The 278,118-nt window shown below is 43.4% G+C and overlaps 8 protein-coding genes and 1 long non-coding RNA gene across 19 annotated transcripts; 5 read left to right on the top strand and 4 right to left on the bottom strand.

Annotated features, from left to right (window-relative positions):
• Nucleotides 1-40,308: 40,308 nt before the first annotated feature.
• LOC115252424 (uncharacterized) lies at nucleotides 40,309-48,350 on the bottom strand. The gene is made up of 4 exons (XR_003890876.1): nucleotides 48,120-48,350; nucleotides 45,229-45,284; nucleotides 44,890-45,042; nucleotides 40,309-42,146 (listed from the first exon to the last, which is right to left on the bottom strand). It is a non-coding gene; the product is annotated as an uncharacterized lncRNA (long non-coding RNA).
• A 643-nt stretch (nucleotides 48,351-48,993) lies between these two features.
• Nucleotides 48,994-51,441, top strand: LOC101070138 (POU domain, class 3, transcription factor 4-B). Its single transcript, XM_003970600.2, has one exon. The coding sequence runs from the start codon at nucleotides 49,191-49,193 to the stop codon at nucleotides 50,274-50,276; it is 1,086 nt and encodes a 361-aa protein (XP_003970649.1). The 5' UTR covers nucleotides 48,994-49,190; the 3' UTR covers nucleotides 50,277-51,441.
• A 4,035-nt stretch (nucleotides 51,442-55,476) lies between these two features.
• On the bottom strand, nucleotides 55,477-66,019 carry rps6kal (ribosomal protein S6 kinase a, like). 4 transcript variants are annotated; one of them, XM_003970599.3, is made up of 22 exons: nucleotides 65,631-66,019; nucleotides 63,350-63,409; nucleotides 63,154-63,270; nucleotides 62,997-63,078; nucleotides 62,669-62,749; nucleotides 61,918-61,997; nucleotides 61,227-61,333; nucleotides 60,527-60,564; nucleotides 60,293-60,435; nucleotides 60,148-60,218; nucleotides 59,964-60,052; nucleotides 59,679-59,743; nucleotides 59,202-59,304; nucleotides 58,908-59,032; nucleotides 58,330-58,452; nucleotides 57,991-58,080; nucleotides 57,746-57,904; nucleotides 57,510-57,671; nucleotides 57,335-57,411; nucleotides 57,116-57,233; nucleotides 56,775-56,915; nucleotides 55,477-56,219 (listed from the first exon to the last, which is right to left on the bottom strand). In XM_003970599.3, exons 1-22 carry the CDS (start codon nucleotides 65,655-65,657, stop codon nucleotides 56,094-56,096), a joined length of 2,184 nt encoding a protein of 727 aa, XP_003970648.1. In that variant the 5' UTR covers nucleotides 65,658-66,019; the 3' UTR covers nucleotides 55,477-56,093. The 4 variants fall into 4 exon arrangements, with proteins under 4 accessions (XP_003970648.1, XP_011609159.1, XP_011609160.1 ...); XM_011610857.2 differs by having other exon boundaries at nucleotides 65,652-66,019; XM_011610858.2 differs by lacking the exon at nucleotides 65,631-66,019 and adding an exon at nucleotides 65,464-65,498.
• Nucleotides 66,020-66,447: 428 nt separating this feature from the next.
• On the bottom strand, nucleotides 66,448-73,187 carry hdx (highly divergent homeobox). 3 transcript variants are annotated; one of them, XM_003970598.3, is made up of 11 exons: nucleotides 73,039-73,187; nucleotides 71,686-71,829; nucleotides 71,381-71,527; nucleotides 70,037-71,182; nucleotides 69,904-69,960; nucleotides 69,674-69,820; nucleotides 69,116-69,314; nucleotides 68,959-69,038; nucleotides 68,062-68,166; nucleotides 67,856-67,978; nucleotides 66,448-67,772 (listed from the first exon to the last, which is right to left on the bottom strand). In XM_003970598.3, exons 2-11 carry the CDS (start codon nucleotides 71,749-71,751, stop codon nucleotides 67,518-67,520), a joined length of 2,325 nt encoding a protein of 774 aa, XP_003970647.3. In that variant the 5' UTR covers nucleotides 71,752-71,829; nucleotides 73,039-73,187; the 3' UTR covers nucleotides 66,448-67,517. The 3 variants fall into 3 exon arrangements, with proteins under 3 accessions (XP_003970647.3, XP_011609158.2, XP_029702984.1); XM_011610856.2 differs by lacking the exon at nucleotides 73,039-73,187 and adding an exon at nucleotides 72,745-72,914; XM_029847124.1 differs by lacking the exon at nucleotides 73,039-73,187 and adding an exon at nucleotides 72,345-72,615.
• Nucleotides 73,188-74,438: 1,251 nt separating this feature from the next.
• On the top strand, nucleotides 74,439-112,143 carry LOC101069450 (connector enhancer of kinase suppressor of ras 2). Of its 4 annotated transcripts, XR_003890883.1 has the most exons (25): nucleotides 74,439-74,765; nucleotides 82,468-82,631; nucleotides 85,755-85,957; nucleotides 86,070-86,157; nucleotides 87,203-87,244; nucleotides 90,950-91,069; nucleotides 91,811-91,870; nucleotides 91,968-92,036; nucleotides 95,336-95,482; nucleotides 98,929-99,056; nucleotides 99,139-99,350; nucleotides 100,615-100,701; nucleotides 101,321-101,529; nucleotides 103,204-103,241; nucleotides 103,319-103,361; nucleotides 104,078-104,126; nucleotides 104,258-104,430; nucleotides 105,362-105,435; nucleotides 105,536-105,607; nucleotides 107,016-107,086; nucleotides 107,175-107,275; nucleotides 107,817-108,570; nucleotides 108,806-109,110; nucleotides 109,198-110,572; nucleotides 110,741-112,143. XR_003890883.1 is itself a non-coding variant. In XM_029847621.1 (24 exons), exons 1-24 carry the CDS (start codon nucleotides 74,702-74,704, stop codon nucleotides 109,405-109,407), a joined length of 3,327 nt encoding a protein of 1,108 aa, XP_029703481.1. In that variant the 5' UTR covers nucleotides 74,439-74,701; the 3' UTR covers nucleotides 109,408-112,143. The 4 variants fall into 4 exon arrangements, 3 of the variants coding, with proteins under 3 accessions (XP_029703481.1, XP_029703479.1, XP_029703480.1); XM_029847621.1 differs by having other exon boundaries at nucleotides 107,973-108,570; nucleotides 109,198-112,143; XM_029847619.1 differs by having other exon boundaries at nucleotides 109,198-112,143.
• A 737-nt stretch (nucleotides 112,144-112,880) lies between these two features.
• apool (apolipoprotein O-like) lies at nucleotides 112,881-119,248 on the top strand. 2 transcript variants are annotated; one of them, XM_003970596.3, is made up of 11 exons: nucleotides 112,881-112,972; nucleotides 113,715-113,813; nucleotides 113,906-114,031; nucleotides 114,502-114,556; nucleotides 114,833-114,931; nucleotides 115,314-115,405; nucleotides 115,484-115,600; nucleotides 116,270-116,474; nucleotides 116,543-116,704; nucleotides 116,920-117,006; nucleotides 117,878-119,248. In XM_003970596.3, exons 1-11 carry the CDS (start codon nucleotides 112,961-112,963, stop codon nucleotides 117,964-117,966), a joined length of 1,143 nt encoding a protein of 380 aa, XP_003970645.2. In that variant the 5' UTR covers nucleotides 112,881-112,960; the 3' UTR covers nucleotides 117,967-119,248. The 2 variants fall into 2 exon arrangements, with proteins under 2 accessions (XP_003970645.2, XP_011609157.2); XM_011610855.2 differs by having other exon boundaries at nucleotides 117,875-119,248.
• A 3,348-nt stretch (nucleotides 119,249-122,596) lies between these two features.
• Nucleotides 122,597-125,250, top strand: agtr2 (angiotensin II receptor, type 2). The gene is made up of 2 exons (XM_011610854.2): nucleotides 122,597-122,844; nucleotides 123,063-125,250. The coding sequence occupies exon 2, from the start codon at nucleotides 123,121-123,123 to the stop codon at nucleotides 124,363-124,365; it is 1,245 nt and encodes a 414-aa protein (XP_011609156.2). The 5' UTR covers nucleotides 122,597-122,844; nucleotides 123,063-123,120; the 3' UTR covers nucleotides 124,366-125,250.
• A 1,671-nt stretch (nucleotides 125,251-126,921) lies between these two features.
• LOC101068763 (SH2 domain-containing protein 1A) lies at nucleotides 126,922-130,165 on the top strand. Its single transcript, XM_003970594.3, has 3 exons — nucleotides 126,922-127,294; nucleotides 127,572-127,635; nucleotides 129,048-130,165. The coding sequence occupies exons 1-3, from the start codon at nucleotides 127,158-127,160 to the stop codon at nucleotides 129,216-129,218; spliced, it is 372 nt and encodes a 123-aa protein (XP_003970643.1). The 5' UTR covers nucleotides 126,922-127,157; the 3' UTR covers nucleotides 129,219-130,165.
• A 1,189-nt stretch (nucleotides 130,166-131,354) lies between these two features.
• Nucleotides 131,355-272,712, bottom strand: tenm1 (teneurin transmembrane protein 1). Of its 2 annotated transcripts, none has more exons than XM_029847107.1 (38): nucleotides 272,266-272,712; nucleotides 257,381-257,652; nucleotides 253,798-254,124; nucleotides 223,647-223,890; nucleotides 215,707-215,945; nucleotides 203,527-203,694; nucleotides 195,014-195,216; nucleotides 193,247-193,454; nucleotides 189,507-189,608; nucleotides 187,297-187,491; nucleotides 185,371-185,571; nucleotides 183,566-183,751; nucleotides 183,390-183,419; nucleotides 183,151-183,297; nucleotides 177,313-177,547; nucleotides 176,139-176,258; nucleotides 175,791-176,052; nucleotides 174,774-175,059; nucleotides 169,773-169,916; nucleotides 167,956-168,208; nucleotides 167,219-167,239; nucleotides 164,195-164,427; nucleotides 149,319-149,473; nucleotides 146,971-147,054; nucleotides 146,509-146,703; nucleotides 144,110-144,197; nucleotides 142,462-142,658; nucleotides 141,963-142,276; nucleotides 141,181-141,353; nucleotides 139,743-139,987; nucleotides 138,790-139,083; nucleotides 137,504-137,748; nucleotides 136,711-136,853; nucleotides 134,813-135,024; nucleotides 134,432-134,733; nucleotides 133,571-134,277; nucleotides 132,692-132,828; nucleotides 131,355-132,189 (listed from the first exon to the last, which is right to left on the bottom strand). In XM_029847107.1, exons 2-38 carry the CDS (start codon nucleotides 257,595-257,597, stop codon nucleotides 131,434-131,436), a joined length of 8,268 nt encoding a protein of 2,755 aa, XP_029702967.1. In that variant the 5' UTR covers nucleotides 257,598-257,652; nucleotides 272,266-272,712; the 3' UTR covers nucleotides 131,355-131,433. The 2 variants fall into 2 exon arrangements, with proteins under 2 accessions (XP_029702967.1, XP_029702968.1); XM_029847108.1 differs by having other exon boundaries at nucleotides 131,434-132,189; nucleotides 203,527-203,679.
• Between the last annotated feature and the right edge of the window lie 5,406 nt (nucleotides 272,713-278,118).

The raw sequence follows: 278,118 nt of genomic DNA, 5'->3' as shown, positions 1-278,118 counted from the left end.
GATGATCCCACTGAAATTAACCGGGTACGTTTGTCTTTCTTTTGTCTGATGTGATTTTTATTGAGTTTATTTGCTGTCAGTAGAATACAGAAGAACCAGAAATTTAGGGTTGTTTAGAAAATAATCAGGAAACAGGTTTTTGAAATGTGTTTTTCATGATTGTCTCCGCTATATCGAGTCTTCTCTAACAATGTTTTGAAGCACATCCAACTATTGTTTCAGTAATGAGACAACCAGTCCATTCAGAGACCTGGATAGCTGACAAATCAGACCCAAAATAAACCAAAGTCAGCCAATTATTACTATAGCATGAACTTGTGTTTTGTTCCCACGTCACAGTGAGGATCAGAATTCTAAAGTTGAAATGACATGGATCAAATGCAGGATCAAACTGTCTTGATAAATCATATTTATTGCAATTTTGTTATTGAAAAGAGTTGTTGCCAAGAGTAATGCATTTGATGCAGTCTTTTTTTGTGAAGTACTCTGAATGTCTGTCAGTGCTGATAGATTGGGGGAAAACTGGGAAACAGACCATGTTGTCAATGAAAAGGACCTTGACCCACTTAAAACAACAAAGCAGCACAGTGGGAAAATGATGACGGCCATTTTAAAACCAGAGCTGAGATGAAACAAAGAAAAGAACCAAAGTTCCTTTTTTTTAAAATATAAAACTACTTCTAGCCAAACTATTTTAAGGCGTCACCAACAAGTAGCCTACTGATCAGCACAGTGGAAAAAAATAATGATGACTACACTTAAGTGTGAAGAGCTTATTGAGTTTTCCCTCCCCGGTGTGTCATTTGGCGCTGTGCTGTAGGCAACTGCTGCAGAGACTCCAATTACTGAGTGAGTCCCAGCTGACTGCCTGAAAGAAAGAAAGAAAGAAAAAAGAAAGAGAGAGAGAAAGAAAGAAAGTTCCAGTCGTTTCTATCTGTAAATGTCAAAAATTGCAAAATAGATTCCACATCTGTTTTAAAAACAATGACACCTTCGGGGTGTCAATTCAGGCTAGAATTCCAAATAACCCTAAGATGTTCAGGAGTTGAAAGAAACGAGAAAGTTTTTGATTTTATGCAACCTAACCTAGATCATAAGAATTCAAAGACTGAAAAACACTGCACATGGGAATAACAGTTAATAAGCAACGTGCACTGTGATTCTAACGTCATCAGGATTCTATCTGGAGTGAACACGTCCTCCGGATAGATGAAAAACAGGGTTTACTGTGTAAATGTTTGGCACATAGGGGCTGTCTGACATTCATATTAGGAGTGGGACTACATAAATCCATCAACAGCCATATAAATTCTGTACGTTTACATATCTGTCATATTAGTGTGGTCAGCAACACATTTTTGACATTGCCTGGCATTGCTTTACTCTTCCAACAGCAGATATGAACGGATCCATGGGCACCAAAATAGGCAACAGCGTATGCTGATGCACCTGGCGACATCTAAACAACAGCTTTTATTGTTCCGTGATTAGATTTCTTTGAGGTGACTTTAAGTGTTTTTGATCTATCTCCATGTTGGTTGGCTTGTGATAAGGCAATTCCTTACACTTCGTTATTTCAACAGAATTTAGTGGAGGGAAACATATAGTAAAGTCTCTGTTCGCGAGCTGGACAGGCTCCAAATGTCTGCTTGACGGGACGTTCTTCGATAATCCAGCAGCGAGCAGCTGATTTATGGCCCGCATTAAAGTTTCGACTGCACTTCCTGAACAGAATCTCCAACAATGAACAAATCACAGCAAGGGAGGGTAAAGTAATGACTAACAAAATTAGATGGGATTTGTGTCAGAAAGCCCAGTAGGACATGTGGCAGAATGGAATCAGCATATGTATATATACAAAGTGGTTTGGTCTGGCTTTTGCACTTGTACTAATCAAACTTGTAATTAGCAAAAAGCAGAATTCTAAGAGGATTAAAATGCTTCATTCTCTTGGAATGACAGCAGGAGGTCAGTGTAAGATTTCAGACACAGAAGTGCAGCTAAGTGCAGTCTGTTGCATTGACTAAGAGTAAGGAGTTAGTGAGATAATACTTCCTGTCATGGACACACTTCATATGTCTGCAGCATGGAGGAGTCACCGTTCTGTCGTGAGACGTTAAAGTGTTCTGGTGAAAAATAGGATGGGAAGAAAAAGTTCAGTGCAAATAAAACCAATTATCTCAGGGGTCAGAGGCCAGAAGCAGCTGCCCGTTGTAAAAGAAAACAGAATACCAGCATGAGTGCTTTCGTGGGATCGTGCGAACTTTGGATCCCAAAAAACGTATTTTTCTTCTTCCACTGTTTTGACGTGCTCTCTTGTTTCCCAAGACAGGAGCTTGTGTGGAGGGATAAAATGGATGTGCCGCTGTTTGACATTGGAGTAAGACTACTGTGTTCCCTCACACCAACACACAATAAACAAGAAGGCAATGGAGCCAGAGGTGGCTGGTGTGTATGTGTGCACTTCTAGCCCAGGACAGCTGCTACATTCATCAGGACTTTGCTGTGTCTTGTGCTTCTGAAGTCTCCAGGAAGAACAGGGACAAATGATTTTCCCTGTACAGTGAATGAGCAAAAACTGAAAACTGGATCAGAATTGCCATATTATTTGCCAAAGAAAACACCATAACATTGTTATATTGACAATTATACAGTAGCTACTGAGGTCAAAGACTACCCTCTGTTATGGTGAACATGATTTACTCATGACTTTTAGATTTTTATTCAGATAATCCAAAAATTTTCTGGCGCCTGCTACAGTCTGAATCATCAGTGTGCAACCTGCACCGTCATGGCAACAGCCACACTCCTTGGGCCCGTACCTCTGTCGTAGGCAGATCCTGCTGATTCATCGTCAGGTCACGTAAGCAGCGTTATCTCAAGCAAAGTGAGTCTGAGCCGATTGTGTGAAATACGACCTTCTCCTTTTTAGATTTTACTCTTGCTCACTTATCTTTTTTGCTCGGTCCAGTTGTGCACAGTTCAAGCAGCAGTTTCACTCCCACATCATTTGGTTGGTTTTCTGCTTTTGTAAGGTTTGTAAAGTTTAGATTTGTAGAGCCTGAATCAGTTATTACCTGCAGAATGGTGTGGCCATGTGTGTGTGCGTGTGTGTTTGCTGGTGATTGTGAAAAGGTGTCAGACACATGACCCCTGAAGCAGCCAAGGATTAATGGCCACAACAGGTCCCAGTGACCATACCAACTTTATATTCCACTACCACAACAACAAGGAACAGCTTTTGAGCCAAGGGCACCTTTGGTGGTCTGGGCTGGGATGGTTTTCAGTCAAGTGTGGCTCCACCAGTGCTGTGACAGTCCACACCTGGGAGGTGAGAGATATAAGACTCTGCAGGGACTTCCGTCAAGGTCCAGAGGAAAATGAAACATGGAAAATGTCACAGGGATATTGTGACATTTTGCACCCTGAGCGTTTCTGAAAAGGGTCAAACGCCAGCTGAGAAGTGGAAACGACAGCCGTGAACATGAATCGGCTGCAGGACGTGACACGTTACACCGCTTTAATCCTTCAACATCAGAGGTGTCCACATTTGTGTCCATATTTTACAAGTCAGAGCAAATGCAGCCAAAAATCAGTGTATTTACTTTAATTAGAGCATATTATTTAGGCTGCCAGTGGGGATAGGGGTGGAATTTGATGAAATGATGATAACCGTGTGTTTTGACTAATTATGTAAATGAGTAACCTTGGAAAATCCATTATTTCAAAATAATGACTCATTGTACCAGCATGTGCACAGTAATGAATCAGAGAAAGAGAAAAGTCCATGGGATGTTCCTACTCCTTCACTGGCCAAAGCCTTCTTGCTCTGTTAAAACAGCAAATTCGGAGACAAAACTTGCAGTGATTTAACGACTGTGATGAATGAGCAAATTCCATCCACTGATGAAGACCATGTGATGCTTCTGCCAATTCTGTAGAATCCTGGAAAAGGACACTGCTATGTGTTGACAGTATTTGCTCCATAATCATTATATTTTCAGGGAATTTGTCAATGCAGCACAATGAAAATATAGTTGCTACAGCTGGATGTCTGGGTCAACATTTGTTTGATTTATGATGTTCCATTCCTAAAAGTTCGCACATTGCCCACCCAGTAATTTTGACTTGAGCAGCTTTAATTTAAACTAATGCTCCGTGAAATAAATGACTTAGGGATCAGCCTGATCTTTCTCCTTAAAATGGTGTTGTGTTCGGATGTTGAGGATGAAAGCAACAGTACGTCAGGAGGACCAGGAGGCCCGATGCTGACTGTCACCATCTCCCACTCTCAAAACCACCAGTGGTGATCTAACAACGATCTGTCAGATATTTAGACACTTGGCTTTTCAGCACCGTCAAATCACTTCCTTCCAGCTAGGTTCTAAATGTTGGCGGGGAGATGAGGAAAGGGCTGCTGGGTTCAAACTAAAAACCACCCATGAAATCCTTGTAAATTATGTGAAATTCTGATCCCTTATAGTCTCCCAGCCCGTAGTTACCAAATGCTACTAGCAGATCTTTTCATCACTTGAGAAGCCTTATTTTGCTTTAAATCGCTGTTACAACATCAGATTGTCTTTGTAATCATTTTCTAATCTGATGGATTCTGGCTTTAGTGCTTAATCCTCGGACAAATTGTTCCTTCCTAATTAGTTAATTGTTCAAATGTTCGCTGTGAGTTGGGGCACCAAATGCGGGCGTCATCTTACCATTTCAGCTCAAGAAGAGCTCTGGGCGGTCTGGGTCACTGGTCATCCATCCTGTTGGTGCAAAACCCCAAACATCTACCCATCAAAGCTGCCGAGACCACTTAAACAATCTTGTACAGACTCATTGTAAAATAAGAGCGTATGTTTGGCTAATGGGGATCAGCTGTCCAGTCAGTTTCACTCATGTATGTCTCCTAATCTGGTGGTGGCTCTGCGAGGATAATGGGGGGATTTCAGAGGCGATGCAAAGACACAGACAGTTGAGTGCGTGGTGGAGGCCTGGCCCGGGATGTTAGTGATCAGTGTGGGTGACAGTGTTATTCCCTGCCATCTGTTTCACAGGCGGTGGTCCAGCAGATCTGTGTTGAATGCACGAGCACAAGGAAGTATGAGACAGCCTACGCTGCCACGCTACTGGCATGGCAGAATTCAGACCTAACAGTGGGCGACCTCCCGTGATGCTTGCCGTGTCCATGTTCGTTTGGCTCACAGGCAGTAAGACAGCTCTCTTACTCTGCAAGCGTGCATCTGTCTGTCATCTGGCCACCTTTTGGGTCTGTAACTCAGACAACAAAGCAGTGACACAGTTTTCTCTACATTTTTGGGCCCTAACGTAACAAAAGGCAGAGAGCGAATGCACCGAGCCAGGATCTCTGAATTAGGGCAAGTTCAAGTGCTTGTTTTGTCCCTGTATTTCATAATAAAGCTGTCAATCAGTGAGAATTTCCCTCTAAAATCCACCATACTCCTTAGGAAGATAAGCAGCATCGGTGTTTGGTGACGTGACAAATGGCCTAAATGGCGTATCATTTTCTGTTTGGGTATGTTACCCAAACAACGGAGGAATGTTATGAGAGCAGCAGGCTCTCATCACTCAGCCTTTTATGAGGAGAGCTCACAAAGGCCTGAATCATTCTTTCTCTCTTTCTCTGCTGTCACACGCAGGAAATGTGAGCAGCCCGTAAATCACTTTGGCAGCTCTGTGTTTTGAAGCTGCCGAATGTCCGGAGCCTGTGTCATTTTATAGGTTGTTATTTCACCCCATTTTGTATTCACTGATTGTTGAATGCATGCCGCATCACATTACAATAGCAGCCATACCATAATCTTGTAGATGATGTATAAGGTCCTGTATCAAATTTGAAGATCACATGTGTTACCTATAAGGTAGATTTTTATTCAAGGGAACATCCTTTCATTTTATGTGTATAAATTATTATAAAGTTAGATGTTGTGTATGTCTCAATGTCAGGTAACGTAGCTTAGTTAGGCTAATGCGGTAAGGTTGACAACCTAATGCTGGATGAAATATATTTAACAGGATATTCTGTGAGTATTGGCTGAATTTCACAATAAAATGTAATCCACCACATGCAGGGCTGCAGATTTAACAGTATTTTGATGCTTTTTCATACATTTCTGATGTGTTCAACCTCACTGTGACCCTAACTCTGATTCCACAATCAAGCCTTTGTATGTGATACCTTCATGATGTATATGCACAGAGGGTATAACTAATTATTCATGGAGTATATATAATTAAATATAGTGTGTGGATTTAAAGGGTGGGGAGTCATTTACAAATGCTAACCTGAGCCTGTGTAGAAAGTTCATTTGCACTCAATATTTCTGTTTTGCTGAACTATTAGCCTGGATTTGAAGCCTTTCAAATGGATTTCCACTGATCAAAAATAGCTCGGGTCAATCAGAGACCATGTCATTGTTTGGAAGAAGACAATTAGGGACTGTAATGCTGATAACATGCTCATGAAAGCGGATCTTATGTCAAGCTTTTTGCCAGATTTTGTCCTGTTTTCTTTAAATAAAATAACATTATATAACATTCTTTAGCATTAATATTAGGTGCTTCAGAAGCCCCTCATACTACTTTGCAAAGTGTTAATAAGCTTATTTTAGTGGCCAGGCCACTTTGAAAGCTGGACAGAGCAATTGGAAGGCCAAGGGATAAGTTCATATTTAATTATATATTTATTTTAAAAATGGCAAAGCAAGGGGACATCTTTGTGAGAAAATGAGCAGAAAATTTAAAAAAAATAAAACCATCTCATAAAAAAAAAGAATGTAAACATTGGCGTGGAACCTCAGTCCAACCTTTCTCCAGAATCTGAACCTCAAGGAATTCAGATAATTCTTTTAGTATGGAAAGAGGAGGCTTTGTTGCATTCTTTGAGGACGTGAACCTGAACATACAAGTGTTAACCTGCATTAACATATGCACTATATAGACAATGAATCACTTTGTGTCGGAGGCTCATATAAGCCTAGAGAGGGTTTTCTTTTGGCTCATTCATGCAGTGGCTGTGACTAAGTTGTGGGTACAACAGCAAAAAATACAAACATGTAACTTTTGCAAATTTCCACATCAATTTTGATTCCCCCCACCCCCCACTGAGATTCTCTTTTTAATTTGTTGCCCGTCCTTTAGACATTAAAGTGATACATCATAATGGTATTCATGCTTGCATACATAAGTCCTTGCAAATCCCAAAACAGGCTGCTCATGAGCTCCAGAGAGGGAGAGGTGGATTACTTCTCTCTGATGCCCTTTGTTTGAAGAAAAAGGTGTTGACTGACAGCTGAGCTCCTGGACCCTACTCAGCCAGGGTTCAATGCGGATGCCTGGCTAATGAGGTCGACTACAGGGATTATAATCAGACGGGGAATATTAGGCTTCTCATGTGTCAGTCAAGCAGGGAAAACCTCCTAGTGTTGCAATGGCAATGTGGGCTTTTCAGCTTCCGTTTAGTTAATTTTTATCACGGAGAAACATAGAGCCATGTCACATTGTCCCCTGAGCAGCTTTAGGAGCTCTCTGGCTCGTGACAGTTAATGGGAGAAAGAATTATTGTGGGAAATCTGGCCTTTGGGTCAATTCTTAGACCCCTGGTGGGCCCACGGCACACCCCATAACATACAAATTATCTCCCGTTGGCTTTTTGGCAGTAAAATATATTCATTTTAAAGTTGTAGCATTCTACGTTTCAATAACCATCCAGCAAAATGTAGACCTCAAGCTGGGACTGGACACCCTCTCCGTGCTGAAACCTATTAATTGGTATCACATTTGACCCTTTATAACACCACCTCTTAGTCCCAATGGGACATTTTCAAGAGAAAAACAAAGACAGAGATGAGAGACAGAAAGAAAAACAGTAAAGAAATCACAGGCCTGCAAGTGCACAGTGACATATGGAAGCCATCATGGGCCTGGACACCCATCTGTGTCTGCAGTCGTGGCCTGCTGGCACCCACCGGCCGCTGCGCAGGACGGGAATAATCCAAGACAGAGGAACTATGATAAGGAGTATGAATGCTTCCAGGACAAGACTTGGGGAGTGGAGGAACGGCATGGTTTTTGCTTGTGCTTGCAGAAAACAGGTGCCCGGCAGCTTAGCTGGGGATCAGCTGGGGTTACTGGGTTGAGTTCCTCACATAGCTGCCCTCAACCAACACCTATATGACAGGAAGCCCCCCAACCCTTTGCTTCACATCGACCGGCCACAAATGTAAATATAAGTGACACATTTCATTCCCGTCTGAACTTAAACAGTTTGAAGTCTGCACTTCCTCTTCTGCGCTCATTTATTTCTCTTTGATTTGTGTTTGGACTGCGGTAACGGTTTTTTGACACGTGTACCAAACCATCATAAAACTAAATGAAGGGCATAATTGGAAAAGGAAATTAGGGCCCACTCTCAATTTACATGTTTGCATTGTGAAGGTGGCCTAAAGGAATGAATTTAAAGTGTGTTATTGTAGGCCTCAGAGAGGTAATTCAGGAGTTTTCTGACCACATTTGCTCTGTAGCAACATATCCTGCTTTGCAGCAGATCTAATCAGTATGCTGAATGATATTTGTTTCCTCCCGTCGTGTCCTATTCTGTTCTCACTCTAACATATTTATAAAGGCTCTTTGATCAATCAAGACTCCCTTTAGGTAGCCAGTGATATTGATGATGTTTGCTCGCATGAACTGACGCACTCCAACATTTTTGTCCGAGAAATATTTGCTGTAAACCAGGTAAATGTTCCATCATCCCTTTTCACAGGACTCCTGCTGTGATGCTGCATCAGAATCATCTTAATGCACATTTACTCACAAATCTATATGTTGGGATAAATATCTGTCATCAAAAAGGCATCGGTCTTTAGGAAAAAGTACTGATGCTGTTAGGGTTTCCTTTCCTGCCTGGCTCTAGGGTATAGCTCAGAGGCCAGCGAGAGTGGCGCTCTTGAGGTTTAACACCTCATTGATATCGACACCTGGAATTTATTAGTCCTCAAGTCTAATAAGTCTTCCTTTCTGCATGCAGAAAGTTTTGGACTCAGTTTGGTGCAGAGATTTTGCAACTTTTGTCTGTTTTTTCCTTTGATTTACCTGCATTTCATCTGCCGCCCTGCTGCTCGTCCATCTTCAGTGGTCTTGTGGCGAGCAGGGGGAGTCTTTTCAAGCTTGACTAATGTGCTTCACATAGCACGCAGGATGTCGATGGGCGAGCACCTCAATCTGGGCCATACTTTGCTGTTGCGTTTTTACCGCATGTGATTCTACCCTCTCTTCTTTCACTTTCTTTAGTGCTGTTCTGCCTGACTGATTCGGTCAAATTAAAAAAAGAGCTGCTGACCTGTTTTCAGCCAGGCTTCTGTGTCTGGATGCTCAGGATAGAGCACAGCAGTCGGCAATTGCCTCAGTTTTTATTTCTTTAAAACTCTTCTCATATCAAAAGGAAGGGTTCTTACAAGAGAGGTGTACTTGTTTCGTCATCTTTTGAATCATTTCAATTTCTACATGTGAAAACGCACAGGAACATCCTTGGATTGGGGGGGTAGAGCTGGAGGTGACACAGCATGCTGTGGTACAGTAATGGAGTCATCCATCAACAAGACAACACCATGACAAGCCAGCTGAGGCCACTTTGGTGGCCATGGTGACCATCGGAAGAGGTTGATTTGTTTCCTAAAAGTGTCTTCAAATGTCCCCTCCATCACTGAGATGCATTTATTAATTTGTTCATATATGTTTTCATATTTTAATTGTATTACTCAAATAAACAGTTAACTTATCACCAAGTTAAAGAAAAAACAATGCAGATTACTAAATACTGAAAAATACAGAAACAGATATGTAAAAGCCCTAAATTATCACAACCTTTGATGATTTCTGACTGTATTCTGACATTTTTATTGTTGCCTGCATGTTTTTTGCAGTGCGTTTGCCTTCCATCAGAGAAATGGTTGTATTTTCAGAGCTCCTGGGTTTTGAGCTGATTTCTTTTCAGTTGTTTCTTGGCTCATTTAAGAGTTTCCTTTGTTTGTTCGCTGCATTTAACGTCGTCTGAAAATTCCCTCTTGCCGAGCTTGAGCAATTATGTGCAATTTCAGCTTTTGAGCCCATCTCCAGCCATCACCATGGAGATATTTAAAATGTGGTTAGAGCGAGACGGCAGACACAGAAAGCGGTAACCTTTTCTGAGAGCAGCTTTTTGTTCTCTTGATGTTAAATTCATTTCTAAACAAATGCATCCTCCCTTTCAGCCTCCCCATAAGGGAAAAATACTGACCGGATGATTTAAAATGATTGCATTGTCTGTGCGGGACAAACACTGAATCCCTAAAGCCCTGCACAGAGGTGTGATTGCTTATGTTTTCAGCTTTTATTTGTATTAGGGCCCACCTGAAAAAGTCATAGCGAGCCCCCAGAGTGTAAACTATCTTTGACCAGTGATCAGGATCCTATTCAGAACACCGTATCTCCTTCATCTGTAGTATGTCAGCAGGCATCCTCCCGCATTCCAGTCCTTTTGTTTGCAGAGGGAGGGGGAAGGACATTAATGAGACTTCCATTGACTTTACATCCTTGGAAAGTCCGTCTTGGCTTCACACCTGCTGCCACTGCTACAGAAATCTCTCCTCCATCACTGATGAGGATGTGCTGCCTGGAAAATATGCGGGTGGCTCAAGGCCCTCAAGGTAGCGCAGCATGTGTCAAGGAAACAGTGAGGAATGTCAACCTGGACATCGCCTCCATATCCACCGGCCAAGAATGCAGCCATTGTTTTAACGAAAAACGGCCTCTTCATCGCTGATATTAAGCACCTGTAGGTCTAATATACCTTTAAGATCCATTGTGCTGCTGTCATCTTTGTTTAGACTCATCAGGAAGTGATGGTAAACGTGGTTTTCACTGTTGTGTTTCTGACAAACATTATGAAGAACTGCGCTGGCAAAGGGTCCCAACATCAAGATTCAGTCAACAGCTGTAAAGCTCTGAAAACAGCTGGAACAAAGCAAAAAGTGGCAAATTTTTTCTGTGAATGATTAAAAAAAAATGAAATTATTATATAAGTTCAATTCAATTCTATTGGAGACGACAAAACCGAGCTAAGCGGCAAACCACATTAGGATTTTATGATAGTAATTGTTCTTTTGTGTCTTTATTTTTCATGCTTCCTTTGTAGATTGAAAAGGGAAATCAGAATTATTTACACCAGTGTTTCCTTAAATCTGTGTTTAATTCCAAATTTCATCTTTCATAAAGTAGAGTGATTGAACTTTTGAATAATATCTAATGGCTGATGGCTGGTCAAATGTTTAACTCCTACCCACTGAATTTATGTCCTGACCATCTGATCGGTGGTTTTAATGCTGTCCAGAGGAAAATTAGCTCAAAATCTTCGAAAATACCTGTTCTGATGGAGATCCCTTCGCTAGGTCCTGAAGGAGACGTCAAATAGGACCATGTAAGGATGATATGTCATGGTATTTATAGAATACGCCGGCCTCCCATTTTCTCCATGATTATAGTCTGGTCAGTCTGCATTGTTTGCACCGTGACAAACAAGCTCTCCACAGTTGTTTAGCACTGCGGGCTGTTGCCAAAAATTGCTAAAAGGTTAGACATACACTGAAATCAGTGAATTTTCCATGCTGGGTTTCTGCAGCTCAGCAGGGGTTCAGGCTTCTCGCTGTTACAGCGTCTCTTCCTTTCCTCTATGACCCCCCCCCCCCCCCCCCCCCCCTCCGAACCCCGTATTGTATGTACCACTGTGCTGCAGCAATGGCCTGGATCTCGAAGGGGAAATTTATGAGCAACACGCATGTGTTTAGACAAAACACTTATTTTTGCCTCACCGTTGGAGGGTAATGAATCAACAGACTGGCTGAAGGTCACACGAGTCACCAGAGAAACACTTCTTCCTGGGTTTGGCCATATTGTCCAGTTCCAGTTGTTTAATGTAACAGTATGAATCGGGTCCTTATCATTATGAAAAAAGACAGACAAGGTGGAATCAGCAGCAACTTCATTTATGGTCAATCTAAGGATGTTTGCATTCAGAAACCTGTCATAAAGCAATAGAGAGACTTTTGTTGTGTGCCTTTTAAATATTAAACTCGTTTTATCCAGTTAGATTAGGAGAGTCTCGGCCAGTCGGGGTGAGATCATTTACACGGACACAAATATGTCAGTCCAAGCACATTAATTGTAGCCCTTTTTTTACAATTATGTTTTGCCAGACAGACAGTAAAAATCTCTTTTTCCTCCCATACTTCAATGATGGAGACAATGCGGGCGCTTAGAGTTTTGTTCATAACTGACTTTATATGTTCTTCTGCACTTTAAATCACATCCTGTAAGTATACCTACACATATAAAGAGCCAGTTGTGTTTAATCAAAAGCTCATTGTTCCATCCAAGACAGGTTTAATGACATGTATCATGATATTTTTGTCTGTACGCATTTAAAGATACGCTTGGCTAGTCAGTCAGTCATGGGTTGGTGGGTTTATACAGGCTAGAATAACAGGCTCACAGTAATAGAGGCTGGAAATGGGGGGGCACTTTAATCAGTTTTGGGTGTAGATAAGGGTACAGTGAAAGGTATATCTCGGTTATTACGCCGCACAAATGTGCTATAAATAGCATTTGTCACCGGAGCTAACAGGCGGCCTGGATGATATGTTGACTGAGGTCAGCGTGTGCATGCCGACCGCAGCGGCTCCATTTTTCCGTTGGTCACTGCTGACACCAATAAAAGTCGTGCACGTGACAGAGTCGCAGCAGCCGGGCCCGTAGCCTAAAGGTTTTATTTTTGTTCTCCTTCCAAGAGACACTTTAAAGCCAGCGCCCCAAGCTGAATTTCTTATAAACGGTATCATTTTCATATCGTTTTCTCAAGCCGTCAAGCTTAGAAAAAACCTTCTTTTTTTGGAGAATTTAATAATACGCAGCAGATACCGTATCAGAGTTTTGGATGGTGGAATGATTTATAGCATTCACTCAACACGTTGCACACAATATTCCCCTCTTTCCTGTTTCCACTCATAAATAAATCACACATGTGCTTTTTCCCCTATACAAATGTAAAATATCCATTATTATTGCTTTCACACAAAATCTGCTTCTAATTTTTACCTCTGCAATCAATTTTGAGCTGAACTATAAACAAGCAGGAATAAATCTGCATTAAAAGACTCATTAGCCGTGAGAGCAGCGGCAGCTCTTTTCCAGTCTGCAGGCCAGTAAAGCTGAAACCAAACCAGCGACAGTAGGACAACTTGACTGAAGTTTGACCTGCAGTCCTACCTTTGTAAAGAGGGTCAGATTATGTTGGGGGAGCCGGGGGGAAAACCTGGAGAGGATTTTCTAGAATAAGAGAAAAGCTCCAAGAGAGGTGACGACCATCTTTCTTCATCTGCTCTCCATCCACGGTAATACGGAGGCCTTACTCTGAAAGGTCGGCGGGTCAAGTTAGGCACAGTGTTAATCCTCTCAAGCTTATTATGAGCTCCTAAATGTGTAGACACAAAGAGCGTGTGAGAGAGTTGGAATGACATGCTCGCAAAGTTATGTGCAACCAAGTTAAGTTCTGTGATTTGCCATCGGTCCATTATCATCAGGTTAAAATTTCCATTTTGTTTAGCACCATAAAAGGGAAGTATTCCCTAAGTGCTGTCTAATAAATGCCAGCACGAGCAGACTGAATATCTGTTTGTGACATTGCTTGTTGAGTGTTGAGTACTGTCAGTCCTGCACGAGCATGAATCATTCCACAGAGGCGATAAGGGACAAACAAATTATTGTTTGTTTTAAATTTTTTATTGAATTTTTTTTTAAATCCGAATTTGATTTCAGAGTTTCCTTTATGCCATCAAACATCAACATTCAGATATCGATGGTTGTCAGGCAGGTCATAATCTATAGAGAGAAAAATATTGATTATCACCACTTTTATCTGAATTAAAGGATGATTATTGACCATCAGCATATGCTTGTAGCGACTGTTAGACTTTTAATCACCTGCCTCTAACCTCCCCTAATAATTTATCCCTGATTAGGAATAGAAGCATATCCACGTGAAAAGTGCATGTGTGTCCCAGGAGCGCACGTCTGCATGACCCACAATCAATTGCTCATCCACAGGGATTAGCCAACACAATAGCATTCCTCTGCACACAGAAACATCCTCCAAACAGTCATTAAAATAGAGAAAATTCCAAAGTGTAAATTATAATACCAAACATAGATGTTTTAAACAAACAACCTGCCATAATGACTAATGCAGCGACTGGCACATGCACACTCATGGATGCAGGATATCCGAAAGTAAGGAAATGCAGTGTGTCAATAGGAAGCAGAGCAGCAGAGTCGGAGTGTGTCCCGCATCCCTGGGGAGGGGGGTGGGGGGGTGGGTTAGCGCACTTGAACCAGGTGCCTTCCTTTGTGTATGTTCCTGTTTATTGCATTGCCTGCCTGTTTGTTTAGGTGTTTTCTTTTGGTCCCCCAAGTCAACACTTTCCTGTGGTCTGCGTTCGCTCCAGCATGACTTCACCGCTCCGCTCAGGCCACCGTACGTCATTAAAAGGGATGTCCGATGCACATTGTTTGGAGCCCAGGCCGGTTTGGGATTCAGCTATTTCTGGAGCTGCCTCCTGCACATCATCAGCCATATTTAACTGGAAGATGTTATTTTACACCTTATTTTCAAAATGAGTGGGGTTGCTTATGATTCTAATGTAATTTCATCCTCCTGAAGTGTCTCAGTAAAAAAACAAGTTAAAAAAAAGCTTTTGTACGGTGTTTTCTAAGCTGGAATATTTTCTGGCTGCCTGTTTATTCTTGTTTTGATATCTTCAGATTGACAGATGTCCCCCTGTGATTCCTGATAGCTTCCTTGACCTTGACCTGTGATATCACTCAGGTTTGGCTCTTCAACACTTGGCAGGTCACCGAGAGATTTTTCGAAGGTGGCTTCTTTTTTTTTTGTTATCACACACTGCAGATTTAGAGAAACCCCGAATCACAGGACAACATCCAAACACCCCAAAAGTATGCTGCTTTCATCCTGACTGATAACTGTAGTGCTCCGAAACTTAACATAACACACACTCACTCCGGCCCTTTAGCAGGAATTTAGCAATTAAAGGCTGCTGCTCTTACACTCATCTACTGTACCCCCCGATGACACGGTCCACCTCTCTCAGCAACAAGTTCCTCCATCAGCCGTTTGGAATTTGACGCGCTGAGAGTGAAATGGAAGCATAACAAATTTCCCTGGTGAGGGTCCAGAGGCCCCGAGTGCAGGAACAGGCCTCTGTCACCTCCTCGCATGAACACACTGTTATCATCCTGCCAAACACGCCACCGCCACACCAGCTGCAGGAGCAGCAGCCAGAGTTTTTCTGGTTCCAATGACAGCAGCCCAGAAACGCTGGAGGAGCCACAGGCTGCTGGGGACTTCAAATCCACTTTTTTCTTATTTGAATGGAAAAGCTTTCAAACTTAAAGCCAGTCACAGAACTGCTGTCTGCGATGATGAAATACCACATTTTCTCATCAAACATTGACATTTACCACTGAACAAGCCTCGGACTGCAGCTGCGGTTTCTCTGATTCTGTACTTCGTCCTGGAGGCTGATCTGTAGATTTTGATTGACTTAATGTTCGTTTAGAGGAAATGTTGTGGAATTCATTTTTTTAAAAATGACAAAGGAATGTGATTTCTTCCACCAAATACCTTCTGACATATTGTAGCCCCCATACATCCCCCCCAACAGTGCTGCATTTGCACAGTAGGTATTTAGGAGGCTTTATTGTGTGAGGAACTCAGCAGATTGCATGTGATGATCTTGTTAGGGAACGTAACTCGACCATGCCACAAAGTTCGGTAAATTGCCTCCGCCATTCTTCCTCATAAACTTAAAGTCAAATCCATTATTGAAGGCAGACCTGAGAAATTACAGGCTGCAGCCGGTTGTTCCCCAGAGCCCCCCCATGCTGCTTTACTGTAAAATGCAACGGCCTTTCATTAATCCTCCTGATTGGAGCGCAGCCCGAGAGGATGTGTACAATCCTGTCTGCGTGTGTGCGTGGGCACATATGGTTTATTGCGCGTGCTTTGCCATCTACACACATGTGTGTTTGTGCGTGTGCATGTGTGTGAACAGTGTGTGAAGCATTGGCGCCTCAGAAACTCCAACCCCTCCACCTCTGTTTGAGTATATGTGTGATTGGAGTGCCTCGGGAGAAGTCTTGCATCCATCTCCTCTGACAGGCTCGACCTTCCAGTAATCCCCGTATTTCCCCACTATCTCGCTTTGCATTAACTCTCGCGTACGTAGACGTGCATGCTGGTGGCAGGCATGTGACCTGCCGCAGCATCAAAGCCCGCCAGCTCGTTCAGCTGGAGCCGGATCGACAGGCAATCACAGGCAGGACTCCATCATCGGCTACTGGACAATATCTGCCCTCGTTCTATCTGCATTCCTGTCGCAGAGTTCAGAGCCCACGAGTCCACGTTTTATCATCTCAGGAGTAAAATCAAATTCGTCTTCCCTGAAATGAGAAAACTCGGCACGACATGCGGAATAGCGCTCAGGTTTGCTGTTGTTTATTTGTGGCTCGGTCTTTACATACATCATCCAAATTTCAACTCTGGAACTGACATTAAATTTTTTTCTGACGTTCCCATGATGCAATCAAAAACCATTATTTCGGCAGTTACACGACCTTTGTGGCCTTTCCTGAATTGTCCTAACAGCTATTGTATGGAATTCCACATAATTGCTGTCAGACATACAGGATGAAGATGTAATTTTTTACCTTTACTCTAGTTTTTTTTTTTCTGACAAGAATGTGTGTATGTATGTGTGTTTGCGTGTATGTGTGTGTGTGTGTGTGTGTGCGTGTATGTGTGTGTGTGTGTGTGTGTGTGTGTGTGTGTGTGTGTGTGTGTGTGTGTGTATTCCTATTACAATGCTAGATCAACTAGCCATTCTGATCGCCAACAGTCCTGTTGCTGTGCATTTTTTCAGTTCCTCTTTTTCATTCGTTTGGTTGCATCTGTCCTCTGAAACCAAACTTTACTGTTGAGGAGGACAATGCCAGGAAATTTGTTTGAGCTGTTTTATTGGCTGTTGCTAACTATTTTATTCCCTTTTTTTTGGCCCGTCCTACAGGGGCTGATGATGTGAGTAGCACACATGGACTGCATGCAGTCACAGCATATATTGTAATGATTGTTCTCATATGGGCAGCACAGTGTTGGGGGTGTTTAGCTGAACAAGAAGCCTATTTACTCCAGTAACCTCCCACTGTTCAAAAACATGCACTTTAAGTTAACTGGTGTGAGGGTGTGTGTCCTGTGATGGACCGGTGGCTTGTGCGGGCTGTGTTCCTAGGTCAGAAGAAGCCTGTTTTTCACCGCTTACTGGAGGGACGGGTTCCAGCACACTGACTGAGAATAGTACTGGTTTGAGTGGCATGACCAGGTGCTCAACAAACATTGAGCAAAGGAATGCTAAAAACATTAGTGGAAAACATATTTGATCAGCCATAAATGGGATTTATGAAACCAGACAACCCTGAAATCAGGTCTGTGTCAAGTTTTCAGGCACCTTTAGAGCAGCTGTGGACTGTTCTGCTAGTGGTGCATGGGGGTACAATATATGTCTGCACAACATTACAAAAGCGGATTTTCAAGGAGCGATAACTCCTGTTGTTGCTACTGCAGCATAAAGGTGTGACATCGGAACCATATGTGCATGGCGGGCAGCAAACCTGTGTTTTAGTGTCGTCTGAGTTATTACCAGTTATCTTCCACCTCTCTCAACAATCTGGATTCACTTCAGCCTCCAGCCTTCAGCACCATGTCAACACAAAGAAAGGAGAAGACGCTCCTCGCTGCAACACCCCGAATTATGTATTGTGTCGCGAGCAAAGAAAAAAGGAGACGGTCTGGTTCACATTTGTTCAAGATGGGATATTTACATTGTATGTATATGTATATAATCTCATTTCACATATCCAATACAATACCAAAAAAGGTCTAGTTTCAAATATCACCAAGCAACGCTCAACCTGATCCCGTATTGGTGTTATTTGAGATCAAGGTAATGATCATGTTTCTGCTTGTAAATGTTGGGATAAACACAACAAGCTTTGCCCCTTTGTGGCATCCCTTCCTGAGAAACTTATACCATATTTTCGGATATTAAAGGCTTTTAAAACCTGTTGGAAAGTTAAAGTAGGGAATTCAAATTAAAGGTTTTTGGACAGTTGGTAGAGCTGGAAAGAAAGAGAAGAAATACGGCCATTGAGGAATCCATGGAATATTTACAAATGAACGGGCAGGAATAAATGGTATTTACAGTATTTGTGCATCACACAGTGATGAATAGGACCAACACACGCTAACACACAGAGATAATGTAATTGGACATCAAATTACTCCCACATGCACATTTCAGACCTCAGACATACACAGGCTTAAATATTACACATTTCATCGTCTGTCAACCCAGAAGTGGATTAGCATCACATTAAACAATGTGATCAGTGCTGGAATGAGACCGAACCTTTTTATTTTTTTTAATCAGTATAGGAAGATAAAAAGAGGCTTTCACCAGCTTGTTTGGCAATTTCTGGTCTCATAAACGCTCCAGCAATAACAAGGCGAAAGAAACTCCATCATGCATCAGAGCTGGACAACGTTGGGATAATAAGGGATTCAGCTCAGAGAATGGGAACTAGTGACCCCAATCATGTTCAGTTGTTTGCTTTATTGACTGACATCAGCATGCGGGACTGTTCCACAGGTCACAATCTGCTCAAAATTACGGGCCTGCGCTGCTACAGTGCAACATTTTGTTTTTTCTGTATCTCCAGTCTTTCTTTCTTGGTCTTTTTGTCATTGTGTCTCACTGTAGACCACATTAGAAAGACAAGTTGGGCTCTGGAGGCTTGCGCCCATTCTCCAGTTTAACAGATTTATATCCATTTAACAAGGCTGCAGATGTACAGCAACCATTATGGTCACTTTAAAAATATCATGGGCTCCTCAGAGATGCAGAAGAATGTACATTACACACACCACAGAGGAGCAGTGGGAACTCCCATGCACTGTTGGACAAACTGGTCACTTGGCTAAAATCAATCATGATTTTAAAATCACCGCCATACAAATCATTCAGTGTAACTGCTCTGATGTTTGGATGTAGACAGGAGAATTTAAATAAATCTCTGAGTGCAATAATGTGCACTATGAAGCCCTCTAATGTGATTATTTTTATGATAATTTGATTCCACTTCAGCCCTTCCTCTAACTCCGCAGGGACCACATCCGTGTTCGGCCACAGTGCTCTGCCTTCCTCCCCTGCCTGAGCTCTTCTGACTCACACATCGAACACTGTTGCCAGGGCTACCATTTATAATACTGGCCCATAACTTTGAGCTGCATCCCCAGGTTTCAGCAGAGATGACAGCTGACAGTCAGGTTAATACACCCAGGTAAACGCACTCAGGTAAATACACTCCAGTAAACAAAGAGGTGTTTTGATACCCATTTCCCATATGTTTTGAATCAGAGCACCTGTAAAGGGGTGAGGTTTATAAGGAAGAGTACGTATGAAATTTGATAAATAGGTATAGGGCATGCAACAGCGACCCCTGGTGGTCAATTGACAGATTATTCTAGATAATGGCGTAAAGTTGATCACGCAATTAAGTCTTTTAATAAGGAAGAACGATTTGCTAACAATACAAATGCGATAATATTATATCAATTTAAGGTGGAATTACGACATTACTCTCATTCTGCAAACTGATGTGAACAAAATTTTATAAACCCAACGCATATTTTATGTATAGATCATATTCAGTTGTGGCGATTAACAGATTGATTTCGCTTCTTCTTATTTATTTATTTTTAATTCAATGAGAGACAAATTTAACTCAGATGGGAAAAACTGTTATTTCTTTGTGATTTTTAAAAACCTTTTCATCAATAACTGATTAATAGTTGTTACCGCTAATTCTTAAGGGGTGGAGAATTGTTTAAATCTAAGATGCAAATTTTATTCAATTATATTCATCCAAAAAACAAAAAATGGATCTCAATGTAGTAGAATGTACGCGATCTAAAAGATATTTGCTAAAGATGTTTAAAGATCCTTTCCTTTCAAACACGATCTGTGTAAACTCCATCAGAGTTTTTATCCTTCTGCCCAACAAGAATCTAAAGTTCTGAAATCTGAAGAATTACATTTCTAAATAAGTTCATTTAAACAGTCTCTTTTTCATTATAATAGTACAAAAAGAAATGGTTGAATAATTAAGACATACATTATTGAAATCAGATGATCTGTTGTTACATTAAAATATTTCCAACGAAGAAATGCCTCTAACTATTTTACAAAATTAAATTAAAATTTGCGTTATAATTATAAGGATTTGGGTGTCTGGTACTATGCCTGAGTAAATTGGGTGTGGGGGGGGAAAAATAGGGAATATAGATGTTGACAGAAAATGACACGATACTAACAATGACTCAGATGATATTGGGCAGATGCTATTAAATATCATCAGAAATTTCTTTACTACAAATGTATGGAATGTAAATGAATTTGAGCAAAGGACAAAGCTTCTCCAAGTGCCCGATCGGTACCCCGATCTCAGTACTGAGTGGTCCCGCGCTTATAAATGACGTCATTTGGCAACACATTGCGTAAATAAACAGTAAACGATAGTTTTGTGCCTTATATTTGCATTTGTGTTCAGTTTTCTTTTTAAAAAACGTTATGTGTGTGCATTTAAATACACATCATTTTTGCAAAATAAATTCCAAAACCCTTTCTCTGTAACCATATTTACGTGCATGCCTATTTACGTGCATGCCCCCACCCCAAACATTAAATTCCTTGACGACGTTTATCCATGAACTGAGTTTATTCGGACCGATTTAAATTAAATGTAAATAATTGTCACCAGAAAATATGAAGTCAAAACATTTTTAATATAACACAGGCACAAAAACTGTGGAAATCGGTACAGGAATGATAAAAATGATTAATTAGGGCTGGTTTTCGTTGAGCAGCGTTCCTTGAATTGGAGACAACGCATCGTAAAATGGGTAAGATCCAAGAAGACCGAGTCGAATGGATTGACGTCACAGCAAAATGGCACCGGACACCTTGAGAGATTAACAGGTCACTGTTTATTCGTTTTCTTTATTTTACAAGTTTTTTCCGTCGTGCAGTACTAATATTACATGATATTTCTCCTTATTAATGGCCCTTAAGTGGTCCCTATAGTAATTTTTGATGTTCCAAACAAACATCAGCGTGGGCGGGGTTGGTTACGAGCCGGTGTAATGAAATGCATTTACAGTGGAAATAAGAATTCCTTTCCGAGTTCCGAGCACAATCAGACGCAGCATGTATCGCTGCTTCCCATTTACCATTTAGAAAGGAAACTGCGTGGAGAATCATGTGCGAACACTTGCACCATGGCAGGCTGCTTGATTATGTAGTCCTGATGATATTTGGTCTTATTCGATTCAGTAGCGTCCTCTCCTTCTTAGAACTACAAATATGGCCTCCGTCGTGGCTGAATGAACGATGCATTAATAAATTTGTTTCTTCTGGTTTTATTTAAATGTCACAGGTTATTTAAAAAAAATTGACATTAACGATTGTACGAATGTTTAAAATCGAACTTGTCAGGTGGACGTGACTGTCCTAATTATTCATACCTATGACCATCCTTTTTTCATTCCGCAGGAAAATTACATTAGCTGGGTTTTGTAGTTTATAGAATATTTGATGATATTCGATTCAGTAGCATCTCCCCTTAATTGGACTACAAACATGGCTGAATCCAAGTTTGACGGACTCACGTTGCATTCTGCACAGACAGGGAGATGAAAAGGGCTCTTGCTGAGGATAAATACATTAACATTGCCCTTTGAGAACTAATGTCAAATATTAGTATACGTCTACATGGTTTCTGTATATCTAACTTTATCAGTATGTCAATCACGATGAATTTCTTATATCATAGACTTTGTTCAAGAATAAGAAGTTTCCAGGTTCGATTCAAGTGTGCTGATGGTGTTACCATGCAGTTCTACAGTTCTACAAACTGGAGGTTTTTTGTTTGGTTTATTTTATTTTTTTTAAACTTGCCAATCTTGAGTCGGGAGGAGAGCAGCTAAACTGTAGGGAATCTGGGCAATGTCTTCCTGTTCAAAACCATCAGTCATACCAAAGTCAATGCATCTGTTAAAGGTTCTTATCGTTGTTGACCAACCTACACTCAGCCCAAACTTTAGATGAAAAGGTTGACATGTTCACTCCATCAAAACCACCCACATTCCTTCAACAGGACAGGCAGCCAAAACTTCCATCAGTGAACCCTTCATACCAGCCAACACTGTGAAGCTTGCACTTCCCTGCATGAGGTTGAATTTATACAGGCACACACACACACGGAGAGAGAGAGGGCGAGAGCGATCAAACAGAACATGTTGAATTATTGAAATGCTTCATATAGACTCTTGGTCCTATATGCTATAGTAGTTCACAGAGGATGACGTGCACTATGCATGAAATATGGATAATCAAATAGGTTCTTTCACACAATGTCCAATAAATTATTAAATAGGGTTGTATTTGAAAAACAGCATACCAGATTTAGAGCCTTTAAAACTGTCTGCAGCAATGTGATTTTCATGCTTTCATATTTCAGCAATTACAGTAATGTCAATATTAATGTCGATGATGATGATAATTCAAACCTAATTGTGAAGTTTTAAAGGCTTGAAAGCAGGGCTGGGGTTAAGCTCTTAGTGGAGGAACCACTTGTGTTGAAAGAGCAGGCTGCAATGCGAGAAATGAGCTATAGGGGGAGCTGTTTATTTCAACACGGCGTTAAACTGCCTCTCAACCTATGTATGAGCACCATTTACTCACAGAAGAGCATCTGCTGTTCTTTTCTCTGTTCACGATAAGATCAGAACACAACATCCATCAATTTTCCATTAACTACTGTTTATTCGTAATCAGAGCCATGAGAGGTGCTGGGGTGATCATCAGGACGTACCTTCCTCTCATGCACTCACACTTAGAAGTTAGTTTGAGTCTCTCTCCAAACTTACTGTACATGTTTGTAGACTTTTGAAAAAAGGAGGGCCTGAAGAAAACCCACATGGGCACAGAGAGAGCATGCATTCTAACCCTTGACCTAGAATCAAACCTGGGACCCTCTTATGGCTCCCAGATAATATTGACTGGAAGTAGACAGAATTAGTCTTTAGTACTGCAAGGCAGACAGACCCAAGTCTATTCCACTGTTGGTTTCTTCTAGGAGTGCATTCGTGCTGTAGATTGGCTCTAAGGGATACCAAAGATGTTAGAATAGAAGTGTAAGGCATCTGTTAGGCATGCAGACCCACAGTTGCAGTTTTGATTATGGCAACAATGAACCTTTAATATCTATTATTTACTTACTCTTACATGCTGGTTCATATTGTTTTTATTAATCAAACTCTTACTCTTTTTTTTTCTTACAATTTTTAATTAAACCCTAGCATAAATGGGGTGTATTTCACTCCTTTGATGTTTGCCCCTGTAATTCCGTAGTCAGACAGCAGAGGGCTCTCCAGCCCTCTTCTTTAATAAAAGAAAGTTCCTATGGATTGACAGCGCGGAAGATGGTAGCAATGAATGGAGAGGAAAAGGAAGCAATTACAGAGCAGTGTATTCAGCTAGAAACCCGGCCTGTTCATTGACTTTGTTGCTAATCATAGTTAATTAACTCTTGTGTCTCCTTCCTTGTCATCCGCGACAATGGAAAACACACCATCACTTCATTTAAAGGAAAAAAATCTTGCAGTTGAAGTGTCAGCAATTATGGTGTTATAATATTCTGCATGTGGCACGTTGAGCATCAAGTGAATAAAGACATGACGTGATAATAAAGTAATGAATGCTTTGCAAATTAACCCCAACAGACCTCCACAGCACAGAGAGCATATGTACGCCTTGTTGATTAGTTATGAGGGTCTATATATTTAATGTGTGCATGCAATGCAACATTTAATGCTATTCTTCCAATATTTGTTAAAAAAGTCCCCTTTATGGGTCAAGACAGAAAACAGCGGGCTGTTTGTTCACACTAGTGAGGGAAAGTTAACCTTGTGAGGACCTCTTACCCCTGAGCACCCTGTGGGTGCTAATCCAGTTTTTAAAAAAAATGGGAGAACGAATCTAGCTGGAATTCTTAACTTCCTTCCTTTAACCTCATAATGTTAGTGAGCTGATTACCTGCTTTGTGTGGCATCTGCAGGATGTTTGTGTGTGTGTGTGTGTGTGTGTGTGTGTGTGTGTGTGTGTGTGTGTGTAGGATTGTGTGTGTGTGTGTAGGATTGTGTGTGACTGTGCGTGGAGGGTTTATGCGTGTAAAAATGAATGATATGTGAATGATGCACATTAATTTGAGAGAACAGCAAGCCTCCTGGTATCGCTTCAAAAAAAGAGAAAAACTCCCTTGAAACGCCCCAAATTTCAAAGAACTCCATCTCCACTCCATTCCTAAAAGAGCAGCACATGGAGGTGGAGAGATGAATTGCTGTGCATGTGTGTGATACACACGCACGCACAGTATTCATGCAGGCAGCTTATGTCTCAGACAGTCAGAGCTCCTGCCTTCAATTAACCTCACAAAGACCGGATCATTTACACACACATCTAATGATGATAAAAGGAGAGTGTGTGTGTGTGTGTGTGTGTGTGTGTGTGTGCGCGTGTGTGTGTGTGTGTGTGTGTGTGTGTGTGTGTGTGTGTGTGTGTGTGTGTGTGTGTGTGTGTGTGTGTGTGTGTGTGTGAGAGATACATGACAAGGCATAGGTTGAAATACCTGAAAATCATATCTATTGAAAGGTAACAAGAAACTTCAGGTATTTCTGATCTGAATTGGAATAATGTTGGGGTCTGCAGCTAAAGTGACATTGGGGCAGCAGCACTACCACAGGCAGACTCCAAACCACACAGAGATAATGTGTAGCCATTTGATTTGTTTGGGGGACAGATAAACAAGGAAATAATAGCGTTTTGCTACTTTCTTTTCATCTGGTAACTTAAGAAAGGCTTGAAACAGCGGACAGTTTGATACTGATCTGTCAGTAACTGAAAAAGGCATTACTCCAGTAATCTGGATAAAACTTCATTTTGTTGGACACAGGGCCAGCAGCTCCAGTCCATGTCCATGTCCATGATGTTGAGGAAATGTCCAAATGTGTTGGCTATTATTCAGGTTTTTAATGCAGGTTTAACAAAACCAATTCTTTCTTTTCTGTGCCTCATCTTAAATACAGTTTTTACCTTTTTAGGACACACAAAGAAGCATTGTTTGTGCAGATTTAAGATTCTGTTGGTGACATAAATTCTGCTGCGCTCCAACAAAGGTGCTGAATTCAATTTCATGTTCTTACAGATGAATTATTTGCAACCCAATCAAGTTAGCGCGGTAAATAAATGTTAGCGGCTTGGTTGGCAAACGTGACGCGTCTGCAGTCACGGCCCTTAACTGCAGAAGCGACTGAACCAGGTGGTCTATTTTATGTGGGGATTTTTAAACCGCAGCCGCATTTTCTCTTATGTACATACGTGAGACAGAACTGGCAGATTAAGACAGATTAACAGATGAACTCTGTGGTAAACACAGCAGTGCCAGGGACACAACAAAACCTGGATCCTTTTAGCAAAGCTGATTTCACCCAGTTTGGGCGGTTATGTTTACACACACACACGCACACACACACACACACACACACGTGCATATGCACACATACATTCTTGTACTTCTATCCTTGTGGGGACTTTCATAGACCTAAATCCTTACCCAGCCCCTGACCTTACATCACAACTAACTCTTTAAACCCAACCCTAACTCGAACCAAAACCCAGATCTAGCCTCAACCATAAAACCATGTCTTAACTCTCAGATAGCTCTTTGAAGTTGTGAGGACCAGCCAGTCCTCTATTCACAAAAAAAGTCCTCACTTTGCAAGTAAAGTGCTTTTTTTGGCACTCAATATGTAGTACAAGAACATACACAGAACAATCAATTTAGACTATAGGTAGCTACGGTAAAGATGGTATAACATAAACAAGATTTACAGGCAGAATGAACTCTGCCTGGACAGAAAGAACGTGCTCCTCTGGGCTTTTGTCTCAACCCCTTCTTCTCCTCTACTGTATGTCTTTATTTTCCTTAAACACCTCCACCCCCACTGCTGCTTTCATTTCTGCTGAAGGAAAGGAAGAGCAGAGCAGAGGGGGTTGCGATTAGTTTCAGGGTTCCAGGCTACTTGATTGGCAGCTGGCAGCATATGGAGCTGTGAGGAAGGTTTGCCCACGCTTACTTCTGAGGAAACAAATATTTGCCTGAAGGGGGAGAAAAGGAGAGAGAGAGAAAGCATGTGTGAGAGAGTGAAAAAAAATATTAATTAGTTTGCAGACGCGCTGAGAGATAAAAGTCGGCAAGACGTATCCTTCAAAAGGCTGTAGAGTTAGCTGCAAAATGGAAATTTTCCCCAAGTTGACAGATCCAGTAGGCTGCTGGCAGAGCTGAAGGGAAGAACACACGCAGGCGGGGAGGTGCACCACACCAGAACCCGATGTGGAGTCTGCATTAACATCTGTGCATACGTTAACATACTCCAAAGGGAATTAACATTTAGGCATGCATCCTCCACGCTCCACAGACATTTCTGTGGCCCCTCCAATTATTTCTTAATTATCGTCTACAACTAAAAACTAACACGTACGCACCTCCACTGAAGGTAAACACACGGTTTTGTTAGAGGTGACATTTGCATTTGGGTCTACGTTCTTTTGCAGTAAATGAAGTATTGGAAACATAAAAGTATATATTTGGTAACATTTGTAACGAGCATCCGAGTGGGAAGAATCACATTCTGTTATTATTATTATTGTTGTTATACAGTATCCGATCATCTGTGCTGTGGTTTAAGTAGATGTGAATCGAGTAAATAGCCTCAACAGGGAAGCTAATGATTTTATATTTCTATACGAGGCCAACGGATTCATTAATTAAGCCCCAAAAACATGAAACATCCCCTCTCCGCTTTGATACGTGCCATTCAGACATTGACCGTGGGATTAGCCACAGCGATAAGGTAATTACCAAACTATGATAGTGTAATTAAGCAGCATCTGAGAAGAAAGGCTGCTGGAGTGGTGCGTTGGTGTGTGTGCACATCAAAGCTCGTGGCACCGCCTGAAAAGGCAGATTGGCTGCACAGAACATTCGGTTTAGCACGGTTCCCTCCACCAAGGTATCGAGACGGGCTGAAAGGAAGCTTGGCACGCCAGTGAGAAATAGCTGACAACACCAAATTAAATTATTGTGATGGAAATAAAATGGCAGTTTTTTTAGAGCCATTCATTTGCGTAGAATGGATGGAGATGATATCAGGGGCTACACACAGGCAGTAACTGATAGCTCTATTGTTACGGAGCCAAATGGCGTCTCTTCCTATCAGGGCACACTCTCAACACAGTTCCTGAATAAATGGAACTTACACGAATCCGCATAGGTATTTACCTTGCATTGCTTTATTGAGGATGCAACCGTGTGAGGTTGGGCCTGGCGTTCCCTCTCTTTCTCCCTCTCTCCCTCTGTGTTCACTGAACCAGCACAAATTCGGTTTTATTGTATTTGTTTATTTACTCTTATCTCTTTTCCATTTCATAGCTTCCCTATCAGAGACCTGCAAACCTCAGAAGCCGAGTGGCAGGGGAACGACGGGTTTACATCCGCGTGTGAGTGCGGGGAGCCTGTGGGGTGTGTGCGTGTGTGTGTGCGTGTGTGTGTGTGTGTGTGTGTGTGTGTTTCAGGGGATTGGTCTAAAATTAAAATACAAATAGAAAGGAAATATTGGAATCATCACTTTTGTTATCGCCAGCTTTACAGTTTTTAGCTCCCACTGTTAACAAACTCCTCCAGGGTGACGGAACAGAAAGCGCCGCACTCGAGCCATGAGTCAGAATATTTTTAGAGTAATAATATAAACACTTGGCAAAACTGCAATGGTGTGAAACTCATTTTGGACATTCGATTAGAGCGAAACGTTATTGCATCTGACAATAAAGTGCTCGGCCCCCGGATGAAAACATTCGCACAATTATTGGAAATGTTTCAATTGAGTCGGTGGGAATTTCGAGGGATGACACCTGATCAGGCCAAGATCAGCATCTTCACCTCACGCAAGGCTGCGCTGGAAGAACTAGTTCAGGGGCTGCGACGCTGCTTATCAGACAGGTGGCTTTTTCAAATCAAATCAATCTGTTCCAAGATTGTCTCGAGGTGCTTTACAGAAACCCAGAGCCTGACCTCCGAGCAGGCAGGAAAAGACTCCCTTTTAACAGGAGAAAACCTTGAGCGGGACCAGGCTCAGATGGGGGGACCCCCATGCTGATGGCTGGTTTGCTAATGGAGGAGGAGATGGGGAGATGGGAGCAGAAACAGGAGAAGTACAGACACATAACATCCTTTTGGAGATGTCAATGAGGGTGGGGGGGGGGGAGACTACATCCAACGCTGCCTAACAAAGGAAAGGAAAGGGTGTGGGTAGACTTGCTACCATGAGCTAAAAAGACTCAGAGTTTATAACATGGTCATAGAGAAGATCAGTTACGAGTGAATGCTCTTCTTTGTGTGTTTCACTAATTATGTGGTTAAAATTGTGCAAACCCCCCACACATGCAGCCTTAAAGAAAGTCACAGTGCTGCGTTCTGCTAACAGAACTCAAATCAGTCTTGCTTCAACAGTCATTTTGTTCCGTACACTCAATTTTATTTAACCATAAAGCCCCATCAATCACTGCCTCATTACCAGCACCACCACTGACATCCTCACCGGTTATGCCGAGCGCTGCAGTGCTTGTGTGTGTGTGTGTGCGCGCGTGTGTGTGTGTGTGTGTGTGTCAGGTCAACTCAGGAGGAGAGAGCGCGCGATCTCGCCAGGATCTGAACTGCCTCTTTGATCTGCCAAAGCCAAACAGAGCAAGAGAGACGCTCGCCCCTCACAGAGAGGATTAAATATCCCTGAGTCGGGACATCACAACTCCACTCCCCCCCCCGAATTCGCCCCCTCCATCCCTTATTCCCCTGTTCTCTTCCTCCTCCCGTCTTCCCTGGTTATCAGTGAGTCTCCTGAGGAGCCGGAGGGGAAGGAGAGCGAGCGAGCAAGAAATTGAAAAGAAAGTGAAGGAGAGAGTGTGAACTTTTAACAGCCGAGGACATCTGGGTCCAGGACTTTGACTGTTTCACCCACACAGGTCAAAGTCTGGAGAGGTCACAGCTCTGCCTCCAGGCTCTCTGACTTTTCTGCAAGTGTGTGTGTGTGTGTGTGTGTGTGTGTGTGTGTGTGTGTGTGTGTGTGTGTGTGTGTGTGTGTGTGTGTGTGTGTGTGCGTGCGCGTGCGTGCGTGTACATTAGGTCGTCAGAAAGAAGTTTAAGAGCAGTAGAAACAGTAGAGGGGCGGGGTGATGTTGAAAGGGTTCAGATGAAAGAGTACAAGAGGTCTGAGCTGTTGGACTAACCCTTACACACTCCGTGTGACGTCCGCCTCACACACACCATGCACATCTGAGAAATTCTTTTATTAAAGTAGTTGATTTTCAAGAGATAAGTTTGTGCATTTGGAATGTCGTGTTTTTGTTGCCGTATAATCAGCTGGAATTTGCAATTTTAACTGTATTAAATAGAGTGAGGGGATAACGCCGGCTTATAAATCATTAAACTTATTTTAAAAGATTATGTACCAGAATAAAATATCAAAGATAAAGGGTATCGATGAAAGTAACGGATAAAGAATGTTCAGACCCTGCCACTGATGCCATTGAACTGTAGACGTGTCCAATCGGAATCAACACGTAGTTTCTGTTGCAGCCGATCCAATAAATGTCGGTGTGACTGGTCTGGTGTCACAGGGCTGAGCGTTCACAATCAAATCAAAGTTTCCTGGCATTGCGGCTAAATCTGGGATTTTATTCCCATCCACACTCTCATCCCAATGTATATACCAAAATAAATCCCAGCCGAGCTGTTTGCTGCTCTATTTCCGCCTGGCTTCTCTTTTTTCTTTAATTTCTTCTTCATAGTTAATTTCATCAATTTAAAAATATGATGGAAAGATATTTCTTAACATTTTTCCCCCCAGATTAAACTAAATTAAAAACAATAAGGTCACAAACACTGATTAATGACAAATGCTTAGCTGGTAGGTTTGGCTGTAACTTTAATCCAAAACTCAAACTCAAAACAAAAGCACATATTTTCCTTCTTCTAATGACCTGATGCATGTGAAACCCGCAAACCCATGTGATTATTTTCAGTCATGATTTAAAGGATTACATCATCCTACACTGGGGATTATATTTTAACGGCATGGCTACGTTCAGCCTGACAGCCCCAGTGTTAGACTGGTGACCTCTGACCCCTGACAGAAGCGTTAGATATGAAACACTGATCAGCTGTGCAGTGTAATTACCCACGATATTCATTCACTGAAACTAATTAAATGTTCCGTATTCCCTGTGTAGTACTGCATACTGAGCACTTTATCCTGTTATACAAAAAATGTTGCATGATTAATTCATTCTTAAAGTTAAAATCCAACTCTGTGACCTCATTTCTGTTTAATTGTGTAATTATTTAGTCTTTTCTTTTTCCATTGTCCCTCATCTGCATCTCTTCTGTACTGGGAGCCTTCCTTGAGTTTAAAGTGTTTTACGTGGACTACGTGGCCAAACGTGCACGAGTTGCCGTGTCTGAACACAGAAGCGGTGTGTTCAAATGTCAGGTGGAACGCATCAAGGTCATGAGTGACCGAGAAAGGCTGACGATCAGAAGCGGTAAAAGCTTTGATACATCATGAGATATTTCTCCTTGTCTTACGTAACTCCAGCCTCACACAAGACCAGGAAGACCTTCACACACACGACTTGATGAGCTTCTTCCTGGCTAAAGTTCTTAAACGCTTCCAAACTTCACCGAAATGGTGCAGCGCGAGTGTTCTTCACACAGCCCTCCATCTGCGTGTTTCCATAGCTGCACGATTACCTCCGGCTGAACGGGAGCAGGGGTCAGTGCTCTCTACGAGGGGTTAATACAATCGCCATTAGTGCTTCCTGCTGCTGTGAGAAGCTGGAGGATGAGAGAGGCAGAGAGGGCAGACACAGAGAGGCAGCTCTTGACGTGACAGTGACAAATTGCCTTGTAGTTATTCAAATTGCGTAATGTGATATTTTAGCTGTGTTGTAACGTGTGCTTTCATTGATTAACCTCGCTGATTAGTTAACATTAACAACCTGATGAAGCGGACAAGGGCAAAGTCAGGCACGGACAGCAAATTGGACGCTTGATCGAGAAGTACGACTTTCAAATGATGCAAGCCTGAAAACAGTGTTTATTAAGTCTGTAAATCTTAACTTCAGTCTTTATTAGGTTGCCAAGACATACAAGAGACTTTCTAGTTTAATTCCACCATATGGATTGTCTTTTTCACAGTTATAAATGCTAATTATCATTAAAATATCTTTTTAACCATAGTGGATATATTATATTCAATTAAATTGATACAACTTTAGATTATAAACCAATGCACAGAATTAGCTATTGAGCCGGACAGCTCAAGCCATCAATCATACCCATTTGATCATTAAAGCATTTTATTCATTTATTGATTTTATGACAAGAAAATCAATAAATGGTGTCATTTGCCTCATTTAGTATCAAGGGATCCATTATCCACCCACCTTCTCTGCTCCTACAGTAGCTTCTTCATTTACCGGTACCTTGTATGTCAGGGTTGGTGATGTACGTAAGATAACTCCCAACACATGTCTATACCAGCCAGATAGTCCTATGAAAAAAGGAAGAAAGATTTTCTGTAATAAAGTTTTACTGTTTCTTCTGTCATTCACAGTTTTAGTCCTCATGCCTGCTTGCCAGAATCGGTTCCATGGACACTGATACGGCATCGGAAAAGTTCTCCAGGAACACCACGTAGAATTTCTGGAAATGCAAATGAAGGTAGATAAATAAAGAAGGAACCAACAAAAATAAACACGACCTGCCTGAGCTGACCTGCAGTTTCAGGCTGCAACCCCAACTACTGTCACACTGAAAGTTAATTTTATTTAAAGAGCGTGTTATTGAAGGTGGATGCCAAATGGAGTTAATTACAGTAAAGGTCTCTACAAAGAAGTTCACCTGAAATTATCTGCATATTAAATGATTTTTTTTTATGATTGTCATGGTGGAAGGGTGGTTTTAGGGCAGCTGGAAATGACCGTTGACAAAAAGTGGGCAGAGCGTTGCGCAAGAATATAAAACCAATTAGGTTAATTATGTATACTTTATCATCAATAAGTGACAAGTGTTGGCAGGGTTTCCTGGCAGAGGAAGACAGTGGGCAGATTAAACAGATTCAGCTGAAAATAACTGATGTTACCTCTACTGGTTCATTTCTTTCTGCCGTCTGGATTATTGGCAGACACCTATGGGGAGCTGGGAAATGGACACACATTGAGGAACACACGCATGCACACAGAGCCAGCAGACTGTCAGATGTGTCACGGCTGGGGTCAGAGAAGAGCTCTGCAGACATTAGCCAGAGTAGAGGGGAAGCAGCTGCTCAGACCAGGTTCTCAGAGAAAAGGTTCTCAGTCCAGCCGTGATGAGGAAAACATGGATGTGCATTATCGCCTCACCTGCTGAAGCTGCACTCAGGGAGGAGGAAAGAAACTTTTTCTCACGAAAGCGTGTAGTGCAGACAGAATTTCACCATACACGCATTTTAAGGTTCACTGTTATAATAACTGCTTTTTAGTTTCAGTTTAATTTCTTGTCACACAGCTCACTGACTAGGTCCTTTCGGTAGTTGATTTAAGTTCACGGACTTTATACTGAAATTTCAGGGATTTTCTAGTGTTTAAAGGAATCCACAGAAGAAAAAATATTAGAATCGGTTATTTTTGACTTTGCAGCTCAGTGTATTTCATAAAGAATTTCAGATGTCTTTATTAACGCTGAGATTGAGTTTTCCGTTGCAATACCACAGGCTGCCACAGGGGGCAGTGCATGGATGTAGGGCTTAATGATGCATTCATGACTTCAGCTGAGGCAAAATGTAATTTCATTGTCTTTTCAGAAAAAAAAACCTACCTGTGTTATTTGAAATATAGATTTAATAACATTTGCCTTATCTTTGTTACACTATCTACATTTTTGCAAGAGCGATCAGGGGGTTGTTAATCTGCCTGGCCTCTGTGGTACTGAACCCACAGTGGTTAGGCTTATAGATGGTTATCTCTGCTGATGAGCTGGGTCATGTACATTTCTGTATTTAATAGGATGAAAACAGACCTGATGTGGACCTGAGAGTTTTGAATATAGCTCATATTGTGTCATATAAATGTCACAAACACACGCCCACCCACACACACCCAACCACCCACCCACACACACACTCTCACACACACAACAGCATACACATACATAAGATATATCAGATACAAGCTTCTTTTTCAGCTCCGTCTTCCTTCTTCCTGCTCCATATCTGTTTCGCTCACTCATTTACTACTTTTTCTCTTGTTCCTGCTTCCCGGGTAATTAGACAGAGGGAGAAGCCCCAGTTGGTTTGTGGTGTAATCAAGCATCTTTTTCTTGTCCATTTAACACTGGGATTAATTTCCTACAAGGTTAATTAAAGAGGCCCATCAGACAGAACTGATTATTGCAAAGGTTACTGTATCGCTATTGCTCGATGTTTCCCTGCCGGCATCTGTATATGCACAGACTGCATGTGTGTGTGTGCAAATGTTGAGGCATCCAGATACACAAAATCCTTCTATACACACCTGTAGTCAGGAATCCCAAAGGACAGTACCATGTATGCATCTTTTTGGCACATTATTTAAGATGTTGAAACACTGAATCAGCACTGGTGAGGTAGGATCGAGACACATTTTATTAGAAATATCCACTTTCAATGTGAAAATAAAGGTTGTGTGTTTTTATTATATTATTATTTATTTAACAGCATTACAAACATCGGTAGATCAAACATGTCACCCTACAACATTTGTCCATGCTTCCTGTCGTTAGCTGTTAATAAAAATTAAGTTTAAAACGTCTGCTCAAAACAACTAACCATGCTGCAGATGGCAAGCTTGACTCTTTGACTCAGTAACTCGGATCGGTTATTAACAAAAAGTGTTAAGGTCACAAAAGTATCCTTGGCTCTACTCACCTTGGACACTGTCTGTAAAAGTTTATTGGTAGATTTCAAGCGTGGCCCCAGCTAAATCTTCCATAATTGAACAGATCTACAACGATTCTGCTCTTCTCTGGAGGTCATCTCAGCATTTGAGGTTAAAAATGAATTTTATCTTTACTTTTACCGTCCATTCTAGCGCAGCATTCATGGTGTGAACATTTCCAATGAGAAAATGTGAGAAAACCTAAAATCAACTGTAAATGAAAAGTGATGCTTATACTAATAGTAATACTAGTATTTATCATGTAGTTGCATCAAGCCAATGATGGCACCTGACCAAGCTTCAAGTCTGGCGTGTAGGGCTCCACCTCTGTATTTGATGAGTGAGAATAACTCGTGTCAGCGTGGACATGGAGACCGAGCCATGATTGGTCAAATCTGTCCATGCTCAGCCATTAAAGAACAAATGTCACATCACACTTCAGGGTAAAACTGCAGATACTATTGCATCCACACACACACACCGAGTCTCAATTAACACAGCAGCAGCCATTTCTAAATGACAGCCTATTTCTGTTTATACTGCTGCACAGTAAGCCCTTAGGTCTCTCTCTCTCTCACACACACACACACACAGGTTCATTAGCATGCTAATTGGAGGTGAGGACAGTGTGGTGTGGAGGTGTTGCAGAGTGGCCCCTGTGTATTAATCACACCGGGCTGAGGGACCAGCTGACTTCTCAGCCTCCCACCTCTCCCCTCCATACATCCAGGTCACCTGCTCCTCTCCCTCTGAATCTGGACTCTCTGTCTTTCTGCCCAGCGGGCAAAAGCAGTTTGTAGGTGCCTGTGCCTTTTTATTTTTGTTCAGTGCACAGTCGCCCTCTTTTTGTTATTCTCTCAGATGCGTCCTGCTTAAACATTGTGATTTGGTTCCCACTTAGGCAGTCCTGTCAGCTGCTTCAATTCGATCTGACTAAATATGACTAGAATTTCTCGAATCCCCATCTACAGGAACCACTTCTAAAGGTGGCCAGAGACAAATTGCTACCACCCTCCCCACTAGGCTGTTGTAAATGTGAATGGTTCTCCAATCCGCAGCAACTCTGTGCAGAAATATATAAATGGCGGGGTGTTAAAAGCTCGATACGGGAGACGTAGATTGTAATAGAAGATAGAAAAAACAAGCGGGATTTAGTACAAAAGAGTCATTTCATGGGTCGCTAAGTAGTGACTGACAGATAAAACCTTATAAAGCTTTCTTTCTTCTAGGCCAACATTGTCAGAAGGAACTTTGACATCTGGTAGCATGCTGACATTAAAGCAGCCATTCTTGAGTAACACTGAAGCTCTGAAGCAAAAAATATCACAGTTCTTTATTTTAAAAAAAAACTCCAAATATATGTAGTGCTATATGTTGCAATTCAAAATATACATATATGAATGATGATTTAAAGGACACAGTGCAAAGTTATCATTGTTGTCAGTGACTGTGCTGACTGCTAAGTGCTGATGGTGTGATGATGGTAGAGCAGAGATGGAGGGAGAGGGAGAGAAAGAGGCGATGAAGCAGCCAAAAGTAACCTGCTGTTACTGTAACAAGGGACCCTGATAACGTAGTAATAACAGGCTAATCGTATTTGGGTTCAGAAACCACAACATGCTAATTCAATTAGCTTAATAAGCCCCTGTAGATAAAAGGCTTGTTTCGGCTGTTGTGATTGGCCCAAGGTCCCAGAGAGGTGGGCCTTGGTGGCAGCACATTTCATCATCAGCAGTGGGGGGGACTTCTAGTATGTCTTGCTGAAACATGTGATCTTTCAATAGTGTTTGATTGATGGAGTTGCTGGAGTTGATGTCAATTGTGCCGCTTAGGTCTTGTTCCTCTGGATGTGACCTGAAATACATGTTCATCTCCAAAGAAGATCTCCTCTTAAAGTTTCAAGAAAATGGGGAGGAAAAAAAAGTTTCCCATCCTTTGGAACTTTCCTTTATTGTCCTTTACTTTGACAAAAACAAAACGCAAACACAATGCCAAACAAAACCCATTCTTAGTCTATTGTCATGCCGCTGTGTCTCAGTTCACTCGGAGCGTCTGTCTCATCACTGGACTCTTTGTGTGGAGATGCACAGGGAGGCACGGCTGTATTGTTTCAGGGGCTAAGGAGGAGAATGGAACTGTTACAGTAGAGAGAATTGGCAGCTGAGCCCAGCGAGGAGATTCTCCACACAGTATTAGAGAGAGGGATCGTGACGCTCCACCGCCGCGCTCGCCTTGCTCAACCCTTGCACATGTACACACAAACACACCCCAAAAGTAGACACACCCTCAGCTCCCTACCTTCTTCCCTGTGAAATCTGCATTCTCTGTTAACCCTTTGTTTCTCAGCAGACGAGCTAATCTGTTTATGGGTGTTTGCGAGGGCGCCTTTGTTTGCACTATAGGCACATATGGGTGTGCACACATACGCACGCATTAATCTGCAGGCCACGAGCCAGCTGACACCAGCAGAATATAACTCCGATCCCCACAGACCAGCTCTCCTGAAAACACACGCCAAGTGTTTCTCCCCATGTTCCTGGATTTATATGCATGCTTACTCCTGCGCATGCAACATGCGAAGACGTGCACGACCCCCGCCATTAAAAAAAAAAAAAAAGCTGGGGGATGGTGCATCCCGAAATGGATGCAGAAGGCAGATAAGAGAGGAGGCGCCGTCAAATGCACAGAGGTAGTGCGGAAAAGAGAGAGGACGGTGTCTGGAGGCAGAGAAGTGCTGTAAACAACACAGCTCATATTTAAAGAAGGATTTGTTCAGAGGAGGGAGGGCACAGCTGGATCAGCGCTGTACGCATCATCAAAAACAACGGCGACGGGAAAGCAAAGACAGAGGGAGAAGCAAACAGAAATATAAACACTTTGCCTGGGCCTCGTTTCTCCCCTCACACCAGCTCCATCCCCTTCAAACGTCACAGCAATTTGAGAGATTAGACAGCGAGGATTAGACGGCACAAGGCTGCCTCTTTTTGAAGCGTCGGATGCCTTTGTGCTCCATTCTTCCCAGCTCTTTCATTTCATAAGATGATATTGTACCGAGTGGTGGTAAGACTCTCACATTCACAATAACAGCTTCTCGGTGGATTCGCCGACGATGGGATGCGCGCGAGTAATTACATAAGAAGTAAACACTTCTGGCGGGCTGCATATTCCACCACCTTGCGCTGGCGTGCTTGTTTACTGGTCGGCCTTGCTAGATTTCCTCTTGCTACTTCTGATCTGATTAATGAGATATGCACGCACATGCACGCAAATACACACACACACACACACACACACACACACACACACACACTCTCACCAACTTAGCAGTGCTATTAGTAATGATTGAACCCTATCCAGTGGATGTAATATATTAGCAGGGAGATTATTCCGACGTTAAAACATGTTCCCTATGCTGACAGCATCATCAATCACCCTCACACTGCCTGTAGACGAGTCACACTGGACATAATTGCTTCAGCATGGGGTTGGGGAGGAAGGGGGGGGGGGGGGGGCAGTTGAAGAGAGGGAGAGAGTTGGAGAATTAACGTCAATGTTTACATTTGCATGTTGGTCCACATGGGCCCACATGGCGTGCTGTGGCGACACTGCTGTGCGTGGCCCAAGATGGCATTTAGTGATCCAGATTAGCCTAAAATGAGCTTTAATCTGAGTTATTGCTCATTACAAATGGCCCCAACAATAATTCTGCTTAATGGGATTACAGCCCCAATTAAAGCTGCTTTATTTTTGCTGTTTTGAAAATGTTGTTGTTGTAAGTAACAGATTAAGTTGTCCTTGTTTTCTTTCTTTTGTAAGGTTTTGATTTTTGACCACTTGAGGGAATAGCTGCAAGCTTTCCCGGTAAGACCGGCACCTGAAAAGCTCCTTCAGTTGATGTTCTACCGGCTGTAGTTAACAATTACCTGTCTGTGGTTTATTGCTGAGTAACTGTTATGATTAATTAACTAGGATTCACACAGCAATGAATAACAAAGCTAATGAGAACCGACAAACTATCTATAGATATACATCTATAGCTATATATAGCTATAGATATGAACTTATTTGTATAAAACCTTTGATGGATATCTGCATGACTGTCCCTCTGATATTACTGTTGCATCACTAACTGCAGTTTTTGCATGCTGCTCACAGAAAGGTGAAGGTGAAAGGAATAAAATCCTTCCAAGTCCAGTTGTGTATTTCTGTTATCAGATATAATCCATTCTATCCATGCTGTTTCTTCTCTTCCTTGTAGATCTGAATCCATTTCTCTCTCTCTCTTTCTCTCTCTCCCTGTGTAATGTGATCCAGCGATTAGTATTCTGCTCAGGCATTAGGATGGAAAGCGGAGTGGCTGCCGAGAGGTGTCCTGAATCACATCACTCAATTTCCACTAAGTCTGCATGTGTGTGCGTGTGTGTTTGTGTGTGTTCCCAAAGAGGGAAAGTGAACCAAATCAATCTTATAGGACCAACTGGCCACTAAGTGTTGCGTGTGTAAGCGTCACTCTGCATTGTTTAAACACACATTTAGCATCTAACTGAGCCGCTGAACTGCCATTTGTCAGTCGCCCCTCTGTGGGATGTGTTTCCGTTCATGTGTGTGCGGGTGTGTGTGTGTGTGTGTGTGTGAATGTGTGTGTCCACACACACGCCAAGGTCAACGGCACCTCATCTCTCCAGGCTGGTAAAATGACAGTTGCTTCACATGGTGAACGTTATGAAATCCTTCCTGTTTTATTTGATCGACCCATTTAATAATTTCATTTCATAAATATTTGGTAAATACATTTGTGTGTATGTGTGTGTGTGTGTGTGTGTGTGTGTGTGTGTGTGTGTGTGTGTGTGTGTGTGTGTGTGTGTGTTGCTCATTCATTTATCATCAGTGCAGGCTCAACCTGCAAGTGCACAACGACAATATTGTGTTGTATTAGCAATCTGTCGCCTCATTGTATTAGCCTATAAAATGCAGAAATGACCAGAAGTTCACAAATAAACTGTTTAACAGCCTCTAAACAGGAGTGTTAAATACAGCACAGATGGGCTGAGAGTTGGAAAAGCTCTTAACAGGCCGACAAAGGCATAAATGTATCCTTTCCCCTGACTTTTCTGCTGCTAATTTGGGTTGAGAACACACTTCTCACCACATGAACTCTTCCAGGGCCACACCCAGTTTATTCCTGCACTCAGCTGCACGGCTGCCCTGCGCAATACTAGAAAACTGCAGACTTGTAATAAGCAGTGGTTATTATACATCAACAAACTGAACTGAATAATTTTTTATTTTTTTTTAAAAAACCCTAGAACTACCTGTAATCAATCAGTATCAGTCAGTGTGCTGATAAAAGTCATGGGTCTTAATTCAGTTCAGATCCCTTCAACTACTGAACTGTTTCTTACACCACACTGGGGGGTGCGTGGGAACTATTTTATACTTTGGCTTGGAAATGACAGCATGCTCAACGCTCAAGAATGTGTAAATAAGTCAGATTGTGATTGACAGAAATACTCGAGCAGCATAATACAAATCTCAAAATACAACTCTCTAACCCTAAACAAGTTCCCAACACTGTGGGGGATAGAGAGATCGATAGATAGAGAGATAGATAGATGGATCGAGAGATAGATGGATAGATAGATGGATATTTAGATGGATGGATGGATGGATGGATGGATGGATGGATGGATGGATGGATGGATGGATGGATGGATAGATAGATATTTAGATGGATGGATGGATGGATAGATAGATAGATAGATATTTAGATGGATAGATAGATATTTAGATGGATAGATAGATATTTAGATGGATAGATAGATAGATGGATAGATGGATGGATGGATGGATGGATAGACAGAGATAGAGAGATAGATGGATAGATAGATGGATATTTGGATGGATGGATGGATGGATGGATGGATGGATGGATGGATGGATGGATGGATGGATGATGGATGGATGGATATTTAGATGGATGGATGGATGGATGGATGGATGGATGGACAGGGTTATGTTGCCTCCACAGTCTGATGCTAGTTCTAAAATCCCAAACAGTTTCTCCAGTTTTTCCCTTTGCAATAATTAGAGAGTGTTACTGCTGATTTGTTGCAGTAACACATCTCTCCCGCAGCCAGTGTGCGTTATCTGATTACTGTTTTCTTACAGTAAATGGACTGTGGCCAATTCCAGGGTGCTTCTGTGTGGGGCCACCACAGAGTTGATAGTAGTTAAATGGAAATGTTTATTCCTGGAACCAGGTATATGAAATGTTAACGCATGTAGATGTTCTATGCAAAAAAAAAAAGGCGTTTAAAAGTGTGTGTATGCGCCCGTGCATGTGTGTGTGTGCTTGCATTAAAATAGGGGATTTTCTTGTCAGAGTAGCAGGGTTGGGGATTAGTTTAGGATCTGACTGAGACAGAGGAGAGAGGGGTTGGCCACATAAAGAGATGACTGGGCAAATACGGGCACATACATCAATATCAGCACCGTGCACATTATAGCGGTGCGCAGCAGGGCGAAACACATACTGCAGACAAGCGAGGAGATTTTTGTTTATGCATGACTGGAGAGGAGGAAATTAATATCAGTGGATTGAATCCGCTCCTATGGAAGATCTTTATGCTTCCTCAAACCTCACAGTCACACACCAAAATAGATGCAAAGTGACACACACACAACGGGTGCACGTTCAAACACACAGACACACACACACTCTGCTGAAAGACAGGCACTAAAATAACCTCTGTTCCAGCTGGTGGACTGCTGAGGCTCCTGCTGGGCTGTTTTAATGGGGAAAATTAGCCAAGCAGAAAGGTGGATCCTGTTTGTTATGCTCTGCCGTCCTCCTTCTACAATCGGCCAAGGAGGCATCCTCTGTTGTACGCTCTCCCTCTCTGAGCTCTCTTGACATTGTGTATCTGCACCAGCTGCTCCTGCCTCCATATTTCAGGCGCAGGCTCATAGGACATACATTGCATGCACGTGCGTGTACTCACACTCTTACACACACACACACACGCACTTGCTGCAGCAACAGAATCTCAAACAATTATCAGAGAATGTTTGTTCTTTAGTATTCCACCAGTGTTTCCACTTTTTCCCCATTCTGTGTCTGTAAATGTGCTCAGCAGCTACTATCCATATCCCTCACACACAAGGATGCCAAAACAAAACTGAAGGGGGGAAAAAAAGGACAGAGAATTGGGGTGGAGTGGGGGGGGGGGGTTGCAAACAAGTGAGGATTGCATGATACAGGAGTCGCGGAAAAAGAAGTGTGAGGTGAGAGAGTGAAGGATGCGAGGAGGATATGCAGAGGGGTGAAAAGCTTCTTTGTTCTGGATGCCCTTGAGACAGCTGAAATCGCCACAATAAGACCTTCTTTCAGAGGGAAAGAGAGGCTGTCAGTGTGTGTATGAGTGAGGGAGAGAGAGAGTAGGAGGGAGAGAGAGAGAAGGAGAGGGAGGCACCAGGCTTTAGTACGTTTGGCCTACTGAACTGGTAGCAGTGGGAGAGATATTGTAGAGACACTGTATGTGTTTACTTTGCACAGGCATTTGTTCTCCAGCCCGGTTCAGCTCCACCAGTGGACAGTCACAAACTGTGAGTTGCTCCATCAGTCTGATGCACATGGTGGTAGGTTGTCACGAACTGTCATGTATGTTCCCGTTGCAAGATCATTGTCCTACATGTCCCACTTTAGCATCATTGTTGTGGTCACTGGGACATCGATCTTGGCAGCTCACTGCTTCATGAGGGCCAGGTGTTTGTTCATGTGTCCCACTATATGCAACAAGAAGACAGAACACAACAATAAATGAATGGACCAGAGTTATACGTTTATGAGGAGAGAAAGACCGAGTCAGCAGTGACACTCTTAGTCCCTGTTACAATCTACTTTAGGCAGCATCTGCACAACCATTTGGTCGGGGTGGTTTAACTGGACATGTTTATCGTTTTGCCCAGTTCACCAGCTAAAATGCAACATTAGTCCTGAACCTCTCCATTCCAACTATCTGTCACCGCTTGCAGGCAAATGTCCTGAGGACAAATACACCAAATGGGCCCCAATAATCTAAGAAGACAGATTTGTGTTGTACTAAACCATCTATTTCCTTTTTTTATCATCATCTGATAAGCTGGCATCTAATAGTTCTTAATTCATCTTTAATCAGTTTCGCAGTAGATAGTAAAGTTGGTATTATTGGAGCGGTACAGTGTGCCACACTTTAAGCGTTGCTTGTCACATCAGTGGAATTAAAACCAACTTTGAGTGAAGTTTTTTTTCTTAAACTGAAGAATTGTAGAGGAGACTTTGGTAGATTAAAATGTGTGTTTTCCTTCCCAGCAAGAACCATCACTATGGCTGAGATTTTTTTTTTTTTTTTTTTTTTTTCCAAGTATTTATGTCCGTATTTCTTTCGGCCTAGTTTTTTTGTCACATCCTGGATCGTGCACACAAGCTCGCACACAAACACACATTAGAAACCTGAGAGCGTGTTAGACCTCTCTTCCTCCTCACCCACAGTTCCTGGCCCCAGGCTGTGGAGGTTCTCTTGCCTCGTCTCACACGTCCAATGCAAACACACGACAACCTGCGCCCGCACATAAACACACATGCACAAATACACACACACTGGCAGTAGACCACATCAGAAGAGGTCCTTTCCACCCCCCGAAGTCCACGGGTCTCTGAATAAACATATTATTCTGGATTAAATGTTTCCCATATTTGTTGTTCTTCCCTTTGAGACTCCAGGTGGAATTGGTATGAAACCAAAAATCATATGAACATTCCATCATATGAAAGAGCCAGGGGCTGGGAAGAATGCTCCAAACGGGAACAGAGAATTCCCTTTCAGAGTGAGAACTTGTAACAACATTTGTGCAGATTCCCTGATTGCCCGGTATTCTCGGTTCCATCTGAGCCGTGCTGGGTTGTTCAGAAGCGGTCTCCTGTGTTCGCTAATCTCGCTGCGCCGATTCTCCACAACACCAGGAAGCTCGGCTGCCTCTTAATCACATCCAGTCAGTTCAAAAGCCGCTGACCCTCGGAGGGATGCTGCGGCGTGGGAGTCTGTTTTTACTCCCATGCGTTATCACTGAATAGAGATAGAAGGTGACAGCTGAGCAGCAACTTCGGCCACTGTGAGGCCTAAATTGAAGACTTCTGAGGCAGAAGGCGATGTTGGCGGAGTTTTGCTAACTGAAGCAATTATGTACAAATTACTGCCAGAGCCCTCTGCCCTATCAGAGCCTGGGTTACAGCCTAGGGCGAGCCAGTCTGCAGGGTGCTGATGTGTGGGAAAAGATCCCAGACTGTCCACCTATGCCCTCCTGGTATTATCTGTGCAAAAATGGCACAAGCGGGGATGATGGAGCCACATGTTGCAGACTAATATCCTCATAATATCCACACTACAGTGTAAACCATGTCGTATAAAAAGACACACTCCCTCGGTGTTTAGCTGTCTTTGTGTTTGATTTGGGAAACATTTGCAGTCAGCCCGCCAGCCCATCACAAGTCACTCACAAACCGATCCTTCCCCCATCACATGCTGCCTTGCTGCATGCTAATGCAACTGTGGGCAACAACAGAGGCGGGAAAACCTGCAGAATACCAGCTGGTTTCTTCCTATTGTGTTTATGTCTGTAAACTGCACCAGTATTGTGCAGTGGTGGGATGCGTGTTGTGGACAGCAGGTCCTCACTGCACGTGTGTTTGATGCCCCCCGACACACACTCACACACAAATACACACAGGCTCTCTTGGACCCTGGAGACATTCCTCATGCATAATCGCTGTGTGTCTTTCTGATCTGCCTGTATCTGTTGGTGGTGGAGGTTAATGCAGTAAACATACAAAAACACAACATAAGACACACACACACACACACACACACACACGGACACACACAAAACCACAACAATCTATCTCCACAAATACCAATGGATCAAGGAGAGACAATGGCAGAAAGGAGGTTTGTAATCTTTATTGTGACATATGGATGATTGCATCTCCACCAGCGTCAGTTCGGTCTCATTTGGGATTTTCAACTGTTACACGGCCCTGATAATAAAACCATCTAGTCTGGTAATTCATCACCCTTTACCAAACCTTAAGCCAGGAAATCAGGAAAAAGTGATGTCATCAGAGAGAGGGATGTTCCTGCATTTCAGCATTCTGGTGGGCACTCAGCGGGGGCAAAGAGGTCATGAGCAGTGTGTTTGTGTGTGTATGCGTGCATGTACGTGCATATGCGTGTGTGTATGTGTAAGAGAGACACAGCAACATCAGCAGTCCTTGAGGGCTCAGCAGGCTAATTAATAATGAATCCCAGAGAGTCTGTGTTTGAAATGCAGATGTGCAACTGCCGGTTCTGCCTGCTCCTTCACAGGGACCTGCATACGTGTGTGCACATTTGAGTGCATGTGTGCATGTATGTGCCCGTGTGCGTGCCACAGGGGGAAGTGTGTTAGCTGTTTGTGTAGCAGAGAGCTCACTTATATTCAACATGAAACTCACCGAGGTTGCTCATTAAACAGCCACGTTGGATTTGGCGAGAGGACAGGTTCAGCACTGGCGTTTACACAAGTCGGTCCTTCCTCTCCCATCTGAAAGTCCCTTCTCTTCCTCGTTGGTGCAAGCGGAGGCCTCAACTCTGAGCTCCTGTCTGCTCTTAGTGCAGAAGAGAAGAAAAACAATGTGGACGAGAAGCTGAAGAGGACCAGAGCCTGCACGTTTCTGTGCACTCTGGTCTTCACTGATTACTCTTTGTAGGATTGTGTATATTTTAATGTGTGTGAGTGTGTGTGTGTGTTATAGTTTGAAGTTAAAAACATGGTAATGTATGCAGATTTGTACCAATCGCTCCTTCACTGACCCAGGGACAATGTACAAGTCTCTTTCACAAACAGCACCTGTAACACACACACACACACACACACACACACACACACATACATACATACATACATACACACACACACACACACACACACACACACAGACACAGAGAGAGAGAGAGAGACAGTAGTGAATAATCTTTCTGACAAACATTTGCTTTGTTGTAGTAAAGCCAAAAGGGACATTTTGTCTTTTGCTCAGGTGTTTCGAATTCTTGCAGATAAAAAACAAAAATAAATAAATAATAATAATTTTTTTTTTTTATAGTCTGCTCCTGTGCAAGCCAGTGTTTATTCTGCAAAACATGCTAAAGAGCTGAAAGACTCCCTTCACCTCAGGCGCTTGAGTCTTTCTGGTTGAATCCATTTGAAAAGTAACTACAGTAACCTTCAATATGCCTCCCATCTTATTTGAAACATTCAGAAGACGTTGTCCTTATCCTTCACATTACTTTCAGCCAAATAAAGAAATCAATTAATTCTCGTCCAGGCAGAAAATGATTACAAAAATATGAAAGTACAGGCTCCTGTTCATGGAAGCATAGCCGAAATTCTAATTGCTTATTTTTCAAAAAAAAAAAAAAAAAACAAGTCTGGAAAAACGTCGTGAATTCTCAACATCGTGGCTCTGACTCACAGCTCTGGTGATGGAATATTTCTTTTAACTCGGGGTTGACTGTCTATTGATTTTTCCCACGGAGATCTTTTTGAAGGACGCCCTTTATTCGATTTAAAAGAAGAAGAATGCCTGAAAGAATCCCTCACTGCAGACCAGACAGACTTTGCGCGATATGGATGCTGCATACATGCATTTGGTCGGGATATCGTTGCTCTTATTTATTTACATTTTCTAAAGGTAAAGGTTTCCTCTCACAAACACACGGACCTTTTTCCCCATGTTTGATTTGAACAGCTGATGAAGACGATCTCTGCTGCTGGGAGAGCTGCTCCAACGCGCTGTCACTGTCCTTTAAACGCGGCGTGGCGGCCTAATGTGAATATCGATTTTACTGTCTGGAGGTCTGGGAAGTGTGTGTGAGACGGATATGTCCATTCAGGAGGTCCACGTCAAAATTTCCAACCAGGGAAATTCCCAGCAGGACCAAGAACCAATGTGTTCGCTCCTTTTTCACGCTTCTAAAACGCGAATGAATAAAACGAATGCACGCGTTTCCCACAGAGGAGACAGAAACTGACATGCATCAGATGTTTGATTGAGAATAATGCGTCCAGAGGCAGCAGAAGCTTTTGGCTCCATGCAGAGTTTTTAGAGGTCATGACATCGGGTGACGGGTCCCTCCCCCGGGGTCGCCTCAGTGGCAGACGATTCATCTCTGCAGCCTTAAACTGAAGAAGATTTAAAGACCCAAAACAAAGAACGGGATCCAAACACACATTCTGCGTGCCGTGTTGCACTTTTCGACTGGAAACTTTTAAAATTATTAGTATTAGTTGTATTTTCTACTCACGGGGCCTCAAATGCGACGGGGAAAACACGACTTAATAATAAAAGAAAGGAGAAAAGCCCATGAAATTGGATGTGAGGCATCAAACCTCCGTAGAAAAAGATATTTCTCCTCTCAGTCGCTTCTTTAACCCCTGGAAATGTTGTTATCAAATTAACCTCTGTAGACCCAACACTATACAGAAATATTCGTTTTTATAAATGCCAACAAGCAGCCTGCAAGTAACTAAAATTAACCAATATAGTTTTTATTAATGTAATCGAAAAAACAATTAATCCCGAGTCATAATTAGACCTGTGACTAAATCCTCACAGGCCCATACTAACAGGAAAAGGTTAGTCTCGAATTAACTTTAAAATATATTTAGCTTTTTCCTCTTTTTCTGCGCTGTCTGCATCAAATAATCAGTCATAAAATAATCACAAAAAAGAAAGCAGCCAAATAAGCGAAGGGAAGCAGATAAACACGCGTCTCTAAACTGCTATTTTACAAAGATAAACTGACAGAAATTATGTCTCATTAGTTGTTTTTTTTCGCAGCTCGGTGGAGAAAGAGCCCGCAGTGCTGCATGGTGTAAGTGTAGCAGGGCTTGGCTCGGGTTATCTGTGAATGGTCTCTTTATTGGAGGCGCGGAGCGGGGATTTGCCTTTTATTCGCCTCGCTATGGAAACGCGCTCGGCGGCAGAAAAATGTTGACGCGAATAAAAGGAATCAGCACAAGGAGCGTTTCAAGAGAAGCATCTGTTACACTTTAGAAACTTAGACCATCGAGAGCGATACAACCCCCTCTCAGAGTCCCTCCTCATGCGTGCTTTATGCTTCCCAAAATACAGATCTATTTTTTTTCGTAATGAAAGAAATTCCTGCTATATTTTTAAACCATCGTAGCTCATGAACCACCCCCCCCCCCCAAAAAAAAATAATATTTATATCTATTTATAATGGGAATCTTATAAGTCCAGAGTTAACTGAACCAGCTACTCTAAATACATATGCAGAATTGAATTTTAAAGATTAAATCGCTTTGGTGCGACATACATTTAATGCATCGTGAGCTTCTATTTAAGACACTTTCTTTGCTATTGACACGTATTTCTGCATCCTTTTTAACGACTCAAACGAAGCAAGCATGTTCTGTAAACTAGGCCATGAGCCATCCTGTCCTTCGCTTAAAATATATTAAAGTATTTAAATAAAATAATAAACCTCAGCGCCGTGTTGGCATCGTCACAAAAACACATGACATAGACTGCATCTGCTCCATTATTTCCTATAGGTGCTATACTGCAATCCCAAGCCACCACTCTCCCGTTGTATCGCCACTGGCGATCCTATCTCCGGTCACCGATGCCCTGTCCTATAACTCAGCCAGCGGTCAGCTCACCTGCTCCGGCCTTTCCTCTGTCGCTGTCCCCGCAAGCAGCTCCTCGGCTCGGCGCTCTTTAATGACTTTCTGCTAGCTGCAGCCTTCTTTTATTTCTCCTAAATGTATGAAAATGTATGCAAATTTAAATCAAGCTTAACCTGGAAGCTCCAGCAATATATTTAATGGAATTTCAAACTAATAAGGGGACTGCGACGCACTCCTCTAATGGCAAATGTAATTACGCAGCTAAGTTGGGTTCTCAATATATTCATAGATCTTTTTTTTTTCTTTTCTGAAGATCTGATGAGATTCTTAAAGACTGGAAGTGTGAGTGTGCAGCGTGTCAGGGCGCGTAATACTTTCATGTAATGCAAAAAGATGAGGTTTTAAGTACCAAGCATGTCTGTTAAAAGAACCTGAGCAAAAAATGCTCATAGGGAAGCCATGGACACTTTAAAAAAATACAAAACGATGAGGGGAACAAATAGCAAACACCAGTTCACGTTTTGGCTTAATTATCCATGCAGGATGAAGGCTCTGTGGCCGCACACGGGCTGTGCTTAAACCACGTTTGCGTGAAATGCTGTCTTGAGGAACTCGATTCACAAACAAGTGCGGAAATACTGTTTAAAAGTTAATCATTAGCAGTGAAAATTGCTCCTGGTTTGATTGCATCCTCCCAAATTAAGTGCCCCTGCACTTTAATCTCCTCCTTCGCGCGCGTTCAAGGGTGGCAGGAGCGGCAATAAAGCCGTGCGTAAATCAGTTGGAAACTTTAATTAATAAACAGGAACTGCGCTCCACGCGCACATTTAGCTGCCAGGACCACTGGACCAGCACTCAGACTCACTTCCGGTTCGAATGCGCGTAACCCTTTCCTATCCGACGCGTTGTTTCCAAATCCTGAGGTTCGGATAACTGCGCCGTCATTGGTGGGCGCGTGACGTCACCGCGTCTCCGGCGTCCTCTGAGTGGTGGCGGAGGCTGTCAGTCAAAGCCAGGCTGCTGTCGAAGCTCCAGAGAGAGGGAGATGTCAGAGGCTGGACTGCTCCCTCGCTTCAGTAGCACTAGTGGGGTTCAGCAGCCAGCATGGCCACAGCTGCCTCCAGCCCCTATACCCTGCTCAGTTCTAGCCCCATGATCCACCCGGACAGCCAGGCTATGCAGCCTGCTAGCCCCTACAGAGGACACCAGAAACTCCTCCAGAGTGACTATCTGCAGAGCGTCCAAAACAACGGGCATCCCCTCGGGCACCAATGGGCAAGCAGTCTGTCGGAGGGCAGCCCCTGGTCGTCCTCCATGGAGCAGCAGGACATCAAACCTGGCCGAGAAGACCTGCAGCTTGGCATCATCCATCACCGCTCTCCGCACGTTGCGCATCACTCCCCTCATCACAACAACCATGGCAGCCACCCCGGAGGAGCCTGGGGAACTCCGGTGTCCCATAACTCCTCCAGCGTGCAGCAGATTAATATCTACTCCCAGGCGGGCTTCACCGTTAACGGCATGTTGGACCACGGTGGCCTCACGCCTCCACCCAATCCGCAGGGCCAAGGCATGCACCCGGGCCTCAGGGATACACTCAGCCCCGACCACAGCGACCTCGGCGGGCACCACTGCCACGACCACTCAGACGAGGAGACTCCGACTTCTGACGAGCTGGAGCACTTTGCCAAGCAGTTCAAGCAACGCAGGATCAAGCTGGGTTTTACGCAGGCGGACGTGGGCTTGGCTTTGGGCACGTTGTACGGTAACGTCTTTTCCCAAACGACCATCTGCAGGTTCGAGGCTCTGCAGCTGAGCTTTAAAAATATGTGCAAACTGAAGCCGCTGCTGAACAAGTGGCTGGAGGAGGCTGATTCGTCCACGGGAAGCTCGAGCAGTATAGACAAGATCGCAGCTCAGGGGAGAAAGAGGAAGAAGAGGACGTCCATCGAGGTCAGCGTGAAGGGGGTTCTAGAGACGCACTTTCTCAAGTGTCCCAAGCCGTCGGCGCAGGAGATCACGTCTCTGGCGGACACGCTGCAGCTGGAGAAGGAGGTGGTGCGCGTGTGGTTCTGCAACCGGAGGCAGAAGGAGAAGCGCATGACGCCGCCGGGAGAACCGCCGCCACACGATGGACCGTATTCTCACAGCGGGAGCGCAGGAGACGCCTCATCGTGTCATGATCTCTGACCGAAGCGCCGGGAGGAATCCCCCTTTCCCCCCCACCCCCACCCCCACCCCCCCGGCCACAGACTGTCGAGCGCAGGGACGCGCCGTGGCCCCCGCAGCCCGTCCCAGCACAGACTCCTTCACATGCCTCCAGCACTGAAACACGACAATAACAATTACAGACACCTGCTCAGCCTTCGCCATTTTCTAACTGTCACGAGGGCATTATTCTATAGCGGCATATCAAACGAAAAAAAGAACCCATACGTCATATTTCTGATTCTCTTTGGAGCCCGCCAAATTCTTTTCTACATCCCGGGATATAAATACAAAAATGTGCCTATATGACCTGCCAGCGCCTTTGGTTTGTGTCACCACTCGTCATCAGCTCGGTGTTCGTGATTAAGATGTGACCGCTGCTTTGTTTTGATTTGCTCTGGCCGCGTTGCTTCTATTGTGTGCTCCCAAAATGATAACAACACTTTTCTCAATTGGTTTGTTGCAACACCAGAGGCCATTTTACAGTCCAGCTTGCGCTCCCCTCGGCTTTGGACGGTGCTTTAGTTCTCATCATATTTGCATCATTATATTCTGTAACATATGTGTTGGGCTTTTTTCTGGTTTGGTTTGAGTTACAGGTCATCATTTCCACCGTAGAGGTACTGCTACCAACCTAATAGCACTTAAAGTCCTCCATTTTGGCCTGTAGCACACACACATACACACGCACGCACGCACACGGTTCCAACTATTTATAAATTCATTTATTTGATTTAAATCATCTTCGACCACATAAACTGTGCGGACTCTGAACCAGAGCCGATAGAGAGAGGGGTTAACAACGCTCTGCACCTGCCTATAATTTTATTGTACGTCCAATATCAAAATTTTATAATCGTAAATACTCCTGTTATCGGTTTATTTCTTAAGTATTTTTTCCAATATTGTACAGTTTTATATATTACCATTTGGAAGTCATTAATTTAAAGAAATCTCTTAGTTATTCATGCACTTAATTAGCAATGTGGGGGAAAAAAAACAATATTTTCAGTAAGACTGAACTGTTTTGGCGGTTTGATTCCAAATTTCAACGACAGCTCAAGTAATTATTTATTTTCAGTATAAAAGCTTGTATTATGTTTTGAAATAAACTATGTATGTTGTAATAAACAATTTCTTGTTACAACTGGTCTGTCCAAAAGAAAAAAACAACCACAGTTGGATTAATTTTAAATTATTATTATTATTATTGTTATTATTATTATTATTATTATTATTATTGTACTATTTATTTTTAAAATGCAAAAAAAAATCAACATTTATTTTTGTAAAGATGAAACTGGAACTGGGTTCAGTTAAAAAACTGGTGTTTCATATTTTACCAAGCGACTGCACTCACAACATTAGAGCAATTTTGTGTCAAAGGTTCATCTTGTCATGTTGCTGCCTGTCTGTCTGTCTGTCTGTCTGCCTGTCTGTCTGTTTGTCCGTCACCACAGCTGTACCATGGAGGTCCAGTGGTTCTGTGGGACCAAACTCTCCAGGATCAGAGCAAACCGGGCTTTGTCCGGCACTTTCACTGAAATGTTATTGTCCGGGCCCTCTGCCCTCCCTCAATCAGACATGCGTGATTTATCGCCTGGCCCGCTTGGCTTGACAGCAAAACACACACGCGCACAGCCACACAGACACACACACAATCAGAAGCAGATGAATCTCATTTCAAAGACTACAGCTGCGTATAATTGGCAATGCGAGGGCAAACTGGGGCTATACTGGTAAAAAATCAAGATGCCTAAAAATAATTTAGGAATGGTTTGAAAATAAGTAGGCCTACAAATGCAGCTCCGCTTAAATGATTCAAAATAGTGCTGGAGAGCGAAGGAGGGGAGAAACAAGAGGAGGAGAGGCGGAAGGGTGCTAGGCCTTGCCTTGAAATGGTGAGCCTGACTGGAATACTAATGCATCTGAATTTATGCATCTCCTCAGTCTGCAGCCCTGAGAGGGGGGTTGGGGGAGACCGAGAGAGGGAAAACGGGAGAGAGAAAGAGAGAGGAGAGGGGCGTGAGGGTGGAGGTGAAAGAAGGTAGTTATGCTGAAGAAGAGAAAAGTAAAACCATGTATGATTGATTCTATCCATCTGTGTTAGTTTGAAATAATCCCTGATTTCCGGGGGGCAAATAAACGCCCCTGGAGAGAAGCCGAGCCAAACAAGCAAAGCAAGCCAAGGTCCAGAGCAGCACTGCAGTATCCTTGAGCCTCTTTCACCTCATTCAGTGTGGAGTCAGGCAGCTTCACAAATCCTCTGCTGCCACCCCTCCAATATGCCTTTAAAGAAGAACTGATACCCAAGCAAAAGAAAAAAAAAAGAAGGAAAAGTGTAAAAGACATTCAAAAAATAACTGGTGTGAGATGGAAGCAAATTACAGTTGTGTCAGGAATTTGTGGTCATTATTTCTGCCCATAAGCTGGAGGTGAGATGAATCGGCTTTGCGCCGGCAGATAATTGAGCGTCTGAATCAGATCCCGAGTCAGAGCAAATTGATGATCAGCAACAATAGCGAGCGGAGCGGCGGCAGCATGGCGCACTCCGAGGACGAACGCCGTTCACCTGCAGCGGATGATGGCAGCGACGCACGCACAACTTTTGCAGAGTCACACCGCTTCTTAAAATTTGAACATGAAACACTGAATTCATCCCAAATGTCAAAGGCCCAAGATGGATCAAACGAAAGCAAACAAACCCAATTTAAATTGAAAGTAAACAAATTGTTCTAGGGGAGAAATTCTCAGAGTAAACTGGACACTGCAGAGTGTTTCCAGTGTTCAGAGACTGGAATATATCTGAAACAAGCCTCGAGAATAAACAACTGATGTGGATTCTTATTTAGTGCCTTCGCCTCGCCGACCCAGGGCTGTTCGCACTCAAGAAAGCTTCATTGTGTTTAATCATTGACGCCGAAATGTGGAAAAAGCCATTAAAAGGTTCTGTGAACTCATCGGCTCCTGTTCAGGCTGCCTCACGCGTGTCTTTGCCTTTTGGTTGACAATTCAAACCATATTAAGGTCGTGCTAAATGACCTTGACAAACCATTACAGAAGAGAGCGCCAGTTATTGTGAGGCCGATACCAGGAGTAAACCTGGATGGGACCATAAGTGGCTGCAGGTGGATTAAAGAGTTTCTCCCCAGCACTGCAGTAGGGGGGCCTCAGCAGCATCACAAATAACTTTCAATCCTCAAACTACATGTCTGGTTCCTGGAAGCAGGTTACGTCCTCATGTGTCACCGTGTTCCCAGTGTTCCTAAACACACACACACACACACACACGAATGACTCACAGCCTATATGTGAACGGCCTGTTTCTGACTACGAGGGAGTAAATCACTGTGTCTGATATCTTCATTTAAGACAGGAGGGCTGATCACTGCTCGTCCTGCTTGTTCCACATTAACTCATTATCACACACACTCACTCCATTAATTCTCCTGCTTTTATTAGCAGCAAGAGTGGGTACGAGCATGCACGCACACACACACACACACAAAAACAGTGGACTCCTGACAAGCATTGCTTCTACCTCATCTGACAGCTAATGGCTTCATTAGGAGCAGCGTGTTAATTGGCTGACTTTAGGGAGATGCTTGTTAATGAGGATAAATAGATTCACACCTGAGCAGGGTGCTACCTAGCCGCCAAGGCGCTGTGGGAACTGGCAAACAAACGTGGACTGCAACTGTAACTGCAGCACCTGTATACCTTTTTTTTTTTGTTGAGTTTCCTCCCAAACGTGAGCGTCGCTCCCCCTGCCAGGCAGCCAAGTGGTTGATTAGCACCAGGAGGCCAAAACAAAGAGCAGTATGTCAAAACAATTAGCTCCAGTGTTTACCTCCCAGCTCCCAGGCTGGCTGTGAAATACATCTAATACAGGCGGGTGGGGGGTGGGGGGCAGACAGCTCGGACAGTTTCAGGAAAAAGGACAACAGCTGGTCTATAGGCCAAGCGTGCATGCGTGTGTCATAGAGCTGTCATGACCAGATAACAGAGGATGAGATCTAGGTAGGAAAACAGATGGATTGAAGCATGAGGACACTTCTCCCCCCCCCCCCTCCACACTTCTCTTTATGCACCACTGGCTGGGGGACCGTACTCTCAGGGGAGTGGGGGGTTGGACAGACAAAGCAATGAGACTGATCATTTACATAAGGACAGGAGACAGACTCATGTTGGACACTGGGCTCCACAGCCCATCCACATCCCGTTTCTCCTGGCTTCGACACTGTTTCCACCCAGTGGCCATTAGTGGTAACTGCATCCAGGATAAAACGCAAAGAGGTATCAAGCTTTAAATCAAATTTGCACAGAATACATTAAAATACAGTTTCGATATAATTTACCCGCGGGTTATGGCCCTTAAACCAGTTTAGAAAGTGAAAATAAGACACCACATATAAGAGAAAGCAGAATTCACTTAGACCAGATACGCCCTCAATGTTTTTCACATTTCCATCAATGAGACAAAATTTGGGAAAGTTTTAAAACTCCAACTCAGATTATCAGATATCTGATGGGCCAAGAAGTGCAGTCCAAAGATTGACGTCGATCTGCATTCTAAAAACAACCAGATTAATCAGATATAAAAGAAAAGGAGAACAAATCTGTGCGTTGTGTTCACTGTTGCTGTGTGGATGCCAGCAACTCTTTTCTACTTCCTTGGGTCACAGACAAAATCACTCCAGCCCGACTGCATGTCAATAATGATCTTTAATGTCAATATATACAGAAATTGAAAGAAAAATAGAATCTTAAAAATCAGATGAAATAAATACAATATCATACAATTTCCACAATGTCTTTCTGAAGAGATATCCATGGAATTTTTTGTCGTCTTTCTGGTTTGACAGGGTTAATCCTGTCCCCCCCCAGAAATCCCAACAGCTCCCCCACATGCTCTTTATCTCATCACTACATATATAAAGTATATATATATATATATTATGCACACTAGAATTACCGTTTTAATTATCACATTATTTCACCTTCAAACTTTTAATATCTTTCCCCCAAATGCAGCTTATTTTATATTTATTGATACATTATTAGCATCACAATGTAAAATGAGTCAGACAGTCAATTTTAGGGACAGGAAGCTTGTTTTTCTTGTCCACACATGCTTTTATGTCCCCAAATGTGTTGGCAGATGATTTTGATCCTGAGGTACTTTTTTTTTTTTTTTTTAATCCCCCTCGAATGAAATTCATCAAGAGAGGGAACAGTCGTAAGAGATCCCCTCACAAGATCATCCTGCCGACACACTCGCGCGTGACGTTGCGTGTTTTGAAGGAAAGAAGTAAAGAGAGCCAAAGTAAACGAGAAAGGGGAGAACTGGAGGAGGATGACAGAGTGTAGACGAAGAGCAGTGGGGAGATTGGGAGAGGGGGGGCACAGTTTACCGAAGCAGCTTTGAATCAGCCAATCACAGTGAAGGAGAACATTAGCTGGTGCGTTTCTTCCCTAAGGAAGAAAGAATGAAAGGCGAGGAGGGCGAGTGCATATGAAAGCTATAGAAATAAATACAAGGCTGTCTCCAGAGCAGTAACAGATATGTGACTTGTCCCCTCTTCCTCTTCAGCTGACGGCTTCCAGTGTGAGTGGATTTGTTTGCGTGCATATGTTGAGGCGTGTCAAATAAATAGATTAAAAGGGGAGACAGTAGGTGGGACTGGCCAGGATTTCGGTCTGCGTGCACAACTTTTTTTTTTTTCTTCTTCTTTTTTTTTTTTTGCATCTGACAGTCTGAGAGTGAGGTCAGAAATGGAGGGCGAGCAGTGTGTTTGCCTACATGTCTGTCGAGGTGAGTTTCTTCATACTGCGTCTCTGGGCTAGACTGGAAGCTGCTACGGGCTCCAACACAGGCTGACTTGTTTTCTGGCTCAGTGCTGAATAAGTGGCAGCCATGGCTCCCTGGAAAACAAAAGCAACAGGTCTGAAGCTTTCCACAAATTCCATTATCAACTCTTTATGCACTGTAGCTGATCGGTTGCCAATCCCAGCACAGACTCATAGTTTTGAAACAACTTGAGAAGAAGTTCTGGACAAATAGTACAGTCACTAATTTGGAGAGATTTATGTAAATTTTTGTACTACCAGTACTCACACTCCAGTCATAATTGCAGCCTATTCACATTTTGAGTTATGCAAACATCTTATTCGACAGTGAAGTGCGCTGCATTTATTCAACTGGCAACACCCACTTATCCAGAGATGAATCAGGATCATGTGATACATTTACTGAATATTTGAAGATGCTCCACAAAAAAACCTTTTCAGCAAGTGCAGATATATTAAATGCTTAATGTAAAACTAAGACTGAAATAGAGAACTGAGGCTGCTCATTCAGCATCTACCCAAGCGTAAAGTTTCCCCTTTGGGTAAACTCTTTAAACGTCATCTTCTTCCTTCCCATCAGCTCTGGATTCTTAAAACAAACAGAGGTGTGTTTATGAAGACCGCCTTTACCTTGACAAGGTGAGGTGCATCATGACGTGTGAGCTGGAAGTGTGGTAATGTGTCTCTGCAGGTGATCCAGGAATGTTTTAGAACCTGCTCTGCTGTGTATCGCTGGTGAGGGTCCACATGGAGCATGTGTGACAGCAGGTCCTGCATTACAGACAAATAACTTTGAAGGTTTCATGGAGAGGAATTAGCTCGGAGCGTACGTAGCATTGGTTATGTGCGTTGGAGACATAAAAATATAGTTCTTGTAACTGTAGAAAATGTGCTAAACATTTGCTATGAGCTTTAGGCTAGTATCCCTCTATGTAAAACATAAATTTGAAAAAAAAGGATAATACTTGTACCTTTGAGGTGTCTGACACAGTATCCCAGTTGCCTCCTGTCAGAGAAAACTTTCCAGATCCAATTCGGAGAAGAATCTCCTCTGGTGTGTCATTTGGCCCGTTAGCAAACGGTGTGTACCTGAAACAGAAAAGGTGAAAAGTGCACAGACGTCTATAAAAAAAAAGAACTTGTAAGTATGTATATGAGACCTGTTGAGCAGTTATGAGTGAACGTCGTACCCTGCTAGCATGGTATACAGTAGAACTCCTAAACTCCAGATGTCACAGGCTGCATCGTAACCTTGCCGCATTAGTACCTGGAGACACACAGAGAAAATAGGTTATAAGATTCTGCATTGATTTGACAAATTTGATATTTAAGGGTTTCCATCTTGGATGAGTCCCCCCTCCTCACCTCCGGTGCCACAAAGTTGGCAGTGTAACAGGGGGTGAGGAGCAAGCCGTTTCCTCCCCGAAGCTGCTTAGCAAATCCAAAGTCACATATCCTGATAGAGTCGGGATTTCCCGAGTCATCCATGTAGAGGATGTTACTGGGTTTCAGGTCGCGGTGTACCACCTGTGTAGGTGAACAGGGAAGGCATCAGAGGAGAACACGTTTGCCCTCCTGACTCACGTGGAGCGTTTCCTCACCCCTTGGCAGTGGAGGTAGTGAACAGTCTTGGTGATGGTGTAGAGCACAGCACTGGCCTCTCTCTCAGAGAAGAACTTCTGTCTGAGGATCTTGTCCAACAGCTCACCTCCTTTCATCAGCTCCATCACCAGGTATACGTACCTGCCCTCATCATACACCTGACACAGGAGTGCACATGCGTGGCAGGCAGCCCTTGAGTCAGCGTGCCCGTTAACAGCCAATATGGGTCTCAAATATCACTTACGTCTTTCAGGGTGATGATGTTGGGATGCTGCCCATATCGCATCAGGATTTCAATTTCCTCAGAGGGATCTCTCTTGATTTTATCTATAATCTGAGCCATAGTAAACAGTGTGTTCAGTGGCTGTATAGACATCAGATAAAAAAATCCATTTGACGGGATTAAATTGGACTTCAAGGCTTTGCTGCCCTCTGCTGGTCAGTTTCGGGACATCTTTTTAAAAATAGTTTAAACTCAACTGCAGATATCATACTTTAAATGACCTATTCTGCGTGAGTGTGAGAGTTTTGTGATGTGATATTAGGACATATTTTTTTCCTCAAACAGTTTTAACACCTCTACCTTCACAGCATAGTCCATGGCTGACACTCGATGTACACAACGTTTACAAATTGAGTAAGAGCCCACACCGATGTCCTCCTGCAGCTCGTACAGATCAGAGAACTTGGCTGAGCCTCCGTGCATCTAAATAATCAAAAGAAAGACCATCAGAGCATCCTGTGACGACTGCAGGTGGTTCTTCGCTTCATGAAAGCAGCTTAGCCGAGTTCAAGTTTTCCGGCCTTTGCAAGTGACTGTAACCACTGGTCTAAATTTTGTTAATGTATCTCTTTAACTTTATATTTAGGACTGTGTCTATTATAAAATCTGCCGTTATGCTGCGATCAGCCTTCTGCAGATGCCTTGTGTGGGCAGCTAGTGCAGCTGAGAAGTGCTCCATTGGTCAAGTTTTAAAACTAAACCGACATAAAAGCTCAGCAACAGTAAGAGTGGGCTTCTATTAATAAATGCAGGAGATATATCACAAATAGAGAGAGATTAAAATCTAAACTCTCCTTGTTTCTTTGATGAACTTGGATGGATGGATGGAAATACAGTGTGTTTGAATGTTGACATATGCAGGGCTAAAGTCTGCTCACCTGAACTATAGGGAGTATGCTGAGCAGCGGGGAGCCCTTGTTTTCATCCATTGGGGCTGGTGCAACAAAACTGAAGCCTTTGAAAAGCTGGTGGGCATTTGCACTGGGAGGGATACCTGGGGAATCTAAGTACACACAGATAATTAATAACATGCACACAAGACTAGCGTTTAGGCGCCATCTGAAAATGTGGCGTCTTTTGACAGTGCTCTGTTGCAGTTTCCATGGCTGCAGGAGCATCTACTGCTCAAAACTATGTGGCAAGAACATGCGTGTGTGTGGGTTTTTATTTACCTTTAGGCGTTTTAGCAGTGAACTCGGGGTCAAAGCAGAACGTGTCATCTGGTTTGCCTGCTGCAGGTTTAAATGGGGGCTGCAGCTCTCTCCTGTAGAGTTTCTGCAAAGACCCCACAGGTACGAGTTAGAGAAATCAAACACCACCGCAGGCTTAAACGTGAGCGAACATATGTGAAAGTGAAGCCAAGACCCCTTCCAGGTGAACCCCCCCCTTCCCATCCCGTTGCAACCCGGGCCAGCCAAAAGCATCCTGCTGGCTCTTAAACACTCACACCAGGCTATTAGTGCACACACAGCCAGGACTGGCCGCCTGCCCAGACACACACAAACACAGTTGGCATGGCCACGACTGATGGCCAGCATTTACCACGCCAACCGTTTGTTAGGTGTGAATTCTCAACACAAGCTGGAGAATTATTCATGTGCGTGTATGTGAGAAATGAGTAGGCTGTAGGTGCTTGTGTGCGCGCTTACATTCCAGTCGATGGTGGAAAAGAACGAGTGCCGCTTGATCTCCTCCACTCCATCAGGCCCAGCCCCTGAAGAGATGGATCACACGGGTTCAGTCAACCTGGCGCGTTTGCTTTTTATCGTTTTTAGAGGCTCAACACATTCACACATCTCTCTCCCAGTGGTGTTCCAGCGTGCGATTTATGTGGGCGCCAAACTGTAACAAGTTCAAGCTGAGCGAGCGCCAGGCTCGGCTTCAGCACACCTCGCTCCCTTTTGTTCCATACACACGGCTTTAAAGCGCGTTACCTAGTCTGTTAGCGGGGTTACGTTTGAAAAGCATCCGGAGCAAACTCTGGGCCTCCAAGCTGAGGAACTGGGGCATCCCCAACTTTGCTCTAACAGGGAGAAGAGAACAGAGACTCATCAGAACTTCTAGATAAATCACATTTCTTCAGTGTTTTGAGAGTATTTAACACACTTTACGACTTACTTAAGGATCATGTTCATGGTCTCGTTGCGGTCTTTCCCTTGGAATGGTAATGTTCCTGTTAGCATCTCAAACTGCAAGTGTAATAAACAAGATTTTACAGCCAGTTGGGTGTGTGTGTGTGTGTGTGGATGGGCGGGTCCCATACCATGAGTACTCCCAAAGACCACCAGTCTGCACTCTGTGTGTGTCCTCTCCTGTTGACCACCTCAGGGGCCATATACTCCACCGTACCACAGAAGGAATAAGCCTTCTTATCAGCATCCACTGACTCTTTACTCAGGCCAAAGTCTGCGCGACAGTAAAGAAAAGGGAACATACGGATACTCTCGAAAACAGATGATGGTTAAAAGCTGAACGTGGGGGACGCGAGGAATCCTACCTGTTAACTTTATATGTCCAGCTTCATCAAGTAAGATGCTGAAAGACAAGAACATGTTCTCTTGAATACACTGAATGCTATTAAAGCTCAGTATGAAAGACCACGAGAGGTCTGATATCAGTACTGGAGGTGAATGAAAACTGGACTTGTTCAAAATAATGCTGCGTTTGTCGGAACAAAGGCCTTTGAATACTGATATTGAAAAGTGTGTGTGGGAATATCGCAAGAAATCCTTTAACAGATTTAAATCTAAAGTAATGGTGCCGTCATCCTACACTGGAGAATAACCTAAAATTACCATAAATATCTGAGCTGTTGCAAGCTGTTCTTCTCTATTTTCTACTCCTGGACCTTATCAGGAAAAACGGGAGCAGACCCAGTTTAGTCTTAAGACAAATGGATTTTGGGAAGCAGCAGAACATTAGACAGCATAAACTGGAACCAATACAGAGAGTTCTTGTCTTAAAAATGGAGCACTTTGTGGCTTTGAGCTCACTTTTCCTTCAATGCAAAAGCTGCTGCTGCCTTGTTACAGAGCAACTGGCTAAATGTTAATTTGTCTACAATTTCAAAGAGAAGTTAGGAGAAATAAAACAACTCTTCTGGTCTTTAACAGTAAAGGGGCGCATGAGACGACACTGTTGATGGTTTTTAGGTAAGAAGAGACTTGTTGGTGAAAGTGGAAGGGGAGTTGTCATACTTCTCTGGCTTGAGATCTCTGTAAACTATGCCCAGGTTGTGCAGATGGTCGAGGGCTAGGGCCAGCTCTGCAAGGTAGAATTTCACATCTTCCTCTGTAAACATAACCTGATAAGAACTGGACAAATTTACTCTCTGAACTCAGGAAGAGGAGAGGAGACACATTCAGATAAAAGACACACAACTTCAACGTTAATTGCAGGATTCAGAGTAAACTGAAGAAATAAAAGCGATTATTACTGTCACAATATTAACATTTGGCAGGAGTTAGATGATTGGGGGAAAGTGTTGACTTGACACTGCCAGCAGCTTCGCTTGGGTACAAAAAGACGCTTGAATGCTGAAGTGCGTCTAGAGAGCAATCAAAAAAATCTTTCTGCTCCGAGAAAGCAGCGAAAGAGATCGAAGCCTTTTAACCGCGGAGGAAACGATCATTGACATGCAAATAAAGATCGCACAAGGAGCCGTCGTTTCCACGCAGAAATGCGATCGTAAATAGTGTAAAACAAAACATGGAAGGCTTATAATAATCTGATTGCAGCTCGACCTCGAATGCTGCCACGTTTTACTGCGCACGATACAGTAACATGGCCTGTCGAGGAAATGATGCTGCAGCAATCATTTTATAAGCAACATAAAACATGGAATAAAGCGAGGCGGCTAATAAACGGTGATCAGGGACATCAGCTTACCTCTTTGGATAAGCGAGTGAATACATCCCCTCCCCTGAGAAAGTCCAGTATTAAATATAGTTTCCCTTCTGTCTGAAAGGCTGAGAAACAACAAAATGAGGGAATTAGCCTCCTAATTAGACTTTCAGTTCATCAAAATGAAAGGGTTAAAAGTGGATATTATAGATGCTCATTCTAAAGATGTAAAGCCTCTGTATGGCTGCACGTGTGCAGCTCCGCAATTATTTGCATGTTGGGTGCACAAGTGATCCTTAAGCTTTTACCAAACCCGCAGAAAGGCACATTAAATGATTTTAATAGTGAGAACCAAAGACAAGACCCGTCTCCAGACGTTTATCTAATGCAACTGACAACCGTAATATGATTAATAAGCAGAACAAATTCTGGAAGTCAGAGAGGAGGATTAAAAAAAAAAGTATTTTCTGGTCACATTACTGCAGCACAGCTCCTGCAATCATCTGCAGGTTTGGGTGAAACACTTCTGGCACAGATAGAGCTTGTCAGAAGAAACACTGAGCTCGCCAGATAAGTACTGGAGGACAGCGGCAAAGGAATCAACCAACAGCAGCCCGACCATCAGGTTTCCCAGATTTAGAAAGAACAAACTGCTCAACCAACTCATGTTTGGGCGCTTCAAGAAAAGATTCCCAGGGATTGAGGCAATTAGCCTTTTCACAACAAGCTAAGAAAGGTGTAATTAGTTCAACCAGAAGTCTCGTGTTTTGCAGTGCAGACGTGAGGGTTCTCTTACCGTAGTGCAATTTCACTATGAAGGGATGATTGACTTCTACTAAAATGTCTCTTTCCATCTTGGTCCGAACTCTGTCCCTGACTGAGAGATGAAAACAGAACTCACTCAGAAAAAAACTACAACCACCTGGTCAATTTAGACAGGTTAGAGTAGAAATTACATCACGTTTGTCCTGACTTAAAGATTTTCTTTTAGACTATGTCTTATCAGGTTACAACACAAGCATCGTCTTTTCCCAGCTGCACTGAAGATGTGGAACTTTGTAACAGTATCAACTTAATCGGCAGTCTTATTTCAAGGCTACAGAATGAATCTTAGGTTGATTTACCCTTCAACGATGCTTTTTTTAGAACTTTCATTGCATATAACTGACCAGCATCTGGACCCAGAATCTTCCTGACCAGAAATACCTGCGAGGAAAGGAGAGATTTAGAAACAAACACCCACAAGTGTACAGGCGGGAAACGTCAGATCCGTCCGCTCACCTTGCCAAAAGAACCCTGGCCGAGGACTTTGAGCAGTTCGAACTGAGACGGCTCGGCTTTCTCACAACCCTCTTTCACATGATGGGTGATTGGAATCTCCTCATATGTCCCTTCATCCTACACAAACAGCAAACACGCGTGACGTCACACGACACGTCTTCCCGTGCCGCTCGCGGCCCCGAGTCGCGATACTTACGCAGTGTGAGAAAGACTCTCCCTCCTCCATGGGCTCGTCCATGGCCTGATGCCCATTGATCTGCAGACAAACCAGATTTCAACAGGATTCAGAAAGAGCGAACGCAGCCACGGTCCTCCATCACCCGTCTTTTCTGGCTGAGCAGGACGGTGACACTGGCTGAAGCACGCCCACACATACGGCGCTAAAACTAATCTCGCAAACAAAATTAGTCACATGCAGAAAAACCACCATTTAACACCCCCCCCCACCACAAAACTGCTTTCTCTTTTCAACTAGGGTCAAACCGTATGGAGTCCATACTCTAAGTGCATCCAGCTGTCTAGCGCTCCTCCTGCACAGAAAGCCCCTCGTTATTATCATTCTATCCTAATCCCCCAGCCACTGCAAAAGCAACATGTCTGACTGGCTTTAGGAATCTGATGTTTGCTTGGGCTGCAGTCAGCTTTCAGCACCTCGATCACAAACTGAGGTCCAGCTCTTTCAGGGCCTGTGGAAAAGACACCGGGGAGAGAAACCCTCGCCCCCGAAAGGACACGATTACACTAACAGGTGCATCCTCAATGTCACCCTGAGCGCATTCGTTTCATTGACAGATGTCATCCGCCGTGGCGTTATCGGGAGATTAAAGTCGGACATCTGCGAACCCGCAAGAGCCGAACGCACGACTTGTTCTTTTGTGTTGATGCTCGGGATGCTCAGATGTGTTCCGTCCGGTGTGTTTGTGTGGTGAATTCTCCCAGGCCTGTGATGAAGAGGGGGATGAGTCACAGCACTATGCAGACCCACTCAGTGGGTGGAGCGCCGGCATACACTCACGTACATCCTTAAAACAAATGCCAAGAAAGCAAATTCTGGCATCTCTGTGCTCCAGAACAACAAAACACCCAACCCATTACCTTCGGTCAAGACGTGCCCTTCAGATCGAGACTCCAATGGGCAAAAATACCCGAGTATTTTGTGGGTTGCAGAAGTCTGTGTCGTGTGCTCACACATACATTTTCACTCCCACCTTTGCTGTGGCTCATCCAGGCCGGTAACGGAGTGCGGCCCACACTTGCGGGCGCAATCGGTTGAGCCTTTTCCCAGCCGCTCCAAATCCATGTTTGACAACCGTGCAAAACAGCATCATTTCACGACCATAATCACCAATCAGCATCATAACTGATAGGCGTACAAACTGTATTAAACATCTAGAACTGCTCACCCCGTACAAGCAGCACGGCTTAGTGTTTACATCAGCTCTTGGCAGCGTCATAGGGACTCGCATTCATTAGAAAGCAGATTAAAGTGGTTATTTGTAGAACAAGATGTAAAACTTTTGAAAGGTTGGGGACACTTGCATTGGATTAATGGATCCTTACAAGCCCCCTGCATCAACTGTTGTCCTTAAGCATCAAAATGATTAAAACAGGTGTTTTGACGGGTCCTTAAACGGCTTTTGGGTTACTTTAAATCAGGAACACTGTGCACAAAGACAGATAGTTGTTGGGGTGTGTGTCCCCACAGAAAAACATGCAGATGGAGATGTATGGAAAATATATAGAATGAGCTGAAATATGCCACCAAGTTAAGCGGGGTGTAAAGTATACAAGCTGCTGAGGAATACAGTAAACGATGTGCCATTTGAACAACCTCATTTTGAAATCACGGTTATTTTATCCAACGATGTCAGTGCGATGAAGTTTTATCTAATAGCAGCATCGCTGATTCACTTACTGCCCACTAGCCAGAGCTCATTTGAAGACGTCAGACCTAATTTATTTGCAGTTAATGTGTAAACATGTTATTGCCGAATGCTTTTACTGACCTACTTCAGAAAGTTAGAAAACGCTTTATGCAGTCTTCGAGAGACCATGGACAACGATTAGAAACTTGCCCAACTTTCGAGCACGTAAGCTGACAGCTAGCATGCTACGGCTCCATAGGCTAAGTTAGCCCTGAAACAAACTCCTACTGACAAGTGTAAGTGACAGAAAAACACAGAAAGGGAAGGTCGGACATGGTTGGGAAAAGGACCCGTCCTGCTCGAAGAGCAATAAAGAACAACAAATCTCGGCGGCTATTAATCCAGAAAATCCGGACAGTGCAACAAAAATAAAAAAATACTCAGCTGTTAGCCTTAGCTAGCCTGTTAGCTTGCATCACGGAGCGCTGTAGGTCGTGACGCGAATTTAAACTCCACTCAGCCTCGGGGGGGCATGCTAACTTAACGGGGCAGCAAAATAAAACAATTATAATACTCAGCATAATAAAAAGAGATACCGACGACTCAACTAACCTCACTACTAACGCTGTTTACCTCCATCTTGTGCCAGGATTCCTCTCCAAGTCTAAGGCATCGTTATCTACCTAGACCCCCGCTCCACGTTGCATATCTGTTCCTCCGAAAAAATCCGGCTGTTGTGTTTAGGTGATCAGGATTCGGCTGTAAAGCAGCGGACCTGTGTCGGGATGGGATCTGGAGATCCGTGCGAGAGAATACGCTGATGATGAATGAACCATAGGCTCTCCGAAAGCGCCGCTACCCTCCCATAGATGCGAATATGGCGGCTATCGTGGTACCTGATCGTCAGTGAATGAAAGTTTATTGACGTATTTATGACGCAACTCAGTTAAGGATTTCCCCCCATCCAAACAAAAGCAACGAATGTGGAGACGGAGGAAGGACGTGGGGAAGAGAGTGTTGGGTGACGCTGCGCATGACATGCGTGCATTTGAGGGGGAGGTCGATGCCGGAGCATTTGACTGCAAAGGACAGTCATTGCTGCTTGTAAGAATGTTTTTGAGGTTGATAGGAAATTTGGGGGGGGGGGGGGCGACACCTCTTAGGGTGAGCAACAAGCCTCTGATCTTAAGGACGCATTCGGTAGAAATCTTAAATGCTATTGCTTCATAAGCCCGTCCTTTACGAGTTCAAGTGAAACTAAGCGGCTTAAACCTCATCCCCTTTCCTTCTCCCACGCAGTGTGTGCGTGTGCATGTGTGTGGTGAGGCCACAGTCACACACTGAGCATCAACAGACACATGACCTGCTTTAATAGGTCGCCATTGACATCATCTAGACGAGCAGACTGGGTTTTTACTTTAATACAAAGAGAGCGAGGAACAATTGCACACGGATAAATTAGAGGTTGTTTATTGTTCTTTCTGGACGGGTCCAGAGCAAGGCAAATGATATGCACAAGAAATGGCATTTGTCAGCCGAACAGTCATAGTGAAGCATTAATCCCACGCGCGGGGCTCGAAGCATGAGTCAAAGGTGTAATTTGTAACACAGGCAGTGTTCAGACTTGGCACTACATTGTGTTCACAGAGACTGGACTGCAGCCGGACAGCTCGAGTGGCTCTGGGTGCGTTTATGATCACTCAGACCAGCGTGTGGCCACAGTTTCACTGCACGCTTCAGTCAAAGTGTGCCCCGGGCCACAATGGGTGACCACCTACTCACATCTGCAACATAAGTGGTGGTAAATCACCGTGAGTGCACGGATGATGCAGCAAGATCAAGAGGATCAAAAACTCCAGTCATTTGATGACAGTCTAATCTGTTAGTAAAACCCATTCATTCTTTTAATTTCAGTGACAGAATCACGCTATGTGAGAGATTCACACCGTTACATATTTAAAACCTTTTTGTTTTCCATTTTATAATGCCACTGTCTGTCCCATCCTTCAGAGAATGTAGGATGGGGACTGAGAATACAGTGCTTTTCTTAGCCGCAGCGCTGACCGCTCATGATCAGACCGTTGGAGACAGTGTGTCATGGAAACGGCCCCAGTGAGAGCAACGCTGACGTCACTGGAAATATGAGACAACCTACTAAATCTAGACATTATGAATGGAAACATCAATTTAGCAGTGACGTGAGGGCCGATCAGCTCGATTTGAAGGCTCAGCTGTACGATTCGGACTGGCCGGGACAGTGTTGATACCAGGTCTGAACGGAACCTGAGATTAATGCCTAAGTCAGCAAAAGAGAGACGTTACTGGTTTTCTCAGAAGGCGAACTACTCAAGCTCTGGGAGTTACTGTTATTATGCCCCAGAAATAAGACTCGTTATGTTACAAATTGCCCCTTGAGTCACACAGGTTGTAAATGCTAAATCGGAGTCTCTTCTCTGGTGTGAAAAGCTTCTATTGGAGTGTGTAAAACCGCGTAGTGACCTAACCGATATCGTCCCGTTCTTCCCGCAGCGGCTCCTCTGATGCAGAGGGCTCAGTAACTGCACTTGGCTGAACATCTTTGTTCCTTTGGACCAGTGGGACATCTTCATATACGAGTGCTGGCGGAGTCTCCGCGCTGTTCACGCCAGCCGCTGGGAAGCCGTCGTGGTCGGGGGAGACGTCTCCTTCGGCTCCACTCTCCGCAATAATGTCCCAGTCCTGGTCTGAAGGCTGAGGTAGACTGGCCATGAGCTCCTGAAGGCAACAACACTTCAGATTAGAAGTCCCAGCACAGATGACATGTTTCTGGAGATGAGCGCTCTCATCGGCGACGTCACCTGCTGTCTCTCCAGGTCATTACTCCTCAGAGCGGTCAGCAGGCTCTTTGTGAAGCTTGCAAGCTCCTGATACTTCTGTTTTTGGTTCTCTAGCTCATTCTCCAAGAACTGCACTTCCTCATGCTGAAACAGGTGAAACGCATTCAGCAAACAATCCATCTGTCAGATATAACTGCAGCCTGGCGCGTGTGTGTGTGCGTGTTCACCTTGAATTCCAACAGGTTTTGTATTTGCTCAATGTCTGAAGACACTAAATCTCCATTATAATCATCATCATCGTCTTCTTCATCCTCATTGAGCACTTCAATCTTCTGTTTAAGAAAAGGGAAAAGGCCATGATTTATGTTTATCAGCAACAGGGAAACCTTCTATACATTAAATGATTGACTCAAGAGATTCAAAAGAAACTCGTTGGATTTTTCTGAACACATTTTGAGCTTCATTTAGGTCCAAAAAGAAGTTTAAAATGGACAAAATACTCTATTCCGTGATCAGAATTATTAATCATCAATGGGGAACAAAAAGAATAAGGATGATCTACAAGATTACAGGTCTACAAAGTACAAAAATCATTTTCAGTTTGCATTGAGTCACGTCATTGTTGGAGGAGTTTCTTTTAAGGAATTGGCTGAATGCTAACCACGGAGCTGCTTTGTGCTTGTGCTTTTCCATTTACAGTAGAAATCCAGGCTTAAACTTTGTAAACCTGCCGTGGTTAGAAAATATCTGAGGCAGGCGGCCGTGTCATACTGGTCCACACTGAACAAAAACACAACACTTTTGTTTTTGCTCCCATTTTTCATGAGCTGACTTTTTGTTGAAATAATCCATCCACCTCATCGGTGTGGCACATCAAGATGCCTCAGGCTGACCACGATCAAAAGGCCTCTCTAAAACGTGCAGTTTAATCACACAGCACAGTGGGAGCGTGCATGTGGCATGCGGCCTCAGAACCTCAGGCCAAATGTAACCACACCAGCCCAGGACCTCCATCCAGCAACTGTACTGAATGAATCTAATTTGTCACAATATTGTCAATGGCGTCTACTCCAAAGTTGTTATATTTAATAAGGCTCTGCTGTAAAGTGGAAATAATTAAGTACCACATTATCAGCCAGTGGAGCAGCAGCGGACCCGTCAATGTCCTCTTCTCTGTCTCTGTGCTGCGAGTCGATGGTGCCATCTAGAACCACAACATGGGAGTGATGGTGAGACAGTGTTCTGCAGAGCTGCAGTGGGTGGAGCCATCACTCATTCTACCTTCAGACAGGCTCACTGAGCCGCCGTCATTCAAGTCCTCTCTGGATTCGGCCATTCTGAAGCGCTCCTCGTCCGGGCTGAGCTCCCCCGTGGATCTGTTTCCTGGAGAGGAGGCTGTGAACACAGCCGGCCCGCCTTTAGGCGGTGGAATTTCAATGCCCATCAAGCGAAACTTCCGCCTCCTGTTACTGATCCACGTCTGCCAATTTCAGAACAGTCGAACAGGAGACATCAATCACACTGCAATTTAAAGGTCAAGTCAGGATAATGGGATTTTTTTTAATTCAATATTTTTGAGCTGTAAGTTAGCAACAGCAATGGGATTCTGAGATTTAAATGTCTGATTTTTACAAAACTAAGTGTTAATTTTTATATAGATAGATTTATATCCAAGCTTTGCAGAACTTTCCTATTTACATTTGGATTCATTTTTAGACAAGCCCCACATGACTGTTCTCCCTAAATATCACAGACTTGTGGCCACACACTCCAACCCAACCCTTTTACTGAGGCTTTTTGCTATTTGTCCTTTGTATGGCCTCTAAAAGGAACTGTTACCCTGACTATTTCAGTGTCTACACCAAGTTGGTTTGCTGCAGCGTTGATCTTTTCCCTGCAGACAGAGCCCAGACTGGTCATGCCTCGGTCCCAGTAGTGCTTCAGTTGGATGAGGTCCCCGTCGCTGAACTGGGTCCGATCCTGCAGCTAAGAGCACAAGTCTCACTGTACAACATTTACTATACACGGTATATTTTATACGTATGCAATTTTAAATTAAACTAACTGACTGTTCGCTTTCTGGAGTTAGTAAGGACCCAGGGGGCAGCAGCTATACCACCAGACGTCTGCACAGCAAAGATGAATATACTCAGCTTAAGTCATTCAGTGTGAATGATAGAAAAGCATCTGAACGTCTCCTACCTGTGTGCCGGATTCTCCTGTGAGTGAGGTCGGCGCAGAGTAGCTGCCCTGAAGTGTTATGCTGTTGTGAAGCATTGTGGGTCTGGAGCTCGCGGTGGGGGGCGTGAGGCTCCCTCTCACCACAGACACTTCAGCTACATTTGGACTGGCTGACGCCCGAATGTGTGTCTGGGCGGCCATGTTTGCTAACTCCTCTTCCCTTTGCCACTCATCTTCCTCATTGCCAGTTTCCATGGCAATGGAGAAGTTGTGAATGGTGTCTGGAGGATGGAGCCTGGGCTTGTGACCCTGGTTACGTTTTTCAGAAGACCCTTGACCGGGCCCTAGTCTGTCCTCCACATTTACTTCGGTCAAGCTGAAGGCCTGTTGGATTCGAGGATAAGAGTCTTGCACTGGGGAGGCTGAGGTCTTCTGAGGGGCGGGTGCTGGAGGCTGGGGACTGGAATGAGGTCTGGACTGGAGCTGTGTCTGAGGTTTTGAGGAAGAGGACCCAGGGTTAGTCTGCGTTGTACCATACTGCCTTGTCCAATTGTGAGGTACTATTCCTGTCCCTGCTTCGCCATGTGATGGAGCTCCCTTTCGGACTGCAGTGTAGATTAAAGGTCCTGAGGCTGAGGGGAGCGATGGGATGCACTGAGAAAGTGAAACCAACTTGGAGTGGAGGGGCGAGGAGGTGGAGGAACTCCTGCTTTGTAGGGCCTGGCTGATCAGAGACGAAGGCGTGTGCGCAGTGAGCTCTGAGTCAGAATGGGATGGGGGGGCCGTGGGTCTTTGTCGGGAGCGAGGGACGGAGCTGAGGGAGTAAATCCCTGTCAGTATGACATCGTTGTTGTTGTTGTTGTTATTGCTGCTGCTTCCACTGCTGATGGGAGAGGAAGACGAGGGGGAGGATGAGGCTGAGGAGAAAGAGGGAAAGGACGTGGCTGGAGGGAGAAGGTGAAGGCGGTTCTGAATGTTTCGCGCTGCAGCTATTTCAACAGGGAGAAGACCACTCCCCACCAGGCCGTGACTGGACAAAGCACCTCCGGCTAATGTGTGATTGGAGAGTAATCCACCGGCAAGTCCGTGGCTGGATAAGGAATGAGACATGCCTCCGTTCTGTTCTACCTTTGATGCCAACTTCCTCCTTTTGTTGCCAACCCACGTCTGCACGGGATAAAAGTGAACCGTCATCTTGGTGACATGTAGGACGATACAACTGATCAAGGTGCGAAGTGGGAATCACACAATTCCCAATGACACGTTTTTAAAATCAAAGACTGACACTAGAGGGAACTGTTCAGCAGATTTAGCATCATAATGAATTCAACTCTAGCCAGATCAGGGACATAAAAATGATTTTACCCGCACAACGCTGAAGTCCAGTTTGGCCTCCTGAGCACACTGCAGGATTAGCTGAAAGCAAGCCTTGCTTTGATTGGTCATCCCATTCTCATAGTAACGTTCCAGGATCCTCTGCTGTTCTGCTGTAAATACTGACCGCAAGTTCATCTGAGATAAAATAAACAAATAAACAAATAAAGAACCCCACCAAAGGTTGACAGGTTTGCATATGAATATTTGAATATATACCTACCAGCAGGACCTTTATACGTTCTTAACTAATGAAGTTACGGCATTGCTTGGTCTTAGAATACTGGTATACTCACAGTCTGCAGTCCACGCCTTTGTGGCCAGGCATCCATTCTGTTACTGGAGGGAAATGGGGCTGCCATGAAGGTCACAGCAGGACCACCAAGCCTTTAGATGGACATAACTGTCCTCATTCTTTCTCCGTGCACTTGACACACAAGCTGAATGCAAATAAAAATATTTACGTTAGCATTTATGGACTAAAACAGAAGAGAAAACGACGTCATTGGCATCAAATAACTGACAACTGCCGACATGTTACATTCTTACATCGCAACATTTGGGAAAAGTGAAAAAGCATTGGGAAGTTACATATAAATAAAGAGAGAGGTTTAAATTAGATTAATTAATCTGGATACATTTGAAGCGTTTGACTTCCCACGTAAACCGTAGCTGTATATAAAGGTGTAATATTATTTCACAATAAGTTAAAAGAATGTACCACAATTTAAATGAATAACTGCACGTTAGACTTCCATTATAACCTACAGCACAACCCACTTAAGAAATGTAATACGGTAATACTCTAGTTATTATAATTATTAGCTATGCTCCACCACTGCATGGACGTTTCTAATCTATTTTATATTGTATTTCTGGATTTAAAATAAATTAAACTGTGATCGATCTAGTTATTAATTTATTCAAAAGTTAAATAAAATAAGCAGAAATTCACCCCGGTGCATTCTAGGCAGGGTTTACGCCAATAATGATGACGGTTGCCGCGAGGAGAAAAGCAATTAAGAGCAAATACACGAGATTGTTCATTCTGTAGAAATGCGGGGGGGAAATGCGGCAACGAGCAGACAAAAACACAAACTTTTTCCCCCTATTAAAGCTAACAAAATGTGGAGCGTTGCGCCGGTTGATAAATCGCGAAAAAGCCTCAGACGGAACTGTTGTGCGGCCAATGAGCGTCGGGACGCGTTTGGTCGGCTGACTGCGCATGGCTCCAGCCTGCATGGAAACATTACCGAAATAACAAAAACACGACTTGGAGCACGTCGGCGCGCCGCTACGGCAGCACCCTGGACAACCACAAAGACAATTAAAAAAAAAAAAAAAACAACAATCACCGAGCTCACGTCGTAACTTAAGGAGTGGGGGGTCGGCATTAAGCGGGTACACCACAACGGCCAGGGCAGACTGTGGTCGCTGGCAGGCCCGAGCGGCCATGTCTGAGGTAGCTGACGCTAGCTAGCGTTAGCATAGCCCTCCCAATGGATAGCTACAGCTAAACTTTTCCCTCAAATCTATGATTTCCCGACCCCAGAATGGTCGCCCCCATTGAGCCGCGCACTGAGCGGTTGCAAACAAAAGTGCTTGGGGGAAACCCTGCAGCGAAAAAGAAAATCCACTTTCCTACATACCATCTTTGATGTCAAAATCAGACGAACGTTCAAATTCAGCAGATTTCTCCCCCGGTCCCCTTTGCTAGACAATGAAATCACAACGTCCGATCATCAATTCTAATCATGATTGTGACGTATTTACAGACAGGAGCCAATGGGCGCTCAAGATCACGGCTGTCACATTCTGAAAGGGCCGTAAAGTGAACAAGTGGTCCCGCCCACCAGTGACTTTGTTCAGGGGGCTGCTGGAGGAGGAGGAGGTCATAAACATGGAAGCAGGCGAAACTCTGGGCTGGCAGCGAGTTTATCATAAAATAACGTGGAAACGGTCACCGGAACAATATCTTTGAAGTTCAACATACAGCCATAATTATGCGCTCATGTCGCTTGTATTAATTAAACCAATAAGGTAAAATATGACAAAATGAGGTGTTAAAACGATTGCTTGTATTATTTTGACTGGTGAATTTAAATTCAAACGTTCTTCCTTTGTGACTTCGTTTCAAAATGTTTAATAAAATAAACAAATGTGACTGAAAATAACTTTTTTCCCCAAATCATTATACGACTAGATAATTAATCCAGTCTTGCAAAGTGTCTTGTTACAGTCATACCAAAATTAATACTTCATTTGCAGTTTGACTATTATATGCAAATGAGAGAGCCAAACAAAGTAACTAATTAGAAAAAATAAAAACAAGTGATTATTAACTAAACCAAAAGTACTAGAGGCAGGACTCCAAGTCTAAAATAAATTTTAAACATCTGTTTAAACTATTAGTTACTCTTTACATTGTCCAATTTTTCTTAAAAAGCTGCGAATGTAAACATACACAGAAGTGATCGTTCTTGATACTTTCTTCAGGTGCATGTGTGCGCAGGCACTTTTGTGGCTGTGGCTGATTTAATCCATGACGTCACCTGTGGACCAGGTGCGCAGCAGGGGGCGCTGTTGCTCACGGCTGAGCCCTCAAACGCACCAGCTCAACTGGTACCGGATTCCTCATCATCCCAAAAAAGAAGAAACCCATAGCCTGTGAGATTTGTGTGGGTCCTGCCTACTGTTGCGATGGGACACGCGGTGCCAACAGGCGTGAAGCGCGTACATTTACGTTGCCAGACGAAAAGCACGAATTCTGCGGCGGAAATGAACCCGCTAACGAGTTAACAACGTGTGCGCTTTTGTGGACAGCATGAGTGTCTGTGCGTGTCGGGGGTGGGGTGGTGGTGGTGGGTTGGGGGGGGGGGGGGGGGGGGGGGGGAGATCCTCCCTATATGTTGTGCGTTGCACCATTCCTGGGATTTGTATTATGAGTGGTGGCCCTTGTGATGCTGCAGCAAGGCGGGCGGGGGGGAAGAGGCAAGGGGAGGGGTCTCTCCTTCCCTTGCTCTCACCGAATCTACTTCTCACAGCGCACGAGCTACTGGCGGGAAGGCACGAGAGGGGGAGCGCGAAAGAGAGGGAGAGAGAGAGACCGTGCGCGTGTCTCCCGTGTGTGCGCGTGGATTGCACCACCGCATCCCGTTCACCGTTTCTGCAGGCAGCCATGCTCTGATGGAGAGAATCAAAAGACTGACAAGCCGTTCTTCTCCCTCAGATTCATTAGACACCATGGCATTCCAGATGTGACTGACAGGTCGTTTATGTCGCCCGCATTCATCTCGGAGAGACTGTGACACCATGGCTTTGGTTATGGAACCTATAAGCAAATGGACCCCCAAGCAAGTGCTGGACTGGATGAAAGGTACATTTTTCTTACCTTTAAAAAAAAAATCAGAGTGGGAAGATTCATGCTTGGGGTTCGATGGATGATGGTGTGGTGATGATGATGATGATAATGATGATGATGATGTTAACGATGGTGGTGGTGGTAGTGTAACAGTGGTGGGCCATACTTGTGTAGTCCTGATCCGAATTTGCAGGCTGGTGTGTGACTGTAGCTGTCAAATCTGACTTATCTCAGCCTGATCAAATTCACTAAAGTAGGGTCAACGTGTCTGAGCCGGTGCACTGAAATGGACATCGTGTGTGAGGGGAGTAGAGGCTCATCATTCTGTCATCTCGCCTGCTTAAGAGCTCACCTTTTGCAAGCCAAGCCTATAGGCTGCCGCTGCTGCAGCTGACTCCATCATCATGAGCGGCAGCAGCCGCCGCGGCGGCAGCAGCCGCGGCAGCGGCAGCAGCAGCAGCAGCATAACTCTTATCAATGAAATGGGGAGGGGGGGGGGCTCTTCCGCCGAGGTCCACATACTGTCACCCTGAATCAACGGCATAATCCAGATGCACGCACACATGCATGTACTGTAAGTAAATGTGTTTGACGCCGTGGCCTCCTCTCAGTGGCAGCGTCGGTTTCAGTACCTTGGACAGTGCAACGCCTTATAAGGAAAATTCAGCATCACACGCTTCATTAAATATGTCGTCCTCACACACACTATAAATGAGTAATCTCTAATCACACATTTTGTGTGCATACATGTATGCGTGTGTGTGTGTGTGTGTGTGTGTGTGTGTGTGTGTGAGAGTTACAGGCTGTTGTCACTCACTCCGATCCCGAGCTGTGAGAGAAACTGTGGTTCGGCCTGTTAACAGACAAAAGGAAATCTTGAGGCAGGGTGTTCATAATTCATTTGCGAGAATAACCCAACAGCCTTCTGCGTGATTCTTGCACACTAATATTTCTATAAATACACATGACGCATCTACATCAACCAAGTTCCCAGTTCCTGTGTGTTTCACAGCTAATACAGCCCTTTTTGATTGGAGCGAAGCACTAATGCCTGTCATGAAAAGCCAAGGTGGCTTTTGAAAGCATGGCAAGGGAGTATTAAGCATGCGTTATGTTGATAGATTATGATGATGTTCCAGGTTTTATAATTGCTCTCAGCCACAGTAAGAAGCAGCAAGTGAACTCGCAGCTTCACCCTTTGATCTGCAGCGTGTTCACTTGCAAGGCTCTTTTGTACTCTTTGTAGGAATGCATTGAAGGGATCAGAAAAGAGCTCTGGCAAATGTAAACTGGTGTTTTGTGTGGATGTATATAGTTAAAGCTTGTAAATTGGGAATTTGTTCAAATATCTTTTTTCTGTCGATCAATGAAGAACAGACATAATTTCCCCTCATTTTGAATATGTGATTAAGGTCCAATGAAGCCATGCTCTTCGTTTGTTGTTAATCTAAACCACAGACCTGCTGTTTCTGGTGTTTTCTTAAAGGAATAAAGTTCAATGTGAAAAATTAATGGTAATCTCGCTTACAGAAGCTCGACAGTGGCCTCCTTTTCCCTGAAAGCTCTTCATCTCTCACGTTGTTCTGAGAAGCGGCTTCTTTTTTGAGTGCAGTGGTGACATTGAGACCTCTGTAAGAAGTACTGTAGTTATTTCTGCCATTTAAAATGTGCTCAGAAGGAAGAAGATGGCAAACATTTGGTCACCCAAACGACTTCATATGTAATTCCTCTTTGCTCGGTAACGATGTACAGGATACGGGCCACCAACGGTTTTGGGGTCTGGTTTTATTTGTTTTAAAAATCCAAAAATACCATTCATTGAGATGCCTCTCTGCACTCTCAATTCTCCTCCACTGCTTCTGTTACTGCTTCAGAGAGGTGCTCATGTCAGCAGCTATCATGAAAAAAGACTTGCATAGCCGTTGATTAGGACTGACAGGGGCTCTTTTTGATAAATCTTGGGAATTACCATTTGTAAGGACATGTGGTCATTGTGTGATACGTCGAAAACCTCCCACAACTGCCATCCTAATGCTGCATAACTTTTGTCATAAACCCTCCATAATTCTTTGGTTAAATCTCTTGTGGTTGATTACTCACAGCAAGAATAGAGGTTCCGTACCCAGCTCTAACACGAGCAACCTGTGTTACACAGTCCTTGCACTCACTCCTTAATCCACCAGTGTCTCATCACTGAATCTTAGAGTAAGTTCACAGACAGCAGACTTCTGATGGAGCGCTCAACACTTGACCCTGTAGGACCTGTCCAATACACAGCCCTCCCCCCGTACAGCCAAAATTAAGATATATGACAAAATAAATCAGACGGGATCCTCCACAATCTAATCTGGAAAACCTGACAGAGCTAGGCGCCACGCTCAGCAGCCTCCACTGTAGCTTCGGCAGGACGGCTCCACTAACAGAGCACCGACGAGGCTCTCGCTGAAAGATGACTCATCAGCGTTTGTTTTATTTGAACACCCACACCGCAGGAGATTCCTCTTTGTGTGCGCGCAAGGGTATGCATTCGTCGGGGCCGTGAGCGCACGCCGCCGGTGTGTAAAGCATGACGCGTGCGTTAACGTTTCAGACACCAAAGAAAATTGACTTCTTCTCCGTTCCCCGCGCCGCCTATAGCTCATAAGATCAGCCTGTGTTTTCAGGCATTGTCAGCATCCTACTGATGCGTTCACATGGCGGCGAAATGAATGAGTCAGCTCACTTTTCCAGCAGTAATCTCTTTTCTCTTCACTCTCCTTCGGCATGTCGATGCAATGGAACCGGAAGGTGCCACAATGAAGATTACATGTAACAATATAGTCAGCGCAAAAGAGTAAGGACAACTGAAATTCCAAAAGAGGAAGAAAAAAAAAGAAATCTTATTGGAGATGAGTTTTTCAAAGGTCAGTGTGTTGTGGGCATCCTGCAGTGAGGATTTAGACTGCAGCCAAGCGAGCATCATTGATCTAAACCCCCATGGTATTAAAAAATGGAAAACTTAAAAGGAAGGTTTGTGATTAACTACAAAATTGAACGTGGTAAACTATATATGCGATATACAGGCCAGGCTGATAGAACCGTAGCTACAGAATCAATACTACCATGATGAACAGCATTGCAGCACAAGGATGGCCTCATATCATTATTTGATATAATGCTGCCCTGATTATGATGCGTGGTATGGTTTTGATCAGCGTTACTGCCATGCGATGTCAAGGATGTTAACAAACATTCTACATGGCATCCATCGGTTTAGTCTCCAGCTGACTTTCCAAATGAGTCTGAAAACATGCTTTTCCTTGCTCTGCCTATGCAGTTGTTGCAGTTTCAGCTGCCTTAAAGGTTAAGCAGCATGCCGTATTGTGAGGAAACGCACACGTTGAGGAGACACTTCATTGTTCGCTTTTCTTCCACAAAGGACACGCACGGCCCTGTTGGAGCGTGATACATGCGTTTGCAGGGATGCATGCATTCAGTGGAATGCACGGTAATGTATGCACACTGTCGCGCATGCACAGACCCTCTCTGAGCATCAGCTTTAAGTGGGGCATCAGTAGTCATGGAAACCAGATCTCATCGCGGTGAAGTCGTGGCACGTGTCATAAAATGGGGAACATTTAGAGCATAGACACGCGCGCGTGCACTCACACACAAACACACACACACACACACATACACACACACACATGCATGTATGGGTAACGGGATGATGAATATGGGAAAGCAGTAGGGCACAGAGGCCATAGCAGAGCAGTGTGGAGAATAGGAGATGGCGCGGGCATGATATCAAAGAGCCTGCTCTATCCGGGGGTTCAGACAGAGGGGCCTGTGTCTGCAAGTGTTTAATTTTGCACCTGTTGTTTTGGGGCGGCTGAGGGAAAATAGGGGGAGAAAAAAACTATGCATGGATCTGAACCTTAGTTGGCATGTTAAAATCCCTATAATGGATTGTGGACAGATCCGATAATAGCAGCAGGTATAAACCTTTGGTGGCCGTCTAGTTTTAAGCCCACATCAAATCAACTAACCACTACAATGGAAATGGCATTTTGTCTACTGTCATTCCTCTCATATTCTACATTTTTTCTTTAATATCACACATTTATAAATAGGTTTGTGGAGGATTCACTTCACCAAGTCTTATTTCTTCAACTGTACAGCATCCCCTCCTTGAATGCGACTGTATATAAGCTCCAGCTGCAGGTAAATGGCAGAAAGTGTTAATGAAGATCTACTTAACTAAGATATGTCTTACTCATTGCAATGAGTAAGCCTTGGGAATACTCACATATTCCACATATCTCTAACCTATAGAGACAGATTAGGCTGTAGCTATAAACAACTCTTCGGTATACTAATATAAAAAGGTATTTTACACACACTTGTTTGATAGAGAACGAAGGCTGAGACTGTTAAGCTCTTCCATCATCAATCATCAGCTCTGTTTCAGCTCTATGATAAACTGGGGAAACATACACCCCACTCAGCCAGTGTCAGCTGGGATCGTCTCCAGCCCACTGTGACCCTGCCAAAGATAAGTGGTGATAGATAATGGATTGATGTGTGCATGTAACAGCAAATTAAGGGAAATTATTAGCAGCCACCCAGGAATTTCACACAAAGGTTAGGTTAGGTCAGATTCAAACTGACCTCCTTGTCTCTTCTACTTTAAAAATCTTTTCTGTTTTTCATTTGACACCTCCCAGCTCCCAGAGCTTTAGACTCGTTGGAGTCGTTCATCTGAAACTTCATGTGCCAGGTAGGTAAAATGTCAGGGTCTTAAGAATATTCAGTCGTGACTCGATAAATATTTCACTGTAGAAACATTTTTAGTGGGTTTGATTTCTTCACACTCACCGAAGCGTTTACTTCTACTGGAGGCTCACAGATGGACGTCACATCAGCGGGGCAGGCGTTTGAGCCGCCCGCTGTTGCTCTTAGCCCAGATTCCACTCTGACCCAAACGTAGCCTTCATGCCTGACCGTGTGATTTCATTCGTTATTAATGGGCCGGCCAAGCAAAGGGACTGCTGTGTTTTTCAGTTATATTAAGTTTTAACTGCAGTTCTTTTTTTATTGTACACTTCATAAACTTTCAATAGAGTGTGGAGTGCAAATGCATGTGTGTGTGTGTTAGTGTATGTTTGTGTGTGAGAGAAAGAGGCAGAGCAACTGCTGAAATTTCACTTCTGCGTAAAGACCTTTGAATGTCTGTCTGTCTGGCCAGCTCTCTCTCTCTCTCTGGTTACCTAGCAACCCTGATGTTTCTGACTGGGAGGGGCTGACTTTGCTCAGACAAGAGGGACATTGGACAATGTTGGAGGGAGCTAAAATGCTTCCTCGGTTATCAGTACACGGAGGGATTTTAGTTCTAGTCACACAGAGGTGTAGTGGAACATTTTCAGGTACAGTGCCTGAAAAGAACATGAGAAAAATCCAAAATCATTCTGCAATATTGACAGGAACCTGAGAGAGGACGAAAGTAGTGACTGAAATGCTGAACTACTATTAAAAAGCACTTCAGCTGGATGAATGTAAAAAGACCCTTATCTTGAGATCATTGCAAGAATTCCTGCTGATCAGTTGATCTCGGTGTGATCAGGTCATCTCCACACATTCCCTCTATGTTGTCTGCATAGTTCCTGTTCCTGTAGCTGCTGAGATAACTCATTTATGTCTATGTCTGCCAGCACTTACCGTCTACTGAAAGATGGTTTAGATTAGGATCTATTTGATTTTGGAACAATCAGTTAACTAAATCATTTTAACTAGATGAGCAATACGTGATCGTATTTAACTGTCCTTGATGTCACATGCAGTAGTGTTCTTAATATTACTCTATCATATCATATCATCACTTCATTTCTTTGACATTTTTCACCTTAAGTTGATCTATTCTCTTTAGATTTTCATCGTTTTCCGTTTTTCTTTTTTGTTGCACCTGGTCAAATCTTACATGTTATGCGGTGCTTTGGACCAGGACTTTGGAATGAACTGACCGGTTTTTTTTTGCAACAGACTGGAAAACAATTTAAGTCTCTCTCAAGCAGGATTCTTAGACAGGATTACCTTGATTTATGCTGTTGAGGGCTTAAATAATTAAACACAACAAGCAATGCATTGTTCAAATAGAATCACTCCATTTCTATTAATGGTATGTAATGGTTTCTTTATTGTTATAGATTTTGCTCCAGCCTATGTTTGGGGCAGTCATGCTGATATTCCACTTTCAGATGTGAAAACACCATTTCCTGTTGCATTACCATGTGCATCCTTAGGGACATTTTCCATTCAGCAGCTTGCACTCCCACTGATGTGCTACACTGCCACTTGTTCTGTGTAGCTTGCAGAGAAAATTATTTGTCTGTGTCAGTCAGTACAACACTAGTCTCCATCCTTGTCTCTTATGTCCCGTGGCACACCACGAGCACAATGTGTTTGTCTGTGTGTACTGTATGTGTGCATGCATGTACGTGATGACTGGGCTAAGGTGTTACCACACTGTCTGTTCTCTGTCAGCATCGCTTCCTTGTGCATCGGTGTTTTCTTCACAGCTTTGCTCGCCTTTAACAACATGCCTAAAGCCCACCACAGAGGCGGCGAGACCCCCAGTATAGCTGTTGTAATTATATTTGTGTGTGGAATATTGAAGTGTTTGCCTTCAGAACAAAGACGTGCACTTGTTTGTGCTCTCTGTGGCTCCATGTGCGTATTAGATTTGTCTCCTCATGTTTTTTTTTCTTTTTTGCTCCGTGTATGTTTATTTGAGAGGAGGCTTATTCATTAGGTCTGCAGGGAGGTGTGTTTTCTGCTGACTTTGTATGGTTCAAAGCCCGAGGCTCATACAGATCAATAGAGACCGAGACCCACCACGGCTACGTGTGGCTGATTGGCTGTGGCTATGGCAAGCAGCCACAGCTTAACAGTGAAAACTCATATGTCAATATGCTCTTCAAATCTTTTAACTACAATTTGGAGCTTAATTGTACTGTGAGGAAAATTCAGCTTCTTCTAAATCACTGTAATTTTTTGTCATAATTGCTTTGATTAGCTTTTTGGGTGATCTGTGGCCTTCTCTATTTCATTCAACCAGCCTTTGTTGCAGATGCCCCTGTGGCAAAACCAAGTCAGGCATAATAGAAGCAGAAAACATGGTTTTTAAACTTCTCTACGAAATCAGGCTTTCAGCCACAGACTCTTCACAAGTTCTCATAAGAAGTGACACACAATGATGATAGAATAGGTTGTTTTAAAAAGCTAGGGGAAATATTATCCCAAGGAAATATTGCAAAATCCAACCTAATGGCTGAAAGTTAAGCAAGATTTGAAACTGTACTGCTGTCCACTGGAGAGTCCTGGAACATTATCAAAAAATGTGGAAAAGAACCATATGTAATTAAAAATGTAATACAGTAATGTGGCTAATAATAGTCAGCTCGGACCATCTCTTGTTCATTTAAATCCATATTGCAGCCTGCGACTGCTCTGAAGATGGTTAAGGCTTCAGCATTTAATACATGTAGTACTGTAAATACAATAAAGGTCTGCTGATAACCTACAGTTGCATCCTCAGAAAATTGATGCAGCATGATAAAAAGACTTAAGGACAGGAAAGCAACAGTATGCTGATGGATGATTCACTCACATCCTTGATTGACAGTGTCCACAGAGGAAAGCCAGCAGTGTTCTAACACGCATCTTTCTGTCATCTCATCAGGTCTAGATGACTGTCTCCAGCAGTATGTGAAGAACTTTGAGCGGGAGCAGATGGGAGGAGAGCAGCTGCTGCACATCACTCATCAGGAACTGGAGGAACTGGGCGTCACCAGAATAGGACATCAGGAACTCATCCTGGAAGCTGTCGACCTTCTCTGCGCCCTGGTCAGTCAACGGCACTTCCTGCTCGGTGCTCGAGCGTTACACAAGCTTGAATTTAAATGACAAAAAGTCAAAACTATTATACAATTGCTCCAGTAATTACAGAGCTGTGTAGACATTCAGAAAAGGATTGGCATGTAGGGTTTGGTAAGATTAAAAATGGAAAGTCCTCATGACTCAGTTAATAATTACATGAAATGTCTTGTCTGGTGTAATGTTAGAGATTGGCATTGTGAGTTTGAAAATGCACCCTTGTCTTGGAAGGGCTGACTTCTGTGCAAATGATGGACAGTCAAAAGAGGAAGAAGCTAATTTAGCTGCAGCCTCCATTTTTAAATGCTCCTCTTTTGCTAAGAGAGGGATTTTTGTATTCGTGTACATTCAGTCATTAGTGTTTCTAATGTAGAGGATGCTTGTTTTTTTATGAGAATGAAGAGTTTTCTTGTATCAACATTGCTGCTTAAAGGTGTAAAAGTTTTTTTGTCCATTTTATGACACATTCTTAAGAAATGGTCCTCTGTCATTTGGGTCCTGCTTTGTGTGGACCGCCCGGGTGCCTATATGTGCATTGGCCTTGCTCAGGATTAGAGAATTAGGAAGAATTAGGTGCTACTGTGCCAAACAGGGAGAAAGAAACAGAGAGGAATGAGGGGAGAGGGTTAGAGAGCGAGAGAGAGATAAATAGAAAGGGAGAGAGAGCTTGTAAGATGCACCTTATCTTCTAGGCACATGTGTCTGGATTAGTTTGGGCTGTTTGAATGAGTGTGAATGCCTGTATGTCCAAAAAAGTGAGTGTGTGCGTGTGCGCGTGGTATGTGGATGTACGTGCACAGATGTGTGGGGGTGGGTATGTGGCCCCCCCCCCCATGCATGCAATGCACTAATCAGCACCGCTTCACATTCTTATGGTCTCACAGGGAAAAAATGTGCAATCAAAAAGCAAAGCAAGCAATCACCATATGTTCCTCGAATGGACACGTGTGCGTTTGCATGGACACGTATCCACACACACACACACACACACACACACACACACACACACACACCCACACACACGCACACGCACGCACACACACACACACACACACACACACACCCACACACACGCACACGCACGCACACACACACACACGCACACAAATGTGAAGTTTCATCATCCAGCAACATATGATATGCCTTTGTCGATACAATACTTTTTAATTAGCTTGATGATCATACACACCTCCACTTTGTGCTCTTTGATTATCTAGACAGTTAATAAACAGTGTCTCAAGTGCCTTTGCTCATTTACTGCCTCGTTGTGCCTCTTGGCGAAGTTGCAATATTCTGAGAACTCAGCAATTATTTTATTGAGTAAAATGTTCTTATAATCAATAGAAATTAAGGTCAGCACCACAAAAGTAAGACCACATAATGATGAAAGATCTAACCATTAAAGCACTTGTGGGCAAGTCTCAGACGACCTGCTACCTCTCATTAACTGCACAACAGCAACAGTTGGGCTTCGCTCCGGAGCTGGGAATATTAAGGGCTGTTCAGTGCTGTCAGCACTACAGAATAATCCATCATAAAGAATTGTGCTGCTGCAATAGTTATGGTCTTCCTGCATTAAAAAAGAAATCTCTCCTGCGGTGACTGACCAGCATAAGGAAGTAAAAAAAGAAAAAGAAAATCGCCCCTTTTATGGTGGCTTCCCCAGTCTGCCCTGTTTGTTTTAAAGCAGTGAACCAGTGCTAAAAATCACCAAGAGCGATCTAATTGGCAGCAATCAGCTGAATGAACATTGTGTGACCCTCCATGGAAAAGCTTCAATGATCACTGACTCCAAGTTAAAGTGTGTAAAAATGAAAATATCTTCCCATTATCTGTAATGGTAATTACTTATTTTATCTTTGGAAATATGTCATTATTCTGCTTTTAGTCTAAAAAAACCCCACATAATTTGTGCTGTCATCTCTTAAAAACATGTTCTCTTCGATTCTACCCTGGATGACATTAAACAAATGTTACTACGATAGTTGATAATTATTCATTATTGCTACTCAGTTATATTATCTTATTACAGACATTTCTGCTGATTCTGATGGATGGATGGATGGATGGATGGATGGATGGATGGATGGATGGATGGATGGATGGATGGATGGATGGATGGATGGGTTAGTGGTATGGTAGGATTAGGGTTAGTTATTAGGTTTAGGGTTAGATTAGTCGTCATTCATTAGTCATGAATGATTTATTAAAAAATGAATTGTCAATCACGTTTAATAAACATTTAATTTTAATTGTTCTAACATGATTATGTGAACAATAGGAGAAGTAATCATGTGAGGAAGAGGACATTCTATTCCTGCTATGCTGCTATGGCAACCACATTGAAATGAAGGTGGAGGGTTGCTTGCTCTAATGGCAGAACCCTCTCTGTCTGTATTGATTTGACACAAACAGGCACAGTTAGGCACGCACTGCTTGCCCCCCCCCAATCGCCCATTCCTCCCCCCGCCCCCAGCCCCCCCCCCCATCACGCATCGGACAGTCAACATACTGCGGGCTGTTTTTGGCTCATATTTTAGCAGCATCATCAACCCTAGAGACAATGCACGGCCACAAATCACGGGAAAGGCTACAGTTGTGCAAACACGTCGCCGGCCAGTTCGTACTGTACATCTGCACACACAATGAAAACATTAGTAGATGCAACGTTGCTTGTGCATGACCTAGTTTTAGTGAGATGCAGCTTTTGCTTCCTCTATCGTGCTCTTGTCTTCTGGCTCTTCAGTTCCTAAACGCACTCTCGACACCAAGGGTGCTGCTGCTGCTAGTGTTGCTGTAAAACCCCCTCTAACAATTTACAGCGGTCGTGACTGTGTAGCATGGTGGAGCAAGAGACAGAGGAGGAGTAGCTATCTCATGTTAAGCCTGTACAACCAGATATCATCTAGGGAATGAATGTTTCTCACATTCAAGACATACTTCATGTATCTAGGGTCTGTTTGAATTCAGTTTGAATCTAAAATCAAGCTTAATGAAGATAAGGGAAATTATATGATCATTTTAAATATCTATGGTGAGATCAAGCAAACATTTCTGCAGCTGAACCTGATATCAATGCTGTTTTTCCTCCAGAATTATGGCTTAGAGACCGAGAACCTCCGGACTCTCTCCCACAAACTAAATGCTTCAGCAAAGAACCTTCAGAATTTCATCCTGGGCCGTCGAAGGGGCGGGCACTACGATGGACGAGCTTCGCGAAGGCTACCCAATGATTTCCTGACCTCAGTGGTGGATCTTATCGGCGCAGCTAAGAACCTGCTAGCCTGGCTTGACAGGTAAAGACCGCAAAGCTGAATTTGGACCAAGTTGTGCTGGATGTTTACTGCTTTTCAAAATTTAGCATTTATTTTAAATGGTGGAATTCATTTTTTGTGTTACCTCCTCCAGATCTCCTTTTTCCAATGTGACAGAATATTCATTACTGAAGAACAACATTGTGCAGCTCTGCCTCGAGTTAACTACCATCGTACAACAGGTACACTCACAAACGTGAGACATTCACTTCACCATTCCATCTCGCCATTGTTCATTTTGCTCATGGGACCAAAGTAACGATTAGGACTGAAAGGGCAGCACTTCATTTGATGCAAATTGTAGAAAGCCTCTTGATCTGTTCTCGACCGCTTTTTGGTATATTTGATTTTGAGTGCAACATATGCCCACTTGCTGCGGGCTCTTTTCAGCATGGGTGCAGTATCACAGTAATGGCCTCGGGGAAAGGACTGATTGACTTACTGTTAGACCTCGGCCTCATCTACGAGCACTGCTGGAGAATGAACTATGCTCCTGTCATCACTGCTGTCCTCATTCTGCTCTCCCTCTGGCGGGTGTTGGTGCACCAGACTTGCACACAAGTGCACTTTACAAGTAAATAAAACTGAATCTACACTCGCACACTCGCTCAGATGCTAAATGCAATTGGAAAATATGGATCCCATCTTTGTTCTGCCTGTAAGAGCCTGCTGAGAGTGGGGGGGTGTTTGCACATGTGCCCAGAGCGAGCTGAGCAGATAACACCTATCCCCTCTTACACAGACAAGATGTCAGGGAGGAGAAAGAGGCCACAGCAGATTCTCAGTGGGCCAAATGAGCAAGTGGCAGCCAGGGTGCCAGACAGACAAAGGTGGCAGCAGTGCCCACACCAATGCATCAAACAGATGAATTAACTTCTACCATTCATGTCTGGCACATTCAGCAGGCTGCTTTCCAAAGAGTAAATTAACTCTCAGCTAAAGAACAATGTCTCATGTTTAAATTATGTAGTTTCTAAATCACGAAGCTGCAAACAGCAGACTAGTCAATCCAGTGGTTTCGTCTGGCTGAGTTATTACACATGTGGGAATTAAAAATAGCTGAGTGCTGATGGCTCTTCAACTCATTCTCTTGATTATTTCATGTCATATTTATGCCTTTCCTTTGTTTTTCAATGCATAAGTGCAAGTGAGAGTTATTTAAGTGCATACCCACTGACGATGTCTTCCCTTTGTTGCCATTCCCTCTTTATACTTGTCATTATGCAGGATTGCACTGTGTATGAAACAGAGAACAAGATTCTCCACGTGGTAAGTTCACCTGTGTTATTATTGAAATAGGATTGTTCATTAATAGAGTTGTGAACTTGTATCTTCCATAAAAAAAAAATCATAATCATGATTGCCATTTTGGATATCTTAAATAATCCCAGGAAAAAGGTTAAATTAAAGCTCAGCAGTATATTAAAATTAAAACTGTACTGCCTATTTCAAAAGCAAACCTGGAATAGTCATGCATTTTGGCAGAAATTGTACTTGCGATTCATTAAACTATGTATTTTCTTGTTGCCATGTTTACAACCTTAATTTTACTTCCTGTATTATCCAAACACTAATTATATAATTAGCACAGTGCAGAAGGTTGACATTTTTGTGTATGTGTTACATGTGGCATGCTGGCGATATAACTACGCTGAACACAAATAAAAGTCAATTTACAATTCTGGAAAAACAGGATGTATTGGTGTGTGTGTGTTTGCTTCCTTCTGCACAGGAGTGTGTGTGATGCAGGTCAGAGGACCATTTGTTTACCCTGGGTATTTGTGTTAAAAATGTGCATGTTATTATGCCAGCCTGCCTTAGGGCCTAGTTTCTATGTGTGTGTGTGTGTGTGTGTGTGTGTGTGTGTGTGTGTGTTTGTGTGATGGAGATCTGTCTCTGTGAAACTGAATGAGCAGCTAACATCTGATCCAGCCTGACAGTTAGACTGGGACACAAACTGCTGCCATTCAAGGTCAGGTGGATTAAACCAAATAAATCCTTTGCTGGGGAAATCCACAGAAACTTATATGACTATGTGATGCCAATAAATGCCAGGTTGCCAGAAGCAGCTATGGTCAGTCAGGATGGGTTTGTTAGAGTGCTTCATCTCAAATAACTTCTCATTTGATCACTGCGGCATCATACAGATCGAGTTATTAGATTATCTACATGTCAGCACACATATAGTATGCATGCACACACACACACACACACACACACACACACACACATACAAAACACCCAGGATGCCAAACTGAAAGCAACACATCAGCCTACATGTGTTACATGGGTGAAATTGGAAGACGATACGTAAAATGCTGTCAAGGAGCACCTTTATTTAGTCTGGCAAGGTCCCAAATGTATGAATTTGTCTCTTTTTACTATTTTTTTTGGACAAAGTCTTAAATACCTTTTGGTGTTTCCTGATGACTGACTTTAAAAGAGGTTGATCAATTTTATGATGTTAAAAATTCCCTCCTCCTCTGCTGTCCTCCGGAAAACAGCCTGCAGCAATCAGATGGATGGGGACAATGTGTGTATCTGTGTGTGCACACAGTGTGTGTGTCTGCGCGAGAGAAAGCGCATGTGTGTCTGATGGAGCATAAAGTGTGTATAAGTGTGTTTTTATGTGCATACATGCATAAGGATGAGTGACATTACGTAAGACTGTCCTAGTTGTGTTTATTTCCCAGCCCCTGGTTTTTCCTCCTTTTCCCTCTCAGACCTTCACCTTTCTTTCCCTCTTTACCCTCCCCACTCGTTGTCCAAAATCAGGATCATATTGATTTTTGTGCTGTGATGCATGTTGTCATCATATTTTTACACAACCCTTCCTTTTCTGGGTTAGCATGTGGCGAAGGTTTGATGAACTGTGTGTGTGTGTGTGTGTGTGTGTGTATGTGTGTGTGCGTGTGTGCGAGTGCAGCCAGAACAGACAGATTTGGCAGCACAATGCGTCTGGCTTCCTATTTGGCCATTCTTACATCTTTTGCCAGCCTGCCCCATGAATCGGTTTCGCTATAATCTGTGCTGTGATTTTCTAGAGGTGTGCAAGATCAATGCCGTGTATGTCCAAGTGTGTGTGGAGGACTCTGCACTTTGCTAACACGGTCTCACATCTCTGTGCCAATGTTAATCCCAGTTCAAGACTATTAGTGCTGTGATCAAAGTGTGATACGAGTTCATTTGCAACATTGTGCTGGGGACATCTATATGATGTACAGACATACAGGGGTTAAATGTATTTGATTTAAATATTTTTCACCCTATTTCAAATAAGCGTAACTGGATTAAGTGCTGGCAGTTGCGTGTGCATTGTTTAGGGATTAATGGAAACACAAGATTGCTGTATGTGCTCATAAAGTGACCAGGTTTAAAAGAAAGTTGGGATTAGTGTCACAACTTATACAGCGTGTGTTCTTATTTGTGTGGATCTGCACTTGTAACTTGCATGTTAAGGATTTCTTCTGTCCATTTCTTCATTAAAAATAGAAATTCGCTCATTAGAGTTGAGATCAGAAGACTGTGATCATTAGCGTAGTGCTAAGTGAGTGTAAACAACATATATTCTCTACATAGCGTACTAAAGCCAAAAATAGGAATTTTACTTTACACAGTGATGACATCTTGGGTAGGTTATTTTATCCATCTAATTTAAGAGGCCATTTTAATGGGTAATATTTTACATTCAAGTAGTTTAAAGGTCAGGGTAAGGGTGGATTAGGGTTAGGGCATAAGGAATACATTATGTCCATGAAAGTCCTCACAAAGATAGAGCATCAGAATGGGGAAAAAGGGGGATCAAGGTGACTTTGAATGTGACATGTTTGCTGGTGCCAGATGGTCTGGTCTGGGTAGTTCAGAAACTACTGCTCTGCTGGGATTTTCATGCCCAACTATCAGATCTACAGAGAATAATATCCAGTGACGTGAGAGGTCAGAGGAGAATACAGAGACTGGTTCCAGATAATAGCAAGCCAAAAGTAACTAAAATAACCACTGGTTACAATCCAGGAATGCAGAATCATAGCTCTCAGCACACAACACGTGGATCCTTGCAGATGCTGGGCTACAGGAAAGTGAGGCTACGATTTACACTGGTTCACAAAAATTGGACAGCAGAAGATTGGGAAAACGTTGCCTAGTGTGACGAGTCTCGATTCCAGCTGTGACATTCAGATGGGTCATAATTTGGCGTAAACAACATGAACGCATGGATCCACAGCTACCTGAATATTGTTGCTGACCGTGTCCATCCCTTTATGAGGATAACATACCATGTCACAAAGCTCAAACTGGTTTCTGGAACGTGACAATGAGCCCACTGTACTCCAGTGGCCTCCACAGTCACCAGAGCTCAATCCAATAGAGCATCTTTGGGATGTGGTGGTGACGAGATTGATGGCATAGATGTGCAGCTGACAAATTCACGGCAACTGCGTGATGCTGTCATGTCAGCATGGACCAAAATCTCATGGACCAGAAAAAGGCTCCAATCTTTTACCAACAGGTTTTGACAAATGCAGTGTCCAGTGGTTCAATCACAGGAAACCATGATTATAATACCAATTGTGTCCCATTATATGTGGTTTATGTAAAAGAAAAAAAAAGAATCAAGTCTTGATAAAAATGATGGATACCTGCAAATGCAATTTGTGCTGGGTAATTTAGCCGTTTTCCAGGATGTCATCCATGCACCTCGGGGTCGTGTTGTTCTCTAAGTGACAGTGTCTTTTGGGCATGCCTGTGGACAGGCTGTGACAGGAAACAGTTTGTGTGCTGGAGTGATGAAAATGGCAATGTGGAACAATCAGATGAGAAGATTTCTGCTTCACCTCCTTCATCCTCCAGCTAGGTCACGGCATCCCTTGTGGGCCAAAACCAATCTCAATAACTTTTTTTTGTCTCTTTTTGTCACCTGCTTTCTCCATTTCTCCTTTTCTATGCTTTCCTCACCTCTGATGCCCTCCGCAGTGTAAGACTTTAGCAGGGATATGTGATCACATTATCTCTCTGTCGTCGGACTCTCTGGTCTCTCAGTCAGCCCACCTGGAGGTCGTCCATCTTACCAGCATCCCACCCAGTGAAGGGCTGGTAAGGGCACACTTGAAAATGGGCTCACATGTGTCTCCCCCCAGGCTATGGTGATGTCCTTGGATATGTTACCTTTTTTAATTATTTTTTTTTTTACAAATGTATGACAATTATTAAAAAAAATAATACAGCTAAATCAAGTGATTTCATAAATAATCCCACTCCTAAAAATGATTGAGCCCATTAACAAGGCTTCCAGGGCAAAAATCAAGCCAGTCTTTACCTCAATCTGAACGAATGTGCAAGGAGACATTTAAGGACCATCACAAGACACCTATGACTTGTCTGATGAAGTTTAAAGCTTCAGTAGTTGACAAAAACAACTCTTGCCTGGAAATGACAAAGACGTGTGACCCCATCAATAAAAAGAGATTAACATGGAACAGTGGTTGACACCGTTTAGAGTACACATCACCACAAGGCATCACCACAACACACCACCAACCTGAATGGTGGTGGTGGTGGCATCATCACCACCATCATCATCATGCTGTGTGGATGCTTCTCGGGCATCAAATCCCATGATTTGTTTTCTTGGGGTGACCCAATGCACCTGGAAAAATCCACACCTGAATTATTTAAAGTCTGAGACGGGAACAGTCCTGACGGGCTCAACTGATCTCAGTGTGGAAGACATTTTTGAGTTCTGTTAATTTTGCAGCAGTCTGACAGAACTTGAGCATTTTTGCAAAGAGGAAATGGTAAAGATTACAGATGGATAACTCCATTTTTGTCTTTCAGGGGATGTATATCAAATCCACGTATGACGGGCTCCATGTAATCACTGGAACCACAGAGAATGTGAGTTTTTAGTGTACTGTTTTTAATGCTGCACAGCAGAATCAGTCCAGAACCTGTCCACAGTTTGTACTAATCCAATTACGGCTGTCCATTGTAGTCTCCAGCAGACCAGTGCAAGAAGATCCATGCGGGAGATGAGGTGATTCAAGTCAACCATCAGACTGTGGTGAGTTGAAAATCACAGTTAGCATGACTACTAGCACTGAAAGTGTCTTTTGTTCTCAATTGCATGCTGTGTTGAGGCGCTGTCTGAGCGCATGACTTTGTCACCATGCGCCACCGGTGTCGCCATCCTGGTGCTTCCTGTCCTGTTTTGCTATGTAGGCTAATTATACTAATTAAATCACAAGTGCAGATTTTAGGACAATTGTTACAGGACCTTTGCTCAGTCTGGTGTGACCGTCAGCTCACTCTTTCCAGAACCTGCTCCAGTTGTCAAAAGAACCCCCTAAAGGAAGCATCTAGATTGAAATATGTACACGTTCCACTTTCTGAAGTTCTGCCTTTATGTCACATCAGAGGAATAAAATGGATGCATCAGGATCTGTGAGAGACCTCAACTGAGCTTGTTGGGCTGTTTTGGCACCTGTGATTTACTCTAACATTTATGTATTGAAGCATTCTACTGCATTTCTTGAGGCGTGTGCAGACACCTGGGTATGAGGTTGACTGATGTGTTTCTCCAGCTCTCTCCCCGGGGGTAACTAACAGTGCAGATCGCACCCTGCCAGGATCCCAGCTCCAACCAGTCATTACTCCCACCGCGAGACCCTCTCTACTCTGATCCCTCGCTGTAGGGGAGGAGCAGTGGGAAGAGCGGAGGGAAAGGAGGAAGAAGTGATGAGGGAAAAGGAAGAGGAAATAAGTGAATATGATGCTGAAGAGGGCAGATAGATGATGTACCTATCAGCAAAATCTCTGTCAACAGCATGGCTAATAGTTTTATCCACTGAGGCTCCATATTTAAAAATTGGATTACTGTGAATATTGAATGAACAAATTTTATTATATTATAGAATCATCATGTGGGCCTGTCCCTGTATTTAGCAACAGCAGTGCCTTCATATCTATGTATGAGCTTCTGTTTGAGGCTCACTTCAAAACAAGGCTCTCAGTTTTTAGCTCAGCGTCTTCGTTTGAGGTAAAATGTGGAATTTGCTCAAATAGCAAACATATTGTTTGAAGTGGCAACATAATTACGTGGAGGTAATAGCATCTGGGAAAATAATGAAGACCCCAGGGATTTGAGAAACCTCGTCAGCAGCAGTTGTTGCTCTGCTATTATTTTGGTAGGTCTCTCTTGGTTTCCTACAATTCCGTGAATGTTTGCATAGCAGAACAGTTCAAAACTTGTCGGGTTAGAACAGAATTTGCTCTTCAGCGGGCCTTCAGAGAATCAGATATTCGTTAACTTTAAGTGTGTTTCCAGATCAGATATATTCCCAAATGTTTGAGGTATGCTGGATGGTTGCAAGGACAAGTTATGTCATGGGTGGAGCTCATGACTGACTGTCTCATCGCCTCTGATACATCAGATAATATTGCCTTTTGTCCATGTTGACAAAACCCCCCAGAATGACTCCTTTTATCCTCCTGGAACAGATCTTGCAGAACCTTCCACTCCCCAGGCTGATTTATTGGGTCTCCTTCCACAAGTTTGTACCAGAGTTTTCACCAACAGGATTAAATTCAGATGAAATAAATTAGATTTTAAGATGTTGCATGCAACAGAATGTATTTACTGTAGGAGTAATCGAGCTTGCAAATGTGGCAGATTTTAAAATAGATAAATGACATTGTTCAATTACATCCTCAGAAATGACCAATGACATAGACTTAATAGCGTTTCTAATATTTCATGTCTTAATTAATTAGATAATTATTTAGGGGCCATGGAATACTCTGGATTGCTGCATGATGTGTGGCTCTGGTATCTCAGTATGCTCACAGAGTCTTGCACAATAATAACCAGCAAAATCAATAAGTATTTCCCTACTTTTGTTTCACTGGGTGCTGCGTCCATGGTAGTTAGAACTGGGCCACAGAGAGCTGCAGACAGGGTGCTAGAAGCTGACACAGGCTGGTCATCATTATGTCAGGAATAAGGTCAGGGCACTTCTGTTTGTGTGTTGGTGAGTGTGAGCACAAAGGCCTCTGCGGAGCCTTCCAGTCGTTTGAACCGCTGTAGCCAATCAATGGCCCGGCGAGGACTGCGAGCTCTGGAGGCCAGCTGGCCACGGGGTATGTCTCTGCAGTCAGCGCTCTTTTCTATTCTTTCTTTTTTAACTGTTTTATCATCTCTCTGTGGCCCCTGAGCTCTGCCAAGCTGATGAAGCAATTCTTCATATTGTTACAAATGTAAGTGGATCCACGACATCTGTGGCAGGAGCTGTAGTCAAGTCATTGCAAAGTGGTTTGATCTCTGCTCTTAATGTAGATGAGTCATTTGATTCCATATCATAGCAAAGGTATGTTCTGCATAGGGCTCTTTTACCACACTTAACAGTGAAATATACCTTATTTCAATGTTTTGAATGTTATCAGCTTAAACTGTCAGAGCTACATTTACTATATTTACTTCATTATGTCATTATTGTTCAGAAATCCCTTAAAAAAAGTGTGTCAACTGACTATCCATCCTCCCATAAACCCATTTTATGACTCCCTTAAATAAATCAATCGTCCAATGGATTCCCAAACAGAACTGCTTGGCCAGGGTTAAACGTATATGAATTCATGATTCCAAGCTTCCCTGGATCCTCAGAGTCCCCAGACAGGCACAAGCAGCTGATAGTGATGAACCTCTTACCTGTCCAGGGAGGATTCCCATGATCTCCCCTAAATGATGCTTACATACCCATTGTATGGGCAAGAGCTGCAGCTATAAAATGCATTTTATAGCTATATCTGCATGTGAGTGAGGACTTCATTTATGGTCTCAGAGTTGGTTAACTGTGTAACTTAGCCAAATGGTCTTGTCATTGCTCTGATTAACGTTCCTGAATTCCTTTATGTGATTTAAAGACATTGCAGCAAATGGAAGTGGACTACTCATTAAATTTATAGATGCAGTCTCCAGATTTGGGGTCACATGACATTATCCAAGCCCATATTTTATTTACAAAACTTAATGTGTCCTCATAGTCCAATGAGATGGGAGAACAGTCTGTTTACACTCTGTTACTATATTCTGCCAGGTTGGAATCCACTCCAAACATAACTTTGATGGCATTACTCTGAAGATTTTGGCCAACAGTTTTATCTATTTCTCTGGCTGCACATACTGTACCCTTGCTACACATTTTCCCATCCCAAATCCCTTCAGTCAGATTAACAGCAGAATACAGAAGACTACAGATTTTGCTTACTCACTTTTCACTATTAAATTTAAATCTGGTCCCATGTGGTATTATTTATGACAACCAGGAGGTGCTTTTTTTAGCCTGGTGTGATTGCTTTCTGCAGGTGGGTTGGCAGCTCAAGAACCTGGTCAATGCTTTGAGGGAGGATCCATGTGGTGTCATCCTCACATTGAAGAAAAGACCTCAGAACACGTTGGGCTCCACACCTGCTCTGCTCAGGAACGTTCGCTGGAAACCTCTGGGCCTTCAGGTGAACACCTGGAACACTCTCTTTAAAAACATCATTATTAATGGGAATTTGCAATGTAGATTCACAATACACTGATCTGCAACCATTACTGTTTGCATTCTTGAGATTACATCATGTACAGCATACTTTTATTAAACTCTCTTTTTGCGGGTAATGCAGTACGCTGACTTACTGCCATTTGCATCAGCCCTCCTGCAACCAAACTCTCTCTCTCTCTCTTTTCCCCCCTTTTTCACAATTAACACTGTGCTGATAGGGTTTACAGCCATTCACAAATGTGTTGGTGGCTAACCTTTCACCCACATAAAATTTTAGTACATTAGAGCGGGATTACTCCAAATTGAGAGAGTGAAAGGGGAAAATGCTCATTGGATTTGTGATTTTCAGCAAAGAGCAAACTGAGCTCAGCACTCATGTTGAGAATATCTAGAAGAGGCAGCGCCTGTTTGGAAGCTTGCAGCTCCTCCCAGGTGCACTCATTTCAATTTGCAAGCCTGTCACTCAGAAGGGCCAGTCTGTTAAATCTGATATTTGCATGTTTATCAGCATTTCAGAAAGCATTAATATAATAACCATGTCCTCTCTATCGTCACTCATCGTTTTAAGTTGTTTCCACAAGATTATTGTGACACTTCTTGGATGCAACAGCAGGAGAAATGTAATGAATTTCTACTCTAATGTGATACTAAGACACTAAATTACCATGAGCATCCAGCTCAGAGTGCTGAGATATCCATGGATGAAGAAAAGAAAGGAGTGTTGGAGAGATTTGTTCTGTTTCAGAAAGAGTGGAACTCTTAATTATTCATAAGCAACTGCAGGCAGCTCAACTGGGTCTGAAACAAGAGCAGCTACTCAGCAAATACAGAAAATAATGTACCGAATCCAAAATATCCCGCTAAGCAGCCTGTGTGTGTGTGTGTGTGTGTGTGTATGTGTGCGTGCGTACGTGCGTGCGTATCCACTAGAGGTATCTGTGCATGCACAATTTTCCAAGCATGGCTGCGTACACGTTTGTTTTTTCTCTATCTCTGTGAATACATGTGTATGCATGTTTGCGCATGCATGAAGAGACATGGTTGCTGTTGTTGGCTGGGTTGCTCCTAAAGAAAGTGGGTCACTGCATTCTCTGAAATCAGCTTTGGATATATACTGTACACACACCCTCAAAACAAACACATGTGCATTAAGCCCAGTTTTAGTGCGCAGCAGTAAAGTTTGGCTCAAACATGGCTGCCATTCTGATGGATTAAAACAGAGTCCAACACAGCATCATTTTTCTCAGCTTTTAAAAACAAAACAAAAAACTGCAAGTATAAAAGTCTGCCTCTCATTTTTTGTGCGCGTCTTTATCTGTTGTCTCTGCTAATGTGTGCGGTGGAGCACGAGTAATGTTGTCTTCTGCTTTGACGTTGACAATATTTGAACTGTAAATTCTGGATGAGACCGGCCACGTGCAAGCATGCAAGAAAACGTCTGCAACCTTGATGTCATATCACTAATATTTGGTAAAAATCTTAATCTGGTGGAAGTTATTTGTAAATGATGCTTTTCCAAGCAACACTTGTTTATTAGTTGTGTATTATAGACAAGCTGAATGGACAGTTAATGTAATGTGAAATCTCTGGCATCGTTTCCAAACTGCATGATTAATTATCAATTTGCTTAATTTTGGACCTGTATTTAATTGCTGTAGGAGTCTTTAACTGATAAAGTCCCGAGGTGTGTGACTTTTCACACGACAGAGGTGACTGTCAATAATTCCATGCCAGGATTAAAGATTAAATTCTCTGAATGTGGAAGGAATCATATCAAAACATATAGAACTGGTACTGGAATAATCAGAATCACAATCAAGTCGAACCTTTTACAGCAGCTGTCAGTCAGAAATGAAAATCCAGTCTGATACAGAACAGCTCAAGGCTTGATTCATTGTTTGACCTGAATGTCAATCAATACCCGATCAAGCTATATGCATGACGGATCCGGCATCAATGTCAGATCCAAATCAGACTAATTATACAAACCATTAATGAGAATGCAATAAATAATTCATGGTGAGCTGATTCTGCAGAATATTTTTAATGATATTGTGTTTGTGTGTTTGCCTGTTGTGGGACTGGGAACACTGGTCAGGGGATGAAGTGGAGATTTGTAGGTCTTCTAAAGTGGATACTGCAGGAGTGTAAAGCTTTAAGTGCTGTTTTAAAAAAGCAGAATGTCACCTGCTGTGTAGATCCCATTTCTCTCTCTCTCTCTTTTTTACCACCCTTCCACCCCCTTTTTCCATGCAGGCAGCAGTGGGCTGTAATCACTAAATTACTGTTTTCACTCTGGGCTCTAGTCACCACACTGCGCAGCTCCCCCCAGCCTCACTCTCCTGCACTCCTCTATTTTCTTCTCTCTTTGTCCTATTTCCTTTGCTCTTCCTCCTCTCTTGCATCCTTCTCTTTCCACCTCATCTTCATTATTTATTGTCAAGCCGTCTTATAATAAGCTGCTTTGGTGAGAGGACGGCACTGAGAGGGAAAGGGACGGGGATAGTATCAGGGCCAGAAGATGGAGGCAGTGATGGTATGAAGTGATTGCAGGGGAAAAGGGATGGAAATTTTGGAATGTGGAATGAAATTTCCTAATGAAATTGCCTGATGAAATGATAAAATACTGGGTTTCCTTAATGAGAATGCCGCCAGCCTCGCCATCTCTCAGCTTAGCGTCTGTGGGTCTATTTTGTCCACAATCACATCAACTCCGAGTGATGGACCCGCCTCAGACTTACAGTAAACGAGCCAATTTCCCAAAACCTGCAAGCCTCCTCCTCAAAAAGAAATAGTCTCTTCAAGTGTTTGCCTGTTTGTCGCCCCAGCTGTTTGCCACCCGCGTCTGGACTGAGCATCTGTGACATCAGACGTGAGGCGTCCTGTCCTCACTTTAGAGGAGGTAATGACAAACACACCTACGCAAGTCAAACTGAGGCAGGAGGCCACGCACGCTTTCCTCTGTCTTCTCCTGCACTTGAAGCGGAGGGGGCGGGAGGGGAGGAGAGAGGCAGGAAAAGAAGAAGAGAGAGGTTGTCATGGGAACAGACACGGAGAGCCCTGTGTGCAAAGAGGCTTGAGACAAAATGACAGAATAGCGGAGCGATTGAATGAAAAGCGGCCCAATTTCATATAGAAAAAAAGAAAGATAACGCGGCATCTCTGCGGAAATCTGTTTGTTATTTTACACTAAGAGAAGTACCTGCTGCAGCACAGAAACAGCACCAACAGAAGTTGCCCCCCTAATAGAAAAGTCGAAACGGTGCTTGTGTTCTGTTTTTCTCGGAGGCAGAATAAAAATCTAAAGCTCTGTGTCTCTGCGTGTGCACCCACGTCCTCCTCGCCTCCTACAGTCATGTTGCATTTCAGTAAGAAGATGCTCACATATTCTCAATTTGCTCTCTACAGCCTGTCCCCACCAGCCCCACCAGCACCTCCCCTACACCCGGTGGCACTTTGGGCATGTCCAAAATGGACGCCCCCAGCATGCAGGACGTCTACATCCTCTCCCCTGTCTCTGGCCTCTACGGCACCAGGTCAGACATTGCCGACAGTGATTATGTTGATTATTATGATGGCACTGATGGTGATGATAATCACGATTCTGCTCCCCTCCAGAGAGGAGCTGGGTCTCATGTCATGTGACGACATCAGTCGCTACAGCTTAAGCTCCCAGTCTGGCTCCAAAGGTTCAGAGACGGTCAGTTACTATCTGGACCAAGACAGTGGCCAGTTCTTTTCCCTCCTGGAAGGGGACGGACCACCGGGGCCGGACTACGACAGGGGTCGGAACACCGGGGTTCGCCGGCGAGACAAGACCCCCACCCATGGTAAGGCAGAGGGAGCAGTCACCGGTGTGAATGGGATGTGAATAACAGCTGTGTATGATCCGTAAACCAGCATGTTGTTTTCCCATCTGATGCCTCACCTTTTTCCGTGTTCATCTTTCACCTCATTGCTCTGCCTCTTTGTGTTTTTACCTGGAGTTTACACAAAAAAAATATCCCCAAAAAACAAACAACACCATGCCTTATGGTCAGCCTGCACACTCCAGCTTCCTGTCTGCCCACTGCCTGTGACACCTTTGTCTGAGACTGCTTCCAAGACATCCTGTATCTTCTCTCAAGGGGCCTATGATGCACAAGTCAAGGTTTGTGTAACAGAAAAAAGGTGAACGCAGCTGGTTATTTTTATTCAATTGTAAATCTACTGGATTGTAAACAGCTAACGAGCAGGGCCCAGAACAACCATTTTATTAATGGAAACATGACTCTAAGTCACTGAGAAAGAAATATCATTGTAAATTAAAGAAAATTGTTCAATTTGCATAATCACACATAAGATTTGTCATTATGAATCTTTTTATTTGACAAAACAAGAAATAACTTTACAAAAGTCTGCTTTAAGGGGTTTAAATGTTTGAGTGGGTGCCTGAAGAGAAGTGACTTGTAACAGTAATCTGGCAGAAAAACAGAATCAGAAATAAGTTTTCTAATTTCTCCCTTTTACTAAATTATTTCTGGCCCCTTTAGAGGTTTCAGAATGTTTGTAACTATAGTACCGGTATTGTAAAATTAAATCCCACCGCAGAGATCTTGTTAGAAATTTGCAGCATAAAAAATAATGAACAGATCTTATTTTATTAATCTAACAACAATAAATTAATGTAAGATAGCAACAACATTCACAGACATGCAGCTTTGGAGCTACATTAATATTAAGTACTCTATTTAAGTAAAGTTAGAGGCAGTTTTACTTTCCTGGAGTTTTTATTTCTTTATTGTTGAGTAGTTTACGGCTACAAAATATATCCAGTATTAAAGCAATTGTTAAATAAGATCCTTTCAAAACATTTATTGTCACAATAAATCAAAAATAAAACCCCTGTGACATTTGCCTTGGATGTTCCGGCTCCCCCTCAAGCGTGTTCTGTGCCTTCCCCCTCACCTGCACACACTGCTCACTCGTCCACTCTCCCAGTTGTCTCCCACACTCGTCCACTCTCCCAGTTGTCTCCCACACTGTCTCTCAGTCACCATCTTCCCGCAACACCTCCCGGTAGCCAGTACGCTGACTGCTGATTGGTCGTTCCAGGTGACCTAAGGCCCGTTTCCATGCCTCCCGAATATAACTGGATGGCCGAGGCCAAGGATCCCAGCATGGGCAAGAGAGGGAGCCGAGGTACACACACAAAACACACCTGCACCCCAGAGAAACAAATCCGGGTGGTACTGATGTCTTGCTTTGCTCCATTCTTGACATATCCTCAGCTCATCCTCTGGTTCTCCATGGTGGTGTGGTTGTGTGTCGATACATATCTTCAGGGTATGTATCAGACGGGGCGACCGGTGAACATAAATGCAAGAGAATTGCATTTATTCAGCTGCTCTGGCAATGATCAGTTCTAACCAGCTTCACTGTTTTTGCAGCAAGACTCGGTCTGCATCTCAGCAAGGTTCCTCCCGTACCATCAGTATAACCCAGCTCCGCTGTTCAGGCTTTGTCTGCTGTATCTCTGTCTCGTGCCCCTTCCTTTCAGATTTCACATGTTTGATGATGATAAACAAATTAGAGATGCTTTTTTTTCTATCTGGAGCTTAAGAGGACTTAAACATCCCGTGGCTGACAAGATTTAGCGGGGCTGCCTTCCAAATCAGTCTAATCGTTACAGGCAGATTAGCTGCGTGTCCCCAGCTGTGGATCGACGACGCTATCCACCTCCTCTGTGGTCTTCCTTCTGTCCTCCACTTTCTGTCCATCCTCTAATGGATTCCTCCTTTCTGCCTTCCCACCATCTCAGATTCAGACAACTCGCTGCTGCGTTACCTTAGCGACGACAAGATCCTGGTGATCGAGGAGGAGCCAGAAGTTCCCAGCAGGGAGAGTCGGCGGGATTCGACCAGACGCTCTCGACGCAAGAGCCGCAATCCCAGCAGCCCCAGCTTCCCCATCAGCCCCTCCATGCTGTCCTCCACCCTCCGCCTTGACCAGCTGCCTGATGCTTTGCCTGTATGTGCACACTATCACTAGTTTTGATACAAACATTATATTTTAATCAGTTTTACAAAACTACTCATCATCACTATCAACTAAGGCGGCATTGTGTTTCATTATATTTCATTTAATTCAATAAATTGATCTTGCGGCTCTAATTTTCATCATAAATCTTCTTATTTATCATTGCTGTAGTTCTTTAATCGTGTTTTTAAATGAATAAAAAGGAAGTTACAGGGTTGCATTAAACATTAATATCAACTGTAGAACAGAGATATTTTAAAACCAGGTTACATTCTCTCCCCCTCTCATTTTTTTCTTTTATTATTTATTTACAGAAACTAGCAGGCAACAACACAATGTATTAAATGTACACTTGTGTGTTATCCCAATAAAGGAATGCATTTGCTTGAATTAAAAGACGTAGAGACAACTCAACCTTCATCTCGGACTATTTGAAATTTGACCTGTCACAAAACTTGAACTTTTTTTTAAAAAGCAGTGAATAAACATGACAGAAATGGGCCTGTCCCTGGAGCCCCATTGCAGCTACACTTTGATTTCCATCCCTGGAGCTTTGTGCGTTATTATCTGACATTCTGTATAAAACCTTAAGCTGTGGCCAGTGCAGTTTGTTAAGTAAATGTAGTGTTTCATTTGAACTGTTATGTATGTGTAATTAGTGCTTAAAGTTGTAGTTTTATGGTATAAATAACAGTGTCGGGGTTTCATCCTGTTTTCAAAGAGTAAAACAACGACAAAACTGTCTGAAATCCAGCCAAATCTATTTTCTGATTTCAGCTTTTCTTGCTGTCAGTGAAGTCAGAACGTCTGCTGTGAATTTATGGCTGGAAAATCACTTTGTTTTCCCATGATGATTATGTCACAAAGCAAACTGCAAAGTTACCTTCATCCTTCATCTCGCATCGCAAACGAAGCAGAGGAGTGCATTTGTATGCAGGGTGGCCATCTCACGACTCATCCTAACGCTTCCTAATATCCCATCTCCTCAGACCGCCTGACTCTAAACACCAGTTTATTCTGAACACACGCACACACACGGTGCATATCCCTGTGAGCAGGTGTATGACTCAGCATCAGGCAGACCAATTACAAGCTTGACTGAGACACATACAAACACACACACAGACACACCGACACTCCCTCTCTCACACAGTATGCTAACCATTAAGCTGATTGGTGTTCCAGCAACCCTCAGACCCTCTCGGTTGTGTTTATCTCATGGTGGTGACTCACTTATTTGGTGACACGTAAAATATGCAGTCCTGTGCTAACAAGCACAGCCTAGCCTTAACGACCTTGTTTTTTCCTCCGCTCACTTATCCTCTCTGTATGTTTCTTTTCTAATGATAAACCACACCATTATTTTGCAAAGGGGTTGCTGTTATATGTTTGTAATGATGAGAAATCATTATTTTGTTGCCCACCAATGATGTCACCTTAAAGTCATCCCGAGCAGCACAAATGCTGCTTCCATTGGTTTATTTAGTCACCCGAAGATTGGGAGTTTTGAAAGTTCTGAAATGGTGTTTGTTTCTATTAAATTCATGCGAAAAGAAGTATTTAGAAATTTCCAAAGGTCAATGATCGATTAACTCAATCAATCAGGTACCCAAACTACAGCATTTGTGGGGAATTTACTAATATTTCTCTTCTTCTTTCTCCCAGCGAGTTGCAGACACATTGCGGGCAGACACAACAGACAGGTCAGTCATGTGATCAACTGAAGGAACCACAAATCATTAGTGGCTGCCTTTAACCTGGCTTGTTTGTGGTTCTGCAGGTACTCTGGATCAGGAAGCTCAGGAGCAGCCTCCATGAGGAAGGTAAGAGCTGTCTGCGACCCTACTGTCATCCTTGTAAACAGTAGCTTAGTTATGGCAACACAAAGAGTCTGTACACATCTGTTGTTATATGGAGATCAACAGGGTCCTGTTATTTAAAAGGTAGCATGTCTCAGTGGAGATTACACACTCATAAAGGTGTAGCAGGCTCACCTTAGATGCTTTGAAATGCATCTGGTATGCAATCCTTTATGATCTCCACATCTATTTGCATTTCATTTGTAATGGGTTAGGTTTGGTAGTCTGAAAGGAGAGCAGAGGATGTCTTAGACACTTCTTTACAGGCCACTAACATTATGTTTGTGTATGTTAGCACAGCAATGGTGGCAGTGGGTGCGTTTCATCACTAATGTCCAGAAAAGAGCGAGACCTCCTGTTTTATAAGACTAAAAGCAGAAACATGATGTAGCCCAGCTCTGACCTCTGGCTTTAGTCTCTCTGGCGAGCAGCTTTCAGTGCTCCATCACAGGATTGTAGGTCACTTCCTGGCTGTAGCAGTTTCACTATTTTAGGATCCCTCCGTAAGTAATCCTCTCAGCTGTGTGTCTGATGCTCCAGAATAAGCCAGCCACAGAGTACGACCTGCCTGCAACCTCCCCCATGTGCATTAATACTATCAAAGTCTCAACATTCCTTTTGGATTTTTGCCGCTAACATTTTCTCTCCTCTCTCCCACTATTTTCTTTTGCCACCTTTAGTCTTTTCATTACACCTCTCTAAGAACGAAAACCAAACGGCGAAGCAAAGGTAGACCTATTTCCCTTCTCTGTATTTGCAGTTCTTGCTGCACCAGGACCAAATGTTTCAATCCTAAAGGGCAGTTCTCCTCCAGTTTTGATGTCGTGTGTCAACGCTGCCGTCTCTCCTTGTCTCTGCAGGGTCCCTCACTAGCGCCAGTCGCAGGAGAATTTCCTGTAAGGACCTGGGACATGGTGACTGTGAGGGGTGGCTGTGGAAGAAGAAGGATGCTAAAGGCTACTTCACCCAGAAATGGAGGAAATACTGGTTTATCCTTAAAGAGTCTTGCCTGTACTGGTACACTAACCAAAATGTAAGAAATTGCATCCCACCATCTGTTTTAATGAAAATCTCCCCCTCTTGTTTGTGACACTAATCGATTAATTTAAAAAGTTACAGTTGAGTTGAAGCTGTTTTTCTGGAGCTGACCCATGAGGTGATTTAAACTCAGTACAGTATGCAGCTGTCCATCTCCATGTGGGCGACAAAATGTTTCATTCAAACTCTGAAAAACTTTTCAAATCAGCATCATTCCCCTCAATCTCTCATTAGTTCCCACATTGCTGATCAGGCTTATCGCACCCAGATAAATCTTTTTAAGCTGGAATGTGTGGCTGCATTCCCAGCCTGGTTTATCTGAAGTGATGTATTTCATCCAAGTTTAACTCTCCCAAGAAGACTAAGAGAGAGAAACCATAGATTTAGCCTCCTCTAGACTGTATGATCAAGCAAAGGATGCCAATAAATATAAGTATAGTGTTATTTTACAAAAATTGCAGATTTCTGTAAGATCATCTGTGTTACCATCTGTTATTTTTCATCAATTTGGTTCTGCTTCTATATGTAATCGACGTTTTTGCCAGCTCCCATTTTGCCAGCTCCCAACTGGGGATTATTTTATTTCCAATTATTATTGTCAGGAAAGGGTACGGCGCATGATCCAAAATCCTGTTTACTCAACAATAAAACACTAAATATGTTTCATTTACTGTAGTCAAGACCAACCAACACATCTAATCCTCGCATTTGTGAAGCTTTCTTTGACTAACAAACCACATTTCTAGATCCAGTTTGGCTCTATGGATTGTGAATAATCCAGTGAAAATGAAACTATTATGAAATAGTGAATTGGAAAATGAAAACAACACATTCTGCTATTCTTGTACTATTATTTAGAAGGGGAACAGAGGTTTGGTTTCTGTTGTTGCACGTATCGAACACCTTCTGTCTGACTGTGCCTGCAGGACGAGAAGGCTGAAGGCTTCATCAGCCTCCCAGAGTTCAGAATAGACCGAGCTATAGAGTGCCGGCGGAAATTGTGAGTGCCGCTCGTCTGCCTCTGAAATTAACGATGGTGCATGTTTGCTCTCGACACTCACCACAATAACCACTAATGTCGTCTTCCCCCTTGACTGCAGTGCCTTCAAAGCGTGCCATCCCAAAATCAAGAGCTTCTTCTTCGCCACCGATTGTCTTGAAGAGATGAACAGGTGAGGCCCTCTCTGTCTGTGGACAACGGTGGAGAGGTTGGGGACGTCACGTGTACTTTTATGAATATTTAACTGAGTAAACCGAGTTTACACAAGGCGACAGCCCACACAACACTGTGCATGAATAAGGCATGAATCTGTGTTGATGAATGCACAGCGGTGTGTGTTAATGTGCGTGCATGTCACGTGTAGCCATACTAGCAGGAGTGCTATCTGATGAAGTCTATGTAATTACCCACACCTCTGTAACGCGGGCTGATGATTGAGGGAATAATTAACCGGCTATACGACTCCATATTGCTGTCATGATTCATGTGTGAAATCAGCATGTGTGGAAGGAGTTGCCATGAGAAATATAACTTAATGTGTAAATAACTGTGTTTGTGTCTGCATGCAGATTTATTTCCGGGTTTATGAGCAGTGTTAGCATTTATGGTGACAAATGCAGAAACATCTTTTAGCCCCCAAATTTAATTGATGTAATCTCTGACTCTCAATATATTGTGTTTGGTCATAACATAACAACAAGAATAAGACTTTGGTTGCATCAACTGTTTAAAAAGCTAGAAAAAGACCAATTAGTGGGGGGAATAATATCTACACCACATGTCAAGGTCAAACAAGAGGCAGAAGCTAATGTCAACAGAAGAGCAGCTCGTATACAGGAGAGAGAGCGGGAGATAAATGGCTGGGGGACAAGTGGGGGGGACAGATGGGCAGAAGACTGATGGAATGACATAAATACCAATAAAAGGAAACTTCAGTAAAACTAGAAGAGAACCTTCTAGATGTTCACACCCATCCCTCGTTTTGTTTGGACCTTTTGGAACATTCAGTGTGATTTTATCAAACACACTGAGCTCTGGTCTGGAACCAAGAGGTGGACCCAGTCCAAACTGAAGCTCATACAGCGTGGGAGAAAACACAGTGTTTTTATTCATTTATTAAATCCATGGCAAACTCCTAAATCACAGTCTCCGCCTAAACCGGTGGAATTTATATAATCTAATGTATTCTTCTAAGGTGCAGTTTGAAGAAGGCTGTGAGTCTTTCCGTTGATTTCTCATACACGTTGTGCGTCTCTAATTGCTGACTTATTATCAGCAGAGACACTCAGAACAGGCGGCGATGGAGACAGAAAGAGAAAGAACGCCATCTGAGGCATACCACTGAGAGAACGGGACAGAGGATTGTTGCTTGTTCTGCATCCATCTCTAATTATCCTGGTGTTTTTCTCTCCTCTTCACAGGGACGGAGCCAGTTAGACACACATCAACTGATGAGACATCATTTTAATTATTTAAAGTGAAAAGTTGTTTTTTTTTCCCTCCGCACCTTCCGTTTCCCCCATATAACCCATCCGCTCCTCTCCTTTGTGCTTCTTGTTCTTGCGGCTCACCTCCCGTAGGTGGATGAACCGCCTGGGTCTTGCTGCTATCGGGTACACACCTGATGATAAGGTGCCACGCCCCGATGAAGGTGAAATGATCTCATTGGCTGCTCAGGCGCTGCTGGACGCCGTTGATCTGTCCCATCTAACATGTACCTGCTTCTATGTCCAAACCAGACTACTGGAGCGAGAGCGACCAGGACGAGGTTGATGGCTCGATGACACTCAAACAAGAGGGGCCCTCGTCCCTCTGTGATACTTACCACCGCACACCATCAGTAAGCACGCGGCACAGGCACAGACTCGACATCATCTCTGTAGTGTTTCATTCCGATAGAATATTTTATTCATATGTGCATCGCAGTTTTCAGAAGTACAGAGACCACAGCTCTCAGTATTAATAAAACATCAGAGTGTGAGTGTATCTGCTTCAGCCAGCACTATCACTGCTCTGTGTTCTGCTGCCAGCGCTCATTTGCACTCAAACCTCTAGGTGGCGACAGTTGCCACTGCTCGTTACATTTCAAAATGAAAACACTGAAATACACTTCTGCTTCAGATGAGGCCCGGTCAGGTTGGCGCCATGCTTTCCCCATTCCTGGAGTTACTCATTTGCCTCATCTCATTGCTTTTTTGCTCTCATATTTTGTTCTCTTTCTGCCTTCTTTTGCTCTTCTGTCCTTCTTTCTTCTCCCTTTTTGTCTCTGTCATGACACATCACCTCTTCCTCCTTGATTTGCTGTCGATGTTTCTGTTCTCACTATATCGTCCCTTCTTTTCCGGCTAACTAACCCCCCATCCACCTCACAAACCCCTCAGACTAACCTCCTTCACAGTTATGACCAGTTGCCCCGCTCATTCAGCTCCATGAGCCTAATGCGCTCCACACCGTCCCCACTTCCTCCACCGATGAGTGCCTCCACCTCCCCCATCCCTCCACAGATGGTGTCTTCCTCCTCCCCTCTCCCTCTCCAGGTCAATTCCTCCAGCCCTTTTCCAGAACCCAAGCATGGGAGACACTTCTCCAGCGAGTCCACACACTCCCATTCCTCCGCTGAGGACCAACGTGGGGACAGCATAGGCATGGGTACGGGAACAGGCAGCACCAGTACCCACTCATCAGGCTGTCGCTCCTCCCATCGTGAACGGCGCTCCTGGCAGGACCTCATTGAAACTCCCCTAACGAGTGCAGGGCTGCACTTCCTGCAGACAGCGCCCGGCGAGAGTGATTATGGAGGTTTAATGGGGACCATGGCTGGAGATATGGGGCTCTATGGAGGACTGGGCAGACAGGGCATGTCTCCTGAGAGGCGCAGGCAGGCCACACTTCCTGTGCGGAGACACCATGCAGCAGAGAGAGACCGGGAGCGGGACGGGCCCTTTCCCCTGGAGAGAGGTCCATATTCATACAGCCACACACATAGGCACTCTCACAAGCAGCGCAGCCAGAGTCTGCCACGGAACAGAGACCCAATGCCAGGAAGACTGCTCCATGCTTCGGTTCATATGGAGGAGAGAAGTGAGGATGAAGAAGCAGAAGACCAGGCTGCAGATATGCTCCAGGTTGAGGATGGTAAGCAAAGCACATGAGTACACGGGCAGAAGTCTGTGTAGAAACATGAGTGCAAAACACTGCAAATGTCACCTGTAGTTACAATCATCTTCTACACTGGTGTAAATAAACAGGGCTTTGTTTGTAAAGCAATGAGGATGAATAAATCACTGTGTGCATGTTTTTATAATTTTAACACTCAAAAATGATTAAATGTAACCCTGGAATAACCCTGCGCATGCTCCCTTTTTTCCAGTGATTGACCTCCCTCTGACCGATCCGCTCCTGGGTGTCTCAGACCTGCGGGAGTTGAGGGTTGAGAGCAGAGAGAGGCGGATCTCAGATGGACGTGAGAGGAGGGTGTCGGACGGCCGTGAGCCGGAGATGTCCGATGGGCTTGAGCAGCTATACCGAGCCCTAGAGCAGGCCAACTTAACGGCCCTGGGGGACCCAAAACCATGTAGCAGGCAGGAGCTTCGACGCTGTTTCACCCAGCGAGCCAGAGACCCGCTACTCAACGACAGGTTGCACCGGGTCCGAGCGCTCCGCAGCACTTTGAAGGTTAGCGCAAACCCAGGAGTCGTAAAGAGAAAGTGTGTGAAGATTCCATGTGGTAACTCTTTCATGTGTTTTTGTCCCCCCTCCAAGGCCAAAGAGTCCGAGCTGGCAATCATCTGTGCCCTCCTGGAAGACCCCGGTCTGTGCTCCCAGACTTTCAGAGAGTGGAAACAGTGGCACAGCGAACTCTACTCAGACATCTGCCAGCTCAGCCCAGGCACCAACGGCCAGGACGACCTGTCGCCGCTGGGCGTGCCTCTCATGACACACACACACTCCTTCATTGAGACACATGTGTGAGAAGAGAAAATGAGCAAAGACTGAAGTGACACAGTCAGTCACACACACACACACACACACACACACACACACACACACACACACACACACACACACCTGCACCCATTTACATTCGCAGAATCATCTCTGGTCTTGACTCGGACACATACACACACACACGCATACACACACACACACGCATACACACATGCACACACACATGCACACAAACACTGTAAGATGTGTAAATATTATAGAGGAAACAGTCCGAGACCTGCGTGTATGAATTTTTTGATAATCCTGAGGACCCCGCAGGGTGCCTATTGCATGCCTGAAGAGAAAGCATTAATCTTCCTTTGTCTATGGAACTCAGCATAAATTCCACACGCTTGTCAAGCTAAACTACAGAAAAGGAGACTTTTTAACATGTCTGTTCCTTTGTATTTTCTTAGTTTTGCTATTATTGATTTTAAGGCACGGGGGGAGCCATGTAGCAGCAATACAGAGAAGAAACCTTTTCACCACAGCACTGTACTACTTTTGTACCGATAAACTTTGCACCCAGAGCCACCAGTACTCCCCCTATTTCTTCTTATTTTTCTTCTCTCATTGCACATGTTGTTGTTTTAAGGGATCTCACTTTGCGGTGGGTCAGTCTTGAGAATGTGAAAGGTAGCCATCGGTGCATGAGCGTTAAGGAGCCACTGCTGCTCTGTTGCACACTATTTCAAACTGTGAACCTAAAAAAAAAAGGAAAAAAAAAAGCCGAAGCAAGCTCCTCTGATAAGAGTGCAATTCTGTAATTTTCTTGCTGTTTTCTGTCCATTAATCTTCTTTCCCTTTTTTAACCATTCTTTTCCTTCCGCTCTCTAGTCCTCAGAGACTTGTGCATATGTTTATACCGTTGTGTGTATACTGATGTAAATGTTTGTGTTCCACTACCACTGTGATATGCTTTTAGAGGTAGCGGAGGGAAGACAGAGAGTATGTATTTGCGTGGGTGCAATGCAAAATGATGATGATGATTATTATTTTTCTTAAACAGTTAATGCAAGAACTGGAGAGTTCTTTTCAGAGGAGTCACTCACTACAAAGAATGCACTTTCTATATCTCTATATCTCATTTGGCTGCATCACAGGGTCTATGTCTCATCAGCCTCTTTACCATTGCTGTTCAAAATATCAGGTAAAAGCATTTGCCGTCTCATTTTCTAAAGATTTCTGTACAGTCTACAAATATATTTAAACATAGAAAATATATAAATCTATTTACATATTGTGTCATAGATGTATAATGTAAAGTATGATGTATTCTATGCCAAGGTTTTGCAGTGTCCCCCTCTTCACTCTGTAGATGCAGGGTGTTCAGCAGTTGAACAGCGAAGAGGCAACAGTTTCCATCACAGCCGCCGGTTCTGCTGGTGCTGCACGAGGAAAGGCCTAAGACTGATTTAATCAGACAGGGTAAACTATTGTGGATCCCTTTTGTTCTTTATTGGCTACTTTTGATCTCCCTCTCATGATTGCAGCATCAATTGGATTTGTAGCGCATGATACATGCAAAAGCACTGTTGAAGAATGACCGTTTTGTTTTGGTGTCTCTATATTTGATGTGTTCCTATATAATTAGATAGCTTTTAAAGACACAAACTGTACAACATTTGAGGGATGCAACTTTTTCATAAAAAAAATCCTGTTTTTTTTTTGTCAATTACTCAATCTACTGCAGATCATCGTCATTATTATTTCCCCCCCAGCATGCTATCTGGGCATTTAAATTTGATGCCACAGAAATGAGCACGTCCCAAAGCCCGAGAGATAATTTTTTTTTTGTTTTTTTTTTTAAAGAAAAACTTTTTATCTGAATTGATGTGGGTGGTTTGGGCAGTCAAAGGCCTCTGCTCTAAATGGTCTGTAATGTCTATGAAATTGAAATTTCATCTGCAATATCAGGCCAAGGACTCAACAGTGCCCCCAGTGGTAAAGACACATGTAGCACCTATTGCATCCAGCACTAACTGTACTTATATTTTACTATATTTCTTTACATGTAGATTCAGGTTTGTTCCTCACTTCTCACTGTTGTGAAATCTAAAACTAACCTTCGGAGATATAGTTTGTGTTTTTTTAAAAAAGGTTTATTTGAGAGTAACACAACAAAACTATATGATGCAAGCACTTTGTGCCTCCCAACCCTCTCTTGGCAACAGTGACTATACTGATCATCATACACACACACACAGCTGTAGAAAATTTACAATTTTAGTCTGCAGACCTCTCTATATTTTTCACGTGTAATTTTGTTATTTGTTTTCCAGCTGCTACTTCACAGGAGCAGGGGATATACTGTTTATGGAGTGTAAGTTTTGATTTGTAGGCACAGACTGTGTTATCCCTCCCAGATCTTAATGTTTAGACCTGCAGAAACAGGCCGAAAAAGGGAGATTTCCACTGTGTGTTCTTTCAGGGGTGTACACCTCATGGTACATTGCACAGGTGTGTAAGATGTAAGTTGCACTGCGACATTAAAAAAGGAACATATTGCTCTTTTTCAAGGATAATATTAGCTTACTGTTACTCTGTACATTAAACTGTCTAAAGATATTAAAAAGGAAAGAAAATCACATTTATTCTTCTTAAAGTAGCCTTTTTTTGGTTTCATATGCAGTATATGAATATATATTACAAAAAAATACAGATTGAAAATTTAAGTTGTTAAACTTTGACTTCAATAAACTGAATCCTCTGCACTACAAACCGACCTGTCCTTGTCTCCATCATCTCACTCCTGCTCTCCATGGTCAGATATGCATCTGCCAGTAGGGTAGAGGGTAAAAAGGAATGGGGGAAGGTCTGTCCTCTGTGTGGCTCCTGTGCATCAGACACACTCATCCTCTCATATTGTCTGACACACTCATCCTCTCATACTATCACTGACTATAGACCAGTGATAGTGACATGTGATAGTGGCATGTTGGTCCACACCTAACTCTTCCTTCTGGTGAATTCATGGACCAACATATCACAATCACTGGCCTATAGCTGCTGAGATGTTTAGGATGTTTGGTCTTGGGGAAGGTTACCAGGCAGGATCTCATCCAAAGCCACGGCACTAATCACCAGCCTCAGTGATACTGCATGTAAGTTTTAATGTTATAATTAAAATGTTCAGAGGTCTCTACTGGTTGATTTCTATTCTTCATATTTAAAATGCTAATACATTTCGTTAAAATAAAAACAACACTAAAATGATAGAGGAAATTTAGTAATTGACTATATAGAGTTTTAGACATCTAGAGTGCATAGCAATTGGAGTTTTTTGGCTCCATTATGACAGTCCATTTTACATTAAGCAATTTGTCAAATAAAAAACATAAAACCTTTGTTTCGTTTGGATTACACGAGGGTCTTTTGGTTTTGTTTTAAAGTGATAAAAAAAGATGTGAAAATAAATAAGTGCCCTCATGTCCGAGTACTTGGTACAATTGGACGTACTGCGTTTGTCCGGTAGGTGGCAGCCATTAACCATCGTTCGCTCCCCTTCCAAGGCCGTAGAAGAAGCGCGTGCGCTGTCATGGCGGCCAAGGTGAATGTTTGACATTTCTTTATTAGTTGTTTTTTGCCTGTTTCAAATGGACACAAATGCGTGGGTGCAAAGCGTTAACGTCAATCTCTATTTCGAACCGGAACCGTTTACCGGTGATGTCACTCAGCAGGAATCCACCGCTACGCCTGGTGGAAATATCTGAAAGAATCGCTGCCTGAGTCACCGATTCCGGACAGTTTTACTGTGTTAATGATTAAACATCATATTGACGTGTATTGTTTGTTACATTAATTTGATGTCTAATATCTATCCAAGAGTTCATTTGCGAGTTACGTGTTAAATTTGCTTAAATTATCCCAAGTACTTGCAGAGTTATCATTCATCCATGTGGAACAGTAAATATATCGTTGCAGTGCGCTGCACAGTACCTGATGGGTAACTGTTGCATTTCAGTCCTGTATTACCTGCCTACATTCTATTTCATTCAATTGAGCGCTTTTTGCGTGTCATATCTGAAATGACTGTGTAAAACTAATCGTTTCAGACATCATCAAGTGTAAAATGTGACAGAAACAGCTCCAAACGAACCTTGGACGACATTAAACCCAGCAAACAACGCAGTTCTACAAACATACACTTTATTTGATGTGAAATAAAGATTTTCCCCATTAAATATGTTTGTATAGTATCTCCTTCCACCACCTCTATGAGTAACCCTTTTAGGGGTCAGGGGCAATCTTTTGACATTAAAGCTGTATATTGTCGTGTTTTGACTCTGTAGGTGGCAGTGGTGGCCGTCCCAACAGTGCTGGGAGTAGCTTCCATCCGTGTTTACACGGTGAAAGAAAAGCCCACTGAAGGACTGCTTCCTCGAGAAAGGGTATGTTGCCCAAAAATGCCAACAGGTCTGTGAACTCGATGCCACGAATCAAATCGTTCATATTCACATTCAGGTTCTGCCTCTTTTGCCAGTTGAACATCTACACCCCGCTGCCCCAGTCTGCCCAAGCTCAGGTTGTCCCAGAAAGGTCTGGTATCATCCAGAGTGGAATAACTACAGCCAGAGAGGGCATCCAGCCATTTGCCCAGGCCAGCAAGGTATTAATTTTGATATTACATTTGACATTACATCAGTGCCTCATTGTTGATCAGTTCTGCCAGACAGATTCTGCTGCACAACTGTCACACGTTGTCTCCCACGCCTACATACTGGCAGATATGAATGAGGGCTGGATAAATACTAGTGTAGAACAGGCCATGGCAGGTCCTTGGTGTTCGCATCTGCTACTTTTCCAACCCTGATTTGTTTTCCTGTCGTATGTGGTTAGTGTGCTGTGTAATCCTCTGTGGTGCAAAATTGCAGCTGCAGAAGACTTTTGCTTAAAGTTCAGGGTGCAACAGGAAGCCGTTGCTCGTGCATATCACACATTGCAGAGAGATGTGACAGTTTGACAGTGTAAAGGGGAGGAGACTTCACACTTACACGTAGCTGGTTCTATCTGAAGATTGTTGTATTGTTGCTGATATGTTGGAGCTTTAGTTTTGACGATTTCTTTTGTTTTTGGCAGAATGCCTATGTATCTGTGAAAACTGGAACCAGTAAACTCTACCACACACTGGGGGGTGAGTCAGAGGAGTGAGCTTGAAGATGTCAGACAGTCATAGTCTGATATTAACACGTCAAACTGAATTTGAAAAGAGCCCCTTACTTTATTGATCTTGTGAATTGAGTATTCTATTATACACCCCAAACTCAACATACAATAAAAACCCACTACTAATATCTATTAGCAGCACTATTTCTTGTAATACATTACTCATAGGTGTCCAACAAAAAAAAGACTTTTTATATATATACATGATTTTATATTTATATTTATATATTTTTGTGTCTACCAGATGTGTACTATTACTTGAAAGATCCTCCTCCAGAGTTTCTTCCCAGATTTGGTACCATCACCATGGCTGGACTACTTGGCATGTTCTTGGCACGGAAAGGTAACCAGACCTGATGTAACCACAACTACAAGCAGGTTTTACAGTATTGGCACTTTTGGAAAGTGAAAGCCTTTTTAAATGCGGCGGTTCTTTGTGGGTGTCGAGGTTATTTCGTTCTCACAGTCTGCATGTGTGCCTCAACAATTCTCTTCATTTAATGAATCTTGTTATATGAAGCAAACAATTGTCCATCCATAGGTTTAATATTAGTCCCAGGACTCACTGTACACTAAAGATCCTTGTGACTTTGTCAGTTTCTGAACTTCTTTCATTTTTAGATCATCCAATGAAATGAAGTTTGAAGTCTATAAAGTCATTAAATTTGCCCTGTGTGAAATGGACCATGGATCATTGATCATCAGCATTGATCTTGCATTGCTAGGCTCTCGTTTCAAGAGAACGGTTGTCCCGCTGGGCCTGATGAGTGCAGCAGCCTCAGTCTGTTACCCAGCTCAGGCCGTGGCCGTGGTAAAGGTAATCTCTTTAAATGTTAATCTCATGAGAACAACATCCCCTCTCACAGGTAAATTATCCTTGTCTTTTCTTTCCCAGGTGACAGGAAAAAAGGTGTATGCTGCAGGTCAGTGGAGCAGCGCTGCTGTGGCCTCACTCTTTGCCTCAAAGCCTCAGGAGCCCGTCACTAAAGACCCCACTTCTCCACAGCCACAGGTTTTCATCAGTACTTGTTTTATGAGTAATCCTATTTTATGAGTAAACTCTATCATGGAAGGTTTCTGACCCTCTTTGCTTTGATGCTTCTTGACTGTTAAAGTTTATGACGTTAAACCAGTTACCAGGTGTTTTAAAGAGACAGCTGATGTCAAGGAGGAAAAAAATTGACGTAATCCTAGCTTTTATGTAAGGTTTTCTATGGTCTTTTATTGAACTAATGAATCAGAATTTAAAAAACACTTTTTGGGACTTCACATTAATGAGCACTTAAACAGTTCTCATGTCTTTGCAGCGTTGAGCTGTTGTTGTTATATGACTAAATCTCAAAAGTTGGTAGAACAAACAGTGTATTAGAAACTTGCTTCCCACAAAAGGATTTTCCCATTAACACCTCTATTGCACAGTACTGGTTTTTACTCAGTATGTACAGTAGTTTCCTGTCCCTGCACTTTAGCTTTAATTGTTGTCAGGTTCCAGTTGTCACCTAATTGAATTGATGTGGGGTTTTGAGGTGAAACATGCTAATGAGGTGAAACGTTTCTATGCTGTCGGCTATGACTGAATTCATACAATGTAGGTTGATGTAATGGAATGCAGGTATACATGGCTTTGATCACTTTATTTGAACCAATAAACTCACATCTTGATTTTTAATCTTTTTTTTAGGCAGAAGAATTGCCAATTGTAGAGTCTGCAGAGGATCAGTCTACCAAAGACACCTTGGCCCAAAGCCCCACCTGCCCACAGACAGAAGCAGCATTAAATGAGTCTGTTCCTGTGTCAGATCAGCCTGTCATCGCTGTAATATCAGAAGAGGTTTCTTCAGTAACACCAGCAGAGATACCCCCCAGCCAGACCCCTTCAGACACAGGTATGACAGATCACCTCTGTTGTTTCAGTCAAAGGTTTCTACTTATGTCTTTCCTTTCTGCTCTTCAGTTGCCTCCATTGAGGAGCCGTCAGACACAAAACAGGTGTCTTCTCAGCCTGACGTGTCCACGCCATCTATAGAGCCTAAAACTTTGGAGGCTGCCCAGATAGACGCCGTCCAGGCTGAGGACGCCCCAGCTGAGGTCACTTCAGTGGATTCTGAGCCATCAGGTAATAGGAACATCTTCCCCTATTCACCAGAACAGCAGAGAAAAAAAAAAGTTTTGTGGCCAGTTATGAAATTAAAAGATATTTCCTTTAAAGCTGAAAAGGAAAAGATGAATAAGTGTTTGGGGATATGTAAAAGCTGATGGCTCTTAATGATATAGAGTTGACTGCATGGGTTCAACTGCAGAGTCTGAGTTGTGTGTTGTTTTTCTCCTCAGTGCCTGTCATCAGCGCTGATCCACCACATGAAGCCACGGCAGAGGAGATAGGAGCACCTCAGCAGCCGGCAGCAGAACACCACAGAGGTACAAACCTCCACTACAAAGACATAGTCAGGGGTTTGTGAGAGTTCAGTGCTCCAGAGGAGATTATTTTATTGATTAGGATTAAAACTAGTCAAAATCCTTAACATTTCTCATTTATGAGTCTCCTTCCTGTAAGAAGTTCAAGAGCCCTGCAATCCGAGCACTTTGATTTATTCATAAAGGAAAACCACATAAAGACAGATTTTAAGAGAAGGATGTGTGAACTCTGACGCCAGGAACTGATTCGATTTCTGCTTCTCTTTGGTTCCGATTGGCTGCGGAGGTAAATTTTGCAAAAAAGAAGCTTCAGAATGATCACATAAAACATTCAAATCCAAAATAATCTCCCTGTGATCTGGCCAAATACATAAAGATAAGGGTTTTTTTTCAAGTATCTGAGCTAAAATGATTTCCAAAGTCATCCTGGAGCTGGCAGCAGTGACAGGGAGGCTTTAGACATTAGGACACACATCCATTAGGTTTCCAACTTATTACATGAATAAGTTGGGTTTCATATTTCTGTGTTGCGGTCATGGGGACCCTCTGAGCTGCAGGTTTAAGAGATTTCAGACATTGACAGTGCAGCTCACGTAGCTCCCAAGCTGAAAGTAAATCCTTCCAATTACCATTGTTTATTTTCATGTGTTTCTGTGGGAGTGGAAAAAACACTTTACTAAGTTAGAAAAGTTTTTAATGGACCTTGTTCAGCTTTAGCACAGGTCTGGAGTCAGAAAGAGAGTTTTATGAGGAGGAGGAGGAAGAAAGTGAGGCAGTTTTGAGGTTTTATGAGCCCTGTATTGTGCTACAGAGCCGTACTTTAAAATGAATAGCAGGAATACTGCTAAACTGCATTTCTCTTGATGTCCAGCAGATGGCTCTGGGTTCAAGGCAGACCCCGCTCTAATGGACTTCGGCCAGTCCAGTCCAGAGGATGAAGACCTGTACAGCACTCGTAGCTGAGCTACTGCAGTTGGAGGAAGCTCGTTCCCACACTTCCATCCTATCTAGATCCAAAGGAGAAAAAAAAAAGAGACTCAAATCAGTGTAAATATCTGTTTCATACACGGGCAGAATTAGGAATCTTCTTAGCAACCTTTTCATTCTCATCTGCTCAGCCCACAGCATCCCACGGCAAAGTTCCAAGAATGGTTGATTCTGCAGCATAGCGACAATGCCGCGAAGTCAGCCGAGCTGCTTAAGCAGAAATCTGTAAGCTAAACCAAAAAATACACCCACAGGTTTTTTTTTACCGGCTTTAATCCACAGATGGCAGATAGTGAAATTTGCTCCATATGCGTCACTTGACAGTGACTGGCCTCTCTCTTCAATCAAAGCCTTGAGCTTCATTTATAATTTTTCCCCTACATCATTTGGTAAGTTCCTGTTACCCCGCGCATGCCGGTAACGTTTTCGGGACGGTCCACTCCTTTTGTTTCATCACAGTTGCTCAGAAGCATAAATAAATGTCTATTTTCACAGCTTCGTGTTTCCTGTTTAACACTTAGCTCAAATTCCATATACTGTATGTGGTTTTTCACACAGAAAATACTAAACATCTGGTACAACAAAACATTCCTACCCAGAATACATTTATAAATCAAACCCCAAAAGAAGCTCTTAAATCATCATTGGAGCCGTTCTGGGATTTTTGACAACTTTTGGCTTCTCGCAAATAACTCGATGCCAAACTGAAGATTCTTAAAAGATTCTGTCAATTCATAAAAGTCCTGTAACGTTTAAAGCCACCAAGTTTTACATCCAGCAAGGTCGTTCTTTTTCATTTCTACAGAAATGTCAAAAAAAACCCCAAACTGGTAGCACCAACTGAGGCACTGGCAGTTTTGTTATTGGCTGTGACACACACTGACGAGTTAAGATGTCACTTTGAAACTTTTTGCAGATGCTCCCGTTGCAAAGATTGCTGTAAGATTGTGTTTTATCTGTCTCATTTACTCTGAAGGAGTCTCACTGCTCCAACATCTTTGTTGCTGGTGACGACATTGCTAGATAATGACTCAAGATAAGCTACTTTGTCTGTCACATTGTGGTCAAAACAAACGCCACAAACACGTAGAGCACACGTTTAGACCGCTAAGAAGCAAATTCAAAGCAAAATAGACGCATGTCGTTGCTTTAAACACTAACCTGAAACAGTGTTTCTTTTTTAAAATGTCTAGCTTTTATGTTTATGTTTGTCTCTATGTGATGGACAATAAAGCTTTTTGAGTCGGATGCAAGTAAACATGTTGCAGTATGCTTGTTACAGAAAAATCACAGTAATTTAAGTTGTTGCACCCGTTATTTCTGTCTCGAGTTATTTTAGATTCTCTTGGTGAAACGTTGAACTTGTATCGGGCCAGTCTTGAATGTCCCGTAGAGGTGATTGATCTTTACCCCTTTTCATCTCACTGATCTCACTCAGTTTGCGGCAAAAATTGTCAAAAAGGCTTCAGAATATATTTGATGCTCAGAAAACATACAGTATGAACACGTTATTTAAATGGACAAATTGCTCCCTCACATTACCGCTTATGCTCTGCTTACGTACTGAATAAAGTAGCAATAGTCAAAGATTTGGGAAATATGAGTCCAGCTGCTGTTACGGGGTCGGATGTTGGTAACAACCATGAAGGCGCTGGACTGTTAAAAGCTTTTTTTAATGCCACATGTTTTTGCTTATTGTGTGAGCTGTCCTTTCACGTCTTTATAGCCTCTTTATTGCCCCCCTGAGTAAACCGGAACGACGTTCCTCTCATAAACGTTACATGAAGCTGGCCAGAGCCGTGACCCCTGGGACTGCTTGTGTGTGCCTGCACACATATGCCAGATCAATTGCATGCCGATAGTTTCTCGTCCGTTACACGGCGAGGAGAAACGCTCGCATGACCTTCCCGGCGCCGGAGGTAGGGTTTGTGCTGCCGCTCTGAGTCGAGCGGGAAGATCTTGTGGGTGGTTTGCAATTCTGCCTCATTCTAGACAAGAAGTGGGAAATTTCTGAGTCAACCCGACGACCTGTAGTCATTACCCACAAACAAGATCCACATGGAACATATTGATTCAGTTGAGAAGAGCAGAAAATGCTTGACATCTGTACAATCTCCTCCTTTCCACAATTTAGGGCCAATATTCCTCCCCCCATCCTGCACAACAACATAAGCAAACACTAAGTATAGCTTCCCTCTCTGGGGTCCCATCACATATGGGGCCTCCCTAACCGCCACGTCCCACACTGATGAGCTGAGAACTTCAGTTTGACTGGACTCTGTCATGTCCATCCAGAACTCTCCCAGATTTGTCCTGACCAGCAGAGAGGAAGCGGGGCTCAGCTCACGGCCATGACCTCTTACCTTTTACCCCCAGGAAACTGACTTTCCACAGAGGACCCTGAACGGTTCATGTTTTTTTTTTTATATGCCTGTTATCTTCCCAGGGCCTGGCCACCGAGGGAGACCCTCGTCCTTCAAATAAACACGTCGCACATTAATCAGCATCACAACATAAACAGAATTATATAAGCAAGTTTGTAAACACCGCTTATGTTTACTTGTTCACGTCTTCCTCGTTAGATCAAATCAAGCGGTGGCAGTTCAAGCAAATCTCAATCACGGAAGAGAAATAATTGGATGGGAGCTTGATTTAGTTTAAGTTGGGTTTTATGTTGAAGGTTTGATGCTCTCTGGTTCATCGCTTCCCTTATCTGCCCACGCAGCCGCTGCCTGTAATTAATTCCTGTGTTTAGCTCACATTCTGCTTACGCTCCCACACGTTTTCAAACTGTTAATCAGTTATTTTCCTCTCTTTTTCACCCTCCCTCAAAAAAAATATAGTGACAGTTTGTCTCTCAGCATGAGTCAAGGTGTTTCTTCACCACTTTCCAGGAAAAATGAACAGAACAGAATCTGAGAGATAAAACAATTGAAAAGAACCCTGACTGAGGTTTTCAGAACATTTCCCTCATGTGACACAACAGCACAGGCCAGCGTTTAACCCGATGCTGCAGCCTTGTTAGCATTTTGCTACCACACAGACAAAGCTAATTTGTGGATTTGGCGCACGATGTTGGCTTTATCTCACCATCTGGGCATGCTTGCGCAGGCTAAATAACAACAAGACAAAGTAGAAGTCGGGCCTGGAATTCTGTCACTAAAGTCCACACAACAGATGCTAAGCCTGCCGCCAGAGCCTTTAAATAAGCAGACAAACACATTTCCAAATACTTGGTTGCATCATGCTTGAATAATCTATTCCTCTAACATGACAGTTGCTAAAATGATTTTGAAATCTTTTAATGTTAAAAAGTAATATGGAAAAAAATTGAAAAAGCTCCGCACAAAGCTAATTCTTCTCCATTGCTGCAAGAAAAGAGAAAAGCAGAAACAGGCTGCTGTTTTTTTCTTCCCTACTCTTTCCTATCATCATATTTAGTTTGGCTGGAGTGACACGATGAATTCCATTTTGAGTTGTTGCATGTTCAGATTGAAGGGCCCCTGACTTTTTCGTGCACATGTGAACATACCTCCCCGAGGAGGTGCACGACATTCTGAGATCTCTGTTTTAAAAAGCAAAGTATGAGCCGTTCCATTTTTAGCGTCTCTGCCATCCTCCACTTCTCGCGCCTTAAAACATCATTTGCAGCCTTGGAAAGGGGCTGCTTCCTATCTGGCCTCTGTCCGTCACGCTCGTAGTTTCCCACTGATACAATATGTTGGATCGTGGTTGCTCTGTGGAGCAGAGCCTGCACACCTGTGTGAAAACACGTGTAAGCAGCAGTATGGATGCTGTATTGATGGTGGGCGCCAGAGTGTGATTCGGAAGTGTGTATGCAGCTGTACAAGTATTGAAGTGCACACATGGGGGGGGGGGGGCGCATGCACTCAGACCGTTGATCAAAGGAGCAGTGATGTAATCGCTCTCAGAGCTTTGTGCGCATCCCTCATTAACTTTCACCGGAGGCTTTAATGAAAAACCACTGGAGGAAATCTCTGCGTTCTCTCCTCTTTTGCCCTTCTCTATTTCACCATCGCTCCTTCTCATCTTCTTGTTCCCTCCCTGAAGTATCTGCCTGTCCTCCTCCTCATTTGTCTTCCAAACTGCCCCCCCCCTCCTTCTCCCTATGCCCCAGTGGCTGCCTTGACTTCCTCTGAGACAGAGTAAATATTTCCCATGGCTTATCTGACCACAGAGCAGCACCAGTATGACACAAAGCACGAGGCTGGCTTAATTAACGCTCAGTCTGTGTTGTTGGGGTCAAAGATCCCAGCAGAGACATCTTAACCACTCTGGTGTCCTTTTCAATACAACCCATTACATGACACCAGTGTGTGTGTGTGTGTGTGTGTGTGTGCGTACGTGTGTGTGTAGTCACATCTTGACTTGATTTTGGCCTTTTCTGTTGTAGAGGATACAATGCAAAACAGAGGGCAAGTTTCTAACCCTGCCTCACTTCCCTCTCGGCGTCTCTGCCTGCTGGCTCCACTCCAGGTACGATCCAGCCTCCTGGTAATGATGGAGGTGGGACGTGTAGGCTGCGCCCCTCTTGTGCAACCACCGAGAGGCTCGCAGGGCTATAAGATCCCTGCAACCTCATCTGGTTTCTCAGAACCTCCAGTCCAGGCAGTTTTTGTCACAGTGCTCTCTCTCTCTGTCTCTCTTCCTCTCTTTCACACTCACACACACGGAAGCATGAAGTGGACTGTGGCACATGGATGTGCTGCTTTACCTTGCAGACGGGCCACCAAGCAAATGTCAAGACAAGGACTTTAGCCAAAAGAAGCTCTGAAATTTCTGGACTTCTTCAACTGGACACCAGAAGACATTTTAAAAGAGAGAAAGTAGTTGGTAAGGATGATGCTTCAAATGATATTGCTCTATTGGCTGTAAATATTTTTTTAAATAAGGTTATTATGAACATCTTTGTTTCATATTTCAACTTCAAGTGTGATGTCATGCCCCGCGGCGGTGATTCGTTACCAACCGCTCCAGCCAGCAGTTGAAATAAAAACAGCTTTTCTCAATTTAAAGTGTTTCCACTTCTCTCTGTCTTCTTTTACTTCCAGGCGACCTTGAAAACATTTTTTTTAAAATAAGGAAGCCAAAGTGCACCGAGGTCCAATAATGGCGTTTTCAGACGCGGCGTCCTTTTTCAACTTCACCCCTTCCCCGGCCGAGGTGGACGTGAACAGTTCTGCGGCCCCGCCCGCTCTTCCCTGCTCTGACTGGCCACCTCTCTCCATGACCACAGCCATCCCTGCCATCTTCAGCGTTGTCTCCGTCCTGGGCACCGTGGCCAACACCCTGGCAGTGTGCGTCCTGGGCCAGGCCAGTGCTTCAAGGACGACCGTGGCGAACACGTTTATGCTGAACCTGTGTGTGTCTGACCTGCTCTTCCTGCTGTCGCTCCCGTTCTGGGCGGTCTACTACTCCCTGGGCTACAGCTGGCCCTTTGGCCGCATCACCTGCAAACTCTGTGACGCTCTCCTGAACTTCAACCTCTACGCGTCCATCTTCTTTATCACATGCATGAGCGTAGATCGCTACCTGGCCATCGTGCATCCTCTCCGCTTCCAGAATTCCCGGAACCCCAGACGTGCTCGCTTGGTGTGCGTCCTGGTGTGGTTGCTGGCGTGTGCGTGCTCCTCCCCCAGCTTGTATCTTAGAGACACTCACCACATTAAGGAGCTTGCCGTGGAGGCCTGTGCTATCATATATCCTAACCATGCCTGGTATATCACCCTGGTCCTGATGAAGATTATCTTGGCCTTCCTGGTGCCACTTATCATCATCTCATGCTGCTACTGTGCCATCGGCAGACACTTGATGGCTGATAGAGGGCTGGAAACGACCCAGGACCAGAGGCACCCTCACAAGAAGGCTCCCTATAAATCTTTGGGGAGTAAAGCGGCGCGACCGTCAGCCGTGCATGTTAGTCACAGAGCCAGCTCGAGCAAAAGCCTGGAAGGTCGGAGGCTGGAGAGGGTGCTGTGGACCGTCACCACTGTCGTCGTGGCTTTCTTCCTTTGCTGGTTCCCGTTCCACTGTATGACCTTCTTGGACTTGCTGAGGAGTGAAGGCTGGCTGGACAGCTGCTGGGTTACCTGGACCATCAGGAACCTGACCCCCCTAACTCTCTCCCTGGGCTTCACCAACTCGGCCATCAACCCCGTGCTCTATTGCTTTGTGGGAAACCATTTCCGGGGTCGTCTTGGAGGCCTCTGCAAGAGCTTTTGTGCTTGCCTGAAGGCCCCTGGAGAAGATCACAGCCAGAAGAGGGGTTCCTTCAGCACCAGGCTGAGCTCTTTCTCTCAGAAACTGAGTGACCTGAAAGACCTGGCAATCATGGAGTCCCCTGCTCATGCTTAGCTCGATCTCAGACGTCCCTCTCGCTCCACTGGCCCCAAATCACCATGTGACGAGTAACTCCTCAGCTCCCATTAGCCTGGACGTGTGAGACAGCGGTCACCATAAACTTACTGCCCCTTCAACAAAGATGGAACATAAACCCCTGGACTTAAATCCGGCAGACAGACACGGGCGCAGATCTAGGTTGAACTAGGATGTAGCTGCATGGAAACATTGAGTTGACTGACTATTGGGTCTTTCTGTTCACTTCAGTGGTAACTGTGGAGCTTCAAAAAAGCAGTTTCCTGAAAACAAAAACTCACTTGTTTATTCTCCATTAAGGTGCTGAAGAGGTGGGACAGGTTTCAACTCTTTTGGAGCGTAGACTTACCCCAAGTTCTAACCAAATCCATTAGAAATGCAATAAACAGAGGACACTTCCTCAAATGTACGATAAGGACGGAGCAAATTAGACGTCTCAAGAGTGCTCGCTCATGCACGTCTTTTGCTTCCATTGCGGCCCTCTGATCACGCAAGAATCCTGCCCTCAATCATGGCCTTGGATGTTTTGAGGACTCTTGAAGCAACCATCAGCATAGCGGATGAGAAGATTATAATCAATTTTTAAGTTTTGGGGGAATTTTTCCTTTAAGAGGTGGATATTAATCAATGAGTTTGTTTTAAAGTACCTAATGTTGTGTCAGCTATATTCTGTGGAAAAAACCAACAAAATATTCTTAACCCTTCTCCATTTCTAAGATAAATGAATATATGTAACGATGCCACTTCTGCAGTTTTTTTCACATTGTGTTCATTGTAATAAGTGTGTATTAATCTCCAGAAAAATGGAATTTCCCTGCAGTTCTCTGACATAAAGAAATAAAGAGCACATGGTTTTCTGTAAAACCCAGTTTCACTGTTCAATACAGTCACAGATGAAACCCTGGTTAGCATCAATGTTGGTAATTGGCTGCTGGTTTCTCATCAGATTCTACATCTACAGCAGTTTTGTCAAACTGGTTCGGTTTCCAGTCCTTACTGTTAGCGTCCCCCGTGGCAAAAAGGCATTTTTGTCCTGACAGATAGACCTGCTTCCCTCTTTCTCCCATTGCAGAATACCTCCCATATCAGTTCCAGATATGGTTATCTTTTATTAATGTCCTTATAATGCATTCCAGTCCAGCTAGATGGGTTGGTCGATTGAGCCGACAGTCAGTGATGTACCTCTGTATGCTATTTGTGTCCAGTATGGATCCACTGCATTCTGTATTGACCTCGGGCGGCTTGTCTGTGGAATCAGAGCCGGCAAAGAATCCTACAGGAGCCTGCACTTTAGTTTACACAGGAAGTTTTTCTATTTTTCCTTATTCAACTTTCCTAGTCAAGTTTTTCAGAAGGATGAAAAACACTGGCACGGAACGAGGCTTGTTTTTCCAAGCTTGCTCATACAAGTCATTCGTTTTCTGGCCACTTGGTGACGCTAAAGAGCCACATGACCGCTGTATGAAGAAGCAGCACAGACGGAACTAATTCAGGCTGATGGCTCTATCTATCTATCTATCTATCTATCTATCTATCTATCTATCTATCTATCTATCTATCTATCTATCTATCTATCTATCTATCTGTCTGTCTGTCTGTCTGTCTGTCTGTCTGTCTGTCTGTCTGTCTGTCTGTCTGTCTGTCTGTCTGTCTGTCTGTCTGCCTGCCTGCCTGCCTGCCTGCCTGCCTGCCTGCCTGCCTGCCTGCCTGCCTGCCTTCCTTCCTGTCTGTTTGTCTGCCTGCCTGCCTGCCTGCCTGCCTGCCTGCCTGCCTTCCTTCCTGTCTGTTTGTCTGCCTGTCTGCCTGTCTGTCTGTCTAAGGTCATCATGTGCTGACAGAGCTCCTGCTGTGGCACATTTGTTTCATGAAAACACATTTTAATGCAAATCAAACTGCTGGAGAGGCTTCAGTCAGTCTTTTTTCCAGTCTGTCTATATTATAATCCAGTTTATGGTGCATTGGAGCTCTGTCATATTTCTAAAAGATCTAATACACATTTACTGACTTTTATATTTTAACTACTGAAACCGGATTACTAAGATTTAATTTGGCAACCTGCACTTTTAATAGAACATATTGTTCATGTATTTTCTAAGCATAAATAATTAAGTGTCTGTTAAATATTTGCACACCATCATTCATCTAATGTTAGCTACATGTGGAAGATTTGTGCTTTTTCTGAACCAGGCTGTTATTTTTAATGGTACACTGTGGGCTTTATTTAATTTCTTTTACTTACTTTCTTTTCTGGTGACAATAAACTTAAATCAAAATTCATGGAAAGTGTGGTGGTGAAAGCCCTAAAGTAAGCAAATTTCTGTTAATAAAAAACAAGGCAAGTCCTCCTGATAATTGAGATAGAAACACTTTCAAACGCTGCGTAAGCGCAATTTACATTTTCTTATTTGAAAAAATGGGGATTGCTTTTTATGTACTTTCTATAAAATTCAATTTTCTTGTGCTTTCTATTGTTGTGGAAATATTCAGTTAGAATCTTTGAAGTTATTTCCTGTTGGAAAAAAAAAAGATCATTTCCTGAACCTTATGCAAAACAAACATTTTTGCAGGCGTGAGTATGTGTCCGCATGCGTCAGCAGCCATGACGTTCGAAGGTGGAGAGAGATGTTGCCAGACTACAGCAAGTGAGAGAAGCTGGAGAGCTGGCCAGTGAAACCTCAGGAGCCATCATCCGTGTCCCCTGACAGTGAGGACAAATCTCAGAGTAGAACTCTGAACGTGAGGACAAGAGTTGTCAACTCTGGAGAGGAACGATGGAAAACCTGCCTGTCTACCATGGACCCATAGGCAAAGAAGAGGGAGAGCGACGGTTGGGCCAGGACGGCAGGGACGGATGCTACCTGGTCCGCAACAGTGACTCGGTGCCGGGCGTCTACTGTCTGTGTGTGCTGTAAGTCTGAACCCAAAGTGACACTTTTCCAGTTCCAAAGTGACACTTCTTTAGTTATTTACAATTTTTTTTTGCTTTCCCGGATGCATGTCGGCTGCTGAATTATAAAGACGTGGCAGTGCCACGGGGTCAAACTCCTCCATCTATACGTGTCAACGACCGTAATGCTACTTGTTCTAATGACAAACAGAATGTTCTGCTTTTCTCCTAACCCTGCAGCTATTGATGCTTTCATGTGTAGGATGGCTGAGTCGAAGCTATGTCGCTTTGTGTGCAGGTGCCATGGATACGTCTACACCTACAGACTGTACCAAGATCACGGTGGCTCATGGGCTGCAGACGTGAGACATTTTATTGTATTTTCTTTATTCACTGTTCCCGCATCGACCTTTAGAAAGAAGCACATTTTTTGCTCTGGCTGCTCTTTCGTTCTGTTTTTGTTCCGATGCCAGCCAAATTTAGCAATCTTTGAGGGCAAACAAGAAATATTAGCTCTGACATGAAGTTCTCAGAAGTTTCAGTTCTGTTTTTTTTTTTAACCTTCCTTTTGGTTCTTTTAATGTTTATCAGATTAATTGAAGATGCCAAAGTTAAACTGCACAAAAGTTGTAGATCCAAGTTATACAGAGTCATCACCCACAGAAGCTGCCCAAGCAAAGCCTTCTGACAACCACAGAGGCCTGGATTAAACCTAGGCCAGCATGCTAAATGATGTAGAATGTAATAACTACTCGGTTTCTGCACATTAAAGGATGTCAGAGCACAGGCCCTCAGTCAAATGTGATGTGTTCGGAGAAACGGGCTGTCCAAAGACAGGAAAACTAGAATTGTGTTTGACAGCAGGTCTGATGGGAGAGGTGATGTAATTGAACACTGAGGACTGGCAAATGTCCAGAGATGTGAACACACAGAGACATCTGAAGACCGTGTCTCCCACTGACAGCCGAGCGGGAGGCTGTTGTCAGCACACATTTTTACCATCTCTTATATCCGCGTGGTATCCGATATTCATCGTGAGCTCAGCGGTGTGCTTTCCATTGGTCGCCAGTTATTCTCAATCATTTTAATGCTCAATCCTGAGATGATGCTGAGGGAGGGGAAAAAAAGTGTGCATTGCTGCAGGGCTCTCTGGCTTTTAATGAATCGTTTTTTATAATATAATCCAGAATAAAATATTACCAATTTCTTACTCTATGATTGATCACATGACATGTAAACAAATTGATTCCTTTAAAGTGGTCTTATTGGATAAAACACGAATCCTTTAAAAGTTTAATGTTTCTCATTGTAGGATGATAAATGTTGATCCAACTGCCGTACAGGCAAAGTGGACGGAAATGAGAATTAATGCCAAACACATTGATAGATCCTGGATAAGGTTTGAATCCAGCGAAGCCCCCCCCCAAAAAAAAAAAATTCTGAAAAAGACAAATAAAAACGAAGTTGCAGAGGCCTGATTCCTTTCCAGAATAATCTGTGATTTTAGTTTGACAAAGAGACGAGTGATGCTGAGTTTGGCCTTCAAATCCCACCATAAAAATCCTCCTTCTATGGCAGGTACAGATTATGTTTCTCTTAAATCCTCTGATTTGTTATTGTGCTGCTCAGCTCTTACAGATCTGCATAAATCAGCATCCTGTTTCCACGGCAAAAGTTGGGGGTTAGGGTTAGGGCTCATTCTAGAAGGGAGCATGTTAGATGTCGACGTGGACATGAAGAAACTGAATTGTCCTTCTCTTTCCTCATCTTACAGACTACTCCCGGCGTGCCGAAACGGTCGTTCCGTCACATCAGGAACTTGATAGCAGCGTTCCAGAAGCCTGGACAAGGAATTGTCATGCCTCTGCTCTACCCGGTCACTGCTCAGATACGCGCGAGGACACAGATGAAGACACAGATGTCCAGTAACAGCCTGAACAGATAAAACAGACTGAAAGAAAGAGTGGCGAGCCCTAAGGAACATGCCCGACCTCATAAATACTATGTTGTTGCAAAATGGCTGCCGTTATAGTTTGCATGTAGCATTTGAACAAAGTGTAATTTTCCTCCAATTGCTCAGCGACAAAACCTGCAGATCCTTCAGCCCCTGGCAGTTTTGTCTGCGCTCAGAGTCCGTCCAGTGTTTGCTTTCTCTCTGCGACGGAGAAAGTGTTGACTCTTTACGCTCAGAGATGTGAGGTGAAATATTCAAGTGCCGAAACATTAATATCCATTACTGCATCCATCTGTTGACAACAAATATTGTTCTCTGCTTCCTTAATGCAATTTCTGTTGCGTGAATAGCAAAGTAAAATAAATGATATTGGTGAAATCAGACCTCCTTAAATGAGGTCACAAGCACACAGTAGCTCACAACCGGAACCTTCGTCTGAGGGAAAATCCCCAAAAATTCAATTTGACATATTGAAGTGCTGATTTCCATAGAGAAAATGCTGATGGCTCGGAGGAGGGGGCGAATATCTGTCATTCATCTGATTGACATTACCGGCGTCTGATGGAAAAAAAATGAACCGAGAAAGAGAGAGAGAGAGAGAGAGAGAGAGCATTCATTCATGCAACACAATCATTTGGTGCAGCAGTCTCCTAGCAACCATACCCTCCATCTTTATACCGCTGAGATGAGGTTGGACAGTATCTTGCGGAGCATATGGTTTAGAAGAGAAGGTACATGGCTGCCGATCAACAGACCGTTAGTTAGGAACATATATCACCTGCCTGCTACTGGAACATATGGACTGTGTGGCTCTATCATCTCCAGCCTGGGAGTGAGACACAAACAATTAATGGTGGGCAGATGGTGGAGTGATGTGGGAGGATGAGGGGGAGCTGCTGGGCTCAGCTGTGGTGAGATTAAAAAAACAAAAAAAACAACCCAACAGTCTTCGTTATTTTTCTTTTAAATTTTTTTGGGGGGGAGGAGAGACGCAAACTTGGAAGTGGTTCAAAACGTGTTCTGATTGGCATTTCTTAATGAGACGAGACAAGCAGCAGAGACGAGCACAGCCAAGTCCAGGTCCTGCCCCTTTAGCTCTCGCCACCCACTCACTGAGCTTCAGCTGTCACACCTCTTTTTACCCCTTCCTCTGTGGTTTCTAGCTTCCCCGCACTCTCTTCCTTCCTCCTCCTCCCCATGTCTTCTAACAGACGCGGGCTCCTCGTGCATATCTCAGCTTGAGCCATAATGATGGGTGATAATGACAGCACAGACCCGCGAGTCGCAGAACACCACGCCATGAGAACAAAGAGTACTCAGCAAATGTGGCAGGAAGGGTGCAGAGAGGACTTTGGCGAGGCAGAGAAAGAGCGCAAGATGATACCCAATGCCAATTAAATCCCAGGGAGCAATCTGGTTATTCACACATAATTACTTTAATCAGCATTGTAACCCAATAAAGTCAGATTTTTCATCCAGAATATTTACTATATCCATGTATAATTCTTTGCAAAAAAGAAATTGTAACTGTTTCCTATTGATTAACAATACTGACACTTAATTATGAACAACAGAAGTTCCAGTTGAGCACTTTTTTTTCAGTGTGAAAGCACTGGCTATGTACATTCTTGATTTTAGTATACACACGCATACAAACTACTTGTTGATCACACCAGAGGTGGAAAACCAGGGGAGGCTTCCTTCCATAAAGGGGAGTGTCAGAGTAGACAAGGCCTCTCCTACACAATATGTAAACCATAGAATATCCGAGGTAAACCATGAAGGAACGCAAACACCGTCTCCTGATTGGAGTCATGGAGAATTTTCACTGCAGTCAAGAAGCCGTAATCTCAACAGTTCGGTGAACCCAAGTCCCGTTGCGATGAGAAACGATGTGATGATGGGTGGAGTCCATCGGGTCGGTCAGTCCGTCGGTCTGGATACAAAAAGCGAAAGCCACAGCCAAACCACACACTGCTTGTGCCACTGTTAGAAATTGGAGAAACCGGACGATAATAATAAAATACCATCATTTTGTCACATTTAAAGGCATTTGGAAATATTTTCCTCCAAGCTCTCTTGTTCTTCGTCAGTCTTTGTCTTCTCTTACTCTTTTTTTCCCGATACAGTAGAAACAGTAGAACAAATCAGAGTAGAGTAGAAACAGGCAGTCTTTGGTGGGGTGGGGGGCTGCCCAGTGTCTCTGTTACCTGCCCCCCACCTCGCTAAGTGTCATAAAGTGAATGTTGGCGGGGCTGTCACACAGCTCTGGCTGCTTCTCTATAGGCAGGGAGTAGTAGCCGTCGTAACCCTGAACAAGTCCTTCGGACAGCAGCTGCTGCTTCTCCGCCTCGCTCCACGCCCTGCTCCCCACATCTCCTAACTCCACCCTCTTTCTCTCCTTCTGCCACGCCCCCTCCACTGCTCTTTTCCTCGCCTCTTCCCTCACACGCGCCCTCTCCTCCTCCTCGTTCCCACCGTAGCGCACACACAAGCACAGCGCCCCCTGCTGCAAAGTGATATCTGCGAATCGTCGAGTCCTTCCGTTCACCACGGCGCTCATCTGAGACACGCTCACATTCACCCCGCCCTCCAGAACTCGCCCGCCGACCCCTAAGCCCAGGGCAAGGTCTTCCTCAATTGGTCGGGACTGGAGGAAGTGATGCGTGTCACATCCGTGCACAGTGAAGCTCAGGCCGCTCAGGTGGAGAGCACCATTTAAAACGGCTGCCACACGACGGCTGTCCTCGCTGGCCACGCCAATCACCTCAGCGCTGATACGACCATGGGAGACAGCAAACCGGATGCTAGGGCCAAGGAGAGACGGTCGAGAGCCAAAAGGTGGAGGCCGCGGCGGTCTGTGGTTGGTTGACCCTACGGGCTGGGAGACCAGAGGTAACCTCTCCAGAGAGATGAAGCTTCTTAATTGCCTCCGCAGCTCACACTGGATCCCCAAAACCACCTGAGGATGAGGAAAAGTAAAGAGGATTTACTAGGGGTCTCGATTCCACCTTGTCAGCAGCAAAAACTCACCAAGTACTGAAACTTTACAGAGCGTTTGGATCAGGTGGTTGTCACAAAGATGACAGTAAGATTTTGTCATCAGATGTATCTTTATATTTTGGATCAGTGTTGCAGGAATCTCGAACTAGAGCAGTAAGATCCAGCAACCGTCTCAGTCTGTGATCGTCCGTTTGGTGCGCACGCATGTCACGTAGCAGCTTTGAAAGCAAAGCAAAACCGAGCCTGCAGCCACAGCTGCTATTACGTCCAGCCCGTTACTGACGCGACTCTCCAGTTTTACTATGATGACATTATCATTTCTATAGTTTTTGGCCAAAATTAAAAAGAGCTAATGGTTGACTTTCAAGGTAATTACAGTCATGTCCTACAGCGGCCTGTCTGCTGATTAAATGCATTTAATTACAAAGTGGTGTTATTAAAAAAGGAAAAAAAAACCTCACCTTGCTGGAGTCCCAGTTCTGTGTCTGAGTCTTCATTAGTTCATATGTTTGTTCCAGTCTCCCCACTTCAGGCTTTGAGAAGCCAGGGACAACGTTATGAAGCTGGAAGCCAAACAGCTGCAACCAGCTTCCAATATCTGCACACACATCGAGAAAAACTCAGCGTACAGGGAGAACGTGTGAATATAATGTGTATATGTGAAACAAACAAAGAATCATAAAGCCAGGAAAACAACACTGTGTACAGGAAATCACACAATATGAGCAAAATATGTGGCCGGAATGGCACGACTACTGTTTTCCTGACAAACAGACTCTGTCTGCAATAAACCATCCTGCTGCAGAAGAACGTGACAAGCCAAATGAATGTTCCATTAGGCAGAAGGACATATGCCTCCTGTTGCCACTGTGTTCATTCTCCTTCTCTTTTCCATCTCGTTCCCTTTCTTGACCTTTTGTTTCGCTTCTCAGGGGAACAATATGTTCTTGACAGAGAGAAGGAACAAACCATAACAGTCACTGTTAAAAAAAAAACCCAAAAAACCTGCTGATCAGAGCTATAGCTGTCCTTTCTGTAGCGGGTACACTCTGTCACATCTTCGCTCTCTGCTACACGCCTCACCTGCGGTTAGCTTTAAGGCTGATTCATTCTTTTGTTATGGCAGCTGCTACCTTTGTAGGAAACTGTAACTGGATGTGCTGTGGTGTTAAACACCTGTATCTATGTGGAGGCTGTAATGAGGTGTTTCCTGCTGTAGGAGCTCTGATTGTAGCTCAACTAGAATAGCATAGCTAACTTAAACATACACAAGTAGTTTGGCTAATATTCTGTGATTTCTCTGTAACAGCACATTAACGCTGTAATCCCGATAAGTTCACCTGTGGTAAATTGCGTCACTTCCTCGATTCTCCCAGATGGGCAGTTATTTTTGAAGGCGTACATGTTAAACGGCCTGGGCTCCTTGCTCAGCTCCCCCCACAGTTCATGATTTGGCGAAGTCCATCGACCCGCCAATGTATCGTAATCACGCCTCCCGAGATGGACCAGCCGTGTGCTGGGATCGTACAAGCCGCCATGGAAGCCGATGACAAGCTGGAAATCAGGGTTGGTGTCCTGGTAGACCTCTCCATAAGGGGTGTAGAAGATTTCTTTAACTAGTCGCCCCTTGCTGGAGAAGACCGCCCTTGGACTCCCAACACTATCACAAGCGACGTAGTATTCCTCGCCACTGCTCAGCTCCATGGCGATGAGCTGGCCTTGCAGGTCGTAATACAGCGAGGTGATCAGATTGCTGCTGTGATTATACAAGTGGCTGACCCTGGTGGGCTGGGACAGATCGGCATAGAAGAACTGCAGCTGCTCGCCCTGGCTGCTCTTGGTGGCTACTCGCCGTCCCAGTCCGTCATAACGATACCACACGGTGTGCTTGGTCATTTTGTTATACATGCGGGTCAGCAGGCCGTTGGAGTTATATTCAAACAGGTCATTGGCTCGCTGGCGCAGGAAACCGTCCTCGTCCACGACGTACTGGAACTCGCCGAGGTGTGTGATGCGGTCTCTCTGATCGTAGCGCAGAGGTGTGAGCCTGGAATCAAACCAAACATGCAGTTGCAGCTCTGTCATCCATGTCAAAGGTTGGTGTGTCAACTCACGGTAGCAGTGTTTCAAGCTAGGTTTATCATGTTTACCATGTTTAATATAATCAGGTTTGGCAAATATACACAATACCGCTGGCCTACCTTGCACTGGTCCCAAGACTGAGCAGGTTAATGTTCCCGTTAGGGTCGTAGCTGTAACGCCACTGAAGTCGCTCATTCACCGACACGCTCAGGAGCTGGCTGTCTGCGTCGTACTCATAGGTGTAGCGTGTCACATTGCTGTCTACGCCCACCCTGATATCACAGGTGGTTGTGCGCCCGGCGTTATCGTACTGGACGGTCATCCAAAAGGCAATGGACTTGAGGATTTCGTACTGGACCTCCACCACCTGGCCGTAGGAATTGAACACCTTTGTGTGCTTCATCAGATGTGTGGTGATCACCTAGAAATCCATCAGAACATGATAAACCAGCCAGGTAACAATCTCACCAACCAACCACTGACCCGATCATGTGACCTACCTGGTTCAGGTCGTAAAAGATGACGCTGAACTTGCCGAACTGCTCGACTCGCCCTGACACATCGACGTATCGATACAGATCAATCGGGAGGGGGGTCTCATTGATGACCGCCTGCATGCTTGTCACTCGGAAGTTGTTGTAGCTGTAGTCAAACCTGGCATTGACCAAACCTTCTTCGCTGAAGCGGAAAATCTGCCGGCTGGTCAGCGGACCTGGGCCCGGAACACAAGGGTTTCCCGTAAGAAGCATGCAAACGTTTCAAATCCATGCACTGGTGTTTGTGTGTGCGCTTGTGTGTGAACGTGTGTTTGTGTGTGCGTCCGTGTATGTGTGTGAGGGGAGTGTGAACAGGATGTCACAAATCTAGGTGCATTTTGACAAACAGCCTTCACACCTGGGCGATGCGTCCTCTGCACAAGCCTGCTTAATTACATCATATCAAAGACTCAGTTCAACACCATTAGCACAGACAGGCACATTTGTGAGTCACTCAGTCTCAACTGTCCCCGCGCCTCTATGGCATTTCCTCTGGTGACCTTTAATATGGAGGGATAATGAAATCTAAAGACAATAACCATGATGAGCCAATGGGCTCCTTAATGTCAGAACATCAACTTTAACAACAGGATTCATCACCTCTGTAGCACCTACTACAACCTCTCTTTGGGGGAAAAAAAGAGAATGCTAATGAAAATACTATTATGTTGCTATCTGATTGCAGTTAAAATGACTTAATGCCAAGCATCGGAGGCTTTGAGCATTTGGATGAGCATTACATCTATTTTTATTTTCTATGGAATGTTGATTCTAAATCTGCGCTAATGGGAAAATGGTAGAAGTGCTGAGCGAGATATGGAAGGTTTTCCGTGGCCCCAGGGAACTCTCAGTCTGTTCGTCTCGCTTCCCTCAGTCTTTTCCCGAAGCTGTCATCTTCCCCTCTCCCTTTCTTTCCCCTTCCTCTCATACACCTGTCCATATCCGCAACCCTCTCTCTCCGTCTCAACTTGGTTTAATCCCAAGAGACAATTATCACTACCTTTCCTCTCTCATAGACACCATTTTGTTCTACATTTTGTTCTGCTATGATGAGATCAGTCAAGCGCACGCACACACGTTCACAAACACACACAGATGATTACAGACATCAAATAACAAATTTACTAGCAGGGATGAGAACTCTGCCATTGCAGGACTCAGTAACTTCAGAGAGTTGGTCCAGAGACAGATTAGTAGACTCTGAAAGTATCTGTCACCAAAGCTAAAGGAGCACTGCAGTTTTCTGGCTTTTGTATTTGAAGTAAAACCAAAAGTGAAACAATTACTATAGTCATAGGTGGGGTTTAGATTCGTGGTCTTGGTTTAGGTTTTGATAAGATCGAAAGCAAGGTGTCAAACGTACTCCACGATGGTTATCTTTTGCAGCGTTGCCTGTGCTGTTGGTGAACCTTTATTACGTTATTATACAACCCCCTTCTTGACTCTGCACTGATGTTTTCTGATGAAGGGCATCAAATACAATCATCAGCCTGGCTGTTGAGGTTTTTGGAGTCATAACACCACTCAGAGCCGAGGAGGTCGTCTCACTGTTTCAGTTGCGGTAGACCACAGCCTCCAGAACACGACCTGTTCTTCGTTCAACTTTTATCCGAGATGAAACGGCAGCACAACCCAGTGAAATCTGTGTGCAGTGAGTGACGCTGTCGATAAAGCTGCATGATTGGGCAGTGACATCACTGCAGAGCAGCTTTTAGCTACACCGATCGAGTCGTTGGATGTTTTGATTTGAAAAATAACAAATGCAAAGGTCCACCGCTGCACATCGCACATCGACATAGAGAATTAAGTAAGTAAGTAAGTTACTATCCATACAATGTTTTTATCACTGTTTTTAAACACACCTGTTTGTCTGTATCGTATGGAGCTAATGAACCCGCTGTGGGTGAGGTGAATGGTCTTCACAGTGCCGGAGGCATCATCGTAAGTGAAGGTCACCAGGGTGGAGTCATAAACCACCTCTGAAAGCCGCGCCGCAGGCGTGTACCTAAAGAGAGGAATAAATGATATGCAGACATGTTTTCAGAATAACAGACTGTTTAATAAAGTCTGGCTGTGGCACATATGGCAGAAAAACTGCTGTTTAAATAATACAGCAAGACATTAGAATATGTAAACACACTATATCTCATTAATAATAGAATGCTCCCTCTTGCCATTAAGGGGGAAGTTGCATCATCTTTCAACAGTTCATCACACACAGTGCAGCTGCTGTGGGAGTGATGGCCTTTCAAATCATGAAACGGGGCCGTTTGATATGCTGTAGCATCTCGATCAAGCCAGGGAGGATCAAAACTGTTAAATGCCAGACCACTGCTTGGACCAAACCAGCTTTCATCAAAATCAAACCTGTAGCGTCTGACATAGTAATGAACGTTTGACCTTCAATCTATCTCCTTATTAGTCCAAACAGAGTCATTTGCAAGGGTAGCCGGTTGTATGTGAAGTACACCCTGCAACAGTGAGACATAAAGCTTTTATGAGGCTTTTATAGCTCTGAATCAGCCTTGAATTATGGCCCCTACATTTAACCGATTGCTCTTGTGTTTTCTATGCCTGAATGTGGTGCCAAGGCATAAAACAACACAGCCCGATTTCATCCAAATCAAACAAGTCACGTCCTGATCTGAGTCGTACCTGTAAATGACGCTGCGTCCTGTTCCCAGGTACTGTGTCTTCAACAGCCGCCCATCCAGGGTGAAGTCCTGCACGAAGGACGCCTGGCTGGCAGGAGGAGTGTGTATGTTTCTGTAGTAACCAATGGACAGCAGCGACTGTAGGGTGTGCTTCGCCATGCTGGGCAGCGCCACGGCAACCAGACGGTCTGTTCGGTCGTATTCAAAGATGTAGCGCCGTTTGCTGTGCAGCAGGAGCATAATGGACTGCAGGAGAAGAGAAAGGTGCACAGCACGTGCACAAGATTCTGTTTTGAAATCCATTTAGTTGGAATGACTTTTTCCCCCCGCTTCCTTTTTCGTGAAAACTCGCTTTCCAAATCAACCTCAGTTTTAGCTTAAACACCAGTGCACACATATATATTTTTAAACAAATTAAAGAAAGAGAATTACTTTAATTCTGTTCACTGTTTAGTTTGTCTTTTTCAGTGTCCTGCAGCTCTTCCAACATGTTTAAGGGCTGTAAAATAATGAAAATACTTTTCTGTTAAACTCAAAGGTAGAATTAATATTACATGAAGGTCTTATTAATTACCAGATGGTTCTGTAATATAAGCTCATTTACGCTCTAATTCTGTAGAAGGCCAAAAGCGGACATTGAATATATTTCAGCCTGACTATCATTCTATTAGATTTTTTAATTTAGTCCCAAGGCTGGTTATTAAAGCTTCTGGTAAAGTTCATCTTTGTCACATATAAAAAAAGTCTCTTTTGCATGTTCTACATATTATTACCAGTATACATTTTTATGGCATATATTGCTAAAACTGCAGATGCAAAACAAGTGTTTGCTGTAAGTATATTTCTTCATCCCATTGTTTGAATGTGAATGTCTTGTCTGTTGTTCAGACCTATGTGTGTTGTGAAGCACTGCAGCTTAAAGTGAAAGATAAATGTGGAATAATAGTCTGTACAAAGTACCCCCTCAGACAGACGTATTATTCTTTCTGAAAAAGGTTTTCATGGTTAAATGATGTGAAAGTAGCTCAGTGTCTGGCTCAAAGGCAAGAAAAATGGGGAGGTATTGTTACTGAGGTTTGTTTTCCGCTTGTTATTATTATCTTTTAGAATTCTCCCATTCTTTTCAACCTTGCTTTAGTTTGGGGTTTACATGGCTGCGACAGCTGTGAGGCCGGACATACAGGAAGAGTGAATCAGGTTCCAGCTAACAAACAAGTGTGTGGGTGAAGCCACAGAGCGAATGTAAGCCTGACGCAGAGAGGCACTATCGGAAAAGTGTGTCCTTACTCTGTCTGCATACGTGTAGCTCCAGATCTTGCCGTTGACCCAGGCTCGCGACACCACCTTGTCGTTTTCGTACTCCAGCCGTTCGGACCACTCCCCGCGGTTAATGGCCGCCAACAGGCCTCCACCAGAGTAGCTAATGTTGACCTCGGTGTACTTGCTGCTGGGGGACCAGACCACGGGCCGGCCCAGCGAATCGTACTGGATGTGAAGGGTGAACTTGCGGTGGTCGTCGTAGATTTTCCCGACCTTGGTGCTTTGATCGAAGTCTATGGACAGCAGGTTCCTGTTATGTGCCTGGAAGTATAATCAGTAAAAAGTAAATTAAAACTTTGTAATTCTATTGCTTTATAATCACATCTGAACAAGGCGCTCACGTAGAAATGAAATAACAATTCTCCACACAGATTTAATTTGACTGTGGAAATTAATTGTGAGGTTTGGAGTAAACTGGACCTGCATAATAACAATAAATTGCTATGGAAGGTGCGGAGAAAAACTCCGTCCTGGCTATTTCTAATATTTAGCACACATCAGATTAAATGTTCCTCTTTATGTTTGAGGGAATACTTTGCTGGTGTCGTGCACTTGCTGAACCCAGGAAGAGGAGCTTAAGCTGGTGTGTGGTTCAAGGAAAGTACAAGAACCCAGTGCAGCCCATCGCATAGTGTTGCAGTGTCACATTGTCCACGCTCTTTGACATCGCAGGAAATGTTCAAGTGGCTACACCTTTGAAACGGGTCTACAGTTTCCACAGAATGGTGCTGATTGCCCAACTGCTGGTCGACTGCAATCCTACACTGCGGTTTAGGTGATGAAATTGCACCCATTTAGCCATGTTTCCATGGTATTTGGCTGTTGCTGCGGAGTGTTATGTGGTTGTGCAGATGGAACATCTGAATTCAGTGAATTATTTTATAATCAGTTGTAATCAAAGTCAATTTAGGATTTTTTACCCTGAGCCTTCTCTCGTAAGTGCTGTAGTTCGTCTTGCTCTGCTCCTTTCTCTGCCTCCACTCGATCAGGCTGGGGGCGTGGTCACCGGGAAGGCTGATGTTACAGCGGCTGGCGGTGGGGCTGACTCCTCCCCCGACGCCTCCGAGAAGGAGCGGCTCGGTGCTGAGCGACAGCTCCATCCCGCTCGCCAGTGAAACGAGGAAAGAGCCGTCGGCGCTGACCCTGTATGTACTCTGAGCGTGGTCTGTGTTTGGAAGGTAGGTGTGAGTGTGTGTGTGTGTGTGTGTGATCAGAGAGATACAGCGTTGTCACACAAACATGTTGCACAAAACCACATGTGCACATGAGAATGCATCGGCGTTAAAGCAAAGTGTGAAAAGCAGTCAGACACCATCCAGACAAAAATCAATGAGACGCAGCAGCCGACCACGCAGATGAGATGAGTCTGGCTTTTTGTTTGGAGGAAGCACTTTTCCCTCCCGTGTTCATTCCTTTAATGGGCTCTGCAACATTAGCACACTACTCTATGCCCTATTGTATCCTGAGGAAGGTCATACTGAGAGACGGTGATAAGAAAAGGAAGAGCTAGAAAAGGGGGGCGAGGGCACGCGCTGCATGGATTCTGCAGAAACAGTCGCTAAAGCTGACGGCTTTCTAACGGGCACACGTTTGGATCACCGCCGCACCATCTCCCAACAACCCATAATCGTGGAAATACAAAAATAACCATTAAATGGAATTTTAATCGTAAAACACGAGGAAGAGGAGGCCATATCTGCTCCTCACCGGCAGCTCTGTCAGACTGTAGCATTGTGTGACTGTCTATAGGCGAATTAGTGTATTTGTGTGTCGGTGCAGCTTTAGTTTCCCTGCAGTCCTGTCATTGTGACAACTGCTAGAAAGCAATTAAAGCGATGACATGAGAGGAAACTGCTCCCACGAGTGGCTTCTCCATAATGCACTCATTTTCTCCTCTTCTCAGCAACACATTCTTTTCCATCTTCCTTCTGCTTTTTCCAGCATTTCACATGTTATTTGGAGCTGCCTTGTTTTTGTAAATAAACCAAAAGAGTGCTGTATTTAAGACTGCCCATTAGTCTTGCCCATAGTGAATTATTCATGGAAATAGATAAATCGTTATCAAAGCCGTAAAATTCTACTCGTGCATGAGCTGTGACTGATGAAGACGGGAACATAGAGGCCAGTGTGTCTGACCTGACCTGGAGGGGAGAGATGTTAAGGCCAGTTGCTCGGCAGGAACGATTAAAATGAAAATAACCTTAAGGTGGATAAACATTCACACGTTTCTCAGTGCTGTAACCCCTCCTTCACACATGAATCACAAACGCACCGAGGTGTGCATGTGCAACTCTTGACATGCTCTAATGTCGGGTGGTTCCGGTGTAACCTTTCCTTCATGTCACCACAACATCGTACCTTGTCTGAATGTGTAGATGGTGTCACCGGCTGACAGGTTGGTGCTGGTGACAAAGTTTTCACGCGTGGACGCCTCTACCTCCACTCTAGACCAGCGCTCCAGGTTGCTGTGGAAACCGCTCACCTCCCCAGTGGGGAGGGTGATGTTGGTCACACGGCCTTCATTGCTGTACCTTGCAGAACAGTTAAAAAAAAGAGGTGATATACCCCACAAGCACAAGTGCAGAGGACACTTTTGGACAAATTAGTGTAACCTCCTGACGACACGTCTGCATTCTTTTAGTACTTTCCCCGCCCATTTTGTTCACAAACACGTGTCAACTATGATTTACGTGTGTAATTACGCAACTGTGAAAGACACATGGCGGAGGTGATTAACGCAGACAGATTTTCTGCGTGTGCATCGGGCCGTGCGTATGAGATTGTAAATGTTTGCCATTAGTGTTGCAGAGAAATCCCTTTCCTGCGGTCCCTTCGAGCAAAGTTTCTAACGGTTACGGATAACAGTTGTGAGCTGACTACAGTGATGCCGTGGCTACCACCAGGGGGCACTCTCGCCTCACACCACAATCAGAAACTGTGCCTTTAAATACACTCGTGCAATTTGGCAATCTACTGTCCTTGAACACACACAGTCAGCACCCAATCAGATTTTAAAGTAAAAGAGTGAAATTGAAGCATGTTAATTAGAAACATGAAACAAATGGCAAAAAAGAACAAAGGCAGAAGAACAAAGAGACACTAATAAAGAGAGAAACAATAAAAATCTGACATGGACTTACTCATACACAGTGGTCCAACTGTTCTCATCACTCTTGGTTGCTAGGAGACCTGTGTTGCCATGGTAAGTAATGTGGGAAATGTCATGGCCTTGGGCTGACACTTTTCTCAGTGTTCCACTGTTGCTAAGAGATAGCCAGTACACCTGTCCGCCAGGTAAGGCTAGCCAGAGCGGCACTCCGTGAGCATCTCTCCTCACCTGGAGCCCGCGACCATCGCGGCTCATCAGTCCGGACAGTTGTCCGTCTGCACCGTAAGAGAAGTTGTACAGGTAATGGCCCGTCACCATGTGTTTGGTGTGCATGTGGGAGCCGTTCTGTAAAGGAAAGAGAGAAGTTTGTCAGTTTTAGCACGCGGCATTCACACACTTTTTATAATAAAGTTTCTATAATATTTCCATAAACAATAAACATTTGTGAAATTACTATTATTAGCGGTATTATCTACTGTATACTATTCTGTGTTTTAATCCCTTCCTTGTGCTCTGGAGACACTGTGTACCTGGCTGAACAGATAGAGCTCCTGGTCCAGTGGGGAACTAATCTCCACTAGTCCGGTTGGGTTACCCTGAGGCTGGTTGGGGCTGACAGCTCTGATCCGGATGTTGCCCAAATCAGCAATATACAGAGTGCCGTTGGGGGCCACAGCGAGGGCGGAGGGGGCTTTGAGACGTGCATCGCGGGCATAGCCTCCATCTCCTGATAAGAGAAACAAGGAGATGAACTTCAGTCAGAGCCCTTTATCAACAGAAGGGCACAAGTAAAGGGGCCAGCAGTCACAAACACAATGAGCGTCGGGAATAATTCATGTCAGGAGGAGAGAATTATCCGGATTTGCAAAATTTGGAGCACTCAGGTGTTTATCAGTTCAACTCAGAGCTCTGGCTCATTGGGATACTGTGGCGTCTCAAAGGAACCGGTCCATCCACCTTGATAGTGACCTCAGCATTATCGTACGGAGGTGCAAGAGTGGGTATCTGAATGCATTTCTGATGTCTTCGGTAACACAGAGGGATAACAGGCGGGTGAAGCCCTTTAGATGCAGTCAGCAGTGGGCTCGGGGCCTCGGAGGGGTTCACGCTGCCAGCAGGGTGGCAGTTTATCTCCCAACAGCATGTGCATTGCATGCCTGCGGACGTTCTTTTTTAGGCATTTGCGTTTTGTATGTGCCAGTGTGTATTCACTGACGGTATGTGTGCATGCTGAAAGACACTGTGAGTGTCGCCATTGAAGGGATGGAAACGGAAAAGCTTCTGAACAGAGTAATCATCTGTTAACAGCAAGACATGATTGAAAATATGCAAAGTACAACCAAAGAAATAGGGATGGTTACAGCCCATTGGCTTGTGGCATGGCAGAGACACTTGCCTCCATTTTGAATAGAAACCCGACAGATTTTTATGAACAGAATTAAATGATAAAATCGCATCCTCTGACACTTACAATGAAAGCGAGGCCTAAATGTCAAAAGAACATCTGCTTATTTGTTTGGTCCCTTCCCTCTTCCCTTTATTGCCTTTCAGGTGTCTGTCCATGATTCGCCAGCCTGTTAAAACCTTCTGCAGCAACACGATGCATTTCCTTCTTTCTTGTCTGCAAATTGGATGCGTGCGTTTGTGTGCAAGCAGGCTTTTACAGATATTTAATTGGAATCCTTACGCAAAGACTACCAACACAAATACACCCCCCAGTAGACAAATGTTTTGCTTATAGCACACCCCAAACTCTCATTAATGCTGACAAACTGTGCTCACTCATGTTTCCATTGTGACATTTTATAGAATCATTTCTTTATTACATGCGGTTTACACCTTCTTTTTAAATGATTTTCCTGTAAAAACACTCCGGCTTAGATATTAAAATTCTCTCTCAATTCAATAATGCAGAAAAATCCAAGGGAAAAACAGCAGCAAAGCCGACAAGAGGGGACGTTCTCTGCACATACAATCACTGGTCAGCAGGAAGACATAACCAGCACGTTCTGATCCTGCAATATCAAAGCGTGCTGTTTTTTTTTGTTTGTTTTTAATTAAAAATTCTTGTTCTTTCTCTTCCCTTCTGTACTGGTGAGGCAGGTCATGTTTTAAAAGCCTTCATGTTGGATATTTGGTGCTGTGATCATACAGTGTCTGTGCACGTGTGTGACCCACCAGAGAAGCAGTCGCAGTTGGGGTCGATCTTACAGTCGCAGTCCGAGGGGGCTCCAGAGATGACGGATATCTCTCCGTTGGTCGACACCTGTCAAATGTTGAAAATGTTACACGCGTGGGTTTGAGCGTCAGAGAAGACGACGTTAAGAGGCAGCTTTTGTTGAGACTAATCAGGACCGGAAAGGAGATAATGATGGTATTTGGCATCATTTGAGCTGCACAATGCAAATAATGGCATTAAAGTGGAGACAATGGCTGGATTGTGGCAAGGCTGTCGCTTGGCAGCGCTTTATCTATTGTTTAGACTTCAGCTTCTAAATTGTAAAGGTTACAGTTACCTGACCTGATGTTTTACGCCGGAGTCAGTCTTATTCCTGTCATGATGGTTTTCGTAATGTAATCCGTTTAATCTTTTACAGAAAAACACCATGCATTCATTGTTGATTATAGCCTATTTACCTTTCATTCTGTTGATGAAAAACCTAAAAGAAACACCCCAAAACGCTGCAGATGATAAGCTCATAGATGATAACCCCATAGATAACCTCAGATCCAAGTAGAACGTCACAGTTTTAGCACCTGTACTAGTTAAAGTTGACACAGTTAATCTTTACAGCACATTGTTTCAAAAACAAAATGAAACAACACCTTTCTGGAACTATTGTGATTCATCTGTAATGCACCTCAAAGCTCAAGAACATTAATATTGGATCAGCCCTTCTGATGAAAACAGAAAGTCACATACATGTTGCGTGAGCACGTGTGATGCTTGATGTCGCAGCCAAATGTGGGGCCTAGATGTTGGTGGCAGGGGTGAGGGTTGACAGCGGGGTCAGAACATAGCCGCAGCGTTTGCTGTGGCCACTTATTAAAGTTCCAGGGCTCAGCGCGTCAGAAGATGCTGGTTTAACCATCGAAAATGAAATGTAGCAGCCTTTTGTGGTGCCTGTGCCACTTTTAATAACCCCACACCGTGAGTTGAACCTGGATGTGACACAGCTTTCTGGATTCCATTTACCGTAGGTTTTTTTTTTTTTTTTTTTTTACTGCACTTTATTCACATCTGTTCAAATCTGCTGGGGACTTTTAACACAGTGCTTCTCCTTTTTAAAAAAAATCGTTCCATAAAACATTTATTCAATCGAAAATCTTTAACTTGTTTTAGGGACATTTCGAATAAATTCTGGGTAAGGCCAAAAATATATAGTCTATAGCAAAACTAGAAATAGTGGAAGACTTGATACAGTTAGCTGTAATCTTTACAGCTGAATTCATTTTTTGGCCCACTGTTTTCCAATTAAAAGGGTCTCTTGGGCCCACGAACATCAACAGGAAGTCAGCCAGTGTGAAGAAACTGCTGTGATAATATTTCTATGATCAGCATCAAACGCGGTCCATCACATCAGAACCCATTTAAATATAAATCCTGCGTGGCTGAAATAGTTGTTGTGGATGGTTGTATCCTGATGAAAGCGTTCTGGGTGTTTACATGGGATGATGAAGTCACTTCCTTAATACCTCCCTAATATTTCAAACAGATCATCACTAGCTTTTTCCCTGCAGCCGATCAAATGTCATATGTCTGGTTGTGTATTAGGAGATGCTGCCACATGTGTGAAAGTGTGTGTGTGTGTGTGAGAGTGGGTGTGTTATTGGGTGGAGGGGGGCTGCCACCTGCTGCGCTCCCCCCATTTATTTCAATTACGATTTGACTTTTCCTGGAAATGGAACCCGAGATTCAAGATTTGATGTGTGGGCCCAAAATAACGAAAAGAAAATAACAGATTTTGACACATACGGACACCAGAAAGGGATTTTCTGTTCCCGTCTGCCTCTGGGAGGACTCGGCATGCTCCTGCCAGCCACAAAGAGATTATTGATTCAGACCAGCAGGTAATATCTTATTGCCTAAATGCTGTGGGATTCTGTGCACACTGATAACTAATGGGAGAAATGGAAACCATTTTTTTCCCCTTTTCTTTAACAATTTAGAGTTTTTGAAAGTGGGAGAATGAGACACCTGTGCCCACAGCAGATAACCTGAACACACGATGCGAGGCTAGGTCAGCGTCACACATGCAAGTACGGTAAATTGCTGGTGACCTGAGCGACTCGGCTGTTTATACCTGCCAGTTCTGGCAGGTTTAGTAAAATATTCGTGATATGCGCAGTGGTGACAAGGTCTATGAAGAAGGCTGATTATATTATGATTAGGGAATCAATTTTCCATAACAGAAGCAGTAATTACATTTACATGAATAACTATTATCAGAGATCTAATTATTAGCATTTATCAGCGACTTGAGAATCACGCAGCACCAGAAGATGGTTGGTTGGGTTGAAATATATCAGCTGCAGCTCAGAATCAGACATTCAAGCTACAGGTTCTGGGCTCTGACCTGCTGGATGCGGTTGATGCGTCTCTCATCGGTTTCGGCGATGTACAGCGTGCCCAGGTGGGACAGGGCGATGGCCTTGGCGGCCTCCAGGGTGGCGCGCACCGCCGCCCACTTTACCAGGTGGTGGTCGATGCCTGGGACCTGGCAGTGGATGGGCCGGCCGGCCACTATACGCACCTGCAGACTTTCTGACACCTGGCCAGCAGTAAAACACAATGAAGTGCTACGTGCAATTTTGTGGCAGTTTTAATCTTTGGCGTTGGAAAACAAAAAGCAAAATCAAATTTGCAGTCTTTTTTAAATGATAAGCAGGCTCTGGTGGGAAAACGATTGCAATTTTTAACACTGGCTTGAAATAATAAATTAATAAGAAATGCCTCATTTTCACTTATATACACCTCAATGTTTGAAGGAACCAGTCATGGTGAGGTTTTCTGGAGGCTTTTTATTTTATTTTTTTACCTGTAAAACAATGTTGTTGTCCAGGATGTAGAGGGAATTGTCCAGGGGGTTGATGGCCAGGTCTGTCGGCCACTCCAGACGCACCTGTGTCACAAACACACACCGAGCAGTCATACATAAACTGTGTTTCCATTAACAAGTGCACCGTAACATCTGGGCGACTCTGAGTCAGTCACTCAGTTGAGGGCAAAAAACCCCAAACCCAATCTACTTGATAACATAGCATTAGGTTTTCTGGCCCTTCCCGCTCATGCAAAGGTCAGAAACATGCTGAGAGCCTTCCTTGTTTATTTAAAACTCACACCGGCTCACCTGGGCACCGTTCCAAATGTCAACCAATAACCATGATCTCCGCCAGCTCAAATAGCACGCGCTGACCGATGCCGCCGTGGGGGTCAGAGACAGAGAGAAACCGACACCGACGCACAGCCACTCACATCGCAGGCTCCCTCACGCCGAGGGGGAGCCTGCAGAGATGACGGCGCATCTGAGGGATCAGCCGGGAGATTGATGACTCTTACGATAAATTGGTAAATAAATGGATCACGCTAAATTGCCACTGACATGTTCAATTATAGGGTCTGTCAAATACGAGAGAAGAGGGTTCACAGCGAAATCCCATTTTAAGACGTAGAGGGATCCATCTTTCTGTGTCCTAAAAGAATTTTATTCAAATTCTTTGGCTTGTAAAAACAAAACTTTACAGCAAAGCCAGCGCATACAGAAGGTCATGTTTCACTTTGACTCATTCATGGAGTATAAAAGTGTTTTATAAAGCATAAACGTTTTAGATAGGACCTTTAGCTGGGACGAGAAATGCAATATTACATTTAATTTGAATACCAGCAAGAGTCCCCCCCCACCCCCGATACTGTTGATTATTTTGTTATATCACAGTCCTATAAACGATTCTAATGTAAATCTTAAAACTGAGTATTGGTCTACTGCAGCCAACGTCACTATTTCAATCCCAACATTTCTACCACCATGTTAGACCAATGGTTGTTCCCAAAACTAATGAGAGCAGGTGTTATGGATGGTTCTTCCACGCACCGCTCACTCATCCCATTGTGTGCCTGGCGGGTAGAGTGTGGGGCAAAGCGGGATTCCCACACTGCCCCAAGCAAAGTTGGATTTAGACACTCCTTGAATATTTATGTACCTTTGCTCCCTGCGTTTTCAGCTCACACTGCAGATGAGGGCAAAAGACCTCATTATTCTGTTTAGGAGGCTTCGTGCAGCAGCAACAATATTGGCTTGTAAATCACAGAAAACAAAAAACATCACAATCCAGACAGGATGGCTAGTCAACACGTATGCTATTAGGTGAGATAACGTTCGAACAAGCAAACAAACAAACAGCAATTTCAATGCTAAGAATCAGAGAAAAGGAGTTTGCGCTTTCTGGTGACTCCATCCAGGAGTCGGTCACATCTATTAGCTTAACCAAAGGGGACGCAGGTGAGGTTGACCCCTCGTGGGTGTGCACATCCAATGCAAATCATATTCCTTGTTATGCTACCAAACCCCAAAGCCAAACTGTCCATTTTACTGAGGTGTTTTGTCTCATTGTAGTGACAGAGCTTCCTGTTATTACTGCTGACGCAGGAAGGTGGTAGTATTTTGCAAGAGCACAGCTGGAGGATGATCGAGGCTGGACTAGTTTAGACATGCTGCAGAGGCCAGTAACTCACCGACAGAGAGGTCCTGAGCTGATATGGGCCCTCCTTTAAACACATATAACAGCAGCTCTGGGAATTGGATGGGTCTAAACACGCATATTCACACATGCTGGCAGCCACTTAATTGTATCCATATGTGTGGGCAGACATGCTTCTATAGTGCTAGCAGTTCATTTATAATTCATCCGCAGCTCAAATAGGCCTGGTATAAATCAGCAGAGTGATCTTGTCATTCGCTGAGACACACATCCTCACATTTCTGTCTTTGTGGGGGCTTTCATGGATGCAGAGCATTACCCAGCGCCTTACGCAGACCATACCAACTAACTCCCTAACTCTAACTCTAACTCTAACCCTAACTCAATTCTAACATCAACCTTAAAACCATTTTAACCCTCAAACAGTTCTTTGAAGTTGTGGCTCCATTTCAAAAACATGGCCCCACGTTGCTATTAGAACAAGGATTTTGGAACTAATTATGGAGTAAATGTGAGGACAAACACACACTTTTGAAATGACAGAAGATGATTTTAAGGGATGTTAAGCTGTAGCAGTACCAGTATAAGCACATTAAAGTTTTGCCTGCATTTGCTTAATCTGTCCACAGGAACAAACACAACCAAAACCAAAGTGGTGTCATTATTTTCCCGTGCATTCTCAGCCTACCTGGCTGATGTCCATGCGCGCATCACAGCTCAGCGGCTGCGTCGACATCAGTCCATTGGAGCCAATCACCGTAGAGAGCAGACCCCTCTCATTAATCTTCTGAATGGTCGTGCCATCGACAAAGTAGACAATACCTCTTTTATCCACTGCAATACCTGTGCGGGTGAGAAAGAGAGAGAGGCAGAATGACTTTTTGGAGGTGCCAGAAAGAAAGATTGGGGGTGTGAGGAGAAAGGAGAGGACAGAGATGCTGCAGAGTGAATAAGGCAGAGCAGTAGAATAGAGAGAGAGGGGGCTTGGGAGAGACATCCAACTCAGTTAAACATTCAGCACAGCGAGAGGCTGTCTTATCAAAGGCACCGCACCACAGAAATGTAATTATATTTCCATTCCAGAACCCACTAAAGGGATTAGAACAATGCAACTGGAGGAAGAAGTTATTTGTCACATTAGATGTGTGCAGGGTGCTGCAGTGAACTTCTGACATTCGGCACCGGCAAACGTGTTTTATAAGTTTGCACGCGCCGAAACACACGCATGCTCTTATGATGACACACATGCGCCTGGTGCAAAAACACAGAAGCCTGCAGGAACACCACGTCCACTGTGCTGTGTACAGCGTGTACTTGAAGTCTCCTTGAGGCGGAGCCGCAGTATAGAGGTAAATCCAGGTATTAAAGGTCAGGGCAGACGATGAATCATCCATGATGGACGAGGAGCGACCTTCATCTCCCACTCATCTCCATACAGAGAATGGCCCTTTGACTCAAGTCCTCAGCAATAATATTCCGCAACTCAGCCCTCACCTTTGGTACGACACGCTGGCAATTCTATTTGCTTGTTCTGAGGGCATCTGCAGCAGTCAGCCATATTTCTGAGCATCCCTTCCCAGCGTATTTACTGCAGCTATCCTGCATTCATTTGGTAGGCTTTCATCATGAAGCCATGTCAATTTATACAGTCATTCTGGAAATACTTTTTTTTTTACACGCCTGCTTTAATGGAGACCTTACAGGATTTATTCATTTTTTGTAAATTATTCTGTAGTTATTCCCTGTTGATTTGGTCCCAAACTTACTGTTATGAGGCTCTCTTATTTGGATCCATTCAATTTAATTAGTTTGTTTCTGTTTTAATTGAACCCTTGCACAGATGAACTCATAAGCACATGAGCACGCAAACTAAGCCAAATATAATGTTAAACCAGCCATGCATTGTCGCTTCATGTTGCGCCTGATTCTCCCTGAGGGGCAATTACATGTAGGCTTGCTGACATGTATTCGTCGTTTTGAACAATGTTTTACAACTTCTTTCTATAAAGTGCAGGTCTTATTTCCTTGCTGTTGTGTTGGAGCAAACAGGCATTTATTGAATACATCAGTCTCTTTACTGTGGGCTCAACAGCAGGGTTAGCTGTAGAGCTCCTTGTTTCACAGCGTGACCAATCAAGTGGATTAATCCAGATAAAACACTGCCTCTGCGGCAACAATAGCCGAATGAAGACCGAAACCAAATTGCTGGACAAACAGCAGCCTTTCACAACAACACATTCATTATTTCTTAGGATGATGATGATTACTATTATTTCAGTGTTCAGGACTGCAGGTTATATTTGGTTCAATCTAAAACTAACTAATTAAATGGCGCCTGGGTCAGAGCGATTTAAAGGACAAAAAAATGTGAGAAAAATAGAAATGGCCTTAAAATGACCTTAAAGGATAAGTATACCTGACACTGACATTGGTAGCTTGCTGCTTTACTTATGTGTAGTTTAACTAATTACAGAATTTTCCGTATAAATGTTGCTGCTGCTACCATAAATGTTTCACTACACTTAACTCTGTATCAAGGGTGCAAAACATGGCTATAAAATGGTGATAATGCCCATGTGACCTTGTCAGAATTATAATCATTGTGAAAGAAACGCTGCATCGGGTGATTATGAAACGTGTATTTTAGTGACTCTTTCCGCCGTGAAAAACATCAGCCGAGACATCCTGGAACACCTGCGGAAGCAGCGCGGCAGCGAGCGCTTAAGGACCAGAGCAACAAGCACTCAGTGGCCTCGGAGGACGGCTGTAGTAGTTAGATTTTAGTTGTGGATAGCCGCCGGCTGGATGAGGCGTCGTCTGCTTCATTGATTGACTCGCCATCATTCAGATCAGATAATTGGAAAAACGCAAGTTCTAGCCAATAGAAATCCCCCAGATAATCATAATTATTCCAATTATCCAAATTGCACAGGTTATTTGAGCCCTTTGTGAGCTTCAGATATGCTTTCACGGGACCACATGCAGGTCTGCAGTAAAAGGATCAGCAAATCACTGAATTAAGTAATATAACAAACTATAGGTAGTGATATAATAAACTACTGTTGCCTGCAGCAATTACATGAAAATGATGATAATCAACATTATGAGCTTGAAAAGGTGTTTTAAATGATCTATTATATATCAGACGTAGATAGGCTGTATAGATGTCCACATGCTTAAGTGCACAAGAGTCAGAAAAACAGGTGAGAGAAAAAAAATAAGGGGGGGGGGGGGATCAGAGAACAAAAATGATTTTCATAATTTCCAAGAACTGAATAGGTATTAAAAAGACTTTGTGTACATAAATGACCCTTTACTCACATTTCTACATACTGGAACAGTTACCTGAGCCTCTCTGAATGGCGACTGTGCACCAGAGCCAACGCACCTTAGAATAAAAAAAACAGACACCAGACCGGGAAGCATTAGCATGCAGCACAGCTCCTGCTGCTCATCTTCCATTCAGTCATCTTGTCCCATTTTCCTTGATTTTGATTCTGGTTCTGCCAGTCTTCCTCTCAAACTGTCATAGTGGATTATTCTGGGCTGTGCCTGGGCTTACTCTCTGAGCCTCGGGATAAAAATCGCCAACGTCCCTCTGTCCCCAGGTGGCACTGAGGTTTCATCCGTCTTGACACGCGATCACTTTCTTTTCACGCCATTTCATTCGGTGTGTGCGCGCTTGCAATGGCGCCACAGCGCACGGTCACCGGATTCAATAGTGTCCTCGATGCAGGCAACCCTGGGCCAACCCTGCGAGTCATTAATCGAGCAGGTGGAGGGGAGAAGGAGGGCCAGGGTCAGTGTGTTTCCTCCAGAGGCCAGAAGGTGAACTGCAGAGCTCTTCCTCCTGGCCCCTTCATCATTGTTCTGACACAGACAGATTACACCTCCTACACTTCCTCGCACCCTCCAGACCAGAATCTTTCCTCTCCTCTTCCAGCTTTGCCTCACTCTCCAGCCTCCACTAACTCAATATTCCCCTCCGTCCTGTTGCTGCCCCCCGTTTTTTCCCGCTTGCATTTAACTTGGTTTTGCCCTGCAAGAGCTAATCAAATCAGCGTCCTTTGACCCTCCGCTGATGTCTGGCCTCTGGTTCCTTCCGTTCAGCACATTGGTTTTAATACAATACTTCTTTCGTTTATACATCTCCTCCCTGCCTCCCCTCCTCCCGTCTTTTTACATTACATCCAGGAGACACCTCAAACCAATATCTCAACATTGCACATTCTCTAATCCCCAGAATCTTTGCTACACTCCCCACCCTTTTTGTTTGTACCTTCACAACCATTCATCCTCCTCGCACCCAAAGCCCTTTCAGGATCTTTGTGCTCATAAATTCTGCAGAACATGACGAGGCAGCCAGAAATCTCTCTTTGTATGTTTTTCTTACGTAATGCCTCAGTTAGTATCAGCTTTTATCCCAAATTCCTTTCATCCATGTTTTTGTGCTTTTCTGACACCCCCATGCATGGTCAGGAGCCGCGCGTCTCCTAAATAGCAGCCAATGGGAATGCGTGCGAATTATGCGTCCTCACACAGGCACAACAATAGCATGAAAAGCATGTTATTAGTCTTTCTCTTAGAGACAGATTTGACGTCACTTTCTTCTTTTTTTTTTTGCATTCTGCCATGTTCACTGAAAAGCAAAGAAATCATCCTCTCGCACGTCGAGTGAATTTTGTCCACCTGTGGGTAGAGCTTTATGCTACATTAAAGGATTTTATAGCCCCTCCGTAAAGCCAGTAGATGCTCACAAGACATCAAAAGAATTACAGTTCCTCCCTGAGTGGACCTGGCACTCGGATCCTTGTGTTTAGAAGCTGGCAGACACATCGGCATTGAAATAAATTGAGATAAATCTTTACAGCCAAGGGGATATGTGCATTTAGCTAAAGCTGAGACTGGATTTTATCATCAGCCCAAATTGAATTAGACTGGATATGGAGACTGACCTTGGAAAAACTAAAGGAGACCAGTGAGGGAGAGGATGAAGCCGTGCTTTTCACATTCAGCCCTGTGTGAGGGTATGCTGTCGAAGAGAATATGGTTGATAAGAGGTGCACTAAAGCAGAGAGGTGATGATGAGACAAAGAGGTGTGATGAGGAATCACTTCAATTTACCAACACAGGCCAATGACTCTCAAACAAAGAATCCCATTCTCTACCCTTGTCAAAGGACCCCTAGTTATGAAGCAGCCTCTGGCATTGCGCTGCATTCCATTCTGATTAATGCTGTGGAGAGGGGTCTTTCAGAGCATTAGTGTTGTTGATTATAGCTATTTGAGGACAGGGAGTCGCCAGAGATGTTGTGAGAGAGAGGCTGCGAAGAAATTCATAAGGTGAGGAATTAAATGAGCTGAAAAAACACTAATCATAACATTATTTTTCAGTCGGTCATTGGTTAAAGGTTCAGCTTTCATGCCACAGCATCGCAATGATAAATATACAGATATACATGCAGGGGGTGCAGAATAACTTCGCACATCAGCACTCAAGGGTGCAGGAAATTAGCAGTTTGGTTTCTCTTCTAGGGGAAAGTACTTAATAAAAAAAGCACATATTTTTAATATTTCTCATACCATCTCTATATAGAGACATATACATAATGCATACATAATGCCTGCATTCGTGATCTCAACAGTTCTCTTTTCTTTTTAGAAAGTTGGCTGCAATATTGCCTGATTCTTACAATAAACAAAATACAACAAAGCAAAAAATGGCTGCTGTTTATTGGAAGCAGCACTTAGACAGCTCATTAACATGCAAACAACATTAGCATTCTCTAATGTGACCTCACATGCCCATTTGATGACACCAAATGACACGTGGTCATTAATGCAGCCTCATATTTACATGCATGTGAAAACAAACTAATTGCTGCTAATTGTTGATTAATTCAGCACATCTGCCTCATCCTCAAAGGGTCAAAACACTCAAACCCCAGAACGCAGCGGCACATTCAAACAATCAAAGTGCACTCACTATGGCAGCTTACATTTAAAAGGTACATATGCTTAATTAAGATTTCAAACACACTTAATGGTCTTTTAATAAAGTAAATAAGCACATTAGGATAATCTAAATTGCCCCTTGGTGTGAGTGTGAGTGAATGGTGTGTACATGTTGTGACATGGACTGATGATGTGCCCAGTGAATGCTGGGATAGAAACATGCACGCACACACGCACACACACACGCACGCACGCACGCACGCACGCACTCACGCATGCACCATTTCTGGGAAGATGCTGTCCTAGCATTTTGCCAGCACCGCACACACACACACCATCACATTTCTATCTTTGTGACTTTCAGCCATAAAACATTGCCCATCCCAACTAACTCCGTACCCCCCTGCAATCAACCCCTACCCAATTCTAATCTCAACCTCACATCAGCCTTGACCTTAATGTCTCAACCTTCAAAAAGAAGTTGGGGAGTCCAGCAAAATGTATCTGCTTCGCAAATACGGCTCCACTGTGCTAGTAGCATGAGGAGGTTGTTACTCAATATGCAGTAAATGTGAGAACACACAAACACACACACACACACTTGATGGCCGTCGGCCCCAGGATAAAGCATTGACATCACCGTGCTGTATCCCTAGGCTCTGTGGGTGGTGATGATATGGACTGATATATTATAACGACTTCTTAATTATCTTAGGTGCAGCTGATTATGGCCCATGGCCTGAGCGTGTGACTCCTTGAGTTGGAAATTCAGACAGATAGACAGATTGACTGGCACAAATGGATGCAGTAGGGAACTCACAAAGTCAACCACATTAGCAGGTAAATGCCTGGAGCCTCCTCTGCCTGCTCCCATTCACAAGCGCTAAAGCCGCAGAACTCGAACAAAGTCAACATTGGAGTGTTCCATAAAGTGACAGAAGTCAGTGCTGTCTAATGGCCTCAGGAGCCAGACTGTTGCTGGTTATGTAGTGGATTAATACTGTGTGGGTATATAAAGCATTAATGATATCTTTCCATGCTTCACTGTGATTTTAAATCATCAAAAACTACCCTGTTAATAGGAATCAGACACGAATGAACTACAGCGCTCAGCAAGTGCTGCTGACAGTGGCTTTCATTCTCCCAACCGACACTTATCCACACTTATCACATATCAATATAAGATAGTAATATCAAGGACAGAAGCAAATTTCTAGTAGCTCTTTTGGTTGGCAGAATTTTTTTCTCCTTATAATTAATTATTCAATAAAGTCCCACAGAACAGGGCGTAGGGCTTATAATTAAGTCTGAATCAGACACTGTGGCTCATCTAATTATCAACCACTGTAAGTTTGTTAACATATTAACCCGTATTAATTAATTATTGGTGGCTGCCTTTCTTTGGCTGTTCTCAACGATACATGTATCGCATGGGAAAACATCGTCTGCGTGCACAGGTCCGACGGAGACTTTGCATCAGTTTCTTACAATTTTTTTTTTTTTTAAAAAACAGACATTTTTTTGTTGTTGAAAATATGCAACTTGGCAGTAATTGCCTTGTTTGATCACAAGACAGAGATCCAAAAAGCAATCACAAAGAGAGCAGACAAACTCAATTATAAAAGCAATCAAAGTGCTTTGGACTAGAAAGCTCCATGAAAGGCTGAGGGGTTTGGATCCTTCGTTGAGCGGCTGCAGATTATCTTGCACTGTTTAGAACATCAAACACGCACAAGGTTTATCAATAGAGGCTCATTTACCAAACATGCCATGATCACAACAACATGCCATCGAGCCTTGGTAACGGCAGAAAGACGATCAGATGGGAGGATTCAAAGGGTGTCACCATGTGCAGACTTGATAGTCTAGAATAGTCTTCGCCACGCACACTGGCTTGGCAGCCATTTCACATTTTCATCCCAGTTTGAGCTCTGACAACTGGTGTCTTCCCTAAGTGTAACTGGATGCAAACATTCAACTGCGCTATCTCTGCAGCGGCAGCGAGTCAGCCTCACTCTGTTCATCATCGGACTGTTTATCAATGTAAGATCAACTGTTGTGGACCGGCCTGCACAGCTCCTCCTCTCATCCTAGTATCCACCCCCAACCCCCGGCCCACCGAGTGAGACAAAAGCTTTCATCTGCACGTGCATGTCTGTTATAGGCATTCACCTCCAGTCTAAGCCATTTATTCCTCCACGGTGGCAAAGCTCCAGTCCTCCTGTCAGCTTGCCAGGCTCCCAGTGGAGGTTGACAGGCCGGCTGCCAGCAGCGGCCATCCCGGCCAGTTAAAGGGACACGCGTGTCACATTTCCCATGATCACGCTGACGTTGTCAACCTGACATATCTTTAACGAGACACCCGTAACTAACTCGGCGTCCCACGAGCGGGAGAGCCAGTGTGAGTCCGGGGATCCAGAGCCTGTCAATCAGCAACAAACACACACTGCTGTGCACAAATGTTGCACCTTTGAAGCACAGACTCAGCCTTTGGCCTTAAGCCTGCATCTTTTATTGACTCAGGGATTCATTACACACACAGTGAGCTTCAATAATCTCTCTGAAGCTAGCCTACAAACTACGACTACAAACAAGGTAGCTGTCAGTCTGGCTGGCGTTCTCCTTTAAACATTAGGCGCGTTTCCACTGTGGGAGTTTCCTGGTAAATATTAGAGGCAGGAATTTTACAGGAAACGTTTGCCCTCTAGATGGTCGTATCTCCACTGCGGGTCGGACCCCTATGCGAAGTCACGAGTTCACTACATAATCACTCTACACCAGTTTAAATCGTGACATCAGACAGCCAAGCTACGAAAAACAGAAATAATAACAAAGAAAACAAAAAGGATGGAGATAAACAGGGGAGGCCCTCAGGTGGTGTAATATTGTAAGAGATTATGATTTCCTACAGCTCCATGAAATGTGCAGTTAATAAATATTAAGTAAACAGCAATTATAGAATATAAAACAAGACAGGCATGGATGCTTGACTATATAGGTCCTTTTATTTACAGAATGAATGAGGAGACATTGCTCTGAATGCAGTCCTCCATACTGCGACAGTGCATTTAGTTCAGAGTTCAAGTATTGTTTTTTTCTCTGTTCTTTCAGTTACAAACAATGTAGTCTGATAAATGTCAGCTTAAGCTTTTAAGAAGCTATAGAAATTTACTGCACTATCTCAAGAATTAGAAACACTAAAACAGGAATCTAGTCAAACGTGTAAAATATGTGTTCACAGCCTAAAAATAAAAACAAAGTGGATCCCTGTATCTTAAGGTGAGCTGAGCCCACACCTTAGTGGAATCTACTAATTTTCTGAGCTCTCTGCTTGGTGTATTATATTGATTTTACATGCATTCATGCACTGAGAAATAGCGGAAAGGGTCTCAATGTAAAATGTAGCAATAACGTAACAACAACGAAAATAAAAGCTACAATAAGTGCACTCTCAGATAAAGACCAACACACACTGTCTATAGGCAGTGCATTATCGAGCAAAGTAGGCCGGCTCGAAAACGGGAATAACCTAAAGGCTTTAGGATGGGGCCAGAAACAGGAATTGACCTCAACCCTGCATTTCCTTGTTAAACCCTGTAAGTATTGCCCAGTGGTTGGACAAGTCCTTGTTATACCCGCACATTGTGAGTATGCTGCTTTCTGTGCTCCTTTGCTCTCTACATTTGCTGCAGGCAGCTACATTTTCATCATTAGTTTTGTGAGAAATGAGACTCTGGTTAAACTTCCTATTGTGGCGACTCGGTGATGCATGTCTGTTGCACAAGCTGAGCTCCTAATTATCCTGGATGCTGCACTGAGAAAACAGGCTGGGGTAGGAATAGCATGACCCAGTGGCATCTCTCTAATTTGCATTATCACAGAGTATGCTGCTGTTTGCCTTACTGCGTGATTAATTCATGTGTGTATCATTAATGCAGGAATGTCCAGGGGCAAAGACAAAAGCTTGGTCAATGTGAAAGGAAACAGAGGCGCGAGCTATGAAAAACTGCTCACACACAAACCAAATCTTGGAGCTAAAAACACAATGTCTCTTATCTGATGCCCTTGTTTTTAGAACCATCGCTCTGTTTGAACTAACAGAAACAATGATAGTTGACCCTCAGCAAAGTAAAACAGCCACAGGGCCAGTTAAATATGCAGATGAGATGTGGGACTGCTACACCCTGAAGGATTTTCAACGTGAAACACGGAGTTCACTTTTCCCTCTCCCCTCTGTTTATCCATTTAATTTGCCCTCTTCTCTCTCACACACACTCTCGTCAGCATTACTATGGCACTGTCACATTTTTGTTTATTATTCGATTGGGTTTATTTTGTCCGTTCACTTTGCAGAACTTCTTGGTTCTGAATTCCATCTTTGCCCTCTATCAATTTAATCCCCCCAGGCGCGTGCACTTTATTTTGCATGGTGCAACAATCGCTCTGCAATAAATGCTATGGGAGGCAGTGGACAGAAAACAAATGCACATTCCTTTTTGCGTGGTTATAATGCTCAGCAGAGAGGCTGTGTGGCCCTATGAGACTTTCCAACCGCACAGCAGGAGCCAGTATAGTCTGTTTGAGTGGTAGAGTATTCTCAAAAAAGTGAAATGGCAACTGTAACGACTATAAGGGGCATTTACGGAGCGCTGCAGCTCACACGGCTTTGCTGCAAGAGGAGAAGCAGGGGACCGCTGTTGGCTGGGCTAATGGTCCGAATACAGGTTCACTGTCAGTGGGAGATGTTTGATTCACGCTGATGAAGCAAACTGGGAAATGTTTTTATGCATATTGCTACATTTAGGCCGTTCCAGTGAATCCGACCGGGGGCCAGTGAAGATGTTCTCTCACCTAAGCTGCTTATGTGTCAACCACCAGCCAAGTCAGATACTGTACAATATAATGCTTGGCCGGTCCTGGTCAAACACTGAGGATGGCGATGTGTGAAGCCCCTGCTTACTGAGTAACCTGGTCTCCGCCGTCTGTAGTCCGACGGTCTTCCTTCCGGCTGCGGTTGCGCCGAGAAACAAATGTGTTTTGAGGAATGGAGACATGTAGGGAAAAGAGCAGAGGAGCAGAGAAAATAGGGGGAGCAAGAGAGAGGCTGATGGGGCAAGAGAAGAAATGTATTGGCAGCATGTTAGCCTCTGATAAGGGCATTAGTGTGCCCCCTGTAGGTCGGAGTGAGAGCCTGAAACTGTAAGCTCATGCACACACGTATACACACCTCTCTGTGGATATGAGCTTTGCTGCCTCAGACAAGTCTCCACATAACAGATAACGGAAGACACATCAACAATCGTGCTCTCAGAACTCCTCTGGCCAAAATGAAATGGAAACAATTTTTACTCAGATGTGCAGTTTGTTCTATTTATTTATCTAAATTTGAATAGATGCAGTGTTGCTCGCCAAGGCTGCTGCTTCCTGTGGGAATGATGTCTCTTTCATGTCAGACATGGGATCCATTCTAAATGGACCAAGGCCTTTTATTTACCAAGCTAATTGACTGCAGAAACACAAGTGGAGCCAACTCTAAACAATGCCCTAGATCTTGTATTCATGAGTGTTTGAAGGACACGAGATAATCCCCGTAGCTTATACTATGGAGAGACTATAAACTCGCATAAGCAACAACAAATCACTAACTGCTGTTGCGTTGTTGGTCGAATTAAAATGGTAGGATTACCAATTCTAAACTGCTATGTTGTACCTTTATTATGAGCCACAGCAGGACCACAGCAGTGATGTCAGCACCAGGTTAGGAGAATGACTGAGGAGATGAAAGGAGGAGACATAGAAGAATAAAGAATCAAAGAGGAGGTTTTAATTCGACTGCAGGATATGAGATGAGCTCAGTGTACTTTTCCTCTTATAGCATCAGCTTGTAAATAGTAGTGGAGAGACAGTTCTCTGTGAAGTCTGCCACTTATTACAGAAGATGAATGTGGGAAGATGGATGATAGCGTACCACGGGGCGGGGCTGATGACGGAAATCTCCAGAGCCTTTCTAAGAGTTAGTTAGTCACAGCACAATGGGCACAGAGAAGGATCTGGAGTGCAGCAAGTCAAGGGGCATAAAATACTTGGCTGTGCGTGAAGAAGAGCAGCCTTGGGACGGAATATTCTCTCATTGAGGAAAAGCAGAGATACAGCATGTTCTCAGGTGTAAAGGGCATAAAAACGGGGTGTATGAAGATAAGATGGCAACACGGTCTTCATATCTTCTGATCCAGTCTAGGAGGACTCAGTTCTAATCGTGTTTTTCCCTCTTATCATACTCTTTTCCTTGTCACTTTTTTAAGGTTAGGCCGTTGAGGTTAAATCAATCTGCTGTCAATCTTGATATTTATAACCAGGGACATGGGGACAGCCTAGATTTGTTTACTGAGCTGCATATTGACCAGCTCTGCCTGCGGTGTCTGCACCGTTCTGTGTTTACACCATACGTGTGACTGACAGAAGAGGCTGTGGAGGACTGTGGCTACAGTTGGAGAGGCCAGCATGTGGCTTAATCTCCCTGGTGGCCCACAGAGACAGAATTGGTTTGGAGCGAGGGACAACTGTTAAAAGAATGATTTCTTCATCTGCCTGGCAGAGCTTGCTTTTTGTGTCAATCCAGCCCCCACATGCCCAATCTGGTCATGTTTTACTGTTCCCAGTTTACAGGCTATTACAGCTCAGATCATATGAGTTAATGGTGTGATTCTACCGACACTGAGAGGGGACAAAAATAAATAAGCGCCACAATGTGCTTTTGTGCTCTGTAGTCCAACCATGAGGCGATGATTCTAACAGGAACACGCAATCTGTTTTGGTCTATTGGCATCCATGCCGAGTTCAATGACTTTTGGTAAACTTGAATCATTTGGAACACAACATAAATTTAGTAGGTCATTTTAAAACAATTAATAAGCATATAAATTATTATTATTGGGAGGGAATGTCCTCTGGCCTCCTCGCTCCTATACATAAAACAAGGTTTGTTTTCCACTAGAGAATTAGCAAATTTATGCATGCCATGAGGACACTCATGAATGACTGATGATGTTGTTCCCTCCTCCCCAGCAATATTTATAATTCTCCCCTTTGACTGTTTGTCTCTGATATTTATCATTGCCAGACATGTTAATGTACTGCAGCTATTCAGCTCTGTTACACTTACAAATGTTTTAAGTTACAACAGGCAAGACAATCCTGTGAAACGAGGATTAATATCAAATAGGAACACATTAGAAGTTAACTTAAAGTAGTACCTACCATAAAAGCTTCCTCCTTTTTTAATCTGCTCTCACACATATTAAGAGAAAGGAATTGGTTTCATTTGCATTATTGATCATTACTGTAGCAGCAGTGATGTGAGCCACATGCACTCGTGCAACGCTGTAAATTATGTTTTTCAACGGTAGGCGCTGCCGACAAACGACACATAATAACAATCAAGAGCAAAATCTTTTGTATTGTTCCTGTGTGACTTGAGATTCAATCAGCCTTCATGTGGCGTCTCAGCAGTCTCCTCCATCGACTGCAATAAAGGTACAATTTACATTGGGAATGCAGCTGCTATAGAAAAGAGGTGCTGGTTCCACTTCTTACTATTATAAAGCACAATATTTTGTTTGAACCGGACACTGAATATGAAGAAAAATGTAAATAAATCAAATAGCTCAGGTTGGATTAATATCTGGTTAAATTTACGAGACACATTAAGGAAACATGAAAAACGCTTTTCTGTATGTCCGGACGGTCCTAATTAAGGCAATGCACCATTTCTCATGCACCGTTTTCCACAATTTACACCCAATAGCATCCCCTGTGATTGTTATCCCCACAATCAAACTCTGTGCTGTGAAAAATTAGAATACTAATGTAGCTGCTGGCAGGCTTGTGTGGGTGTGTTCAGGAACTTCGCTCCAGCTCTCTCATGTGCTTGTTTTGCATCTGCTAATGGTTCCTGCAGTCTGGTGCCCTCCAGTCACTCACAGCACGGCTTCATCCACTTTCAACCCGTTGCCACGATCACGTCATGTGGGACCGGAGGATGATTTAAGTGTTGACGGCCCTGAAGGCTTCGTGACAGCTCCTGACAGTTACCCCCCCCCCCCCCCCCCCCCCCCCCACACACACACACACACACCTTCATTTTGTTGAGCCTTTTGTCCATTATGAGGTCTTCATAAACACAAGGTAAAAATATATACCCTTAAATATAGTCACTCTTAAGCTAATTAAAAGTTCTTGCTTCTGTTTCAGCTTCCTGGATCTGTACTCAGAACACTTGATTAAAGACTTTAACCTCCACAACTGTTACTAAACATGACTAGCAAGGAACATAATTTAGAGTCGGCAACATTGTGTTACCTCCGAGTCAATTTGTTTTGAGGCCACTAGGAAAAGGACGGCAATAAATTGGAAGTGGAACCTCCCAGTGAGTTCAAACGAATTGTACATTTTTCACAAAAGAGACATTTTTTATTTGGAATGGTGGGAGTTATGTGGTTACAAGTTATAACAGTAGTGATGTCCTCATTCTGTTCAAGTGTGCCAGCAAGCAATGATCTGGAGCCAGCAGGCACAATAGGGCCTCTGAACTGAAACACCTCAATAGAATGTAGCAGTGGTGATAAGTTTTATTGGTCACACCTGTCTCTCCAGTGCTGGGAAACGTCTGCTGAGGAAATGGTCCTGCAGTATTTTAGAAGCCTTGCAGATGTAATTCATTGCGCTAATGTGAAATTGCATTTTCCAGAACCCTGGAATACCCCGAGGTGTTATGTGCAGCAAAGCAATGATCACCGAAACCTCACACATATTTCAGACATCATTTCTGCTAATATGGACATTATTTTTGTTAATTATAGTCAAAGAATCGCAAAAACCTTAATTTTTCAACCATGACTTCACGTACAAGTCTATATTTAGGCCACATTTATGAGGCATTTTCTGTCTGAGCTGTCAGCTCACGTCGTATCTGTTGAGCCAAACTGACCTCACCATTTGAGCTCTTATCCGCAAACTCTAATCAGACGAGTTCTCTGCCACCGCCAGTCGATGCAAACATGGAAACTCAACCAATCAATCAGAAATCAATCTTGATTAAGCTAATTATATGATTCCAAACTGGTGAAAGTTATACAAGAATGTGAGTGTTTGGCGCTGTGGAACAGCTAAGATATTCAACATTATTCTTTTGCCACTGCATTTTAAAATATGGCACGTGATGAAACGGAGCACAAATTCATCTCCAATGTTTCTCACCGACTGAAGAAGCCCGCTCACAGTTTAGATGTGATGTTTAATATACTTCAAAATGTGCAAAAATTAAACCCGCAGGCGCCCGTACGGCCCTGTGATGAGTTGTTGACTCATTCAGGGATGTACCCTGCCTTCAGCACCCTCCTCCCGATCCCAAAGACATTTACAAGTCAAGAAAAGGAAAAAAAAAAAAAAAATTCTAAGAAGTCCCAAAAGTTTGGAACGAGACTTCTCCAGAAATGAAACACTGACCTACGAGCGAAAACAACAAATCTTTGCATGTTAGCCTGAAGGGATGGCAAAGAAAGCTCTGACTCGTCCACAAAAAAGTGAAGGAATTCATCTTCTGCGACAGTACCTCGGGGGTTGTTGAGCGCAGCTTCGGTTGCTTTCCTGCCCTCTCCGCAGTGGCTCTGGTCAAATGGCAGACATTGCTCCCCCGTGCCGGCCACCACCTCCAGGTTGCGCGACGGATCTTTGGGCTGCCCGAGGTTCCTTACACGGTACACTCTGCGACTGGTGGTGTCAGACACGTAAAGAACCTCTCCAATCGGGTCCATGGCCAGGTAGTACTTATGAGCAGGGCTGGTGCTAGTGAGACAAATGGTGTAAATTTAAGGGTAACTTCATGTAAAAAGCACAGTGAATTGGTCGGAGGCTGGTTAGGCTGTACAGAAAATGTTTTGTTTTAGATGCTGCATTAAAATTACATATTTAAAATACGTGAAAGACAGACACACTTTTCACAAAATTACAAGCATAGGATCATTTTTAGCAAGCAGAAATACAATGTTTGCAAAGAGAATGTGGGAGCAGGCAAACACAATGTGTCAAATGTCTTTTATACATCACATAAAATAAGAAACATACCTAATTAGCTACCTAATATTCATCCATGAAATGAAGTGAAATTGCAATATGCATAGATCTACCATTTCTTACAGCGATATTAAAGACTTTAGTGTCTGTCACGTCTTCCAGGGCATAAATGTGCCCATATCACAGGCAGAATTAGAGAATATATGCACGGGTGGCTGGATATCGTATGCGTTCCACAAAAAAAAATGTTTGTTATAAGATCATTTCAAGTCTCTATGGACCATGTCCAGAAAGGGTTAATTCATTTTATTGTCTGTGTGCTTCTTTTTTCATATACTGGTAATGTGGTTATAAAAGCCCACGGCAGTCATACATTTTTATATTTGATTTCCTCAGTTATCTTGATTTAGTGCCCCCCCATCAGTATTTTTTGTTATAAAAAACAAATGTTTTCTTGAGATATAGAAATTTCTCGAGATCTCAATAAAATATTCTTCCATCTTCTGAGCGAATCTTCTCATAAGAGACATAATTGTCCTCTGGAGACGTCTAAACGACGCGAACATGCTTGTTTTCCTGGATGCTGATTGTGAGCTGTGAACTGTGCTTTTGCCCTGCAGTCAAGCCGCGACGCAAACCTCTGACATTAGGTCCCTCTAACGAACCGACTGTGCAAAAGGGCTCCCAGACAATTAAAATCCTACAGACAATCCACAAAGAAAAAGAACAAATAACATTTTTAACTACGCTAGAGACGCTAATGTTCTCGACAATCTTTGCTTTGGACGTCTGCTGTATCCCCCTTTGATCCTGCAAATATTTCCCGCTTTGATGTTTGATGCCTCCACCATCTTTCAGCACATAAAAGCAAATCAAACACTGCACCAGATGCTACTAGACGCTGTCAGTCACCGAGTCCATTAAATGCGCACGAGTTTAGAGCTCTGCGCTGAATGGGACATACATAATTTAATGTCGATCCTATGAGAGTTATTCGGGGTTTCGGCGCGTGCCACTGCTTCCTGAACCGTGTCATATTTGTTGGGTCTTTTGAAGCCAGGGCTGCGCATCTCACGGTACATACCGCTGATTACAGATCACTTCACCTGTCTTCTCAATTAAATTCTCAGAGACCTGAATGCATTTATTCATTTGTCCAGGGGAAGGGAAGACGAGCACAACAAATGCAGCCCTATGTACTCTGCTCTGTCCTGCCGCGGTCCATCCATGAACAATAAAAACAATGATCAATGTTGATACACGCAGCAATCTGGCTGTTACTGACCGTCCGTCTCCGAATCTGCCATCTGGGCTTTTAGCTAGCGCTGTTGTAGAGGACAACGTCTCCTATTTGCTTTGCCCCTTACAGTCTTGAAGGGAAAGAATAGATGATTTTTCACTGAGTACTTCCCATATTATCTTCCCTTGGCGAGCACCTTGTTTTGAAGTCCTGCTGGCTGGTAGGCACTTTGCAAAGAAGAATGTGGAGTGAAAGGCTTTGAAAGTGGGATATGGATGAATAATTAATGTATCTGAGTTGGGAGAACAATAGTATAGAATAAAAGAGAAACACCGAGACGTTGCTAACAGTAAAATGCTGCTCCAGAGAAAAAGAGGGAAGTGAAAAAGAAAGCTCCTGGGTGAAGAAAGAGGAGATCCAAAGTGCCTTTAGAAGAATATGTTGCTATAGGTAGTTCCAAAGCCTCTCTCAGACACGGGCCAAAAGCTCTGTCAGATCAACTTCAGCAGCCACGGCCAACACTGATGTGTTCTTCTTAAATGTGGTTCTGTGAATTAACCCTTTCTTTCCTGCAAAGTGATGCATATCTATCCGGGGTCAGAGAACAGCCGGCAGGGAGGTCTGCTAATGCAGCATCTTTGATGACAGTAGTTCACTGTCGGATGCATTTCCCCTTCATTAAGTGACATCTACACAGATTAACTAATCACATTCCAATTAAAATCAACAAAGAGTGACTTTGTTCACAAATACACCTTACAAAGATGCGGTGAGAATAAATTTCCTCCACCTGAAATCACATTCTGTGAACCTCAAACTGTGACAGCCTGGTGTTGAGAGCCTCGTCCCAGAATATCACGCGACGGTGGCAGGTCCCCCTGACTTCACATGCGCCCAACTTGTTTTGCTGAGTCGCACTCCACTCGAGCCATTGCACACAATTATCTCTGCCGAGCGTCAGGCAGATATAGTGGAACACAATTTTCCAGACATGGAGCCAGCAACACACGGACCCTGAACTCATGGCTGACGTCTTTTCTCCCCATACACCTCAGGTAATTAACAGTCCACTATAACCTCATTCTGCCACCAAAGAAAAACTCGACCAAAGTTGATGCATCTCAGCTCCTCAGACATTGTATGAGCTGCTACGTTCGACACAACAGTCATTGCATTCTGGTCCTAACGTGCAATTTGTGATATCACGTGTGGGAAACTACGCTGAAGCAGCATGAAATGTTGCCTATCGTTGACTTGAGATGTGTTGCTTGTTTTTATTACAAGATTTGGGATGGATAAAAAGGTTTAATATCCAGTACTCACCTGTGTCTGGTGTCTCTGTTCCTGCCATAAACAATAAAGAGGAAAAAGAGAAAACAAGGAAAGTATCATTTACAATGCTCACATGAGGTTACAGAGCCTTTTTAGTAAGATAGTAAGATGAAGATTGCTTTAAATGACAGCATTGCTTCACATTAAATATTAACATTAACAGGAAGCACTCTGCCATTTCCTCCCATAGGATAGAGACGTATCAAATAAAGTCACTCTAAAACCTCAGTCTGAAACAGAAATATTAATATGCGATACAGTAGTATTAAAAAAAGGGGGGTGGAGGGTGTTTGAAGTTACATAAGGAGAACACTTTACAGGACAAATCACTGTGCGATCCCATTGAGATTCTACGCTTGAGAAATGGCAGAGATAGAGAATATAGTGCCTGCAGCGTGGAAGATATCATCGGCATAATCCACAGAAAAATATCATTGTTTCACAGCAAAAGACTTTGAGCCCCTCTCAGATCCTAAAGACGCCGATTAGATCCTGTGATGTCTAAACTTCCGACACTCTGAGCCCGCACCAAGACCTACTTCCCAGTGCATTCTTCTCACATCAAACAGATCACAACTGCAGATGTGAATGCCACACTAACCCACAGCAGCTGAGCTAATTTCTTTCTCATTGTGCTCAAATGCTCAGAATCCCACAGCGTTCCTCTGCAGGAATCGTGAGCGTTCTATTTTCATCACAGGTGTCACTCAATAAGATCCTGATCTCACTTGAGCTCCAGTATGGTTCTGGTGTAGCCGTCAGGATGGACCCTACGGATGAAGTTAAAGTCCCCGACGTAAAGGGAACCGTCGGGGCCGCTGGCCAGGGCCACAGGGGCGAACAGCATCATGTCTCGAGCAGCGCCGCTGCAGCTGGGACCACAGGGGACGCTCCGGTAAAAACCGTTCCCCATCACGGTGCTGATGACAGGAGGCTGCTGGGACAGGAAAACGTTCTCCCCATTTCCTTTGTGAAGGATTCCTGAGGAGAAAGAATTTAATGTAAAAGGTTCTACAGCTGAAAAGGAAATTGTTAATGTAATAACAAGAGTGGCTGGGTTTATTTTTGACAGTAAAAGCCATAACCTCTGTGTCTGTGGCAGACTGGTCCTACTGCTGCTCTGTGATAGTGTGGCTCCTCTCTAATTCTTCAATGCTATTTGATGCTATCTTGAATTTCCACAGTGGCTAATGATAATTTCATCAGCTGGCTTCCATACAGCCCAGCCCTCTCCTCCGTGCTTCTGGGTGGTGACTGAGATGGTGCAACTAATGAAATATCAAGACTTTGATTGGAGATGTCTTTGGTTCCCGTCTTTTCAGATGAAAATAGACCGAACTACTTACAGCACAAAAAAAGATAAGACTCTCTTGGGAACATTTGTAATAAGGCGGCTTGATAATTAACTTTTCACATTGGTTAAAATTAAAATGTGAAAGACATAAAAATGCAAAATGCTTGCATTTATCCACCATAGATGGCCTAAGAAATAAATTCAACAAATGGCTGTTTGTGGGTCAACAACACCCGAGTTAGCACCCTCTGGTGGCGGGGGTAAGATCTAAGGTCTTAGACTGCTTAAATAGTAAATGAACTGTATTTTTCATGATTATTATCTTTGATCACTCAAATGACAAGTCTGCATTTGCTCACTCACAGCTGAGGGGAAAGATGGTAGCAGAGTTAATGACTGATGGTCATAGCAGGAGTGTTTCTGCTTTCACTCTCAGTTGGGGGCCTGTCTATGTGTCCCTGTTGGACAGGAGGTCTGTCCAGAGTGTATACCAGCCTCTGACCCAGTGACCTCCCATGACCCCGATGAGATATAGACAGCAGTTAACAGGATGAATAGATGGATGGAGGTTTTTTAAAGAGCTCATTCATTTTCCAGTGGCATCGCTCGTCCTATATAAATTCTGCATCTTGGAAGTCACAGAAGCTCTAAACCTGATGAGAGCTGAGGCCATTTAAATTTGCAGAGCTGAACTCATTCCCTCTTCCTCTGCCTGTCCTCTGACAAGTGGATGCTTACTTATGAAATGGTGGAGGCAGCCTGCCGCCAGCCAGACTGCAGATGACAGATGGTGAAGGTGGATCTGACCACCCGAATGTAAAACATGTTTTGTTTTTCTAATTTAATTGCATGGTAACAAGATGCAGTGACAAATGTATTCTCCTGCCCGTTCACACGCGGACATGACAGGGAGTGGCATAGAAGTAGGGCACAATCGCATGAATTTAGTTTACAATAGCAACAATAAAAAAGGTGTCTCTGTGTGTGGCGGTGTGTGTCTGTGTGTGCTCCTCCAAGAAAATATGACTTAGAATATAAATATGATGCTGTACTATATTGTACTGTATTTATGCTTTTTACACATCATTCACAAAGTGTAATGCATTAATTTTGTTATACTACAATATAATATCATGCCAGATAAACTATATCACAATCAAACAAAGTGGCACACCCCCCCACACCCTCCAAAAAAAAGAAAAAGAACACCAGGAGCAAAACCAAAACCAGGCAGATTTTGGGTGGTCTCACCGCTGCGTATGTTGAGGGCATGATGTTTGTCCAACGACCAACCTCCCAGGTTTGAAGGGACCAGCTCAAAGCCCTGCAGCAGTGCCGTCCTCCTCTCCCACTGGATGACGCCAGGACAGGACTCATACTCATAGCCGACGGAAACTGAAATACATACACGTTCACACATGAGAGGGCTCCGTGTCGCGGGCAGTAATAACTGTGCCGTCCAGCAATGTCGCCGCATGTGGCATACTAATGACAGTCAGACTGTACACAAACACACCCGCTCGGCCACGCTCGCTACACAATTTTGTTTTGAGTGGCGAAACAGGCGTGTGCGGCAAGGCCTCATCAGGCCGTGAAGTCTAGAGAGATCTGGGAGAAGTGGAGGCATAATCAGGAGGAGACACTCTATATGGAGGAGCCCTAGAATTAGCTGCTCGGCCTCTCCATGCTAATGATATGCTTTGCACTTTCCCGGGGCAACTAAATGCTTTTTTTTCTCCACTACTTTTCAAAAGGTTTTGACAGTCATTTGGTACTCTGAGCATTGGAAATATCATATTTAAGGGCAATCGAGAGAGAAATGCCTGTAAACAGGATCAGTTAATGAGTGTTTACATGGGGATTCCAAAACACTGAATCATATGCAGAGGAAAAAATGCATCAATCCATCAAGCATCAGGGAAAGCATGTCAATTTTAAACTGACTTGTTATTTATACTTTATACTGTAGATATTTTTACACTAAACATTTATGAAATAATATAGTTTGTCCAAAATTATAACCAAAGCTTATAAAGAGTTGATTATAAAGAGTTACTTTATAATAACAGGAAAGTTGTTTTGGCTTGTTTTAGAAGCAACTCTGGACCAATAAAAGCTTCTTTCTTTTCCAACAAATCTGTCCCGTTTCCAGTGTACAGGTTGGGTCTGGTTGCCCAGTTGTTTGGCTATGATGGACCCTCACAGCGGAGCATCCATCCTTATACTGGGAACATGCAGACTGGCTATAATGGGATCTATTTTGGCAGCAAGTTTTGCGTTTCTGTAACTTCCATATGGCATCAAAACCAAGAGGTAGCTTTTTAAAAAGGGCCCCTATTTTCACTTGCAGACAGATAAAAAGATTAAAAAACAAACAAACCCAAAACCTTCAGAAAATAATTACACATTGAGATGAAAAATGATTTCCGACACTTTCTTCAGAAACTTTTTCACTGAAAGACATTTTTCTTCATTCAAAGGAAAATAGTTTTCTGCTGAGAATCAATTTTCTGACAAGATTATGCTTGTTCAATAGATTCTAATATTTTTTTAAAAAGTGCTTTGGTGCATCTTCTGCATGTTTATATAGACTTTAAGGATGATTGGTTCTTTTATTGATGTTGCTCAGGAGTACAACATATAAATAACACTAGAGAGATGCAAACTTCTTTATTTATTTAGTCTCCTGTGATGAAATGAATGGAACTGTGCAGCAAAGACAGTCTGGCATGCTTGACACCGACTTGCTAAAAGAGTTGTCACTGTCAATCACTATTGGCACTGATCTCTCTTAACTTGCTTCACTGTAAACCAGCACGTCTGTGGATTCAAGGGCACTCCAGTGGAACGGAGAGCACAGTCAGCAGCAAGACCAGCAAAAATGGCAGAATACATAACTCATTATGCACAAATTCAGGCCTCTCGAAAGCCCAACAACACACAATCACTGAAATTGGAAATGGCAAATGTTGGATGTTTGGAATTCAATAGCAAAAAAATGATTCAAGGAAAAAAAAGTTAAAAAAAAAAATAAAAAAAATCTGTTTAGCGCACAAAAAATGGTGTGTGTGTTTCATTTTGGCTTGCATGATAGGCATGGGAAATTTGTGTTATTCATGTCTAAAATCCACACAATTGCAGTATCTGAAGCTGAAGTCAACCCCTTGAAGAACCTATTTCATGGCCTGGAACCCAATCTGTCCTCATGAAAATGAATCACAAGTTGTCCTTAATACATCACCATGGGATATTGCCCATTAAAATGAAATCTGACAGGAAAGATGACTTTATTAGAGGAACAATGCTGTTCCGGGACAAAACAGGTAAAAGCAAAGACAAAAAAGTCTCAGAGGAAATGTATCACTGTTCATAGGACTGCTTCAAATTGGCATATCACTGCAGCTATAAAGCAAAACACACGCATACACTCATGTGATCCTACACAAATGCACACACCTTAACATCTGAGGTGTTCATTCACTTCAGCAGAAGCCTCAGGCAAGATGTTCACCTCAGCAAACTGAGCATGATTTTCCTCTCTTCCCACATCCACTAGCAAGATCACTGATAACAGAGGCTCTGTGTGTGTGTGTGTGTGTGTGTGTGTGTGTGTGTGTGTGTGTGTGTGTGTGTGTGTGTGTGTGTGTGTGTGCATGCGCGCGCATGCTGGGGCAGAAAAGCAAGAGAAAAGGGAAACAACCATTTATCGACAGACCATCAACAGATACTGTACCAACACCAACAGACAAAAAAACATTTATTCATTAAAAATGTGTGTGCAACAAAAAATAACCCCATGTTAAAGGAATTTATTGACTGGCTGATAAACTAAAAAAAATAATCTTAGTTCACTAACTTATTTAACAAATGTATTTTTCTTTATTCCACACAAAAGGAAATTTCCTTTCAATGTACAGCTTAAAAGAAAAGTTACTGAATAACTCGATTTCTTTGTTGGTACTGCACTTTATAGACGGTCCCTGGGTGCTCGGCTTAAATGAATTTGGGAATTGTGTGTTTAAGAGTTATTGATTTCCAGCTGCATTTACACATAAATTACCTCATACTATAGACAGACAGACAGCCAGACAGATGCGGGGCAAAGTAGAGGTAATGCAGCGTCACATCGAAAGAGCGAAGACAAAAACACATCACAACACTGACAGCTGCTGAAATATCAGGCATCGTTCAAAAGTGTTTTTCTAATCCAACAAACAAGAGTATAGAAAAACCACGGCAAGCAGCTGTTGATATGCAGCTCAAACATAAATATGCACTAAAGATAAAAACATAAGTCTCTGAGTGCCAGAAACAATGGAGAGGGAGGATCAGGGGCAAATATTACACTGGTAGACAAGAGGAAACAAAGGAGAGCCGGGGAAGACAAGACAGAGGTAGCAAGGGAGATCAGTGGTAACAGAGATATAACAGTCAGAGAAGAGAAAGAACATAGAGTTCAGGGGAGGGGGAAGAGTCAGAGGAAGACAGGAGGCAAGGAAAGAGGGTAAGAGGGGTGCATGGGGATGGCGATGCTCGTGCAAAGCAGAGCAGGAGTTAAGAAAAGTTGAGGGATCAAGAGGGAGTTGGGGCAGATGAACTGTAGCTCTGACTGGAGAGGGGAAGGATCAGGAAAAGATGAGCCCATATCCAATCTACTCAGGAAAGCCTGCACTCAGGTGGACAAAGCTGAGCGCGTGAGAGGGAAAGTTCTCGCAAATGCAGCATTTATCAGAAACGTCCTCCAAAAAATGGAAAACAGACTGAGCAGAAAGAGCATCCTATAAATGGAAAAGTCAATGCTTTTGTTGTAATGGCATTTTTTAAAGTGTCTTTTTTAACCATAAAAGCGAATATAATAGCAGTTACAAATCCATATGGGGGGAAAGGATATCAAAGGAAAATGGGTAACATTTATGGAAAGTCTCCAGAAGCATCTAACTGTGTAGTTCAACAAACACACATTTTCACCACAGACCTCTGACCAGGAACGCCATCTCTCCGTCTCTCCCGATGATAGCTTTACTGTTTGTCCCTCCACAGTGAATAAAGTCATCAATCTTCAGCTTTTTCCTTTTCGATCTGAATTTCCGGCATCCTCTGTTCCCAGCAGTGATGGTCTTCTCATTCTGAATGATAGACTGAAGTCTCTGACCCAGTCTACATGCACAGGACTCTAATAAATGTGTTGTTGGAGTCATAATGCCTCCACAATAGGTTGATAATATTTTTGGCTGACCTGCGCCATCATAGACATAATCAGAAGCCACTCGCAAGCTACAAAGTTAGCAAGTCATCCTGCTCCTTCCTGATTTTTAATTGCATTACCTGGACATGTTAAGATTGTTTCATGAAATGTTGACTGAAGTGGAGCTCACATGTTGGCCTGGCCTTTGGAAGTCCACTGATGTACCAAGTTCCCCTGCCATTTCCACCATGTTTTAAATGACTAATGCTATTTAGCTCCAGTAAAATCTACTAAACACATGATTTTTATCCCACTGGCACATAATCTACATTGACGTATCGCAGCTATTACAGTATCAACCACTCTCCAGTTTGTCACGTCCCAGTGGGGGTCTGCCCATTAGCAGCTGCTTGACCGTCCACATAATATTCAATCTTTTGGACGAGGAATTCCAATCAGGCTTTCATGCCAGATGATAAAACGTGTCTTCTGGTGTTGAATTGACGGCTTTCACACCGTTAATCTGGCTTCCTTTTTTTAAGCATTGAAAATGGCTCATCTTTCTCCTCTACCTACTTCAGGAGATAAGCCCCTCGGGAATGACACTTCCAGAAATGTAACACCAGCAAGCATAAGTTAAAAAAAAATCTATTTAATAAAAAGAACGATGAGATAAACACCGGTACTTTGCACCAATATAAAATTGCACCGATGCCGAATGAAGTGTCCTGTAGAAACTGAATTCAAAAATCTTTATCACAGCTGAAAGTGTCTCGGCACGTTGCGTTTCATGCTGGTCTTCAACGCACACTTGTCGAGAAATTTGCCGAATTTCACACATTTACTGACAATGTAAAAGTTTTGTATGCTTCATGAGAACCACTCACATAAATCTGAAGTCAACTTTAACGGCTGTAATTCATAATCTATAACACAGATTTCTTTTTTAATGATGTGAATGAACAGATTCATTGCTTCTGTTGGCCATCTAGGACTATACAAACCCTTCTCCATAAATTGGCCTGAAGATTAATTCAACCCTATTTTCTGTTATTTATTACACCTACCAGTTGCATATGTGAGCCCCCAGACCTCCTGGCCATAGACATCAGTCTTGTTCCAGACCAGCCTGTGGACAAGACCAGGCCCAGCGGGATACCACCGCTGGTATAACCGTCCTTCCACGGATGCACGGACGTGCACCTTGGACAAACCCCCCAGCGGGGAGACGGGCGACAGTGGGGAGGGAGGCGTGAGGAGGATCCGCAGCATGGACAGATAGCCTGCAGCACGGCTACTCAAATAGTTCAGCTTCACAAAGGCTCCTGGGATTGAAACCTCCTCCTGCACCACCTGGAGAAGAACAAGATGGAGATGGAGCCTGAAAGGTGACTGAGAAAAGACATAATTGGATTTTTTTTAAAAGGTGTCACAACATCCTGCAGTTATAGATGAGATGGTGGCAGGTGTCACTGGCAGGTACAGGGTGAAACAGCCCACACACTGGGGGGCAATAAATCCATTTCATCTGTGGCTGCCATGTTAATACAGTCATAACAAAAAAAATGACTTGGCAAAATCTAATTACTGGTAGTTGAATTGTTTTATTTGCCTTTTCACAAACACACGGTGTTTCCATAATCTGATCAATCCAATTTATTTTAATTAAATGGCTCAGACTATGCAAAGCAGATAAAGGCCAGAACCACAGTTCATAGTGTTCCATCTGACAGGTCATTTTCTGCACTGTATCATGTAAAGACAATACGTTTATTATTTTGATTGAAGGCAAAAGGAAGATTAAAAGGAATCACTTTAGAGGGCAAACATAAGCACCGGTCTGACCTCCACGCCCAATTTTCCCACCTCATTTGCTTTTGTGCTGTGGAAGTAGACGGATAAGGAGCACATTTGCATTTGGCTCTTTGCTTATTTGCATAGGTGCAAACACAAAATAGAACAAAATTTGCAAAATCCGGTGAGACCAGGTTGGGCTGTTTTTATAAAGTTGTTACAAATTAAATTTTAGCTTCCAAACTGCCCACGATAAATAGAGGGAAGGAAGCGGTTGTTATATTTCACACCTGGAGCTCAGGAACCGCGGGCCCTTTCTCTGCACACGCTGCGGCGTATCTGGGAAGAGGATAGGGCAGCACCAACGGGTAGGGACTAAGAACACTCCTGATGTCACATTTGGCAGGTTGACCTTCCTCCCTGGACATGGTCACCTGTTCCAGGACCTGGAAGTTGTTGTTGGGTGTCAAAATGGTGCGTGTCTGTGTCAGGAAGGGTGGCCTCTGGAACATCAGGGTCACAGACATGGCACCCATAGTCACCAGGTCAAAACTAAAGCAGAGAACAATAAAAGACAAATGAAACTTGAAGAAGAATGAACCAGGCCCATATTTGAGAAACACCCAGAATCTTCCTACCTTCCATCCTTTCGACTGATGCTGTAACCGTACTCTGGATGCTGCGGGAAGGTGATGTTGACCCCGACGAGCGGGGATCCATCTTGCAAAGCTACACTACCTCGAATCACAGAAACCCGGCTAAAACAAAAAAAAAAGGGATCAGAGAACTAGACAGAACACAAAGGAAAGTCAGCCATTTGAACTGGCCATCTAAGTGCACTATAATGCATAGAGATACATCTTTATGTGCATTAAGGTGAAGTCACAGCAATGACTCTGCATTTACATATATATACACGGTACATAGAATAAAAGCCCACAGTAAATGTTGTGGCGTGTAAAAACCCTCGATAATTCTGAAAAAACGTCGCTGGTCTTTAAAAGGTGAAACGTGCTGCTTAAAGGTGCAGACATGTTTGAGTCTCCTAAATGAAGACAGATTTTGACGGAGATACACACACACATTTATTAATGGAGCACATCTGTTACTCCAGAAGAGGGATAAATGAAGACAGGTGATGTTCTCCCCCCGGTTGGCTGCACTGACCAGTCTGTTACTCCTGCCCTGAAAGCTGCCATTGATTTCCCTTCGTAAAAACAAAAAAAACAAAAAAACAAAAACGGCCCCATAATTAATTCATTTGTTTATTCTGCAAGTGAGCCGGTGGAAGAAAAATGCACTTTGCCATTTTTCGGAGGCATCACTTCTTGTTTTCTAACTCAATTTTTCTAGGTCATCGTCCTGTTAGTGAAATGTATTTCCTGTCTCAGATAGTAGTAAGAGGTCACTGAAAAATTAATGGTGACACCTTTATGAGCAGTGTAACTGAATGATACATTAAACATTAATATGTGACAAACAAAGTCTGCAGTTGTAGCCTGACACCGATACGGGAGGACAGCGCTCTGCTCAACGCCTGCTAATCTCCTGGGAAACACAGATCAGTACGATGTGTGTGCAGGCATGTAAACACGCAAAAGGCCTCATTCGCATTCAAAGGCACACTCTCTTTAAACAAATAATTGGTAATGGACAATTTAATGCATTAAATACAGACACATTTGCTTCATTAGCTGCAACTCATGTCTTTCAACATGCCACGCGGTACTCAAGGACACACAAAGGCAAATAAAACCAAGCTATTCGTATGCACGCACAGCCCCGCCGCACAGAGAGTAAACAAGCACATACCTGGTATCAAAGGGCACGTCTCCAGGGAGTGTGTGTGTGGCTGCTTTACCAAGGAGGAAACGTATGCGCTGGTAGAAGCTCTGAGTGTGTGTGCTGGCGGGCGAGGGGGCTGAGTTAGCGGACGGCGGGCCCTGCTGCAGCAGGACCAGCGGGTCTGCAGAGCCGTGACACAGAGGGTCGGAGCCGCAGCTCAGCTGTTCACAGCAGTCGGGGTCAACGCAGTCGATGAGGCCATCTGAAAGCAATAACAGAGTTGTTATTTAAAACGGGTCGGGATAATTTGGACAAATTTGGGTCGAAAAGTTCGAGGAACTGTCCGGCCTCAGAAAATCCAACATCTGCTGCCTCTATATAAACTCTGCTGCAGTAATGGAACCTTCTACAATGAGCTGTTTCACCATTATCATGAGTTGCCGGCAAACGAGATTCATTAGGGGACATTACTATACAATTACAGCATCCAGTGCTATAAATCAGACTTAAATTACCCCCTATTATAGGAATGTGATTTATTGAAGTCCAGTGTAAACAGTGAGATACAAAGAAAGACTGCAGGTAATAGGAACCAGGCTGGCATTTGTGTTTCCTATTTCAAACCTGTTCCTGAAAAGGCAGGAAACTGCGCTGACATTTAAATGCGCCTGACCACAGAGCAGAGAGTTAAAGGCCAACAATATCCTATTATACCCTCGTCCTACAAAGGTAACATGGCACAAAGGCTGATTTCCATAGGATTCTCTACTTCAGGGCCGTTAGTGATTGAATTTCTAATGCCACTGTCATTAAAAGCACAAACCGATTTGTGGCTAATTGTCCAGGGGTGGCTCTTGAGCATTGCACACAGCAGGGTGCAGCACTCCACCTTAGAGGCCTAAATATGAAAGTGGATCCCATTTCACGGCCAGCAGAGAGGGGAAATGTTTCTTCAAGAGTAAGAAATAGTTACGCTTTTCTGCCATCCAGGTGAAATGACAGAAGCTCAGGTGCATGACAATGGAATCATTCAGTCCCTCTACATTGTGAGACAAAATTACTTCTGTAAGTGAAGGCTATTAAATCTTCAATCAAATTTGCCAATTAGGGAAGATGGGTAAATTGTATGCCTAACGAGAGTAAAAAAATTGTGCAGAGTGATGGAAGAATAAAAAAGATGTTAAAACTGAAGTATAAATTGCTTCCTTCAGGCTTTTGTTGGTGAGTCTCTCAGGCACAATCACCCTTTAAGATGAATTTCAGATGTCTTAGAAGAATTTAATATTCATATACCATTACAAAAGCACATGATGTCATTGAGTGCAGTGGTTAACACTGCAGTCCTGGGTTCAACTCCACAGGGGGCCAGGGGGTTTTCTGCATAGTGTTTGCAGTTTCTTGCCATGCACAGGTGGGTTCTGTCTGGATACTCTGGTTTCCTCCCAAAGTCCAATGTACATATGAGGGATAGGTGAACTGCTCACTCTAACCTGACCTTAGGTGTAAATGAGAGGGTGAAGTTTTTAAAAAATCTCTTTAGGTGTGTTTCCACTGCAGGAACTTCCGGGTCATTTTACGGGGCCTGGCCTGCTGCTAAAACCTCCTCCGAAGGGCCATTTATAGAAACATTTAGGGAGCCTAACAGTCCTTGCTCCAAGGTAGGTTTTTGCTCTTAGATCGGCCCCCAAAAAATCCTGGGTGGGGCTTGGGGTTTACTTGGTGCTGACAGGGAGCATGAGGTGACGTCCTGTGATTGGGGTCCACCTTGTCGATTGAAAAATCAGCAAATGGTATCGACTTGCACCGGTGACGTTAAGGCCAAAACTGTCGCGCATCGATTATGCACGGTTTGAAATTCGTGATAATGTGAGGAGGTCCTACTCCTCAGGGAAAACACGACAACCAAGAGGGCTGAGTGAGAGAACAGTTCCTGCAAAGTTCCTGCCCCCAGTTTTTATCAGGAATTGCGGCAGTGAAAACGCGCCTCATGTTAACTCTGCAATGAGCTGATGTCTTGTCCAGGGCATACGCCACCTCTCCTGACCCTGTTAAGGGACAAGGCCAGGGAAGATGGAAGGATTTATCTATACAGTATACAGTACAGACTGAAAAAAAATCCTCATATAGTGCTGATAACCCATCCCTTTCACACCTACTCATATCCTCGACTGACAAATACCATAAAATACAGTACAGCATAATTAGTTCAGTCATTTATTTAAAATGGCTGGCTCCTGAGAAGTGTATATATATATATCCACTTCATATATATATATCCACTTCATATATATATATATATATATATATATATATATATATATATATATATATATATATATATATATATATATATATCCACTTCATATATATATATATATATATATATCCACTTCATATATATATATATATATATATATATATATATATGGGTGTGTGTGTGTGCGTGCGTGTGTGTCTGTGTGTGCATGCATATATATTTATAGAATATTCAACATTCAAAGAAAAAAGACTTCTTCTGAATGGAATGATATGGTTCATATACAGGAGCACCTTATCTTATTCATTTTAATGTCACCTTTCTGCTAGAGCCAACAAAGGAATAGTCGGATTATGCAAAAATTGATTGGCTTTTAAATTAGAAGAGGTATCACATTTCAAATAGCGGGCTCTCTGGGACGCCGGTCACCGTCTTGAATCTTCTGTCCCACTTTGTTCTCAGAGTTCTTATTCACTTGACATGAATTTGACGAGATGATTGGCCTGCCTGAGTGAGGCTGAGGTTAAAAATACAAAAAAAAGAAGATTGAATTGAAACAACAGGAGCACAGGGCAGCTCATGCACCTTGGAAAAATAGACTGTAAGTCCTGTTCGTCACGCACTGACTGAACACAACAGTCAACGAGGGCATGCAGTGCACATGGCTGAGCAACAGAATGGTGAAAACACCGGAAAAATAGAAATAAGGAAGAACTGACAAGGAGCAAACTAAATGGAAGAAGGCTGAAGGACTTTTCTGCTGAAAATCACCAAAATCAAGTGTGAACTGGAGATGGGAGATCTCAGCAGATCATCCGTATACTGCAGTTTTTTCCCTAAATAAAATCAAACTAAAAGTAATTTGGTATGATAAAATGTCAACTATTACCCTGCAAAAACTGGCCACCGTTCTCTCATCTCATTTGTCAACATTTTCATTGATATGTAGTTTGATTTGATTACTTTTATTTATCATTTGTCCTGATGTTGTAGATGGATAAGGTCCCCCAAAGAGCCATTGTTGTGGTTAGCGTGTCCCTCACCATTTCTCTTCCCAGTACTCCCTACTGGACTCTTCTGGGGCCTCTTCAAGGAGACAAACATCCACCAGTATGTGCACAAGAATTTGCACAAGAACCATGACTAACATACAATAATGAAGATGAAGTGCAGACCAATCACAAATGTTATTAATAATAATGTAAAAGATGGGTCTACTGAGAGCTACACTACACTGCCATAAAAAATTAAATAAATAAAAGCTATTACTATTCCTATATCTATAACCCCAGGCTGTATATTTCATACACTCACACATACATTGAGTCACTATAGCTGCAGTGTTCTTCTGTAGTAAAATACAAATATTTGCCTCTTGGAATTTGTGACTCATTACTTTGTCAGTTTGGATTCTCTAAGTCAGGAGACAAAATGGGGAAATGCAGCAGGTGAGACAGACCAATTAGCAGGTGTCATACTCGAGGTTTCAGAGAGATATTATGTTAATGGCTCATTACATGATGTTGCATTTTGCCCATTATGAGCTCAGGTGTTTAATTTTCTTCTCTAAAAGCAATGAAACAAAAACGATATCTCAGGCACATTTGACAGCTCTGCCCTGCCTCACCTATTTCTCAGAATTAATGTCATGAGGCAAAAACATCAAGACTAAAAGAACACACCGACTCCCCCCACCCCTCCTTTTGGCATATGTTCCCAATTATTGTGCTGTTCATTCTTTTTTCTAAGATTCAAATCCCATCCACTGAAACAGGTCTCTTCACTGTTGCCGTTGAGTATCGTCTGTCCATATTTTATGCTTCACAAAGCAGTATTTAGCTAAAAGCTATAATCTGGCCCTGTGTTCAAATTTGAACAGCCGTCTAATGCCGACTCTCCGAACTGTTGGCTCAGTCTCTCGCAGGGCTTTGGTAAACAATGTGCAGGAAAAGAGGGAATAGAGGGTTACGTAGCGGCTTTCAATGGCCTGCATCACCTGAGGAAAAGGTTCTATAGATTATGCGTGTGTGAGGTTCCCTGCTGCTGCAGCGCTGATTCAAGTGCCAAACACCACACGCTGTGGAACCATGTGAAGTAATATCAAAAGGAAAGAAAACTTTTACCATGCACAGGAACTTATTTGCAATCATCGGCTTAACAGAGCTCTTTATCATGGATATTTGATGGAATCCAAAATGAATGTGAAATGGGGAGATTTTGCTAAGATCCATATAATGAGTGTTAAATTGTGTGTCAAAACACACGTGAGAAGATCGGTTTTAAGCAGAAAAACGGTCTCAACAAGCACAAAATGGACGCAGAGCGGATTCACATTTATTTTCAGTTGGTGTGTTTGCTGGCAACCATTGCCCCAGCAATGGGGAGGGGGGGTGGGGTGGCTCTGCATTCATGCAGGTCCACAGCCAAGTGATTTCAGCCTCACTCCCAAATCCTCATCCCATGATTGGTCATCTACGGGATGCAGGAGGGATTCCTGTGGCGTAACTTTTCCATCCATCTGTCCAACCAATTTCAATTAACCACTGCTTAGTCCCAATCAGGGTCACGGTGGGTGCTGGACTCTGTCCCAGAAGTCACTGGGTGAAAGGCAGGAATACACCATGGACAGGGGGTCCATCGCAGGAAACACACAACCTTCTCTCACACAATCACACCCAGGACCAATTTAGGATGTCCAATCAACCTAACGGGCATGTTTTTGGACTGTGGGAGGAAACTGGAGGAAAACCACTCATGAAACACTTGAACTGTTGGACTCTTGTAAACTCCAGAAATTTTCTGTAATTTTAGCCAACACACTTTTGATGCTCGATGATAGAAATTGGGGATCTGTAAGTGTTGATGCCCTGACTTCACCACCAGCCGAGTCACAAAGGCTTCAAGTGCACGAGATGTAGGACATGCAAATACAAAGCATTTAAAAGAAAAACTCTAGCTTCCATCTCACTTTGGATGATTAAACATCTGCATATTTCATCACAAACTCATTTTGCAGGACAAAGAGTTTTCTTCTGTCACCCCGCAGACATTAGTGAGCGTTGAGTGCACATTTTGTGTGAAAGTGGATCTCGACTGCCTTTTAAATGTATTAATTAGCCACAGCAATTGCTTTAATGCTTGATAAGTCACACCAGGCGTGTTTGTTTGATTGAAGTGCAATTTTTTGACTCCCTGTATTTTGTAATTAGATGAAACACCAAACTTTGAATATTAATTATTGCAGAGGTGCAGAATCCAAAAGTGGGGGTTGTTTTTTGAAAAATGAGGGAGTTCAACTCTACATCTAGTTGTGGACAGGCAGACAAAGTTTATGTTCTCAAACCCTGTTGGTGAAGAACTTCAAATATGTTCTGATCACAAACACCTGAACAAGACACACAAATGTGTGTAGTATAGTCGTGACTCTACTGGAGACTCAGCAGGACAGGGACAGCAGGGAGGGACGACGGGACAAACCATGAGGCAGATTTCTCAGCAGGAGAAACAGAAGAACAAAGTAATGGACAATCTGCCAGATAGACAGGAATAAAAGGGAGACGGGGGAAGAGAAAGAGATAGAAAATGATAGATGATGGTAGAAATGTCACCTCCGTCGTTGTCGGCTCCATCACTGCAGTCAGTTTCCATGACAACGCTGCATCCAGGCCCACTCCATCCAGTCTGGCAGACGCAGCGCCAACCACTCTGCTCCAGGGTACAGCGCCCATGCCCGCTGCACAGACCTGGGCATCCGTCTGCAAAAGTGTGTCATGTAAACACGCACGCTTATTTGTCATTTCTCAGATATCCAGAGATGTCGACACCAACTCTAAAGCAGAATAAATACCTTTAACAACCACATCCAAATCGTGAGTGACTGTAGGGGGGCCCAAGGGGAGAGAAGAGAGGAGAAGAAACCGTCACAAGCTTTTTTTCTCTTTCAGTATTCATACATACATCTATGACAATTAAAGTTTCACACACCCACCCACCCACACACACACACACACACGCAGAGCTCACCGATGTTGCACTGCTCCCCCTCCCAGCCGGGCTGACAGATGCAGGTCCCGTCGTGGCACTGGCCATGTTCCTCGCAGCGAGGATGGCATGCTCTCTGGTCGCACGCGGCGCCAGTCCAACCCTCCTCACACTGACACTGGCCCTCTGAGCAAACTCCATGGCTGCCACATGGCACCGGGCACAGCTCTGTCAGACAGGGAAGAAAAAAGGTCAGAGGAAGGACATAATAAATGACTGGTGGGAGAAAAAAAACTAAGGATTTATTTTAAGAGGAAGGAAGCAAAAGTGGTAAGCCAGAGGATATAAGAAGGTACCTAAAAGCAAACCAAAATACCCACAAAGACTATACAGGGCGACTTTCTGAGAGTTCACTTTCTTCACACCTCTAATAGCTGAGCTCCCTGAAGGATGGTACGAGTGAATGGACTCATAATAGGAGCAAATGATTCATGTTTGCACCGCATATTTAAACTGCAGGGACTCCAGCCCGGCTCCATTATTCTTTTCTGACATTTTGATCAGATTTGAAGGGGTTTATTAATACAAGTTCTTTATCTCTCCATTACCATCTCTTCTTTTCAGTATCCCTTTCCTTCCCACAATTTTGGACCGTCTTGTTTTCAGCCCTGTGTTTGTCTATTTCCCTTTTTGTGTGCTCCTCACTATCTAACTCCTCTTCTCTTTCATGCTCTCTGCAGATGCAAAGCCTCATCCATCAGTAAAGAGTGCAAAGTGCTGCAGGCACACTAAGACTACTTATCCCGCTGAAGTAAAAAGTTATTTCAATTTAAATATACATAGCATGGAGATGGAGGAAAACCTGGATTCAAATTGGAGTTTTTCAGCTCTCTATTAGAATGACATTAGTTTAGCTATGCTTCAACAAGGCAGAGATGAAGAATTGCTGGGTGGTTTTGATTAAAAGCCCAGCAGGTACAGAGAGAAGCCAATCATATCTTAAGTATTCAGCTATGGTCCATCATTATCAAGGGCTAAATCGCGATATTAAGGTGCGCATGCACCTGAGAGCGCGGCTATGCCAATTTCCTGCAAATCATAGCTGCGTGTGATAAAACAGATCCAATCCTTGCGTTTAGGTGGGTGTAGTGGAACAGAGTAGATTTAATGCTAAGACTGCTATTTTCCCTCACTTGCAAGGACAAGGCCATTTTTCTTGCTGCCGGGTTCACGCTGCTGTCTTCTATGTTTTTGACATTAAACTTCATGAGCTTTTGTTTTTTCTTTTACAATCCCAAATCCATCACTTCACCATCTTTGAACAACAGTCGTCCGGATTTACGGGGTTTATAGAGCCCAATGCGAAATAAAGGTGGATGTAACAAAAGCCTAATACAGTAAACGGGGTATTAATGACCATCTGCAAGCTTTTAAATGCCAAGGTGGACTATTCCTCAGCTGTAGTCTCTTATGGGCCTTGCAGCTGTGAGAATAGAGGCATTTCTTTCTTGCCTGCCTCATTTACCTCAGGGAAATTGTGCACGAGTGTACTGTGTGTATGAATGCACAATATAATGCGTGAGGGGGGTGTGTGTTGGAGGGGGCACAGCTGTCAGCGAGTCATGAGTGGAAATGTCATTTACGACTAGCATGAAGGGAGCGCAAATACACTCACGTGCACACGGACCCGTTTTACCGAGACGTTTCAATCCATATTTCTGTCTCGGGTCTACCAAATCCCCAGAAAATGGTACCTGGCAGGCCCGTGCATGCTACAAGAACACTGGGAAACTGGCGATGTGCACTTGCAATTTTCCTCTGGCTGAACAATAATCCGCAGGTCTTACCTGTGTAGCAGTCTGGGCCCGTCCAGTTGGGCTGGCAGGCGCAGGTGTCTGACTCAGGGAGATAGGTGCCGTGTCCTGAACACTGCTCCTGACAGGCCGGCAGCGGGTCATCACAATTCACTCCTGTCCAGCCTGCAGAGCACACGCACTCCCCGCGCACGCACACACCGTGGCCGCCGCACTGAGGGTCCACGCAGTCCACTGCGGAGAGGGGGAGAAGGTGTGAGTCAAAGGTACGGGTGGGGTGAGCAGGAGAGGGCATCTCATTATAATCATCAGTTCACCAAGTATGAAAGCAGTGTTCTTTGCATCCCTTCCAGAAGTTAACCACCCTATCTACAATTCCTGTATCGGTTCCACAACATTACACTTCATAGGGCACTTAGAACCGACGCTTTGATAAGAGGTGAAATGGGCTAAGTTTTTTTGAGTGTGTGTGTGTGTGCGCGCGTGTGTTATGCTGTGACAGTGTGTGTAATTAGAGCTCCGCGTGCCAAGGCAAGGATCAGCACCATTTGGCTCAGCTCAGTTTCGCAGCTCAAGGTCAAACACCTGATTCAGTCACCGCAGGCAGAGACAGCCGAGGTGACAGCTCCCCGGTCGCTGGCACACCAGTGCCAACGAGCTCTGAGCGGGTGTGACATCATAACTCCTTCAAATCGAACGGCTTTGTTTGTTTCTGCCCATTTATTAGCTGATTTATCATCAGACGGCAACACGGTGGATTTGGTAAAAAAACAAAAAAAAAACATCATAAAAGAATACAGGAAAATACAAAATGCAGCAACCTTTATATCTGTCCTGGATTAGATATAATACCATCATTCATCATGTGACAAGAGAAGTTTGAAGGAATGAATAAAGTGTAATGAAACAAGTAGCATAGTGTTTCTCCTTTTTCATAACACACACACACACACACGCACGCACACACACACACACACACACACACACAGACACACACACACACAAACATGCACACACCAGCACAGAAGATGCATCAGCAACTCTGTTGAGTGCTTCTGATAGCAGAGGAAATAGTTAGAAATGCCATCTCGTGGGAAGTCTTAAATTATAATAAAGCATATTTTTGTAATAGTACTTAGTGTTGAAATGAGGGTGCATCACAAATTCTAGAGTTATTTATAGTTTATGTGCTCTCCTGACAGTATTCCATACAAAAAGAATTACAGGAGAAAGTGTAATTTATCTGCATTAACTGAAGGTGAACCGACTAGTGGAAAATGTTTCAGTTAGGACCAAACTGAAATTCATTTAAATTTATCATTTCAGCAGCCTGTGTGCTGGTTCCATCTACCTAATGAATGTCAGACTGTTCCTTCGTTCAGCTCCACCAGCTGTTCTAAACACAAAGATAAATATCTGGTTCCTTGGGAACTACAAGTGGTGATGGGACACAAGCTTGCTAAACAAATAACAAAAGAAAAGGGATGGAAAAAAAGAATAGTAAAAAGAAGAAATAGAGTTACAATAAACTGAAATAAATAGCACGGTGGTAAATCTTTGTGGAATGAAGAACCAGCCCAAACACTGTGAAATTAGTCTGGAATTCTCTCCCACACACGTGCACATGCACACAGACTTTATTAAAGCCCAAAAGAGGGAGTGAATACTAAGGTTCCTTTTTAATGTCCATGTTTTTTTCAGTTTGGATGGCACGTGAAGATATTTGGAGACATTTGAGACTTGGGTGAGGACGTCAGACTACATAAATGTTCTCTAAACTGACTGAGAGCTGGAAGGGATGTGGCAGTTTGAAAAAAAAAAATAGAAAAGCAAGCATGTTAATAAGGATTTGAGGACCAGTGGAACTTCAGACAAATATGAGGTATTATTGACCGACATGACAGATGCTGAGCGTCTTCTCCGCACGGGTGCAACCGCGCCAGCGTTTGGGTGTCTTACCTTGCTCACAGTTGGTGCCCTTGTAGGCTGGACTGCATATGCAGATTCCCTGAATGCACGAGCCGTGGTTGGAGCAGGTGGGGTCGATGCACTGACCTTCCTCCACGTTACACTCTGCCCCCTTCCACCCGGCCAGGCACACACACCTTCCTTTCTCATACACTCCGTTCCCGCTGCACAGCACAGGGCACGAATCTGCGGGACGGAACGTACACGGATTAGTGCTGCGCACTCAGGAGCACGCGTGTGCAAACATGCGTTGGCGCGTTGCTGCCGTAACCCACTACGAGAGGGGCCCTGCTCTCTTATCACAGTTAGGCCGCAGAATCAGCAAATCCTCGACCTGTCTGCTTCTCTTTCCCTCGCACACGCGCACGCGCACTCTCATATGCAGGTATAATCACACGCACGCACAGTAGGGTTTATCCCTTGGTCTGTTTCAATTTTCTCAAGCACCACCTGAGCCCGGCTACCACGGCAACCCAGGAATCATAGAAAATCCCCCCCAAACGTCACCTCGCTCGCTCTGAACAGGCCGTGAAAACAATCGTGAAAAGGGAAGATTAGGGGAGAGAGCATTTACTTTTACAAAAGGAGTGTGGAAAGCAGCGCTATATCGATGCAAAGATGGAGAGCTGTGTGTCTAATGTATTAACAGCCAGGTAGAATGAAGCCATAGTACATCTGTTGACAGTTACGCAACCTCCTCCTCCCCACCGCAGCTCTGCCAAGCAGAAACCAACTTCAAATAGATGAGAAAAAAACATCCAGAAGCTTTTATTGTGGCATAATTTACTCTGGGGGCCACACACATTCATGTCGTGTTGGTTTGATCCTTTGTTAAATGCCACACTGCAGCACTAACATTCACCCCATCATTTTCTTAGCAGCTCTTGCTAAAACACAGAGTGTAACTTTTCATCACGCCGAACATCAGCGCCGGAGCAAATGAGCTCCGATGAGAGGAAGAAATGAATAAGAAATGTGTGTAAATAAATAATAGGATGTGATATCAATTCAAGCTTCCCAACACAATGAGACGGACAAAACTGATTCTATGGAGGGAGGACACAATGAAGACCAGAGGCAGACAAACAAATCTAAGAAAATAGTCATCTTCTACATTCCTGTTACACCCTGAATACCTGTCCTTCCAGACAGTCGCAAAGTTAAAGTCTCTCTCTCTCTCTCTCTCTCTCTCTCTCACACACACACACACACACACACACACACACACACACACACACACACACACACACACACACACACACGCAAACATACTCAAATTATTTCAACACACACATTTAGGCTGTTTCTGTGTGGGGAAAAAAGATGTTTTTGTCATTCCAACTGGATTCAGTGAAGATGAATGTATTAACTTTAGTTGAGATGGTTGTTTTGAAGCTGCCTTCAGTGTTCGGAGGAGCTGGAAGACCAGAATGATGTTCAAGACAAGCCACCATTTACAGATTGACATCATTAATCAGTAGTCATTTTGTGAATTACTCAAATGACTGTTTTAGATACGACAGGTATGTAAACACAAACATAAAACATAAAATTAAAAATGTCACAGCAAAAATGCAATGTCATGAATCATTAGTTGCAGGATTGTAATCTAAAAATATAGCAAAGTAACTGCACTTTTTTTACTTCATTGCTGTTTCTTTTTGCCAACAAATCTAATCTTTAAAATGTCTTTGTTTATTTAAAAAATGATTATCATTATTATAGACAAAGGATATTAACATGCAAAGAATTATCGACAGCAACAGCCGAACTGACTAAACAATTATCAAAATCAAACATAAAAAAATACATATTTATATTAAAACAACTCCTGGATTGAGAAAAAGAAACATTCAAACAATGACAAATCTCTAAAAAAGTCAAAAACAGTTTTAAATGAGTGAGAATGAATTCTAACCACAACTGAGGAAAAGAAACATTTATCCAAGACAGAACAACTACATTTTCAAGAAATAAATTATGTACAAGATGCTGCTGTAAATTTGTCTAATATGTTTTAAACAAGGTTTAATAAACTCTGAGCCTTTTATAACATTTTTTGGACTAAAATTTGCATCGTTCTGCAGGAGGAACGAAACAGTAAAATGAATGAACTGAGATGAAAGAGTCAAAAATAGAAAGGCGCTGACAGGCAGATCATAAATCAATGCCAGCCTAATCCTTCATGAGATATGTCTCACCTTTGGCACAGTCTGGACCCAAGAATCCCGGGAAGCAGTGACAGTGTCCGGCCACACACTCCCCATTTCCGTTGCAGTCCGATGAGCATCCATCCATCGAGTCTGGGAGAGCAGAAAAACATCAGAAACCCACGTTTACAAAAAGGCTGGAGACAATCACAAAACTAGAAAATAGTCCATGAGCAACTGTGTAAAACCAGAGTAGCTTTATTGAACGCAAGGCGTGATAAGCAGTGATGGCTCCCCAGACTCAGGGCCTTTATTAGGTTAGTCTGATCCAGCTGCTATCGCTCTCTGGGGAATGGCCAAGCACTCACTTACACTTAGTTACTCTAAGCACATTATGCTGCATTATGGTTTGGAACCACACTGCACACAAATTTACAAGCATCATATCTTAATCAACAAACTATTTACAAGGGTCCATTTTGGAGTGAAAGTCAAGCACGTAAAATCTGTCAATATGAGTACACAAGTTAGCCGGGTATTGCAAATATGAAACTGCTGCGGTAAATCTGCTGTCCTCCCGGCGTAGATCAATGTGATGCTTGTTCTCGTCCTTTGTCTCATCTGGATATCCTTTCATCGAATACCCTTTAGGCTCCGTGGGTTTCATCATACCCCCTTCAATGGACTTCAATTAGCCGTCCTCTTTTTACCATTCTCCCTTTCGCTCCTTGATATGTCCATCATGTCAGGTCTCATTCAGACACTTTCAGAGGATTAAAAAAGTCTGATCGGTTGTGTCGGCTTGAGACGAGAGCTCGTCGGAAGAAGAGGCTAGGACAGCTGGGGATCTGGCCTCTGAATGTTGGCTGTCTCGGGCAAAACCACCTCAGTCTGGGGTAAATTAATTAAGACACGTGTCAAAGTTGCCATCCTTTATTTGACCCTGTGTCGTCCAAGTTAGCTCCTTAAAGGGTCTCAGTTCTACAGCAAAACCACTGCATTCCTGTAGGTTTCTCTTCTTAGGCAGCATGGATGACAAATCCTTTCACAGGCACGCGCACACACAAACACATATGCAAACTTATTATGTGACACCCGCCTTGAGGCACACGTGTCACATGCTAATGAGACAGACCCTGCCAGCAGCAGACAACATGCCAATGTCCTCCACAGCAGAGCATCACTAGAAAACCTAAAGTCATTTTCACCTCCATCACCTGTCATCGTCACAGTGATGGAGAGAAGAAGTACAATCATTCTTCCTCCCACACACTGCAAAAGAATCAAAAACCTTTCTCCGTGTGTTTCTTTTTCTTCCCCTTGAATAAAGGAAATAAGTCTCAAATACACAATTTCCAATATTGTGCCCGTCATTTCATTGCTAGCCATCTATTGAAGAAAAACCCATCCGCAAGGTCAGCAAGTTCTGTATAATTCTGATGAGGGATGTGATCCGTCAGAGCGTCAATAGCCCGTGAGGTTCAGGGATGTCACAGTGATCTAGACTCTGCATCTCCCAGGTCACTGTCTCACCTGTGAGTATCCCCAGGCAATTAACTGGAAATGTAGTATACCGAGCTTCTATTTGTTACAGAGGTGGCCGTGCACGCTTGTGTGCATATGTGCATCAGTTCTTTCCACTGACTAAATCTTTTCCAGTATGAAACCACTCCTGCCATAAGTTATTGCAGTTAAATTTATTTATAAAATAGGTGCTTACAGCTAAGTGATCTGATTGGCCGAATAAGTATACCAGTGGTTCTTTACGAGCTTGTAAAGATTCAGCCATTGTTTTATAACCCTTGGGGTTTATGAATTTATGGAACAATCACACGGCTGCTCTGCTAACGAGAGGTACAAGTTAACCAGTTTCTTGTATTTGTCTGCTTTTAGGGGGAAAGTTCAAAGATTCCTCTCGATTTCTTATACACTTTGAATATATTGCAAAAGATTTAATATTCAAGAGGATCTGCAATGACAGAGCTGAAGTATAGCAATTATGCATAATTAATAGCCCTGCAGGAAGCACCACTCCCTGCCTGGGTACTGCCCAAGTAGTAAAAGGGAAGAAAATAAGACGGGGCTTGAGTGGAGGTGGCAAAACGGCAGAAATCATTAGGCTGGAGCTTTTGTAGGTCAAATGGCAGCAGTGGGGGCTGGAAAAAAGGTTTCAACTGATTTACATGACTTTTTCTGCAAAATGGAGCAAGTATGTATGCATGCGTCCACATAACAATGTCCATTTTCATACACGAACAAATCACATTTTCTCCCGATGACCTAATTAAACCACGTGATAGCCCACAATTCTCTGTAGTCGTGTGTGCATGTGAGTCCCTATTATCTGTAATAATAGGGACTGTATAAGTATACAGTCATTTGCAAGGAGCCATATATGTCATTACTATTTCCAAATGACTTTCTGTTATTTCTGCACAAATATATTTTTCATCTTCTGCTGTTTTTCTTGATATGTTTCATTGATGTTGTCTTATTTAGTTGCTTGTTAAGAAAAGTCTATTTCTCACTAATATGCTTTCTGCCTCTTCCTTTGTTGTACCTACTCACTCTTTCACTCTCCTCAGAAAATTGCAATTTCTCCAGTAAGATCGGTTCTCCTTCATCTTCCCATGAATCTCAAACTGGGCTTTAGAGAACCCCACTTTGTTATTAGAATTTATTGTGCTGTAGCTGAGTAGCTTTGAAGACCTGCCTCCAAAATAATCCCATCTAGGTTTGAAGTCTTTGTAGAAGGTGTAAATGGAATTGAAAATGAACTCTGACATCAATCTGTTACTGTTATTTCTATTTTTTGCAACAATTCTCTTGATTAATTATTGGGCAAGCCTAAGTGAGACTAAAAGCTGCTTTTCTGAGCCCATCTGCTGCATCTTTGTGTTGCTTATGAAAAGAGGAAGTTCATTCGTTGCTGCCATTTCCTGTTTAGCATGACTCAAAATAGCTCTGGTATATTCCAGACCTAATAGATAGAATACAAGTCAACAAATGTCTGACAGGCCTGAAACAAAATCTGTGTTTAGCTGTTTAGCTGTCAGTCACTACACAAAGAACTCTGACAATATGGTGATAAAAGAAGGACGTCTTCAGTGGGATGTTTTGGTGCTACAGAGCCGTGCAATGGTTGATTCACATCTTTGGGCTGATGCCTGTGATACACATCTAGAGTGAAACTTTGTTACGTTCTTATTGATAAATAAGAAGGGAAAGAATAAATCTGCCTGGCTCAATGTTCTGATCTTTTCATAACAGTTTAGATATTGTAAACTTTTGCCACTTACATTTGATGCTCTGTTCACCCAGATTTGACTGAATTCCCCTCTTTTTTTGATTGTTGCGATACTGTATTCTCTTAAGAAGCACTGGACAAAGTGGGAGTGGAGAAACTACCCTTGTAATTATCCACTTGTCTATATTCAGCCACGCACTCTTGCATTATTCACATCCTTCAATTTGTACTGCCATTCGTGTGTGTCGTAGCAATGAGGTGCAGTTAGCAAGCCCTGTCATTATTACTGGAGCTGTCCTCCCCTTTATAAAGGATTTCTCCTGCCATGCCAAACTCCCTCTTAAAACAGCAAAAGTTCCCTTCAGATGTCACTTTTGTTAAAAATCAATCCCGGCAGCCCTCCCTGTTTTTGTTTTGTGCAGCAGATGAGTGAAGAGGAAGGACAGCAGAGTGAAGAAAACTTGAGATGCAATCAATGAAAGCCCCCGGTACATTAAAGAATCCAGAGACAATAGGAAAATAAGCTGTCGATTGCTGTCCTCACCTATCGGAGTGCTGTGGAGTAGCACCCGCTCCAGGTTGCGCCCGTCATTGTAGAGGGCGAGGTGCCATGTCCCAGGGTCCATGTACTCGATGAAACCTGTTTCCTGGAGGTTGTTCAGCAGCAGGCCTTTGGGAGATTTGGCATTCAAAAGAGGATCAGCCAAGGACCTCGGCAGCGCCTTCCCATCCAGCAGTTTCACAAAGTCAAACTGGGTGCAGTCACAAAACAAACACAGTGAGGATGTGTTTCATTTGACAACAAAGCGGCTCAAAGTGAAGCGGATTAATGTTCTGGAGTGTTTAAGTAGCATTTAGCAGCTGTTTGACTGGTCCAGTACAAGTCCTTAATCTTAAAACCTGGTCCTGTCAGAGGCAAGTTCTTTAGTAAAAGACTGTTGATTAAAAAAAAAAAAAATCCTTCACATCTTGACAAGCTCTTGACAGTGCAGACAGATGATGACCCTAAACATGCTGTCAGATAAACTGGAGGATTCCTGAATTCAAAAAGAATTCAAAGCAAATGAGCAATCTTTAAATTTCAGTTTGATTCATATCTTATTTTACAATATTTGAAGCTAGTGTGAACCAGTTTCTTATTATCTTTATTTTTGAAGGTGGAATCCACAAAAGTAGAGAAACAAACATCACCATCAATCCTCTATTAGACACTGTCAAGTTCGGCTTAATGTGCTGCTAAATGTGTTAGCAGACTATGCCTCTCTGTCTCCAAATGGAACAGAGGATTTTTTCATTTGTTTTAACCTCTGCGTGCTTCATCTCAGTTCCTTCTGACATTCCTCTCTACACCCTCATCTCCATCTCAAATCCTCCTTCAGCTAGTGAGTACTTTGCCGTCTTATTCCCCCCGAGGACTGTGTGTCACACTAGTGTCAAAAACAGCTAATTAGACCACTTCATGCAGTCGAGAGCAGAGCTGCACTAATGCTATGCAGATGATTCCGCGTGCATTGTATTTTTGTCAGTCGACGTGTGTGTATGTGCGTGTGTGCGTGTAATCTCTAATATTCCCTCTCTCTCTGGAGGAATATGCCCATGGTTAAATCTTATCAGAAGCTATTTTCTTGGAAATGCCAGCATGAATCCTTGCATTTGCAGTTGTTTGCATAAATGTTTCTGTCCACATGTCAAAACATATTTCATGTCTAAAACAACAATCATTTTCCTGACAGTGAAAAACTGTCAGTACTGTTGATGAATTCCTTCTCACCTTACATAATCCGATAATTCTACAATCAAATATATCAATCTTTTAGTAAATATCTTCTGGCTTCAGTCTATGTGGTGTTGACGTGCATGAGTTCTCCATAGTCCAAAAACACACATTAGATGGACTCTAAACTGGCCTTCAGAGTGGGCTTAAGACCAGTGACCCCTTTTTTCCTGTTTGATGCCTGCTGACCAATGGGATGGGTTAAAGCACCCCATTTGACCCTGATTAGGCCAATTACTTCTCTTTTTTTTCCTAAAGAGAGAGTTGCATTTAATTTCCGCTGCACACAATGTCTCCCCAGTTGTCACTCAATGTTGAAGGTTGGAGTGGGGCTTAGGTACTTTACTCCTGTTAAGGGGTTGCACCGCAACAGCACTGTGGGTCTCTAGGTTTGCAAAGCATGTTTAATAGTCCCAATAATGGTCACCTTAAGAGCACGGAGATTTATATAATTTCCTGAAAGTATCCAGTGTGGACGTACACAGTTGGTGCTGTGGCAGAAAAGCCCATCTGTGTGAACAGCATGACTGCCATTACCTGTGTGTGTGTGGGTGGTATGTTCCTGCGTCCGTAAACCCCCAGCAACGCATTGTGAGAGAGGGAAAGGTTGAACTTGATGTAGGTCGGGTGGTGCACAGTCATATGAAACCGCCAAAAAAGTCCCGGTGGGACCATCTGGCTCTGCTGGGTTCCGATCTCTATCTCGCCCTTGTCGATGGCGTGGCCTCGCACCCATTTCTCTGCGGATAGGAAAAGAGTTACTAGTACAGGTTGCATCTAACAGAAAAACCCCTAATACCTAAGCAACAAACAAGTGCAATCAGCTGTTGTTCTAATGCCAGCAGGCTAAATGGCACTGAGGACTGATAGAAGGATGCTGAGAATCCAGCTTGTGTAGAGGTCTCCTTTGGACGGGCTCTGCATCAAGAGAGCTGCTTTAGAGCGGACGCGTTCTGTCTGAAAGCTGCCTACTGGGGCTTTGTCCTGGCTCTATTAGCATTTTCTAACAAGAACAGAGTGTGTGCACCCCTCAGATGTGTGTAAAAAAAGTCCTCAAAAATGGTGAAAGGTGCTGGGGCCAGGCACACACACACACACACACATACACACACACACACACACACACACACACACACACACACACACACACACACACACACACGTATTCAGACAGCATCGTGGCACAGAGATAGTGTCTGGAGTGAGAGTGTTATTGTGTGTGAAGAGAATAGGTCCTTCCTGACCATCAGCTCTTCTCCTCTCCATAAGCCTCTATCAAGCACGGGGCACGTGCCTTTTGTGCCGTGGACCAATTGAGGCTCGCCATCCCTTTTTGTGTTGGCCTTTATGGAGAGATATATCTCTGCTTCTCAACTAAGATGGAGAAAATACGCTGACAGAAGGGAGTCAGCCGATCGTTACGACACAAAGGCGAAAAGAACAGTTAGGGGCAGATTCATGGATGAGGCCACACGCTCACAATCTATAATGCCTGCAGCTTTACCACTCCATTATGGCAACACCATACATACCCTCAGGCTGGCCGCTATATATCACCTGAACTTTCACACGAAGAATGTTTGGGTGTGAAAAGCTCCTGTTTTTAGCGACACTCTTCCCTTTAAGTAATGTCAAAGTGACAGACACTAAAATGTCAGCCTTTTATTCCCTGTTGTTGTTCAGCAGAAGATGCCTGGAGTCTATCATTCCAACATATATCTCTGATTCAATCATGTTGCCTAGCAGAGTCTAATGGCTCCAGCATTACATTTTTTTCAGGTCACACAAACATGTGGCTGGAGTGTGTGTTCTGATTATACCCCCCGAGCATCGATATTTATTAAAAGAGTAATGTTTTTCCATTTGCATAACAAAGTCACAGAGAGCTCTATGATCCTTTTGGTGTCCACACAAATATTAGCAAATACCCGCACAAGTGCTTTGTTTACCACAGTAGTAGTTAATACATATATATTTGTTTCGGCTACAGGATTTTGTTGAGAGTTGATTAGTTACACCATTAGAAACTAAAGCCATAAAAATTCTGGAGGCATTGATCAGTAAAATGTATAACTAAAGAATTAGTTTTGCTATTTGTCATCTACTGTTGCATAAAACAGATTATACACACACACACACACACACACACACACACACACACACACACACACACACACACACACACACACACACACACACACATATATTTGGTAAGATATGTAACTGCTTGTAGCTCATTGCTTTAAGCCAGTAAAACATAATTTAACATTCCTCTGCGATGCCTGCTGCAAACTTGCACGTGCACTCTCCCGCTGCCTTATGAACGACCTGCAAACATGTCTGAGCAAGGTTGGACACCGACTCTCAATTCTTCTTCGTTTGATTCCACTTAAATGTGGTCTGCACAGCCAATCCTCCTCCTCCGTCTCTCCCTGTCGTCCTCTTCTTCCCTATGTCAAACATCATCTGAACACATGTCAAAGCTCTGGACCTTCCTTTTCATCTTGCCGTTCCTTCCTCCTCCGCTTCAATGGAAACTGGTTTGATAAAAGTGAATTGATTAATTGGTTAATTGATTGATCTTGACTGAGCTGTGACAGAGGGTGAGGAACAAAGACAAATGGAAATACAGAGAGAACAAAAAAGCCCAAGTCTAATTTACTGTGAAAAAAGAGAGAGAGCAGAGATACAAAGAAAGATGTGTTCTGTAGGAAGCATAAATTGTCTGTGCTCTCGAACCTCTTGTGAATATTTTTTTGCAGTAAAACAAAGCACTCACACATTCCTGCTGAGTCCACCTCACCAGTAGACTCCTTTCAATGTTAATTCTCACTCCTGTGCTTCACAGTAGAGAAATAAAGGCCAGAGGAGGGACGGATAGCAGCCTTTATTCAAAGCTAGATGAATAGAACATGAATCAGCCCGGGCAGTTGGCAGAGCTGTGGCAGGAAGACAGGCGTGGGGGCTGGGCGCTGAGTAGGCTGATTGGCAAACTGGCAGGAAGGCGAGCGGGCAGGTCTTTGCTGATGCTTATTACTGGGTGGCGCCGCTCAGAGCCGGATGAAACACGAGGACAGAAGGCAACGCTCTGGGCCGCTGAGAAGATGGGCAGGGCCGGGGTGTGATCATAGACACTGGGAATGTGAGGACTTGTTGAAGGAAATAGAGGAAGGGGGGAGAGAAGATGAGATGTGGCAGCATCAGCTTACAGCTGCTGATGCAACAAAGAAAAGCGAAGCGAGATCTTCCCTCCTGCGTTTCTCTCCTGCCTCAGTGAAGAAGCAGGATCATTTCTGTGACAGTTCCAGGTCTCTGCAGCTCAGATTACTATTAATAGTAGCTTACTCCAATCATATTCATTTACATTCTTATTGTATTTAGAAACAAATTTTAAAAATAAAAAACGTACATCTTTTGCAGAGTAATGTTCAACACTAAGCTTCTTCACAATCTTCATCCTTAAAGTGAAAAACAACTTCAAATTCAGCATAAAGACATAAAATAAATGGAATTGCAGAGATACCATTTTATGATTTTCATCATTAGCTGGTGGTAGTATTGAGTCGTTGGCCAAAAAATAAAATAAAAACATCAATTAATTTTTAGTTCAAAATGAGCTTGTTTAAAGAGGAGATGATAGTGTTGCACAGGCAATTCATGTTTGCCATCAAACACAACTTGGTGTTGATAGAAATGATAAAGGGTTAGTAGGGAGCAGGCTTCCTTCTGAGTTACTATAATTGCCTCGGCCAATTATAGCGGCAATGTAGCATTGTGAGCACACACAGAAGCTAAAGTCTCAATTGACATTATTCACCCACATCATGCAAACACGTGTACACATTTCAACATTTACTCTGAAACTAGGCCTTGGAGCTTCTCATGAAACACAGCCTCTGTATTAGAATGGTTTGAACGTTTCAGTTCTCAAATTTCAAATGATCCACTATGGCTTCCACATCCCTTTCAAAAAATGTTTTGTTCTAATTAAAGATTGGGTTTAGGTTAGGAATAAGGAGTGAATTGGGATGGTTCAGATTAGAGGAAGCAGCTGGATAATGCATTGCGTCTATGAAAGGTAGTAATGTGGGAATATGTGAGAGAGAAAGGGAGAGAAAATGTGGGGGAAAGGAGCGACATGTGAGCTCAGGACACAGTCTAATTAATTTCTCTTGCCTGCAGGTTATTTGGGTAAAACAATTACACCTGAAATCAATTTTCAATGAAACTATGCTGTCTATGCAATTAATATTAGCAGCGACCTGAGCTTCGTCAGGCGCTCGGTGATGGGAAATGTCTGATGGGAGTGGAACCGCGCGAGCATATGCAGCTGAGTGTCAGTAGGTGTTGGAGCGCAGGCCTGTGTTCAACTCACACGCATTTGGACAGACAACATTAATAGTGTTCCAAATGCAAGAGAGATTGAGTTTGCCGCAGGATGAATAAAAATATCACAATGGCCAAGGTCTCTATAATTACTTGGATTCAATTAAGGGCCTTTTGAGCAGTTGGTTTAATAAGCTTTCAGCCTCCTCTCTCCACTGTGCAGCCTAATGAGTGTCAGTCAGAGTCAGGAGAAGATAATGCCCTGGCCTTAGGGCCTTATATTACTGCTCACCTTCCACTATCGGGCCTTAGGCGATCTCTGTGACAGGCCTGTTCGCACACTCATTCACTGCATGACACTCACTTCAGATTCTTACACATGTAATGTGTAACAAATTGTAAAGCACTTGTAGTTTTCCCCGTCCTGCGACAAGCCCGTGTTAATCTGGCATAAGGGGATGGGAGAGGCACAGCTCACATAATGGAGCCCCCACTTTATTCAGAATGCAGGAGTTGTATGTGTTAGTGTGGTGCTGTGCAGGTTTAAGCATAAAATATATACATTTATACATCGGATTAGGAAATTGAAAATATGATGTCTCCATGCAATCAACACACAAAGGGTGTGTTGGTAACGCAGTGGAACACTGTCAGCTCGAGCGCTAATGCTGATGCTAACCCATGGATTTAGTGGAAAAGATCCAAAATCAGTTTGAGCGGGGGCTGTCAGCATTTCATCCCACTTAGATTTAGAATGGAATCGTTTGTAGTTAAATTGCGTTTTTAATTAGTGTGATTTGTGAATGAAACAGGGAGCAATATATAAATGTGGATTCAGAAATTGAGAAATAACATTCATTCCCTTTACAATTTAACTTTTTCTTTCCAGAACGACAATATTTTTAGTAGTTTCAGGAAATAGACGACCCAATTTCAAAATAAAGCGCTGCCGTACATTTCGTACATTTTTAGCCAACACATTTTTAATGCTTGGCAATTACTTCTGATGCCACCTTTTAATCTGCAGCTAAATCCATACATTAGTGTTCATGCATTTTGTGTTGAATGGGACCAATATTTATCAAACAGCTCTTACTCTGAAAGGAGTTTACCTCAACTGTGCGAAGTCCAAAGCGTCGCCGAGCTTCAGGTTGGATAAATGGCATAAATTACGATGCCTGAGGATGTTTACTGCTCACAAGGGACTGTTGCTGTTTAAAATGTGGACAGTGTGAAATTATGTTATAAATACTTTGTTTCCACGTAGATGCAATATTACCACCCGTCAGTAACATGTTAATGCCACATTACTTATTCTGACAACTACCTCACTTTTGAACAGCCCAACCTCGTCAATCACCCTCCGTCTCTAATCCTTGCATTTATCACACCCACACTCACCTACTGCGACAGCATTCTTTATGATTCCGCAGCTAAATTTCTCAATATAGTCCAGCACACTCAGAACTCTGCTTCCAAATGATCACATCACCCCTGTCCTTCAGAACCTCCACTGGTTACCTGTCAACCATCCATTTCAATATCCCGTTCCTGTCCCAACAAAGCCCTCCATCATCTGGACACTTCCTACCTCACAGACCTGCTTCAGCCCCTCTGATCCGCTGAGAGCTCACTTCTCAGGTTTGGGTATACACTTTCTATATGCCTGCATTTAAAACCCTCACAAATGCTGACCCTTATTATTATCATTATCCTTGCACAATGAAACAATTAACACTTGAACATGCTAACAGCTTTTAGCCCAGTGTCTATATGACCAAACAAACATTTATTTTAACTGATTCTGTATTTTGGATTGAAACAGTAATATTATTTTCCAAACTGGAAACACTGGACCGATGCACTGGGAGGGACGGGGGGGGGGGGGGGGTGTCTCTCCGTGGGTGTCTATGTTACTGTGTGTGCGGTTGTCCATGTGTTGCATGAAGTCTGTTTCCCAGCGTGAGAAAATCAATGAGATCAGTGTTACAGGGACAAGCCCATCAACATTTGCACACATGCACACGCTCATCCCTACCACAGACACGTCTCCCTGCGTCACATACATACACAATATGTGCACTTTCTTACACACTGCTCAGACTCACGCTGCTCTATGCACACAGTCTAGAATATTGATGTGCTCTTTAAGAGCCCTTCTCTCTGCCTGTGTCGCATTCAATCCATCCACACACCTATTTCCAAGCACACCATCAAGCAGAGTGAAAACAGTTCAGCACTAACGCCTCCCCTCCCCAATACAATTGTTGCACAGGCTCAGACAATATTCCATATCATCCATATTATGATGAGGAATTACGCCGGTGCGCAGTGTCATTTGGGTTCATTTCTCAATATCAATAATAAATCAGTGTTTGGCATTGACTGTGTATGAACACATGCGCTTGTGCATGCAGAAGGTGGTGGCAAAAACAGAGGTGAAGGAGAGTCAGTGCACGCGTGTTCCACAAGTCACAACCAGCCCGAGGTGGATTATCATGGGGTGAATGAAAATTAATGTCGCACTAATTAGAGAGGCTTTTATGTGTGGAGGACTGTGAAGGGCTCCTGGTGATCTCAGGAACCTGCGGGTGAGGTGGTGCAGAGAACATAAAACACAGCTTGACAAGACGCCGGCCATACGCAGCTGACACTTTACGTCAATTAGCGCCCTGCTGCAAGCTGCTTCTAAAGTAGATTAGAAATCTGCTGCTGCTGGATGTTGACATAAAAACAATGCTGACAGTAAACAAGCGTACTTCCCGGATGCTTTCGTCCCTTCCTATGTGTCACCATCTTAGACCAAAAGAGGCAGAAACTGATTCCTCCCCTCCAATCACCAGATTTAGCACAGTTAACCGTCCCTCTAATGATGTCACTTGTTCTCATAGTACTGTTATAAATACATGAGATATGGAAATGAGGCTTTGTATTATGATTACATATAATGTCAGCCAATTATTTATCTGGGACACTTTTATCTTAAACGTTAGCCACACAGATTGGTCCCCATCAATCCTCCTTTTTTCTCAGCATCATTTTGACTCCAGAGTACCTATTGTGGGTTTTTTTGTTATTTCCATTCCATCGCCATCCTCCGCTGTGTAATCTCAGGGATTGTGTGGGCTCTCGGTGTGAGAGGTGATGGGTGCAGCGGCGATAATCTGCCACACTGGATTACAGTCTAATCTCTAATCTCTCTGGCTCTCTTCTGCCTGCAGACCACCTCCACCATGCCAACTTTATTAATCTGAACCCCCTGCATCAACGGCTTAGCTTTGCCCATTTTGATTTCCTGGCTTTCATCAAACAAGCAATAGGAAATGAGACAATAGATTGTGGCGAGGCAACGCAGACGTGAATTCAATGACCCCTGTATGCTCTATTGGAGGATTTAGCTACTGATGGGAGTTAATCCTCAGAATTTGAGGATTCATCAAGAATAGTTGCTTCAGGGATGTCCCAGGTTGCCCAAATTGCAGTGGGTTGCAGTTTGGCTCACACGTTCTTTCTGTTGGAGCTGAACGTGGACCAACAGCATCTATTATAATATTCATCAGAGTCAGCCTAAGCATGAAGGTTGCCGTGTCCTGCCTGACTGCATGACCTGGAACACTCACAATTAATGTCCCATGTCGTTGGGTTAAATTGTTCTTAGTAATTCCTCTGGCTAGTTTAGAGATGACAGAGCAGCGATTGGATATTCCAGGCACGGACTGGCTAAGAGGAAACATAATTAACCAATTACCTTGACTTTTTAGGAATGAGTAATCAGTTCAAGGTTGATCTCAGAACTAATGTCTCTCTCTGTCAAAATGGAATATGTATTGAACAGAGCGCTGTATGCATGCAAGGCAGAAGCCTAAAGCAATAGAAACCGACTGGCCTTCATGTCGATACATGGTGCTAGCTTGTCGAATCCTAATGTTAGAATGAAAAACTTCAAAAAAGTTTCAGTCTTATTCCAATTAGAGTTTATTCAATCCTTGAGAAATTAATGTATTTTAATTAAAAACAGATTTATTGGTGTACCAAATAATTGATTATCATTCCAATAGTATTTGGCTCAGAAATTGCAACTCACTACTTGTGGATAAGTAATGTTTCATTTAATTCAGCAAAACCTTTAAAAAACCCAGCAACAGAACCACAGAAGCAACTCTGAGTTCAGATACACCTGAAAGCCATTGCTGAATCAGCTATTATTGCATTTCTAAAAGTAAACTTTCTAAAAGTGTTAAATAAATAGTGCACAATGTTTATGTGAATAATTAACACCAAAAAAGAAAAAGAATCTAAAAGAAGAATAAAGTCAAATGTCAAAATGAGAACTGCAATTAGCATCTAAACTATCATTTGAAGTTAGTAATTGGCTTAAAAAATAATCTTGGTGGAAGCATAGTGATGAAACAGTCTAATGATGATGCCTGAACATTCGGGTTTCAGCACAGACGGTTTATACGCCGCCATCAAAGATAAAATGAACAAACAAACAGTCAAGCTCATGCATTGTTATCTCAGAATGACTTAAAGCTAAAACAGGGGACAGAATAATTCACCCCCTTTGTTTCCCAACTTCAGGCAATTCATCAAATGTGACACACCTTCAAAACCACCAAGTTTTATTATCACCATTTTTATTGATGAAAAACGAGTGTGTTGTACTATCTTTGTTGTAATGACAAGTTATTTAGCAAACGCCGCGTGTGTGTGTCTCGGCTCACCTCTGTCACCGCCGTGTGTGTTTTCAGGGTGGAGGCTGTCCAGCAGGTGGATGGAGCTGGTGGGTCTGCTGCGGTCATCCTGCTGGTGGTCTCCCGAGCTCACACCGTTCTCGTACAGCTGGCTCTCACCGTGACGCAGGTGCCAGGTCAGCCCTAACAGGTGGACAACTGTTTATACGCACACAAACAGAGAACGGGAGATGTAAAAAGCCCTCATTATTTGAGGCTTGAAGAAGGTGTGTATAAATGTTCCTTAACTGTTCCTTTTTTGTGTTTTCACAGTTTTAGTGCCTTTTTGTGCCTGAAGACCTGAAGCAAGCTTCTATAAACAGTGAATGTGGCAGAGGTGGGCAATTAAAGCACTTCCACTGAGCCCAAACGTGCTACCTGTATTAAAGCACTAACAGTCTTTTATGCAAGACTAATGAAGCTTTGAAATCTGCTGCCGATTCAGAATCCATATGGGCCTTTTAAACAACAAAGAGTATGGCAGGATGCAGGATTCCCCCTCCCACTCATAAAGCTGTTTATACACACAAGAATCCGGCACACTGTTAAATAATAATAAAAACAAATAAAAAAACAAACAGATGCTTTTCCATTAAGAAAATTTATTAGTGTCTTGCAGGGCCGTTGATGTGTTCAGTAAAATGTGCACCTAATTCAAACCAATCAGCAGGTTCTATTCATGTGTGGTTGTACTCAAATGATGGTGTCGTTTTAACATTAAACAGATTTAAAAAAAAAAAAAAATAAATCAAGGGAGCGTACCTTAGCTGATACGAGGAACAAAGCCAATGAAATAAATCATTGCTGATTTTCTTTCTCCTCTGACATTTTCAGAACATCAAACAAAAGCAAAGACTCAAATCACAAAGTTAGCGCGCGCTAGTGGCAGCCAGAGGACGGCTGCTGCAGATCAAGGTAGAGAACTTCTAACGGCTTCAAACGTCTTCGCTGCCTGTCTGCTGTCGCCGCAATGCCGACACCCGAAAAGAAGAAGCACTTGACACGTGCTTGCACAAAATGGCTGCTTAGAGAAACAAACTCGTAATATCCCGGCGCAGCCACGCCGCATGCACAGGTGCCGGCGATTTTCCTGCACGCGTGACTACTCACACCCGCGAGCGGGGACCTACGCGCTCACCCACAGCTGATTCCCAGGTGATGACGATACCTAATTAAAACTCTCGACGGTTGAAAACTGTCACTTTTTGTGTTGCTGGGGTTCGGCGATAAACAGAAATATTTTCCTCTAAAAACTGCATCTAATCTGTGATAAGCACTGAGAGTTCAAGCCAATTTGGTCGCGCGTTCCACTGTGGCGTCTAAGGGGATCAGCAAATCGCACATTCCAGCAGTCACCCGACTTACGACCATCCCCAGCCTCTGTTGGTTTAGCTATCTACTCATGCAAAATATGAACTCTTCAAAGCAGAACACTGACGATTACCAGGGCCGTGAGGGAGAAGTCATGCATCATTTAGCTCAGGCTAATTGAACTGTCAGCCTATGACGAGAGCAGACATGGACATGCACAGATTCTTCACATCAGTGTGTATGTGTGTTGCTCGTTTCAATGCCCCCCCCCCATTCGGTGTAAATCGTGTGGGGGTTTCTCATTAACGCTCCACTGTGAAATTACATGCGATACTGCAGGAATTTGGTGGTGGGGGGGGGGAGCGCTAAAAAGCGTAATCTGCATTATACATCTGATTTCGTGGGTGTAGTTTTGCAGCAAAGTCCCTCCGGAGACGTCGCTGTTGTACGTACTCCATCTCTAACGGACAGGTGGGAGACACAGGTAGGCCGACAGAGAGGAAAACATAATGTACGTGGGAATAATGCTTTATTCTACCGGAATGCATTCAGAGACCAGCTGCTGAATTTTACATTAGCCTACACAGCTCATAGAACTCAGTATTTAGCACTGAGTCTGAAATATAAGTGTGCACCTTCTAATTTAAGTTTGTATGCATCACTGCTGTGTGTACCGCCTTATATTATGCAGCAGTGCGGAACAACCTATCACTTTTATAAATTAGTTTGTGAAGGTGTTCAGTGAGGGGTGACAAGTCATTCCCAAAATGATATTTTTACCAATTTCACTATTCAATTTCTCAAGCTTCATTCTCGGCTCACTTCCTCTTGTCTGAATCGCACTTCCTTTTCTCTCCTTGTTCTTTGCATACCCTCGAGACACACATAATGCATGTGCACACACACACCCACAAGCGCACGCATACACACACACACATGCACACCTACTTAGGCAATATTTGGGGTCACATGTGCTACACCCCATCTTTGGGAACACAACTCTATTAATAGGAGACCATTTCCAGGTTTGGAATGGGGATGGTTAATGTCCGACTGTAATCAAACTGGTGTGTGTGAAAAAGCCCCACAATTTTGGCCCGAGCACACACACGCTCACACACATGCTCACACACGCACGCACACAGCAGTAATGACTTGATGGTGACAGTCCTCACCAGCTCTCTGATCTTCTCCTCTTCAACACTCCAACTCTCCTCAAAAAACCTTTAGAGCGCACTTCACCAAGTCCTGCTCATCAGCCTCTCTCTCTTACTCTCTTGTTCTATGGCTATTAACCTTTTGCTAGAACACACACACACACACACACATGCACGCACACACAGTGATCTGGAGGCCTTATAAAGGACTGTATTATTCTGGAGGGAACTTTTTGAGGTCCTGGTGCCCACATTTCTAAACTCACTACTTGCAGAATAAAAACATTTCCTTGACCAGACAAGATAGATGACAACAACATATTTTTTACCCCAACAGAATAAAGAGTGACGTTTTTAAGCCTTTGAATTAGATGCCTGCATGTTAAACTATGCAGGAAACAATCCTCCCTCAAGAGCCACTAAGCGGATATTGCGTGCGGATTATTTTGTCAAATGAAGTATTGTTTTTGTCGACAGGGTCAAACATACGAGATTGTGTTCATCATAACACAAGCCCAGAGTCCAACATTATATCCAGATGCATGTTTTTGCTGTTTGTGCTTTGGCATACAGCACGTTGCTCAATGTAAACCTAATTTTGCTTTTTAAATCTACTCAAAAACACAACTGCCACAGGCCGCCGAGGCACAATTTTAAATTAGGAAGTATCTTCTTGACAAAATAGCATAAAATGCAACATGTTGAATATTTAAATCTATTCTGGAATGGTAATCCACGCAGAGAGGCTGAACATCTGTTGTACAGACACACTGCCCATATCTCTGAGGCGTCCTCTTAAATGGTTGCTTATATACTTATCGGGCCTGTCTGATCAGCAGAGTAACAGGAGTTTAAGAGTCTCGTGCACTGCCAGGGCACCTTTAACCTGCTTGGCTAACCTCTGAGATCTAAATCACTTCACAATTGTTGCATAAACATGCTGCATTAGAAAGTGTAATTGTGTCGGTTCATCAGTCACATGACTTCCGCCTCTTGGAGAGGGATTCCTTGTGGAGTTTTCTTCTCTAATGTCAAGTGTCACTATTGTTGTTCAATGGTCCATCCAGTCAATTTGTGCTTTTGGGCTATGCCAATAAAAGTGACACATAACTTACCTTACTGCATCATACTATACTATAGTGCACCACACTACAAGTGAAGGTGTTAAATCATTTTTGTCATAACGTTGACCTGGAATGTATACCCTGCTGTGTGAGTAATTACCAAAACACTGCAGACATGCTTGGTGTCATATGCTGCACTATTCTGAATTATGTCCTGTTTCAGTTGGTGGTTCACCCTCCAGCACTGCTAAAAAAAGAGGATGTGCTCGAGTGGGTCACTGAACTTGGCAAAGCCATTATAGATAAAAATAAATAAGCAGACTATAACTGTGAGACAAAGAAATCAAAAAACCGAAAATGTTTTATCTTGGTTTAAATAGTACCACAAACAGTCATTTTATGAAAAATACATGCACCAAAAGTGGGCCAAAGTCAGCTGCACAGCAGGATGGGTCATGATCCCAAAGTGCAAAAATGCAAGGTTCTAAATTAAAGTGTCTCATTTATATAAATGTTGAACAAAACATTGACCAGAGAGCCTAAAATTTCTCACTATAAAAGGAAAAAATCTGAATGAAATGAAGTTGATGGTTCAATTATTTGGTTCAAGTTTAATGACGATCTTTTATTTCTACTGCTTAATTAATGAAGTACATTTTCTTATTTACAATAAGTAACTGTGGGCTCAACTCTACTTGGTTTAGGTCATCCACCACCTCAGTATCCATCTGGTATTTATGGGGAGGTCGCCCAAAACACCTGCGCCTTTTGTGTTTTTAAGCTTGTCTTGACATCACCTTAATGTCCACTGGTTCCCGTGAGTGGCCACCAGCTCACGACCTCCAGGCAAACCTTATTTCAAGCTCTTATTTCTAGATCCTTCGGGTTTCTGGTGCCACCATGCACAGAATGAGCTGCACCTCGCTGTTGGTGGTGTTTGATTTTTACTATTTTGATTACAGAACTAATAAAAAAGACACAGTCTCTGTTGCCGTGTTTTAAAAATGGTGAGTTTGAGTTGGTGGCTGAGTTGCTCTGATGACTCAGTGATGTCAGTGTTAACTCAGCCCACTTGAAACTCAGGCCAAGTGGGTACTTAAAAAAATACCTGGAACCAGATTCTATCACATAATGGAAATTGCTGAAAACTGAGTAGATTCGAGTCACTATTGGAATAGCCTCCATAGTTTGGTTTCATCATTCTGTAGAGCACCATGTGCCTCATCATACAGTACTATTCAGGAAACAAATGGAAGGAACACTTTGTTCCCTTAATATTCTTTGACCATATTTATTGTTGATTCAAAGTCCATGCACATTAGCACACAGGAGGCAGTAAATTCTGTGAGTGTTGTGTGCTCGTATTACCCATGTCAATCTATCAGTCCCACACGGTCCATTTTCTGTCTCATAATAACACATAACTGTCATATGTTAGCCACTGCGAGTGAGTCCAGTCATTATAACGGCAACAGCAGCAGTGAAGTAGTAACAGCATGCAGCAGTGCAGCAAGCTAACGGACTGAAGCTCTCGCGCACATGAATCATTGATCAGTGTGACAGTGAGATGACTGCCAGAGGTAATAGAACAGCACCGCTGTGAGGGGGTTCAGCGCTGTACCCACGCTGATGGCTACCCTGCCAGGATGTGTGTAAGAGATGTGGCAAGCTACAGAGAACAGTGTGGGGTGGAGAGAGACTGAGACAGCTCTGTGGTGAAAGAAAGGAGCACTAGCGGCAGCCCTCTTACCCAGATGTATTGTTCTTAAACTACTGTGGAGAGAACTAAGAGAACTGAAAAAGCCGAGCTTGTGGAAGTTTGTGGATACATCTGAGGGCTAACAGATAACAACTGTCTAAAAGGCTACGCAGCAGAAAGAAAAAAACCTGTATGGTGAGCATATTATGGTTTGGATAAAGGGTGTCCAAGCTTTAAAAGCAAATCATGTGAGCAGGCAACAGCAGCAATGATTCTAGCTAGATGCTGCTATTGTTGTTGGTACCAGGCATGTGTGTCTTGAATAGATAGAAAATGTTTGTGGGCTGCGGTGATGATTAGATTTTAACACTTATGGTGAGAGGGAGGAGCTGAAGACAATTTGAGCACGTGCGCCTGTCCATGTCCGCGTGTCTGTGTGTACGGTAGTTGTGTATTTCATTTAATTTCGTTCATGTTGGATATAACATGTGACTACAGTTGGTCACATTGACTGGGAATATACTGTCTTATCGATAGCTATTAAAGCCAAGGTAGCATTCCAGTGGGTTGGAAATGATTTATCAATACCATTCTGCAAGTGGCTACATATCCAGGAGTCATTGTCGAGCTCTTTTCACTCATACACGTAGCAAAGTGTCAACGTTATTCTGTTTGACAGTCAAACACTACGCAGCTGGCTTTGCCCTGCAGCTAACACTTTCAAGAGCATCAGTCATTCGATTTACTCTGTAGTTTAGCATGTACAGTAAGAACAATTTCTCATCTGAGTTCTGCTTGGCCGTGTCAGCCTCAAGCTAAGCCACCAGCTTCTAAAGGGATGGAAGAAAGGAAAGCAAAGAGGGGAAGGAGGGCAGAGGAGATAAAAGGCAGGGAGCAAGAGAGAAGGGAACGACAAACAGAGGACAGACACAAATGGGGAAAACATGTGTGAAGGAGGGTGAAGGAGAGAGCTATCGGTGTCTAAGTTGACGTTCCAGGCGAAGAGCCCAGAGGTCTGCCTGACCTCCTCCCTCTTCGTCTTCATGCCCCTGGTCTGCTCTTGACTGACAAGTGACTCTGAAGTGTTTCCCTTACACCCCTCCACCAAGCCCTTGACAGCTACTAATACCACTGTCACGACTACTTAAGTGTGTTTGTCTTCTCGCATTTGCCTGTGAGCAAGTGTGTGTGAGCAAGAGCACCGCCAAGCTCTGCAGTCTGTTACCGAGCAAGCTCAGGACTCATCATCGCCATGACCTTGCTGTTCTTCAGTGTTTGGTTAAAGGGATAAAATGACAGCCAGAGGGATAGAGGAAGTGTGGAGGCGTCAACATGTTTCTCGCACCCTGAATGATGACATCCGCTCTGTATCTTAGCATCTATTTTCCAGTTAAAACTCACCGTCATCTAGTTAGTCATGGTAACAACAGCCCAACGCATCACAAGCCTTCTGCTTCACACATCTCTTTATTCTTCTTTCATTTCTAATCACACTTTCTCTCCCCTGATGTCAGAGCTCCCAAATCTCCCTGTCTGTCTCCCACTCACTGTCTTACTTATCTGTGGTCCTTTCCCTGAAAGCTGAGTCATGTTACGGCCGACAACGTAGTGTTAAATGAGCAGAGGACTGGCGCCACGTCAGGTTTCCCTCCGGCAGCCACCCTCAGATACCGAAAATGCCGCAGACGAACGGCAACACGCGACCAAAGCTCACAGTCACATCATCTCTGTTGTTTAAGCGTAGGTGTGCGGCTGTAGTTTGTGCTTGTCTGTGCCACACGGAGGATGAGAGGGTGTGTAAAAAAGTTGCAAGCTACTGTGTGTGTGTGTGTGTGTGTGTGCAAGGCTGCTGAACTATCTGAGCTATTCAGGCTGTTTCAGTGCAGCCTCTGTGACCTTCTGGAGACATTTTACCAAAGGGCTTGCTCACTATTCAAAGAATAGCGTGTCCAGCCATTTGAAGCGTTTTCACCAAAGGCTTTCGTCCGTTGCCATTAGTGCAGTTTTAGCAAAGGCCAGCAGGTTTCTTAGAGCTCCATCGAATGACCAAAATAGAGGACCGAAAACAAAGAGAAACTGGACCAATCAATACAGACCCCAATGAGGCATGAAACAGCTGCCTGGTCGGAGAAAAAAAAGCTGGAGGTGAGGAGGGACACACACACAGACACCCAAAGCCATCATTTTTATTGCTTTTTCACTGCAATTAACCAGCAGTTGTGGCCACATACACCTACTATTGAACCTTTAACTGAAAGGAGAAAGTAGACTGTGAGCTTCACAGGAACACTAGCAGACATTAGCTTGGCCTGTTTTGACGAATATATATAATAACGAAAACACAATATATGGTGCACATTGTGATTGTATGACGACCAGATGAAGCACAGTGAACCAGCACGCTCCTGGTAAAAGGGCTTTAGTTTCCAGGTCCTACGAGAGAGGCTGTAACCATTTGCCCTTCCTGACAGAACTCAGCACAGAGGTTCACCACACAAAGTGGCAACACCTGTTCAAAAACACTTCTTACAGAGAAGGTAATAGGTTACTGAGGCCAGGCTGACTCAACACCTCCAAAGCCTTCCTCCGCATGCACATTCATGACCAGACTCACCAATGTCTACTATCAGAAGAGGGCACACCTCTGCTCTTGCCCATTCCACTGATACCGTGGAAAAGTATGCCCAGGTAAGTTACAGCTAGAGAGGTCATTCCAGTTCCAGCCTTGATAAGTTATTCAAACTTACACGAGAACGGAGGAAAAACAGAAATTATTTTCAACTTGGAATGATGACAGATTATTAACTTTTGTTGGAGAGATGTTTTCAGCTTTTTGACTTATAATTGAATGCTATTATTTTGTCATTTTCTTTATTCTTTTTAAATCTCCAAATTATATCTGAAAGGGCTGCCACAGCAGAAAAGAAGCAAATTTTGTTTTTTTATCGATTTCGATTTTGTTGAAAATGACAATGAGCCTCCTATCAAAGAGCTAACGTGAGTGTGGGTAGACAGCTGATGTCCTTGCACATGTCTGTGGCTGGAACATTGTGCTCCTGACCTCACAGTTCTTAAGTTTTTTGCTAATCTTAGTGTTTTCAGGACAAATCGTACCTGAAGAGGGAGAACGTAAGCAAGAGTTTGCTGGAGATGGCTGCTCTGAGTTTGACCCCTGCCAGAACACTCTGAACAGTCATCAAACGCTGAAAGCTGATTTACAAACAGAAACCACGTTAAAGTAATGAACTTTAAGGCACTAATGAGTCATTTAGTGTTTATGGAAGCACCAGGTCCCCTGAAGCAACACATGTTGTACAACAGAGCTATAAAACAGTCTGAGCCTAAAATGATCATTGTCTGCAGTACACAGCTGACTGAAATGTGATTTAGGGGTGCTTATTTGTTTACAGAGTGACACTGACTGCCTCATTTTGCTTACACATGAGTAGATTTTCCCTCTTGCCGTAGAGATAATTATCTTTCACAACTGACGCCTAATGCCCTCTCCTTACTTTTGGTTCAGGAATCAATGGCTTTAACTCTATGAACAGTGGGATATTTGTTAGAGTAAAGAATACATTCTAATTAGTTTTCTGACAGCCAGACAATGTTACTATTACATCTTTTACAGACATTAGTGGTGTTGTCAGCGGCAATATTATGCAAGATGCAATCTTAATCTGCCCTCCATCTCTCCTTAAATGCCCTGTACGCTATCATAATGCTTTGCTCCTCATATCTGATCTTGTGCTTAATAACAAGCTTAGACTGCAGGAGGGAGGGGTACGTTGGGAGATAAACAAATTAACAAAGCTATTCACAGCCCTTGCACCACCGGGGGGTATGGGGGGAGAGGAAAGGGGGCTGTAAAGAAAGAGAATCGGACTGCCTTAACTAATCACAACAGGGGGCATATGCAGCAATCATTTTGGCAAAGCATTATCTCTGCAATCATGCATCGTCCTATTGTTGTGCTAATTGGAAACCCTAAATTGAGACATAATGTTATGGCCTCATTATTTGCTAGGTTACTTTTCCCTGAAATAATAAACAAGTCATATAACAGGCCCAGAGTGCGTTAATTTGTGTGGGTATTAAAGACTGACTCCTGAATTTGACAATCATGAGTTGCAACAAATGCTGATTGGGAGATGCGGCTGCATTATGTGTCCCCTTATTGCACATCTCCATTGTTCAAATTGGTGATGAACTGCTGTCCTTTCACACACTTGTTGTTATTTTAGGGCCTTTTATCAATGTGAGTATATCTCTGGATTGCACAAGCTTGTTAACAAGCTTTAATCTGCTCATGGCCCTGTGAATCCTTGCTTTGCCTCTTTCACTAGCAGGTCATTGTTCCTTTATCAGACCTGATCCCCGACCATGAATCAAAGACATTTAGAATAATACTCAAAGTGATAAGAGTCCCTAACCAACCTCGTGAATTAATTTTAATTTGATCCCAGTACTGTAATATTTAGCAGAGCTGCATGGACAAACGAAAAGAGTTGCTCATTTGTGACCACATTCATAAACCGGATGCGTTTGGATTCCACCGGCGGTCTGAAACGACACATTTCCATTCAAATCAATGCGCGTGTCATTGGGCGGTGAGGTGTGAAAAGAAAATACAGCATCCGGTAAATTTTCAAAAAAGAAAATTCCGTGTTGATCAGTCTCTACTGTACAGAAGGTTTTCTTTTTAAATAACCCTAATATATAGAAAATAATCAAGCAATTTGACATTTGAGCAAAATAATAGAATTCCCTATGGGAGAGTCAATGTAATCCAAATAAAAAGGGCGTGCACTCCTCCTCAGCATGTGTACATATTATATCTTCTATTGCGTCTTGTTCCATACACTCTCAAGTGGTCGTAAGGCACGACTGTATGGGAACCTTTTTCAGCTGTTTGCTGATTTTGCTCTATGCTGCACAATGAAAACGCAGCTAGTACATCATCACCGTTACATTTGACAATTTGCATCACATTTTCACCCGAAACTCATCAAATTCTGAAGCTTTGATCAATGCTAGTGACAAAATAAGTCAGTATCAGGGCTGTTTGTTGGATATAAATGTCTACATTTCTTAATAAAAAAAGGAAAGCCTGATTAACTACACCTTAGTGTGAGTTTTACAGTACAAAATGTCAAAAATTACAACCAAAATGACCACATCAGTGGTACTCATGCCTGATGGGTTATGGTCTCACAAGGATTCCTTATTTAATGAGGTAAGAGTGAGGAGCTGAAAACCAGTTAATCAATGCTAAACCAGTTCCATTTATTTAAACATCTGTAATTGACAGATGTGTACAGCTCTGGTGTGTTTTTTTAAATTTCTCATCATACTACAAAAAATACAAGCGCATAATAATAAGCGCATTGCCAACTATATAGAGCCATAGCCGACAGGAGCTGATTACACTGGCATAAAATATAATTCATTATCATATTTTTTAATACTACAGGGCTTTTTTCCCTGATTTAAATATTAATGATATTTAAAAATGAATTTTCAATAACCTGATTTAATGAGAGGAAAAACTCAAAGTGAATAAATTTAACAAAAATCAATGCAATTATTAATAATTATTTTCACAAGATGAAAATAATATCTGTGTGTGTGTGTGTTTTCTGTTTTTTTGTCAGTAGTTTCTAATGAATTCATTAAAATGACTGGATCATTATGTAATGAGCGAACCTAATCATCTGAGTGTCTGAGTCTCAACCTCTCCCCTGAAGACAAAGACACCATCGACTACTTCAATCATGTTATTTGAATATTTTTGATTTACAGACACATTAGCTATAGCCTACATCCCATATATGTCTTGCTGCGGTTACCATGGTGATGTCAACAACGAGATCAATCATTGCCAAGTAGGAGTGGAGCATGACACCAATTAAAAGGTGATGTCGTCTCCAAGTCATCACTCACACTCCACACTAATGCACTAATTACCGGGGCTGAGACATTAATGGAATAGCATGGTTCGGCCTGAGGATTAATCTGCATGGATTTGCTAGTATGTGTTTGATGTCTGATATGTGCATGTGTGTGTATGTGTGTGTGTGTATGTGTGTGAGTGTGATTAATGCGAACTCCCGCCCGCTCCGGTGTGACCTTGAGCACCACCACAGGAGGGAAATGAACCAGCTGGGTGGAGGACTCTGATATCTGCACCACGGGGTGAAGTGGGTGGAGCAGAGACAATGCAGAGGTGGAGGCCTGGGCCAAGGTTGGAAATATGCAGGATACGGGGCAAACGCAGTGGATCAATGAATACAGCTGGGGTTTAAATCAGCTGATCCGATCAGTGGGATGAATATTTTTTGGACAACAGTACTTGGCTACAGGCAGCAAAACAGCAGCTGTTAAGGAGGGGTGATCACGTTAAAATAAAGATTACAGTTTTCTAATCAGTATTAGATACACAGAAAATAAGCATGAACAGAACCAAAGGGCTAATAAAAGACATCGCACCGTAGTACCATAATAAGGTTACCATCTCTGAGAACAGACAAGTTATTATTGCCTGCATGTGTGTCTCTATTCTCGAATAATCGCTACTTTGGAGAACGTTGGTGTTCATAGCCGATTCACAAGTTAGGGGATCCCGCAGAGGTTCACATTTGGTATATATTACCTGCTGCTTTAAAAGCCAACACCTTCAAAGCAAACGCGTCAGCTTTTCAACGGCACTACTTTGATCCATATCGATCTCCTCTTCCTTTTTAACTTCCCGTTTTTTGTTCCTGTACCCTTTGATGCTTGCAACATTTTGTTTGTATCAAGACACAATTGTGTTTCTGGGTGTTTATTGATTCCTTCTTGAATTAACCAGCCACTTCCTTGACAAGACCTTCTCACCCAACTTCAAAAACATTGAAAGTTTGGAACACAAATATCACAGGAGACGTTTGGCAGGACTCACCGATGACGTATGTGAGCAGCAGGGCCAGAGTGAGCGTGAGCAGTGATGCGGACAGGGCTGTGCACTTCCAGTTGCAGCAGCGGTGAGGCTTGTTGAAGGTAAACAGTGGTCTGGTCACGCTGCTGCGAGGGAGTGGCCGCGGCGGAGGGGAGTACACGGTCCCAGATGTCAGTGGGTAGCCCTGTGCTGCCCCGGACAGCAATGCCGAGGAACCAGAACCCTGCTTGAACAGAAATTGCCTGTTGAGGAGAAATACAAAGGAAATTATGTTATGAAGCCCGACTTTACTTTAAATGAGGTCACTTGATACTTTTCACAACATTTTTCATGCTGTGTGGTTTAAGGTGACAATGGTGTCTGATTTGTCACTCAAAGGTCAAACAATCTCGGTAACAATGGGTCTTAATTTTCGACTGAGACAAGCCAGAAACGGCAACTGCTATTAATAGATGTTATCATTTTAGCCAGCATTAACTTTCAAAGCTGATCTTTGAATGTTTCCTGGCTGGAATTTGCAACAATGGTCTTTAATATTTAATAGTTGGTCCCGCACTGAACACTTGACGTGATAATGACATGATGCAGGGGATACAATTCTCTCGGTGCCCTCATGGCAGCGGCGGTGCTTTCTTTATTTGGCGCGTTCAGCCTCATCTGAGAATCCAAACAACAATCCTCCATCTGCACTTCAGTGCTTTCAAAATAAAAAAAGGACAGATTCCTGTATTTTTTTTTCTCTTGACACGAGCATGAGGGCCTGCTTTCTTACCCCTTATAATCACAATAACTAGACTATCATTAGCTAATGCAACTTTAGACAATAACTATTATACCAATTCATTTTCTGTTTATACATATTTAAATATCCACAAATGTTCCCATTCCACCAGAATTATCCTCAGAACCTTCTTATGGAAGGTAAGTGAGTTTTGGTGTGCTTGCGATATTCCATTTCCAACTTCTTCACCTAGAAGTACTAATAAATAATGAAGCATCCCTATCTCTAACTAATGCCACCAGTTCTTCAGCATTACATGATTAAGCCTTGATGTTGGTAATCTATGCGGGCACACGGCTTCTTTAAATAAGTGTAGAGCATCAAAAATATTGCTGGTAAAAACATGTCAGGGCATTAGTTGGAGTCGGAGATTACAGGACATTGCTGCTTTAGGGCAGCAGTGGCCAACGGGTCAAGAACTTAGAGCCAAATTCTTTTACTGTTACTGCAAAAGAATGTTATTCGTAGTCCCACGCTGACACTGTCAGTGTGTTTACACAAGAAAATACTTCTGCTTTGAAACCGGTGTGCCCCTGAGGTAATGTCCCTCTGTCGACATCACAAACCACAGCATTTCTGACTAACAGCTTTTGTGCAAATCTTACAAGACTTTGAATTATAATTAAGTTTACAAGAATGTCCGGTTTCCTAAAGGAAACAAACCCCTCAGTTAATGTTTGAATAGCGGCCTGACGTCTGTGAAAACACCTCCTGTTTTTTATTTCATTCGCATCCATTATGTGCTACTGCGATGATGTGTAGACAAACGGCTGCGTCACAGGAACAATCCTTCAAAAAATAAATATTCGGATTCCTTCCTTTAGACCTAAAATATTAGAAAAGTATTGCACTGTGTTGAATTTGCTCAGAATGGTTTCACAAGCAGTAATAGCCTGAGGATACCGGTATACACAAGCAATTAAAAGAATTCACAGATAAAGTTGTGTTTTTCGCTCAATTTTACAAAAACATTTCAGATGGACCACTGCATTCTTATTGGTCAAGAGGTGCATATCGCTCGAGAGCCACGGTTTGGCCAGTGCAAAAAACTTAATAAAATTACTAAACTCTTATCACGCTATAAGTGCAGAGCTTTAATCTACACCACTATTGTAAAAGGAATTAATATATATCTATGGCTTTGACTGGCCAGTCACTGTGTGGGGGAAGGGTTTTAGAGGGTAAAATAGTTAATGCTGCCCTTATCGTTCAGAATTTTAGTCCCACAGGCTTACGTCCAACATTGGGGCCACTGTTTTTTTTTCCAATTCTACAGTAAAAAATGATTGGTTAGGCCTATCTAGGACAGTGGTTTAATCTTTTGCCAATTAGTTAAACACAGCCGAGCCTTTTTTTTCTAGCTCTCTGGCATCTACTACCTTATTCTGATTCTATTTATGCAAATCGGCACTCAGAGGAATTTAGACTCACTCTAAAATACGTCTGACTGAAACTCATTTAAAGAGCCCCCTAAGGTGGTAGATTTTAAGAGGAGACCCTTCTCCTGCTCTTTTGTAAATGAGGCATACAGAGCTCAGATTCAAATATCACTCACAGGACAGGAGGATGGAACCGCACTCAACTACCTGATTCATTTAGAAACCATAAAATCGAGGATGAAAAAGCAGTCCACAGTTATGACCAGTGCTAGTTTTCATGTTCCTCTGTAAAATCTGAGAGGTGAGCAATTATGTGGCAATTATGCAACAAATTATTTAGTCCACTTTAACCGGTAAAAAAAAAAATGACAGAAAAAGAAGCATTGCCAAAAATGGGCCCAAACCACAGGGAATGTGCTGCTGAATGGAAAATTCAAAGCCATTCACTAGAGAATAAGCTTCTCCGGTGCAACATTATGAGCCACCAGTGTGATGCAAATCAGCACAGATATGAAAAGGAATGAAAAAGCCCTGACAACCAAGGATCAATGACTCACCTATTCCTTTTTTTTTTGCTCATCAAAGTGACTACTTAAGTTATACTGCTCCATTAGTTAAATGGAGTTAGGGTTCATTTTCATTATGAAAAGGAGCCTGTTAGATAGCAGATGATGATAGGAAGCTAAGCTGAAGGGCAATTAATCAAGGTAGCATTTCAACTATATTGTGTTTGGATAATGAGGGTGAGGGTTGGACAGTGTCAGTGGGGGAAGGAGAAATTTGGGGGAGAAGGGAAATGATGTTCTCGGAGAGCATGGATCAGGGAACGTATGTACAGTATTAGCAGTTTCCAGCTTCTACTGATGTCAAAGCCTGCAGCTGAGAGTTATTTTAAAAAAAAGAGTCATTATTTTCTTTCCTGAAGAATGTGTGTATTTTCTTTTTTTTAGGAGTTTCAGCTTAGTTTAGTTTGTTTGCTTAACGCGCTAGCTCCGGGTCCCCGGTGCGCTGCCCTTCGTGTTAGCAGGAAAATCCTCATTTACAACACCTGTCAGTGGGAGGCTTTTAAAAGTTAAATGTCAGAGTGAGGAGAGGAAAAACAGCACCAGCAACCAGACACATTTCAAATAAAAACACAGATGCAGTCCAGGTGTGGAATTCTGACTCCATTCGAGCGCTGCAGTAATCTGTGTGTGTGTTTTGGAAAAATTCTAAATGCCTCATTTACATGTTGTATTGATCTATTTTGACAGTCAAAGACACTTTCTGTATCAAAGATGACTAGAAAGGCTGTAAATAAATCCAGTCAGGTCAGCTGGATCCTTCGTCAGGATCCAACAAAACATCCTGGAGTAACCATGGAGTCCTAAGACCAACAGTCACATTAGCTAATGTTCATTGGGTGGCGCTGGTTAGACGGGGAGTTTGTCTTCTGGGTTCTTTGGTTCGGCTAGGAACGTAGGGATGCATGACAATAATAAGGGTCACAATCCATAGTCATGAGACCAGAGGGTAAAATAGGCTGTAGTGAGCATAGATGGATGCATGGTAGAGTTCTTTTAACCATAAATTTACCATAAATTGTTAAAAATAAGAAATAATAAAATGTCAGGATTCTTTCTTTCTTTCTTTTTTAAATTTCAACAAATTAAAACAGGACAATGGCTAAATGGGCTACTCCATGGTCTATTGTTTTTCTTATCCTTTTTTTTTTTTAAATCGCTCCTTTGTATCCTTCCACCATTTCTAACAGCTAAACCAGATTTATCTGCTCATTTGGTGGGCTTGAACAAATCAGTATGGAAGCAGGACCAAGTTCAAAATGGTGGAACCACCCTGTGGAGCCACAATACAGGTCACACTTCATGTGACACAGGATATAAGAAACGGTCCAGGAGTTCCGAGGGTTAATTCGGGCTGTGAATGTGACATATCAGGGCAGACACGTAGCTGAGCTCACTGTGCTGTTATTCCATCCGTGCAATGAAGAATGTGAGGTCACAGGCTGGTAGGACGGTGGTCTCTAGGGGCAAGAAAGGACGGGGCCATTAAAGTGGGGCCAGACAGCAGAACGACAGTGCTGTTGGACACAGACCGCACTCATCTCATCCCATGTTCATCTGACCACATCTATCTTCTTAACTCATTTATATCTTTGAATGGATCTGATTTCAAAAGGAAAAAAAGTCTACCAGGTCATTTAATTATTTTTTTAAAGGACACAGAAAATGAGAGTTTTCATAATTTAAACATTTATGTTCAGAAATCAACTTACTGTAAATTTCAGAAAGTCAATATTGATTCAATTGAGGGCGTTCTTCGTATGTTCTTTGCTTTGAATTGACTTTTTAACTCTCCATTCTTTATCTGTTCTGTTCTCTTTACTCTCTTTTCCTGTTTTTTTTTCTTTGTCATCCTGTGAGGTGGCCCCATGGCTGTGCTTAACATAAGAGACAGCTGACATCCATCCTTCACTCTCTACCTCCTCGCCTCACCTCACCTCTCACTCTATGCCTGGCAGCCTCCACCGAAGGCTGCGAGTCAGATGGGAGGCGGGGGGGGGGGTACACACAAGGCTGCACATGGAGCAATCACACACCTGGTTCAATGCTAGTTCAGCCCTGAAAAGCCAGAGATAAACTTAAGGACAAATCCACAGATGTGGACAAACACAACATGGGCTCAGAGAGAAGACAATCGTTCACAAATCCATTTCAACCACAGGTGAGCATGATCACTCTGCTGAGGCGAGTACACAGGGGGAGTCTTGATGAAAGCAGATTAGACTAAGAGGGATGGGAATACAACAGAATTTATATTTGTTCGATGTGTTTGAAGGTCTAGGTTCTTCACACGGAGCTTTCAAAAATGCTTTCCTGTTCTTCCTCCATTTTCTGCCTTTGATCTTCTCAGATCACATCCAGGAGTAAAGCCCAAAAAGCTCTGACTTCATATCAGAGGGCAGATTTCCCCAGAGATAGGAAGATGATCAGAGTTCCTGCTCTCCGGGAGGCCAGACTCTGCAGCCCGGGGCTCGTCTCTACCTGCATGTGTGTGTGTGGGTGTGTGGGTGTGTGTGTGGGTGGGTGGGTGGGTCAGTGTGTGGGTGGGATGCCTGTGAGTGCAGGAACATCTGTTGTTAAAGATGATTTTGTTATGTATCTACACACCCGATTCCTGTTGTCTTCCTTCACAGGGCTAAAAGTCAGACCCTGGTCCATTTATTACAGTCCCCACACCTCCTAACACACCCAGTGTCAGCCCCGGTCAGATATATTGAATATCCATATCTGCATCGTTGCTCTAACAGAAGCTGGCCTCTCCAGAAATGTAATGGACATACAGTCGAAAAGGAAATCTATGAACACTTCAAAAAATCTTAATCTCCGCCAGCGTGCGTCAATACGTTTCAATACATATTCATCAAAAAGGAATCAAGGAGAAGGGAAGAGCACTTGACAAGTGGAGATATGCAAGTTTTCTTGTCGTTTTTATTAAGGTTTTCACGGTGCTTATAATTCCACCGGCATGAGCGTACATGTCAGGTTCGCTGCTGATAAATCTTTAATCTTGTCTCTGAGATTGTGCTGATAGCAGCCGCATCAGGGCAAAATTGGAGATATGAAATAATTAGATTAGTGTTGCGACAGGATGCTGCTCAAATATTAAATCCAAATCAAAACAGTGAGGAATTAAGCACTTTTCTCTCTCACCCTTGTCAAAACCAGATTGAAATGAAGCAATAACATCTGAATTATGCTATGAAGGGACACATTCTATTGACTGTGGATATGATTATGTTTTATGGTTTGGGATGAATCGTGCACTTTCAAAAGAAACTTATTTGACTATAAACTCCCAAATGCAAAAATGTGTCATTACAACAAGGCGCCATCCAACATAGCGAGCCACTGTGGAAACTGTGTGCTATCATCACATCGCGTTCTTCCATTATGCGCTTTATGCCAAGCAAATATTGATTGGAATGATTCGAAACACACAAAAGTGTCGGTCCTGGATTCTTTAAAGCAAACACGCAGATAAGTAAAGTAATTACACAGCACTCTTGACAAGTCTCTTATATTAATACACACGTCTGGCCAATGATTAATTTAAATTGCCACTGAATCTAATTTTATTCTTCCTTTCCTTTAAATGAGGTAAGATCTAATTATGTGCTAATGCATAAGTTATTAAACTTCTTCTTCTGCCATGGCAGCCTGCCAATCTCATCCTCACTCATAATACCAGAATTCAGCTGCCTCTCCGAGCTCTCATTAAACATGCAAACACATTGCTGCTGCCTCATTCCAAAAGCACCCTCACAAAGGAAGATCTCCAACAGAATTCAGGCGATCGGTTATAACTTATGCTTTCGGTAGATGATTATTTCAGTGGAAAAATTCCGGTGGTTCGTTTCTAGCGTGCAGACATTTTTTCCCCCCAAAGGTGAGAAATATTAACAGGCAACCCAGAAGGTGAATATCGGCTGTGTATGTGGCCATTCTTTCAGGTTGTAATTGGAGGTAAAATGGGGTTCTCCGGGCCTGGACTCACCAAAACAGCGGTCTTTAGCCTGGACTGTCAATAAGCATTGACGGCCTGAAAACTCAGTATGTGAAATCCACGTCTGAGTCCGTTGATGAGAGATTAATATGATTGGCTCTTTTAGCATTAGCCAATCAGGGCAAGTAAGTCAATCAAGTCAAGAGGGACCACCTCTCTCTCACACACACACACACACACACACACACACACACACACACACACACTTGAACACACGTGCAAACCATCTCATTAATTCATCAAAATATGCAGATGTGGTAAGGAGTTCTTGACTCTCAGACCACTTGTCTCTCAGTTCCAGCCTCAGATGTGTTCTCTGTTCAGTTAGTCCGATGAAGCAGGAAGCAGATGCATCACACTGTCCAGACTCGGGACTTCCTGTCTTCTCAGACTTTACCTGTGTAGCTCACAATGGTTTCCATCGAAGACAGACTCGCTGTGTATTCCCTGTGTTGTATTCAGTTCTGACAGTAGAAACCTGAACTTCGTGGTGGGTTGCAGCTATTAGCCCTGGTTACCATAGTGCCGCCATTATGTGAGGTTACTTCAGTGACGTCTGCATCTTCAATCAAACATCTAACTAAACTGTAAAAATCACTGATGGAAATCTTGAAAGAAAATCCCGGTTGATTAAACTTCTTGATAATTAGCCCTCTCCCATCATGATAAATGGTGACTAAAGGGAATAAAAACAGCAGTGCTTTGTTAGCTGCTTCCAATCCCAAAAAGCCCCAGTGAGATTTGAGAGAATCCTAGCAAAGACAGCCTCCATGCTGGTTGTCTTTTGTAATGCTGCTGCAGATCTTTGCCAAGTTAAACCAGGCAAGGCCAAACTAGCATAAGTGCGCTAAAAACACCCACTAAGGTAGTTTGTCTCAGACAATGATGAGAAATATCAACACAGACTGCCTAAATTCGCAATCCTGATGAAAGATATTCTTTATTCTATTGATCTCTTGCTCCATCCTCTCAATCATCAAATGGAACAAAGGTCTTTAATCATATATTATATGAATAAAGTGGATTTTACATATGATGAAGGTGACTTTTCTTGAAGAGGTTTTCATTTGAAGGTTTTCTGTGACAACTAACTACTGCCAAATTCTCCCTTTTCAACTTCAGCGCCACTTCAAATCCATTTTGTCTGTGTAAAAAAATCCATTGCTGCTTAAATGATTTTGTGGGTGCAGTCAGAAGCTGAAATCATTTGCATTCACCTGGTCTCCAGGGGGATGTTGCTGTTGAGCACCCAGCTGTTGTGGAGCTGTGCCTGGTCTGTGCTTGAGCTCGTGTCTCCCCCCTGGCTGCTCTGGCCGGTCTGACACCGCGTCGGCATGGTCTTCCTTTGCAGGCTGACTTGAGCGTAGGGCGCGGGACGGGCACACGTGCAGGCGTGAGGCGGGGGAGGAGGCGGAGGCAGCGGGCGGAACGTGAACTGGCCTCCTGGACTGCTGGGCAGCTCTGAACAAAGACAACACGGGGAGAGAGACGGTGGAGAAATAAACAGAGATTTATTCGGAGCGCGGTGTCATAAATTTGAAATAAAAGTGACACGGACATTGACAGTATTGGTATTACGCTGATTGAAGGACATAAATCACCTTGAAACTACGCCTGTTCTGTGTCGTCCCTTCCAACCCGCTTTGATACATTTCCAGCTGCCCTATAAATAGGTTCTTCGCTGGCTGCAACATTGAGCAGTCTTTATAGAGCTAAAAGCTCTGGCTTAATCTGCACCCCCCAGCCCCAAACTACCCATGTGATGTTTATTATGAGATCTGTAGCTCAACGGAATGAGCTAGCCAGCTGTAACTCTCACACTGGTAACCTCGGGCTTTCACAGGAGCTCCCTCTTTCGCCATCATTTTTCATTCTCTTTTGCCAAAATTCTGCTTCCTTCTTTCCCTTCCCCCTCGCTGCTTTCTTTGGGTTGTGTCGGCCTACTGAATGGCTGTGTAAAGTAATTAAGGTTCAGATGAAATATGTGTGGCAACAGAGGGAGCGCCATTTTGAATATGGTTCCACATTGTGGCGGCATACATCTGAGAGTGTTCGCAGAGCTATTGGAGGCGTACTGTAGCTACTGGGGGGAAACTCGGGCTGTGCCATTGCCCCTCAACCCGCAGGATCAATTCTGTTTGGCTGCATTAACAATGAATGTACCATTAGCCTTAAACCTGCTGTAAAAGGCAAACGGGTGCTCGCGGAGACAGCCATTATTATCTGGCAACTTTATTCGGTGTTGAAATGTCAGCAATTATTTTCTATCTGGAAATCAATCCCAACAGGGAGAATTCTACAGAATTCCACTGCAGTCGAGTCAAAGCGTCATTAGAAAAACACCAGATAACATTTGATTTTTGTTGCCAGAAGGGAAGCTGTGAAAAGTAAAGAATTAAATAATCATGTTTCATGTCTCTACAGATTGTTTTGATAGCATAAATTGATGAAAATTACATGCAACTGTTCACGATTAAGAAAGCGTATTTACCAACTGTTGAAGGCAAAGAGATGAAGCAAACCCAGAACACTGGCATTTACAAAAACAACAAAAGCAAAAACCCTAAACAAGCCTTGAAATCTCTTTATGTGACTTTTTGACACGAGTCATTTAAATTCTCAACAATCCTGGGATAACTCTATTTGCACAGCTTTTCCAAAATGTCTCCACAATGTTCTTCTCAGATGTTCTTATGTTTGCAATCAGGCCGTCTGCTCGCGTGTACGCGTGTGAGCGCATTTGACATTCGTCTCAAATGCTTTTGAAGACGTGACAGATTTTCATCTTCCATCGCTGCTACCGTCTCAACATGGCTGCCTTTGCCACATTTCCTTTGAAATATTTGTCTTCTTTCTCTGTTTACAGAGCGACTGAAATGGTCTTTTCCATACTGGTGACAAGCCATTACTCACACACTTACTTCATGCACCCTTGGAAACACAGAGGGGGGTTCTCTCTCAAAGCTGTCCTCCCCCCATTGTTGTTTATTCTACTCAACCGTCTGTGGTGACAGACACACTCGCACATTAAATTGTATGTTTTTAGAATTTTACGTGTTTCTGTTGAACGGCAACAGCTGATGCAGAAGCTAATAAAATGGATACGTTGTATTTATAACTTGCACGGCCCTGATCAGCAGAGCCCCTCCTCAGACATTTATGTATTATTGCCCCGTATGCAAACATATCCGTTATCACAGCAGTAATCACTTGGCGGCTGCAGGAGCTAATCAAAGTGTGCTAAAGCTGACTCCATGTAAGCTTGGTGAGGAGACAAGAAATGCATCTGTGTCATCACCTGGAGGTGCTGTTTGGACTAATCTTAATGGATGTCGGAGTTATTTTTGCCCGGATCACCTCTGAGTATTAAAAATTACATGGTTAGGGAAAAGCAAGAACATTTTTAGAGCCGTGCCGCATGGCAGCGTGGTACCACCGCTGGCTTTAAAGTGGTACTTCCGTTTGTAGCATTGCACTGATTTATCAGTACCTGTAAATCCGCTGATTCCCCCTAGAAATCCCAGAAATCCCATGCTCTTCAGGCTTATTTTTTTCTGTGTGTTGAAATTAGAAGGATTAGCACATTACAAAGGGAAAAGAGTTTGACTTAATTTTACAGGCTCTATTGTCAGAGCCTTTATTTAACATTGATATGAATTTAACTTTTAAGGATTCAAACAGCCTCACATGATGATTCTATATTGGTTCAATAATATTTTAGCCATTTCTGCAAAAACCTTCTGTGATGATGGAAATGAACCGATTTAGTGGGTAGAATAGCATCTGAGTAGAAATGCCACTTTAGTTTTTACTTTTACTTTTATTTTCCGTCATTCTCTCCATCCTCCTGCATCTCTGTTCTCCCTCCTGGCTCTTTTCCCTTCACCATTTTATAATCAGCAATGATACCTGTGAACAACCGTCTGTGCACAACATAGCGTAGCACAATTCTGGGTTATTTGGAACAAATGCCACTTATTCCATTGGGGTTTTTTTCTGCTTAATCACTGACCCATTCTTAACTTATTAAGAATGCAGATGGCTAAAGTGCATACAAGATACAGAGTGAATATATTAATTACATTACCTGGAGAACTCACAACAATACGCACACATTTACACAAAGCAGCTTAAAATCGTGTTTCTCATCTCTGACACAGGACCAGTCAGGGTTTTCCATTAATTACTTTTCCGTGTTCTTCATCACTTCAGAAGGTCATGTGTAATCCAGGAGCATTAAAATAGTTTGGAGCTAAGCTCAAAGTTTGATTCTGTCTCCTCCAAAGACTTTAATCACTCGAGCCAAATATTTAACTGAGTTTAAGCACACACACTGTAGGAACCCCAAAAAAAGGGCTGATATTTACCTTGAACCAGACAAACAAACCTAAAATGAAATTCCTGCCAAGCTTAATGCAGAAACTGTACCTTTCCCTTTTTTTCTGTGTGTATGAGTGAGAGTGAGAGGCTTGTTATTACAAGATTAAAAAGCAATTAATCGTCTGTCTTCAGTCTACTCACAATAAAAACTCCATTTCGTATTACGGACACACGGCCTGGGGAGAACCGTGCCCTTATGCTGGTTTCGCATCTCATTTCTGCCACAGAAAAATCGACAGTGTGCTCCTTCAGAACACCCATCTCAAAAATCCCCAACACCTGCCATCGCACTGTTTTACCTACCAGCGTATTCTGCTTGTGCGCCTGGATAATATGTTCACTTCCTCCTTTGCATAAAAGGCATAATGGGGAGCTTGGTTATAGTCTCCGTTTAGACGGAGGAATTGTGAGGGGAGGTAATGTTGTGGGGCAGGGTGACGCAGAGGCCACGGCTGCCAGGTGGTGCTTTCGAAGCTTCAGCCATGGAAGTCTGAGGAAGAGTCTTATTTTCCTCATACGAGTGCGTAAATGGCAGAGTAACGTGTGCCCAAATCATCGACTCTCCGGATAAATGTCACATTGTCGGCATTGTTTTTTTGTTTGTAGTTACTGGCTGAGAGCTGAACAGACCAGGCAACAAGACAGCAGGGAGACGATGGCCAGAGGAGGACAATGACAGCAGATGATCGGTCTGTTCCCTCGGCCTCCTCTGAGATTTAGTCCTCCAGAAAAAACATTGGTAAAGTCGTTTATGCAGGAAATCTTCCTGGATTGATTTGCTTTTGGATACATAAACAAGGTAGGACAAAAGCTGGTTTAACAGCCAGCAGAAGGGAGATCTGGGAGGATTTGTTAAAAAATGTAACAGGTATTTGGGCCAGCTATCAAAAATTCATGAGTGCATGTGGAGTGTAGCTGAAATAGCAGCATGTATTAGCTATTCAAGACAATTTAAGTATTTAAAGCCTAGTCAAAGAGAGGAACTAAGAGTTGCAGGCCGAATGAGGCTGTGTTGGTGCATAAAGCAGATAAATGAGTGGAAAATAATGTTGTTCATGAGTGTCATCATTAGAATATTTTACATTCCATCAAGATGCACCTGCCAGATGTTCAGCGCAGCCTGAACACCGGATGACGAGATGCCGTAATAGTCTTTCACTGGAAGAGGCTGGGCCTGCATTTTTCCCTCTGTGGATGGTACAGTTTGTTCTTTAGTAGTGAAACAGTGAAGATATTCAGAAAGTTTTCTTGTGGTTTGTCACAACAACCTGAGCTCTGCCGGAGGGATCTTTTTTTCTCCTCTGCACTGTACATGTTGCACTCCACAGCAGTTCATTTTATTTTCTGTTGATCTATAGGAGCCTGGCTGTATTTTTACTTATATCTAAAATGGTGCGCAGTACATTACTTTGATTATTCAACCGAAAGGGTAGACAGCACTCTGATTAGAGCTTTTTCAATGTCAAAATAGGTTTTATATTTTCTTTATGTAGTGTTGAGGCAACAGCAACACAATTCATTTAACGAGCAAGTAGACCAAACGATTGGAATATTAACGTAGAAAAAAACTATTAAAGTCTAATATTTAACCAGTTTTCTTCCCCGTGTGTTTACTTCTTCCTTGTTCTTCTTTTCTTGTTGTTTTCAACATTATTGCGGCCAGTGCTCCAGTGCAGACTTAATTTCACTTATTACAGCGAAGCCGTACAAAATCCATAGAGCCTGACCTCAACAATATCAAACCTGCCTCTCCAGCTGAGGAATGTGATCGTTTTAGAGCACATTTAGCACTATTGTTGGACCAGGACCAGTGAAAACCACATCCACCCAATCAGCCACCCCACTCTAAAAATAAAAGCCTCATAATTTCCCTTAGGATAGCTTTTCATCTATCTGGCTTCTTAATTGACTTACATTAAATAGCCGCAAAGTTTATTCCACTGCTGTGCTTCAATGAAATAAATAATTAACCCTATAAAAAGGTCAGACAAGTGAAATTAGGACTCACTGGTTTTATTCTTCTTCTTTGCGATAATGAGATAATCCTGCCCTCACTGTCCACCGAGCTGTCCCTAACAATTTGTCTTTGTCTTAATGGTGTATCTGGCCACCGATAAGACATTATCTCGATGGATTATATAAGTTCTAATATGACTCCTTTCATTGGATGGCTGCGGACCAAACTGGTGTGAAGGATGATTAAATTGCCAATAAAAACAGCCAGTGTATGATAACAGCCCCCAATATTGTTAACGATCACAGCGACGATGACGATGCTGATGAAGATAACTCTGACACCAGCGTGGGTGCCGGGGATGAAAAATAGCCACGGTAATCACCGTATCATCCACAATAACAATAGTGATAATAAAAAAGAGCATGGATGGGCGGAAAATGCCGATAATTATGCTGATGACGGTGGACTCAAAGACGGCAATTACTAAAGAACCCGTCACTGATTCATCTCCGAAGACGTGAATAAAGAGGGGGGGGGGGGGGGGGTGTCTCCATTTAACAAAGTGACCCGATCATGTTGTCCAATTAAAGCAAGAAAATACATGTGAAGAGACAGAGTGCTCTAAGAACTTTTCTCCCACACGCAGAACCCCGTCGATCTTCATACACCAGCAGATAATTACCAGTCATGCATCATCTGGCTTTCTCCTTGCTGAGGACTCCCTTAATGTGCAGGCAGCTGCGTGTTTGTGTACATGCGAGACGGTGCAGACTGGTATTTATGTGCATCTCTGCGTAATTGCTTGTTTTTACCCCCTTCTTCAAAAACAACTCCCGAGCTGCTCAGCGATTATGTTTAGGCTGCAGGTGATTCTGAAAGTTGCATCTCCCTGGAGAAACTCTAAATTCTCTCAAGTCTGACTCCTCGGCTCAGACGGCTCGACGCTTACCATCGCTCAAGCGCTTCACTGCGGGGACCCACGCTCAAATTACACTATCAGAAGAGCTTCCACGTTCAGTTTGGCACCGTTTATGTGAGTTGATAAGAAAACTGCAAATCGATGTTAAGATGGTTGCTATTAAAACTACCAAACTTTCTTTCTTTCTTTGTTTTTTTACCATGAAGGATTTTTGTGTAGGTTGAAGTACTTTCGCCTGCAAGTAACCTTGTGGAATAGCAGCAAGCTGAGCTCAGCTGAGAACACGACCGTGCCCTGATCTTCCTGACCTTGTCACTGCTGCACGGCACCCAGTCATTGCCACCTGCCAGGGATCTGTGCAGGTGTGTAGATACAAGCATGCGGGAATATGACAAAGCGCCGGGCCGTGCTCGAGCCCTTCATGGTGTGAGTTATTAGTCTGAGCAGAAATCTGCATCACTAGTCCAGAAAGAGGGCGAGACAAGACATTTGAGACTGAGGAGGTGAAAAGCCGCCGTGCCATTACAGTGATTACTGCACACATTCATCTTTTACAAGCCTCGGGATCCTCCCTGCCATTGTTTCTCTTATATAAGAACATGCCGCATCTCCCTCCGTCCCAAACCAATCACAAGAAGACGGTATGGAGGAGCTGTGTTTGCACACAAATCCGGCCACTGTTTTTCTTCTGACTCTGACAATAAAATGGAAGAAAGTAGCCTGGCTTGACAGCAAACAAACCAATATGAAGAGCATCCTCGCAGGCTAGAGAAAGAGTAGTATCAAAGAAACAAGAATGCACCAGCAGCAGTCCTTTTTTCTTCCTCCAGTGACAGAGGGTGAGAGGATGTGCACTGTTGTAGGAGACCTGAGCTGCTGGTAATTAGAATGGGCTCTGAGGAGAGACAAGCAGTGGAATGAATGCAAATGAATTCACTGGCTCGGGAACAGGACTCCACACTTTTGGTATAGCGTGCCTTGCAGACACGACTCTGCTGGCACAAGCAGTGCAGTGCTGCACAGTAAACACGGTGTGACGCGGCTGTGAGTGTGCGCGTGTCCATGTGTGACACAATAAATAACGTGAATCCGCTACGACAAATACGAACGGCGCGGTGCACGAGGCGGGAGCAAAACACACTCTGGTTTCGCTAATCCCTGTGAATGCCAGCGCTGCTTGTTAAAAGAGAAAGAGGGTGAAAACGCCTGTTCCAGGCGAACATCCACGAACGTGTCCCACAGTGGAATACACAAACCCTCCTTAATTGGCGTCGATTTGAAATGAAGTGATGATTCATCATGCACAACTCCCTGGTAGGGTATTGAAAACCCAATCATTCCTAATCCATATGACCTTGACAGAGGCCCAGAGTTAGACTCTCCTTCCTCACGCTTTGTCCGACAGACAAAGTCACAGCAACCGACTTTACAGCTCGTTGGAACTGTAATCCACCAAAGTCAGATCATTTCAGTGATTACTCCATCGCAGCCGGCGGAAAATCTTTATGAAGCACTCACTTCTCCAGAGCAGTCATAAATCAGGGTGCTATAAGCATTCCGTCTCGGTGACGGCACACCAGAGACACCATTTTCATGAACCATGCAACCCTAGTCAACACAGCCTATTTCCATTATAACTACTACCAATGTAGCCGACTTGAGGAGTTCCGCCTCACCTCCAGATCCCTGGTGAGTTTCAATATGAAACCCTGATCAGAAAAACTGAGGCTCTTCTCAAGGAGAAATGGGTCATCTGTGAAAGGGTCCTGCTCTTTACCAGCAATGTGCCTCAAATGAGTCTAATTAACACATCACCTGTCCTGGCTTAACCAGGCATCAGGGGCCAACTACAGTCTTATTATAGAGTAGATTATGCATGTAATGTCCCCGCTGAGAGTACAGTATGGAAGGCAGGGCAGGCAGGGAGAGGCATCCATATATATTGTGCATGCTGCGTGCGAGGGGCCAGGAATGTGTGAATATGGGAAGGCAGGAGGAAATAGCGGAAAGAATGAGGGCTTCTTGGTATTCTGACTGGCACATATAATAGATGATGGAGTCAGATAGAGATACAAAAAGTCTGCGGAATAGAGAGGGAGAGAATAAGAGGGAGGAGGTGGGTCTGCGGCACCACCTGCAGTCTCAACTGGCAGCCATCTTGTGGTCAATGAGGTGAGCAGAGTCGGCACCCCGGGTCAGCATTAACACAAACCAATGACAAGTCGGCATTTGCCCTCTACTGAAACAACACCTTGCCGTTCCAGTCCAGTGATGCACCTATCACACCAGTCACAACGCACACACATGCATATACGCCCGTGCATTGTGCGTCTCCCTCTCACCCCCCCCCCCCCCCCCCCCCACACACACACACACCAGAAGAAGCGTAACAAATGTGGGAACAGATGCCCCACATCAGACTGCACTTGCCCTCTGCTCCCTGCACAACTCCAGGGAGACAGAGGAATACCATTAACGAAGATAAGACACTGCAGTCCTCTGCTGTCCCTTCATCATGACTGTGTGTGTGTGTGTGTGGAGAACACACTCCCCTTTATTAACGTCCATAGCAGGAGCTCTCCGGATGCTATCGGAGAACCCGCAGGACGCACTTGCTTATTCCTTCACCCCACCACCAAATCACATCCGCATCCGTTCAGAAAACGCGCAGAGACGTGTTCGCACGCTGCGGCTCTCTCGACTGTTCAATTAGGTGCGTCATATAAAAATGATGGAGATAGATGGGAAAGGCACAACACGGCGCGGCAAAGTGATTCCATTCAGCTGTAAATTGTTATTGATTTGGATCACATTAAGGTTTTGATAAAGTATTCATCTTGAGTAAATAAACAAAAAAAAATCAGTAGCTCCTTGTTTTTATTCGAGTTGAGAATTAGAAATTATTCCTGTTGCCACACTGCAATATAATCCGCATGTTACATATGGTCGTGGGGTTAGTAATATTGGAGGAGCCAGTTTCACTTTTCAGCTCCCAGCATTTTTTTAGATTAGTGTCACACATGGTTTTTATTCAAAACTATGGTTAAAGGTTAAATTGTTACATTTAATCTGGGGGATTTTGGACGCCTTGACACATTGGACAACCCAGGTAAGCATCTGTACCTTTGGCTGTAACTTCAGTGTAAATGTGCCTGTGTAGTTCTGGAATACACATATTTGTTTGGTTGATTAAAATAGTTAAGCATCATCAGATATGTTGGCTTGAACATAATTAACTGTCAGTCAATTGTTAACACTCAATGAATATTGATTTTTGGATCAGTGTAATTATACATGATTGCAGCTCCATTTTCCAGAATGCCCCCTTAAGTAAGCAGTTTTATAGATGGTGAAACACACGTCAAGTGTGTGACATTTAAGTTAAAAAAATATGCCTTTTTCTGAATACAATGATGCACAAGGACAAACACGATGACATTTGGGAGATGCTATATATAGCACAGCCTATTGAAGAACACCGTCTGGCTGCGGGGTCGGTCACGAGTTCAGTTTAAATAAACCACAGTGTGCGGGAGAAAACTTTGCAAAAAAGACAAGGAAGAAGGAGCTTTTGAGGAGATGTTTGCACTACAAATGAAGACGCAGCTTTTAATCAGATGCTTGTCAGATCAGAGTAGCCTTCCAGTCACAGGATGAAGCATGAAGGTTGAGGATATGGCAAAGAATCAAGGATTTGGATGGGACACCTTCTTAGCTGAACTGACATCAACATACTGTATTATCCTGCGTGCTGTCTAATCTGATGTCCCTGGGAGCCCACCAGAATTACATTATTAAAAAATATGTCAGCATACAAAAAAGTTAGCCTTGGGCTAATAAGAACACAGTGAGCGTAGACCACTTTTGGGACTCTCATGACAGTCTCTTTCCAAAAATACCTTACCAGACAGTGCAGCACTGCATTAGAATACCTCTGCAAACTTGTCAAAAATGAAATAAATAAAAATAAAACAGCCCATGCAGCGGCACATTGATGTGTTATGCAAATGTAAAATGAAACTTTGCATAGCAATCTAGAAATTAGGATACAGGTCAATACTCCATTACAAAAGGACAGCTCAGTGTGAAGCGGATCGTAGGCGGACCTTAACCCGTTTAGATCGGCTAACGACAAAAGCTGCTTTTGCATGGACGGTCACACATTTGGAGATACTCTCAGCTATTAGAAGCATTAACATTTACAGTATATGTAATAATCATGTGGAATTATGGAACTATAACCACGGCGGACATTAATCAACCAGACAAATACAGCTGTGTGACCAGTGCAAACACACATAAAATACTTACCTCAGTACACGAAATACACACTCATGAAAGCAAAGAAACCTTGAGTCCTTGCTATGAAGATATATATATATATATACACAGAAAAAAAATCTCTGCACTCTAGACACTAATGAAAAATGTGAACTCCCACCCTCTCTCAGCCCTTTTTCGATTGCAACAACAGCAGCTAAAAGGGTTGGCAACATCTGACACAATAGCAGGAAAAAGACACAACGGGTAGAAAAGACTGTTGGTGACCTGCCTAAAAGGGTCAGATGCCTTAGGCTATAAAATCTTAAAAAAGCAAAAGATAATAATGTGCCTTAAGTATGACTGCAGAGATGGAGAAGAGCAGTATGGGAGTGGGGGCAGGGACAGGACCCTGGCCTTAATGTAGTTTGTAATTGTAAGTGTTGGTCTTTAATAAAAGCCTGGAGTATTTGGTCAGGCTAATAGACTGGGCTCTCTAAATCCCGCCACCATGCATTATTCAATAGCCATTAGCTCATCTGGGAGGCTTTATGGGTCCCATCATCGGCTGGGATCCAGTCTAGGCAGAACAGAGGTGTTCAGGGAGCGTCGGAGAACGGGTGAAAAGTGGTTAAAAAAAAGGGGGCACTTGATACAAACACACATGTGAGGAGGTAAAAATGAAACATTAAAGAGGATTCTGAGGTGAAGCTGGTGAAAGATAAGTGTGATGTGGCATATCAGGGAAGTGCTGTGATATGGAAATGACTGCAGAGAGCTGAGGGGATGACTGTATTTACATGAATGGACGATGGGAGACCTGTGAGAAGGTGAGGCAGAGGCCGGAGCACAACTACAAGAAATGCCAACCCAGAATGGCCTTAAATAACGGATCCTTCCTCTCTTTCCTCACTCAACCTTTTCATTCATTTGACTCCCCTTACTTCCCTCTCAACCTCTCACTCCTCCACCTTGTGATGCCCTTCTCAATCTGTCCAACCTCCTTTGCCTCCCTCCATCTCCCCAGAGTTGCACTAGTAGTAATTTTGCTTTCAGTGATGAAAAAGGCCACGGAACACATGGAAATTTAGGTTTCTCCGTTACCATGCTCTCATTGGACCGGTGCCAAGACCAGAAGGCGTGTGTGTATACATGGGTGTGTATGGGTGTGAGCAAGGGTGCACGAGACTTGATGCATCTGCGTAATGGGTGTTTAGCAGGCTTGCCAGACTTGGCTGAGCCATTCCCCTGTCTCCCAGGTTCTTCTGACCCTACGCAGAAGCCCAAGGACACACTTCCTCCTCTCTAATTAAAATGCAACCATGGCACACACACACACACACACACACACACACACACACACACACACCCCGGAGGTCTAAAGCTTAAAATAACCTTAAAAGGAACAAGCAGAGCCATCATCCCTGCGCTCAACACCTCTTCAAACCCACTCTGAGCATTCTCACCAGGCAGCTCCCAGGCAGCCTCTGTCTCAATCTGCAGGAAAGCTTCTTAACAACAAATGGCATTTTCAAATTCAGCACTCGGTTATTAGAAGAGTCATCAAAGGAGCCGCATTTATTTCTTTTTACATGGCTTGGCTATAGCAGAGACAGCGCCGCTTCAGCGTCACTCTGTACTCGAAAATAAATGAAACTCTTCGCGGGTGAAGTTCACAATCATACAAACTGCCAGTCTTTCTCGATGAGGCTTCCCATGCGCAAAGACTGCAAATACGATGCGAGAGGGATGAATGGAATTGCAAGAAAGTAAATCAGAATGAAAAAAGATGTTTTTTGTGACAGAACACAATCATGTGCATCAGAAGTGCGCATAGCACTGATTATATAAGTGATTGCTACTGTTTAAGATGTTTACATCACATTTCACATCGGGACTGAAACAAATAAACAAGATGTGACGGTAATGTGAAAACTATAGATAGTATAGAAATGTATTCATTCTTTTTGCAGCCATGTGGGGGTCTGCAGGTTCAAATGTGCCGTGGCACAGATTTGGACCATTTTTCAGAATTTTTACAGGATTTTGGGTTGTATTTGGCCATTTTCTCTGCAAAGCAACTTGGTTAATGTGAGTCTTTAACGCTGATGCTAGAAATCCCATCTGTAACATGAAAAAAAAGTTCTTAAATATTATTTGAACTTAAAAATAGTGGAAGGATATAGAAATAAATCAGAAATAAAAATATGCACTTTAGCTAATTGGCAAAGTGTAGCAAACAGTCCTTAAAGAAAAGGCCAATTTCAAAAGTTGCCTTTTTTATACACTATTGTACAAGAAATGCGGCTTTTATTGTTGGCAGCATTTGTAGTTAACATTAAAGTTCTATATTTTCATTTTGCCTGGGTAGTTTATGTTTTCTATTTCAGAAACAAAGAGGCTTTTTAAGCTTATTTGCCTGCTGTTATGAATATATCATCATAAGTGACGTTTGAATCCTGTAGTGCTAAGGCACTCTCCTCACTTCTCACATCTCCAACAGACAATTTAGCGTGTTTACTTCCTCTTTAAGTGCCCGAGAGACCATGATGGAGAAATCCCAGGGAGGCAGTAGCATCCTGTCACTGCGGGTTACCACTGCAGCGTGATTTAATGAAACTGTCTGTCATAAGGCCAAACAACAGCCTGTCAACAAACAGGCGGAAGTAACACACGCTGAACAGAATGCAGACGGACTGTCAAAAACTCTTCTTTCTTTCTTCCTCACATACAGACCAAAAAACAAACAAACAAACTTGTTCACAAAGGTTCTGGCTGGACTTTAGACAGGCAACGAAGACAGTAACAGTCTAAATGTGCTGAGAGGAAACGAGACCCATCGCACAAGTACAGAGATGAATGCTAGAGGTGTTCTCACTGAATCAAGCAACGGAGGGGCAGCCCAAGGGGCAGATATTGCTGCTTTAGATACTGCTCTTTTTGCAGCTGCAGAATGAAAATCAACCAAATCAAGTGTAATAAAGATTAAGCAGAAACTGCAGTGGATGATGGGGTTCAAATCCAAAGCTCATTAGATGTGGCACTGCATTAGGAGCTCACACAAGCCAGGATATCTACCCTGCAAAAGCTGCTTCCTGCCCCCCTGCACCCCACGGCCACCACCCAGCGAATGGGCCACTGCAATCACATCAGCCTGACACTAAGAATCTGGCCTTTCTTTGTATTCTCCATTTCCACCATCATTCAGAATCAGCAGGACAGAGACCTCTGATTAGCATCAAAGCCTTTGATTGGCCCACTTAACAATCAGTGCAGCTCTACTCCATGATGCCTACTGTGTTTCTGACCGAGGGGAAGGGGCTGGGGGGGACAGAGGACATCACACAATGCGTATCAAAATAAACCCTCAAATGCTATATATAGAATACTCTATATGCACTTGTGGTTGAAATAAGTCGAATGATGTAAATATCAATGCAATGTTTCAAGAGGAACCTAAATTATCAGCCACCGTTTGATGTTGCGCACACCACCACCACCACCAGCAGCATCCTCCAGCCTGGACAATTCACGCTCATCCGGAACATTAAAGAAACCCTTCTCTCTGGCTAAATATGATTAGTTTCAGAGGACATTGTAGCTCTCTCCACAGCTAATATCTTTAGTATGGATTGTCTGAGGGGTAAGGATAGAGCTAGCAGAGGGATCAATATTCCAAGCGAGAGTCAGTCTGGAGAAGAGGAACCATGCTGGGAGATGGTTAACTGTTCTAAAGCGGCGATTGCTGTCTGGAAGCACTGGATGCCAGGAATCTCACCATATTGAACACTTGTTCAAAAGGTAAATCTTAATGCTCAAGCTGTGCGGTGGGTTATGTTCAGTGTCTACATCAGGAAGGGGCTTGTTGAAGATTTGTTGTGGGTATCTCCAAGGATCAGAGATTATATAAGGCAAATCTGGATGAATGCGCATAGTCTATAGTGTACTGCTTTAACCCAGAGCCCCGTAGAGCCTTGTCTCCATAAGACTAGTGTCAAAATGGTGCTCTAAATACAGAATAGGGTGTCCTTGGAGATAGATGGGGAAAGGACCCAGATTTAAGTGGCTTCATTTGCATGCCTGAAACCCTCACTTAAGCCCATTTGAATCGCACACATGAGCAGTCAAAGACAGAGGCCGAGGTGCATGCACCCTCACACAAATACCCAAGCAAACGAATATGCGCAGGCACATTTCCCCCCTTTTTTCTAGAGTGAGAGGACATTAGCACTGCATCTATTTCTGGAAGCCCATTTAGCCTGTAAAACATTTAAGATGCACACAGAGTGATTCAAATTGTCAGAATGACCCGTTCTTCCCCCATCTCTCCGGCTTGAAAAAAAATACATAAAATGAAATAAAATCTGACATGACGCTTGTGACAGAAACATGTATCCGCAGCCAGAATCCGGCTGCGCCTGAGTGGGCCGGCAAGTTGGCTGGAAGGGTGGGGTAAGAGGGAGCGGGGTTGAGACGATTTGACAAGTGGTAGCAAGGGTAGCTATGGATGGGGTGCGAGTGCAGCGGTTCGCCCACCAAATGGGTCCATTTTGCTGAAATGTGAAGCCTGCACTTTCCTGACACACTATAATAAACCTATCAGCTGTGTGCGGGTGTGAACACGGCTGTGAGTTATGAAGATGCGCACTATTCATGAGGAGGAAATTGGTGCCACCTAAACAGGAAATATCCCTTTTCCCTACGCAGAGGTGACAGCCGTGGTAACGGTAACCAGCACAGCTCACACTAACACAGGGTGGCACATGCCTTTTAATGGGAATGCATTGTTTCAGTTAGGGACAAACACTCTCTCACAAGGACGTACACGTGCGCATCCACATGTGGGGGCTAATGTTGGATGAGTACTTCGTCTGCCTTCCATTTCAAAACTGTACATAAATATATCATTAGCTGTCCCACAAAGATTAAATTCAGGAAATAAGCAATCCGTCGCTACCTTAATGTGAAACGACAGGCTTCCAGTCAGCTCTTAGACACATAGTGCGTCTTTATTCAGAGAGCGGGAACGTGGAATGGCAGCTGAATTTTAGCTCTGTTTTAAATATAGTTCATCACTTCATATGAGCATAAACAGCCTCTCAGTGTGCTGCATCCACTTTGCATACAGAACCTTTAGGGAACAAAAGCCTTGTGCTTTGGCACAGGCTTTGTAAATATAGCTTAACTAGGACTTGTTGCTTTGCTGCATCTGAATCAAATTTTTTCAGGTAAAATTGCTCTGAACATCAGCTATAATATAAAAACACCTAAAAGTATCACAAACATTTAACAGATATGGCTAAAAAAGAAAATGTCTCCTTGTTGCTGATGTTATATCTCACTGATATGTACTTATCTGCCTAAAATCAAGATTGGAATGCAAATGCATCATAAATAGAGCACCAGAAAAAGTAAAAATTACACCTCAGAAGAAAATGATTAGTGACTTATCCAAGGTAGTTTTCTCTATCGACTGGACTGTGTTTCTTCTCTGTGAAGACGTTTCGCCTTCTATTCAGAAGGCTTCTTCAGTTCTGAACTCGCTGGGGAGTTCAGAACTGCGAGTTCAGAACTGAAGAAGCCTGGATAGAAGGTGAAACGTCTTCACAGAGAAGAAACACAGTCCAGTCGACAGAGAAAACTACCTTGGATAACGATGACCTGGATGACTGAGAATCTACACAGACATTAGTGACTTATCTTCATACATATGTTGGTGTACAGACCAACAACACATTAGTTAAGAATGAGCATGTTAGCGACTGATATAGGTGTCACTTTCAACAGACACACACACACACACACACACACACACACACACACACACACACACACACACACACACCAAGTTCTTATTATTACTAACAACAAATAACATATTACAGCTAATATATTTATTATCAACTGTGCAGAACATTTACTGTAAAAATATTGATACTTCAAAGCTAAATTAACATTTTGGCTGGTAAATGATTCACAAGGGTGGATTTACCATGGTGAATACTCAAACATTAATTAATGTTTGAAGGCTTCGATGACAGCAGCTGGCCTTGACCACCAGAGCAAGAACAAAAACGAGACGAACGCTGTGACCCTTAAAACTTATATGGAAAATGAAAAAAAAAATACTGATACAAGCTTTTGAAACTATTTGCAACAATTACAAACACTAATTGACCAACATGAATGACTAGAAGAAGCTGGGAGTAATGATCCATCCGCCATAATGGAGCCCAGTTGTGTTAAGTGCACCTTTAACGGTGCTTTAATTCAAACTTTTCCAGACAGGGATCAAGGCACTTTCCTTTTCCACCAATAGTTACTCCCCCTTTTGTCTGCTCAGCCAATCAGATCCAAAGGAGCCTCCGGGCAAGTGCTTTATTCTTCCTTGCCACCCCGTGGCACTTTAAACAAATTGACTATTGATTTCTGTAGGTAATCCACTTCAAATTCTAATTAAACATTACATTTTTAAAGTTGGCGGCTCAGCAGAACACAGCATCACAGGAGAAAATATCTGCTTACACACTCTTCGATGTAGCTGCGTGGCACCATCGGCCACCCGGGGTACTTAAAGCGTGTTCAACTTCGGAAAACAAAGTAAGCAGCATAAAAAAAAATGTAAGAGGAGGAAAAAAAAGTCGTTCTGATAAATGCAGTGGCAGCTTGCAAAAGTCACGGGAGCAACTTTGCCTTTTGGTGCAAGATTAACTTCCACTCCAATTTGTTTTCTTGTATCGACTCTGAAGGCAAATTTCATCTCAGTGGATAATAAAGTATTGGCCCACTTTGCCGAGATGAACGGTTTGTACCACTTCTGTCAATAATATTTGCGTAGACGTGTTGTCTCAACATGGCTTCTGAAGCAGTGGGGACTCGTCAATATCCCACAATGCACCTCTGACCTGTGGGAAAACCTGACTCACTCCTTCTTTCAACTTCCGATGGACATTGATTTTCTTGCGCCTCCTGCTCATATATAAGTGTAGCAATTGAGGAGCCGTGAACAGGGACATATTTAGAGACCGAGTCATTAACTTTGAGTGCATGAGTGTGGACGGGGAAAACGTGGTGCTAACTCAACCAAACAGCCTTATAGCATCCTCGGAGCCAAGAGGAGTGTTTTGCCAAAACCATTGTTCTGTTGATGACAGAATGTAACTGTGAAGAATGCACGGTGCCATGTGAGGGTGAAAGTGTGCGTTCTTCTGTACTAGTGAGAAAAAGCTGTATCTGGGTCTTTGTGATGAATCTGTTTTGGTGGTGAGCAAGGTGCTGTGAGCAGCAGGCCTTCTGCTAATCCACGTTCCCAGCAGGTGGTTGCAGCCGGTGGCTGATGGTGGTGGTAGGTGTGGAGAAGTGGAAGGACGGAGCAGAGACAGAGTCAATTTAACAAATACTGCCAGGAAAGATGAGTTCTCAAGTCCACAGGGGCCAAAGAAAAGAGAATACTCAAGGGGAAACAAACCAGGTCTCACATAGCAACGCTTAAAATATCAAACTAGGCAGCTGCAAACTGAGGAGAACAACAGGCAACACTTTTGTTTGTTTTGTTTTTACATCCTCTTCCATGATGTAACCTCTGAAGCATAAAGTGATGATTGTTGAAGTTATTATTCCGCCCGTCTCCCGCGCGACCTTTATCTCTAGTGACCCACACAAACGAACCCCTGCAACTGTCACAGGCTTATTAATCTACACATTTATTGCTCTCCTTGTCTTCTCCGCCCGCAGTCACATCATTCTACATGAGCCTGCACTAATTCCACTAATACAGCACAGACTATAAGTGCAGTATCTCCAACAGGCTGCATGTCTCAGCTGCAGGACCCCCCTCCCTCCTTCTTTAACTCGCTCCACAAGAGATATTGAAAAATATATATGTATATTGAAGGGGAGAAAAATCCATTTAGATAAGATGGTCCAAAGGTAAATAACTTTTGCATCGGTCCTTCCCACTCCAAGTCACACCGCAGAAAAAGAAATAACTCTGCTCGGGCCTGTTAGAGCAAGAGGATCTGGTTAGTGCTGCCCCTGAAACATTATCATGCATTTGTGCTTCAGTGTTTGTTGTAGCGGCAGAAATACAGCAGAAGGAATGGTTTACAGTGGTTTCCACCCTCTGTTTCCTGTCTTGTAAAGCGGAGAGAAAAGATGCTGCTACATCACCCACATCACATAAATCAGGCATGAAAGCATAATGGTGAGAAGTTGACTGAGGGCAACCGGAGGCAAGGACAGACGGCTGAAATATTGCTTTCATTCATTGTTGCTGCCTCTGTTTTCTCCGCTCCGTCACTGACTGGACCCATCTCTGGTGCTGACCCCGAAATTTACTGTGAGCTCCAAAACTCCATCTCTCCTTCTCTCTCCTTCTCTCTCTCTGAAGGTACTCACCTCCCTCAGCTGACCATTTGTCAACATGCACATCATTTGTGCTCCTTTCCAATAATATGGTCTAAAAACATTGACTTGATTCCTAGCACAGTCCAAAAAGAAAGGAAATGGATGCACTTTGAGTGTAACCTGTTCTGCCAGGGAAGAAGAAGACCCTGTGAATAGCTGTAGAATTATGCTAAAACTGGAGATCTGTGGTTCCCTGGGCAGATTATAATACACCGGGAGGATCCAGTTAAATGCTAAAAGTCAGAGTACAACTGAGATGGAAGAAGATGAATTGTTAAAATAGAAATGTAAAAGTGAGGAATAATCTATTGAGAGAGTCTGACTTAGATTTCATACCCACAGAATTAGCCTGATTTAAATCTCATTGTGTGTCAGTCCTTTGCTGCTTTTACCTTGTAAATTACAATCAGGTCCCACTTTGGCAGATATTAATGACCTTTTAGCTCCAGTAGGGTGGCCTAAACTAGATTAAGAAGTACATTTACATGATCCATAGTTTGAGTACCAACATTTAATATCGTTTGAATGCATTAATCTGGTTTAAATGATATAAGGAACACCTCAAATTCAAATTACTCCTTCAAACAACTGAATTACACTCGGGCTGCTTCCAGCCAGGAGTTTGAGATGGAAGTTAAGCAGCATAAACAGGTTAAAGGAAGAAGCTGCTGGCAACAAATGGGAACAGCGAAATGTGGCGAGTGGTGCTGTGAGAGCCAGACATTTCCATAACATTTGTTTGGCTAGTTTGTTCATTTGTGAGAGAACCTTTTTTTGGGGTCAAAACAGCAGAACAAAAAAAGCCAGCCCTGTTAACTGGGTATAACAGGGACAATGGGCATGTAAAAAAGTCCATATGTCCATATGTTGGCAGAGAAAATAGTTGTTGCTTCACAGGACAGACAAAAACATGGAATTTGAAGAGCAAGTTAACCAGGGAGGAAATATATTTATTACAAACACAATACATGTGGTATACGTGTCCACACAATCTGCACAAGGCTGTAAGAGAAGGGATTTAGAGTGAGGGTTTGGTGCCTTGCTCAAGGGCACCTCAGTAGTTCTCAGAAAATGCCTCTCCTGTGAGCGTCCCAGACCGAGGTACCGCTGCTTAACCATGCAAGAGTAATTTCCACCTTGGCTGGACTCATCACACCAGCTGGTGTTCCTTTGATTCAGTTAGTGTGCACACAATGACCAAAAACATCTGTTTAGAGCAAAAACACACATGTAAACGTGCATACACGTGTGCAAACATGCACGCATGCTAGGCACCCCCGTTCATCGATATACACTCATAGCACAAACACACAAAAAGAATCTGGATCTGGTGCTGAGCATGTGTTTACAGGGCTAACACGTTCTGTATTTGTGAAGCACCCAAACGCCCATGAGCTTTTCTTCTGCAGCACGGTGACCAGTGACCAAGCCGGCATCCAACTGTGGGCGGGCGCACACACACACACACACGCACATGCACACACACACACACACACACACACACACACACACACGCACACACACTTAACGTCATTTACACAGATAAATAATTCTGCTGCTAACCATGTGTTGCTACCACTCTGTTTTCTGGACCCCTGACATGCACGTGTTTTTAGCCGCATTTGGAGGCATTTTGAGAAGCGATTTATTTAACGGCGTGATTATCTGTCTGGTGTGATCTATACAGCAAAGTAACTGGGTGAGCTATTATCGCCCTCTGCCCCGGCACAGGTGGCAGCTGTTCAGCAGAGAGGGGGGAAAAAAAGAAAATAAGACTGTACTGTAGCTGATGTATATGACATATTTCCCAAAAGTACACACTGTGATTCCTGCCACAGCTTGACAGCACAATAATGAATCTTCAGGGCAAAGAGAAAGTGGTCAATCACACACGCTATGATGAGCACCAGTAGGCACATGCAGATAAACATCCCTTAACAGAACGCTAAAAATAAAGCGCGGTCTGCTCGGGGCCTTGGGACGATTGCGTGTATTGTGAATATGAAGGTGATGTCTTATGCCAATCTGTCACGTCTCATCTCTACAAACGTATGTCTTCAGGGAGGGCCCGTTTAACATTAAAGCGCGTGCACACTTCACGGCAATGTCATTTAACAAAAGCCCCGCGTTTGTGTTGTCGGCGGGGCCCAACGTGTGCGATTATAACGAGCATGTGGTCGGAGGAAGCAACCGAGGGCAAGAAAGATGAACTCGGCTGGCGCACGCACAGTAAAGCCGAGGCCTGGAGGAGCTTCCACTTATTTACATATGCAGATAGTGGTCACCCCCAGATCCCTGCTCTCATCAAGAAAAACCAATTAAAATTCTCATCATTTCATGTTTACCTTAATTAACCATAACAATTAATAACTATCCTAAGTCCTGTTGTAGCTTTTTCAATTAAAAGCTGCCTCTGATGAGGCTGCAGCCTAATACCATCGGTCCGACCACACTTCACACACTGTATCACTCTTTTTTTCTCGCTCTCCTTATGCTTAGTGTTATTTTTGTAGTTTGTGATCCTTGAGTTTTAGGGACAAACTAAGAGAGGAAGGAGTATTTATTGGTGTTTAATTAAACAGGCGGTATGCCTCCATGTTTAGGAAAGCGACGAGTTCATTCATTTGAATGCAAAAAAATAATTTGACTTTGTTCTTTATTTAGTCGCTATCATCCCTGTGCTGGGTCAGTAGGTTTTTCCCTTTGGTACTGTAGTCTTTCACGGGTGTGTCATGTATCGAGCATACAGAGGTGACGTCAGTCCTTTTGACCTTTCGTAAATTTAATTAATATTTAAGATCAGTTTTGAAACTTTGTTCTTTGTGTGACTGACAGATAGACTGTTTGCCAACACTTTTCCCTTTATTTCCTGCTGTGAATCAATTTGAGAAGTAGGAATCTCCACAGAGATTCATGATTGCAAGCGTCCTCAAGACAAATACTGACAGATTTAAAATAAAATGAATGGTTTGTTCGCTGAAAGACGTTATTTTGACATTTCATTTAAATGATCTTGTCTAAACTAAAAGCAGCAAATGAGACGGGCAGTTAACCATCTTTAAATTAAATGTCATGTGTTTGTGGAGAAGTGCAAATGTGTTGTTTTGCCATCCGTCCAATCAGCAGCCCTCATACTGATATGCAGATTCCTGGGTGAGACCCAGTGGACCATTAGCTGTCTGTTGCTGCCAGGGCTGAGAGCTGATAATGACAGGTGGTGTTCACACCCTGGAGGTCTGATGGGCTTGGGGCAGCGTGCCACACAATGACAGCCTTTACTATTGGCAGCTCGGCTGTGATGGCAGCCCTGGCTCTGGTGCATCCTGGCAGGCGCGTCCCTGGTGGTGTCATTGCGGTCTGTGGTGGAGGACTGGCATTGGCGGCTACAAGTGTCTCAATGTCACTAATTTTCCAGGGAAAGTGCACTTAAAATAAGATAAATCCCAAAGAAACTCAGATGACAGTTCTGGTTACCAAAGTAACAATAAATGGTAAGGTTGGATGATTTTTTTTTCTGTCTCCTTTTGTTAAGTCCAATCAAGGCTCAAAGCTTCTCAAAGAATATAAAAGTCCTGAACTGCTCGATTTGCTTTCATTTATTTTATGAGTACCTTTTTTAATCTCTTCTCTCTGCTTACACACCTCTGATGATGGTGACAGATAAGGGGAATTTTAGTTTGAATCCTTCTGACTTCCTCCCACAGCACTCTGCTGTGGCAGCAAATTCCCACCTTACTCCAAGAGCGCGCACCAGCATGTGTGGCCATTTCAGTGTGTGAGTGTCGTAACAGTGCAGACACCTTTGTTTCCCTGCCTGTTTCCCCCAGTACACAACACTCTGATGTGCACTAATCTCTTGCTACACTCTCGGGGCTATTGTTCTCTCCTGCTGTAAGCTCATTTATGTGCCACTCACCATGGTCTCTGCTCGTTTTAATACTCCAAACAGAACTGGGAACAGTTTTCGAGCACTTGTTCAACTTTGTTTCCTTTAAACCTCCTTGGTTCTCACACCCCCTCAGCCGCGGAGGTGGTGGCAGGATCCTGTTGGATGTGGTGCCGTATTAAAAAGACATGTAGAAGGACACTGTGATATTCCATCACACAATTTGTGTACACAGGCGGCCTCTGGGCAGACTCTGGACAGCCCGAGATGAAAGCTGCTGCTGATGTTCTGATTTGATGACTGTTGCCATGGCAGCAAGACGAGGATTGAGGAGGGGCACGTAGGGAGAGAGAGTGAAGAGAAAATTATCTCTCTCACACGCCACTGCTCACCCCCGTCTCACTCTCGCTTTCTCTCATTCACCCGCTGTCTTTCACAAACACACGACCCCCCCTTCATCAACCAACGTCCGGTCCGAGGAGGTTTTCCTATGGATCAGTGAGCTGTAGAGGTCCATCATTAGGACAACGGGGTGGGGTCCAGAACTCTGACAGCTTGTCAGGAAAACAAGCCAGCATGGCTAACAACGAGACGGCGATTAAAGAGCGAGAGCAGCACAGGATCGTGCCGCTGCGCCGAGGCACCTGCTGGAGGCATCATAGCTCTTCAGCCTCTGTGCAACGGCCAAACCGGCGGTTCGATGAAAGCAGTTTTCAGCTGGAGCTGATGCATTTATGGTATAAACTGTGGCTAAGCGAAGCACCACGGTTAAGTTGGTCATCTCTCACTCTGGTAAAATAGCCAGGGGAGTCCGTGTACCACTAGATCAACTCTACAACTTAAAGACCCTAAACGTTACAGCTCGGATGATCGATATGGCGCTGAGCAATGTTCTTTACGAGCTAATAGACAAATCCATTCCTGCAAAACCCCTTGGGCGTTGGGAGAGCAAGGAGGAAGTTAGGGAGGTTTGCCTGATGGTGCCTCTCAGACCTGTGTCCGCACGCACAGGGACATTAGGAAGCTGGGGGAGATGTTGAACTGCCGCCCATGTACCCCTGGTCACGTGTTTGCTCGTAATGGCACATCTGCAGAGCTCCTTCTATCCTTTTTTTTCTCTCTGAGGGCATTGGGGGTTCCTGATGCCGGTGAGGCTACCAAAGCTGTCGAGCTGCCAGAAAGGTTTTTCTCTATTCCAGCAAAAGAAAAAAAAAAAGAAATGCACAGATAATCCATAGGATCCATTTACATTCTTTAAATGTCCTGAGCTAACTGTTTTGAATACCGGAGCTTATTCGAAACATTTGCAATTCCCTCACTACCTCATTAAATGGCCAGATTGCCTGATAAATGTCAAAGCTGCATCAGAGTAAAGAAATCCAGAAAATCTGATTCCCCTCTGAAATCAAATTCAACGTAATACCTGATGCTATTTTATTCAGCTCCTTCAGTTCAAAGAGTCATCTTAGCTTAGCAATAGCGCAGCTCGCGTAATTGCACTAACTGGATGTAAAATTAAAGTGAAACAGAGCCTTTGCCAAAGGTGCATTAGCTCCCTATCATGTTGTGAAATGTCCTTATTCAGCAGCAAACCTGTCCGTCTTCGGTCTCTTCTGATTTTTGTCCCATTTTTTTTCTCCTCTGTGGAACATTCGCTCATTAAACTGCGCAGTCAGTTTTTCCGCTTCACTCTAGCCTTTGTTTTAGGGCCCTTACTGACCTTCTGCAACTCTATACTTGATCTCAACTTGGATAAACTTGACCGCAAATGTTTGGCACATCATTATAAAAAAATAATGGTCCACCTCAGATAGACACTCTCTGACACTGAGCCTTGGAACGACCTTGTTTAAAGAAAACTTTGGAACTTAAAGCAACATTAACGCTTGCTTATTTCCAAGGAAAAAAAGACAAGTATACTTTCAAAGCTATTCGTCATATAGCTGGTGTAATGGCAGCAAGCTATTTTAAGAAATAATCCCTGTTAATTGTGAATATTGACAATGAGGCATCTCATATATTTGTTGAAGATACAATTTTGCTTCACTCAAACTAAAACAATAAATGGATCTAGTGAGAACAGACTTGATAAAATTCTTTCATGTCAAATATTCTGCCAAAGTAATTTTTCAAAATTTGCAGCTAGCATGCGACACATTTGGAAAGCACTCAAAAAACAATTTAAGTTCCAGCTAATGAGCCTGTATGCATCCGTGCCTTCAATGTAGTGCAGCTAACAAATGTATCTCATTATCAGATAATATGACGCGCAGGACACATAAAAAAAACTGACAAATGTGTGTCACGATTTCCCAAAAGCTGTTTGTGACGTTCAGGAATCTCTTATGTTGTCAGATGTGATTTAAACCCAAATGTTTTAAATTCATGGGAGACGTTAAGATTCCAGAAGCAGCAGCTTAACAGTTGGCAGTTTCACATTTAGCTTGGACGGTTCCAACGTTAAAAAAAAAAGAAAAAAGCATTTTCTCAGGAACAAAAGAATTAGCGCTTGGATGCAAATTCAGCTGAGAAACGAGGGCCCCCGTTGAATTCAAGTGGCGCAAGCTGTTGCGTGTAAATGAATTCATGGCCGGTGACAGTTTACAAGAAAGCCACCGGCATTTCTGGTAATTCTTCTATAATAATTCTGACACCTTCTGATGCCAGTCTAGTTAAAATAGAGATTTTTTTTCTTGAAAAAAAGCCTCTGCTGTTATGCTATGCTATGTATTTGCATGGTACAATCACAAATGATATCCTAAGCCAGATTTTTTTCTAAGTTTCAAAACTCTAGAATGTTAAAAGTGTTTGAGGAAAAGACTTGAGCCCCTTTTGCATATTAATGTTTCAATTTTGGAACAATTATATCATGAAAGTCTGTGGCATTAACTAATGGATATCCTGGAACTGCTCAGTCTGTACACACACGTCATAATGAAACATATATTTGCATTTTAGCCCCAAATGTTATCCACCTTAATGAGTGCTGGAGCCACTGTTTGCATGTGCCTCTGAAACTTTTGCAGAACATTGTGAATCAAAAGTACAGCGATATGAAAAGCGAGAGGCTGTCAGCGATGTGCCCGTGTGTCAGTTCCAAATGGAAGAGCAAAATGTAGTGTAAAAGTGTAAATCTGCAAATTACTAAACTAATGAAAAGTGGTCAATTAATTACCATCTCATTGTAAGCCAGTGCTGTAACCCAGATAATAAAGCTAATGCATTTTTTTTTTAATTTCTAGAGTCCAGTATTTCAAAAGACCCAGATGGCATCTGTGTCTCTCATTAATCCTCCTTTTCTCTCCTTTCAGGGCTCAATTCGATCAGTGCCATCACAGATCAGGAGTTTACACAGATTAGGCGCACTTGAATTGAGAAATGTAGCCATTTATTTCAAGCTGCATGAATCATGACATCAGACGGGACGCAGGAAACACACAGCTACTGTAGCTCCTCCGTTCCAAATGTGGTTGTGATGTAAATCTGTTGCGATTTCTAGGACTGGCTTTGGGCTGAGAAACCCCGGCCAAAGTCAGACCTTAATGCGCTACAGAAAATGTAGATTTCATGCAATAAGTGCTGACCTGGAATCGGTTGGGCAAGGCTGGTGTCCGTGAAGGAACGGAGCAAAGAGCTGTCCAGATAGGCCGCAGCAGCTTCGTCCTGACTCTCAGCCAAACCACATCAGCTGATGGCTCCCTCCTCTGCTGCCCATTCTCAGCGAGGGCATATTTCTTTCATTTACATTCTCCACTCAAGCTTTTACGGCGGTGGCTGATTTGATCAATATTATTTCTGTTTTGGCTCCTCTGGGGGTGATTTCTTGCCTCCCCTGTGCCTTTCCCATCCACGCAGATGCACAATCAGCTTCCAGAAAGGAGACATATCACCAAACCAAACAAACTGTCTGGTTGTGAAGTTCATTTCCTGTTTTATTTTGATAGTTTTAAATCATCTTCTTTTCCCTCCTTCCCTGCTGCATCACTGTGTCCACCTGCAGATTAAATTATACCTTTAATTGCGGTGTTTGTAATATTTGTCAATAATGGTTGATTCCATTAAAAGGTTAACCGATTCATTTACAGTGGTTGAATTTTGATGCTTTAATTTAGGAATAAATCTGCGTACTTTAATGAAAGGACAAGAATGCAGACACTCCAGGGGGATTATAAAATAATGCTCACAATATGTAGATCCTGTTGGCTCCATCTAGTATTTAAAATAGTACAACTTCATCCACCCAGAAAGTTCTCAACACTGAGGGCCGAGTTTAGTCCGTCAAACTCCCCCAGGAATTATTTTCACATTGAGACTTATCTCAGAACTGGTGTTGGCTCACTTTGGTAAATAAACAGATGTTCAATAAAGTTGATGGCTGAATTAAAGGTGGACTGCCTTTTGGGTCAATGAGACTTTAGAGGTATGAGAAGAACTGCTCTCAGAACCAGAACTCATGAATTCATGCATGTGTGTTCATGGTCGTTCTTTTACCTGCTACACGCTAAGAAACCAAATCCTCATTTTACTATCTTCAAAGGACTGATGAAATGCATCATATCATTGAGTCCTTGCAAAGATAGAAGTAAAAGGGTGTGTGTGTGTGTGTGTGTGTGTGGGTGTTACACTGCCAATCACCATTCTAATGGTGCACTTTCATCAATTTCAAGGTGTTGGATTTTATCAGCAGGTCCGACTGTTCTTCAGGTCTGCCTACTGTCGTCCCTGAGGTGGTTTCCATGATCGGACATCCCACCTGACATCGGCAGCACACTGCCCACCCTCTGGCACACTGACGTCATAGAGACATCATTTGTGCACACGTCTTTTCTCACAAACCAGATCAGCTTCTCCTTCGCTCTTTGTTTTTCTCTCCCTCTCCCTCCCTTTGTCTTCCTCACACACAAGCACACACTTACTAAATTGACTTGTCGGCTTCAATCAGAGCAGGAATAAAAGAATGGCTGCCAGTCTGAAGCTGACATCATTAACGGATCTGGGAGGGGGCAAACTCCGGAGGCGAGGCGAGTGCAAGGTCGGAACGACTTCAAATGGCTTTCATTTTGGCAGAAATGTTTGCTTTTTGACTTCAGCCCCTCCGCTCCCGCTTTACCAAGTGGCTCTAACTTTCATTATCACTCGGAACAGAGGGGTGTGTAAGACTTTGTCATGCCGACGGAGAGAAAAGTGACATCCATAATGCATTTCCTATTAGGGGATGCCACGCATGGACACACCTGGCCAGGTGTCACAGAGAGAGATGGACAGGAAGAGGATGAGAATAAATGGGCTGCGGTTAGCAGAGAGGGAAATAAAGAGGTTTCCAAGTAAATTAAACTAAAGTGAGAGAAAAGAGGGAAGAGCGGTGACGCTTGAGTGGGAGGGAGAACATGTTCTCGAGCAAGATCCTGTCGAGGTTTGGAGGGCTACAGCACACGCCGCACGGCGCTTCACGCCACATATAAAATCCACATGTTACCCAGCTTCCCCGGTGCCGAGTCGCAACGAGGCCAAATGCTTTGAACATTTTAAATCCTCTCCGCTCACTTCTGCGACTTCATCCATCCTCATTTGCTTCTGTTTCCTCGCTGCGTTCCCATCGGCGGCGCGCTCGTGCAGCATTTCATTCTGACCCTGGATAAAGATGAAATCCCTCATCTCAGATGGTAATAACTTCGGTCCATATGCGCAGCCATCGCAAATTGATTCCTGTAATACTGTGCGCTCGCACACACACACACACACACAGACGCGCACACACACACACACACACACACACACACACACACACACACACACACTCTGTGCCTTTTCCAGCTTGTGATGCTGCGATCTCAACGTCCAACTTGGCTGTCCTTAAAAAAAGTATATTAAAAAAAGATGTCCACATGTATAATGTAGACCTTCTCTTTTCTAAGCATTTTTGTCTGATGTTCACTCAGAGCCAATGTCTCTTTCACCTGTTTTACCCTCATCCTCATTCCCTTTTATTCTCATTCTAATTATACCATTACATTAACATTTCTATCCACTCATTAGCATAGTTCCGCTTTTTGTATCATATTGTCCTCCTCTGTCATTCTCTTTTTTCCACCTTTCCTTTTGCAGCTGCTGCACATGTTCCACCTCTTCTGCAGCTTCTCATAAACAGACAGCGTCCTTGGGGACTTGTTGGAGAGCTTTGTCTTTGTATGTGTGCGCCTCTAACTAACTCTCCATCTGCAGGGAGCAAAACCAAGCCCACCAGCACCAGACACCTCGCTGGCACCATCCCAGATGCTTTTCCAGTTGGACCCACATCTTTATCCACCCTTCCTCTATCTCACCTTCTCCTTTCTTACGGGCTGTCGTTCTCCCACAGAGGTGCTTGTCAGCTGCCCTCAGGCAGCCAGTCAGGTGCTGGAGAAGTTCTCCCTTGACAATTCCTTTTTTCCGAAGCTTTAAACTAAAATCTGCCTCAGCTTTTGATGGATATTCAATCCCTTCCCAGCCGAGAGCTGTGAATGTTTAGTGCTGGACTATCCCTGGGCTCCATCCCTAGTCAACCTCGGGTTCACCTCCGATACGTTCACTTCAGAGACCACATAACTGGGAGAACGTTTCCTGTGTTCAGTCACATCAAAGCGCTTCCGGAGAGAAAGGAACATTAGTTTGAAAAAGAGAAAATAAATAAATAATTTCACTTTCAATCAGGGTGTTGCTCAAGGGCTGCAACAAACAGCATGAAATGAGTCACACTGTCATATGTTGTGTTTTTTAGTTGCAACGTTGCTCTTTGCTTAAAATGCAGTGGAAACTTTTATGTCTTTACTAAATGTGTCCTAAAACATGACTACCGGTGGTGGTGTTAATGAGATTTTCACATATCTATTAGATAGAAACTGAAATATATCATGCGTCACATAAAACTAACATCAAAGTAAAAACGCTTTAAAAAAATAATTTATATGGTGGTTAAACAGTGCAGATTTTTAAAACACCGTATTACTTTTATGTTTAAAAATGTACAACTGTTTTTAACTCAGACATACAAGTAGTGAGATCGTACTCACAACTGGCCAAATAAAGGTTAAGCCTTATGTGACTTGACCCAACAGAAGTAATGGATCCTTTAGGACAGGTGATATGGTCACCTTAGAATTAGTTAGAGCACCAAAAATCAACAGAATCCATCATTGAACATCAAAATTCTGTCTTAAAAGCCCCCAGATGTAGTGGAAAATCAGCCAGGACGCAGGTGCCCTGTCATCTTGGCATTCAGGTCCAATGGCCAACTGAACAAAATGCTGTAAAATAATAACACTCTAGAAGAAATATTTGGTTATTTAAAAGTATTTAACCAGAAAGATTTTTTCTAGGAATATTTGAATAAAAACAACAATGAATAAACATGTCCAGGAGTAGTTTCCATTGTTTGAGATGATGAAAGATATAAAATCCTGCAAGCACGCCATTTTCCACCAGTACTGCCTGAATAAATATGGAAGCTATTAAAGGACGGCAGCAGGTTTGGCTTTTTATAATGAAGGACAGTCTCCTTTGGAAAAACAATGACACACTCACCATTATCAGGCTCCGACTTCCTGTCATGCTCAGTGTCGGTGAGTGAGAGGGCTGAGTTGGCGCGGCTGGTGAGGCAGGAGCTCTGCTCTGACTTCAGGCCACGCATCCACATGTGCTGCAGGCCATGATTAGGGGAAGGGTCCACCTCTGGCTCTGTGTCCATGTCCGATCCTACGCCCAACGAATAGCCACGGCTGTGCATGTGGGCGGCTGTCCTGGAGCAGAGTGATTCATCCTCCTCCTCCTGATGCTGCTGCTGCTGCTGCTGCTGCTGGTTCAGGTGGAAGTCTGGGCTCCTCACCTGGCCAGGCTTACAAAAGTCTAAATCTAAAGAGAGGAGATAAAGAATGACAATCAGGCTGTAAAACCTTTATTACCAATTTTTGGGTCATTTCAGATATAAAGGTAGTGGCTAAGCATTTATCTACAATAATCAGTCACGTGACATAAACTGTGGTACCTCTCAAACAAGTGACAGGTGTTTATTTTAACAAGCATTTATTAGGTTTTGAGGAGCCGACATCAAATTGAAACCCTTGATTTTGCTTAACCATTTGCAGCAGCGCCACATCCTGTCCAGACTGTCTGATGTGTGTTATCAAACCTGAGATGTATTGAACCGCTGCTCAAACAGAGCACTGATCTCATCTATATTCTCCTTGGCGGGGTGAGGAGATCAGATAAAGATCAAACCTTATTAATATTGACTCAGACTGAGGGAAAAATTGAGCCTCCCATGCTTTCAGGTATTAGAATGCCCTCCAAACTCAAGCGTCAACCTGTTATCTGAGAACATCAGATATACTGTGTTAGCTCTCTGGTTACACTTCAATTCAATTCAATTCAATTGAGCCTTACTTTTTTTTTTCTTTCTCTCTCTGCAGAGACAGTTGAGTTAATTTTCCTTCCCACCTCCTCAGTTTTCTGTTTAGAATGTACAAGTGGAAGTGATGGAGCTAATAGAATAAATTGAAAATAATATAGATGCTGCGGCAGCTTTTGGAATCTCTGACACTCCACTGTAAGAGAAAAACAACTTCCTCTTTGCACTTAGAGCAGTTAAAATGTGTGTTAGGTCAGGCCATCTGGACATGAATCACTGCTCCAGTAAAAGCCTCAGTCCTGTTGGTCAGTCCGTTGACGAACATTGTGTCCCACTGTGCCTGGATGATGAGGTCAAGACCAAATGTGCCTCACACACAGTTCTTTGAGACTCAATCCTACACAATACCGGCCGCCAACACACACTAATGTTTACCTCAAATTAGCTTCAAGAGGCCAATTCTTGGCCAAGAGGTCCATTCTTCTCCATAGCAACAGGTACAGGATGAGTCTAAAATCACGTTGTAAAACTAATTGAGAGCACACGGGTGAAATTCTGAAGGTTGGTTCAATCAGATGGAACATTAAAACATTATCTGTAATAATGGACCATTGGCTGGCAGTTTTATTAAAACACACTATTACTGCTCATTGCCGTCCCTGTCACAGCTTATTACGATTTGAGTATGAGCGAAATAACATTTGCGCGAACATTTTTGGATCATGGTCGTTGGTCACAGATGTAATCACTGGCACATTTAAACCCAAGTGCTGTTTCTATTGACAGCACAGCAAATCCAAGGCCAGACAGAACTCATACCACATTCAGCTTGATCACACATTTGTCATATTTGTCTCTAGCACTCTGCTGCCTGAACAGTAGCAGCGGAGCAACTCTTGGTTCACACTTGGTTTGTGCTGTTTTGCACACACTTTGGGAATTTGTCATATTATAATTGATATTTAGGGAAGTTTCAGTATTTCATATGAGGTATTTCTTTTTTTTTATTAACAGGCAGCCATACTATAGTTTATGCCTCTCTAGAATTGGACTGCGAGGAGCAACAAACTGGAACAATGTAGGCGAAAATACATTAGTCTACAACGAGACGCATCACATCTGTTATGGTCCGCATTCCCAGGATATGGATATTTCTATGGAAGTGTGTGTCAGGCTAAGGTTTGTGTAGGAGTCCCGCCCACATAGTGTATGTTCAATCCAGTATCTAAGTCAAAGCCAAGGCAAAGTCAAGCTGGGAATTAACCAGCCTATGTTTTGTTTTTTCAGCCAGTTACATTTTCTTCCTTCATAACATTTATTTATTTAGCCAGCATTAAGCTGTTATTGCCTTAGACAAAATGTCGACAATGACAATAAAAATGTACATACTATTATACTCACCATAACACATAAATGATATGCATAAAAAAGAAGAAAAAAACAAATGATCAGCTCATCTGCAAAAGCTCGGAAATATTTATTCCAGGTTTTGTAAACAAGATGTTGAAAGGCAAAATGTAATTAATTTGAGACGAATAATGGGCAAACAAAGAAACCAATTACTGTTGTCAGGTCTCTTCTTCGTTTCAAGAGTAAAGACCTGTGTCTGTGGCTGAGGGGGAGGTGGGCACAGGGGGTGGGGGCAAGGAAAGAGCAAGCTTAAAAATGAAGGAGAATATGAGGAACATGGGAGGTTAATTAGAGGAGAAACAAATTGGCTGATCTCTGTCAGAAGCAGTGTAATCCATTAATAACGTCACTGGAGGCGATATTTCCCCTTAACAGTTGGTTACTTAGGTGGGCTATACTATATATAACTGATGCTCAAAGACAAACAGATGTGCTTCACAAAACTGGCTGCCACTGACATTTCAAAAGCTGCTCAGGGAGGTCTTTTGCACCTTACCATATGACACTGATGGCAGGCGATGTTGCTTGTTATGGAGGCAGAAAGGCTGAGTAACTGTTGAAGGAGAGTACTCTCTGACACTGCAGTGATGAGGAAGCTGAACGATGATGGCTCGTGACCACTGGCAGGCCAATCATTTAAGAAAGTCGACAAAAGGTGGCATTCAGACTATGAAATCCCAGGAGTGACTGGCTTGTCAAGAAGTTGCTGTTGTCAGAACTGTCGTGAATGCCTAATGTTGCTTGTTAGCATGGAGGTGTGGATCTTAAAATGTAGCAGGAGTCGTGTGGGGAGGGAGGGTGGCTGAAAGTGTAGCTATTGATCAGTATGAACTCTGCACAGCAGCGTGCTCCCAATGAGGTGCAGCTTCTCACTGAACACTACACATGACCTGCATAAAGGCCATCCATCACAGCACGCACTGGCCCATTTCTCCTCCCGTCACCGTCGGGGAAGAATTTTTCGGTGTGTATGTGTCAACGTGCATCTATTGGCGTGCCTGTGTCCGCCTGCGAACGTCTCAGAGTGTGTGTAATGAAGGGTGGTTTTCCACCCCAGGTGAGGCCAGAGAGGTTTGAGGTTGACCTAGTTTAGCTGTGGGAGAGAAATATCACCTCCACGGAGAAGAGGTAATTGGCTGCCTCCGACTGTCCTTCTGGCTCATTGTTGGCCGTAATAGCTAATTCACCCAGGTCCTTTTAAAGAATTTCAGTGTGTATGTGTGTGTGTGGCTGTGTGCACACTAGTGTGTGGCTACAGAACATGACAGTATTAATCGTGTCCAGAGTTAAAACCCAGATGTTTGTTTTAAGGTAAACATCTATGAGCCAGGCAAGCCCCGAGTGTGATACCTGGTTGGGGTTGGCTGTAGTTGTTCTGTCGTTCCCGATGGGAACCGAGGGTGAGGCGTAGCTCATGAGTGTAGTCAGGCAGAGTTTCACGTGAGGTGTAGGAACGGTGGTGGGCGCGACCGTCCTCGCTCTCGTCAGACGAGCTGGTGTAGGACATCTCCATCTCATGGCGGCCCTTCGACAGTGGTTGGTAGGGTTTATTGTCCATCTCCTCCATGGCTTGTAGGGCTCCACTTAGTTACTCAGCACAGCCACAGCAGAGAACAGAGAGTCTGGGGGTGAAAAAGATTCAGATTAAGATGGGGGACTGTAAAGTAGTGATGGGACGATGATACCTCAAGGAGTGTATTGACACACTACACAGTGTCGGCACTGTATTGATACGGTGTTGGTCACCCACTAGTGACCCCTGCAGTAGTTATAAAATGATTGCAGGTAAAGGAATTCCTTGTTTGCTAAACTGAGTTGGTATGTAAAATATAGCAAATTTGAGTTACAATTTTTTTTACTTATGTACACACATTTTTGTTAAATCATATGAAATAATACAAAAAAGTGATTCGTTTATGAATTTTTATTGAGAAACAAAAGTTTTTTTTCAAGGCGATTTCTCCTCTTAGACACCAGCTCCCCAGCCTTAGAAAATACTCTTTCACACGGTGCAGATGACGATGGTGAGCAGAGAGTTTTAAGTGCAAGTTGATGCAGATACGGATATGTTTTCTGGTTCTCTCACGAGTATCTGCCAATTATCCATTGCCATGCCGAGCTCTATAATGCCTCAGCATTGATGAAGCGCTCTTATTGATGTAAGATAGCTCTGTGGAGCAGAGCCGACACTTCACCTACAATAACATAAAAAGTTACAAACAATTCAAACCTCTTACTAGAACAGAGTAAAAACTAAGGTGACGCCTTGCATTCACTTGTTAAAAAAATAGACACCCTATAAAATGAATAAAGCAACTGTAAGGCTTTTTAACTGACTATCATATGTATCACAGGTCATTCACTTGATAAGGTGAGCGCAATGCGCCACCGTTAAAAATTGTATACAACAGTAAACAATGCTCAAAGGAGAAAAAGATTTCCCTTGTTTGGAGTCACAAGATCAAAATTATTCCACACTGGGGAAAACTTCTTAGAACGATCCATAATTGCGCAACTGCAAAACTCCATCCAACAAACCCACGACATGTCGATACAGTTTTTTTCCTTATAAACACACTTTGACGTGGCACATCCAAACGATACAATTCCTGTATCGGTCACGTGATTCTTTGTTAAAGCGATACACGCACCGATACGGGGTTTCACTCTTGACCTCTCGGCACAGTGCTGACGCACCAGTGTCGCTCGTCCCATCACTACTGTAAAGCACAGGGAGAAGGGGAAAGAACTGGATTGGGAATTTAGGAGTAGAGGAAAAACGCTGAGGCATCACAACTGCAACATCTGCTCATTCCAACAGCCTACATTCACAAACAGCATTCGGCTTCTTTCTTTTTTCACACCAAAGGTTAGCAAATATGCTTAGAGGGGACCAAGATGGCGCCGATTATGCCTGATGCGTTTGAAGAGAAATTGGCCACAATCAAACACAGCTCTCTGTTCTGCCACTTTCAGTTTCTGTTTTCTGGAGTTATCCTTTATCGTTCTTTTTACAGGCAGGCAATGACAAGTTGTGGGTCAGTCAACAAATCTGTAGCACAGCCTCATGTCTGCCACCATTAAACAATTATGAAACACCGCCACTTGCCAACCTTTACGACAGCACTGCTGCAAATGGACTTTTAATAAATCAGCTGACTAAAATTCTCGTGTCTCAAATACATCAAAACCTACTTTTCATCATGTCTGGCAATATGTTGGGTTTTTCCACTGTGAGTCATGATTGACTGGGTTGATGATTACGGCACAGAAGAGGTGATTAGAAAATACTTCATTCATATTAGCACTCTTCGACGATGATCTGCCTGAGGCCTTTCCAGCCTATTTCCTGCAGATATAACACTTCTAAATGGAGCTTGAGAGGGTCATTGCTCATAGAGACAAAGTGCTATGGTATTGACCTCTTCAGGGAGTCCTGTAGTCCATATATCAAAGCCATTAGAGCGTGCCTGCTCAATACCTCAGAGATCTGCAGCACAGGGTGATCACCACCAGTCTGATACAAGTTTACAGCTGACCTTTCTACCGTTGCAGTAATGCTTTTATTCCACCTGAAAGACTCCTTCTTCTGGCCTCACACTCACCCTCAACATATCCCAGATACAGGGCAGTTTGCATGCAAACAAAACTTGCCCACTGACCCTGGACTGCAACTGGTCCAAAAATATTGCTTGAGCATTTGTGCCCTCCGCACACACATATATAAACACGCATATATATACACACACATACTGTATATGCTAATGTCGAGTCACGTAATTACAAAATTGTCTAATCCATTTTTCTGTGACACGCGACAATAACCTGAAAAGAGGAAGATATAAACCATGTGTGCCATCGACATCTGTATCAAAGTATGATGAGAGATTCGTTCATTGCATTATTCAGTGGCAAAATTATATATCACAAGTGGTTTGCATGCCTGTCGCAATACATCTCAACAATATAAAACACAATTACTAAAGACTGTAGCTTACTCTAAGCTTCTTCAACACAACACATCCCCAGTTTCCCACAATCAGGATGTCTTTCATTTTGATTGGCAGGAGTTATTGCTGGGAATAAAAGCCTGCTATTATCTCAGCTGCCTCTGTCAGATAGGGATTGACTGGTGTCACCTTCTCTCTGGAACAGCACGAAGTGAGTATACATTACCCTGTGAGCTCTGAGCTTGCTGCTGGCGCTGACTGCTGTCTGTCTACAGAGGCTCTGTGTCCCGTTTCATGTCTGTCATAGACTTCCGTGTACCCATAAAAGCATGCAACCACCAGAATACTGTCTTGTTCCCCCGCCGCTGTGCGCACACACACACATAATGTCCCTGCAAAGCTGTGCTCTGTACAGGTGGCTATACTTGCATGTTGACACGTGCAATGTGAAATGATTTCCAATACAGCGCACCCCTCTGGTGACTAATACCTTCCTTCATCCTTCAGTCTTGTACCAGTTCACCTCTGTTCACGTTCCTGCCCCCCCCCCCCTCCCCATCCTACTTACATGCTTTCTACCCTCCCCGTTGTCCTCAGAGGCCCCTGCATTTAGAGAAGTAAGCCTCCTGGCAGGGGTTATCCTCTCTAATTCTAGCCCACAGTGGGGTGCCCATTAGGGGGGTTGATTCTTGGTTTTGATGTCAAAACCTTGAGGTTGTTTCCTAGGGCCAAGCTCACTTCAAACAAGATGCCCAAGTATTCTGTTGGACAAATCAGCATGTGCCACCAGAGTGCACAAATCACCAACTTCTATTTGAAATTGATCACTGAAGTATACAGAATCCAACAAAAAAGAAATTATATTATATTGCAGGATGCATGGGGCTTTCCCAAAAAGGTCAGCGAATCTTGGAATAATTAGCTCTCAGCTTGATTTAATTATTAAAGGAGGAATCTTCACATCACTCCACAAGAATTGTATCATCTCCTTCATGATTTTTTGATGTTCACGCAGAGCAGCAGACCACATGACACTCTGAGTGATCCCTCATTGAAGCTAACTAAGTGCTCAGCTGATTTCATCATCATGGCGCCACTGGTTAACAAGCAATCATTCACATCTCCATATGAGCCTCACATGTGTAAAATTCACCAATTTCAATCATTTATGTCACCTGCTACATTAACTGTGCGACGCTTTATTTACGCTCAGTAGAACATTGATAGACAAACAATAAATGCAACAAAATACAGGGAAACAGTTTCAGATTATTGGAGACAAATCTGATGGTAGGCTATGTGGTTACAACTATTATCAGATGCTGTTTCTGAATCATCGAGAATTTATTATTCATCAGTGTATAATGAGCCATTATCGTGAACATGTGGGTTAAAATAAACGCAAAATGACACCAGTGAGCGAAACATGCATCTCATCACACTGTTACCACCCTCCTCTGCTAGACCTTTTCTTAATGTCTCATATCAGCCTCTTCTTTTCACAAACACACAGGAGTGATAATCCATGGCTGCACAATAGCAATAATATCCAATAGGACGCTTCACCCCCTTGATTCTCCCGCGATCATATCCATTTGCTTAAACAATGTGGCCATAGACCAGCGAGCTGTTTTGCCAAATTGTATTAGAGAAGCAACAAAGGCTCACATACGCAGTTGTTTTTTAAAAAGGATTTATGCTCCGAGTCATCTGTGGAGGGGTGGCGCCCCAAAGATGTCCAACAAAGTCACAATAACCTGGCGGCGGTGGTCACAGAGCAAAAAGGCAAAGACCGAGAGGACGAGAGAGAAACTATTTATGCTCTCAGATACCAAATGAATGGTTTTGAATCAGTGAAAATGGAGGAAGAGCCAGCAAAAAAATTCTTAAAAAAAAGAAAAAAAACGAAAGGCAGAGAAAGGATTGAGGCCAAGCAGAGGCAGAGAAATTGAGTTTCACATTGGCAAATAAACGCGGAGGGAGCGAGCGCAGCATCCACCAACAATATTAGCTCCTCAGATTATTGATACAGTATAGTTCCAGGATCACAAATACATTTCCTCCATGCGGAGAAGGTCTTATTTTCATAACAGCCTGGAGACCCCAAAAGAATGGGGAGCTACTATGTTTGTTAGCTCTGGCTCTTCCACATTCCCGCTAAGGTTATTTGAGTAGACGGGAGCTAATCCCGCTCACTCAACAGTCCACGCGGGCTGTCAGAACGGTGACGAGGAGCCTTGACAGTATAGAAAAGACAAAGAGTAAAGTGTTAACCCTTTGCTGACAGTCCCGCTTTTACATGCAGCTTCCTATTCCATCTGCCGTTATGATGTCCTAATCATCGGCAGCAACGGAGGCACAGTCCGCTGTTGCAAATGCAGATCCAGGCTACAGGTCCAACGGGAGTAAACAGTAAGCTGTCAGAACGAGATGCCTGGAGTGAGTAAGTGTATTCGGTGTGTGTGTGTGTGTGTGTGTGTGTGTGTGTGTGTGTGTGTGTGTGTGTGTGTGTGTGTGTGTGTCTGTGCGCGTGTGTCAGCGTTGCGGCGGTAGTCGTGTCGAAAAATCTGTTTTATTGGTTTTCAACCCCCCCTCGGTTCCTCAGGCACATGACTAGGACACCTCAGATGAGAGGACCTGAAAGACCCATAGGACCCTGTTAAACTTCAACCATCCCAAAACAACAAAAACTAAAAAAAACAGAGCACACTGCCTGCTGAGGCTGCTTGGCTGCTGCCTAAAGGAGGGAGGGTGGGATGAATGCAGAATGAGTGGAAGGAGAACGATAGATCCATGAAAGATGGAGAGATTTCAAAATAAAAATGAAAGGAATGCTGACAGATAGAAAGATTGCCAAGTGAGACATGGGTTGATAGAGGGTTATAATTAGTGGAAGAGCACTGGTTGTTGTGTGCACAGCACCACGCGTGTCACGTAATTGTGCTTTCATAGCTGACCAAGCCTGAAATCTCTCACTGCTAAGGCTGAGTTTACCAGCAGATTTTGTTCTGTGCTAGTCTACAACCCCCAAAGAACACACAAACGCACACTTAGGCACGCACGCACGGACGGAGCGGCCTCACCACTGATAACATTCAAAGATGAAACACGCTGACATAGACAGACACATCACCTGCCTACACACACTTACAGCATTTCACGCTCATAGACAAACACACTCAAACACCCACACGCCAGAGAGAATCAACAGTCTTTTGTGGTCTTTTCAACAAAAACATTCCTCGCATGTGTTTTTTTTTCTCTTTCTGCATCATTGATTTGTCTTTACCATCCAGCCTCCAGCACACCGCCTACTTCCATTATTGTTCACATGGTGACTCCCAAGGTTAGCACTTAAATGTAGAAACCTAGCCATATAGGTGACGCAATAGCACACTAAACCTGAATCTGTGTGTGTGTGAGGCTGATAACAATTAGCAGTAATATTACAGTCAGCTCAAATAGCTTCTATTGTAGTTGAAACAAAAGAAGTTATTATTCTGAAAGTTGTGTTGCTGTTTTTGCCCTAAACTGTGAAACTATCTACAAACTGACTCCAGGTAAATATTTTTTATCTTTCTTTGCAGGCGGTTAATTGTTCAGAGCTTCGAATGCTGAATTTGCTCCTGTTGTTTCATCTAAAATACACAGCTTGCATCCTAAATATGTCACAGTAAAACATCTCAATTATTTATGAATATGGGACCGTTAGCATATGTGAGAAATCTCAGCTGAACATCTGAACACAGGAGTAAAGTTGCTGTCCTGTCGAGGTTTTCTTCACGCTAACTTTGGATTTTCACAAACAATATTTTTTCTCCTGATTGTGAAAAACAGCCAAGAAAAGAAAAGAAAAAAAACCTTCCATTTTCGCCTCTGTGCGACTTCACCGCGTGTGCTATGTTCCCGCACCATTGGCGAGAAGAATGTGTTGAGCCAGACTGGGAAGCGTAAAATAAAGCATCTCTCCAATGTAAAACCTGGGCGATTCTCCTACACAGGTGTGTTAGCCATCACACATTCACCAGTGTCTCGCAGAACCTGTATCGCATTTATCTAATTTGACTTTTCAATAATGATGAATTCCAGCTGGATTGTTCACATTTCCAGTGCTTATGATGAAACTACGCTCAACGCTGGTGTTTTACTGCATCGTCGGGGTCTTAAAGGGAACGAGAGGAGCTGATTTAATTAGCCATGTCTGAAATCAGCTGTGACACACCTTTGTGTAATCGTCCTACTTCAGCACTGCATCAGGCTGCTCCAGAAACGCACCTGCATGCCTGTTCGCCAAAATATCAGAAAAAGAATAACTTTTCTGTCGGTCTGTAATCCTCTCACATGAATATAAAGCCGTTTTTAATGGACGTGGTTTAAATACCACATCGGCTTCAGCGTGACAGAGCGAGCCATTCTTCACTCTGCCCTCAATGTGGCGGCGTCCTTTGCTGAATCTACTTTAAATGGGCAATTCTGTAAAGAGGACAAATTAATTTCTGACTCACTAAAGAGACGGAGAACAGAAACAGCCAGCGCAGTCCCCAAAACAACCAGACATTAAATTGTGGACAGGGAATAGATGTTCTAAAATAGGCTCGGCCCCATGTAGTGTTTGTTGGATGTGCTCCAGTCGGAATGTGTTGAATCCATTGAGAAACTGTTGAAACAGACAATGCGTGCATTACTTTTTTCACTAAAACCCACTTTGGATGATTATTTGTCTTTATTTGTGCTTGGTAAATTAGTGTAGACTGAAAGAAAAACAACACTCTCCACAATGACCATCATGCATGACATGACATATAGCATGTGTCAAACATGCCGTGTCGGGGCCACAGCCCATAGTGTACACACAGACTCCACCCAAACCCACTTAATCAATATTCCTGACAAGACAAAGCCTTGTTCATCTGATATTCCTCCTCTCTCCCAAGATAAATTTATGCCACTGTCCTCTGAGTGGGACTAAAATGCTGTTCACACCAACTCACTTTGCAAATAAAGCCTTACATCAAGACTGACAACTGCCTAAGCTCTCTGCAGCAGCCACTGCTTGGTAAAAAGCCTCTTTCAATAATGCATTTGACCGCTAAAACCTCCCAACACCCAAAGTAAAGCAAAGAGGCAGCACTGCAGATGCAGAATTAATTGATAAATCAATTGTATCGAGTGGGGACGTTGGGTCTGGCGATTAGCAATTCAGACAGTATTTCCTGTGTCTCTCCTTTATGAAGTTGTTGATTATAGACAAATGTGTGAATAAAACACATTAGCTCGTCACCTGAGTAGCATGCCTGCAGATTGATTTTTGAATGCTAAGTGGGCTAATCTACACTTGTACAACACACCTACGCCTCAGGAGCGTGGGCAGGTTCTCGGAGACGGGTGCTAACGTTCCGAAAGATGCCATTGCAGCTTCTGCTGCCCCTCAGATCTGTCGTCAGGCTCCACCTCCTCTCTCGTTCTCCTGCCCTCTCGCAGTCTGAGGACGTGAACTACATCAGCGGCCATGTGCAGAGATATAGTTGAACCCAGGGAGGGGACCTCCTTCACGAAGGCCTCGGAAATCCCGCTGGTGCTACACTGCGTGTCCCCATATGGACATGTAGATGAGTAGTGAGTACTTACAGTATGAGCACATACTGTAAGTCAGTATTATGCTCACAGAAGCAAAACCAAGCTGGATGGGACACGCTGGAATGTGTTTGCGCTTGGGAATTAATCAGGATTTACCATTTTTCCTCTTCAATGACATGTGCGGTTTCTTCTTATATCCATTCTATATATTTTTTTTCTCCATTCCAGTGTTTTTGTTTTTAAAATGTGCTCATTCAAAACAGAGCAGGCGTGTTTCTTTGCAATTTGCATTTTTCATTCTGCCGTTCGTCCGACAGGCTAAATCACTGCGCTGGCTCCGGACTTTAAAGAGAAAAGAAAAATTGAATTTTCTCAACAATCCTCTCGCAGGCACATCAGGCCCAGATGACACGCGGCACATGCTGCGTGTCATTAAATACGGCATTTCGGACTCGTTACATCTGGAGGCAACTTGTATCGGGCCTGGGCTGCTTGAAAACTGGCTGCACGCTGCTGCGATTCTCTTGGAGGAGCTTTTAGGCATGCTTTTCTGCTTGAATGCTTTTTCTTTGTGTTTGCCTTGGCTCTGCTGGCTGGCATTCAGCAGCGAATATGTGTCCACAGTTAGCAGTCAGTTTGGGTAAATGATCCAAAAAACTAATCCCTGCGTTCACGGCAAATCAGGGATCACTTCGGAATTAAAACAACCCCCAAGTATCACACTGACAAAAAAAACATATTGATTGTGCTCTACTATATTGTATACAAGGGCATCCAGATACATCAAGTACCATTTTGGTGCTATTTATCTTTTCAATGAGTTAATAATTCATGCTCATCTAGAAAGTTGAGCTATGAATATTACCGATGATACACATGAGGCTATTTAGCAGTCAGCAGGAAACAGATGAACTCGTTTGGAGGAGAGATGCGCCGTATACATCACGGTGTTTTATGCTGTTTAATAAATCATTTCATGGGCGTGCAACAAAACTGCAGCTGCACCTTTTTCATACCTAGATATTAATAATGGTCCGGAAGTGCAAGGGTGGAAGGGTAATGTGGTTTTGACATTTCATTGTGGGATAATACATCGTGTGTGGTCAGTGCCAGATCAATCATAGCATTACAGTGGCTATTAAAGAACCTGTGGGAGTCTAATTAGCAGGGTTGTTGCTGATGAAGTGTGAGAGTTTTCTGAGTGTGTGTGATTGATTTGATTTTGACACAATCCCTCCCCGAACATTTTCATGCGGCATGGTGACTAAAGGCGCGTAGCCGCCTCCTTTCTCGTCACAGACTCCGAGCTGTAGCGATGAAATCAATGCAAAAATAAAGGATTAGAACTTAATTATTACTGTACTCACACAGAAGCAAGAACTGCGCTTCAAGAGGGAGGACAATTTATGCCGTAGTAAATTGAGGAAGAAACAAAAATTGATTTTGCCACTTCCCAACTTGTCCGGCGACTTGATCCATCAAAATTTTCAGGGTGAAAAATGTGTCCCTGTAGTTGTCTGCTGGTTTTTCTGTTAGAAAGCGAGTGAGCCCAGTGTGAGCTCACACTGTTCCTGTGTGTGTGTGTGTGTGTGTGTGTGTGTGCACAGAAGAGAGTGGGGAAAAAGCCTGCGTGCTAACAAACTGCAATAGAATAACAAAAAAACAACCTTTAAGTAGATGTTGAATAAAGAGGACAACAACGTAAAACAAACACTTTGTAATCTATCTAATTGGAGCTCCAACTCCTAACCTACAAATCAATGGTTAGCAGAAAATAGCCCTGCTACATTGAGGGGCTCCTCCACTGCCATTTTGGCTGTGCTGACTCCACCCATGTCACGTTAAAGCACAGGAGACCGCTGCAAGAGTCTACAAATGATATGTCTTTTAAAGACAATTGCAATTTTGTTCCTATAGTGGCTCTTTGAAGCAACAAAGGAAGGAATGCAGGTAAACACAGCACAGATGTTGAGCAGAACTGCACGCAGCCAGCAACTGTGAGGAAATAGTCCTCCAGTCCCCTCCATCAGTTGCTCCTATACTTAATGCCTTCAGGAGAAGCATGTCAGCAGTTTAGCAGGCTGAAGGTGATGAAAGAAGTGAGCATAAACATGTTTGTGTTGCACATTATTGCATCAACTAGTCACAGTTTTGCTAGTTAAGTAACCATTCTTTCCATTTACTGTTGAATGCATATTAGCATACAGGTTGTCATGAAAAAGGACATCATCCATCCATCCATCCATCCATCCATCCATCCATCCATCCATCCATCCATCCATCCATCCACCCACCATCTATCTTCCATCCATCCATCATCTATCATCCATCCATCATCCATCATCTGTCCATCATCCATCCATCCATCCATCCATCCATCCATCCATCATCTGTCCATCATCTATCCATCCATCCATCCATCATCCATCCATCCATCATCTTTCCATCATTCATTCATCATCCATCCATCATTCATCATCCATCATCCATCCATCATCCATCATCCATCATCTATCATCCATCATCCATCATCATCCATCCATCCATCATCCATCCAGCATCCATCCATCCATCTAGCATCCATCCATCCATCCATCCATCCATCATCTGTCCATCATCCATCCATCCATCATCATCCATCCATCACCTATCCATCCATCCATCCATCCATCCAGCATCCATCATCCATCCATCCATCATCATCCATCCATCACCTATCTATCCATCCATCCATCCATCCATCCATCCATCCATCCATCCATCCAGCATCCATCCATCATCCATCCATCCATCATCCATCCATCCATCCAGCATCCCTCCATCCATCCATTGTCTCATCACTTGTTCAGGACCTTGGACAGCTCCCAGTCCTACAGGCCACATCTTCTTATCTCCAAGGACAGTTTAGAGCCTCCAATCAGAACATAAAGCCTCCATGAAGGGAATCCAACCCAGGAGACATCTTGTTGTGAAGTGACAGCGTAAATCACTGCATCATGTATTAGGAAGAATTATTAGCAGCAGGGTGAGACGCTGCGTTGTCTTATGCAAGATAACACATTCAGGCGTCCAGAAGTAAAATGGCTTCATTTAAATGAGCAACATTATGACCACTCCAGTTGTGTATTTTCAATCAGCACTCCCATAAACACGCACTCCACTTGACAAATTAATCTCATAAAGTAGAGTGGGCTTGACCAGTAAGCTTCTTGTGGCCGTTATCCTTCGCTCCTCTGATAACAGCGCTGAGGTGGGGTGGGGGGTAAAGGAGTGGAAATTGTCACAACAGAAACCTCGGCCATGTTTCTGTTGTTTTAGGCGTGCGTAGTCACGACTGGAGGAAGATATGAGAGAACAGAGAGATGATGATGCCAGCTGACACATACTGTAGCCAAATGCTTTAAAGCTGAATGCCTCAAGCATATGCTTTTGTGTGTGTGTGTGTGTGTGTGTGTGTGTGTGTGTGTGTGTGTGTGTGTGTTAGCCTGTGTGCCTTTGAGGGAACCAGGGACCTACGTTGAGTTTTTGGTTTTGATTCTATTTCTGGTCCTTTCATTGTTGCTTTGGGCTTCAGCACTAAAATAAACACTATTGTGTTTGAAAATGGTAACAACAAACTGCGACAAACTTTTCTTTTTCCTCCATAAAAGCTGTTGATGGTGAAATCTTTCTTATTCTGTACATGTTGCAGATGCCAACCATAAACATGGAGGAGAGCTGCTTTTACCTCATACTGATTAACGCTCTTTTCTAAGACATTTATCTAAAACTGCTGTCCAGGGAAATTAATATTCACTTGTCATCCTATTTGTTGTGGAACACTGTTGCAGAAAATCTGCTCTACAAGAGAGTAGGATGCTGTCCTTTTTATTATTTGCCTTTACTCTATTTTTAGGACCCAGCATACATTGATGCAAGGTTCTGTTCAATTTTACAGCTTTTGTATATTATTATATTGTATATAAAAAATTCTATATTTCTCTTTCGCTGCCTAAAGGGAAAAAATGATGTTGTATAGTTTACTTGTTTAATTCCATAATTGACCTTTCCCATACTGCAAAGAGCCAATGACAGACAAGTGAGGGGAGGAAGAAAAAAAACAATCAGCAGTCTGGGATTTGTTGAGAAGAAAGCACTTTTGCAGTTGGAGGGCAAATATTTGAAGATGGCTACACCTTACAATCCCAGTGTGTTTGCATGTCACGGTCCAGCGTACTGATGATCCTGACTGGTGAAGCTTGTCTCACCTTGAAAAGATCAGCGGGGTTTTAAACACTTCTCTTCTCTCCACGTGACGGACACGAGACGCAGAGGAGCAAAAGAAGAAGAGAGGCAGGGAGATAAAAAAAAAGTCCTACCGGGCCCGGAACCGCCAGGGCGCTTAAATGCTGGCCGCGGCCCTGAGTGTTTCGTTCAACATTATAGACAACGTCTCTCACATTGTCCTCTCGCTAATTCATGAACACAATTCTGCGAAGGAAATTTAGTTTTGAAAAAAAAAAGTTAAAGGGCAAAAAGGAAGGAGTAGGAGTGATTCCATGGGATAAAAAAGGGAGCATTACAGTGCCAGGGGCTACTGCATTCCTGGAATGAAAATTCATAAATAATGCAGAACTGGATAACAAAAAGAACTCCCCCGCCGTCTCACACTGTAGTGCGCTATCCAAAGGCCGAGCAATATCGCTCAAATCTCAGAAAAAGACAAATTATGAGACCCATATAATTTTGGGGGATTTTTCTTTGAGCGGGGACAGCGTGGGCTGTGGACAGATAATTCAGACTGCCACTCTGCCTAAACTTTGAGGACTTTTGATACGTTGAAATAATAATGGGATCCATGCCAAACTGCTAACTAGTTGTTGTTGTTTTAAACATCTCCAAAAGGCCATGTGCACCGCCTGCTCAATGAGTGCGAGTGCTGGAAATTAAGTCCGCGTGCAACAGCTTAAAACTATAATTACTACAGCGGTGACCAGAAAGTGAGTGGCATGAGCTGAGGCGTAAAGCTGAAATGTAAAATGGTGGCTTATACCTGTGGTGGGATTGCTGATTGACAGAAATGTCAATCCCTTATCAAACATGTGCCTAAAATTAAAACTGCGTGAGTGACATTTGAATTCATACGGCGGCTCTCAAATTGTGAAGGTGTTGCCTTAATGGGTGTGCCATTTAAAATGTGCACTAAAAAGCTGCTCATCCCCACCTCCACTGCCGCATCCTTTTAGAGCTTGAAAGCCATTTACATGTGGGCAATGAACCTACACACATGCGTGCACGCACACACACGTGCACTCGCTTCACCAGACAATAGTAGGAGCAGCTCATCAACACTGTAGTACAGTACAGCGGGAGAAATGAGTGTTGGATTACAATCACCAGCCTCTCCTGCGCTCATGTATCATCCTCTGTATCAGTGTGCACGTGACCATATATGTTTCTGTGCGGTAGCATGGAAAATGGGCAGCACTGTGTGTGTGTGTGTGTGTGTGTGTGTGTGTGTGTGTGTGTGTGTTGTGTAGTCTAGAGTCTCTCTATTTCTCACAGAGAGCAAAGAGAGCGACTGCTTCATTTCTATCATTGCTATCAATAACTGAGGCAAAATGAAGCAGCAAAAACTGAGAGCACTAGGTGACCCTGAACGCATCACAGGGAGAGGACGCGAGGGGTGTCTAGAAACTTTTATATTTGGCAATATTGTTGTCCTGAATTGTGGGACAAAGATCTAAGGGGTGAAGTCATGTAAACATGAGACTGCATGGAGACATCCAGCCCATTAGATTCATGTATGAGACATGTAGTGTCTGATTACAATGTATTAAATTTTTAAAAGGCATATTTATGCTCTTCATACATATAATTTAATTATGCATGTATTTCTTGTACTTAGTTTCAATCTAATGTACAATGGAGAAGACTATAGGTCTCATTTAAATTTTTTGGAGCGTACAAGTTCAATTCACCCAGCCTTCACTAATAATTATGATGCATCCAAATGCATTTGCTGCGGTTAATTATTTACCCTCCAAGACAATATTAAATATGAATATCACACGTTTCAATAATTTAGCCTATAGGGAAGGTCTGAACAGCTGCAGAAGTTCATGCATGAGGTGTAAAATAGGCATTTGCCATGCAACGAGTGTCCTTAACGTGCCTGTTGGACCTGTGGCGGCAGCAGTGGCCCGGGCCGTTAAAGGGGATGCTTTGAAGGAAAAAGGAAGACAGAAGGTGCCCGTCAGAGGGATCTGTACCCTCTGGATCCCCGGTGGCTCTCTTGGTATCATTGAGCTACCTCAGTGTTGATGGTGATGGAGTGAACGAGTCCCAACTGGAGCGAAACCAGCAAAGGCTGAAGGCGTTGCTGAATTCGACAACACAGCCTGCAGACAGTCCGGTGCGTGGACTGTGATGGTTTCTACTGCGTGTCACACGCGCGCGCGCGCGGTTCGCATGCAGAAAGTCTGCATCCCGACACTTTACATGCGGGCGCAGTCATTTTCATAAACCCGTACCACTTATACACGCACACACACGCAGACACACACGCTCTTCCTCTTCTCCTATTCCGTCCCTCTGTAGTGCGCGCGCATGGATACAGCACATCTGATGATAACCATTTCCTATCAACTCACGTTGTCCCGGCACTTGCCGAGCAGCACCGAACCCGTGTCACCTCAGTTAAAGGCCAGAACTGAACGTGTCGCTCACCTTGCCGACGCAGAGCCATCCCTCTAGTCCGATCCCATGTTACAGGATGCCTGCCAAAGGCTGAACTCAACCGGCTCCCGATCGGCACAATTGGGACCTGCGACGCGGTGCTCCTCCTAAAAACCTGAAGCATACAGCTCTATCTCGCTCGCTCTTTCTCTCTCTCTCTCTCTCTTTCTCTCTCTTTTCTCTTTCTCTCTTTTCTGTAAGTGCTGGTCTGGGTTTTGAGGCGGTGGTGCTGATGCTGATGATGCTCGCTTTCAAATGCCGACAGAGGACGGAGACGTGGTCCGCGCAGGGAGGAGCGGGTCTCCTCGAAGTGGCGGTGTGTGGAGCAGCCCGTTGTGTGTGGAAGGCAGCCTTGGAGGTGCGTTTAGCCGCAGTTTAACCCGAAGGGTCTGACGGATGCTGTTGCTGGTGAGGCTCGGTGCCGCTATAACGGAGTCCCTGGATCATACCAACGCACCGAGCAGAAGGGGGTGTGGCAGAGAGCGGCTACAGACTCAAACGCGCACAGACTCTGTGTCGTCAGGGGGTCGTCTGGATCACTTAAACTCATTCAGGTTGCCATACGGCTGCACCGTGGTTTTATGGCAGAATGCTGACTCGTTACTGAAGCATCAGTATTGAAAACGGGATTTTCTGACAGCAGCTCATTCCCCCCCAACTAATAAAACCCATGGCGTTGAATAAAAACTATCAGTTTCACTCTCTATGGTCTATATGGCAAACATACGCTAAAAATAAATCAACAAATAAAATAAAAGGAAACATTCTAAGTAGCTGCATCCCTTCATCTTGCAAACAAAAACTGCAGTTCTAAATCTGACAGCCTTGCAACTATGGTGCTGTCTCACACTATAAGCCAGAGCAAATAGCCTAAAAGTTAAAGTTTGGCAGATACGTTTAGTCTCACCTTAGTCCCAGTTATAAAATCCACATTGTAAACTGACAAAAAACAGCTGGAGTCAGACATCCTAGCTAGGCCTCGGTGCTCATCTCATCGCATCTGTTATTTTTTTTGGCTAAATTCCTGACCCACGCTGCTTCAGTGGTACACTGTGTGTACAGTACGGCTATTTTCAGCCATTCTGCAGCTGCCACAAACAACTTGTGAATGACAGGGGTTCTAATGATGCACTTTATTATTTCCCCAAAGTGCGGTACATGTGGGGCTACAAACAACCATTTTGACAGCTGCTTCAGTCTATCTGCCTTTCAGCCTGTCTCTCGGTATCCCCCAAGCAGCACAGCAGTGTGCATCTTTTATCAACAATAGATTTTGGCACTTTCCATTTGTTTCATCACCAGTCCTTCCTAAATGGAGGCTGCGGGTGCAGCGTTTCACATGGGGAGGATGGAATGTTTCAAAGGAGCTAAAGATAGAGCGAGAGAAAGGCTTTATTGGAGCAAATAGGCTTTTTCTGATAAAGATTGGTACTGCATTTGCCATGTGGATTTGGTCAATATATGCCTGCCACACTGCTTCTCGCCCAAACGACTACAGAACATTAGAACATTACACTTCTGATCAAAATCCATACAAAGTTGCAGGGACCATACACTCATGCTGGAGATCTTTGTCTTCCTGCAACTCAATGTTAGCCCACAGAGTCCTAATGGCAGCCACAGCGCAACCCCGGCGGCTTGCTGAACGCACTTCCATCACAGCCGCTTCTCCTCAGCTCAACACATCTCACTGAGACATCTCTTTGACAACCAGCTCAATGCAGAGATGTGAAATGTCACCGTTTTTACCGCAATTCCTTTTTATGATCGTGGTCTGTGGAGGAGCGATAATAGACACGGAGAGGAAAAAGCACATTGGCCTTGGCATGAGCCCCGGCTTATCATCCACAAGAGAATCCATAAGCAAAATATAATGTGATTTATGGTGACGACAGCAGGACGATTTTACCTGCTTGTTTGTTTTGCTTCTTGTCCATAATGGAGGTTTATTGCTGTAAAGTCTGTAAATGAGACACGTGGCATTTTATTGAATAACAAACCTTATGAGAGCCGTAGATGCTCTACTGTGCCAGTTAAAGTGCCTTTCAGACCCAGTTCCAGTAGCTCTGATGTCATCACGGTAGAAACTGTTTTATCATTATCGAAGATTATTAAACAGTAAAAAAAAAAAAAAGGAAAACAAATTGGAAGTCTAACTGTATCATTTCTGTCTTATTTGCAGGACATGGAGAGCTGAGCGCAGAGGGTGGGACGGGCAGCACAGAGGTGGATTTAGAGCCGGTTCACCATAAAAGCGATGTGAGAGCGTAGCGAAACTGACTGTTGGTGCTGTGAATGCTAAAATGGAGGCCGGTGAGAATGACTTGGAAGGGAATATCTCCCCTTTCTCCCAGACTGTAAGCAACCTGCACCCATATTCCACACGTGTAACATGTCTGTTGAGACATGAATTACTGGGATTTATTACGCTGTCCTGGGGGTTGTGAATCCACCCACTCCTTAATGCCACTTCATGAGCTGTGATATTGGATGTTTAACTGTACTATTTCACACCACAGCTGAATGCGGTGGCTCTATTATTCAGTCAAATTAGGAAGCCAAACCAGTTTTCCCTCCGTGTGTGATCAGTTGGCCAGTGATCAGTCCTTCCAACTCAGAAAACAGGGCGAATTTTGCAGGCGGTAGCTGCAAACTTTTCCAATCTTCCTCTTTATTTCCTCTATCTGCTTCTAAAGACTCCTATCTTCTCCAGTTCTTTTTTTTTTTCAAACTTATTTTCTCTCCTTTTATATCCCTCCACCTAGCTCCATCCCTCTCCAGGGTGATGTTGCTGAAGGGATTTCTCTTATTCTGTAATGAGGGATCGTGATGCTGTCAACACCGCTTAGCAGCTTCACCAGCACTACTGTTTTATTCTGGCCCTGCACAGAAACTCTGATCTCCAAGAGTAACGAGACTCCACCCAGTCAGCCACAGAACCTTCAGAGCAGACCGGAGACAGCTATTGTTAAAAATACCGTCCTTTTATTTTTCAAATGACAAAGCTCTGACCTTTAGAAGCCATGCTCCCCGAAACCATAAATTCTCAATGATTTCATTTTACATTTCGTCCAAGCATTCACAACCAAAATAAAAAAAAAACCTTTACGGTCTTCATCCTGCCAATGAGGCCCTGGTTTTATTTTCAATTATCGCATTTCTACTTTTTTAAAACTCTTGGATGGGATTTAAGTAGTTCTGGAGCCTGCTAAAGTGTTGAAAGAAGCAAAAAGGATGATATAATCTCTTCTGATATCAGTTCTAAAACCTGTCCTTTTTTAAGCCTGTCATCAGTTTCCTATCTGGAAAATGCAACAGAAGAAAAGAAGCCAGCATGGAGAGGCACCTATTGATTAGTCACAACAGCAAGAGCCCTGATGTGCGAGTGATGTGAACCACTTTCAGTGTGTTGACAGATGAAATGGCTCCATAACCTCACCCCTGTGAAACATTCTCCTTCAAGCCTTTCTCGCATAATTAGTAATATCCATGAAAGGGCGTGACATTAATAAATCCCACATTAAAATCCACATATTTAAACTGTGTGAGGGGGTTGAAAGAAAGCAATATTTTCTAAGTCGTGGAGCCGTGACATTCCATAGCTAAGAGAGGGAGGTGATTGCAGCTGAGAGGACAGGGAGCCACCGAGGGAGAGGACAGCGACCATGTGATGCAGGAATTATTGATTTATAAGGCATATCTTTATCCTTACAGTATGCATGAAAGGGAAGAGAACCTCAGGAGCATCTCTCGATCACCTTGAAAAATGGAATTGAGTCTTTGTTCTGCACCAACAGACTCGTGTACCTGCACTCTTTGGTCCCCAAACCAGGACTAAAAAAAAGGCTTTTTCGCTTTGGAACCCTGAAATCTAAGGACTGTTCTCACCAGGATCAAAGCCAAGGTGTGTTTTAGGGGCTTTTGCATTTAGGTGTGTGTAGTGTTGAGTGTTCCTCAGTCTGTGTGAAAAGCCCCTCAGATACTGAATGCCACCCCAAAGCATGGCCGCCGCTCCTCTTCTCCTTTTATCACCGTGCACTTCTTACCGTTGCTCCCCTGCTTACCTGCGACAGGAGCGCCTTTCAAAGGCGCCTCATTGCATTTCAAAAGCCAGCAACTCCCACTCCAGTTTCTTAGACTCCCACGCGCACGTACGTGCATACAGCTGTCAGCTGCCCAAATATTGTGCATCCCATGGCCTTTTCTCCCGCCCCTTCCTGCACTAACCTCCTCCACAACCTCGCATTGTTGAGATAATAATATTTTATGCATGCCACAACAGCCCACACACAGATACAGCTTATGAAAGACGTTCCAAACTGACTTGCCTGGTAACACGCGTGTCTTTCTTGCGTGCTTGGTTAAGATACTCAAACGTTGCAGTGCAGGAGCTTGATGTAATGTTTTAGGAGTCTTTGGTATCGATACACCTATGGGATCGCTTTCTGAAACTTCGGGAAAGGCCAAAGGAGTTCGGATCTGACACAGGCATCCTGATCTCCAGAGAATCGTCTGTATTCTGCCTACATACCTGCGCATTTGTCAGAGCAGGAGAGGACGGAGTAGAATGAATTTGCATTTGTTTGAAGTGGCATTATTAATTCATGCCAAAGAGACGAGGGGATTCTTTTTTTGAAGAAGGGGAGCCTCCCAATAAGCACAGGGACTGTTTGATCTTGTTATGTCTCCTTGTTCTGCCTGTGAAAACTGTATTGTTGTCCACGTGCTTTGTGTTTGGGTGCACCATTCTGACTGAGGCGGTTGCGGACAACAGGCTGCTTTAAGTGTTAACTTATCTTATTTAATCAGCATGCTCTGAGCTAAATGACAAGTTATTATCACCGGCCACCCATTGACTTCTGCTCAGCTTCTCAAACAGCCAACGCGAAAGGTCAAACACTGATAATGAGCAGACAGCGAGCGCCATTGCTAATTACACACAAATGCAAAATTTGAATGGAAAATTAGGCAGCATTTGCACGTAAGGGTTCAAGTGCGGAGACTTCGCCATCACTGTAAGCAAGTATTTTACAAAGAACGGCGTCATTCCTGAGACGCTGATGTATGACTGATACTTTGGGATCTGGGAAAGGAGGCTGCAGCTGAGGTGTGGTTCTTCTCCTGAACATCAGGCAGATTCATCCGCACAGACGCATCCATGCACGTGAGCCCATAATTAATATGATCTGCAGTCCTCTGGGTGTTATCACCATCAATAAGCAATAAGTCTACTTGTTGCTTCGCCTGTGCATAATGTTGCAAAGATTTCCAACCATTCTCCACACAGAGTGTGTGTGTGTGTGTGTGTGTGTGTGTGTGTGTGTGTGTGTGTACGCGCGCCTTCACATTTATGACATACTGAATCCTCTTCATTCTAATGGTGATGTGGGGCCATGTTTGCAAGGTGGGGCCATTTTGCTGGGCCCCACAACTTCAAAGAAATGTTTTAGTATAAAGACATGGTTTAAGGGTTAGGGGTACACTCGGGTTTAGGTTAGGGTTAGGGGATGAGATGTGAGGGTTAGGGTTCAGACAAGCAGCTGGTCTACAAAAGTCCCCACAAAGACAGAAATGTGAGGATGCGAGTGTGCACAGTGCTGGCAGAACGCCAGCCATTTCCCAGAAATGGTGTTTCTGGGAGAAACACGCAGAGACAAATATACATGGTGGCACATTATCAGCTGCAACACAAAGGCACACTGGCAGAAATCCATTTTGGGGGGAGGAAGTGGCGGGGGTGAGGCCGTCTCTGTGCATGTGTTTGCTGGTTGAAATCAAGGGAAGAGATGCAGAAAAAGGGTATTGTCAAGGATAAAGGTGTTTTTTTTCCCCTTCGGGGAGCAG

This window comes from Takifugu rubripes, chromosome 14 (assembly GCF_901000725.2).
Source record: "Takifugu rubripes chromosome 14, fTakRub1.2, whole genome shotgun sequence".
Classification (NCBI taxonomy): Eukaryota; Metazoa; Chordata; class Actinopteri; order Tetraodontiformes; family Tetraodontidae; genus Takifugu; species Takifugu rubripes.
Note: the sequence above shows the minus strand (reverse complement) of the source record. Positions and strands in the feature narration are given on the sequence as shown.

Coding starts and splice junctions, on each gene's coding strand:
- LOC101070138 (XM_003970600.2), top strand. CDS start 49,191: ATGGCCACAGCTGCCTCCAGCCCCTATACCCTGCTCAGTTCTAGCCCC.
- apool (XM_011610855.2), top strand. Junction 114,032..114,501: donor CATTTGCCCAGGCCAGCAAG/GTATTAATTTTG, acceptor TGTTTTTGGCAG/AATGCCTATGTATCTGTGAA. Junction 115,601..116,269: donor CCACTTCTCCACAGCCACAG/GTTTTCATCAGT, acceptor TCTTTTTTTTAG/GCAGAAGAATTGCCAATTGT.
- LOC101069450 (XM_029847619.1), top strand. CDS start 74,702: ATGGCTTTGGTTATGGAACCTATAAGCAAATGGACCCCCAAGCAAGTG. Junction 82,632..85,754: donor TCGACCTTCTCTGCGCCCTG/GTCAGTCAACGG, acceptor TTTTTCCTCCAG/AATTATGGCTTAGAGACCGA. Junction 107,276..107,816: donor CTTACCACCGCACACCATCA/GTAAGCACGCGG, acceptor CAAACCCCTCAG/ACTAACCTCCTTCACAGTTA.
- tenm1 (XM_029847107.1), bottom strand. CDS start 257,597: ATGGAGGAGATGGACAATAAACCCTACCAACCACTGTCGAAGGGCCGC. Junction 215,946..223,646: donor AACATCCCCCTGGAGACCAG/GTGAATGCAAAT, acceptor TCTCCTCAACAG/GCAATTTCTGTTCAAGCAGG. Junction 183,752..185,370: donor GGGCCCAGACTGCTACACAG/GTAAGACCTGCG, acceptor CCTGTCTGACAG/AGCTGTGCCCGGTGCCATGT.
- agtr2 (XM_011610854.2), top strand. CDS start 123,121: ATGGCGTTTTCAGACGCGGCGTCCTTTTTCAACTTCACCCCTTCCCCG.
- hdx (XM_003970598.3), bottom strand. CDS start 71,751: ATGGCAGCCCCATTTCCCTCCAGTAACAGAATGGATGCCTGGCCACAA. Junction 69,039..69,115: donor CTCAGTGAGCCTGTCTGAAG/GTAGAATGAGTG, acceptor TTGTGGTTCTAG/ATGGCACCATCGACTCGCAG. Junction 67,773..67,855: donor ATGACCTGGAGAGACAGCAG/GTGACGTCGCCG, acceptor TGTTGCCTTCAG/GAGCTCATGGCCAGTCTACC.
- rps6kal (XM_003970599.3), bottom strand. CDS start 65,657: ATGGAGGTAAACAGCGTTAGTAGTGAG. Junction 63,271..63,349: donor GAGAGTCTTTCTCACACTGC/GTAAGTATCGCG, acceptor CTGTTTGTGTAG/GATGAAGGGACATATGAGGA. Junction 60,565..61,226: donor AGAGATCTCAAGCCAGAGAA/GTATGACAACTC, acceptor CTTGTCTTTCAG/CATCTTACTTGATGAAGCTG.
- LOC101068763 (XM_003970594.3), top strand. CDS start 127,158: ATGGAAAACCTGCCTGTCTACCATGGACCCATAGGCAAAGAAGAGGGA. Junction 127,295..127,571: donor GTCTACTGTCTGTGTGTGCT/GTAAGTCTGAAC, acceptor CTTTGTGTGCAG/GTGCCATGGATACGTCTACA. Junction 127,636..129,047: donor GTGGCTCATGGGCTGCAGAC/GTGAGACATTTT, acceptor CTCATCTTACAG/ACTACTCCCGGCGTGCCGAA.